The sequence below is a fragment of the Carassius gibelio genome, chromosome B4 (assembly GCF_023724105.1).
Source record: "Carassius gibelio isolate Cgi1373 ecotype wild population from Czech Republic chromosome B4, carGib1.2-hapl.c, whole genome shotgun sequence".
In the NCBI taxonomy this organism is placed as follows: domain Eukaryota; kingdom Metazoa; phylum Chordata; class Actinopteri; order Cypriniformes; family Cyprinidae; genus Carassius; species Carassius gibelio.
In genome coordinates, this window is record NC_068399.1 from 14062505 (window position 1) to 14295718 (window position 233214).

Sequence of the window (233214 nt, forward strand, 5' to 3'; positions counted from 1 at the left end):
TTTATAATTAATTAATCTAATTAATGTGTCCTTTCACTATGCATGCGCTGTCTGAGAGACTGTTTCTGAGCGCCGTCAGAGAGGCGCATGCACACGAAGACAGTGCTCATAAACCATGTAAGGATTGAGATTTTAAGATTTTAAGATTTTTTTTCACCGTTTTATAGGCCTTATATGGTATCTTAAGTAAAAGCAAACAGCTTAGTAAGAAAACACGTTTAACAGTATATTGGATCCAGGCAGCTCTTAAAGTGACAGCAGTCTGATATTCCTGTTGTCTGTCGTTCATGTTAATCAACAACAAAAGAGAGAACATTTCTCACTGCATTTGACTAAATCACTTTGTAACTTTCATAAGAATAATCAATTATTTAATTTATTCAATTTATTATTAATTAATTAATTTAGGGTATTATTAGTTCTTTTGTGATATTGACACTGGTGACAAGAATTTTCTATAGCATACATATTTTTTTCATGAAATTTCTATAGCATTTAAAGCCATGATGTATATTGCTACCCTGATATAAATTTATATCGGTCTATCCTTCTGTCATTCTATCATTCTATCTTTTTGTCAATATGGTTCTTTTGTTTTATCTATCAAAAATAATTGCAAATTAATTATTCATTATTAAAAAAATATGAATTGGTATAGCAGGTGCAACAGATGTTGTTTTGGTTCTGATTAGATTGTGAGGTCTGCAGGTGTTGAGCTGGTGGGTGGATGCCGGTGACTGTTTTCTCCTGTCATCAGCTAGCGGTAAACAACAGGTGGTGCAGTGCAGAAAGAGTAGAGGCTGTATTCCTTCTGCGGAAAGCTATTCTCAGCTTCATTCTCCTATAGATCCACAGATCCACTGCAATTTCACAATGCACGCCCTCAATGAGAACTGACAGCACATACCTCCAATCCATCAGACTGGTCCAGCCATCTCTATTATTCTGTCAGTTTCAAATATAGGCTATATCGGGAGAGAAAAGACCACACCAACTAGCATGGCTCAAGCAGTGCCATGTTCATCTCCGGTCGCCACCCACAACTCACATCTTTAACTGTTATTTGAAAAGACAGATTAGATTGCATCTCTTCTGCTGGTGTCCTGCTGCAGCAGACAATCTGTTAAATATTGCTTTATAACAACAGGACATCTATTTCACATTCTAATATGTGATGATTCAATAGTGTTGCTTGCTAAAGTATTATTTTTTATGCATGAAACATACCTTAATTTTTTTTTTTTGTTTTTTTTTTGTTTTTTTAGGAGAAGTGCTTTTGCTTTTTAAGTAATTAGAAAGTGTTACAAATGATCCAAAATGTCTTGGCAACAAACTGAAATAAATTAAAGGTAAGCTAAAACTGAATAAAAAGAACAAAACAACATTTCTACAACAACTGCAAACTAAAATTATAACTGAAAATCGAATTAGTTTGTGGTGTGAATTTCTTGAAATACTGTAAACTGAGAGGGTTTTGTTTTAAGCTTTGTAAGATCTGTATTCATTTAAAGATATGGAAAAATAGATTTCAGTTGTTTAAACGTAAAAAACTTTTTCCACTATGCTTTAAGACTCAGTGCATATTTTTCCCTTGTGATTGATGTTGTGTGGTTTTCTCTATAATTAGTTTTTCTATCTCAGGTGTAACACTTACTGTACAGAATCTGAACTTTGTGTGTGTGCAGAGGCGGATGTGAGTGAAACGAGAGTGAAGACAGTCTGCATGAAGCAGTCTCCATGGTGGCAGTGTGTGTGTGTGTGTGTGTGTGTGTGGGAGTTTGGACACAGCACTGTAAATGAATGAGTGTCTACAGCATCTAAGCTTTTTAAAATAAATCTTTAATGTCAGACTCAATCGAATCACTGAAAGCACCTTCGGAGGTGGTCAGGGAAAGATTCTGACAGAATCTACAGAAATGCAAATGCTGATATGTTTTCATTTTCCATATACAACTTTATTGTCTAAATAATACATAAGTGGTGCTTTCCATTAGTCTTGTTTAAGAGGTTCAGAGTAGTGTGACATAGCAGATGACTGTTGATGACTTGAACTTTTCAAAATGTACATGACTGGTACAAAGTTTAGGGTTTGTATGGTTTTTTTAATGTTTTGTAAGGAAGTCTTATGCAAACCAAGGCTGCATATTTTTAAAGAAAAATAAAAAATACGAATATTATAGTGAAATTTTTTGTTTTGTATCTTGATATTTTTTTTTATATGTATTACTCTTGTGCAGTCATTACACTAGACTTCAGTGTCAAACTGTCCTTCAGAAATCAGGTGTAAGAACAGATTTTTCAGTGCTGAATATTATTTTTGTGAAACTGTGATTCATTTATTTTTCAGGATTTTTCAATGAATAGAAAGAGCAAAATAATAGTATTCTTTGCAATCTATCAAAAGCATAAATGGCTTTACTGCATCCTTGCTGAACAACAACACAAAACCTTAAAATAAATAAACAAATAAAATACACTCCTCAGACTTTTGAACTGTGGTGTATAAATGAAAATAATAATAGGTAATATTATGAAAATAATAGTGTTTATTTATTTATTTTTTCGCCAGGCAAAAATCATAAACAAATTGCTTCAGAAAAGTAATATTATTTTCTAAAAAACCCTAATAAAAAAGTATTAGCAATACTTTTTTAAACACCACAAAATATAATTGCAGAACGCCCTTTTAATATCACATTAAGTCAATATTTTAACCTTCCTGAGATACTTTGAAAGAAGCAATGAGACTAATGTTTTTATATGCGTGTAAATTTCTTGATACCCTCCAAACATAGAAATTTCATCTGAAGCTCTCATAAACTAATCTCTTTCCATTTCTGTCATGAAATGGATTGTATTTCATGGCAGATAAATACCCCATGTTATTCATTAAAGCCATCCAGCAAGCTGCAAAGCTGAATAATTCGATTTAAGCAGCAAAAACTGAGGAAAAGTGGCAAGCAGTTATATATTTGTATAGCCATAATCCTGTTAATATCCTAAAATAAATTCAGTGTCAGAATATTGCTGTCAGATCTTCTGTGTGGAGGTCTGGTGTGTGGTAAGTGGTGGTCCTGTGTGACAGAGATCTCTGTGTGACTGCTGTGACAGACGGCAACAAAGGCTCTGCGCTCCCCATCGATCTCACAGCGTGTGAGGGACAGCTCTTGTCAGCGAGCTCAAACTTATCAAGAGGGTTTACCTACAAATAAAGCTGAAATGGATGAAGGTGCATTTGCCTTCTCTGAGAGTATATGCCAGTCTTCTTTATACTTTCAAACTAGAACAAGAAATGTTTACAGTAGATGGTAACTTTTTTTAAATAAATCTTTTACAATAAAGACATCTTACTTAACTTTAAAGGGACAGTTCACCCAAAATGAAAAGTCTGTCATTCATTACTCCTTCTCATGGCATTCCACAAATTAAAATAAATTAAGATATTTTTGATGAAATCTGAGAGCTTTCTGATCTGCATAGACAGCGATGCAGCTGACACATTCAACGTCCAGAAAGGCAGTAAAGACATTGCTAAAAAAGTCCATGTGACATCAGTTTTTCAACCCTAATTTTATGAAGCTACTGTACAAGAATACTTATTGTGAGCAAAAAACAAACAAAAATAATGACTTTATTCAGCCGTTTCTTCTCTTGCATGTCAGTCTTCAATGTGTGTTCACAACAGTACCATGACGCATGAATTTAAAAATAACACATTATTTCTATTATGAAACATAAATATTTTTACATTTGGAAAACAACAACAAACAATCAATCATAATAATATTTATATGTATATGCTAAAATATAACAACAATAACAACAGCATGAAAATAACAATAATAACAATTATTGTTGTTGTTTTAGAATCAAATTTGAAACAATAAATCTCATAATAATAATAATTATTATTATTATTATTGGTTTATTATATTATATTATATTATATTATATTATATTATATTATATTATATTATATTATATTATATTATATTATATTATATTATATTATATTATATTCAGATGTAATCTATTGTTTTGTGTGTGTGTGTGTGTGTGTGTGTGTCTTCACTATGTTACCCAACAGCTGTAGCAAAAATTGCTTTTTGTTTGGTTTTTATTGCCTCATATTGAGATTTTGATTTAGACTTCTGAGAAAGCAGGAGCAGTGTGAGACTTCTGACAATATTCAGAGCTCAGTAGAAAACAGTCTTGTCCAGCATGAGACAGTCAGCGTGGTCTATAACATGCTTACTGTATATCCACAGCATGGGGTCCAATTAAAAATGCCCTCTTTAGTTTCCGATTGCCATGCTGTGTGACATAAAGGTTAATATCTCCCATGAACTTATAACTGTGTATCCCTGCTGTTTTACCAGGGAAGAGCTGACTGTAGCATCATTTGAGAGCGTGACGTCTGCCTGTGCGGCCCAGACAGAGAGACAGGGCTTCCCCCTGACACCAGCATCGATTCTCCCGCTGAAAGACTCTCGTTTCTATCCTGTAGTATCGATGAATGATTCATGAGGCTGCATGGCGAGTGGAAATTGGCAGTGTGCTTTGGACAGAGAGATTGTGTGAGGATCACACGGGCAGAGATTAGCCACTGCACCTATTTTCAGAGACGGCTCGTGCCCGTGGACCCATGAGGGGCATCAGTATAAAATCTGCTTAATATGTTGAGCTCATTAGCCTTAATGTTTTTATAATGGCCAGATGCTTGAATCTCGTGTACACCACAGCAAACGGCCCCTGGATAGGATTTGTGCTACTGAATTAGCTCCTGCAGTAGACCAGATTTCTTTTCGTTGTACCACTTTTTTGTTTTGGTGCTGCATTGTAACAGGATCATTGATCAATCATTCGATGTTTGTCTCAAATATTGTTATTTTAGGCAGTCAGATTTTTGGGATCTGTTTTAAGGGAACCACAAGTGAGAAATTTGGGTTATGCACAATGACGCATTAACGCTATAACCCAAAGTGGGTGTCTCTCTTAAAGTCAATTAAAATTGGTTTAACTCAAAATTATAGAAGTTCTGAAACCCCTTTAACTGTGGTAAAATGACTGTATTTGGGCGGCTTATTGCTTTTATAAAACAGTGGAAACAGCTATGTAATAAAACACACTTACAGTATAATTGCACTGATAAGACACCAATGGTTATGTTTATTGATAATAATAATAATCTAAACACAAAAAGTACTTTTCACAACAACAACAAAAAAAAAAACCTTGAGGTACAATGAAATCCGAAAGTGTCAATGTGTGTGTATGAAAATCCCTGTTTGCTTATTTTAATGGTTATTTGTTAATTAACTAATTTATGAATTACCTTTTTTATTAATTAATAATTAAAAAAATTATTATAGAGATGAGATTTCTTTAAATATTAATATGTAAGCCTCTCCTTAAGACAATTTATATTTTGTATATATATATATATGTGTGTGTGTGTGTGTGTATGTATGTATAAAAATTAACCCATTGCATCTCAAATAGTACCACAAACCAAACTTTATATGTACTGGTGAAGAACATTTGCGATACAGTGGGTTATTTTTATTTTAACTTTATTATTTTTTTTTTACATCTTTAATTTTTCATCAAGTGTTTCTCAGTTTGAATATTTTAGTGAGATATTCACATACACATATATTTATTTCCGTATTTTTTCATGTTACTTTGTTTTTATTCAATAAAGTTCCTTTTCTTGTCTTTACTTTGCAAGTTTAGCCAACACTTCCTTTTTTTCAAGCTTCTGTTTTTATGCACACTTCAAGACCATTTCTAGAAGCTCTGTTGCTGGACAATCAAAAAGTACGGTGTATCCTAAACTGTGCTTAACCCTCCAGCTCTGCTTTAATGTGTGAACTTTAGCCTGAGACTGTCCCAGATGGATGTGAATGCTGTCCCCTCTTTCTGTAATAGTATTTTTCATCTAAGAGGGCCCACCATTGGGCTCAAATGTTTAGTAGTGTTGTTTTTCTCTGCTTGGATGAATCTGTTCTAACGGAGGGCATGAGATGAGTTACAGCAAAAGATAGGAACCATGTGTAACGTATAGCCACATAAAAACCAACAAAAAAACTTTTATTGACTTGCGAAACCTAATCCATCATCTCAGTGGCTCAGCACGTACAATCACAAGGGTGTGAGCGTTACTCTAAACAAATAAGTAATCATAACGGTACATTAAGCCACAGGATACACAGATCTATATTACAGCCATAACTTTGTTTAATTCCTTTTTTAGCGCCAGTGTCCTTGGAGGCTTTTCTTGAAAAGATGTGTTGTCATGGCTGCAGTATGTCAATACCAGCGCACCCAGCTGTGCAATGCCATAGAGCTGTATCTATGAGCAGAACGGAGCCCAAAACAAGACTGGTGAGTCATCATTGATGGGAGTGGGGAAGACCTCGCTAGAAATCTAGGCTGAAATCCCCTTCCAGCTCTGAGAGAGAGAGATAGAGAGAGAGATGATGGTCTAGGGAGCTGTATTTTGCAGATACTGCAAATCGCTTGGGACTTTTGTTGAGGAAGGATAATGTGGGGAAATAGCAGCATGGAATACTACGAACATGTATAGTGTAATACCACAACATTTTTTGAAACCTTGGATGGTTGCATTAAGAAAAAACACGCAGAAACATGACAAGCAATTATTACCATGTTTTAATGAAAAATAACATGTTAATATTGTATTTTTGTATGGTATTCTTACAAGTAAGTACCTATAATGTATTATACTTTAAAAATACTATGCAATTTCCATGTTTCCTTTTTTATATAGTGCATGCTAATGTGGTATAAATCATGAAAATATGGTATTACCTTGTCGCTGTGTATTGAGTAGATGCACAATGGTAATACTTTGAGGTGTTTTTGTACAGTAAGTTTCATTACCAGTGTTTCTAGTAGAACATTTTTGTTTTTCATCAAAGATACTTTGGCTTGTTCACATGCAAAGAAGTACCAAAATGTACCATGTTTCTTGATGTGGTGGCATGGTAATATCATAGTATAAATAATGAAAACACGTGTAACATGCACGTTAATACCATGGATACCTTTTGAAGCACATAACTTCAAATATTTCACCCATACAGAAGTACCGAAATTTACAGTGGTCATCTGGACATTTACTACAGTAGTCCTATGGTACTTTTGGAAGTGCTTTGGTTCTGTTTAAATACATGGATTTAAGTACAACAGTCTTTGAGACCTTGTGTGATACCTAAGTTTAAATATTGGATAGGATTAGGGATGTAGAATATGATAATATGCTTTTATATACTAATAAACTGCCAATATGTTAATAAAAGGCATGCTAATAATCAACTAGTTAATAGTGAGAATTGGTCCCTTTACTAAAATGTTACTGATATGAGATACTTTGAATTGTATGATAAAAAATGTGTATAATTCATAGTATTTGAGTATGATTGTGTGCTGAGGTGAATATAAAAGCACAATGGTGTTAACCTCTGATGCAATCACTGAACCATTTGTAATTGATAGCAACAGAGTGCAGCTCTGTTGTGATTCGTTTGTCATTTACTCTTCTGAGCTCAGTGTAATATTTATATAGATTGGATATCACTTTCAGTAACCATCACTATTGTTGTCAGACCAGTCACGCATTTGCAAACAGTTGACACCTCTACATGAACGCGTCCTAATTCGAGCTGATTGCACACATTCACTGAGTCACAGTGTCTGAGGGAGTTTGCTCTCACACTGCCGATCAGGGACTATGCTAATTAGCATTAGTATATATTTTAAACTTCTTCCATCTATGTGCGTTAAGTGCGGAAATCTGGTTCCTCCTCAAAATCGGGTTAGCATACATTAGCCTGATAGCTTGACTTAAACTTCTCTGTAATCAAACAAACAAAAAAAAACTGTCTCATTGATAGCATGTGAATGTTTGTATTGATCTGAATAGATACATTAACAGCCATCTATTCAAATTAAAATGTTTATCGCACCAAATCTTCTTACTGAAATTAGTCTTGCTGTGACCTTGCTTTGATGTTTCCTGTTGGAGCATCTACTACTCTATTGTTTCACCTGTGGGTCTATGCATCCATCCTTCATCTAGCCATGGTTTATTACATCAAAGCATTTTTACCAACTTGGAAGATCATTTATGGCAAATTGTCTTTATGGTTCTTCACACCAAGACATTTTTCCCTCTATTATCCACTTTAAAACCTTCTTAAAGATCCTCATTCCTGCTTCCTGTCCAGAATTATTGCTGGAAAAGCCATCGTGTGCTCTTTGGAATGACCTAATCTATCTCAGCTCCAAGCGGTATACACTCTCACCGGTCCCTATGGACAGTCATACCGTATCTTGTGATGAGATTATCTCCTTCCTCCTCCGACCCTCCCCCTATCAAAAACCCAACATACCTCATTTCCTAGCCAACACTTGGTATTCTCTCCATCTCACTGGAGACTCATGTTCACCCGTTCATGCTACCCTCCTGCTCCGTTGTGGATGATCTTTGTGTCAAATCTCCCAGGACCTTACTGTGCTCTCACCCGAATGATTTCTAAATTATTAATCCCATTCTGCCATTGGAATTCTCTATGGATTGCCAAGCCAACGCCAGAGAAGCTTTGATGTTGAGGTTGAATAGGGCCTGAGCAGTTGGGAATACTTCAGCCAATTCAAGGGGTGGGGAATTATTGTGTTGGCTGGATCTTTAGCTTTTCTAGACTCCTTTTCCGCCATTTTCATTATTGTTTTGTCCATAAATGGGAAGCAAGCATCTCAATTGAAATGTTGCCTGCTTTGGCACACCCACACCGTTTTATATAGATTTCTCATTGACGTCAATTCATACATGACTATTCTCTGTAAATGGATTCCTTGTGACTGTCTTAAGGGGATAATTAAAGCAAAAATAATTAAATTTCTCACTTTAATGTCTTTCCGGACACAACAGTCTTCTGTGGATTAGGGGATATTTTGAAGAATGTCCAGAGAGCTCTTTCCATAACGAGGACTGGGTTTGGCAAGACTGCATTCTGTTTAAAGTCCAACTTTAGTCTAAGTCCAAGACCATATTTTCACACTCTTTGTCTTTTCGTGGACTCGGACCCAAGACCAAGTCTGGTCTCAAGTACACTGCATCTGTTTCGCAGCCTGTGCTGATTCTCGCACATGATCCACTCTTTCATCCATTAGTTTTGACCCTTATTCAACTCGGGTCAATATTCAAGTCTTCTGAAGCAGTATGACAGCCTCATTATTTATGAGGAACGGACTGAAATGTTAAATCTCATGCATTTGCGTTCAGTTCAAATATGCTATATCACTTCAGTACCTGGATAAGCATTACAAATATATAGTGCAGTACAAATAGGCCATATTTGACATCAGTGATGTCAAACCTGATTGGTTTTCATGTCTCAACATTGATGTAAAAGCTGATACAATGCATCTCGTTGTACTATATTTAAACTGCACGTACACAAATGAGATTTGAGAGCTATGGAAGATGGGGAAGATTTTTCATGGAGAACGGATTAAAACAGTTGAAATGTACAGAGAGGCTATGTTTATGTCTATTGTTGAAGATTACAGAAAGTCAGCAATGACACGAGGACGAGTCAATAATGAGAGAATGTTACATTTTGGATGAACTGTTCCTTTAAGAACTGTTTAACATACAAAAGACTGAGGATCAATCTAAGAACATATCTCTCAACAAAATCAATTCCTGTTCAGAGCAAAGTGGCAGAGATTTTTGAAGGATGACTCATTCTTATTGATATTGAGGTCTCAGCCCTTGTGACACTTCCACCATCAAACTCTCATAAGAAGTGAGAAATCAACTGTCACATGTAGGAAGCATTAAGACACCTTTAGAGGAAGCTTGCGGCTTCCATTAAAGTGAAACCGCTCTATATCGTGCTCTATCTCTCTCTCCTATTTCTCCTTGAGCAAAGATTAATTCTGCAGTTCTGCTCAGTCAGGTACATCACTCCAGTCCGGTGCTCTTTTGGCCAGACTTCCTTCTCTGCTGCCAAACTGTGAGTCTCTAAGGATACCTGACTAGAGCCGGCTAGACGGAGGTATTCTGAGCTAATCTGTGTGTGTCTTCAGCAGAAGTAGTGTGTGTGTGAGCACTATATTTATTACTAGGTATAGTTTTATTGTGTGTACACACCTGAAATGCTTATTTTTGGCATTGTTGCTGCTTTTATCGATAGCTATTGAAGAAAAAGGAAATATAGAGATGTGCAGAATATTTATGATTGAGAAATGATGCAAACCAGAATAAAACATGCATTATTATTATAATATGTGTATAAATCAGTTTGTGTAGAGTAATAATTCAACCTGTTTGTCACATATTAGTCCAAGTTGCAGGAATGCTGTTCAGCCTAATTTAACCCCTAGGTTAGACATGAATATGTGCTTTCATAAAGGTACAGTACAAATACCCCTTAAATTAATTCCAGATGGTGAATGGGTCATTGACGTATAAGGGTTTTTGATAGGACAGCTTTAATATACAAAAAAGAATCATATCTACTGTAATTGTTCAAACTTTAAGAATGCTGTGTACACATAAAGTCATATAAAATTTTAAATTAAGTTATTTTAATGATTTTTTTTTTATCTAGATGAATTGGCCGTAGCCTTGAAAAATGTCATGTGGTGCGACTATGATTTATATTAAAATTAATTCATTTCCTTAACATGCTTAACAAGTTCTTAGTAATGAAAGTGTTTAGAAACAAAGACATTTCATAAAGCAGACATCATCAGACAATGTTTGTTTGTATATTATGATGGGAATATAAATACAAATGTTTTGCAGTTTTGCACAGAATTACCAAAGACTTTGGAAAATATGGCAAACAGTGCATAAATAAAAATAAATTTAGGGTCATTTCAAAGATGTTTAGAAAACAGCAGTCATGTCCAGACGGTCACATCACATGATATTGTGGCTCTTACAGAAAAATACAAATAACTTATGTTTTTTGAAAAATTTAAGTGAGTACATACATGAGAGAGAAACTTCATATATATGGTATGTATCTTTTTATGCATTTAAACCAATTTTTTTTATGGAAAAATGCAATCGGACAGAAAATTTAGATGTAACACCACTGACCCAAATATTGCCCCCCAAATAGACAGTTTTTTAACACTTGTTAAAGAATGTGCACTACCTATTAGACTGAGGCTATGAATGAATGAATAAGGCATTTATATAGCACTTTATTGTGTATTGCTGTACACTCAAAGCGCTTTACAATAATGAGAGGGTCTCTCCTCAACCACCACCAGTGTCCAGCATCCACTTGGATAATGTGACGGTAGCCACAGTACAATGGCGCCAGTGCGCTCACCACACACCAGCTACAGGTGGAGAGGAGAGAGAGATAGAGCCAGTTCTGTGGAATTACGAGCCAATTCAGTGGCTATGAAATGAGTTTTTGAATTAACATTTCCCAGAACTCCTCCTCCTCTATGCTGTCTGAAAGTGTGTACAGTATATGGAGGATTACTGGACACGGGGGAACAGAGCAGCTTGAGTAGACTGCAGAGGTACTATATGGTGCCATGTTAAGAGCAGATGAATGGACCTGTTTGTCCTGTGGTCTTGAGCAGCTCAATAATGTCGTCTCGGATTTATCAATGAAATTGATAATTGAGTTGGAGACCAGAGTAGCTTCTTCTCAAAGCACCTCATGCAGTTACACCACAGCAGTTTATCTCTCTCTCTTTAAACAAGCTTTTTTGAAAAGATTTTGGATTTTTAGGTTAGCTACGCCATATATGTTTTTTAGCCCTAACAGTGGACTAACAGCTGCTGTTACTGAAGTTGCAGTGATCATCCATGGTGAATCAATCTGGATCCTGTTGTTTTCAGGAGATGGGATTCACAATTCAGTGATGTTTTTTTGATTGCTTTTGTTGAAAGGGATTGAGCCCAAAAATATAACTCACCAGCAATAACCACCATGACCAACATTCGCTTTGCCCTTTCGAAGTTCTCTGTTTTCTCTGTTCCTCTGTGAGTACAAACCTCTCCTATTTCATAAAATACTGAAGTCATTAAAATCAAATAAGATTAAATAATTTCATAATTACTCTAATTAGACAGTGTGTGTATGTATACATCGTTTTCAGGATTCTTTGAACAGAAAATTCAAAGGAACAATATTTTTTTTGAAATAAAAGCCTTTTGTAACATTAAAAATAAGTCTTGAAATATCAAAATGTGACTACATTCATCCTTGCTTGATTATCAAATCAATTTATTTAACAAATAATGTATGCAAAAGTCATTCAATTACAGTAGTATACGTCCAAAAATAATTAATATTAATATATACAAAGAAGAATGGAGTTACCATGCACAGTACATGTCTAAACTATTATGATATTTTTATGGCACAGGCCTAAAAATTATAATATTACATGGCACATGTCCTAAAAAACCAAACAAAACAATAAAACATAAAAACATGGCAATATGATGGTTTTTTTTAAGTGTTCCAGTAAAATAGAAAAATGTCTTATTTATTCACACTCTATTTTAATATAATTGTCCCTATAACTTATGTCAAACTCATTTCTCACAAAGAAAAAAAAAGAAGCATATTTTCAAGCTTCATTACCCTTGTCAGCTTGACACAAGCTGTTTATGGATGCAGTTGCAGCTTTCCGTGAGTAAATATCTCTGCACTGCAACACCCCTGAGACATGAATGTAAATATATGGGTTTGCTCCAAAAGTTCCCACGATGTGTTTGGCATCATGCAGAGGTCCAGCTATGTGATGTTGCGCACCACCCTAAACCCACCACTCAGGGCGGATCGGCCATTAGCAGCTGCCTGTCAGCGAGCCTCAGCCACCGATGGTTGCTTGGCAACTGAGACCCTACACAGCCAATCAGCACGTCACAGGAGCTTGTTCTGCATAAAGCAGGTCAAGAATCACCCCTTAATTCCACTCACATGTCCTTTCTCTTCATTTCAAGGCCGATGTGAATGCCTCAGGGACACTTTGGGCCAAAGTCATTTTTATTGAAAGATTGTTCAATTTTTAAACAAAACATTTATATATATTCCTTCCTTCTACAGTAAAAGTCATTTTCCCCCTCCTATATTATTATATCTGTTATACTTTTTATCATATCTAATTACTTTAAAAGTAAAAGCATGCCTCTTCTCGAACAACCATGATTTGAGATCATCCATCTTCGCAGCATAAATATTTATGCTATATGCTGATGTCTACTATTTATGATTTGAGATAAAAAAATATACGACTTAGCAACAAGGGATGCACGGTATTATCGGAATGTTATTGGAATCAGCTGATAAAGACTTTTTTTTGAAAAAAAGAAAAAATATATATATAGATATTTATGCTGATATGCCTTTCCAATAAGACAAACAACTCGCTTGTGCTCAGAGTGTGCTAGTGATAAGATTACCATTATTGAAGCAAACTTTTGCTGTAATGATGAATACTTTTAAGTATGTTTTTGCTCAAAACTAACCAAAATGTAAAAATAATTTGTCTAGAATTTCTGCACAGTGGAGATTTGGTGTTGTTTAAAAACAAAAGGAAATATATCGGTATCGGTATCGGTATATATCGGCTATTGGCAAAAATCTTGAATATCTTGCATTCGCTATTAGCAACCCATGTTAGTAAGAGTATGACAGCCATACTAGCAAGTGGACTCTAAGCAATAAGTGGCACATCTTCTCATTTACATTCTTGTCATGCCAGGATGAATAAACTAGGAATGCCTTCAGCATAAGAAGATATGCAGCATTTTATCTCATATAAAGTTAAAGTTGTCTGTAGATATCTGAGACAATATTGTTCAGGTCTTGCATGCAGTCATCTATTTGGTCAGTTTAAAACCCGCATTTGACGCACATGTTTCAATACATGCAAACACCTCATCTCTCTGCAGACTGATATCCCCAAAAAGGCATTTTTCTTGATCTTTAGCATTAGCATTAGCAGATTCTTCTGTCAAGCACCGTCCCCACAGGTTATGCCATAAAAAACACCTCACACAGATTGAAGATATAGTACATCATATCTGGACACTCAAGATGTGGAATGTTTTATTCATGTCACAAGTAGCGAGATAGAGGCTGGTTTGTTTTGAGGCTGGTGACTATCTGTCTTTGAATCGAGATGTTTGGAAGGTCTGATGTATCGCCGTAACAGCGCATTGGGCTTTAGGGACAATTTTGTTTGTAGAGTCCTGTCTCAGACTTGGAGGAGACTTTTAAAGTTTGTTTACTAGATAGCATGGTGGGAGGACAGATTCGAATGTTGTTCGTTTGCGGTGTTCTGGAGAAACTGAAATAATATGGCATCTTTATCTTTTTTAAAGATAACTTAAAGGTTTTTTTGCAGAAAGAAATCAAAAGTATTTTTGACATAATGATGAGACTCCCATGGTCCTATTTGTGGCCTAGAAAAATCTGTTATAAACTTTTGAAAAAAACAAACTGAATACTTTTATAATGCTTTTGTGTGATGTGCAATCAAACCTGGTGGCAGCATAAAATCCAAGACCACTTTCGTATCAACCGTATAAAACATATACCACATACAACCTAACTTTATATTTGATGCATTAGTTCAAAAATAAATCAGGTGTTGTTCTAAGCAGTCTTTTTTCAACTCAAAGGGGTCTCATTTATAAAATCTGAACATGTGACAGTTTCCGAAATGGGAATAAATTATACAACCATATATACACTCAATGGCCACTTTATTTGGTACACCTTGCTACAGTAGTACCTGGTTGGGCCCCCTTTTACCTTAAAAACTTCCTTAATTCTTCGTGCATAGATTCAACAAGGTGTTGGAAACATTCCTCAGAGATTTTTGTCTATATTGACATGATAGCATCACACAGTTGCTGCAGATTTGTCGGCTGCACATCCATGATGCAAATCTCCTGTTCCTCCACATCCCAAAGCTGCTCTATTGGCCTGAGATCTGGTGACTGTGGCGGCCAGCAGGATCGATCCAGGCTTTCATGTTCTTTATGCCTAATTCTGACTCTGAATGTCTCAACAGAAATTGAGACTCATCAGACCAGGCAACGTTTTTCCAATCTTCTATTGCCCAATTTTGGTAAGCCTGTGCGAATTATAGCCTCTGTTTCCTGTTCTTAGCTGAGAGGAGGAGCACCCTGTGTGGCCTTCCACTGCTGTAGCCCGTCTGCTTCAGGGTTCGACGTTTAGTGCGTTCAGAGATGGTATTCTGCATACCTTGGTTGTAACGAGTGGTTTCTGAGTAACTGTTGCCTTTCTATCATCTCTAACCAGTCTGCTCATTCTCCTCTGACCTCTGACATCAACAAGGCATTTTCGTCCACACAGCTGCCGCTCACTGGATATTTTCTCTTTTTCTGACCATTCTCTGTAAACTTTAGAGATCCCAGTAGATCATCAGTTTTTGAAATACCTGACCAGCCCGTCTGGCACCAACAACCATTCCACGTTCAGTCACTTAAATCCCCTTTCTTCCCCATTCTGATGCTCGGTTTGAACTTCAGCAAGTCGTCTGATCTGCAATGATTAGCAATTTGTGTTACCAAGCAAATGAACAGGTGTACCTGATAAAAGTGTCCGTTGAGCGTAAATCGCAGTTCATCTTAAATACAAGTGACATTACTTATCATTGGTAGGCAAGGAAATACATGTGTAGGCGTACATCATTTTAAACATTATCACAATTACTGTTATTTTCAGGAAATCATATATAAATTAATTAATTTCAGTTATGTACTTCAATTATCACCGAGCAATTAAAACACTACTCATTTGATCTGCGCATATAATTATATTAATGCATATTATGATTGCCTATTTGTCTTTATATCTATAAGTTGAATTAATTGAATTACTTGTAAATGACTGCCAGAAGGAACATTTTCATGTCAATTTCTGCCTTTATAAATCCCCATTTGCTCCTTACTTTTGAAATAGGATGAAATCAGTGGAATTTAGGATCAAATCTGATCATACGTGGAGTTTTTAAATGAGGCCCCTGATATTTTCCTTTTTCCATGTGCTCAAATTTACCTTAACTGCAGGGTCTGCACACTCCAAGCACATTTCTGTTTGTTTTATTAGACAGCTCAAGCTGTTTCTTCAAAAGAAGTTAAGTACATGGTTTAAATTACAGAGAGAGAGCTGTGCAAGTTTACAGCTGGTAGAACTGGGATCCCCATCCAGTCTGAAGCCAGTGTCTTTTGTTACGCCAAAATCCAATTAGCTCCCAGCTGAATGGGGCCAATCTGTTTGAATTCCCATACGGTTTGAGTTTGCTCCCATTTTCTGTGAGTTAGGGAATCCCATCAGTGCTTTGGCAACTAAGCCCTGCAAAAAAACTAAGAAAAAACACAGGTGGAGATAAATGAGCAGACTCTCTGTGTTTGATATGTAAATGTTCATGGTGGAAGGAGCTGCTAATTAGAAAAGAGAAGGAAAAGTCCATAGGAGATTCTTTTTTAATCGCTTCATTTCTAAATGCTTATAGTCAAAGAGGATTTTTGTTATAGATCTAATGCTGTTCTGTTGTGTTTCATATCTTGTGTGGGTAAAGATGTGGAAAGGGCATTTTCTGCATGGATACTCTTTAATCAATGCATATGAGAATGAAAGCAGAATTGGCAGTTGTTAATTTTTAACATTTAAACACCCTCGCAGAAATCACATCCAATGGACAAATAGAAACAAAAGATGAAGATGAAGATGACTTGCATTCTTATAATCCCACAAGGTTGTTGCTATTTGGTCGTTGGAGGCTTTTTTAGCTTTTATATTTATTAATTTAACAGAAAATGTTATCCGGTTTGACACATTTGACGCATTGACATTGATTATTTCTGGGTTCTGAATGCTAACATCATCAGACCCTTAAATTTAATGCAGACGACTGTTAGTGGTGAGGATTTTGATTCTTCTCAGTCTAAATCTATTCAAATAAAAGTATTAATTCACTTAGTTGCTCTTTCTGTAGGTACTGTAACATTATTATGCCAGTTAAGTGTCTTTTGTACATTATGACTGAACCATTAACATTTCCACTTCCAATCATTTAAAACTAAAATAAATCTAAAGAACTAAGAAATAAAATAAATAAAACTATAAAGCTACCACTTTATTACCAATTAGCATGCTTAAAAAACTGGTTTAATTTGGTCCCGATTTGTCATTATAAAACACATTAAAATGCAATTTGAAGATACAAAAATAGATATCTTCTATGAAGAGTAGGGGTGCTCCGATCACGATCGGCCGATCGTTAATGCGCATCTCGTCAGTAAAGCCGGTTCTCTAATCAGCGGTTAATTCCATCAGGTGCGTGATTTCACATAGAGCAGCTGTTACTACACAGAACCGTTGTTAATAGAGAAGATGCGCCAAAAAACACTGAAAATTAACGTGATTTGCGCATCTTCTCTATTAACAACGGCTCTGTGTGGTAACAGCTGCTCTATGTGAAATCACGCACCTGATGGAATTAACCGCTGATTAGAGAACCGGCTTTACTGACAAGATGCGCATAACGATCGACCGATCGTGATCGGAGCACCCCTAATGAAGAGCAGATTCATTTAAATCAAAATTATGTATATATATATATATATATATATATATATCAAAGGAATATTATTACTTGGACCTCCAGGTGAAAAATGCAAGTCCTATCACTTATATCAAAAGGATGCATGGTTTGAGATATGTTTCATATCTGTTGCATGAAGGAGTTACATAATGAAGTTTAATATTCAGGGTTAAGGGTTTGTTCAAAATATTAACTCAACAAGCATCTAAAATTACCATTTTACCCCCTGAAGGATATCATGATGTTTCATATGTGATTATCATGCAGACTGCAAGTTTTAATTTATATCAATGTTACAATCCAGAAAATTGGATTATGCTAGCCATAATGAATTATTTCCCCTCCAGGTTTAAAGCATATAGGACAATAAATCAACTGAATGTATCTAACAGCTCATTTGAGCAGCCATATAGAGCGTCCATCAAACTTTCACACAAATGCAAATAATAAAAGACAAGCTCTAGTTTTTATGTCACTGATTATTATTGTTGTCATTTTGAATAGCTAGGTTTATAGCCATGTCCCTTACGATATCCATCACTGTGATGAAGGCCAGTAAACAGCTTCACTACATGGGTTTATGAGGAGTTTACATGTTAGTAGACACCCTGAGAAAGTGTAATAACGTGGCCTCCGCTGGGATGGCACAGATAAAATGGTTTATCAGGAAGTAGGGGCTCGTAATCCCTCTTGAACAGCTCTCTTGTTCATCTGCTCCACTTCACTGCATCAAACATAGACATTCAAAACACAAAGATGTCCTTTCCAGACCTCACGGAAATCATAAGCGCTTATCTATTCTTTCCTCTCACACACTAGTCATATGTCGATTTTTGTTTCGTTAAACTGAGTCACTGGTGTGAAATCAGCAAGGATTTTGTCAAGCTGAGCAGGAATCAGAGAATACAGCACGATACAGCCGCAAATGCGAAATCTTAAAAAGAGCTTGTAAAGCTGGAGTAAATGTCAAGCTTGATAAAACACATTCCCTTTGATCTTTAAAACAAAAACCCTTGCTGCAGAATCCAGACACCCAAAGCAGGCGAAACTAGACCTGATGTGTGACTGCATGGTGATATTTACCATGTTTATTAATATTCACATGTTTTAGCATTAGCTACCCTAAAGGCTGAATGTTTTGAGCAGAACCTAAAGAGATACCATTAATAAAACTGTCACCGTCATTTAATCACCCTCATGTCATTCTGAACCTGTAAGAACTTCTTTAGAGAGCCTCTATTCTCTCCAGGGCTGCAATTATTTTATACAAACACTGTATATTACCATTAACATTTTTTGTTAAAATTATAGCAATTTAAACCAAATGTTCTATTTTAATACATTTTAAACTTGTAATGTATTCCTGGCCAAGCCAGGTGTTTATTGACACTTTTGATGAGTGTAATGCACACACTTGCTTAATTTTATTTTTAAATTTATTAAACAACAACAAGCTTTTTATTAGCTTTTTTTCAGCATTGTTTCCAACATAAGTACAGGCATTATATATATAACATTTACAGTAAGTTTAAGTGAGATTTTATGCTTCCTGCAAGACGGAATTACTGTATGTAAAGATGTTATGTGAACTCTTTCTTTCCAGCGACCCAAGAGAGAGGTACAACACAGTGTTGTTGATGTACAATGGCAGTGCACCTCAGAGACAGCTCAGCTCTAATGTCTCTCTCTCTCTCTCTCTCTCTCTCTCTCTCTCTCTCTCTCTGAGGAGTTCGTTCCTCTCCACTGGAGTTCAGCTCATCACAACCATGATCACTGACTTCCTACAGAGACTGCTTGAAATCAACATGAAATGGCTTTCATAACCCATTTTACTTCCATAATGTGACACGTTTCTAATTGAAAAGCTGTTTGACAGTTGGTTAACATTAACCAAGATCCTATTCAGCTAGATTACATGAATTGATGAATTGTGTGTGCATAATATGACCAGGAATGTGGATTTAAAAACGAGCTGAAGTGTGCAGTTTCTACGGCAAAAATGCAATTTCACAAATGTGACCCTGGACCACAAAACCAATCTTAAGTCGCTGTGGTATATTTTTTATATTTTTTAGCAATATCCATTGTATGGGTAAAAAAAAAAAAACATTGTATGGGTCAAAATTATCCTTTTTTATGCCAAAATTCATTAGGATATTAAGTAAAGATCATGTTCCATTTGGACATTTCCTACCGTAAATATATAAAAACATAATTTTTGAGTATTCATTTGGACAACTTTAAAGGTGATTTCTCAGTATTTAGATTTCATTGCACCCTCAGATTCCAAATTTTTTAATAGTTGTATCTCGGCCAATCCTAATAAACTGTACATCGATGGAAAGCTTATTTATTCAGCTTTCAGATGATGTATAACTATCAATTTCAAAAAATTGACACTTAAGACTTTTGACTATTGGTTGAACTGTTTTGCCAGAAGTTTACAAGCTGGACTGCTGAAATAAACAAAGCAATGTTTTAAAATGCTGAAGAGTGACAGCGTTTACACTCCGCTTAAGATTGTCTTACTCATAGTTGTCTTTGCACGTTAATTTAGGAAAGGAGAAAGTATTCTAAAACATGACTGAAATGGCCAGGTTTATCTTATTGGGACAGAGTGTTCTCAGTGTTATGAATGTGGACAGCAGTGCTTGGCTCCTCATTGGAGCAGCACCATGGACAGCGACAGCCCTGTCAGCCTCAGGTCTCCCCTGCGGGACTGACACTGCACACACATCTGTCCGTAAAGAACATCTGTCCAAAGGAAGGATATTCTAGTTGCATTCAGGTCTGTTTCCTTCTGTAGTTAGTAACTCCTAACTGAACATATGTTGCTCAATTGTTAATACTCTGTGGTGCCTTATGATCTGTGGTGCAATGCTCCCCAGAGCCACACTTTACCAAGAGGCTTTGTGCTAATAAATTTCAGCAAATTTGATTCTCTGCAAAGTAAACAAAAAGTATTGAGACCGCTGGATTCTACAGAGAACTCATAACATGGGCTATTATTTATTTATGTAAAGCTAAATCGATGCCCCCCCCCCCCATTTTTTTTATGCATACAACAAAGTTTTTATGAAATAAACTAGTAGAGTGAGAAAGAGAATAAAGACAGGTTTGTCAGTATATTTGTTACACAATTTTCTACGTTGATTTTGTTTTCCATGCTCACTGCAAGGGCATATGTCATTTTACAGTCTCAGCTAGGGGTGGGTGATATGACCAAAATCTTGTATCACAATATGAGTAATTTTATCACAATATAATAATTTTTTTCTATTAGTAATGTGTTTTTTTTTTCTTATCATCAATATCGATATCAAACTAATACAAAAAAAATCACTGGAGGTAAACAGTCAGTGATGAAATAAGAATAAGAAACTAATTTACAAGCCATATGACAAAAAACTACAATAAATAAGAAAGACATTGTGTAAATTAATATAAATTAATATATATCAGCATAATTATTATCATTATTTATTTATATTCTTCTTATTCTTGTTACAAAAGTTATTTAGTCAAGAGCCATGAGAGATGTTCTCTCACAGTTTTTTGATTAAAATGAATGCCAGACAGGACGAATATTGGACAGCTTCCCCTTTAAGACGATGTAGGGATCCAATGTTCCTCAATTAATTTTCGGCCCTCGGCAAAAACTAGGCGTTTTGAACCGCTACCATTTCAACATGTGCAGTTTTGTCGATTTATGTTCGAAAATATTTGGTGCAAAGATGCACTGAAACATTCACGTTCGCCGTATTTACATAATGGAGTCATGCTAGTGGAGTCGCGTGAGCTCATTAAGACGGTGTTTCCTAAATGTTTGAATTTCCCTAAATGCAAAATAAACTAAACTAAACATTTCCACGCGTAAATATGGAGTTCCTACTATTCGTTGGGAAATTGCACGGCTGCAACTTTAAGACAGAAGCGAACTCCCCCTCTTTTCTCGAACAATGGTCTCTACCAGCCACCGCTGCTCTCGCCGCTGAATCCTCAACGTGCCATTTTATTACTAATGGGCATATCTGAAAATCAAAATGTCATCGATACACGGGACAGTATCGCGTTTCTGAGGATGCCAGCGGTGGATATTCGCGCGGGTTTCGCCGGAGCAGTGCTAATTTTGGCCAGTGAAGCTTCCTCGTTGTGAATCGGATGATTGGAGCAGCTGTGCGCTCGCGCTTAGATTGCAGCTGTCATTGATATTGCACAGTGAACAGTGAGTATAGACAACCCATACACAATACAGTTTTACCACTCTCATTGTGTCCGACGTGAGAAAAGGCAGTATTCTTTGTGCACCATTCTCAAGGTGATTGGGAAATGCCTCTTTTAGTCAAAGGAAACTTCCAACAGATGTGAAAGGTATTGCTGTAGTAACAGAAATCAATGAATGTGTGAGTGAATGAATGCATGACTGAATTATTGAATGAGTGCGTGTTTATTCTTGGGAACTGTTGATAATCTTTCATAGCTCAAACAGGGAAAAGGTGCATAGATCAATGGAAGACACTGACAGAGATAAAGGAAAGAGAGAGGAGGGAGGGAGAGAGAGAGGCAAAGACAGGCATGATGTAATGCGCTTGAGACAATGGTTGAGGATTCTCTCCAATTAGAGTCACAGCAGCAGAATAGGCTGTTTTGAAAGCGATGAGATCACTTTAACATGCCGGCTTGCTAGGTGGAGTAGCCATGTCCCTCATATCCCACTCGCCTGTGGTCCGGCTGTAATGGACCTTATTCACATGTGCCGGAGGAATGAGTGAATGTGAACCTGGTGCTCTAATGTCCAGTACTAATGGTTGGCTGTTCAGTCAAACACAGCATGTTTGAATGATTACAGCATGAAGCTCTGTTTAATTACTTGACACACTTTATAGTGATGTTACTCACAATTCATTTTAACGCTAATATGTAATATTTTATTGTTTTACTGTGATTAGACAATATTGTGCTAAAATTGCATATGATCAAATTATGTTTAATGTTTATTAAAGCAATTTTGTGACTCTGACTGTACATTTTTTAAAGTTTAAAATGTGATCTAGTAAACGTCCAAACATATAGCACTATCCGCTTTTTAAAACCTCACGTGAAGTAATTATTGCTACTTTGTGGACCCTAAACATTTAACGTGGCAGCCATGATAGCTTCCTATTGATGGAGAATCGAGGCGGCCGTATTGGGGTTCATGCATCTAATGGTCCATACTGTAGACAGAGAGGCCAAGATTAGGATGTCCCACTGACCTGTTGGTTGTGCTGGTGTGTTAAGGCTACCTCAGCCATTTCCGCTGTATTTGATCAAATGTACAGCTGGTTTGTTTGACCTTGGTAGGGGGTGTGTGTTGGAAAGGATCTTTTTCACACCACTGAATGTGTGCAGGTTGGTTCTAGTTTATGGAAGTGAAAAATTACAGTTGGGTTCAGCCTGAGACCACTGTTGAAAACCTGGGATATAAAATCATATTTATATCTCAAAATAGTCGGATTGGATAAAATGCATAAATGTAGTATAAATATATATATAAAAAAATTCATTATTATTATTATTATTAATGTAAATATCTAATATAATGTAATATGGAATTTTAAGAGAGAACTGAAAGATCTGGATTTTAAAAATGTAATGCCTTAAAATAAATTCAAACTCCGTAGAGTCTAGTCAGAGACCACTGTTGAGAATCTGGGATTAAAAATAGAATTTGAATCTCCAAATAAACAAAAATGTTTGAATAAAAAATGAAAGAGAGAGAGAAAGAGAAGAAATATACAATGTATTTAGTACAAATGTAAGTCATTAAAATAATAAAAGTTTAAGATTATTATATATCATGTTTTAGATAATGCAAGTCACTAATCAAATGAAAGTAGGCTAATTGTGAGACATTGACGAACTTATAGAGTTCATACAGTTTGAAATTGTCACCAAATGCTTGGACATTTTAAAATTAATGTATATTTTCTCAAAAATGAAGTTACATTCATTTAAAAATATCTAAATGGGAGCTTTTTCATTAGTGATCCCGGACTTTTGGAGCCCACTATGTATCAAATGCAGCATCATCATTTTCATGCTTGGTGCAGTTCCATTATTCTTGACTTGTCTTGTTTCACTACAAAATCCACAGCTGTGATTGAACTCCCTCACCTCAGCCCTCCCTTTCCTCTCAATCTCTACCTCTCTCTCTTTCTCCCTCCCTCCACCCACAGCCATCCATTCATTCAGACAGTGTGTGTGGAATATGATCGCTCTTTTTGTCATCAGTGGGGCTTTTACTCTGGGCATTGCCTTGTGCTCCACTCAATACTCTGATTGAAATGTGGGTTTAAAATACAGAGTACAGCACTCTCAAACCAATTGTGCCAGTGAGCAGTCTTGGGTTCGTGCCCATCTGCTTTAAATTTCACTGCAGGATGTTATGCCAAATATCCTTGAAATATTCTTGACCTTTTGTTAAAATGTGTTAACAGTCAATAATCCACATTCCTTTGTTCATTTATTCAGTCCAGCCCACACACTTGGACCATTGCAGCTCACAAACCCCTACTTTCAACTTGGTACAGTCCATTATTGGATTATTTCGCTCTGTTTGCTCATTAACCAATTGTAAAGGGATTGATCAACAAAATATATGGTATTTAACCTGTATTGCTACCAAAATGTGGCATAATTGCACTAGAACAAGGCCACAGATCCCTTGAGCAATATTAAAACCAAATTATTCCTGACCCTTTTGGATCAGTCCAAAGTAAACCATCATAAAGCAATTATTGCCCAAATGGGATTCATTGTTCTTTATGTTCATTGAATACCGCTGTGTATATTTAGTAGGCTGAAGTTGAACTCTGGATCGTTCCGCAGATAAAGTTTTGAGGTCTTTCCAGCCTCACTGCCGATGTCTGATGTTAGTGTCTGTTTGCTGTTATGAAATATAGATGGAGTATACTTCACTTAAGATGCTGTAATGGTTTTTCTCTTCCCCTCTTCTAATCCTGCTGCGTCATTCTTTCTTTCTTTCTTCCTTTCTCTCTTTTCTTTCTAATTCATGGAGCTTCGTATAGATCACAAAGATTCAGTTGTTTTCATTTGTTTGGCGGTTCAGTTATGTTTCATTCATCATTTTTCATTTGGAGCGTGTACGAACGTGCTAATAATGACATTTTGTGCAGTGTTGACAAAAATTGAGATGCTACATAGAATTCACAAAATTAGCAAAATGTTACAATTTCCGCTCTGCAATTTGCAGTTAAATGTCAAAATATATATATAAAAAACATCTCTAGACTAGTAGAGTGAGAGAGAATAAGGAGAATTTTGTGTGTGTGTGTAGAATTAATAGTTACCTTTTTGAAATTATTATTATTTATGTACAGTGATTTTTCTAATTGTTGTTAAGTAAGGGGTCCTATTTCAAATTCAGAAAGTTTTGTAAACATTGTGTGAATTTAAAAATTTCTTTTTCAAAAGTTTCAAAAACTTTTTTTCTTTTTGGACGCCCTTCTAAGCTACCATTGGTTGTACTCATTTTGTTGTTGAAATATTGAAACTGGATTTTTTTTTTATTTTTATTGCTGTAAAGTCAAATGATATAGAACTGTACACACAAACTGTAATTAATTAACTCAATTACAGCATCTCACAAGAAATAAATCATGTGATTTCACTCCCAATTAGTAGTTTGTTGTCATTGTTGAGCCATCCCTTACACCTTAACCCACACTTATAGCTACCCATCCCACCAAACCTGTCCCAAAACCTCACCCACATCCCTCTGCAATAGCAGCAAAAGAGTTTTGCAATGCTATATGAACAGTTAGTACACTGAACTTATTTTTTGATATAAGTACGTAATAGTTAAGGCCACCTAATATAAAGAACAAAAACACAAAAATAGCTGTTATTATAGCTATGTATGGCTATAAATAGTTTGGTTATTTATAGTTAGTAAATAATGATATTTGTCAGTTTTTTTTTTTAGTAGATGTTCCTTCTTAGTAAACCCTATGAGCTGTGTGCTCACTGATGGGGAGTGATAGTGGTGTCTGTGTGACTGAATGTGCCAGTCTTCTATGAAAATAAATGTATCTCTTTTTCCCTATTGAAGGCAGAGAAGTGTGTGTGTGTGTGTGAGTGTGTGAGTGTTTGCGCAGTGATTGAGAGGGAGTCCCAGACTCTGTCCCACATGAATAATTTATTGATTGGCATATGGCATTGAGACGTTGGTTCTATTTCAGTTCCTTTGTTTTTCCTCCTTGCTCGCTTCTCTATGTTGGATCCGGATGTTTCTCAAAATATCAGCAAAATGCAACCCTTCATGGTTTTGAGTTTGACCCGGCCGTTTAGAGAGATTACAACTATTACAACTATATAGTAGATGCTCATCTTTAATTGGAAATAGGGCCAAGGGTAAGAAGTAGTGGTGTTTTGTTTTGTATTGATCAGCTATCAATATCCCAATAACTACCTCCATGTTAGACTGTGACAGAAATGAGAAGATGCTTCCAGAGACACGAGACCTCATTTACAAATCATTCCAAGTCTTTTCAGCTTCATTTGAACTTGTATGTGACTGAAAGTAGGTGAGTTGTTAACTCAATTAGTTCATCTTTTCTCCATCAGTTTGACCAATTAGGGATTTTCTGAACACTTGGTAGGCGGGGATTATGTAGATGACAGGATGATCAGCCAATCACAGTATATCCAGTGGACAAACCGCGGACATGAAAAACAACCGCAGACTTGGCAACACTGGTTCAGGTGGAGCGGCAGTTACTACACAAGAGCCGTAGTCTACCGACAACTAACACAAAATTGCTTTCAAAATCGACAAAGAATCGCCTGCGATTTTAACATCTATTTTGTGTAGATTGTCAGTGAATTACAGCTCTGTGTAGTAAATGCCAACCGGTGTTGCCAAGTCTGTGGTTGTTTTTCATGTCCGCGGGTCAAAGCGACCCCAATACCAATAACGTGATATTAAGCCCGTAAAATGCTAATTTTACCAAAGCACGCTGCTAAAAAACGTATATTTTAACCCCGGGAAGAATTTTTTTTTATCGGGGAACCTTCTGGAAGCGCGATTGGGCTAGTTTTGGACTCGTTTTGAGAAGCGACTGGGCAGGATTTGTTGTGAAAACCTGGCAACCCTGATCTCAACACGTGCTGGAGATACACTTCTAATTACAGGAGCTTCTTTACTGATGAGATGTGCATGAAAATCGCATTCGATTTTTTGCACAGCCCTACAGTGTTGTTATTGTTAACAATTATTAAAAAAGAAATTTTTAATTAAATATTACAAACATAATAAATTGTGTAAAAGTGTAAATGTTTAAAAAATTTGAAATGTTGCCTTGGCAAATAACTAAAATAAAATAATAAGTAAATTGAAGTAATAATAATAATAATAATAATAATAATAATAATAATAATAATAATAATAAAAACTTATTATATTCTAACACTAATATTATACACTACCAGTCAAAAGTTTCTGAACAGTAAGATTTCAGTTTTTTTTATTCTCTTCTACTCCCCAGTCCTGCATTTATTTGATCTGAAATACAGCAAAAGCAGTTATATTGTGAAATATATTTACTGTTTAAAATTAATGCTTTCTATTTGAATATATTTTAAAATGTATTTTATTCCTGTGATTTCAAAGCTGAATTTTCTGTTTTTGCTGTACTTAAGATCAAATAAATGCATGCTTGGTTAGCAGAAGAGAAATGTTTTAATGTTTAAAAAAAAAAAAGAAAACTACAAAAATATTTGACTAGTATTACTATATTGTATTATATTATACTATATTTATTTTGCTTTATTTTATAATTTTGTATGACTTTTTAATGACTTTATTTGTCTTCCATGCATCCTTTAGAATCAGTAAATGTATTGTGTTGTTTGCTCAAAAGGATTATTGTTCCACTGAATATTTAATTAATTAAATATAGTGACATTTTAATCAATGAGCTTGTTAGAACAGTGGCATTTGTTCCAGTCTTGAGCTATTCTCATTGCATGTTTACGTTTCATAAAAGAACATATTTAGTTTTTGTAGCTAACTTGGGTGAGGTCTTATTGCTTTAATCATCTGTTATCTAAGTGATATATTTCAAGCGTTTTGATGCCCAGCAGACGTTTGAGAAACTCGGACGTGATCTAACTCATGACAGACCTTTACACATTACTTTGTCTTCTCAATTGTCTCTTTATTTATAACAGGAGGGAACAAATCTGACTTTTCCAGGCTGCTTCAGGGCTCTCCATTGTATGGTTGGAGACAGGAGAGATGGCCACAGCCCAGAGCGTATGTGGGTCTAAAGTTATCAGTTAGTGGCTAGCTGGGAGATGGTGGGTCTCTGGCTAACAGCCTGTTCACATGGTGTCTGCAGGCCCACTGCCAGTGACGGATGGACTGTAAGCCTGCTATCTGTAAACAAGAATACAGTCTGATTGTAGGACATATGTCTGCTGTGACAATGACTTTTTGTATGTTTCTTTGTGTAAACTAAAGGGAGGTCAAATTGATTGTTTAGAAACTGTTATTAGTTTTGCAGTTTTCCGTTTGGTGAAGCACATTTCAAATTGATACGTATCAGTATCTCAATAAATGCCTCAAGAACAGTCGCTACGTTAGACTGCAGATGAGAAAGAAATGAGAGCTGCTTCTGCTCATTTACAGATTATTTCAGGTTATTTCAGGTTCATTTGAATCTGAATGTGCCAGAAAGAGGTGATTTCTGAGTGGGTTATTTGTAAACTCTGTAATGAATCCATCCATTTTCCATCAGTTTAACCGCTCATGGATTTTCTGAGCTGTTGTGAACGTGTTATATAACTGACAGGATAATCAGCCAATCACATGACTATTTTTCACACTTCTTTTATTATTATATTATATTATATTATATGCTATTATATTAGTGTTACATGAAATGAAAGCTATTAATAATAATTAGCAAATTGAAATAAAGCTGAAATCGTAAATATTAAACCGAAAACTTAGCTAATTTAAATAAGTTGAATTACTAACATTACTAAAGCTTAAAATATTTTAACTAAAATTAAACCGAAGACTAAAAATATAACAAAATAAAAGCTACCTCAAAAATTTTAATACTGTAATAATATAAAAAATACTAAAATAATACTTTTTTGAAAATAAAATATATTTTTTCACAGTAATTAAAAAAAAATCTGTTTTTCAATAAATTAACTGGTTTTAGCTGTTTTTATGATAAATCATCAGTTTTATGTTAAATCATCTGGTTTTAGATTTTAGCATTTTTTTTTTTTGAACCATTTGTTTTTAGCTGTTTTTTTTTTTGTTTAATCGCCTGGTTTTAGATGGTTATAGCTGTTTTTTGTTTTGTTTTTGATGAACCAGTTGGTTTTTAGTTGGCTTTTGTTAAATTAGCTGTTTTTAGATGTTTGTCTACAGACTTTAAATAGTTAAAAAATATATATTGTTGACTAGTTTAAAAAAAAAAAAAAAAAAAAGTTATTTCTTGAGAAAATTTCTATGCTTTTTTCAGAAGCCACAAATGCCAGGCACATCTTTTAACTCCCTAAATCTTGAGCATGTGCTTCCATTGTTGCCATCCTCCGTAAGGGTGTAATATGTAAACCACCTGAGACCAATGGCACAGATGGTGGTTGTGGTCTGTACCAGGTCAAGGTGCTGCAGGAGACAGTTAAACACCGCTGTAGAGCACCGTGTTACATAAGCAACAGAGGAAATGATGCGTTCTGGTTCAGTAAACGGCACAAGCTTCAAATCTAGAGTGCAGGAAGCTCACTCTCCTATGACATCATTACTTTATTATACATATATACTCTTCAAGACTATTTAGACCGATACATTTTCTGTATAGTTGATAATAACAGGACATGAGACGTCCCGAATGTACCGACACACTTACACATACAAGATTTACTTGCCGAGGCTTTGTCTTTCTGTGTTCATCTGTTTATTCTGTTCTCACTCTGTTGTAAACACACACAAACACATCTCGTCCTCGCCAGGAGATTCCTCCACCCGCTCCGCCTGTGTTGTGTCATCACAGCCCCGGCGTGGAGCTCTGTGGCCCTGCGTGTTTTTAATGCTGGTCTCCCCTGCAGCTAGCAGCCGCCTCAGTCCTGACAGCTTTGAGTCTAACAGGAGCAGACACACATCAGCACTACGTACACACAGTCTTCTCACAGATGCTCGGAGCCGTTCAGTGCTTTTACAGATAGACCCAGAGGGATTGACAGACAATAGCAGTATGTTAATGCACATAAAGTGTTGAGAATATCATACTGTTCAAAAGATGTTTCTTGTTCTTCTTAAGGCTGCATTTATTTGTTTAAAAATACAGTTAAACGGTGGTATTGAATTTATTTTCTTTCTTTTTTTCGCTATTTAAAATAATTGTACAAATTCTGTTATATTTTAAAATGTAATGTGATGGCAAAGTCGAATTTTCAGCAGCCTTTACTCTAGTCTTCAGAGTCAAATGATCCGTCAGAAATATTATTATCAATATTATCAATGCTTGATATTTTTTATGGAAACTGTGACACACTTTTTTTTAAAGATTGAAATTAAATAGAAATAGTTTACCCTTTATAAAATGGTTAAACTTTATAAATGTCTTTACTGTCACTTTTGGTCTTTTAATGTATCCTTTCTGTATATATATATATATATATATATATATATATATATATATATATATATATATATATACATACACACACATAAACATAAACCTTAATTAATTATTCTAAAGCCTAAAAATGATTGTGGCTGTACCATAGTACAATAAATTCAATGGTCTAAATAGTGCAAATTATTGTTATTGTTGTTTTAATTTCTATTATTATTTCAATTCATCATTAAGACCAATAATAATATTATTATTGAAATAATATATTTGAATAATAATTATGATATTATAAGATTATTTTTATTGTTAGTATAATTATTATATTGCACTGCAATACTTTTACTACTACTACTATTGATATGCAATGATGTTATTATTAAATATATTATATTATATTATATTATATTATATTATATTATATTATATTATATTATATTATATTATATTATATAGCATTAAAATAATAGTCGAAATCTAGTCGTAATAGCCAGTCAGTGTGTGGTACTATACAAGTAACAAAAGCTGCACAAATGATGTTTGTAGTTGTTTACCTTTGAAGTAATTTAAAGATTTAATAAAACATTTGCTTATAGTGTAAGATACAGTATCATTAACATTGGTCTCAAAATGGACAATCTTTTCAGAACCTTGTCAAGACAAGTCAAATGGATTTATATAGCACTTTTCACAATACACAATGATCCAGAGCAGCTTTACAGATGTTTCCAGGAGTTTCCTAAGCATTCCTCCTCTCTCAGCAGGTAAAGATGATGTGCGAAGTGATGCCCACGATCAGCGAGGACACGGCGATGAGCCAGCGTGGCTCCCAGAGCAGCGCCTCCGACCCTGACTCGCATTTCGAGCAGCTGATGGTCAACATGCTTGACGAGAGAGACCGTCTGTTGGACACCCTGAGAGAGACACAGGAAAGCCTGGCTCTCGCCCAGCAGCACCTGCAGGACGTCATCTATGACCGGGACTCACTGCAGCGTCAGCTCAGCTCCGCACTGCCTCAGGTACCACATCTACTCCCAAACTCATAGAACCGTACTCCTGACTAACGCCACAAAGCCTGGTCCACACAATCAGCTTGTTCCTCCCTTTTTAACAAGTTTACCTCTTGAATATGGATATCGGAGTACCATAGTGATAAATGTTCATTTCTGTGAAAATATAAGCTTGTCACAGCTGGCCGTGTGTGATTGCAGCAGCTATAGCTGGTGATACTAAAATCTGCGTCCAAGTGTCTCCTTCCGAACAAAGAGGACTAAAAATCACCAAGTGCGGTTTTCAGCTGCGCTACTATTGCCCAGAGACATGGGAAAAGCGATGGCTTACGTAATCACGACTAAACCCAGATTAGCTCCACGCTCAAAGCAAAAGTGTGTCAGTAATTCTAGTCACAAGTCCTTAGCGTTCTCCTTCCAGAAGTCTCTGTGGTCCTGGCGGAGAATAAAAGAGGGTTTTGTTGTGTAGTGGTTCTCACTTTCCCTCAGTGATACTCTTGTTCCTGGTGGAGACACGCTTTCAGTGCTGCTTACGGTACTGAGGTTTGAAACCGGTTTGTTGTTGATTTGAGTGTCATGAACAATACCCTTTTACAAGTTTAGGGTCAATGCGTTAATTAGAAAAATTAATTAGGGTGAAAAAATGTAACTGTGTCCCTAATTAAACAATATCACTTGAGTGTAAATGTGATCCTGATCTTATACAACAGTTCAATAGATAAGAAGTTAATATTGTGTTGTTTTAGACCCAGTGTTGTCTGTTTTGCACAATTCTGCCAATGAAAATATAAAGACAAAGCAGAACTGTTTGTCTCCGAGAAACACACGGCTTCATCATAGACTATATAAACATGGACGTAGTGTCTGTGACGTCACCCGTAGACTCCTGAAGTGTGTTTTTGAAACCTAAAGTGTGCAGACCGGGCCGTCGCCATCTTGGCAGCGCGTCACTGCGCGACTCTCCCGGACAATCGAAAATAGGCAAAAAGGCGGGAGCTAGGGCGCCCCACCTAGGGCGACGGCAGTGTGAGCAGCGGTAATCCCTGTCACTCAAGTGACCACGCCCTTAATTTTGCAGAACTTTGTATTATTATATTTTATAATTTAAACGGATGAGTTATAAAAAAAAATCATCCCCCTCAGAGTTGTCATGAGGGGCAAAATTAGCTATTTAGACCAAAGTCGTTTTTTTGCACCAGGCTGTAAACGTATTTTTATGCTGTAAAATTGGGCATTTTAACATGGGGAGTCTATGGGACTGACTCCCTTTCGTCGATGAATTACAGTTTTAGTCACTTCCTTATTGGCCTCACGAGAGAGAACTCGAGGTTGGTGCTCGGGCTACATTCATTACTTAATACACTTTTTGAACGTATTGAACGTAAAATTGCCATCATTTATTCACCCTCATGATTCAAAATAGTATATGTAATACATTTTATGATGAGTGAAACTAAATATTTCTTGCTGAAGCTACTTTTTGTAATGTCGGTTTGATGCTTTACACGACAATTACTTTAAATTATATTTTGGGATTAATTTCTCAGCCAATTTGATGTGAGATTTATTTGCGATTAATTAGGTTAATTAATCAGCACATCATGGTACTAATCACTTACCAGCCCCAATATATATGTGTGTGTGTGTGTATATATATATTACAGGAAATCACTATATATCACTTATTTTTTAAAATGTAATTTATTCCATTGATGGCAAAGTTGAATTTTGCAGTGTCACATGATCTTTCAGAAATCATTCTAGTATTAGGATGTTTTTTTTTTTTTTTACCAATATTTTTGTGCAAACTGTAAGACATTTGCCTTTAGGATTCTTTGAACAGTAAGAACAGCACTTGTATGTTGTCTTGTATGACATTATAAATCTCATTACTGTTATGTTTGCATCCTTGCTAGATAAAAGTATTAATTTCTTTCAAAAATCTGTTAAGCTCTAAATGCACCATAAAACCTCAGTGAAGTGGTCCATAAATATGTTCTGAAGTCTTAAAGTAGTTTTATGTGAAGAACTCAAATAGCATTGTGAACTTTCTTCAGAACGTCTCCTTTTGTGTTCTACAAAAGAAAGTAAGTTCTGCTGGTCTGGAACAATGTGACGGTAAGTAACTGATGATGGAAGAACATTAAAGATCCATTTAACATTCATAAAATGCTAAACATGTCCAGACTGTAAATTACATTACTGTCCAGAGCTGCATAATCAACCAGAAGAATGGCGTTCTAGGCCAACCAGGGCAATAACACTGTATTGATTTTCATTGTGTCATGACACTACTCATACACACTGTTTACTGATCACATTTTAAATGAGATGTTACTTCTCTCAATCTAGACCTTGCACACATGCAAACGACTCCATTAATTAGCGTGGCAGCGCTTTATTATCCTTTGCCACTTCACTGCATGCTAATGCTTTACGAGGCTCTTTGGTGGAATGATTGTGAAGATGTGTACCAGCAGGACAGCCATGTTATTATGAGCTGTTGTAATTGAGAAACCGTGAACAGTGTCTGCTAATGTTTTTTAAACCGCATCGAAATAGACTTTATTCACAGCGATTGTTTGGTGGTGTTTGTAATGGCCACTTTACACAGTTTATAGTAATTGCATGATGGATGCAGGCTTTTGCTTATTTGATAAGCTTATATCAGTTTATTTATAGCTTTTTAGAGCTTTTTTTTTAATTATCAGGTTTTGGAGGAGTAGTGGTTTTCTTGTACCCTCTTTGAGCTCATTTTGTTTTCACAGAGCTCCTGAAGGGCTATAAATGTGAGCGGGGAACTAAATGATTCAGTTGAAAGATCACTTTTGAAAAATCACGGTTTGGCCAATCACCTTTTCATCTAGATTATGCCACATATCTTATTAGCAAACAGTTTGCAAATTGACCTGAATGCATCAAATTGGACAAATTGGACTTATTACAGGGCTTGCAAAATGTCTAAATCCCGAGTAGCCCTTCGGGCGGGTACTCTTGAGATTTTGGTTGCATGAAAATTAATTTAACTAGCCCAAAAAAACAACAGCCTTTTTTAGAAAGTCGGATAGGAGTTCTTAATATATTTGCAATACACACATATCAACAAATATGAAGGAAGGAATTTTATTTAACCATTTACAGGGTATCTGCATAATTAAAAAAAAATAATAAATGTAAGGCAATTTATGACCCATTTTAAGAGCTGCACAAGTAAAATGAACACTGTATGTGTGATGTTGGACAATGTGGTGTTGGACAATGTCTATGGCGCTCATAAACGCTGCTTTATCAGGAATTATAGGACAGGACAACATTAGTTATTATTAATATTATTATTAATAATACAAATATTTATTGTATATATAATATAATTATGCATGATTATTATATTATTATTTACATAGCAATAAAATAATAGTAAAAAAAAAAAAATCTGTAACCATAAATAAATGTAAGGATTTTGTGATTTGATTGTAGTTTTTGGTTTAATAGGATGTTTCATCTTATTTTTAAAAACTGAAACTTTTTTAAACACCAGTTTGGAAATGTGTGACATGAAAAAACAAAACAAACTGTAGATGGTAATGTAAACAGGTTGTCTGGAGCTGATCCACCGTGAGCAGACGTGTGGAATATTTCTGAAACAACACTTTGACCTCCTTTAGCGCATGACAGCGTCTGAGGTTTGGGCTTGCAGTTTAGACTGTGTTAAATCTGGGCTCTGATGAGCAGGGAGATGAAATAGGCTGAATTATCGCTGCAGGGTGAACTTGGCTGTAGAAGAAGAGGAGGAGAGACAGGAAAGTGGAGAGGAAGTAGATGGAAGGTGGAGTGATGTGGAGAGGAAGTGGCCTGGATTAAGCCACATGATGGGAGCTATTGGCTGCCTGATATGAAGCCGATATCTCTTCCTCTCTCTAGCATACATACCTTAACATTCAGAACTAAGATATGAATGGCAGCCACATTCCCCAAGATGCCCTGGGGGTCAAAGTGTGATTTATATCATGTACAGCAATATCTTATGTCCTTCTTCACAGCAACAACTCTCACACCAAACCAAGAAACAGGACACAACTTTTAATGCAGAGTCAGTTTTATTCAACCAAAGAGTCTTAAAACTAAGCTCAGGTCCTTCATAGTCTGCATTACATTAAAACACCATCATTACAATTGATTGGCCCTTTTAAATAACTGCCCAATCTACTAGCTTTGCTTTAGTGGGTAAATGTTGAAGTGTGTTTACACATTTGGCAATCAAAGTTGAATTACAGCTCACCTTTATTTACCTTTTCCCCCCAGTGTTATTTACTTACACCAAAGTGTCTGTATGTTTAAAAATGCAAAACCCAGTTTTTCAGATTTTGCCATAATGATAACTAAATAATAATCATACTACGACAGTATATAATTATAAATACTTTCTTCTTATTTTTCTTATTTACTGTGTTATTAATAATATTTTATATTAATAATTATCGGAACAATATCGGAATTGACCGATAATGGCTTAAAATGTAAACATTGGCACTGGTCTGATATGTAAAATTATGCTGAATAACTCACGTGTGCTCAGGGTGTGCTAGCGATAAGATCGTCAACATTGTTCATTCTTGAAGCAATTTTTTGCCCGAGTGGTGATTAGATTCACTGTTTTTGATCGCTGAATAACATGTTTGAACTTTGAACTTAACATGTCCAGTGCGCAATAGATTCAACAGTCACTAGCGCTTGCAGCAGCGGCAGCCTCCTCCGGGTCTTAATGCCCATCAAGTAAGGAGTTTTAATTGCTCAGGGGGCGCAGTGGGTTTAATTGCAATAAAATGAAAGTAAAAATACACAAATAACATTAAGATTGTATTTCTGGTTTAAAAAAAACAGTAACTGATATAAAGCAGTAACTGATGTTGTAAAATCACGAGTATGTTTTTATTTAAATGTCAGAAGATATAACTTACACAAATAAAAATCACACAATTAAATAATTTTAAATACAGATTTTTCTTAATGTATAATGGTTTTTTTTCCAATCAGATTATGAGCTCTGAAAGATTTTCAGAATGTTTACAAATCTTTTGATTTAGACCTTCTACATATTTTAAATCTTTAAATAAATAAAATGTTAGGGTTACCACTCTGCGAAAAAAAAGTGATTGACTTATAGTTCATTTATAATTATTTTCAAAGCTTTCAATGTACACTCATTATAAGATAACTTTATTATTGTTTATTTAATTCTAACAGGTACGTTTTTATTAAAAACTAACTAAAATTAAATGTAATTTGTTTAGAATCTCTGCACAGGAGAGACTTGGTGTTGTTTCCAAACCAAAGGAAATATGTCTGTATTGGCATTGGCTATCAGCATAAATTAGTTGAAAAATATGGGCATATTGGATATCGGCAAAAATCCAATATCGTGCATCAGTAATATTTGAACAACAATTAAACAATAACAGATTAAGTTGAGAAATGTGAAAATCAATTATCGATATATAATTAACACATAGCTGCCCAAATTTGTATTATTATTATTATTATTATTATTATTATTATTATACCACCACTTACAGTGAGATAATAAGAAGTAAGATAGATGCTATTCCTTAACACCAGGTGAACCAGTACATAGAAGTCTTAAAGTCACAGCACAATTCTAACAGTCAGACAGACAGGACAGGGTCAGACAAAAAAATAAAAAAAATATTGAAAGGATACACTAGTTCACCCAAAAATGAACATTCTGTCATTAGTTACTCACTCCCATGTCACTACGAACCCATAAGACCTTCGTTCATCTTAGGAACACAAATTAAGATATTTTTTATTAAATCAAAGTGAGCAACATGAGGGTGAGTGATTAATGACAGAATTGTTGGACGAGCTATCCCTTTAAGATCCCTGTAAGAGTTTTTTTTTTTTGCTGCCGGGGTTGAACAGCTGTCTAGTTTCTCCTGTGTTCATGTCCTGTGTTGCTCTTTTAGACTCCTGTCCTCTGTCTGTGTGGTTTAGTTCTGCTTACTCATCAGGCCACAGTGGTGTGCACACATCAATGCCACCTTTGAGTCTGGGTCAGCAACTTTAAGAGAAAGAGAGAGGAAGAAAGCACCAAACTCAGAACACCTATTGGTATCAACAAACAACAAAAAACTATTGTTCATAAAGTATTGTTCGTTCATTAGACTGCACTAGATTACCCTCCAGCTACTCATAATGCTGCACCATCCCTCTGTAACTGTCAGTGGGAGCAGGTTTTCCTTGAAGGTTTTCGCTCTTTGTAAGTCATCATGTTGGCCTGAATGCATTATTTTGATGGCATGTTTTGATAATTGCCTTGTGCCGAATTGTCAGTTCATGTGCTGAATGCATTTTTTAGAGAATTAACATTACAAAGTGTTTTAAATAGTTGACATCATGATGAAATGGATGTAGCTGCAGATCTCTTCTGTTAAAAAAATGTAGAGCAGGGACTTGGTTCTTCACTTTAAAAAAGTAGTTGTTGTTTTTTCCGCATTGATTTCATTGAAGAGCCATATTGGGTCCCTCAAAGAATCTTTTTATGGAACAGTTCTTAAATGAACCATATTTTGTCTCAATGTGCAATATAATAGAAATAATATTAATTTAATTTGTGAACTGTTTAGTGAAAACATTTTATTTTAATTTATTTATATTTGTCTTTATTCTCTGGGTTGTATATCAGTGTAGTATCTTCAGCAGTGTTTATTACAAGCCATGGATGAAATTGGTGATTTGTCCAACTTACAAAAAGGGTAGATCATGAGTCCCAGTTTAGTTGGAGCATCTGTAACCTTATCAGCCCAATTTTTTTATGTTTAAATAACAGGAGTCTTTATGATTATGTGCAAAGCATGGCAAGACTTCATCAAAGCAAAGGAAAATAGTCAGCAAAAACCAAAGGCGAATAATAGGGACTGTCAAAAAAGCAAACACTAAAAAGGAGTCAAAACAACACAGAAGTGTAATGGAAACAAACCTCATATTCACCTTGATGACTCTGTTGCTAAAACGTTAATCACAGCCAATAGTGCTAAACTGCAATGCAGATGGTGTTATGATCATGAAACCTAGACCAACATCAAAATGAGCACCAAAATGGACTTCAACATCTGCCCTGGTCAGCTTCATCACATAAGTTGAATATTATCAAACCATTGTAGGCAGTATTGGAGAGAAGAGTGAGAAGCAGATTCCCTCCTCCATCATATCTGAAGCAACTGGCAGATGTTCTGATCGACACCATTCCACTGGAGATAGTTGTTTCTAAGTCTATTCTAAGAAGGGTGGAAGCCTTATTAAAGGCAGATGGTGGAAAAAAACAGTGCCTAGTTCCCAGGTGTTCACATTAATTTGTCCGAGCCCTGTATTTTTTAAGAACCATTTTCCATTTTTGTAATGGAAAGTTCCTGTGATTCTTCATGAAACCATAGATGCCAATAAAGGCATTTTTTTTTTTTTTTTTTTGGAGTTTTTACATTAGTTGTTAATTGAATTTTAAGATGTGGATGTTGTCCTTATGCCGCTCCCTATCTTTCTCCCACTTTGCTTCCTGTCAATTCTCATCTGTCATGTAATAATAAAGGCAATAATTCCGAAAATAATTTTGTCAGTGTGTTGCTAATTTCATTGTGTTGTGGCTTGTTTTCATTGTGTTCTGCTAATTTTATTGTGTTGTGGGCGTGGCTTGTTTCCATTTGTGTTGGGGCTTGTTTTCATTGTGTTGTGCTAATTTCATTGTGTTTTGGCTTGTTTTCAGATTTAGCGTCTTCACTACACAGAGTTCACTTCCGAAGTTCACTTTCAATCTAGGCCAAAAAAACCGAATGCGATTCATCTGCGATTATTAGGGCAATTTTTGGCTAATTGTCAGTGAACTACGACTTTGTGAAAGCCGCTCAATCTGAAAACAGGTGATGGTGATTTACTACTAATCACAGGACCGGCTTTACTGACGAGATGCGCATGATAATCTAATGCGATTAATTGCACAGCCCTAGTTCTGCTAATTTCATTGTGTTATGTTGCGGCTTGTTTTCATTGTTGTATCTTGTTTCCGTTGTGTCGTGGCTTGTTTTTGTTTTTTTGTGTTAATTTCATTATGTTGTACAAGTAATTTTATTTTCATAATTTGAAACGTTTCTGATTGAAACTGAATATTAAACCTGAAAATACAGGGCAGGACTCAGTTTTATCTATCAATAATTGATTGGATGGTGAAAAGTGGTGTTTTGTAGCAGAACAGTGTTGGTGTTGTGTAATGGTCCAGTTGCATTCACCAGCAACTGAGTCATTAGAGAGACACAACATGTCAATTTACTGAGTCCCCCCATCATAAATCAAACATGTCATCCTCATTTATCATCATTTAATCTCTTACGGTCCAATCAGTGCACAGGATTGAATAGTCATGGAATGTACCATTAGTATACGGGGAGTAAAGTCAGATGATTAAGTGACAAAGCACATGAACAGAATCTTCTTATCGCCATCTCTTTCATTCTCGTTCCCTCCTTGTGTCTGTCTCTTTCTCTCTCCGTCCTCTGGGCTCATGCAGTCAGCTGGTTTCCTCCATCACACCACATGATTCTATGTGATCGTCAGATATTGTTTGTGCCCTACTTCACTCGACCCGTAGGCCACATGAACACTTCGTGCTACAGGAGTGAGAGAGAGAGAGAAAAATAGGATAGAGCATAATATCATACTTGGTATTTGTTTAATGTTGTTTTGTGTTGAGTTCCTACATTTCCATGTAAATTTTGTCATGTTTTAATGCATGAATGAAACCTCAAATTGTGTCATTTAAGGGTTGTTGTCAGGGATTTCTATGTCATCAGACTAAGACTTTCCTGGCAGAGGGAAAAATACCAATTTATATTAATGAGGGATCTAAGCCTCATAAAATGATTTGACAAAATAAGAATGAGAATAAGAATAAAAAAAATGGCACAATATCAACCAACTGTTTTATTTTATTGTAAATATCAAATCTTTGTTTTGGACAGCGTCAATTGTAATTAATTTGTTATTTATATTACAGTTCAAAAGTTTGGATTGCTAAGGTTTTTTAAATGTTTTTGAAAGAAGTCTCTCATACCAGCCAAAAACAATTCATAATTATATTGTTATTATAAAGATAATTGTTCAAATATAATAAAAAACAGTATATAATATCATTCTAATTATTAATAACTACTATTCTACTTTAATATATTTTAAAATATGTATGTCATATAAATAATATATTCTTGATACTTCAGAAGTCATTCTTATATGCTGATTTGGTGCACAAGATTTGGTGCTGCCTAATATTTTTTGTGAAAAATGTGATTCTTTTTTTTCTATTCTTTGATGAATAGAATGTTGAAAAGAAGAGCAGTTATTTGTAATGAAAATCATTTTGTAACTACGTCACTTCTGCTCAGTTAAATGTGCATTTACTTAATAAAACCATTCTTTTTAATAAAAAGTTTAAAATAAACAAATCAATTCTACTGACCAGAAAGTTTTTAACCTTAGTGTGTATGGCAGGTTGCCTCGACCAGACAGTTATGGAAAATATCTTGGCCTGAGAACAGTTAAATCTAATTAATAAAGCAGTCCTAATAATCCTAATTTTCCTGAGAAAAATATCTTATGATTCCTTTTTATTTGTCATCCACACTTGCAACTCCTGCTTTTATGTTTCATGTTTTATGCAGTAAAAGTTCTCTGTCTTTCAATGTGCGCATATTGGCAGCGCTTATTAAAATAGAAACTTGGGCAAGGACCAAAATAGACACCAACATCTCCATTCCCTACTTCATTCTCTTATCAGTTGGCCACTCATATGAATGAGTGCAAGGCATGCTGGGAAGTGGCTGGCCACGTCCCGTAGGCATTCATCAAGTTGTGATTGACAGCCTGGAGAGAAAGAAAGCTCTGCAGATATCGTCCGTTTCGCTTCACATCCCTCTCTGTTCACTGTTCTCCTGCGAGATGGTTTTTATCATGCATTCATACTGTCGACAAAACTCACTGTGTATCATTGGATGTCAAGGTAAAGTTGCTACATAGACTTGGGTATAGATGTTACAGAGAAATTAAACTTGAAGGAATATTATGTCCAAAAAATTAAATTGTCATCTTTTACCCTTACTTAACTTGTTTAATATACTTTATTGTGAGGAACACAAAATGAGATATCTTGAAGAATGTTCAGGCATCTCTTCTCCATAGAATGAAATTGGATGGTGGTCCATATTAATGATAATAATTATTTGCATATTAGAAATACATGAGGGTGAGTAAATAAATAAAATTAATTTTTTAGATGTACTATCCCTTTAAGTATCGTTTAGTAATGAAGTACGACTACTCAAGTGCTTTACATCTCTGTATGTGAGCAAATAGGTCCATTGGACCATTGCATAGGGAAACTTCAGAGACCAGTTCTCATGGTTAACCATCTTTTAAACTGATATAGATTATTGGGTGGACATTGGGTAGGGCATGCCATTCTAATAAGCACTTACTTGAAAGTTGATTTGTGTGCCATATAGACCCCTTTTGCGCGGACGTCACAGGTACGTCACGGCGCTAGCTGGAGGCAAAACAAACGGAAAACTGGAGGCGGCTAATACAAACCAACACAGGGTCGGCTACTCGAGGAGCTTAAAATGTCGTCTTGTTGTGTTGTTGGTTGCCAGAATTGACGGAGAACATTTTATATACATTGTTGTGATTAATTGTGACTGGAATTTAAGAACATGGTAAGAAAGAATAAATACAGAAAGTTTATAATTATTTTCCAGTCTTCAGAATTTTTATTTCTAGAAAATATTTACATCTTAATAATAATTTTAATGTAATGTCACTCTTTATTAATCTAAGGTTTTATACACCCTCAGTTTCTCTTTACTATACAAGCTCGGTTTCTCTATCAGGTAAGTGTAGATGTCAGGCCACTCAATCGGAGGTAATCCTGTCAGATCGTCCATCCAATGAGTGATTGTGTACGGGTCGACCAATCTGGTTCCGTCCGTTAAAGTTAAATTTTTCAAATAATTATCGCGGTCCCGGACAGTGAGTTACCTTAAATATTCAGATAAAGCAGATATAGTCAGATTTTCTCCAGCCATTGTTAAAAAAACAAGCTAAGAAAACTCGCTAGCTACCGTTTGTTCAAGTGTTGAGGGGAATCTTTCTGCCTCCAGCTAAGCCCCGCCCACACAAATACGTCACATTGTTTACCAACTGTAAAAGGGTCTATAAGAACAGATTCTGCAGTTATCATCAACTGATTGGCTCCAAGCCCTCAATGACATCAGCAGTCAGTGTGACACCTTTACAAAGCGTTTAGCAGAGATTTAGATTTAATATACAATGTCTTAATAAAGCCTTTAGGATGTCTAACCAGACACCTTGTCCATTTGAGCAGTGAATGATGTAGAATATGGTGTTATGATTACATTTAACATCCATTTAGATACTTTGATGTGTTGGGAAATCTAAACCACCTTGGCAGTGTAGGAAGCCTTGACGTCAGGTACTGACTCCTTTCACCATTGCAAACCAAATGAAAGTTTTTAAATTGCAGCTGATTCTATTATTTTACTGTTCACGGTCTATTAATAGGCTATTACCCATTTATAACATAGTAATAACATGTTAGGTGACATGGATTGATGGTGAATGCTTCAAGATTGTACAAAGTAACTCATTAACTTGAAACCCCTCTATTTAGGTTAATTAGGGATTTGTTGTTTAAATGAATGGTGATGTAATCTATAGAGGCCATAGCGTTACACATCTGATCAGTCTCAAAGTGCTTCTAACCCAATCATCCATGTCCGGTCTATGAATAGCATAGAATTACTGATTCACAGACGTAGAATGGGAGCTGATGTTTTGTGCATGCAGCTGGCCGTTAATGGATACCTTTTAACTTCTGACTGCCTCACTTCAGTGCCATAAATAGATGATGATGTCACAAACAGTCTGCTTGGAATGCTTAAGTTTTCAGTCAAGCAGCCATCTGCGTTTCAATGCAGTTACCATTGCTGACCATTTGGCACTGAAGAACCTAACATCGGGAGTGTTATGAGAGTCACAAAGCCATAAATCCAGTGGGAACGGATTGAATTTAGTCTATAAACACACACAGATTCATAAGAAACGTTGGATTTATCTGTCTGTTATTCCCATTCAAGCTAGGTTCAAAAGAACAGAGATTTTTAGAATTCCTTCATCCCTGCAGCGTTTTGAAGGCCACGAACTGTCTTTTAAACGTGCACCAATATAAAGCTTCTAACAGTCTCAGCTGCACTTTTTGCCACACATTTAATATCGCTCGAAGAAAATAATTCTTTATATAAGTGCAGGGACCACTTATTAACTACTGTAGTTGCTTATTAGCATGCCTATTTACATATTGGCTGTTTTTTAGTAAAGCACATTTCTGCATGACCATATTCTACATCCCTTATCCTACCCAATACTTAAACTGAACAACTGCATTACTAACTATTAATAAGCAGCAAATTAGGAAATTATTGAGCCAAAAGTTAGTACTTAAAAAGCACATATTCTGTATGACCATATTCTACATCCCTAATAAGATTAGATTAGATTCAACTTTATTGTCAACATGCAGATTATTATAATTTATTTGGAAATTCACTACAGTTCGATCGGTCAGGTTGTTTTAGGATATTTGGATGTGTATAGAATATTTACTGTAGTGTGTTTTTCTTTTCTTTTTTTTTTTTTTACATTGACATACACTTTTTTTTTGTTTTTTTTTTTGAGAGAGATTTTCTTTTTTTCACTTTTGCTGGCACGTTCACATTGGCTGTCATATTAGCGAAACAAATTTTTTTACAAGTCAGTGGGCTTAAAATTTTATTCAAACCCTATCGTTCTTCAAAATATCTCTTCTTGTGTTCCAAAGAAAAAAAAATGCAGATTTGGAACAAAATCACAGTGAGTAAACAACATCAGAATTTTCCTTTTTGGATGAATCTGCCCTCTAACACATTCAGTACCTGTTAAGAAGGGCATGTATTTAATTTAATTATTTTTTTTTGCTGTAAGACTATAATAATATTAAAAATATTAACACAACAAATTGCATGATGAATAACAAAAAAAAACAAACACATGAAATCCAATCTGGCCAGATTGAGACGCCAATGAAATCCCAAATAAATCAAATTCGAAAACCACTTTTTTCTTTTTTCTTTTATTACTGTTATCTTTTTTGCAAATTACAAAAAATAATACCAATTCGAGTCTTTCTGTTCTGAGCAAGGCTTTATCTCTTGGCATTGTGTGGATGATTACATGTAGATAGCCACTCTTAAATTTCAGGTCCGAGAACAAATTCGAATTGATTTCAGTGTGAACACAACTTACTTTGGCTTTGTAGTTATTATTTTAGCACACAACACTTATAAAAGTCTCATTTCATAATCCTGGTTGCCTAAATACTAGATTAAGTATTTCTATGAGTTAATACCAGATTAGTTTATTTATTATTATTTTCTTTCTCTGCTCTGTCAGTATTAGCTCTACGGTTGAAAGCGTAATGGCAGTTCATCAAACTGTTGTTACCCAGCCCGTCGGTTTGAAAAGCAGCACTGAAGCACTGGGATTTTTCCTGAATAATTCATACATGGTCTGTCCCTGATCACACCAAGGGGCTTGACTCCAGATACTTGTGATAAATACTCATATAGTTAGCATTCATGTCTTTGGCTACTGAGCTTGTCTCTCTCTCTTTGTTCTTCCTCTCTCTTTGCTTCTTCCTCCCTGAGCCCCTGTGTTGTGATAATTACAGCCTGGCTCTCTTCATCACCAGGACTTCTGCCCACCCACAGTGGGCACAGCTGTTAGATTCGTACATTCAACGCCAAGCGCCTGCAGCCCACCACAGCTGCCGTCAGGGTAATCAGCGCACAGGTACTCTGCAGACCCCCACCTAATCATTACAGCCTGGAACCTTTAAAAAACGACCTCTACGAGGGACTGATTGTAATTCCCCTGCTGGTGCACAGGTGGCGTACAGGTTAAAAGCTTTAAGTGGGATTGCATTTATTTTCATTGTGGCAGTGGCCCAGACGCTACAGTAGTTATTGATTTATTCAAATGTATTACTTCCGATAAGGACGATGTTTGTTGCTGCTTCTGCCTTCTCTATGAATTTCACAAATTCTTTCTTGAGAAGAGTAAATATTGATTTTTTATTTTTTTTTTAAAGGTGTTTAGGAAACGTCATTGCAACTAAGATGACCGGCCTTATTATGCTCTTTCGTCTTATATATGTGAAGGAGGTAAAATCAGTTTTAAATTTTAACTGTTGAGAAATAAAAATTTAAATAAGTCACATTTACTTTTTAAAATGATGTAACAGATATATAACAGAAAATTCACAATTTCAAAACTTTAATTTGCGTCAAAACTTTTGTGTTTTTGAATCATGAAATACTAGCGGACCGATTTATTTACTTAATTATAATAATAATATTTTAAACGTTTAAATGCTTTCAAGTAATTTTTTTATTTACATTATTATCATTATTTTTCTTTTTGAATTATTGTATTTGATGAGTGATTTTTAAGTTTATTTTATTTATTTATTTTGTAAATGCTACTCCTCCATACTTGCACATCTATTCAGAGATTTGAGGTCATTTTTGAAGAAAGAAATACAATTATTACTCTACATTAAATGATCAAAAGACGGTTAAATAAATGCTGTTTCTCTTTCTATTTATTGAAGAATCCTGATAATCCCTAAAAATATTAAGCAGGATATTGTTTTCAACATTGATAATAGTACAAAATATTTCTTTAGGAGCAAATTGACATATTAGAAAGATTTCTGAAGGATCGTGTGACACTGAAGACTGGAGGAATGATGCTGAAAATTCAGCTTTGCATCACAGGAATTAATTACATTTTAAAATATATTAAAGCCAAAAATAGTTATTTTAAATTGCAATAATATTTTACAATATTGTTGTTTTTAATTGTATTTTTGACCGTGTAAATGCATCCTTGGAGCATATGAGACTTTTAAAAACATTTACAAAATCTTACTTTATTTTGAACAGTAATGTATATGGTATGTAATATCAGTTCCTCCTCGTTATATTATACATTTGTCAAATAAACACACACACATGCACTCATATCCTCATTCACAGTATTTCTCTCATTGTCATCTAATAACAACAGACGACTCTGCTTTGTATCAACAGAAAATTGTCAGTGAATGAGACAGATATGACAAAACCAAGCCCTAGGAAATGCAAAGTCAATGCCTTAACACAGGCGGAGGATATAAATAAACATGCCTGATATTTGGCTGTCAGGCCTCTCTTTCTGTTTCTGGGTGAATGTGCCCATGGCTTTAGACAGATCTCACAGGACATCACAGTCTTCCCCGTCTTTTTCCCGTTCACAGGTCAGCAGCACTGTTGGTTAGCCCTGCTTGCTTGGGCATATATTCATCTGCAAATATGTGTACTTCTCTGCTACACACAGTATTCAAAAAGATTCAAACCTTCTGTGTTCATGAAAGAAAGTTGTTCCACATGCTAAATCATGCAGTTTTAAACTGCAGCCGAGTCATATTCAGTATGGCAATTTGGATGCAGCCAATGATTTTCTTAAAAAGTCCCTGCAGCTGTGTTCACAGATGTATGCTGGAAAGTGCGGCGCAGGAAAGAGACAGGAAGAGAGACAGATTCATCTTTTTTCCCCTTTTTGTCAGCTCGCTTACTTTATTCAAGTGGGGTGGAGATACAGCAGGGGGATTCCTTTTGATGAAATAAATATGCGGCAGCGTCCCACTAAAATGGAAATGAAGTCCTAGAACTTTCCCACACGGTACACAGGGATTCTTGCGGATTGTTTTTGGAGGCCTGCCCTGTCCTTCTCTTTGTGTTTCCTCACAAATACGTCACAGTAATGGAGTCACTCGAGATGAAGACGTGTCCTCTCTTTGCTTGGCTCTTTTATCGATTAACTCTTCACTCATGTATGTTGTAAATCTGGTACACTCAATGACACAGCTAAGGCCAAAGAGTCTGGAGCCAGATTCAGAAATATTCTTGATAGATTTTCTTCTTATTTTCTAACTTAAGAATGAAGTAGAATGTTCACTCACTGTCAGGCCAGTTTCTTGCTCAGTTTCTTGCATCACTTGCTCACCAGTGGATCACTTGCTCCCCTTGCAGTGATGGGTGCCATCAGAATGAGAGTTCAAGTAATAGACATAGACTCCAGTCTATCAATTAACTCTTTCGCCGCCAAAGACGAGTTATTACGGCTTTTCGTTTTTTCACTGTTATACACTCGGGGGCGCTATTACACATCTTCTGAACGAGTGCAAAATGTCCCGAACAAAAACACACGTGAACAGGATGGAGAAACGAGAAATCTCTTATGTAAACAGATGCACATGAAAAAGAATGCGATCATCAGCAGCATATAAATGAAAACTGTATAATGTCACGTGGAAAAATATTAATCCATGAAGTGGTATATTTTTGTGCAGGCTTTGGAGGTATTGGCCCCACCCCCCCACACAGACACTCTGGTTGGTGTGATAGCATCATGTCGAGGAGACAGTGTGTTTTTAATTGTAAAGGCAAGTTTGTTTTATTTTCACTGCCAAAGAATGAGATCAGAAGAACCAATGGCTAAAATTCATTTTCACCACAATACCAGAGCAGTACAACAAATCCCTTTTGTTGTGTTCACAACATGTCACTGATGACTGCTTTTCTAATCTCGGTGAGTATACAGCGGGATTTTCAAAGCGTTTGTCCATAAAAGATGGTTCATTACAAACTATTTAGAACAACAAGCATCTCCGAATCACAAAGCGAAGTATGATTATGAAGTTATGTGTTTGTTTTCTCCCGAGCGTCTTATCAGTATCTGTGCTGTCTGCAGCCTTATAGTCATGTACAAACACGTCATTAAAATGAAGTGTAACTCCGTGAATTCTCAACGAAGAGACATGAGAGAGATATCTATAGAAAGCTTGACATGTCTACTTTAAAACTAAACAAGTGCTGCCGAAAACAGATATTCTGTGATAAAGTAATCCATATGAAAACAACGCGATGTCTGTTTTTCATGTCTCCTTATATCTAATGTGCACCCCCCCCCCTCCCCGCGCTGAACGCGCTACTCAGATTCAAACTGAAGCGCGCGGCTTGAATACACACACACAGAAGAAAAAGCAGCGAGACTGTTCAAGTTTTTTTATTGTACTGTTTGCTTCGCGATGAGAGGAATAAGACATAATTCACCCCAAACAGATGCTAACCCTCTTGGATGCTAACGCATAGTTTACCGTGGAGGTGTGTGCAGAACAGCCAATCAAACCTGACTATGTTAGTTGACCAATCAGAACACAGTATGCTACCGAAAGGTGGGGTTTAAGGAAACTGAATCTTTTGAACAGCTTCGCGCGAACCGTTTGGGGATCTCTGAGAGTTGAGGTAATTTTAAAATGATATTTTGACAAAATGACAATGTTTTTTCGCCTTGGATGTATTTAAACCTAATGTACAGTACTTATAAACAGTGACAGGAAGCTTAAAATTTTCATCTTACTGGATCTTTAAGAGTAGAGGCTCTGATCTTTATTTTGTATTTGTGTATTGCATATTCAAATATTCATAAAGCAAAATATACTGGAGGCCATCTAATTTGAGCAAATCCACCATTAAGACCTTTTTAAGACGTTATTATTTCATAATAGCACTTCCTTCATAGAAAAAGTTGTTTGGTCTGAATGAGGAGAGAAATATGCACAGATTAAGCACAGTTTACAAGTGAAAATGGTGCAAAACAGTTTAGTTCAACAGTTAGTTTGAATTAAACCATCTTAATTGTGGATTTGCTTTTTTAAAAACTAAACTTTTCACTTCACAAGACATGAATAGATGAACTGGAGTGTGGATCATTGTGATGTTTTTATTAGCCATCTTGGAGTTTCAATCTGACGGCACCCATTCACTGCAGAGCATCTACTGGTGAGCAAGTGATGTAAAGTGACAAAATATTTCCAAATCTGTTCAGATGAAGAAATAAACTCATCTACATTTTGGATGGCCTGAGGGAAGTACATTTTCAGCAAATGTGATAATTTCTTTAATTCTTTCATGAAGATTTTCATGAATGTTGCCCCCAACATTCAAGTCATTTTCTTCTTTTTTTTAATTAAAAAATTGCACATAGTAACATTCTTACATTTATCTTATCTTACTCCTCTTACTACTTTTATCTTAAGAAATCTCTTAGAATCATCCGACCCATGATTCTCAGAGTTACTGGAAGTTCCAATTCCAGTTGTCAGAATCAAAATGGGTTCCGTTGAAGATTTTCCTGTGCAAAAGTATCATTCAAATAAATTAGCTTAACTAAAACCTTACAAAGTTGGAGAAGCAGAATGAAAAATCAAGGCATCATCGGCACTCAGAAGGAAGTGGTGGGCATTATGGGATGTATCATTAATGTTAGTAATTTTGTTTTAAGATTTACTGAAAGTCATTCAATGGAGGGAGGAATGAAGTGAAAGATGTGTGTGAATAAGTCAGCTTTGTGGTCATTTAGCAAGGGTGGGTTGTAATGACGGCAGCAGGGATATCTCAAGGGTCACACCCACAACGATGAGCTCAGTGCCGTTTCTAATTCTGGAGGTTAATCATTGTTTGTCTCTTATGTTCTTATTTGAACATTTTAATGTGTGCCCATTCCTTGTGTGTATATATATATATATGTGTGTGTGTGTGTGTGTGTTTTGCATTGTGTGTGTGTTTGGGGAGTTGGGATGGATTAGTAATGTCTGCATGGATGTGACCCACCTTCTGCTTCGTGCAAGTCAAAAAGCATCTGAAGATCTTACAGATTATAGGGAGGGCCCAATGAAGTGAATGCTGTTTTTTTTCTTCTCCCTGTTCTGAGTGAATGGGTTCTAAATAGTCTTTTTACATTTACAAATTCTATTTACACTATTGTTTAAAAATTTGGGGTCAGCCACTGATTTTTAAAAGGTTTTTATTTTTATTTTATAAGAAATCAATACTTTAATTCTGCAAGGATGCATTAAATTGATCAAAAGTGACATTATAGATCTATTTAATTACAAAGATTTATATTTCAAATAAATGTTATTTATATATATATATATATATATATATATATATAAATATATATATAACTATATATATATATATATATATATATAGTTATATATATATATATATATATATATATATATATATATATATATATATATATATATATATATATATATATATATATATATATATTTATTATAAAAGTTATTTTAAATGGCACAATATATCACAATATTACTGTTTGACAAGAATATGTTTTCAAGAAAATAATGCAAATTACAGTGTCATTGTCAATAAATGTTCTAGAAGATGGGCAGTGGTTTGTGTGTGTGTGTGTGATGGTCAGAACAGAGAGCCTAAAGCATTTAAAGAGGAATGACACAGCTGTATGACTGACAACTGCAGCTCCTGCTAACTAGGTCACGGCAGAGAGAGAGAGCGAGAGAGAGAAGGAAGGACTGAGAAAAAGTGAGCCTAGGAAGAGAGAGAAAGAGTTACGGAAGCATAGAGAGAGTCATCAAGCACAAGAGACCAAAAGTATGTCCACGGCTGTCCACGGCTGTCCACGGCTGTCCACGGACCCACTCAGTCTCCGTCAGTGAGCACAAGAGTGTCCATGAAATGGTTTGGCAGACACAGTTTTCTTACAGAAACCAGAAGTTTGGGTGGGACGCAGACTTAAAGGAATGGCTCACTGAAAAATGAACATGCTAATATTGGCAAGCAGCAAGTTTTGGCCAGAATCACTCTTATTTTCCACAAAAGTCTAGTTGCTACTTGATATAAGAGGGAGGAACATTCTTGTTCTGGAGAGTGTTTGATTGGATAAAAGTTTGTAAACCGCTATACCAGATGAGTCATTCATATTTTAGCTCATTTTCCCTGAGAAAGAGAGACTGTAAATGTGTATTTGTTCTTTTTAGGAGTGCAGTAGCATATACTTCGGCCTCAAAGCTAACACTCATGGACTAAAAGCCAAACTATTTTGATTTCATGGGGTCTTGAAGCAACTTTCAAAGCCCCGTTTGTCAGCACGGAGCTGCCTGCTTATTCTGACGTGACTTTTGCTGGAATGACTCAAAAGGGAGTTTCCTCCTCCTCCGTTATGAAATAATCAGCACTGGTGTTTTGGTTTGATCACAGCGTAGCGCTCTGACAGAGCAGATGCTAATGCGCTTTAAATGGAGCTCATTATTGTTGGATAATATTCAGGCCACGTTGGTAAAACATCTTTTCAGAGCAGCAACCCGTGCGATCTAACTGCGCAAATCGAATATATACATGACTCAGGAGTTAATGCGTGTATTTAATGATAGTGTGTGTGTGTGCGTGTGTGTGTATATATATATATATATATATATATATATATATATATATATATATATATATATATATATATATATATATATATATATATATATATTGAAGGAGTGGATGCCGAGTTGCCATATCCTTCATACCAGAGATGGGACCAAGTCCCCATGTCTGCTTCATACTGATATTATATTATATTATTACATGATTTCTTGTTTGACTATTAATCAAGTTATAGCAAGAGTGAAATGTGTAACCTTATGTGTGCTGTATTTCTTTTCCTCAAGATTAATGTCCACATATTATGTGTGTGTATCCAACCGTAATGATAAGACACTCGCCAGTGCTAGAAAGCCTTGAATTTTAGATAAGTTCTCTGTGTATGTGTGTTAGTATCTGTCTGTACAGGGAGAAGCTCAGACAGTCCCAGGACAAATGATCAACTGCCAGTGTCCAGCATATCAGATATACGTCTTTGGAGAGTTTTATCTAGGTTTTGGAACCAATCAGAATTTTGTTGACTCATGTATTGACGCAATTAGTATCCTCTGTCAGGGTATAACTGTGCTTGATTTTGTATTGTACTGGGGGCGGCCTGCGAACTCCTTCGAGAGTGTTGAAGCTGACTTCTGCTGATGAAATTGCAAACTATTTTCTTCAAGTAAAATTATTATTATTAATTGAACTCATCTCTGAGTCCTGGTCTTCATTGCAATATATCTGGTCCTTGGGTTTTAACTGTAAATTCCCCTACAGTTAATGGTGGAGGATCGGCGGGCAATAGTTCTTTGTTGACATCCCTGATCAATCATCAAACCAAGGTAGGAAAGATTTTAGATTTAATATTATTGGTTAGGGACTGTCTGTAAGTGGAGGGGGTCGAGAGAAGGAGGAACGATAGACTCACTCAGACGTGAGGGGGTAGACACCAGCTCCAGGGTGGAGTAAGGTAAATTGGTGTCACAATATACCTGTAAATAAGTAACCTTGTGAGTATAAGGGGTACAAGTACACATCGGTAGGTCTTGATATAAGATATTTAGAGATGTGTACAGTTACAGAGGGAACAGGTGCACACCTATAGGTCTTAGAGAGAGACGTAAAAATTTTCTAGGTGTGCACAGTCCAGGGGGGGACAAAAACGCATTCTTAACAGGCATGTGAACCCGTAAAGGGCAGTGCTGGGTCAAGCACCGAGGGACAAGGGACACATAGAGCCGTAAATAGGCAGTGCTGGGTCAAGCACAGAAAGCCGAAAAGCACGAGAGGCCATAAAGGGCAGTGCATTTACGGCCAGGGAAGCCAAAGTAGGGGTATGGGAAATCCCGAGAAGAATGTAAGACGCTAGACGGGGGTTCTAGTCGTATCTCGCTCTTCCAACTCTCGATCACCCACCATTACAGACAGGGGCGCCCCGAGCTTAGAAATAGGCCAGGTCAGTGGTTAGGGAAAAGAGTATCCAAAATTAGTGTTTAAAAATAAATAGTGTTAATTCATATGTGCACCTATAAAAATATAGGGATATATGCAAAGGGAAAGTATTGATTGATCTGGGATGCCTCAGGAACAACCCCAAAAGAGCTAAAATGTAGTTTTCATGACCCTGATTGGATTGGACCAGTATATGGAAATTCTGGAATATACTTTGCAATTTCATCACGCAGAAGTCAAGTGCTGTTGGTAAGATCGCCGCCTCAATATGTTTTTGGTTTATGATAGAAATATGACTGACAAATTAGGTAACCTGGTAAGCCCTGATAGAAATAATGAAACAGAAGAGAGCAAATGCTGTAAACAGTTTGGCTCTGAAGCTCTGACTTTAAAAAATATATATATATTCTCTGAATTCATTTAAAGAATGATCAGTCTGAGCTTTAATTCTGATTGTAATGTTAAAACAAAAACTTGATTGGCTTTAAACTTAGAAAGAACCTGAGAAACAAACATTTATAAATGTATGTGCCTATTTGTTAAAAATAATCCCAGAAGTAACTGAGTGATGATTTAATCTGATTCTCTGTGCATAGAAGGTTTAAATGACAAAGAATAATATCATAAGACCTGTTCCAGTTCCTATATAATTGTTGAAAGTCCTGACAAGGAATACTGAACAGAATTCTGGGTTAGTGAAAAAAAAACTGTAGGCACACAAATTGGCAGTGGCATTTTGGAAAAACTTAGAAGCTTATGTTTTGTTAAAAAAGATAAAATTACTTTGACTACAATGAAGCCGTTGTTTTATCTCATGCTGGCCCCCACCATGACTCTGGCTTAAGCTTTGAAAGTACCAGAGACATGTTCTGAGTAAAAAAAAAAAAAAATGTAATTCCTATATTTACTAATGTTTGGCCAAAAGAGTAATTTTATTGTTGGATTGCAAAATTGTAGTCACGCAGCATCATAAAAAAAGAAAAAAAGAAGAGAAAAGAAAATTATTTTTTGTTTATGAGATGATAAAGTTGTAAACAAGTAACATAAACGGGGGTTTCAAAGTAACTTTGAAGACAGCATGCTAGCAAGACCCAAAGTAACATACCTGGGTCAGATAACCTCTGACAGATTTAAAACCAATGTTGAAATTCAGAAGCCATGGCCAGAATTAAGTGAATGGATAAATACAAGTTGATGTAAAAGTAATGACAATGACTGCAAAGAACTTTGAGAAACATTTGAGTTGCGAAAATAAAGTAAAAATACAAATATAAAGATGTTTATTTTTAAAATGCATATAATTTCTGACAAGTTTTAAACTGGGCTAGAGTAAAATGATAGTACGATGAAATTATGTTAAAAATGAATGAAAATGCATTGTTACGAGTCCTGAATCCCTCAGAGTTCTCTCTCTCTCATTCAAAGTAAGCTAAAATGCCATTATCTGAGCTTGTGTTTAAGTGATAAGATATTTATAGTACAGCACAGTGTTTCAGTCAAATCATAGGCAGAGATGCTAAAGGACATGATAAAAAGAGTTCAGATTTAATGCATTAAGAGGGCAATTGGTAGTTAAATGTTCAACTGCCCAATGCATGTAAGAAATAAGAGATTATAAAAATAATGAATAACAATTTAGGAGCAATTGTTGAAGAGACATGAGGTCTTTAAAATCATAATACAGACCCTGAGCTATAGATGTAATAACTTTGAATAGTTAAACAGTTGTATTGCTATTTGTTCTATGACCAGTAACTTATCTGTCTTATTTTTAGTCTCCACCATCATACAGGGCCTGATGGCTGCAGCTACAGAAGCAACAGAAAATTACAATGAATGGACGGGTGTGAAAAATAAATTCACTGAGTAATCTCAGCATGATAGTTTGGAGGTATCCAATTGAGTTTAGCAATTAAATATTAGTTTGATTAACCTTTTTCAATGTTTTAACACTAGTAGGTGCTGTCAATGGCTCTCATGGTTCTTGAGTGCACCTTTCCTAAGCTGCAGGAAATACTGGATTCTGGAAGAAGACTGTCGAGGATGTTGCAACGGGAAAGAGTGGTTACCAGTGTGCATGAGGTGATTTCTCAATGACGGGTAAGATCCTCTTCTGGCCAATAGGGGACAACCTAAGGCAGGGGGTCACCGCCACTGGGCACCTGCCCAGAAGGGAGGTGTTATATGTGAGATGGTAGTGGAGTTGAGCGGATGCTTGATAGGCCTAGAGCATCATTAAGAGGGGAACTGTATGAAGTACAGCAATCTGCCTAAAAATGTGAGCTCCTCCAGACCTGATCACCAGCAACCGCATTCCTTGACTGATTGTTGTGACAAGCGTCCACAACTTGATGCAACTATGCCAGTGGATCACACCCTGAGGACAAGGAGCTTATTTATAAAAAGTGAATGGCAATGGGCTTTCAAGAACCATCTGAGACCATGTGATGACAGCCATTATTTTGAGACAAAAATTTCTTATGAGGCTAAAATGATATTGAACTAATATGTCTATATCATAGTCTTTACTCATGCAGGTCATTAGGCATGGCATAAGATGATTACAAGATATGGTGGTGGCTAAAAATGAAGACTGCTTCTGCTTAATCAAGAGATGGTTTAGATAACAAAGGTTAAGGGAATTAAGCATGTAAGGTAAAAATAATTTTAAAGAAATGTTCCTAGCATTATGTATTTTAAACAGTTTAAACTGAGATTTTAGATCTAGAAACTTTGACATTTTTAACTTATTTGAATAATTTAGGGTTATATGTTGTAATGAATTTTATATTATAGTCTAAGTTAAAGTTTGGCAAAAATTGTCAAAATAAATAAATAAATAATATTTTGCACAGTAAGAGAGAGAGAGAGAGAGAGTGCTTGAGTGGAGGCAGGGATAGTGCTCTTCTTCTATTATTGGCCTGCTAAGTCAGAGTAACCAAGACAGAGCAATGATTTGAAGACCAAAACAACCAAGCTGATTTTACTCTAAATAAAAATCATTAATGAACAGGCAAACTTTGAGATTAGATAAGAGACTAGGTTCAAACTAGGTAAAATGCACAGACAATGTTTAAGTTTAAATCCTTCTGATTTAATTGCAAAAGCAAACCTTAAATATGAGCTGTTAAAATATTAATGTGTTAAGTATGTGCATGCACAAGGATGGCTACTATAAATTTTTGGGGGACAATTCTGTTCCTGTTTTGTTTCAATTGAGTTACTAACCTCTGGAAAGAGTGTTTTATCATTACAGATGTGTTGAGTGAAATTACTTTACAGAAGTCGATAATTCTGAGTGAAACTAATGAAAAGACAATGCCGAACATGGGACAAGCTTTAAGAGGATTGGTTATCCAGCTCTGTCTGCTACTGGTAATAATGACTTATTTGGTCTTTTATAATACTGATTTAAATCACTCTCTGGATTAATATGTTAAAGAGTGTTTATATGATTGGATTTGTGAAATTTAAGTTTGCCGTCCAAAATGGGTTTAAAATCCATGCCTAAATTTAAATGAGGGTCTAAATTTTAACAAGTTAACACTTTGTTGTTTGAATGGTGAAGGTAAATATTTTAGACTTGACGGCAGAAAAACAGTGACAGATTGGCCAAGTCACTAACCAAATTATCCAGAGAGCACCCTCACATAAAGAAGCCTGGTGGGAAAACAAAGGAGTGAATCCTGCTTGTGTAATATAGTGCAAAAGCTTTATGTAGTGGTTTATGTAGAACAGAGATAAGTTGAACAAAAACGTGTGGATAGCCCCTTAATGGAGCAAATCCATAACAAGAGGTTTGAATTAATTGAAATAGCACAGCAAAAAAAAAAAAAAATTATAATAATAAATTTTGTTTAAACAACACAATTGTAATAGGCTCTATGGAGCTGCTTATGAACACTTGTCAAGTCAAATTAATATTGTGAACACTGACAGGTCTTTTTGATAATGTATACTGTTTCAATACAGATTTACAGAAACTGAGGATGTCTCTTTAATAAATATTTGGCTGTTTAGAACTAAGTAATAGTATTGTTCATTTAGTAATAATATTGGGAAATCTGTCTGCTCTTTTTCAGTTTATAATAATTTTGAGTAAATTAATATCACTGCCAAATGACAAACATGAACGAGGGTTTTTAAGACATTGATCAAGTAGCTGGCCTGTAAGCATTTATCACTGACAAAACAGTGAGAACTAAATTGACTTTATACTAAGTATTGAGGATTTGCTTCTGAATGTGTCGCTAATATAGTCTGAGTAATATGGTATGATAATTGACAAGATTTGCATTTAAAAAAAAAGGTAATAATAAGGCAATGAGTATGGTTAACAGTAATGTCATGGTATAAAATAAATACATGCATGACAATAAGTGGATAGGTTAGTTGTATCTTAAAAGTTAGACACTTCGATACTTAAAATGTAATTTTAACCAAATGTGTTAACAATGACAAGGTTAATGGTTCATGTATGTTTAAACAGCATGTGAACTATGATGACTGCAAATGGATTTGTGGTGAAAGTAAAGCTTAATAAAAGGGCTATTAAGTAATAAACTAGGAACTGCTCTAGGTTTTCGAGGAAATAATGATTATGATTATTTTTATTTTTAAAGATGGCTCAATATTGATCTTACTTATTTTTGGTTTGTTTATTTTTGTGTTTTTAACACCAAGTTTGGAATGAAAGGGTAAAATGGATATTCAATCTCTATAATTGTACCATTGATCGGGAAAATGATAGATTTTCATAAAATAAGGGTATCTTTACTGGGATTTAGGTTATAAGCAATGTCTGTATTTGGTATCTGTGAGGTGACTGAGGGTCTGACATATGTCAGGAATGCAATAACAGTGGTTATTCATTTAGCCCGGCTTCCAGAGAATAATATATATACGTTTATTGTAATGAGTTTATTTTACTATATGACCAAATTAACTAAAATTCATCATAGTTGTATAAGACATGTTAAAAGAAAACAAATAAGACAAATATCCTTCTTAAGGGTTAAAATTTTTTTTTTGAATTGGTTATAGTGTATGCGTTTTTCTTTAATGATTTGTTAAATCTGGTTAATGAATATGCAAATTTAGTCTTAAGGCTGTTGGATAAATGTTTGGTTTTAGAGGGTAAGTGTGAAGTAGCTGTAGTAGGAAGAGAGGTATTTACAAAGATATGTTGATGAAAGTGAGGACACTTTTCCAGGTAGAGGGACACACAGAATGATTCACTGGAAAAGACATTATGTGAAGAAAGACTAGTGCAAGTGCCGATATTGTGGGATTAAGTAAGTAGATTAATGTATATGGGAAATAAGAATGTATATGGGAAGTATTTTGTACAAAATAATGTGTTTATTACTAGAAATGTCAGCCAGTACCAGAGATTTTAAGTATGCACATGTTTAAGTTGACCAACAGTCTGCATTCTTAGCATGCATCACAACGACACCTGACCTCATTTATTAGACCAGATGTGGGGTATTAGACCCCACATTGATCTAAAACGGGGGACTGAAGGAGTGGATGCCGAGTTGCCATATCCTTCATACCAGAGATGGGACCAAGTCCCCATGTCTGCTTCATACTGATATTATATTATATTATTACATGATTTCTTGTTTGACTATTAATCAAGTTATAGCAAGAGTGAAATGTGTAACCTTATGTGTGCTGTATTTCTTTTCCTCAAGATTAATGTCCACATATTATGTGTGTGTATCCAACCGTAATGATAAGACACTCGCCAGTGCTAGAAAGCCTTGAATTTTAGATAAGTTCTCTGTGTATGTGTGTTAGTATCTGTCTGTACAGGGAGAAGCTCAGACAGTCCCAGGACAAATGATCAACTGCCAGTGTCCAGCATATCAGATATACGTCTTTGGAGAGTTTTATCTAGGTTTTGGAACCAATCAGAATTTTGTTGACTCATGTATTGACGCAATTAGTATCCTCTGTCAGGGTATAACTGTGCTTGATTTTGTATTGTACTGGGGGCGGCCTGCGAACTCCTTCGAGAGTGTTGAAGCTGACTTCTGCTGATGAAATTGCAAACTATTTTCTTCAAGTAAAATTATTATTATTAATTGAACTCATCTCTGAGTCCTGGTCTTCATTGCAATATATCTGGTCCTTGGGTTTTAACTGTAAATTCCCCTACAATATATATATATTACAGTAGATTACAGTAGATTTGTAAGATAAAGTGACTATATGATTGGAAAGGATTATATGATTGAATTTTTCTTTCTGTTTTGAGTTATGGTGTAGTCATACTAACTCACACCCAACATTTTAATATATGACTGCTTAGATTTACATATCAACAGCTGTACAGTGTCCTTCAACTTGGTGGATTGTTACTAATTTACAGTACAGATGCAGAAAGGCCTGTTTTATCCACAAGTGCAGGCACACAATTTTCAAGCGACCGATTGCTCAGACCAGATACTGCCTCGCCACTTTGACCTTGATTTGAAAGTGACTTCTGTGAGCTGTGCTTCATACGTCGCTACACTATGACAATAGACCTTTTTTTGCCCGTGAAATTTGTCGAGAATGCACAGAATTCGAGCACATTGGATTTGACAAGGGTCAGCGAGAAGGTAGAAAAGATCTTTAAAAAACTTTTTTCAGTGCAGGAAACCTTGTCTAATAATATAAGTGGACCTCAAGGGGGAAATAAAATGCTTTAAAAGAATATGGCCCATTTAAGATTTAAGCTTTCTCATCTTTACAGCAGCTTGTGTGTGACTTGAACCATCTCGTTACCTCAGATGAAAGCAGCAGGAAGACAGCGAGAGGAAAGGAATGAGAGATAAGAGGAAGTTCTTGGCATATGTAATGAAAGCAAGCAAAACAGAAGGGAGTGTGTAACGGATGATTGTAGAATTATTTGCTCTTGTGATATTCATATGACTGCTGATTGGATCAGCTGGGTATCTGCCGAGACGTAACCATAGTTCAAACCAAGACTGAATATGTCGTTTAAAGGGATAGTACACCCAAAAATGAAAATTCTGTCATTAATGACTCATGTCGTACGTTTTCGATCAATTAAAAACAACCAACTCAAAGTCATTCTACTGGAAACTGTACTCTAGTGGTTGTGCTGTCTTTGTTTGATTAATTTAAAGCCCATTTAAAGGAATAAGACTACACTGGTATCAGTACATGCCTGAAATAGGTATTTTCCTTCTTGCCATCAAACCAATGGCTTTAACGTCAAATGACACTAGATCTTCACCAACATTCACTTTGAAGGTGAGAGAGAGAAAGAGGGGGAGAGAGTGCACAGATGGCTTGTGGGTAATTGAGGGCGCACATCAGACAGTGAGAGGGTGTCCTTGACCTTCAGTGCTGCCACTGGAGCGCCGGAGTAAACCTGCTGAACAAACACGCATTCACACTTACATTTATCTCTGATTTCTGGCAGATTGCTTGTGCTTCTACTTACAGTACATTAAAAATTGTAGAAAACAGACTGTAACATAAAAATTTGACAAGCTCAAAAGACGAGATCATCTTCAGCGGTGGTCCTGTTTTTTTGTGCTCATATTACCCGTGGCACAGCCTTACATCACCGCTGCTAACAAGCTGAATGACAGATCTAATTCTGAGAAACCATATTGAATTGTGAGTGTTGGAGATGACGTTGCGTCGGCCTATGAGTCAGAGTCCCTCGACATGCATGCACAAATGCACACACACACACACACACACACACACACACACACACACACACACACACACACACACACACACATTCTTAAAGTAGTTCTGCATCTGTACCTGTTCTTCCTGTGTGCATTAACTGATTAGCAGAGTTAAATTGTCGGCTCTCTCTGCGGATTCGGCTTTATTTCTTATCAGAGCACGACAGTGGGAGGATGGATGTTTGGAAGCGCTCAGCAGAGGTCCTGAACCTCGAGTCTGCCCCAGAAGCCTGAATCTAACACAAGACCACACACACACACACACACACACACACACACACACACACACACACACAGGAGCGTCTAATCAGTGGAACAGTACTGCACAAGGCTGACCTGCAAATTACATAAGCTCAGCTTGTCCCCGCTTCTGTAGAAGATTCTGTAGTCATCTACTGTAGTCCTTGTCTTCTTTCTTTCATCCCTTCTCTCTACATTTACATTTCTTCATTTAGCTGATGATTTTATCCAAAGCGACTTACAAATGCGGTGGCAAGTGAAGCGTACATTGTTTGTTTTTGTGTGTTTGCTGTCTTGCATTGTGTACATTCTCACATGTTTGTTTATTTTGTTTGTGTGTTGTTTGTTCTGGCCTCTTATGTATTTTTTTTTCCTGACCTAACATAAATGTGTTCTTTTCAAAGTTTTGGTTCTTACACGGTTGTTATTTCTTATGTTTGTTATTTTCTTTGTGCTTTGTTCTTGTTACACATTCTGTTTATGTTTATTTGTTTATTTGAACATTTGTTGTTCATGGTTCTTTTGTTTGTGAATTTGTGCTTTGTTCTTGTCACACATTTCTTATTTTTGTGTTTGTTTTTTGTTTAAGCTTTCATCTCTTCTGTAAACAGTTGTGGTTTCTTATATTTGTAAATTTGTGCTTTGTTCTTGTTGCACATTTATTTTTATTTTATTATTTTGATTTGTGCGTTAATTTGTTATTTTTAAACATTTTGGTTATCATGTTTGTTCTTTTATTTATGCGTCAGTTTCTTTTTTGTGTGCTTTTTCCTGGTCACATTTATCTGGTTCTAATATTGTTCATCTCTTGTTTGAGGTTTTGTTTGTACTCTTACCAATTCAGAGTCTTACATTTGTTATTTTGTTCAAGACATATTTTGCTCTTTGTACAGATTTTTTGTCATTTGTTTGTGCTTTGTTCTTGTCACAAATTTCTGGTTCTTAAATGTTTTCTTTTGTTGAAGCTTTGTCTGTTTTTTTTAACATTGCTGGTTCTCATGTTTGTAAAATATTCATTTATTATTTTACTGCAGTTTTGGTTATGTTCATTCATTCGTTTATCACGCTTTTTGGTTCTTATGTTCCCCTTTTTGTTTGTCCATTAAACTGTTCTTTACACACATTTTTGGTTCTTATGATTATTCTTTCATTTGTGTGTTTGCCCTTTCACACATTTTTGTTTGGCCCCTTCTTTAAGGAGTGTATGTTTGCTGCATTCCTTCATGCTTTCATTCTTTTGTTCTTTTAAACATTATTTGTATATTTCTGATTACAACACTTTGTTTCTTGATCTCCCTGTTTGTCATCTTTTTAGAACATGTGATAAACATAAATGCTTAAATTTAATTATGTAGGAAAAACAGCCAACAATTGTCCAGCCTGCTCGGAAACTCCCTCAACAGTGTTTTAAAAGCATCTGAGGAGGCACATCAAGTTGATGAAAAGAATGTCTAGGGTGTGGAGAACCGGACGCCATAAAATAAGTTTGGTGGCTTTTAATTCCCATAATTCAATTTGTGTTATTTCATAGCTTGATGACTTTACATAGTTAGATTTTTTTTTTTAATTTAAGATGTGTAAAAGTCTATATGTCTGTGAGTATGTGTTTTTACATTGCTGGGGATTCTTCATAGGCCAGACCCACTGACAGTCGTGTGTAGCTCCCTCTTGTGGCCAAATGTATAACATACTTCCTCTCTTGCTCGATCTTTTTCCACATTTACCTCAGACAGTGATAGATTTGTGCTCTTGGCAAACACTTTCTTACCAGCAGCTTACAAGAAAAGTGCACATAGACGAGCTCCGTCTCAGTGTTTTAAGCTGTGAGGTGTTTGTTGTAGAAGCTTGCATGATTTGCAGCAGTTGAGACTCCAGCAGTCAATTTGCCTAAGAGGAGATTCAGTCCAAATTTTTTTCATGCTCACTGATTCTGTAGTTATTTCGTTTGACTTCTCCACCCAATCAGTCAGTGGCCAAATGGAAAAAAAAAATCACCATATATCTAAAGAAACAAACTTACCATAAGAGCGAAATACATAGAAGTATTTGCCGCTACTCTTGATGGTCTGATTGGAGGGAAAGGAAATGGTAAAAAAAAAAAAAAAAAAGATCTTATCATGAAGTCATGGGACTGTCAGACTTCAGAGGCATTGTGGGAAGTCAAAGATATGCTTGTTCATGCAATGAGTGCATTAGGAAATTCAGTGCCGGGAACTTCCTGAGGGCCTTGTGAAGTTTTAAAGAAGATCCAGTAAAATTCTTATATCTGCTAAACAACAAAAATGTTTAATAAATCTTTTAAAACTTTTAGCCGCTGGAACAGTTCGCACAGGAAAAAAAAATACTGTAATCAGGTACACCGAGTAAAGAATAATATTGTGTATAATATAATTCAATCTCAAGTGATACTACGATGTTGTCTAGTATGCTTTCGTGTTAAGTGCATGGACACTAGTATTCTGAATCTGGATGTCATATAGCAGAGATGAGATGATTGTCTTTTAGTGATAAAGATTTACAGGGACCACACACAGAACATTAGCCCTTGTCGTCCTCTTCAGGTGTAACATATTGCTGACAGGAAATGAAAAGCTTAAGTAAGGTTTTCCAAATGATCCTTCTTTATTTCTGTCTTTGCTCAGTATAATGTGTGTGCACACATGCAAGCATGTACAGTGTTCTGTGCTCAGGTCAGCTAAACTGCCACGAAAGGAAGTACAGTATGTGCAGTGGAAACACTGTTTCAGGCTGCCAGCAACACACACACACACACACACATTTACATCAGCAGTTTAATTTGCTTCTGAGCCCTGAACTCCCATTATATCTCTCCTTCAGTGGGTCATCCAAAGTACAACCGCTAAATGAGTTTACCTCATGGAGTTTTCATGGAGGTTTTTATTTTTATTTTTTATTTTTTCAGCGTACAGAAAATCCATTCCTGTAAAGCAATATTAGCAAGCAAGTTCATTTAGATGTGAAGAGTGCATATAGCTTTGTTTCAAAGAGGTACAGACTACTGTAACAAGGCTAATCAAAAACTATCAGTAAACACAAATGAAATTCACGAGAGAGATACAGAAAACAATATAAATAAAAACCTGTTACATTGCACAAATCATTGAAGGCTTTCAATTAAACATGACCAGCTGTATTCTGGACAGGGACTCTCTTTGGTGGTGTTGCTCTGCCCTCTTGAGCCCGTAAAGAGGGATGCAAGTTAGTTTTTTATTTTATTTTTTTATTTTTATTTTTTATAATATTGCAAATATTTTTCATCATAGTTACATAGAATAGATCTGTAATTTTGGAATATTTGATGAAAGGACAATTAAATATTAATTGTTTGATTCGTTGAATTAAAATTAAATAATTAAATTGAACACAAATGTTCAAAATATGTTTTTAGATAAATACAATTTTAAGATTTTTTTTTAATTTAAATTGTTTTTGGTCAATACAATTGAAATTAGTGGGGTATAAACTGAAACAGTTGAAACATCTAAACTTTAAAATGCATTATTATGTTCTTCTCTGCAGATGAAATGAAGTCAGGTAACCCTAAAGAACAAAACAATAAGTAATTCAAATTACTGATAAAACACCTATATAGATGTGTTTTTTTTTTCATATTAACAAATATTAAATCCCCTATTTGTATCACTTTTCAAAGCATGTATCCTCTTTGCCACAAGTGGCCACCAGAGGGTGCCATGACTTTTGAAATATTTGTGCAGTGCCTCTAGCCTGTTACAGGCCAACATCATTCATGCACATAACAGATTCCATGCATGTGCTTAATATTTATTTGCACTTTTGTCTCAGAACCTTATATACATCTTCTACAAGCCTTTAGCTAAATGCTCTGTAATGAAGTTTATGCCTCTGAAGAGCCAGAATTAATCAATTAATCTGGTAGTGCCTCTTTAGTCCTCTATTTGTTCTGATGTCTCTGTATTACCAGACCATAATATTAATTATGCCATGTTAGCAGGGCAAAATCAAAGCAATAAATCACAGGTCATTACTGTCAGAGACTGCCCTGAACTCAAGAACCCTCTCTATCAGGTTAAAAGAGATGCTTATCGTCAACAGTTCGTTCCCCTCGGTTTCATTCATCTCTATTGAGACTCCAATATTCCCCCCATCCCCTGATGCAGTAGAGTACACTGTTTGAAAGCACAGCCATCTGTGGTGATGTCTGAAACCATAGTGGACCCATGACTTGGTGCACTAAGTGCTTGCTTCATTTACTACTTCAAGTGGACTTTATAAGTAATGAAGGGAATAGTGAATGAGGGTATATGGGGTTATTGTGTATATAACCTCTGTGCCTGAATGTTGTCGGGTCAACGTCAGAAAGGTGAAAAGTCATAGTCGATTGTTTTCATTCGACTAGCTGCTTTTGTCAACATCAATAGAATTAACAGTTCTTTCTGAACACAATGTTATTGTCTCTAATCAGACTCTAATCAGTGGACTACATTTTATTTAATGTGTCCTTCAAGCCGCCCTGTTTGATGACTTCTTTCCTGTCCCTGCTTAAAACAACTGAAACCAGCCTAAGAGGGTTTAGCAGACTAGTTTTGACCTGAGGGGTTTTGCACATATCTTTAGCTGGTCAAGCTAAACAAGCTAAGACCAGCCAACCAGCTGGAGTTAGCTTCTTTTTTTTTTTTTTTTTAGCTGTTTAGTTCAAGTTAAGCACAGTCGGCAACAATCCACGTCAGCAACATGCTAAAACATGCTAGCAACATGATAACAACTTCTAAAAACCATAGAAACATGCTAAAACATGTTAGCATTGTGTGAACGACAACAAACAAGCTACAAAATTTAAAAATGTGCTAATGTTTGAAAATGCTAGCAACGTCTAGAAACAGGCTAAAGTGTGTTAGCCTTACATTAAAGATTTTTCGTTTCATGTGTTAGCAATTTACAAAGCCGATTAGCTTCATGTTATATGTTTACCATGTATAATAAAATGTTACTTTTCTAGCAAGCTATGCTAGCAACTTACTTAAAAATTAAAACAGGCTAGCAGTGTGCTAAAACATGCTACCAGCTTTAAAAACAGCCACCCATCTCTTAAGTGTTTCTATCTTTCAATGTTTTAAACTACTTCAAACTTTGTGGCTAGGCTTCATCAAAATTTGTGAGTATTTTAATGTTTACACAGCTTGTATTGTAAAAATCTCACTGTAAGTAACCCATTTTGCAAGAAAATGAGGGAAAAGTGGGTTTTAATTGTTGTTATAATTGTACTGAACATTTAATATCATAGCAATTTAATCTCAAGCTTTGAGATTAGCGAAGTAGACACTCTTCATATTAAGATACGGCCTCAGAAATGTATAAGCTGTGTAGGCTCCTATTTCTGATGAGCAAGTTGTTTGCGCCTTTGAATCATGGGTTCGACCCTAGCAGCGTCTTAATTGAGTGGCCTTCAGATTTCTATTTTAACCTGCTGTGTGGATACCACCTGCTTACACAGCTCCAAAATGCACATTTATCCTGCTTTTGGCAACAAGTTATACGTTTTTAATTCCATCTGGCAGAAAACAGAAAATGGTGCAGAAGGACCTTTGTTCTCCCAAAAACAGTCTGCGAATGCGAGCGCGGATGCATTTATCATCGTTTTGAGGCCATTAATGTGAAAGTCATGAGATGATCTCTTGGAACCCACCGAAGAGTGTTGACTTTCAACTTGGAAAATAAAGTAAAAGCAATCAAAAGCTGCTGCCATGGAGACACCTACAGACCAGTGTGAGGCAAGACGAGCAGAGATGTGTTTTTACACCACTGAAGATTGATCACACTAATTTACAGCAACTTTGCCCCCTCTGAATTCTGCTTTCTATTGTTTTATAAAGCCATGAGTTAACAATAACCTGTGCTTTAAAAAAAATAATAAAAAGAAAACAAGCAGGCAATTCAGAGGCTTTGCCAGCTTCGTATTAGTGGTGCTATCGCGGAGTTAATTTTGTGTGAAAAGAGTTTGGTCATTTGTCACTTACTGTTTGTGCTTATGCAATGTACTTCTTTTTAAGGCTTCTAAATTTCAGTAGCTCTGTTCTAAAACCAAGTGAGCTTCCTTACTGCACGTATTCCTCATGTGAAACACACAGGTCTGAAAAGTAAGACTTTTTTAAATGAATTTTCGGTACAGGGCTTTCGGTACAGTCCACGTGTGCACCGAATGACCGAATGCAATATTTTATGTGCGGAACATAGGTACATGTTCGTGTTTCCACACGAACATATTAAGTGGCGGAAGTCTCCGCGTTCAGCGCAAATCCTGCCCTGCAGCTGATTCTAAAGTTTTCAAAAGGCATCACGCGAGTGTGAACATCACTACAACTAGGAAAAAAACAACCGTAATTCAAATGCAGCTTCCGTCAGCATTTAAACAGACCTTTGCTCATAATTCCGATCGGGCCAACGCTATAACAAAATCTGAGCAGGTCTAAAAACTGAAACTGCTGATGCTGCACTTTACACCTTTACACCCACCTCAATAACAGCAAAAGAGTTTTGCAAATACAATATAAACACAATAAGTACATTGCACTTCTTTTTTGATGTAAGTACATATTAGTTAAGGCCACTTAATATAAAGTGCGACCAAAATTTCTAAAAGTGTAATTAAATATGCAGCATACCTGTATGTTTCTAGTCTACATTTCTCTCAAATCCATTCATCCATGCATTCTGGGATTACCTTCATCTCAAAGAATTGATGCAATGCAGCCTTACTGTTTGCCAAAACAAGATATCTCAAGGATGCCAAAATATGCAGCCAGGCTTTTGGAACGGCCATTTGATGCCTTAAAATACTGTCTAACTAGGTAGCTCACTAGGTTTTAGACCATCTAATGTGACCCAACGGCCCATGGGCCATTTTAAACCTGTCTAAATGACATCACTGTCTGTGCATCCCACCCTCCATGCCTCCCTCCATTAAAACACCATTACTCTTGCTGATGAGGATCACTAACTCAAAAGGAACATGGAGATCAGGGCCAGGCATTAGCAGAATCGTCTACTCTCAGGCCATTAGAGTCTCTAGGCGCACATAAATAATCCAGCAGTTAAACTGCTCTGGCTGGAGAAATGGCAGCAGAAACGCCCCTCCAATTCCATTGTTGCTGTTGTTCACAGCTTATTGAGATCAAGAACTCCTTGGACAGGAAGAAATCAACTGATTGGTTGATGGGAATATGGTTTCAGGACCAATAAGGATGCAGGTCCTGGAACATATGTTGCTCGAAGGAATAGTTCACCCATAAATTAAAATTGTCATTAATTGCTCACCCTTATGGCATTCCAAACCAGCAACACCTTTGTTCATCTTCAGAACACAAATTAAGGTACTTTTGGTGAAATCCAAGAGCTTTCTAGCCCTGCAGTGCTACTACCGTGTTGAACGTGATGAACAAAGGTTTTACAGGTTTGGAACAACATGAAGTTGAGTGATTAATGCCATAACTTTCACTTATTTTAGGGGGTGAACTGGTGTCTATAGCATTTTTAAATCATAGTTGATAAAAAAAAATTACACTTCTATTATCATGCACTCACCCTCATGCCATTCCGAACCTGTGTGTATTTCTTCTTAATTATTTTGAAGTGCTTTGGGATGCAAAAAGTAGTGCACCCCATTGACTCTTATTGTACAGCCAAATTTTTTTTTTAAATAGGGCAAGGTTTTGACACCGATTTCACAATTTGATTCAGTTTCTCATTCATAAGATCTGGATTAGATTTGATTCCAGTCTCAATTCGATTTAATGCGCTGTGGATTCATTTGGAAATATTTCAGGTACAAGTCAATTTTCAGAAAGAAAAAAAAAAAATCACAGCATTGTCTAAAAGATCTACCTTGAGATTCAGGAGTCAATAACGATTTGTTAAATTGACGTTTCAAATTGGGTAAAAAATATTTTCAACCCAGGCCTTCAAGAAATCTCTGGGACATTTTTCAAAATCTCATTTAAAGAAAAAAGAATATGACAAATTATTTCGGTTCTGCATTTTGTTTGAATGAGTGTATCTCCCCATATGTTTGATTCTGTGAACTTGCCTTGAACTCCGAATACTCAGTTTTGCCCATTAATTCTCTAATATTTTTAAATGATTATAGATCTAAAATTAAGTTTAAGTGAATAAAAGCATGAAGTAGCTTTAATTAAGCGTAGGCAGGCTGTTCAAATGAGTTTATATAAATAGAACAGGCAGGGATTTTATGAGATTCACTGACCGTGTGCAAAACTTTCTCTTCTGTGAGCGTGTTTGAATGTTTTGTATGTTGGTCCACCCACACAGCATTAGTATTATAAGAACAAATATACAACAGAGCACAAGCCCCCCAGAGCTTGTTCTATCTACATCGTGACTTCAGATAGTTACCAGTTTCAAAACTTGAAATAATTACCCAACTTTGCTTAGAATATTATAAAGGCACAATTAAAAGTAATCCAGTTTTCACCCAAAAGCTTTCTCCAGTGTAATGAGATCAAATTCTGCTCTGGAGATGCTCTTTAAAGAGTTAAAGAGCCTTAAAATCAACCACCTGGCATCATTTTCACACCCTCTTGTTTAAAGTTAAAAAATAAGAATGTAAAAACCTTAATGCCTTTTGAAACCTGTATGACTGGTTGTATTGCATGGAGCACAAAATGAATTATTTATAACAAATTGTGCAAGATGCTCTTTCATATTTAGGCCTAAAAAGCCTACAATTTTCATACTTCTGTGATTTTTATTTTTTTATGGTGCTTTTTTGTTGTTTATGGCGCTTTACATCCTCTGGTCCTCATGCACTTTCAAGTCAAGTCACCCCCTATTTATACCGGCTTTATACAATATTGTTTGTGTCTAAGCACGCTTTACAGTGTCAACAGGAAAATAGTTTGTTAATAATGGAAGATGATGATAACAAAGTCATTTTCCAGCTAAAGTCAGTTCATTGATGATCCAGTTCAGCTCTCTTCCAATAGTGTCTGTGCACACTTTCACTGAATGGAAAAGAGCAGCGTGAACATTCTGCTAAACTACTTCTTTTATATTCCATGGAAGAAATAGTCATATGAGGAACGAAATGAAGATGAGAACTAAGGACAGAGGCTAGCCTGTATCCATATATGCAATCATAGGTTTACCTTAAATTTCATTCCGACAAATCCAAGCTACCTGGGCACTTACTCTGATGATGGAGAGGGTTGCTCTGATTATTGGTGGGTTGACTGATTACATCAGCACATTACATGCTCCTTAGTCATTCAGTTGAGTTCGTCTTGTATTATTGTATTAAGAATACATAAGTCTATTAAATGGATACTTGAAGAATCAAACTAAGTGACATTTATTTAAAAAATGCAATTCTGTTTAAACGTAAGTGTAAATTTTTTTGGACATAAACAATAGTTTTATTAAGCTAAGATGCATTCAATTGATTATAATTGACCAACACTGTAAAGGCTTATAAATTGTTACAAAGGATTTCTATATATAAAAAAAAGCTAGTCTTTTAAAATTTCTATTCATTGAGAAATCCTGAAAAAAAAAGGTTTCCATAAAATATTATGCAGCAGAACTCTTTTCAACATCATTAATAATAAGAAATGTTTCTTAAGCATATTAGAATGATTTCTGGAGGATCATGTGACACAGAAGACCGGAATAATGATGAAATTCAGCTTTGCCATCACAGGAATAAACTACATTTTACAATATTTAACAATAGTATTTTAAATTATAATAATATTTCATTATATTACTGTTTTTACACTATTTTTTAATCAAATAAATGCATTCTTAGTGAGTATAAGAGACTTCTTGCAAAAACATTAAAGAATCTTACTCACCCCAACCTAGTGGATTTTTTTTTTTTTTTTGTGAAGTTCTTTCAACAACAGCCTTACACTTATACATTTTCGGCAAGAGTTTACTAAGAATGACTTGCTTGTGCTCTGCGTCCTCAACTAATCACATATAGTGCTTGACAGCTGCACATGTCCAGTCAACATAGAGCATCCTGATGTCTGTTATTCAGAAGTTTAGTTTTCTTTGTGGGGAAAAAGAATGCAAGAAAAGTATGCATCCAAAATGTAAAAGTTTATAACCTTGTTTATCCATAAATAATCTGTATTTACTCACCAATATATTGCAGTTTTGAAAAACAACCAGGTCATTCTTACACCGCGTTGAAGACATAAGGCATCTTCTTTTGTTGACCTCTCTCCAGATTGTGACAGACGGCTCTCTGTGTCTGCATTCTAATGCGTTATGTGTGGTGATGTATTTTGGCAGACTTGAGGGTGACTCATACTTCTGGGTACTTGTGTAACCTCTTGTTACTCTGGAACTTTGCTCTATGCGTGCTGTGAAATCTCTACGTAGAGACAATTTTCCCCAAACACAATGAGCAGAAAAAGAGGATTGAGGTTGATCATCACCAGAGGAAGATTTGGTGTGTTTTTATGTGAGAGAACAACAGAGTTTTTTTTTTTTTTCATTCATGCTATTTTGCATAAATTCAGCAGTGATACCAAAGTAGAACTTCCACAGGTAAAGCAGAATGACTGGTTGAAAGGTGCAGGTTAATTTTAGTGAGAAGGTAAGATTATTTTTTGTTTATTTACTTGTTTATATGTGAACACTATAAACTGAAAACTATATAGACAAAACACTTTAAATTAACATGAACACTGAACATATGCAATTAACGTCTAATTTCAAATTATTAACAAAAATAGAATAGTTTCCCAATTATACAAAAAAAATCTGGTTTCCAGTAGTTTTCATTATTTGGTCAGTTTCTGCAATGTCATACTCTGCATGCTATGTGTCCATTCACTCATTCTTTCTCCATACAGTGAATGTGACTTTGCACTAATATTGACTACACTGGCTGAACAAATGGATCGGATTTCATCAGATCTAAAACAAAAGTGCCGACAGTCAGGTTGATTGAATTTGAAAAACGCATTGGAATAGGACAGAAGTGTTACTCTTCTGAGAGGCCTGCTGTTCAGCTCTGATTAGTGTGATGTATATGCATTAATGTGCAGAAGCCTTCATCAGCATGCAGATGTAAAACATCATCTCATTATCCAGGCAACCTGGGAAAACATGAGAACATTCTAAAACTGGAATTTCCTGTTAAAGTCACGGAAATAGTAAAGATCCTAAGTCTCAATTCATAGAGCAAACGTGTTTTAAATCCTCTGGCTAACTGTTTAAGTCATCAGCATTATACAGCAATAATGATTAAAAGAGTCAATTTTTCCAAGGATCCTTAGCATGAATAAAAGTCCCCCTATTCTAAAGACTGTATACAAATGGAAATCCATCCAGGTAACCTCTACAAAGTGAATTTAAAAATCTTTATAGAATAATGCCATGTGACTGGAAAAGCCATTGAAATTGAATGACCAAGAGGGAATCCTGCTATTATGTCTGAGAAATGGCAGACCATAAAAAACTGTTTTGCTCTTACTCATCAGAATCACTTAACAATGTAAAATAAATACATTATAGACACATGCACCGAGACAATTACAAAAACTACTAGATCTGGTTTGGTGACAGTAATGAATTTAGCTGAGGACACTGACTAGTTTTTGTTTCTCTGTATTTTTATTTTATCAATTTATTAATTTACCAGCTAATAATATTTTGAGTGTGCATGATGACAGTAGTTGTCTGACAAGGGTGTTAAGTAACAATGACTGCAGATTGTTTTATTCTATAACACATAGAAAGCAATATGTTGTCTGAAGTTGCAAGATATGCTGTTTGCATAATCAGAGTCACAGTACAAAATAAACAAGAATTCACTAAACCTTTGATATCAAAATTCATACATAAATCCACATACATTTACAGAGTTTGTTTGGTTTGCAATGGGACGCACTGCTGTGTGCTGTCACGATGTGGAAATGTTAACACTATTCCCCTCTGTAATATCCTGCCTACATTTGATTGCTGTGCTGACACTGCTTCCCTGCCAGCATTTCCTGCTAGATATGAGATCTTTTTATTTGCACAAGTCAAAACCTGCATCACCTGTCGCAGTCCAGCAGCAGTCAGTTTTTATGTTGGGCTCATCTGTAATGTAAAAACATGACACTTTTTGTCCCGTGCCACCTACTTGTTTTCACAGTGTCTCTCTGTATCAATATTAAAATTCTAGCTAATACTACAAAACTTTGTAACACTTTAGTATAGAGACCAATTCTCACTATTAACTAGCATGTCTATTAATAACATATTGGCTGTTTATTAGTACTTATAAAGCACATATTCTGCATGATTTTGCATGATTTATTGAGACAAAAGTCATAGTTATTAGTGAGATCTGGTCCCCAAACTAAAGTGTGACCTTATTAGGACGTCATGGCAGATAATTAACTGCTAATTGGCTGATATTAAAATTATAAACTGTTACTATTATATAATATTGAAATGATCTATTATTTTGTCTAAATAAATAAAAAAATCGTACTAAAAACAAAATCACTAGTCATTTTCAGTGCAATGAATTTAGGCATCATAACACAATGAATTCATTTTCAGATTTTTTTTTAATGACAACGTTTAATAAACGTTGTTATGGTAGATGATGGCAAGGTATATAAATGTAAAAATAGAGGTAATTAAGATACAATAATATTGTTCATATATTAAATAATTTTGTGCAATATCACATTTTTTTCAGTATCTTTCAATATACTGGAATAATAATAATGATAATACATCTTTGATACTATTCTGATTTCTCTTGTTAGACTATGCAGCCTTTATTTTAAGTAGTCTAGACAACTATCGACCTTTAGTCTTATTATGTGTCTCAATAGGCCACTCTGAAGATTTATGTTCCCTAAATATCCTACATAAAAAGGACCGACAATATGCAGAGTATTAACCCTGCTCCAAATGTGTGAATCAATAATCCTGGTGTACTGTTCTAGATGAGTGTGATAAGACAATGTGTAGATGATTTTCTGCCATATCTTCTACAATCAATAAGTGTTAATATTACAAGTGTGGAGAGGGATGTTGTGTCTCTGTAGGCAGTACTGGGGACTCTAATAAGGACAGTTTACCTGCCTGGAACAAGCTCATAAAGAAAGGCTCCATGTTTCCTTTTAATTAGACATCAGCTTTGCTCCATAGCACAGCAGCACACGACCCACACACACACGCTCACACACTATTAAATATAACGCCTCTAATTGTGGTGTAGTGTTTTCAAGCACAGATGCTTGTTGGTCCTTATGGAGACAGATGGATGAGAGGCCACCTAGAAACAGGAAATTGATTTGTTTTGCCCGTTTGATTGTTATGAGAGGTCGTGTTTTACACATCTCATCAGGGCTCAGAGCGGAGTGTGTGTAGGAGATGATCAAACTAATTTGGAGAAGCGGGGGTCCTGTGTTTGTTCAGATTTTATTGTGGTTGAAAACATGAATGAATGAACTAATGCAGCTGAGATCATCAGTACTGCAGAGACGTGTGTACTGTGACTTTATGTAGTATGAATTAGTATATATAATGCCATTGTGGAAATACTATATATATGTACACACACAGGCGCGCGCGCTAATAGTCCACCCCCTCAAAAAATATATAACTGTGTATATACATTGTCACCATTTACTCTCATACCCATAGGCTCATATGTAAACACTGTCAAATATTGGTGTCTTGCATTGAGAGGACCAATAAAGTTTGCTCTTAAATTTTATTCAGGAGTGTTTGAGCCATATTTGATGTGCTCAGTCTGTACATTTACGTTGACCAATGCTCATATGATCATAAAAGCATAAATTAAATCTGTTCATTTTATACAGTAATCGTTTCACTTTACAAAACATTAACTATGTTTTAATGTACTTGATTTTGTGTTTAATCCAAATAAATTTAGATTACTTAAATTTTTTATGGATTAATTAAACTTTCAAATGAATGGGCAAAAAAAAGAGAGAGAGAGAATATTAAGATAATATTAATATATTAAGATAAAACTCTTATGGGTTTGGAAAGACATGATATAAATTCCTTATTTATGTAAAAATTATACTAAAAAATATTTAAGTGAAAATTGCTTGAATCAAGATACTAAAATTCTATAGTTGTAATTGCACATACTCTTTATTAATTTGATTTTTTTTGCTAAATAGAGTCACTTTAATTTATGCAAGTGAATATTTGGGCACACACAAACATGCATAAATGTATATGCATTGGATATGGGATAGGAAGAGAATTTTAAAACTGAAAGAATTACACATATTTAAGTTTTTTTTTCTCATAACCAGATGAAAGAAACATTGTCAGCAGTTACAAATTTACTTGCATGCCTACATCAGATTTTGTATTGATTTATTTAATTATTTAGAAATGCTGCATGGTGTCCAGCATAGTTCATTGGACAAAGCCAAGGAGTCTGGGCTGGTGATGTCATTAGTGACATCATTGGAACAAAACGGAGAGATTTAATTGGCCATTTATTAACCAATCAGCTTTTAGTCCCAGTCTTTCCATACACCTCTTACTACACGTTCTGCATGTCCACATTTTTCGAAGTCTTATATAATGTTTAGACATATTAGCTGTGTTTAGAAGTATTTTTATTCTTTGGCTGGAGTGTAATTGTTTTGTTCTGGCAGTAGTGAAGGAGGCGCATCTGTGCTCGCAGAGGCTGCTGCTGTTTTTATAGCAGGGAGAGTGACAAGGCTTGGCATGTTTTGTGGCCACAATCTGAGCCTCCTGGCCTGGCAACCCCCCCCAGGAGAGAGCCCACGCTCACTCTGTGTGTGTGTGTGTGTGTGTGTCCTCTCAGGTTGCTCAGAAGCCCCATCTGGTGCATCTCTCTGTACCCTGGCAGGACGTTTGGAAGCAGAGATCAGTCCCACCTCCTCTTCCCCTTCAGGGAGAAAAGAATTTAGAGAGATGCTCCAAATCATCCATGGAAGCATTTTCATATCTTCGCCGTATTGTCTCATAAGAGAATTCCTGCCGACCGTTAGTGGAAACAATGTTACGAGTCAGTGTTTCGGATAAAGCACATTTCACAAGGGTTTAAAACCTTAATACTAGAATTATGCCAGAAATCATAAAAATAGCACCATAATTCTTTGTTCGAGTCATCCACTGAAACGGAAACTCATTTAAAGATGATTGCTTGTCTGAAGACAAGGACAAAAATACATTAGTATGGAAAAATGACATCAGATGCCCTTTTGGATGTGAATTTCGGCAACATTTTCTTCTAGTTTCACTTAAACAAGAAAGATCGCAGAGATCGTAGAGTTTGATTAAAGGGGAGAATGCATGTCTAGTAATAACCACATAACAACAGGCTAAAACCATTAAGAAACCCTAGCAAGCTCAAATTGTGGTTGTTTTGTCAACTCCAGCTATTGCATTGTTATCCCGCCAGATTGGTTTATCTACAAAGCAGTCATGCGACACATGATTTAAGGAGTATGCTGATTGTGGTGACACACACATGTCGAAAGGCACCTATGAGAAAAAAAGAAAGTCTCTGATTGAATAAAGTACGGTAAATGGACTCCTGCTAAGCCAGGCTTTGCAGATTTGATTTTCTTCCTCAACAATGGCTACATGTATCTTCAAAAAAGCCAAGCAATGGAGCCAAATTGAATGAGACCATCCCGTGTGCCCATCTCTGTAGAAACATTGAATTAAAAGAGCTCCTTTATTAACTGAAGCAAGCTTATCCTGGTCAATACTGAAGTCATTCTAAATGACTGCATTGACATTCTTTTCTAAAGGAGTAGATTGGCCTAAAGAGGGAAAAAAATATATATTGATCCCAAACACTTGTTTTTAAAAGCAGGTTTGGTACTGGAGACCTTGAAAGTCTGTGCACAATGTGACTGGACTTTATTTTATCTGGAACATTGTTAAATAATTGCACAGCAGTGTCCATACATGTTCTATGCTTATACTTAATGCTGTTTTCATATATTACATATTTTGTAGTGGTAAATATTTTTGTTACACTTAATTTTAATGTGTCCTTGTCCTTTATCTTTCATAAGATGACTCACAATTGACTCTTCATATTTATTTGAAAATTTGTTGGAAGCTTCTTATTTTACATATTCCACTAATATTCTATTCATCTCAAACCAGTGTCAAAAAAACATTTCCTGTGACAAATAATATGGTTTGATGACACTTCCATAAATGAAAAATAAAATATATACAAATATTTGTATTATAATTAAAAAATATATTACATTTATGCAATTAGTTTATATAAAATGTACAAAAATAACCCTGAGAATGGAGCAACTAGCCTTGGTTTCCCTTACAAAATACTCAAAGTACTCAGGACCTGGTGCTATCACTGAATACTTTAAAATAAGAAGTGTTGTTTCTCTAGAGAGCTTTTTGCATATTTGTTTACTGGACCCTAAACATACAGTGGCAGCTCATTAATATGTGACTCGCTTTCTCTGCGCATCAGCAGGGAGAGTCCCCGTATAGCCACGCCCACGTCTGATTCTGATATCTGATTGGCTTACCGGCAGCGATGCTGCATAATGATGTGAGGAGGCAGCAGCTTATGGAACAGATGGGCTGGTCCAGCACTCGGGTACACAGCATCCGTGCTGTGATCATGGAGCCTGCTGCTGTATTTATCACTGACATTTCACACCCCTGATTGATTATGTCAGCATTGCACTGACTTAACATTCAAACAGCGTGCATAAAAGCAGCGCAGTTATAATTTCTGTCCTTCTTTGTGGATGTGAGGAGTCCGGAGTCAGTTTGGGAGACACTGATCGGTGATCAGCTGAACTTGACAAGGATTTAATTCATATTGTGCAGCCGGAGACATACTGCCGATCACTTCTGCATTGCATTGGAGGAAATATGATTTTCTCTGACATGAACACGGGGACTAATTCCCCGAAGGTCCACCCGCCCAACGGGACGAGGTTTTACACATACCAGGCGAGTATTTAAAGTGTTTAAAAGCCAAAAACGAATGCAAACTGCTTGTTGCTAGTTTTGAGTATTATTTGCAGTTTCAAGTCGCTTTTCTTTGACACGTCCGTGATGCAGTACGTTACGTTGTTTTAATCTGAAGGAGCTCGGGCAAATTGCGCACTCAGAGTTTGGTGGTAGTTAAACACAGAATAAGCAGGGTCAACGGTTTTAATTACGTTCAGGATTAAGTTTAGCACTAAATTGTCACGATTTTGATGTAGGTTAGGTCTGGACTGAAGGTTTAAAGGCGTTAACCCACAGCAGGAATGAGCGCGCGCGTGCCTCTGGAGGCGCGAACGCTTTATAAATACATCACGCCAGGACAGGAGCAAACATTGACAGTGTTTGTTGATGAAATGTGAATTTGAGTTCAGTCTGTAGTCCAATAAGTGATTAAACAATCTGCAAGTCAAGCAATCTTAATCCCGTTTCGCTAAAACGATACGTTTTATTATGTTCAAGAATGTCATGGACAGGAGAACCTTTTTACTCTTTACTGACTATTTCTCAGAATAGGTTTAATGCTTAAAGTTGTTTGCTGTATAAACACATAGTTTAATGTCTTGGCTACACAAACACACACAAATAAAAGAAGAATAAAAAAAAACGTTTTATAGGATTAGAATATTATAGACGCGTCAACATTTATGTCTTAACACAATTAATGAATAATCCAAAATCATGGAAAAGGTAACCAAAATATAAAACCGTTGTTTTGTCTGAATATGGTGGTAATTAATAGTTGTGTAATATAACAGTAACCCATGTGATACTCTGGTATAAAGGTCAGTCTCTTTGATTATTATGCAGCAGTGCAGATTGTCTTGATATGCTGAATTGCATGCACTGCTCAGCTGTGACCCAAATCTCATGCATTGGAATGAGGGCAGTGTCTTTAGATATTGATTTCTGGAACGGGAGGCCATGGTATCCAAGCCAGTGATGATATCAGTGAGAGACTATGGCTTTAGAGATGATGATTTCAGCAGAGCGTTGCTCAACAGGTGCCGCAGATGCTTGTTTAACCATCTGTATTGATATTTGTTTGTGGATTACAGAGGTTTATTTTTGGTTCCCCTGTGCGCTAAAAATAGTGCTGCTTGGTTTACCTCCAGTTGTTTTCAGCTTTGCTCATTTTGAGTGAGTGTGTGTTCATTATGCCATGTTTCTGTGCATGTGGTATCAGCTTGTGTGATTATTAGTAGTGAGGTGCTTTCCATGGAAAACGGCCTGAGACATTCCCCCCCCCCGATTTAAAAAGGCATGGTCTTTGTGCTGTCCTGACAGTCGGTTTCCCAGGTACAGCAACAGCATGAAACAAACTGAACAATCGAAGCACCACGTGCACCGTAGAGAGAAAAAAAGTTGGGGCTTTTTGAAAGCTACACAGTTGTTTACTACAGTGGGTCTCAATTGGTTTAGTTTCAGGGACAGAATTTTCCTTTGGATGATTAAACACAGTACTAGAATCTCAACTAGGGGGCCTCAGCAAACTGGGTGCCGCAGGATTATTATATATATATAATATATTAATTATATTATTATTTTATATTAACATTTTATTATTTATGGGGTCTTTGAATATTGCGATGGACAGTGTCTGAGTCAAACATATTGAGAACCACTGCCTTAAAGCAAATGGACAAATCCAAATAAATCTTTGTTGCATTAATGCATAAACCCCAAAATTCACAGTATAAACATGAGGCCAACCCAGGCTCATTAGAAATACTTGACTCATTTCTGCAAAACCTGAAATACTTTTCTCCAGATGCGTTTCGCTGCACATTTCAGGCAACGACACCTCCATAGGTGTTATAAGTGAAATAAGCCAACTGTGTGACGCAAATGGTAAAATGTATTAGTTTACAAATCATGCACTTTTTGTAATGTTTTTTGCAAGTGTTTTTGGTCATAGTATAGTATTGTGTAATAAACCATGCAAAACGAATCCTGATTCATTGAAAATATGCCACTTTAAACACAATAAACATTTTTATTGGGTTACTTCTTTTCTTCTTTTGGGTTACTACTACTTTTAAAAACACCGCAGTTTCTTGATGTTTGCTGTTTCCATGAACCACATGAAACATACTTGTGGTAAGTTCACCTGTATTACTGTACTCTGGTTTGCATTATATTTTTAGATAGTTTTTTCCATGTTGTTATCCACCTAATGTGAATCTTCTCCCAAGCAATAGATGATTTTGAGTTTGATTGAACAGCTTCGACGTCAATAACAAATGACTTGGGAAGTAATTGCATTCCTAACTTCACACAATTAAATGGTTAGTTGAATGTTATTATTTGCATTTTCCTGCTTTTTGTGACCATTTCCAATTCTCACTTGCTTTTTCTTCCTCCGTATTTTACAGCCATATAATTAAATGCTTTCAAACAGTGTTCCTTTCACTCTGTATTGCTGTACAGATAATCTTTCTCACTATTTCTCCAGCATTCCTCCCCAGACCTGGCAAACAGTGCACAGAGTCAATATTAGTGTTGGCCAAGCAAAGCATTCTCCAAAGCTGTGTGTATGTCTGTGGGTTGGTGTGTGTGTTTGTAGGTATGTAGGGTTATTCAAGCACACGACATGTTTTGTTAATGGTGTTTGCTTGGAGCAAGGAGCAAATATAGTATCGGCGATAGACTTTGTATTGGTGCACACCTGTCTGTGGTAATTTGAGTCAAAACCAATAGTGATTTAGCTCACTGATCCTGCACACAATTCATAGCATAAATGGATTACAGATTGTATTGTATAAGTAAGACAGCCCTTACCATAAAAAATAGAAAATATAACAAATGTAAAGCCCTGGCCATCTGGTGCTGTTTCAGAGTGTTGTGAGCGTAATTTCATTAGCTTGACCTCTCCCCTCATAGCCAGGACTGTTTTGCCTAGGCACAGATATAATATAAGCTAGTGAAAGTTGGCTTCCTGGCTTCTCCATTGGGATTAGTGGGAAAGGGAAGGTTATGGAGGTCTTTGGTTTGTTTAATGGGAGCTGATCGCTGTTTTCTAATTACGAAGGTGACGAGCATGGCAGTTAAAAAGAACTAGATGTTATTAACATAATATTTTTTTAAATAAAATCTAAATTTCTTTTCTGAAGCGATTTGCAAGTGAGCAATACAAGAAGTAATTCATCTTAAATGAGTATAATATGTAGGGCCCCATGATTTCCACAAAGCGGAAAATGTGATTTTATATATGAAATATATGGCTACACGAGCAAAATCTCTAGAACTGCTCTGAGAGTCACGTCATGTGCTTTTTACCTTTTCTTTTGTTTAAAACTGTGGCCATATAATACACAAACAGAAACTTAAAGGTCTTCACAGCAACCTGTTGAAATGAAAGTTCGGTTTAACTTGAAGAAACCGTGACAGAAACAGTATTCGACGTAATGATAGTATGCTACAAATAAATAATACAATTATTAATAAAACATTGGTGTACTGAGTAATATTAATTAACTACATGTACTTACTATAGAGTTTGGCTTAGAGTTACTTGCATGTAATTATGCATATATCTATTATTATTATTATTATAATAGTAAGTACATGTAAAATGTAACAAGGACACCTTAAAATAAGTGTTACCCATTATTTTAAAAGAATGTTTACTAGTATTTATCTATTATTTGTAATATTATTTCTGAAACAAATTACAATAAATTGCTTATTAATTAAAACAATTAATTATAGATGCTTTTCATTATTTATAATTATAAACCATTAAAATGGAATCCAGAAAATTTATGGGAAACAGAATCTGATAAAAAACAAAGACTCTTTAATAAGGGCCTTAAAATAAATTTTTAGTTTAAACCTTTAATAAATTGCTGTTTAATATTGTGTAATTTTCATGATTTCAATGAATTAGACATGTTTTCTGATTTAAAAAATAATGATTTAACCATTAAAACAGGAATGGAAAAACTGAATTTGAAGAGAAAAAAGTACCTTTTTCCTCGGTTAAAGATTTCAGTTGCACAGGTGGCATTCGGGTGAGCCATGGACTGATCCAGGCAGAGCCTGGTCACAAATATGTGCTTGAACAAGGCCGTGACCCCAGGTTGACCAAGGGGGACTGTCCATTTAAGGAGTATTGTAATTGTCCTGCTAAAGGCTGAGTAATGAAGAGGAGATGAGAAATGATGTGGATGAGAGAGAGACATGTCAGAACATTATTAGAGAGATTGATGGAGAGATTGTGATGGATATAGAGAGGGGGTCACACTAATGTCTTGACCCTCAGTCCAGCCCAGAATACTATACTAAACCAGTCCGACTAGAAACCTTGCACTGTTGTCAGGGTTTTATTATTCAGGTGACTAAGGATTCTAAGTGTTTAAGGGACATTAGTTTGAGTATATGATGACAGAATTAAGTGTTTTTTTAGAATGGTGTTAAATGTTTTATGAAGCCTATGTATAGGAGAAAGAGTGCTTTTTGTTGCTTGGAAACAAAAGGATGGTGGATTAGCGTGGAAAAGCCCTTTCAATCACTTATTTCCTGAGATGGAGCCTATTATATACATTAAACAAATTAAATGAGTAATATTAGATAACGGCTGCTATTTATTTGAGAAAGTTCACTTGGTTCACTGTCGATGGCAGTCAAGATTTAACGTTTAAAGGAATAGTTTGGCCAAAAATTTTGTCATCATTTACTCCAAACCTGTATGACTTCCTTTACTTCTGTGGAACATATTCTGAGAAATGTTTTATTGTTGTCCTTACGGATAGAGTTAAAAGTCCCAAAAATGGTTTGTTTGCCAAGATTCTTTATAATATCTTCTTTTGAGTTTCACTGAGGAGTGATTCATTTTGAATTTATGTAGACAATAGTACCATAGTAAAGATTTGTAATATCGGGAAGGATACCTGTATGCCTTTTTGGCCATTTGCAGTAGCAGGCAAATAATTATATTAATTAGGAAATGTCCATGTGGAATTGAAGGCTGCCTATGATATATTTTGTGCCGTAAACGTTTGGTGCTGGACAAGGTCAGAATTTGACACAGAGGTAGATCTTTGTTCTGGACCACAGGTGGCACTTTGGTAAATACAACGAGATACTGTCACAAAGCAGAGGCTCGCCTGATTCAGTCCACCCACTGCTGCTGCTGATCTATTTAATTAAACCCTCTATTCAATCAAAGGTCAAGGCAAGGACAAAGTGCTTTTGTTGCTTTTTTAAAGAGGCTAATATGGAGATTTTATTCAAAAGCTTGGGGTTGATCATGTCTGATTCAACAAGTAGAACACGAGGAAGTCCAGAGCATTTTAAAGGATCTGGCTTAGGGAGGATTTAGCTGTTCAATGATTGTGTTTAGTGCAAAATGTTTTTAAAAACAACTTATGTCATGATTAATCTCCCTAAAGGATATCTCAAATATTTAGGGTCCTCCAGACCCCGATCAGTTAAATTTTTGGTAGCACTTTATTTTACAGTCCTGTTCCCCATCTACATACTATGTACTTATTACAGTAATTACAATAACTATGTAATAACTAGGTACTAACCCTGAACCTACCCCTAAACCTAACCTACCCCATGTAGTTACCTTGTATTACCAGAACTTTCTTAGATAAATACACTGTAAGTACACTATAAGTACATGTAAGTACATGTACTGTAAAATAATGTTTTATTAGTAATAATCAGTAGTACCGCTTTAGGAGTCGTAGTAAAACGTAATGTATTTAATATATATTTAAAAATAAATAAATATAAAAATAATTATGATGCACTATTTATGTCATAGTATAATTAAAATCAATGAATGTATTTTACTGATATAAAAATGATAATTTAACTTTATTTAGAGTACTACTTGTGCACGATGCATATTTCTTAATATTAAGGCTAAAATGTGTTTTGTCATTATTGATGAGGACTGTATAGTCTTTTGAATAAAATCTGTGATATTTTAAGTGTCCCTGAAGTTTATTTGCAATAGTTCCACTTTTGCACAATCAGATATAATTCAGTATATCTTTAGTTGGACTTTCAACACTTCTTCCACATAATTAAAGTGCATTAAGTTCACAATTAGTTGTTCCAATTTAGCAGACTTTAAGTATACCAGTTTAGTATACAAAAAATACAGAACAGGGTATTTTTATTAACTACCAGAACATGTAAATGTGTTTTTAGTGTATTTAGCCTGAATTATTTTAATTTCAAATACATTTTAGTATATTTATTTTTCACTAGGGTATACAGCCGTTCTGTCACTCTCTTTTCTTTTCCCTCATGAGCATTTGGTCAAAACCATCACACAGTTTCTCAGCTCTCTCTCACTCTCCTGTCTATCTTTGTGCAGACACGCTCCATACTTAATGCCAAGTGCCAGGAAAAACGGATGATGGGGCCGTGCCTCTTCATTAAAAGTGCAACTTTTTCGTTTTGTTTCGGCCAGCAGTTTTGGGCACTGCGGCGTTTAGCGCGGGGGAGTTGGATTGGGGTATAACTGTAAGTCAGCACAGTGCTGTGTTAGCACTGCGATTTCAAATCACAATCAGCTCGTCGTTGCATATGAAGAGGCCGATAAGCACATGTGTAGCAGTTCTGGGTTCAGATGTGATGCAGTCGTCAGTGCATTTATGGGCTGTGGTAATGGTAATTAGTCAGCTATTTATATTTGTGCAATCGCTTGCATTGTGCCTGTTGGCGGAATGAGGAGGTAGAAAAGCTTTGCTAGTTTAAAAGCTCATTTGACATGCCTCAGGTTTACAGAGGCATGTTCTAAACCCCATTGAGCTGCCTACCTAGACATTTTTTTTAGCTATTGTAGGTGCGCTAATGACGCAAAGGCTGTTCCGTAGGGTTTCCTGCTAAAGTATGCTCCCTTAAGCCAAGTGTACACTACAAGTCTCATGCTTCTTTTTTTTTTTAATTGCTGAGATTGTCTACAACAACCAGTCCCAGATCACAGCATATGAGGCTTGTTTGAAATGTGTTTGACCAGTCGCCAGTTGTGCTCACTTGCCTTTGCAGAAAACACCAGTGCTTAATGAGGATGGGGGCAGTGAGAGAGAGTTTTGGGTCAGTTGGTGCTATTTGCCCTTTTGGGTCAATGGTATATATTTTTTAATTTCCATTTCCTTTGAATGCATGTTTATGCCTCCCAAACTTAGACATTTGGTTTCCTGGGACTTGAAAAACTCATGAGGTGTGACACTTATGGATGACTGTTTATAGAGTCGTGCTTAAGGTTAAATTTTGACTAGGATGCTGCCGATGGACAATAGACAGTAGGGCAGCTCACTAGGTGTTGGACAAGGGCCATAGTCTTTCAGTGCCAGAGTCATATCTACAGGAGCACTGCATCAAGTCAACACTCCACCACCTTAAAGATGCCCCTCTTTCTCTCTTTCTTTCTCATTTACGGCCATATGGGATTACGGTGGCGACTCCCCACAGCAGATGTGCACATGGATTAGACCAGCAGGGCACGACTCATGACTTTGACACGATGGTGGTGTTCTTTGAACCAAGAAGCATTGCTATTATGACTGTAATGCTGCGACAACACCCAGAACAACTCATTTCTGCTTTGCTATTTTGAATTTGTTGTTTCTCCGTTTATCAAAGACCAAGAAATGACAGTATTACAGGGGTTTTTGATAAAATTATCTCCCTTTGGCAGTTTTTTATTTCAGACACTGTTCCAAATTATTGATGTGAATAGACTGAAATCGGAAAAGTTTTTGCCAAGATATATATATCTTTGGCATATATGCTATATTACATTATATATATATATGGTAAGAAGCTGATATGATTCTGTAATAGTACTGAATACATAAATAAACAAACAATAACCATGTTTATGTGTGTCTCATCACTAAACACATTTTTGTTTTCAATCTCATACAGCTCATAACTAAATATTGTCTGTTCCACAGCTAGCCATCATACTTTTTAACTGAATAAATGTAATTGCTTTCACAATGAACAGGTTTATGCAGATTCTTAGCGATTTTAATAAAAGCATTTTTAAAATGATTATTTAAATTATAAGATCAAATAAATGGAAATAGCTAATAAACTATGCTATTATTTGTTTTAGAGCGAAAGTCTTAGTTCTTACCCTTTTCATCACTGACAAATATGCCTCACATTATGTTTCTTAGTTTATTTGTTAAAACTGGATATCATTTTTTTATGCAGTTCATAAGTACATAAATCTTCAATTTAGAACTAAATATTTTTGGGAGTATTAGAGCTTCCTTGGCTGGAACTAGTCTCTCCAAGGTCATATCCTGGGTGATTGTATGTATGCACACACAAACACACTGCATGCAAACAACTGTGCTGATTGCAAAATCGTAGCATTACTGGTCAAGAACAGAACAAAGGCATTTTGTTTACAGTGATCAAGCAAACAGCCTTTTGGGAATTGTACCACTTGACCTACCGTTCACTGCCGTGGCGCCCAGCATAATTGCTCACAAATGTCCTTCATGAAAATCCATGTAAGAGTTTCCCAAATCCAGCAGCAAAGTGTGGCCTATTTTCCTCTGTGTGTATGTATGTGTTTTAATCAGGCCTTGTGCATTAAAATCTCAGTGGGGCAGATGGGAGGGAGTTTGACCCACTTTGATGGATTCCACGCCGATTAAAAGGATGAGTGAGCTTTTGAAAGCACGGCGACCCTCTGTGAACATGTGTGCGCACTAGGGATGTGCAGATCTACATATTGTCATAATCATACTGAGTTGGTGTCCAAACAAGTTGGTCTTCAGAAAGACCTGTATAATTGGGGTCATTTAGGGCCATAACCTCAATGCTATGGGTTGTTCATATAGAGTGCATACTTAAGTTCAAAAATATCACAGAGGAATGGAACAGAATGATCTTGAGATGCATTCTTAAGTGGTTTTAAACTCAACACAATATATAAAAAATGCAGTAGTGTGTGGCTGCTATTCGGTAATTGGAATAAGCTGTGTGCTTTATTACCTTTGATATGAAACAATGCTCAATTATCACGAGGTTCAAATAATAAATGCTGCTTTGGCAGACTTTAACAGATCATTTGACGGATCTTTGTAGCCACCTCAGATCAAGCTGATTCTCTGATTATCTTTCCTCTTTACTAGTAATAAAATCACAAAATTAACATGAAGGTGTATTACAACCAATGTTAAAAGAAGAGTGCAACATCTCTGGACTGGAATGTTTTACTAAATATTTACACTAGATGTAAGGGATTATGTACACCCATGCATTTGCCACATAACTTGGCACTTAAGTAATTAATAAGACACAAAATATTGATTTGAGTTATTAGCATATTAGGGTTAGGGTTATCTGTACCAGATAGACCCATTCATTATTTAAATGAAATATTAATCTGAATCAGTTTGATTTGTGAAACCTGTTGACTCCCAGCCCCCCAAAACATCTCTCTATCTCACTTCCGTTTCATGCTTTATTTAGACTTTTTGTTGCATTTCTATTGCCATTTTATTTCCTCATTTTTTGCCTTTTTCTTGGCCATTTTAGCTCTGTTCCAAACTGAAGTGAGCTTCCTACCTGAACTGCATTTTAAGATATTATAGGCACATTCACAATGCAAAATAAATACCTTGTAGCACACTTTATACTTGTGTCGTTTTGGACAAATTTCGAGGCAGCAGCAATAAATCAATCCCAAAAATACAATGCAATAAGTGAAAAATTGTTGTAAATGGTTTTGAAGGAAACATTGGTTATAGGGATGCACCGAAATTTCGGCCACCGAAAATTTTCGGCCGAAAATGGCCTTTTCGGTATTCGGCCGATAGACTTTTATCACCGAAACAACACGGCCGAAATGTTGTGATGACGCAAACAGAAACCGCGACCTGCACGTGCACCTGCATAGCGCAGACAACGAGCTCCACGCGACATTCACTTAACACCAGTGAGAACATTCTCTCTCTTCGTATTCCTTTATTCGCAGCACTAAAACGTCTCCTAACAAAGAAATTAAGACGGACCACGAAGTAAAAACAAAGAAAAGTACAGTCTTATAGAGTCTGTTAGCACACGTCTCATTGAGATCTTTTCGGATCCTCTGCACTTCATTGCGAATGTGCTTGATCCGCGTTATAAAGACCATTAACGTTACTTGGATGCGGAAATAAGGCAGCGCACACAAGAAATGATCCAGGCCGCGCTGGATGCGGAGAACCCGCGTGGAGATGGAGAAGCGCCAAGCGCAGGAGACAGATCAGAGCGCAGAAAAAAAGACTGGTCTGTGCACCAGATGAGTGGCATGCACCATCGTTGTCTGATATGTTCAGTGAAATTCTGCAAGAAAGTGCCTCAAATAATAATAATACGTTGGCTATTTTGTTCTTAGGCTACTATATATATACACACACACACACACACAAACATACATACATAATATCAGATTGTAGCCATATTTATGCTAGATTTCTGCTTTAATTTGATAAAAATGTTTATTTATGCCCTGGCCCTATTTAAATACACTCTCTCAAATATTTCTCAAATGTCAGGCAGATGACAAGCTCAACTGCTCAACAGCTAGATGGTTATCTGTCTGAAGTCCCCATCCGCAGAAGTGATAAGAGTCTTGCCAACTGGAGAAGTAATGCACTTTCTAGTCCTACATAGAAAATTTCCAAATGCACTTCACCTAAATGCACTTTGTTTTTATGAGAGAACTGTTCATTTTAAAACCTTTCTGCAGGCCAGTAGGCCTGTACATTATTATTAAATATACACATGAGTGGGATACATTTTTAGTTTGAATTTTATTTTATACTGTGCATTGTTGCAATGTGCTTAATAAATATTTGCATCATTTGTAATTATGTATTTTTATGTTTTTTTTTTAAAATAAGTTATGTAATTGTAATTATCTTTGAAACTTTAATATTAATTTATGCAATTGCAATGTCTTAATTTTAGTAAAGTTAGTACACGGTCATAGCAATAAATGCAATGGTACTAATAATTGACATAATTTCTTTCGGTGTTTCGGTTTCGGTTTTCGGCCTTGGTTTTCTCTTTTTCGGTTTTCGGTTTCGGCCAAGAATTTTCATTTCGGTGCATCCCTAATTGGTTATATTTAATTCAGAGCTGAAAAGAATGATATAGATGTGTGTTCATGTGCTTTATGCTTAAAAAACATTAAAACACACACTTAAGTCATTAGCTTAGCAACATGCTAATGTCACACTACTGGGATAGTCGTTTGTAAAAATAGATGTACATGGTAATTATAGGGTCAGGTGATTGACTGAACAAAAATGACTCAAATCATCCAAGATTCTGTTGCTTTGGGCAGCATGTAGATTACATTAATTGACACTTGAAAATTGTCAAATGATGGTTAGTATAACATTAAATGTTGTACAATGTTTTCTAATATTGCATCTAGCCCTCTCTCACCATACAGAATGGCACATGTAGGGTATATGAGAATCAGCACAGCTCTGAAGGGAACCATTAGTAGTTCGGACGCCATGCAGATTTGTGCTTTACAAAATCAATATACAAGCTGACAAATGGCCTTCATTATTTAAAATGCTGTGATAAAATGATATGTGGCCTAATTTTTTTTTTGTAAGGGGTCAAATGAGCTCATTTGGGCGAGAGACTGAAAGAATGAGAACAATCTTTCCTCACTTTATCAGTATTCTTAGTTTTCACTCTTTATTAGCTCCCTATCTTACCAATGATGCAGCTGCAGAGGCGAGACTGTGGCGTCAGCACATTTGTCATTCTGACTGTAGCTCTCGTTCGGCCACAAGCTGTTGGTTAGTTTTAACACCTTTACTGTCGTGCAGAGCAAAATCCTTGCCAGATCAGCCGTAGTGAACATTAGCATTTTAGATCTCCCATCGTCTATGAATGACCTAGATCACGTTTTCTATGGGCCGTTATAAAGGGAAATTTCACCCTAAAATGAAAATGTTGTCATTATTTACTCACCCTCATGTTGTTCCAAACCTGTAAGAGTTTCTTTCTTATGTTGAACATAAAAGAAGATATTTTGAAGAATGCTGGCAATCAAACAGTTGACGGCCCTTATTGATTTTTCATAGTATTTCTTTCCCTACCATCCAAGTCAATGGGGACCTGCAACTGTTTGCTAATTCAAAATATCTTCTTGTGTGTTTAACACTTTATTTTAAGGTGTCCTTGTTACATGTTTTAAAGATAATTTTTTTTTATCTTTAAACAACAAACAAGGAAGAAGGAAAGTGTGCATAAACAAGATGTTTATTTGGTATTTAAGAGGCCAAACTGGCTTTTGGCTATTGAAAACAATAACCGTAACCGTCTGAAATTAACGGCAGAAACTTCACAGTAAGTAGCCTTCATTCAATACAAACACAGATGGTACAGACATCAGCATTTAGCTTTTGTTTCTGAATTGGGTTGAAACTACATAGAACTGCCCTTAAATTAAAAGATTAACTGTAGCCATTTGAAATTAAAGGCAATGACTGCATAGTTCTACAAAAACACCATAGTTCTAGTCCAAACACCACAATCAACACACATTCAATAAGATGTTTCTTAATCAGCATTCAGTATTTGTTTTAGTTTTTAAATTTGGTTTAAAAAAAAAAAAAAAGGTCTTTACCAGTGAGACTAAATAAAAGTATGCTATATAAATACACTATTCCAAAACGCTCGAGCAGCTTCAGCGAGCACAGGAAAGGGACTCTTATTTTGTGCAGTCGGTTGTTCACTTCCTGCTATCTGTGCCTCAGACATGTAGCCGTGCAGCTCCAATGCTGATCGGCTGCCCGTGTCCTGCGCACAGATTTCGAAGTACTTCCACACAAATTACATGATAGCGAATGATTACAATGTAGTCTGTGCACGCGGGTGCACTTTCAGGAAAATTGGCGGAAAAAACCCCAAAAACTGGCCGATTGCCGATCGCATATTTTAAGAAAAAAACGTCCGATTCCGATTTATGGCCGGTCAACCAGTGCATCCCTACTTACTATAATAATAATAATAAATTATGCACAATTACTAGGGGTGTCACGATTTCGATTTTAAATCGAAATCGATCGAAATTAAGTCACAGTCTCGAACTTCGAATTAAAAAATGGAATCGTCGATGCTGCCACGCCCCCATGTTGTATGACGGCAAATCAATGACAAAAATAACCGAGCATTCAACTGATGCTGGCGCGCGCGCTATATGGCTTCCGTGAGAGGAAAACTGAATCGGATGCGAAGAAACGGGAGCCCGCGAGCTCATTTCAAACTCTCGCGCGCGCGTGACATGTACTCTGCGCGCAATAAAAGCCCTCGCGCGCGCATGCTCATTCCCCACATCCTCGCGCTCGATCATCTCACCTCTGCTTGCGCGAAACAATTTTATTTTTGTCAGTCGTGGGGCGGGGCTTGCTGTTTTAGTTGTTATCTCAAATGTCATTGGTTATTCCCCTTTTCCTAAAGTCAGTATTCGACGCCTGTTAGAAAATGAGTAATAATTCACTTGACTTGACCCATGACTTCATCGGTGGACCAGATACATGCGAGTAATCATTTCTTTTGCTTGTTTAATTTATTTTTGTCTTTTAATGTAATTTAATGCATTGTTTATAGAGTAGATCTTTTGTAGATACATGATTAACTGGAATTCTTCTGATTGCTAGTGATTGCAGTCTTGTAATAAGAGATACACATATTTTACAGACTGTAATGATGCACACACACACACACACACACACATACATGTGTGTGTATATATATATATATATATATATATATATATATATATATATATATAAATATATATATATATATATATATATATATATATATATATATATATATATATATATAAATCTAAATGAATGACAGTGAAGTGTTTAACAAGTGTTTTATCTTTAATCTTTTAAATAGATACATCGTAATATTTGAAGGTTAGTTTAGTCATTTTTTATTGTTTTTGTTTGTTTTGTTATGAACTTGAATGTCATCTTTTGTGACTGCACTTACAAAAGAGAAACTGGATGGCAGTTTATTTTAAGTTTTCAATTGACTAAAGATATAAGTTATTGTTACATTATGTTGTTAATAAAAGTTTTAAATTTGACAGTGTAATGTGGTACATTGCAAACAAAGGTCAGATATTATATTACATAAAAGTCTAGTTTGAAAAATGACAATCTGTGCTTTAAAGAGAATAAATGTAAAAATCGAGAATCGAATCGAACCGTGACCTTAGAATCGAAAATGCAATCGAATCGAGGATTTGGAGAATCGTGACACCCCTAACAATTACATGCAAGTAACCTTAAACCAAATTCTAATCCTAAACATATTATGCTGCATGCTGGCGGGGGTTGAGGAGAGATAACCCCCCACATGATTGTAAAGTGCTTTGGGTGTACAACAATACAAAATAAAGTGCTATAAAAATGAATCATTCATTCATATTATACATACATGTAATTAATATTACTAAGTACTTAAATGTATAATTACACTGTAACAAGGACACCTAAAAATAAAGTTGTAGCCTTTTTATGTTATGCTGTTAAAATATTTTTTTTCATCTTACCTCGACTTCATGTTCCTGCAGTTGTGAGTCTGGGTGATCTGGGAATAGTGTGCTACACTTATATACACTGTTAGAAACAAATTTATCTTCCATATATTTGGCTTATAATCATATAATATTGGGTCAGGTTGTGGGGATATATATACCACAGTGATCGATCAGTGGTATGAATGCACTAAAAACTAAAAACTGTTTAACAAGAAACTGCAGGCAGTGAGAGCTGCATGTGGAGGATTTCATACACCATCGCCCTTCTGAGGTGAGAGATGCGCACCATTAATGCAGGAGTAACTAGCAAACTGCATAAAACACTATCAGAGCACTGCAGTGCTCATCTAAAACAGTTATTCATTCCTGTGCTGTGGACTTTCATATTTGTAAATAATGAAGTGCATTAAAACCTTGCCATGTTTAATTAAGTGAGCACTGGCCATTTCTTCAGTTATGGCATGTCCATAAGTTCCAAGCAGAATCGTAAAGCTGCGCTGATATGAGAAACATTTCATTTTTATTTGTTCGTCAAAACAGTGCAATGCAGAGAGGCTGTTAAAATATGAAACGGAAACATTCGCTGTCTGAGGTGATATATTTAGCTTGGACTTCAGCAGTTCTTTTTAATTTAAAAGTAAAGAAGTCCTGGAGCTGAACAGAGCACGAGGGCGGCAGAGCTGACCTTTGACCCCTGTGGATTTAGCTGAGGCCAGATGGAGTGCTCTAAATAGATAGATTTGGATGTTAACTTATGCAGCTGGGTAATATTTGGGTGTGAACTGTTGAATTCAATTATCTTTCCAACTCACCCTTTTCTCTGAATTCGCCATTCCGACCAAGATGAATTTGATTGATATTTCAACACTGACATGTCTTTCCATGAACTCGTTTTACCCAACAACACAGACTTTACATCCGCCCAAAGATTTCCAGAGATTTTATCTGGGAGATTAGGATGCAAATTGAAGGCCGTTGCTTCCCTGTGGCAGCTCCCGGTTAATGGCATTGCCTCAGGATGGCCTGACATTCAGCCAAACGATTCCAGAGAAATCAATAAACCTCTGTGCTGAAGACGTTTTAAATGCCCATGCTGTTACTAACACATTTCATCACTCCTGCTGATATTGCAGCAGACCAGTATGGACGCCTAAAGCCAGACTGACCTCGATCAGACAATCTAAGAATCCGAATCAGCTCAGGCTGAACTGGGTGACATTTATTCCACTTTGTCTGCCCAGGTCTGTGTGAATTTCAGTAATACTTTCTGCTCACCAGCATCTGTTGTCTTTTGAAATCTGTTCCCCCATGTCAAAAGCTGGTTTTCAAGGAGGTCTATACTAGCTGGAGCTATCTGTTAGCATTCCTGTTTGTGTATTGTGAATCATGTGTGCATTGCACTTGTTTGAACCTGAGATGCATAATAATGTTTATAATATATAATATCGGACTATAAGTAGCAACGGAGTATAAGTCGTATCAGTCCAAAAATACGTCATGTTGAGGAAAAAAACATATATAAGTCGCACGGGACTATGTCACATTTATTTAGAACCAAGCACCAAGAGAAAACATTACCGTCTACAGGAGCACTGAGCAGCATAGAGCACCCTCTGGCGGCTGGAGAAGGTAATGTTTTCTCTTGGTTCATTTCTCTTGGTTCATGTCAAATTAATTTTAATAAATAAGTCGCACCTGATTATAAGTTGCAAGACCAGCCAAACTATGAAAAAAAGTGCGACTTATAGTCTGGAAAATACGGTATGTTTTTCCCCCTGCATGCTTGTACCCCATGACTTTGAACAAAAGTTTTTCAAATATTTATTAGATTATTATTATTATATACTAGGGCTGCATGATGTGTCGTTTAAGCATCAATATCGCGATGTACGAATCCACAATAGTCACATCGCAGGCCAGCTGCTCCCCGCCCCTTGACGAATGTGACAGAGAGAGAGAGAGAGAGAGAGCGAGCGAGAGAGAGAGAGAGAAAGAGTAGAGAGAGAGGGAGCACTTCAAACAACACGAGCACTGTCTTGCTCTCTCTCCCTCGTGCATATTAATCAATTGACACGATGGTGTCGATGTTTAAATCATTTAAAATGAGAATGTAAATCTGTTCACCCCATTTTTGTTTGTAAGAAATTTTTTTATTAGATTTAATATCGCAATATATATCACAGAAAAATAAAATATCGCAATGTCATTTTTTCCCAATATCGTGCAGCCCTATTACTATTTTGAAAACTAAGGTTTTCATTTCATGAATTTCATACTTTTAATGAAACTCTATTTTTATTATAACATACGGAACTAAAAAAAAATTATAATAGAATATGTGCATAAAAGTATACAATTATAAATTATTAGAAGCATGAATTGTGTTTTTTATGTATTTATGTATGTATATTGAACTAGCCGGAAAAACGAATAACAAGCTTTACAAATAAGTCCCAACAGGTCAACTGGCTTGACTAATTGCTGCTTTTTAGCAACATGGCTGTTGTGATTCACCTGCCAAGCATTATGGTGTTTTTAGCTATTTATGCACTGAAGGAAAGGCTATGCAGATCTAACAACATAGGGTCTCCTCGTGTTGGCGATTTTCCTGTAGTATTGAGGAGTTCAGCTGGCTGTTATCTGTGGTTTGTAGCTGAAATTGTTAGATAGGTCTAGGTCACTGGTGAAAATACATGAGGAGTGAAGAGGACTAGCATCTGCTAAAAAGCTACATAACAGGGCACAGGGGATGACTAAAATCACCCAATTGCGAATTAAACAAATTTACATTAGATTACATTTTTCAGTGCTTTTTCATCCATGTTTTGCCTTATTTTTCTCTGTTATTTCTTCCAAAAGTTTCAATCAGTAACCTACTGAAATTATTATCCTGGGACGCCCATCAACAATGTTTTGTACCATGAGAAACCTGGAAGTAGTCAGTTACTTTTGCCCTGTTTTCTGTGCACTGCTTTTGAACACCCCAATGGTGTTAATTGGATGATAGGGCGGCTCCAGGGTGACTAACAGAAAGGCTTCTGCCATCAGGGTGAACTGCTCTGTCACATTCAGTAATAGACTGGATTGACAGTGTCCACACATCCTGCACCAGCTCTAGCAATGGAAAAACAGCATCTGGACCCAGTTGAGAGGAAAGATGGATTGTTGGTAAGGACAGAACATCCCCAGAGGACACTGGATGTTGAACACAGGTCTGGTTATTATCTCCTTCCAGCAGGTTTGGGTTGAATAGAGAGAGCTGACCTCAGCGGCCCAAAGAGAAGAGTGTGCATGAAGCTCAAGTGTTTTCTAGCCCTCTGAAACTGCACCCATTGTTAGTGCTTGGAAAAAAGAGGACCCTCCTCCATCCAAGCACTTGGAGCTTTTGTAGCTTTTAAATGACTCATAGACGAGGAGAGGATGACTCAGGTGCGGCTTTGTAATGCAAGGGGCTTTTGTGCTATGAACAAGGGGACGTGAGGAAAAATAGTGCCACTTGCATCGAGAGAAACCACAGCTGTGAGGCCTCCGGTGATGGTTCCTGAAAGCAATCAGATGTCTGTAGTTTATGTTCATGTTTATTAAAAGTAGAGCAGTTCTCCGTGTGGTTTCTGAAATCAGTTGTGACTGCGTTAATGAACACTGACGGAAGACCTGCTGTCTGAATTTTGGGGTTTGTCAGAGAACTCCAGGGGACAAATTAATCCTAGACTTGCTAATTTCTAAGTTCTTGGTTGCTCACTGAGTAATATTCACTGTACTTATCATTGCTAATGTTTTGGCAACAGGCGCTTGTAACTCTTGATTATTTTAAACAGATAATGCACCCAGAAAGCATTTACCCACTTTAATTTTGTTCTAAACATTCATTCTTTCATGTAATGCAAAAGAAGAGGCTTACGCAGAGGTTTAGCAGATACTTCACAATTGATTATGAGACACACAAGAACTATTTACATCAAATTTGGTGCAACTTGTCTTGATGTACAAATGAGACCGGAGAACTATGACTTGGCAAGATTATCAGTAAACAGACTGGGGTATCATAATCTACAGTAGCAGTATTGACAATAACTGTGATATTTAAAAAAATGTAATGTAGTGTTAATATTACGCATTCGATCATGCTGTAAATAATCTGGTTGACACTCCATTATCGTAGGTGGTGGTATTGCACCTTAATGATGGTTGACATCTACATTTAAATGGCACAGTGTGTAGTTACTATTGACAGACGAGAATGGGACACTGTACCAGAATTCAACAAAAGTTTGTTTTTATTATTCCATTAAGAAGTCTGCAGGATAAGAGTTACAGTTACAAACTTTTGATCTGTATTTTGAGTGATTTATTGACCAAAAAAGAAAAAAAAAATTAAGAAACAAAGATGATTTATGATTTGACTTAGCATTTTTATTGATTTATTTTTCAAAATTTCTCTAGATATTACTATAATAGTGATTAATGTGAATTATTTTGTCCACAATAATCTGATATTGTCAACCGTAATTGTATGAATCTACGAGAAAACTTTGTGCGCAAAGAAAACAAAAATAACAACTTTATTTAGCTATTTCTTCTGTTCCGTGTCAGTCTTTGATGCACGTTCACAAGAGTGACATGGAAGAGTAGAAATAGATGAATAAAGTCTTTAGTTTTATTGTCTTTGTGTAGCTACATAAAATTCAGTTTGAACCACTGATGTTCCATGGACTATTTTAATGATGTCTTTACTACCTTTCTGGGCCTTGAACGTGGTAGTTGCTTTGCTGTATGTGCATATTATAGCGGATATTACAGTATATTATTGCATATTATGCATGCTGTCTATTGTATTTCATCAAAAATATCTTAATTTGTGTTCCAACGATGAAGAAAGGTTTTATGCGTTTGGAATAACATGAGGGTCAGTGATGACAGAATTTTCATTTTTGAGTGTACTGTCCCTTTAAAAAAAATCTCATCCCAAACGTATCTCTAGTGTAAGTCTAGGTTAAGTCACAAGTATTTTGCTCATTAAATACCTAAACTTTTTCCAAGAGCAATCAATTTCATGTTGTTCAGAGCCTCAGATTTCCGTTTACAAACAATCATGCCACTGGCGTCTACAATGATACTTATTTCCTTTGTCTCTGAAATTAATATTCAAATATAGACAATCCATCAAATCCTGAAGGCACTGAATATTACAAGAGGGATTTGTCCATAATGCTGTTAATTATTTGCATGTATCATGGTAAAGCAGATCTGCTAACCAACTGCCCACTGTTGCAATCAATACAACCCTTTTATTTAATCCATCGTACATCACATTGAAAAATTTATGACCGTATATTCATGCTTCCCTTTCTTGATGTCTTTTTAGATACCCAGGAGCTTTCATAGCACAAGTCCACACTTGGTACATCACTGAACACTTGCTTCAAAGACTAGTGTATCTAGAGCAGTATAAACCCAATGAATAAGATTTATCCTTGCCAGCCTTGTCACTTCATATGTGTTCTTAAAGCTCTGGGACTAGCTGATTTTTGTTAGTTTTTCAGTGAAGATCATCTTGTACCCTGAGCTTGCACCAAAAAACATAGAGAATATTTATGGGTTAGCTACTGTGGCTTACCAATCCATCTCAGAGAATGACAGCATAATGAAAGCACCCTTCAGTCACCATAGCATTTAGCCTTTTGTTGTCAATAATTCAACAAGCAATACATTGAATATTTCATAATACAGCGAGCTATTTATAGGTGCAGTTGAACATGTTTTGATCAAATAGTTAGTATAGTGTTTTTCAAATGCAACCCTTTTTTCCCCCAAAACAGATAACAAACATGAACCCGTGAACCTCTGGATGGTTAAAAAAATTGGCTATGAATTATTTAACAATGAAAGCTCATAGGGTTTAAAAGATGATTTTCTACTCTGCTTTCTGCTAGTTTATTCTAATGATATTTGTATGACCTCAACTTTGAGCATTAACAAATTTATTTGAAGGGAAACACTTAATATTCTGGAGTCTACCAGTTCAATCTGTAGTTGGTTGCGTTCATCCCCATGCATTTAAAATCTTCAAAATAGTTACAAGAGCACAAAACAGTATCATAAAATATGATCACAAGACTAAGTTTTTTTGAAGTCATACCATGCCTTTGTGAGAAAAGACCGAATTTTAAGTTATTATTCTCTGAAAACTGTCCTCTCCGGTGAGCTGTTAACTTAAGAACCTCAGTGATTGAATCATTGAGTTATTGAACTGGATCAATCGGAAATGTGAATGAACTGTTCAGAATCTATTTTACTAAAGAAAAATATTCAGTAATTAGCTACTTCTCTCGAGAATTGATTAATTGAAATATAACTAGACTACATTCGGGTCGCAGCATTGCTGATGTCATTCTTTTCATGTTGGGCTACAGTAACTGTTCTAGCTTTGTAAATATCCATACCAGCACAAATCAGTTTGTGTGGTTTCCTGCGGAGTACAAACAGTATGATTTTCTCAGTGTGATTTTGATGAGGAAGGCCATACTCTGTTTTATGATTAAGTGGCATAAAATGGCTGAAATGTGCATCTTGTCTGTTACAAGTTGAAATCTTACACCCTTGGACTGATCCAGCACTTGACCCTCATATACAGACATTACCATTATTCTGAGTTGCTGAATTATTCATAAACATGTGTACTGTGTGCAGCAGTGAAAGCAAACACATTGGTAATAAATGCTAGATGTAGGTCCAGAGACTATAGTGAGATAGTTGCAAAGGATGATTATTTTAGTTATTTATTTTTTTATATGGTTAGGCCATGCATATGCATTTCTGCGTAGATACAGTATTAAAGGTGGATGCTTCTCTTTTAGTCATGGTACATTATTACATTCAGCTAGCCAGTGTGAGGCTGTGCATGTGAATGTGAAAACCTGTGAATTGCCTACAGAAACTGACACTCAGGATGCATTATATGCAAAAAAGAGGGAGATGAAAAATGCTTTAGATGACACAAAGTTAGAGACGGTTTGATTGTGGTGCAGAGGAATGAATATAGTAGAATTGTGTCGATTGCACCACAAAAAGATACTATAGTGAACAACGCTGGGATGTAAACGACATTGGATCCTATTGAATTTCAATGTATGGACAAAAAAACAACTTGTCTTTTTGTTATCAGATTGACCAAAATGCATCTTAATAGCCTGTGTAAACAGGGCTTAAATAAAAGCCTTATTGGATTTCAAATGACATCAGCAAATGATGTCAGAATTTTCACTTTTGGTGAACTATTCCTTTAAACTTAGAACATGCCAAGATAAAACACTTATAATTGTAGTGTTGAAAGGCCGTCTGGCTTCTTGTGTCCCTCTTAAATCATTGCCACGAGATAAAACTAGGCTGTTACTCCTTGAAGTTGTGAGTACAGGATCATTAGAGTCCAACCTGACTGCGTTTAAATCTCCTGCATTCACTCGCTTCCCCTGGAGTCATGATGTTCGCCATGACCAAACTGGTGGCACGCTCTAAATTAGAGATGTTCCGATGCCCTTTTTCTCTTCCCGATACCGATTCCGATACCTGGGCTCAGGGTATCGGCCGATACCGAGTACTGATCCGATACCTGGGTGTGTATACAGCTGTATATACTACTAGCCCTGTGTAAATTGCTAGAATTATTTTATGGTGTGCTTCAGACTGATCCCTTAATAAAACATGAAGAAATACATGGTGAACTACTGTATTCATTACAGTATTTTTATTATCTGACATGAATTTGACAGTATTTATTGTCTTAAGCGAAAAAGAACTTCAAATGCAGCCAAAAATCTAACACCGCAAACTAAAAAAGGTATTTTAGTTTTACAATATAACTGTATAAAAAAACTGCAACAAATAAGCCTCATGAATTGACAGTTAACGCGTTCATGTCCTCATATAGTGACACACAGCAGAGACTACAAAACAGCGAGCTCCTGCGCATCTGCGCCCGTCACCCACAGAGATGTAGAATTTGCAAGAGTAATACTTAAATAGTATTTTGCAGTTTAATATTCACAGACACAAATATATATTCGGCTACAGTCTGGAGCCATGCGCTTTGACTAACACGGAAGCGACTGAACGCAGCTGCGGGTACCAAATATACTCGGGAGTCGATAACTACCGGTGCTACAGAGACATACTTCTAACCACTGATCTATAATATAAAAGCGGCTTCACTGTTTGTTGGCAGTTTAGAACGCGATGAGCGATCCGGTCATATATAGATCAGTGCTGCTAACGCGTTTAATTTCTTCTTTGCTGCTCTAAACATGGGTTGCTTGTGGCAACACAGCACAACTTTCTGTGTTTGCAATGCATTCTGAGCAGCAAAGAAGAACCGTACAGCGATTAGGCAAAGCTAGCGGTTAGGCAAAGCTAGCGGTCATAACTAGGTCTTGTTTAAGAAAATGGTATCGGATCGGTATATGGGTTCATGTACTCGCCGATGCCATAATTTGTTGTGGTATCGGAGATATTTCCGATACTAGTTTCAGAATCGGAACAACTCTACTCTAAATATGGGCATCTAATATTTCTCTAGACTATATTAGAGGTTGGTGGAGATTCTTCCTGTCAAATAACAGGGCACATTGTTTTTATTTCCTCTTCAGAAATGCATGTTCGCCTGGGACTTGGCAGCCCAGTATTAAAGTGGTGGTGCGTGACACTGAAGCTGTTGCCAATTGCTAAACCTGTAAAGCGTGACAGTGATTAAAGATGCCAAGCGGTAATATCATTTTCTCTTTGCCGCATTCACAGGCCACACAGGCATCAGGACAACTGCTTTCTTGAACTGTGAACACTGGCTGGAATAAGGCTGTCAATTCGGCCATTTTTTATTTTTTGTTAAAGACATATTTATGATCTTGAAACTCATCTCATCCTTATGACTTTTTCTTCTGTGAAACACAAAATAAGGCCTTTTAAATAATGTACTGGTTGCTCTTTACCATTTTTTAAGGTGTTTTAAATTTTTCTTTTCTTAGTGTTGTGTAAATTTACTTCTTTATAATGACAATACTTATGTTTCGGCAATACTTGAACCCAGCAGAAAGCTGTGGAGTAACAATTTTTTTGCTGTGGTTACATTCTAATGTGAAGTAAAGTAAAAGTAAAGTTACTGTAGTTTTGAGAAACGCTCCAGCATCATTTGTTTACCCCTTGGTTTGATTTTTTGTATCTGATGCAATGAAATTGCTAAATTTTATCCAAGGGTTCAAATACTTTTTGCGCCACTGTATGAAATAATGTACTACTTTGGTTCAGTATTGCAGCCACAAAATGCGTTTTAGACATAAGTGTGTTCCACAGATTCTGTGTTTACCCATATGGCCGGCCAAACTACAGGCAATTCTTTTGTACTGCTAGTACTTCAAATGATTGGCACTATTTGTCACCGCAGAATTGAGATCCTGTCATAATCTCAATTTTGTAGCTTCTGAATGGAAGATAAATAGACCTCTCAGGATTCAAGCGAAGCCATATTTTCAGGGTGAACAAGTGCACTTACAGGGATATGAAACCAATGATTGTGTGAACAATAGGTTTGACTTGAGTTGAATAGTACTTTGAAACCAATAGAGCATCCTCAAGTCAATGACTGCTTCCTTTAATCTTCTTCCTCTGAATGCACTAGACATCTCTTCACTCACTTTTACAATGTCATCCTTAATATAATCTTATTTTTTTTTGTTGACATCAATTTCTTCACAGAAAAATGTTTTTGCATGCTATATCTGCTTTTCCTTTATCTGTTTATGTCATTTTTTTTTCTTTCTTGCATGCTTTCCTCTTCAGAAGGGTTAGAGTTCTGCTTCTGAGCTCCAAGATGACAGCCTCAAGAAAGGTTTTGTGTTGTTGTTTGAAGCATAAAACCTCGGTGGATTCAGGTTAAGACTCATGTACTGGTGCTGGTGAACTTTAAAGTTGTATAGTTGGTTCATAAAAAGACTTTGTAAAAAAAAAAAACATTTGGGGTATAATGAGCTAATTTCATAGCATCTTCTCAGTTGAGCAACTGATTTACTACTTGCATTTGGTTCATCATCACTTTTTTTAATAAGAAGCCAAATTTTGTTATCTTTTTGACCTTTCTGGTTCCTGCTGCTCTGCACATTTCTACATTTTGCATGGATTTAATAACAAATTCAATTATTTTAAATCATGGTCTAAGGTTCACTTCTAGTGTTGTTTTCCTGAAAATCTTCAGTCTGTAATCAAATTTTCTAATTTAGGCTAATATTTAGTTTTTTTTTTTTTTTTTTGCATGACCTCGTTTTGTGGAAAAGCAATACATGTATGCATTGCAATGTTTAAAATGGTAACGAATGGGGCCAGTTTGCCCTTGTGATTAACCTGAGTCCACCAAGGCCTTGGCAAATGTGCTGTGACTTTGCATTAACAGTAGTCCATTCATCCTGCTTGTGTTTACATGTGCACGTGTGTGAGTTTGCATTAATTCCTAACCTCAAGTGTCATTCATTTTCTTAGCACAAACCCATACCTCACTATTCTCAGCGCTGTCTGTCATAATCCTTGCCCTCTGTGACACTGTATAAGGTCATTCAGTCATGTTCGATTTTAGGTTTTATGTGTTCAAGTCTAATGCATTGCTGAAATGTCTGAAACAGTGCATTTGTTGAAGTTTGTGAGGCACTGCTTATGAACCTTGTCAGTGTTCAATCATATTCAGTCTTTAAAAAATGCGTAATGACTACAATAACAGAAAAAAGTACAGTTTATAAAAACGTAATGTTCAGTTCTCTTAAATAATAAATTAAAAAAACTAAGAAAATAATGCAATAATGTGCTTAAAGGGTTACTCCACCCCAAAATGAAATTTTTGTAATTAACTACTTACACCCATGTCGTTCCAAACCCTTAAAAGCCCTGTTCGTCAACGGTCTCCTCTGTGTCACGCTATATAACCGTGCTGCATGTGCTCTTCTGTGTCCTCCAGGCCACAAGGTGCTGTTTCTACATTTATTTAGCTTTGATTTGAAAGAGCACATCCTTGTGGTATGGAGGACACTAGTGATGGGAAGTTCGGATCATTTTACCGACTCAGACTTTTGAGTCTCGTTCAGCAAAATGAACGAATCTTTTTTCGAGTCATTTCGTTCATTTCGTTCATTTTAGCAAAATGTTATTAAAATATTAAGTGCTACCTCCCCAACACATCTAGTACTTATGCAAACGTTGATCACACAACAAACAATACAAAAATAAAATGCTATAAGATACAGAAAAAAATATTCATTCTTTACCTGGGTCTTCAGTCTGTGATTAGCTCATCTCACCTCTTATCTGACAAGAAGTCTTCGGGTTTAAGTCATTCCTTAATAACATGACAGACCCATACGCAAAACCAACGCGGTCTTGAGCCGGAAAGAGAATTGATTAGTTCATCTCATGAGTCTTTCGGGTCGAGTTTGACTCGTTCCTTAATCACGTGACAGACCCATACGCAAAACTAACGCAGTCTTGAGCTGGAAAGAGAATTGATTAGTTCATCTCATGAGTCTTTCAGGTCGAGTTTGACTCGTTCCTTAATCACGTGACAGACCCATGCGCTATTTCTGACATTTCTGTCACTGTGTTTTTGTTACTGTTTGTTGAGGATCTATGGTTTGTTATTATTTTATAAATAAATACAACCCTGTTACAAATAACATATTGATTAATTTGTCTTCTTGACTCTCTATCGGTAAATAAACACTAGGCTATATAATAATATAATAATCCAAGTTTAGAATAAAAAGTATTTATAGACTAGTTTGTTCATTTTTACTCCAATTTTGAGTTTGCTGGTATAATAATTGCTTTTCCTAGGCAGACTTGACATATTGGTGTAATATATGTATAAGAAGATTTCTCAAAAAAGGACATAATGACATACATTAAAAGCAAATAACATTTTGAATTTGAATCATTAATGTTAGTTTAAGACATTAAGGTTATGATAACTTCAGCTTTAACAGTTTTAACCCAGCTCAGAGTGAGGAGTTTCAGATCCTGGTGCGACTGCCAATGCAGGGGCCATGTTTTGGGAAGACTTTGACGAAAGGGTAGCAAGTTTGAGGCCTTCTGCTACCTCTTCTAAGACCTCAGATGCTATGATGGAGATGCGGGCCAACCTTGCAGAGCCACTCTGCCTGGTGGAGGAGATGTTCACCAGTATACAAAAGCCTTTCTGAAGTCACAAAGACAAGACTTTGCATTGTGGCCACATCCGTGCCATCTGAAAAATTTTTTTTCTAAAACTGGGCAGATTATCTCAGATAGAAGAACTCACAGACTCAGCCCATCCAAGGTCAGGGAGTTTGTTTTTTTATTAAAATGCAAACATGAATAAAAAGCAAGTCCTAAAAATATAACCACAGTGTGTTTTTTATTTTAAAGCTTATTTATTTTTATTTATTTAGAAAAAGACTAGCTTGTTGTGCAATATTTTTGTTTTTGTGATTTTAAAGGTAATTTGTTATTGTTATAAGGCTCCGTAGCTTTAGTATCTCTTAATTTTCATTTATTTTTTATTTAAATGGTTTAAAATTATTTTGGGAATAGTTATCCTCTTTGATATAAAGTTTTTATTTTGGCACAAAAGTGTTATTTATTTTAAAACGCATTCATTTAAAATTATTATGTAAAAAAAGCAAAGCTTGTTGTGCAATATTTAGTTTTCTTTTTTTTATATTGTACTTTTAAAGTTCATTTGTTAAGGTTATTAGACCCTGTGGCTTTATCTTTTAATTTTTATTTCATTTTTAATTATTTACATTTTTATTATTTTAATTTATTTTGGAATAGTTGTCCTCTTTGTTACAAAGCTTTTCTGACACAAAAATAAACAATAAACAACAATTCAAAAGTATGTACACAGTGTTTTTTAATGTTTATAAAGTGTCATATGTCACAAAAGTATGGTTTACACAGACAATCTGATTTAATAACTGCACAACTAAACAAAAACAAACAAACAAACAAACAGACAGAAAAAGATCAACATTTTAAGCATAACCAACTCTTTATTTCCACATTAAGTGTTATGGAAAAGTACCACCATGACAGAAATTAAAAGCAACAATTTGAAACCAGAAATGCATCACGTTACCGTAAGAGTAAATAATACTAATAATAAATAAGTACTACGCACCCATTTTGTAAGGAAAGTTGTAAATTAACTAATTACTCTAGCCAATGTTGTCACATCACAGGACAAAAGAACGAAAAACCCGAAGAACCGAAAGATGAACTATTCAATTCTCTGCATTCTTTTACTGTCTATGGTTTAAGCGTATGGGTCTGTCACGTGATTAAGGAATGACTCGACCCAAAGACTCATGAGATGAACTAATCAATTCTCTTTCTGGCTCATATTGCATTGGGATTAGCGTATTGGGCTGTCACGTGATTGAGGAACGAGTCAAAAACCCGATAGACCCGAACTATGAACTAATCAATTCTCTTTCCGGCTCAAGACTGCATTGACTGACAGGTGAATTACTACGACTAGAACAGAACCTATGGAATAATGCGCATGCGCGACTGAACGAATCACTCCCCGAGACGACTCGTTCTTCTCGAGTCACATTAAAGATTGGTTCAAAATGAACGAATCGTTCAAGAACGACACATCACTAGAGGAGACAGAAGAGCATACGCAGCATGGTATGTGAAACAGAGGAGACGTTTGACAAAGGCATTATTGAATAAAATCGTTATTTTTGTTTTCTTCACTTACAAAAAGTGTTCCCGTCACTTCATATAACCCAGATTGCAGGTCTGATGGCAGATGGAGTATTCTGATGACGACTTTTCATTCCTTTTATGGACCTTGACACTGTTATTTACTTGGCAGTCTATTGGACAGTCTCAAGCCTCCAGGTTTTCATTCAAAATATCTTAAATTGTGTTCGGAAGATGAACTGAGCTTTTACGGGTTTAAAATTTTTATTTTAGGGTGGAGTATCCCATTTAATTAAAAAGAACAAATTTTGAACGCTATATTTTCCCACTAGATTTCCATTGTAAGTGCAAGTGGTAAATGTTAAAATTGTTGTCTTTCATATTCAACATATTCATCCATAGGGCTCAAGGTTTTTACGCACAGCATATATTAATTTTCTCCAACTACAAAGTTACTTGTTACATGATATTGTCCAATTCAACATAAGAATAGGACATGTCAGAATTTTGATTCTGTTGAGCAAAGCCAGTTTCACACAAGCTTCAGTTGTCCTCCAGCAAGTGTGAGAGTCAGTCAAAGAGCCGTCACTTTGTTTGTCTATCGCATCTCAAAGCAACACATGACTGACAGGGTCTGTAAATAAAGCATGAAAGTGCACTGCAAAGATGCTCTCGGCCCAGATTCACTGTCATTGACAGTACCCCTGAAGCCCCCTAAAAACAGCTTCATCCTCCTCTAGTCCTCTATATTTCACACAGAATGTCTACGTAAAACATGTAACGGTGACACAGACTGAGTGAATAAGATCAGTAGTGAGCATCAGTCACATGATTGATGGCTCCTCTATTGCTGTTTATGGTGAGTTGATATTCCTAAAAACTGTTAGATTTGATAGGTTTGATTGATTTTCGGAGTTCAAGACATATATTTACTTTTTTTTCTTATAATATATGTTTAAAGTTATATTGCTATTTTATTTTATTTTATTTTTTTTATAGTATTGTGAAATTTGTTGCTTTTGATAGGCCATATACTTACAGATACAATTATATATGATAAAATATTTTAGATATAGATCTTTTATTATTCCATTTTGAATTCTTTATTGAATCTTTTTCTAGTTTTACTTTTGGTTGTAACACGAGCAGGTCTTTGGCAGAATTGACATCAAACCTGACATGCTATTTTTGAATGCTCAGTGAATTATGACATATATCTTGGTCTTTTCCTCACATAAACCGCTCTGAAGAGTTTCTAAATTATGATATCAATATTTATGGTTATTGGATATGCAGTTACACATATATTCTGAAGTGTAGTCACCTCATTTGCCAAGACTTTCTTTAGCATGCTAGTTAAACTTGCATATAATGAATATATCAAATTAGATTTTGAATGGCTTGAGATCTTCCAGGTCATTCAGTCACATCAGTTGCAAAGGAAGTCACGTTTCAGAGTTACCCAGTGTACAGAAGACCTTAGTGCGGCGATTACCCAAGGGGGCTAAGCCAATCAGCGTGCAACTCTCCATTTCCTTCTATTGCTTTTAACACATCGAGTGAGGAGTGATAATTCAAAAACGAGACTCCATTAGATTGGAATAAATGAATACTATTTCCATAATTCACCGAGTGTTGAAGGTTTACTGGTTGAGCTCTTGATTGAGCACTTGAGTTGGCCCACCGTTCTGTGGTTTCTCATAAACCTCTGAACTCGTGCAGAACTCTCTCCCCATAGTTTTATTATGTCTTCCCATAGTTTTATTATGAATCAGATTCTTCAAAGTCATTCATCTCCAGCAAGAATATATTAGTCACGTTTGAAAACATTCCCTTTTGTCATAGAATATTTAGTTCCATACTAATTTGCACCACACTAAAGGGAAGTGTCATGTGTTTTTCATTGTCACTGGCACCGAGGGGGCCCTCATTACATTATGAACCTGTTATATCTTGGATTATCTAGTCATTATAGTATATTCTCTAGGCCTACGTCCTAAATTTATAGAGGCATCAGTTAACTGTCTGGGATCTGTCATACTGTGCTGCATCCATTGTAAGACAGTATCACTGATAATAATGGGTTCTGTTGTATTTTGTCTTGTTCAGTGTAGACACGGTCTGAGTCAGGTGTTTTTCAACTATTTGGTATTGCTCCAGTGCAAAGGAAACCAGCGCACCTGCCACGCTGTTATTTGTTGCTATGTTACGAGTTACATGGCTGGACTGGAGTTAAAATTCTGCCCTGGGTAATTTCAGCCAATCCGGCCCGCCAGTTCCCCAGTGAATGGTTTGCTGTAGTAAATAAAACAATTCTGTGTCTCTCCTGAATGGATCAAGTGATTTGTTCGGTTTATCTCTTATAACTCCCACTGCAACTTTATTTATAAAGCACCTAATTAAACAACTAAGTTGACCAAAGTGCTGTACAGTAAGTTCCATTAAAAGAATATAATAGCAAATAATAAATAACCATAATTTACAGTAAGTACGTACCCACTGTATTTATATAAAATGTATGTTAACTTGCAACAGTTCTGCCAATTATAATTAAAAGACATTTATTCCATTAAAACAGCGACATGTGCTGACAGATAGCATTCTGCGTTGTCAGGGGACAAGTCAGCTGAAGATAATGAGGAAATTGTGTCGCTCCCTTTCCAGGTGCATTCCAAATGGCTACATAATGGCACACACGTGCCCTACTCCAAAGTCTCCACTCCAAGGGCTCTGCACTTCGAAGGGAGTAGGGCATAGGGATGATCACTTCCATTTGGAATATACCCCATGAACCGTTCAGTATGAAAACATGTACTGTAACACCCCTAGTTTACAGTGCTTCATTTCTGCATATAAGACTCTCTCTCGCTCTCTCTGCTCTTATCATCGCCGTTACACTAGAGTTCATGGTAGGTCAAATACAAGTGTGCTGTGCATCCATTCAGATGAACTGGAAGATATCACAGATCACATGACCGAGAGTGAAACGTGTTCTGCAATTGAAAATATATCTGTGCTAAACTCATACTTAGCCTCCAACTCACACACTGGTGATTAAAATCTGTGAAATTATTAGCCATTGGCTAATATTAGACATCATTTAGTCACCCAGAGTGAAGATTTACTATGCAAATTATTTACTCGCAATGTAGAGGGTTTCTCAATATAGTTGTACAGATGCATGATATAACCTCTTTTGGGGCAGAGCTTTGTCTCTTGGTTTGCTATGATCCACAGGCTTGCAAAACCATGCGTCTTCTGTGTTTTTAACATACCAGATTCATAGGCTTACCAAGCTTTTCACCACATTCCCTAAAGGAATTCTGCACTCCCATCTCCATGCACACCGCTGCCAAACTACCTTGACATGTGTTCTCAGTTCCACCCTTGCAACCGTATTCATTTAGTCCCACTGGTTATCTCCTGTCAGTTCTGCTAAATGGAAGTCCTCCTGAATCTCTGAGGATGAACAATGAGGGGCTCTGACTTTCTGAGGTAATATATGGATAGTCTGTAGTACAGGTCTGGTCTAACGCATTCTTAAAGAATAAGGGAACAATGTGTTCCCAATAGGTTTATAAGGATACTTGGGGAAATGGTGTGTAAAAATAGCAATAACATTTTATCTAGCATATGGAGCTTTTTGAGTCATAGATAACTCAGAAATGTGAATTACATAGAATCATAAAGACTGCCAACAATATTTATTTTTTGTGATTGAACAAACATTTCTTATTGAACAATATGGGCTCCCAGAATGCATTGCTCCATAACATTATGTGATTAGTATCATAGAATTATTGTTGCTTCATTAGTTAAACTGGAAATGTTAAATGAATATATATATTACTTTAAATACAAATACCAATGCAAGGAGCTGACATTTTGAAGCATCATAAAAAATTATTGTGATATATGATGGTATAAGAATATTTGAATTTATGGGGGTAATTCATATGTTTGAGCTTTTCCATTTGTAGGAGTGCCTCTGGGGTCGCTCCTGGGCCATATAATTTTTTAGGCATTATGAGTTACCACGGCTGGTATCTCTTTAAAAATGGCAGTTTACACCATGTTTTCATGCAATAATCTTAGTATAAGTGCAGAACTGTCATATATCAATGCATGATTATATCAGCACAGCCCTAGTTTTGAAAAATCAAGGTGTGTTGGCAGATAGCACCATTTAAACCACAATATAGTATTTACAGGCAAAATTCTGATAGAATTTTGTGGTTGCTTTGACTTTTTGTCTCCATCACATTACCAGATACCTGTGGTGGCTTTGTATTCTTTAGAGAAAACAGACATCCTGGCAAGAGCAATATGTGCTTCTTTACTCTGAGACATGGTCAGCATATTGCATTCTTTGTGCTGTCTGATTGTTATTTCTCTAGCATTCTGTGTTGTATTCCTATAGGAGTTTGATAGACTTGAGGAATTGCTTTTAATTCAGTGACAGTGTGATTTCTCAATAGATTTTGACATGAAACAGCTCCACCTGTGTATAGTCCCGCTGGCTGAGTCTAACCTATATCTTTCCCATGAAGAGAGAAGAGAGGAAAGAAGCACTTCAGAATGACACTAATTCATTCCTGTGTGTGTTCTTCCTATTTTACATTAAACAGTCGGTAGCTTGCATATGGATTTATAGTGCAGAGCAATAATACTTAACCAGGGTATAATTTTTATCCCATATTTTTTTTCCAAAATATTCAGATTTTATGTTCTGTGAAACTGGGATACAATTTTAAGATAAATGCAGATGTTCTTTTAAAAATGCACAGAGGGTAGTGCATTCATGCTAGTGTGACATACACTGTAAGAACTATTGTGTTCATAGGAACCAGCGTTGAACCAGTGGGTTATTTCTGGATCCTATTCCCCCTCACACTGTCTTTCTGGCAAAAACAGTCTTTCTTAAAAGGAAAAAGAAAAAAAAAACTGTGTCTTTATTCACTATCATTGTTAGTATTGTTATGACATAGTGGCTTGTGGCATGTTGATGGGAGATGTAGATTTGAATCTAGCCTCATAAATTTTTCTGTTGCATGTCTATCCATAAAATGTAACAAAGGCCCTAGAAAAATGGGTAAATTAGTTAATGTGAAAGGAACAGATAATCTGCTACAGTCAATAAGCCTAAATTACCACTCTTATTAAATGCAATACAATAAAACTGAGATGTTCAAGGTTAAGTTCAGTAACCTCTGTAGTATAGCTTAACATCTTCATGGGTCTTGCTATCCTCCAGTTGATGGGATTTGGCCATAATTAATAGCATGTCAGCCCTGCCTCCCACAGTGGCCTAATGATCCTCTATAATTAGCATCTGTTTTCAGTGTGTCGGAGTTGTCGTGAGAGGGGTGCAGCCCACGGGAAGGTCCCCATGTGTATGCCATTGATTTAGCCTTTCCATTTTTTTGCTTTCTCTGTTCAGTCTCTCCCATACGGTGAGGAGAATGGAAGATAAATGTACAGAATATTTTCTAGTCAGGGTTTTGATCTGAGATCAATGTTCTTGGCAGGAACTTTTTGTTGAGTCGGTTGGAATTTTCTAGCTTTATGACTTTCGCACCAAACCAAAAGCCTTGACTGATTAGTGTTCTTTTGTGATGGAGAATATTGTGTGCTTTTTAAAAGCGAAGTGTGTAATTTTTGTTCAGCTACTATCATCAAACATAACTGCAAATACAAAGACTGTTTTAAAACAATAGGATTCAACCTTCAAATGGTTTGCTTATAATTGTCTCAGAAAGCTGGGATAGGAGAAAGTATTAAAGGAGGATCACTTTCAAGTAGGAGTGCCTCTGGGACCACTTTTGGGCCAAATTACATTTGAGCCATTATGAGATACCATCACTGACATCTTTGTTTTGTTAGAAGTTTTTAAGCATTATTTTGTCTTTTTTATTATTAAATAGGAATTTATTAAGACAAATCCTTAAAGATTAAGGTTAAATAATGCATTAGTGCTTTTCTGGCACGATTTAAATAGAATAACTTACTAATAGTAATGTTTGTTTAGAAGAACTGTCACCTAGAGTAGGTATGATTTGTTATAAGTATGATTTATTTTATTTTTATATAAGAACCCATGCTGCACTCGTTAGATAAATGTTTTAGATTTATTTATTTTCAAGCTTGTTCCTCTTGGGCCACATTGCATTTTAGCTATTATGAGCTAAACTAACATATCTAAAAACGTATACTTATAACACATATACTTATTAGTATTCCCTTTGACTTTGTTGGTGTTTATTGTGCAATGCATGTTCTCCATTTTAAGTATGAGAATCAACAGCCTGTATCAATCAGCTTCGTTAGACTCGCTTTCATTAGTGCTTTCATCTCTGGTAATTAATGCATCTTCCATTCTCCAGAATTCAACACGTGGCTGCACCTACTTTGAAGATGTTTTTTGCTTTATGCTTCAAAAAAAAAAAAAAAGAGACACAATATATGGGTGAATAATAAAAAACATGCTTCCATGGAAACCACCAAATGTGATGCTTGGATCTAAATAACTAGCTTAATTGCATATAATGAGTGTATATGTGACTATAGGGCAGAGGTTGTTGCGTGTGGTTGTGTCACTGTTTCTTGCAGTTAAGGAGCTGTTTTGCATGTCGTTTACTTTCCGTGCTACCTTACTAAAACTGGAAGAAAAAAATTAACCTAATATGTTTTTAACATTGCGCCTAGAGCCATCACTTAAAGAAACAGCAGTAAGTTTAATTTAATTTGACTGGGTGTGATGCGTTTTGAAAGTCAGTCCAGGAAAAGCAGTTCAATTTTAACAACAGTAGAAAACATGTATGTACTGTCAGTGTTGTCATGGGCAGCATGCTTCTCTTGTAATGTTCACTTTTTTCACAATGCAGAATGTAACATCAGATATAATACACGTAGGAAAGATTGTCACGGTTTACTATAGCAACAAAACATATGGAATTTTTAAATCTGGGTTTCCAGGGTGATGCAGTTGCTGTAGATGTAAATGATGGGAGGAATGACTAGAAGAAATCTCTTTGAGATAAAAAGAACACAATTAGAATTGTGGTCCTTATAAATTGTGTCATTTCAATCATTATCTCTTTTTGTTTTTCACAAATTAATTCTGTATAGATGCATATTTATAACCACCGAATTTAAGAAAGAGTTCTACTAATAAAACCCTGCAGTGAGTTAGCCTGAATCAACTGTTTTTCTTTTAATATAGTAATAATCGCTTTTATGCTTTCCAGGCGATAATATTAACTTGTAGCACAGGTAGGGGGGTTGTTCGATGATTTAACTAGTACAGATCCCTCAATAAGATGTGAAATTCAGAAGACTCCCTGATGAGTCATGTACAGCTTGATAAACTGTTTGCAACCATTTACTTATTATTCATTCTTCATTAAAAACTAAAGATGTTGTTGTTTAACAGGCCACCCAACAATTGCTCAATTTCTGATATACTACTCACAGTTTGACCATGTCTGACATTTGTCGGTAAAAGCTCTTTGCTGTAACATCAGTCAACACTTAATGCTTCTGGAGCCTTTACATACAGACAGGGCAGCCATGATCAGATCAGTGCCAGAGATAGAGATTCATCTTCTATATATATGTCATCTCGAGATACAACATGTGACAGTCATTTTGGCCCTCCGACCAGTGACCACCTCTGTCTCACCCTTATTCTGCAAGATTGCGCATGTGAAGCAGCATACTGTACATACTGAAATAACTTAATTGACCCGCTTATAATACAGCAAAAGCTGAGAAAATGACTTTTGTTTGTTTTGTTCACGATGAGTAAAAGAAGTTATACCGATTCAATATGAGTGAAAGAACCTTAACATATTATATCATGCATAATGTAATAGTCACGATGAAATAACAGTTTGTGAAATCAAGGGGAATTTTTTAATTAGTCTCTGGGCAGAAATTCATCTCAGTAATTACTGTTGATCAAGAGAAATAATACAGTGGCTCTGATCAGATTTTAAAACCTTTTTAGCTAGTTTACATTTAAAGTATTTAACCAATTATAAGGCTTTTACTGTAGCATTTTTACAATATTTTTCTGTAACCATTATTACTTTCTAAGTGTATATTTGTAGCAAAATACAAATAAATTATACATTTTGGTTAGTAATATGCATCCCTAAGAGCTTCATTTGGACAACTTTTAAAGGTGATTTTCTCAGTATTTTGATTGTTTTTTTTTTGTACCCTCGGATTCCAGATTTTCCGATATTGTCTGATCCTAACAAAACCTACATCAATGGAAAGCTTATTTATTCAGCTTTCAGATGATGTATAAATCTTAATTTCAAAAAATTATTTTGTGGTCCAGGGTTACATATCTGAGATAAAAACAAAAAACAATGCATTCATTGATAAGTGTTGTCTGTTTTAGCTGTATCTTAATTGTTTAAAGCATATGATTATAATGAAGGTATGCAGTATTAATTTGGCACAGAAATCTCAGGCTTCCAGTGGGCAGCCTGGCATCCTCAGGATACCTGGCTACAGTTACCTCACAAATTCATCAGAACGATGTCATTTCCCCATAATGATTTCAACAGCACTGTTACAAAACCTCTCAGCATCATTATGAAGTCAGTGCTGCCCATACGCTTAGGGCTTCCTAATACAGCATTCATGAGAAAACCTTAGGTAGATTATTTATTGATGAGATCAAACTCATCTGAGCAGAAACATGTAGAATTTCATACTAAGATGTTGACTTAACATTTTTTCATTGTGTGACTTGTCACATCATTTTTAACCTGACACTTCACCTTCACATGAACCTCAGTCTTCATTAAAAAAGCATAGCGGGATTTTGCTCCCCATGCGCTTGGGACCACTAAAAGTTCAGGGTTTTTATTGCCACCGCACATTCGAGGCAAAGGGACCGAGCGCATCCTATGAGAGGAAGTCAAGGCTGGAGGGTGAATGTGTAGTTTTGGGATGTATTACAGTCCCTCTGCCCTTTTGTCTGACAGAATCGTCAATCTGAATTGTGCTGTTCCCTCGATGGAGCATTCATTCTGGATTCCTCGAAGGCAGGAGTTGCTGAATAGAGAACGCTGACCTACTAGACTGATTTAATGAAACCACAGACAATGACTGGAAGAATCATGCTCATTAAATAGCCCAAATTTGGTCTTTAGCACTTTGAATTTTATCGTAGACACAGGATATGTGTTTTTTTTTTTCATCATGCTGTTTAGTCTATGAAGACTTCCGTTGTGTGTCTGTTTGTTTGTTTGCGAGTGTTGCGACTGTTTGTATACCTGAGATGTGGCATGCAGTCTGAGCTTCTCATCTCTGACTCCGCAGAAGAATGTGATTGTTTTTCTGGCCTGCAGAGCGTCTGCAGGAGGTTAATCCGTCTGCTCAAACACAGAGAAATCTCAGGCCTCAAACCACAGCACTTCTCTGACAGCTTTAGTCTCCAGGTATAATCTGTGCATGCATATGAAGCAGTATTGAGAAGCTGCTTTGAAACGAACTAAACCACAGTCAAGCTAACCTTCTGAAAACATAGTAGCACTACAAGCTACTTATACTTACTTTTCTTATGGCAAGAAGTCTGCATTTATGTAATCAAGAATACAGTAAAAACTGGAATTTGATGTATTATTCCAATTTAAAATAAGTTTACAATGTTACAATACATTTTGGTTACAAGGCTTAATTTTCATTCTTCAGTGTCACACGATTCTTCATAAATCATTGTAATATTATGTGTGCTGCATAATATTTGTTTACAAATCCATGACACGTTTTTTTTTTCAGGATTCTTTGATGAATAGAAAGTTCAAAAGGCCAACATATATTTAAAACATAAAACATTCATAATAAGTCTTTAAAGTCACTTTTGGCACATTTTAATTCATCCTTGCTATATAAAAATATAATAAATAAATAAATAAATCAACTAAAAAGTATTGTTGAACCCAAAACTTTGTAGAATAGTAGCTATTTAAAGTGAAGTTTATTCATTAGTAGATCATTATTTACACTTACACAACAACAACAACACAACCGACACAGAAGATCCATATTTTAGTGAATACCAACTGTGACAGAGGTTTGGATGTGCGGCCAGGCCTGCTTAACATGTCCTAGCTAATAAACAAAATAATGAGGGAGAGAGTTGAAATGCTTCAGTGGTGCTGCAGATTTTTGTGTGCATTATATTTAAAGGGGGGGGGGGGGTACAGTGGTGTTTCGTGTATTCAGAGTTGTTCGAAGTGTTAAAGAGATGGATTCTCATGCTAAACATGGCAAAAGTTTTAAAAAACAATTTAGAGGAATGACCGAGAATTTCTGTGCTGAAAATCTTACATCCAGGTTGGTACAAGTTTCGGCTGTTTTTTTTTCGATCGTGGCTCTAATGACGTAGATGAGAACGGAAGTCCTTATATGAGCATTTCTCTCTGAAAAGCACGCCCGCTCACACACATTGACCAGAGGAGAGCGAGACTGCGCACTTCAACGCGCTTCAAAATCATCGGCAGCGCTGCATAGGATTTGTTCGAGAATGCCTCCAAATAAGTGCATTTTTGGATGTTAGGGAACGTTTACCGTCTTCAGCTTCCCCAAGAACCCAGCGTTACATGAAAAGTGGATGCAGTTTGTTTTTCCGCGGCAGCAGCAGAGTGTATCAAGTGCGTTTGTGTGTTCTGGTTATTTGAGTGACGAATGTTTTATAAACAAGGCCCAAGTCGACACTGGATTTGCTCATTGTTTGCTATTAATTCATGGAGCCGTCCCTGTGATAAAAGTTCCCATTCATGTAAGTACAATTGCATCAGATTTCTGTATTTTGTTGGATATCAGCACATAAGTGAATATATATTAATGGAAACGACACAAAACATCAGTATTATAGCTCCGCTCACGGCACGTCTCCAGGAGCTCGACTTTTTCCGGAAAGAATCAGAAAGCTGTATTTTTCTTTTATAAATATGATAAAACAAAATACTTTCTGGATATATGAAGGATGCAGGTACTCTATAGGTACTCAAGATTAACATTAGGTGAAACTGTGTATGTTATGTACCCTTTAAAGAAATAGTTCACCCAAAAATGAACTCCGATGCAGTTATTTTTGTGGGAAACACACTGAAGAATCTGAATGCTTCGGCCAAGGCAAATATTCTTTCTATTGATTTTTCATTCGTATGACTTCAGAAGACTTCGATTATAGTCCTCAAATCTCATGGACTAGTTTATAGGGCTGGAAACATGCCCTAGACAGAAGCAGAGAACAGTGCTTGTGAGAACAGGTTGAAAATGTGAAGTTTCAAAAGAGCAAGTGAGCTGTGCTGCAAACTCCAGGAGGGATCTAAATCTGGAGGAGCAAAGAGGTTCTAACGGGATTCCCAGCAGGAAAACAATACCTCCAAAAGTGCTAGAGACCTTCCTGATGGCACAAAGGGAATAAACCCCCCTGAAAACAGAAGATCAAATTCTGGATTCTGCTGCCAAAAAACTGCTCCCTCAAAGCAAATCGTACCTTTGAAAATTATTATTCTAGTAGAATCAAAAACAGTGTTAAAAATAACTGGTGAATTAGTGGTTTAATCGACTCCCAAATGGAGGCATCCATACCACTGTGATGCTGAATCCTGCAGAGCTCCTATGGGGCTTGAAGCTCGTCTGAGTGTGTGAGTTTGTAATGAAGTGATTTAGCATTTGCCGTATGTGATCATCAATCTCTTCTTCTTCTATGAGCATGTGCTTATTCTTAAAGTTTTCACTACAGATGGGCGTAAAGAAAAGATAATGTGAGGATCATTGAAGTTATAAGCAGTCATCTTACTTTATTTCAATGTTGTTGTTGTTTTTAACAGTTTGGTCACAGTTTATTTTTAAGGTCCAATTCTCACCATTAGCAAACCATTAACTATGACTCCTACCACAATACATTCCTAATTTGTTGCTTATTAATAGTTAGTAAGGTAGTTTTTAAGTTTAGGTGTTGGGTAGGATTAGGGATATAGAATATGCTCATGATGAATATGTGCTTTATAAGTACTAATAAACAGCACATATGTTTTCATCTTTCTATGCCTTCATTTGAAGTTCATTTCACTCCTTGAAGCTTCAAAAAGTTTATAAAGGAATCTCAAATGTGCTTCAGGCAAGTACAGTTGAGCTTCCATTTGCCATATTTGATTGTTATGTATGTATGTTTTGATGAATGGTTTATAGGTGAATAAAAGCCTAAATTTCCGTTGATCATGTAAAGTGTTTAAATTAATTTGCTAAAACTTTTAGCTCACTTAAAGGGATAGTTCACCCAAAAATGAAAATTATGTCATTAATGACTCACCCTCATGTTGTTCCAAACCCGTAAAACCTCAGTTCATCTTCGGGAAACGGTTGAAGATATTTCAGATTTAGTCCGAGAGCTCTCAGTCCCTCCATTGAAGCTGTGTGTACGGTATACTGTCCATGTCCAGAAAGGTAAGAAAAACATCTTCAAAGTAGTCCATGTGACATCAGAGGGTCAGTTAAAATTTTTTGAAACATCAAAAATACATTTTGGTCCAAAAATAGCAAAAATTACGATAAGGAGAGCTGCCTGGAACTACGTTCGCCGTGCGTTTCCCAGAAAATAATTGTACACCTCAGAACGTTCATCAGCCAATCAGATTCAAGCATTCAATGGCCCGTAGTATAAACACATATAAACCACGCAACAAGTTGTAAACAACATTGGAGATTTTTTGCAACAAACAACACTTCACTGGAATTTTGTTTGTACTCTAATGATAAAGTGTTCAAATAAAAATCATGTTATTTTTCAATTAATTTATTAGAGAATTTATTTGCCACTGCAATCGCGACAGCTGTAAGCATGAACTTCGCAGGTGTTATAAAAATAATATCCTGATTAATATAAAGAATCCATAAAGCATGGATTCCTAAACAGTATATCTGATATATTTAAGATGCCCGCAGTGGAGGGCGTCAAACACAGCAATGCTCACTTTCATATGGAACCTGCAAAAGATGTTTTAGTGTGTTTTTAGGTGCAAAACCCTAAACGGATCCTCCCCTGTACTGGAAGACCTTTAAGAAAATGCCAGAGATTCACAGTACCAGACGTTACACTAATGCAAAGTGAGCACTTGCTTCAGGCCTCAACGTTCCCGTCTCTTTCCTGCGTGTGTGTGTTAGTGTCTATTTGTGTGTCAGATCCAGTGTGTGTCTGTCTATCAGTGTACAAATCTGATTTAGCATTGCACAACTTTGCATAATAGTGGGCATAACTCTAGGTGGCAAGATTGAAACCGTCCTGACCTTTAAAACTTTATTGGCTTGGCGCAGAACACAGGCAACTTTTATTTACGGACCGTCTCTTCTCATGTGATGGCAAGCCGTTATCCACAGGGAACTTCCCAGTGTGTTACAATGACTGCGACACTTTATTGCATTAGAGCGCCTTCAATTTATGTTAGACTCTCATGACATGGACCATGCGAGTGCCAATCGCGGTCTATGGGAAAACGAGCTGGGCAAAGCAGATAAGCTTAGAGCGCGACAAGAGGCCTTTAACGCAGACAAGAAATGTGGATCAGAGTGTATGTCAAATCCATGGATTAAAAAACATTGTGAATATCATAACAAGTCTTGACGGCTTGATAAACGCTGGTGTGTGTGAAGCTTGTGAAGATGGGAGATGCAGATGTCAATGCTTTATCTTGATCAGCTGTTATTTTAGCCATGCAAGTTTGGACTTCATAGCAGGGGCTTCATTTGTTAATATTTTATGGTCGTTGCTAGGGCAGCTGTCAATATTAATTGATTTGAACTGCACAATTAATCAAATTTCTAATCGTGATTACAATTATGGATGCCACAATTAAATTAAAAATAAATTAAATAAAATTTATGCATTTAGCAGACGCTTTTATCCAAAGTGAATTCAGGCTATCAATTTTTACCTATCATATAAATATATCATATCAATTACATAATCGTTTAAAGCAGCAATTAGTCGTTCAAAGTCCACTTATGTTATTCTGTGTGCTTAATATGCGTTTTTTTCTATCTACATTTATCTTAAAATTTTCGTTTTTGTATAATATTGTAATACCATTCACATATTTACTCTTTTATAATTCAAAGAAGAAACCAATCCAATGTATAGTTGACACTTGAGGCTTAATACTAAAGAAAATATCTAAAGGTTTTTCAGTGTTTTCTGAGTGTTTATTTTCATATACATTTGAATCAAACAATGGTATTAACATCTATCGAGGTAAACTGTGATAATCGTTAATACTTATCGTAGTTAAACTTTCAAGGGAATAATCGCGAATTATGATTTTTGTCATAATCATGCAGCCCTAATTTTAAACAAATCCCTTATCTTAAATATTAAACTGTTTATTACATCATAAATGCACTTCATACATACAATGACACATCAATGTATGTTGTTCTGTATGAAAATAATATTTTTATATTTTCTTAGGGGGAAAAACTACAGTGAAATGCTTCACTGCTTATTAATAAAAAATAAATAAATAAATGTTTGTCCACCAAATCATGGTTATATGGTGCAACCAATGTACAGGAAAAATGCTGAAAAATAAATAAAGGAGGAAATTATATAATAGACAGAGGATACTTGTATAACTTTTATATCGTTATATTGTTAGTACAGATAAACAAAATATTTGATTATTTGATATTTTTATGACAATTTAAGGTTAGTTAAAGGTGCCATCTGTAATGTTTGGCAAAAGAAATCAAGTCATACTCCACATTCCATAACAGATGGGGGCAGTATGCCTCAATAAAGTGAATTGGTCTACTCTAGAGTAACAAACGAGAAACGGCATAGTCTCTATGCTCCGCCCTTACCTTCACAACAACACTACAGCCATAGCCGAAGCCTAACCGTACGTTCACACCGCCGGCGTCTAGAGCGTCAAAAATCCCTCTTGCCGCTCTGCTCACGACGCTGCAGAAAGATTTGTGAGCGCTCAGACGCTGTAACGTAGATCGAATGCTTATTTTGTATTTAAAGCGGCCGCAAAGCAAACAAGCTTGTTGATCTCGTGCAGACTAACCACAAGGAGTAATAAGTTAACCTCATTAAATATTGTTGTGGACGAAATATTAGGATCCTTTACTTAAAATGAACAATCTCAGACACCTTGGTCCACGTATCACTTTTAATTTATTTTTTATGTCCCTGTACGCAAACAGGGACACATCATAGATTAATACAAACGCTAAACAGCAATAATCAACCTGTCCTTTATTCTGCTTGGGAAATAATGTGCCAACTCTCAAGCATTCAGCGTTTTTGACTCTTTTCACACGCTTTCACGCCACACATCAATTTTTTCACGCACAGAAAAACCACGAAGCAAACAGGACACGGAGACCAAAATACTAGACAGAGCAGGTTAGTTATGATATAATAAAATGGGTAACGTTAAGTTATAGCTAGCTAATTATCAAATGCAGCTACGGTTAGCCATCGCTAACATTAGCACGTTTATCGAACAGCCTTCGATACATTGCTATGTTATAACTTCCCGAAAACAAATACACAAACATATAAAACAAACTTCTAGCGAAATACTAACAGCATCTAACTTACTGTTAGACATGTTGCAAGTTCGGAGTCGAGCCTCATTTCTTTATGGTCCATCAGTTGTCTCCAGCGATTGAAAACAGTGCCGATGTTTACTCTGGGTCGGCTCCTTTTCTTATCGGATTTGATTTGTGATTCTGAGCGCGGTTGTTTCCTTGTAGTGGGTGGTGGTGGTAGGGGTCTCTTGCCAAGGGCTTGAGACATCATTTCTCTTTCTTCCCTGAACTGAAATGAAGTAGTACTGGGATGTACTTTCCACACGATTGACATCAGGTTCAAGTACACGCCCACAAGCCGTGCGAGTTATTCGTGTATTGCAGGTTGGTTATGTTGCCCGCATACCGCCTCCCATGGTCGAAACTGGTATTACGACACCTGTCGGGCCGGGTTTAGTAATGCTAATGCTAATTAAGGTTGATATCTCTGCAGCACTATAACTTGACATTTTTTTAATGACATCATCGCCCTTATTTCTTCTCATTCTTTTGATGCGTGTAGGTCATGTTATGAATATTTTTACCTCAATTTCTGCATATGGCACCTTTAAGACTGTAAAATGTCATGTGGTGTGACTCCCCAAAATGTTTAACCAACAAGGCATTTTTTAAAGCAGATGCAAATAATATACTTTTGTCAGTCGCTTTAGAAAATGCATAGCAAGGGTATTGCACACACCTATAGCACTCTAGCATCACAGTGGTATGAGTTTTGCAGGGTAAGACCTCGCAATGAATGTTGATGATGATACATTAAACATGTTGATTATCCAGTGCCGGGACAGTCTTGTGAATGTCATGCTTAATTTTGTGGAGAGTTCTGAGCAGATGGTAATGCAATGCATGTTTTGTATGAAACGCGTGTTAATCGTTTGGCCTGTTTTACTTACTACTGCTCTGGAATCTGTTACAAATACCTGAGATGAGGGATGAGAATAGAGGTGGGTCATTAATTTGTCAACAATTCTGTGTTTCAAGTTGTTTCTTTGGAAGGTAAAACCATCTTCAGCTTCCTGGTGTGTAAATGTGTAAAATCAATTGGGCAGCATTTTTCAACTTAGCTCAGTGTGAGACCCATCTGCGACCGGTATGAGAAGAAAACACTTTCTCTGTAGTCTCATTTTTCAGTTGAGTCCTTTGTTCTAAAGTAGAGTGTAATAAGAAAGGGTATTGATGTGGCCTGGCATCAAGAACCCAATAAAAAGGGCTGATTTTATAGACGGGCCTCTGTAGAAGCTGACTGAGAGACAGAATAAAGTGAGGGCAAATGTCATCCAAGTGCAAATGGCTATCGTTGCACCCACTGCACCTCTCATCCAAAAGTGAGAATTGCCTCTCAAAAAAACAAAGAAGAAGAAGAAGAAAAAGTAATGTTTAGTTTAATGCTCTTTTCAAAGCGAGTCAGTTGACAGAATAGATTGCTGCTGGTGAATATTAAGGATTATGAATATGACAAATGATGTGGCTTGCTAATTAGTTATCTTTTTTTGTATTTTTATTATAAATTGTTATAGCAATTTCTTTATTTAGCTTTATTTTTTTCAGTTTGAGTAATTTTAGTACTCCAACTTGAACACACTTTATTTAAATTTAAAGTTTTAAGTATTGCAGTTAGGAGAAATATTTAACTAAACAAACATTGTCTTAAAAAAAAGAATTCAGTGAAAATGTATTTTGTTTTTGCCATTTTTTTCTTCAAGTATGTCTTCTAATTTGTATTTTTTTTTTATTAAAAAAAACAACAACAACAAAAAACAATTATAACACTTTTCCTGTTAAAAAGATAAAGTTAGGTCAACACATAGGCAGATAGTATATGCAATTTAAATTAAAGGGTAATTTGTATTGGACAAATTTTAAGATTTTGTGTATAATTAAGTCAACAGTAGAACATTTTAGCTGTTCCCTAGTATAAAAATGGCTTCAAACAGACGCTGACCAGAATCCACAACATGACTGTCCCTTTATTCTGTGGCCACATCATGTGAAAGTCATGGACGCAGTTTCTGTCTGTCCTTGTTGTTGTGTGGCTAGGCATAAAGATTCTGTTCTACTCTGCTTAATATCTGCTCCACATGGTGGAGCAGGAAGAGTGGAGTTAAGCACGTACATCAGCCTGGGCCTGCTTTATCAGCTAAATTACGCCGCCTATCAGGCTTCGCCTTTGATTAGCTCCTCTTTAAATGATCCCTGGAAGGATTTCTCACTAGGTGTGAACTGAGCTCTTCACAAGTCACGATTTCTGCGTCTGCTTGTAGAGGTGATTTATGGGTACTTACACTGCTGTTCGGCCTTTTGTTTTATCTGCTTTATACAGAGACGCTCACCATGGTTATCTGATCTGACAGTTATTGCTTTCCGGTTTTGTCCACTTTCAAAGGCAGGCTGACTTTTATAGCAGATACGTAGCCTCCTATCATGAGCTTTGTTTCAAAACCTAGTGAGCTTCCTTGCTGTCTATTGCTTACATAAGCAGCAGACTTTTAAGGGAGCATTCTAAATGTCATATCCTGTTGTTGATTTGATGTGCCACTCAAATAATGTTCATCACGTGAAACACTGTGAATGTGACTTGCAATTGATTTCAGTAGATTTTGATGTTAGCATATTGTTAAGCTAACTTTGTGTTGTGCTAATAAGCCTAGGCACACACAAATACTGGTTTAAAATGCCAAATAAAAACATTTCACTTTCTTTGTCCTCCGTCTTATGTGAAATTTGGTTTGAGTATGAGTTTGTCAATATGCATATTTATTACATATAACAAAGTTAATATTAGAACGGAGAAACAAGGCCTTCTGAAACAGTGATTCACTGCTAATTTTTTATATTTATTTTTTAAAGTTTCTTATATATATATATTATTTATTTATTTTTTTTGTATGCACACACACACTGTATTAGGGCTGTACGATATTGCAGCTTTTGATTTCAACAATGAAAGCTATAGCCTAAATGTTGAAATTAACAATGTTGTAGAAGTGCAGTTCAGTAATAGTAAATGTTAAATAATGAAGTTAAATAGTTTAATAAATAGAACATTATTGTTAAGTGTTACAGTTTTTTTTAATACATCAATTCATACGTCTCATGAGTTCAGTGTTGGATAGGTCAGTCGTTTAAACCATTCATTAAATTGAATCGGTTCAAAGGAATCATTAGTTCGCGAATCACGGCACGCGTTGTGTAATTATCTTGGCAGTTTAGGATATCGCACAAGAATTGACAACACAGAAAACATTTCATCACTGGATAGGTTTTTTTTTTTTTTGACACCATCGTTTCAATTGATTTTGATTAATATGCGCGAGGGAGAGAGAACAAGACAGCGCTGTTGTTTGAAAACGGTGAAGGTGAGCGCACGGCCGGGGCTCTCTTGCTCTCTCTCTCTCTCTCTCTCTACTCGTTCGTATATGTGCCCTGTTAAACTGACAGGACTTAAAAACACATGCAAATGGTAAACTTTCACTCTTGGATGGTAAAGCTGTGCAATTAATCCGCGAATCACATTTGTTAAGGTCCGGGGAGCAGCTGGCCCGTACGTTTAATGAATAACGGATCAGCTACGTCAGCCTACATCGCACATCCTGCAATGTGACTATCGTGGATTCGTACATCGCGATATCGATGCTTAAACGACACATCGTGCAGCCCTACACTGTATGTATATAAAAATATCAAAGTATAGGGTATGTTTTAAAGGTAAAAAAGGCCTTAGTAAATGATCTATAGAAGAAGCTTGAGCAGATGGGTTCCCCTTAAGATTCTGTAACTTCAGGCTCCATTCGTCTTGTTCATTGCTGGTATTCACAGCTGGTTAATGGGTGATGCATGGGCCGACATTTGCAGAATGTGTGTATGTGTTTGTGTGTGTTCTGCTGCCTGACTGCTCCACTAGATTGGTTTTAAATTGAGAATGTGTGACACTCATTATACAAGGTTGGGGCTGTGTTCTCATTCGCCCTCAGCTCTAGTGCCCTGCAATGCTGAGAATGGCTTTCTTGCATAACAAATGGAGCATGTGTTTATGAATAAGTCAAAGATTTCTTCTTTTTTTTTTTACCATTAAAACAGAACATGCCACATGTTCCAAAGGAGAAATAAAAAGGCCAAAAACAAAAAACTGACCTTTTTTTTTTTTTGCATCGGAAAGGACTAAGATGGGCCTAATTGTCCCTTCTCCCCTCCTCTCACTATCATTGCTCTGTCCTTGTCACGCTTTTGTCTCCTTCTATTAAAGTGAAGTTAACACACTGTGTTGTCACTGTGGGTTGCTTGCTAGAGCATGCTGGGGTTTTTCCTGAAAGGCAGCGCAGAACACAAAACGTTTTATGTTCCACACAACCTGCTGCTTTAATTTTTTGCTTAATTTTTTTTTTCGGATGTTTATTCCTAGATACATCAAATTAGAGCTGCACGATTAATCGTTAAAAGATCGCGATCTCGATTCAGACACCCTCTCGATCTCATTTCTAAAAGACAACGATTCCCCGAGTCTGTTAAACCTTTGACAAAGTCTTACCGGATCATTCAAATCCGTGCGCGCACTGCCGCTGACACAGAGAGAGCTCTTACCATGTTTGGTTAAGAAACATCTTCACAAACAGTCTTTTCAACTACACAGTATTATATCTGTCTTACAGTCATTTATATTATCACAGAAATACTGGGATAAAGTTTATAGTTTAAATATAAACATTGATGTCTATATGGCAGCGATCAAAATATAACAAATCCCCTTTTGAAAGTACTGCGCTTTAAATAACGTTTGTGTCGATTGCATTGTTTCACCAATAGGTGGCGACAAGTGTCTTAATTTATTTGTCAATGAATTAATTTTTCATTCAAGAGAATCGTTCAAAAACGCTGATTCATCCAGAAATGAAACAAGTGTAGTAGGTTTATGAGTGAGTCGTTGAATCAGTGATCTAAACAACTTTATCATCATTCTAATATTAAAAAAACTGGGGTTTTAAATATATTATATATACACTACCAGTCAAAAGTTTGTTTTTTTGAAATGTTTTTTTAAAGTCTCTTCTGCTCACCAAACTATATTTATCTGATCCAAAGTACAGCAAAAACAGTAAAGTTTTGAAATATTTTTACCATTTAAAATAACTGCTTTCACTTGAATGTATTTTAAAATGTAATTTATTTCTGTGATGATCCGCTGTATTTTCAGCCTCATTACTCCAGTCTTCAGTGTCACATGATCTTCAGAAATCAGAATAATATGATGATTTGCCGTTCAAAAAAACAAATATTATTATTATTATTATTATTATTATGTTGAAAACAGATGAGTAGATTTTTTTCAGGTTTCTTTGATAGAAAGTTCAGAAGAACAATAATTGTGTGTAATAGAAATATTTTGTTATAAATGTCTTTGTCATACTTGATCAATTTAAAGAATCCTTGCAAAATAAAATAATTAATTTATATACTTGTGATAATGATAATGTTAATAGTAATAATAATAATAAAGAATCGTAGGAGAATCGTGATCTCTATATGAGATCAAAAAATCGTGATTCTCAATTTATCCAGAATCGTGCAGCCCTACATCAAATTTACTTGATTTTAACATCATATAATAGCAAAACCCACTGACACAATGCTAAGGTTTCAAGGTAATAATAATGACTCTAAAATTTCATGTGGTGTTAGCATCCAGTTATCAACAAATGATCAAACAAGTGTCATGTCTAAAAATCTAATGAAACATTTTGAGGTCTATGGGATATCCTCCTGTAGGTGAAAATCATTAGTGCAGTTGTTTAGAAATATATTAGCACACCTCTCTTCACCAAGCCACGTCATGCCATGTCCACTTCGCAAACAGTGGGGGATTCGTTGTGTGCAGTGGTTAAGGGTTTGTAATATTAATAACGGTGCTTGCTAAGTATTGCATCAGTAGACATTAATACATTTCCTTCAGGGCTGTACTTATTCTTGATTTTGTTTTAACCGTGGATCAACAGCTTCCTCTGTGCTTTCTAGTGACTGTCACGACGAGGACACAATAAGCCACCATGAGAACGCTAAATCCCTGGGCCGTAATTACCCCCTCTGCAGATTTATGGATGGCTCTATATCCAAGTGCCGACCCCTTCTCAGGTCTTCACTCAAAGGTCAGATTAAATCAAGCCCAGCAGCCCCCCCAAGCGCACAGACCCTGGCTTCATACAGACACACGAGCCAAGGGACAGTGCTGGAGTGGGTCTTGGGACATGCTACTGATGGATTTATACAGGTTTAGCCTTAAACAGAGAGAGATGCTTTATACAGGCTGAGCGCTGTCAGGGGACCAAGTGTTACAAATTGCCTTGGATTGAGAGGATTCAAGCATTAGATTTTTCAGGCAATTAAAAGAAATGATTATAGTCTTAATTCAAAGTTGACTTTTACTCTCATAGCATCGTGCTTGTTTAATTAAACAGTGAACTGTTGAATGCAGATCATCCGTTTAGGAAGAATATATATATATATATATATATATATATATATATATATATATATATATATATATATATATATATAGTTTCTACCACCACTGGCATTAATTAATCGTTCATTTGAGCTCATTATTGTCAGAGTGCTTTAATTGGAAATAAAATTGATGCTAATAGCTTTTTTTTTACATGGAAAAAATCTATACATTAATAAGCTATTTCATTCTTACCCTATACCTTATAGGGTGATGTACTGAAAAAGTCAAATAAAATTGCAGTTTTATATTACAAATGTATTAAATGTAAAATGTATTAAATCATTATATATAAAATATATCTTTATTTTTTCAAATAAAAAAATATACATTCATTTTTTTCTGTACTATTTTTTAATATTCAAAATGAAATGCAAGCATAGTTTATTATATTCTCTCTTAAATATACTGTGATTTATTTCTTTACTATTTAAACATAGTATACAGATTTGCTATCAAAATCAGTACTGTCACATTTCTGAGGGAAGGATGTGAAAGTTTGACTGCAAAGCCAAATAAAAAGTCACTGAAGAACACTATTCAGTGATGTTGATATTATGATGTTGTATGATGTTCATGTTAATTGTATAATAATGTCAACAGAGCCATGGACAATATATTAAAAACACCCATCCACCATAACATAAATTTTAACTTTTTCTGGAGATTACATGGTTGTCACAAAGATCCTTGTGTGTATCCCTATATAGATGCTGACCTGTTTCTGTAAACAACTTTCAGAAAAAAAAGGTTTGCTTCTTGAAGTGATAGTGGTAGATTCATATGTGACCTTCTTTAATATTTAAAGGAGGGAAATGAGATCTGCTGAGTGCTGATGGTCATATATGGCTTTCCGTCTCATTCTAACATCACTGGTTAGCTCTGGCTAGATGCTTTACTGACCAAACACGGATGCAATTTAAAGCAGCTTAGTGCCATTGTAGACTGTAAGGTCAATGTGTGTTATCACAGATATGGTAGTCTGTACTGTATTGTACTTTATTTATTTTTTGCTGTAATATCAAAATGAATATTAAGCCTCATCAGTAGTCCAAATGTCGACTACTGATCATTTGGTATTGTAGCAACCCTACATGCATTATTTTATTTATTTATTTATTAAACTACTGCATCATAAATTTGAGAATCCTACTGTTACTGTACAACTAAAGGACTAGTTTCAGAAGCCTTGCGTGCATCATACAGTAGACAAAGACAGGAACTCCGATGCATGTGCCCCATGGGACATTTTGTAAATAAAGCTTTACAGCCTCCATTAAAGATTCATCAAACGCAGAACATCCTCAGTCTAGAATTTAATGGGACTCTGGTTGTATATCATCCATGAAGCTCTTCTGTCTGCTTTAGTAGTTGAGTTTTTGATGTGTTTACGATGAAGCATTGCTCCCAGTTTCTTTTTATTTCATTCGTTATTGTGCTGCACTCTGGGAATGCTCCATCAGGCCATCCTTAAAAATATTCTTGTTTGCCGTAACCCGAGCGACCCTGTCAATTTAGGACCGACTCATTTAATTTTTTACCGACTTGACGGTTGTACATTTGCGTGAAGACCGACCAATCATTTTTTACTCCTCAAACAACTAATTCAAAAGCAATAAAATAATATGAATTATATTTTAGTAAGTATTGTACATATATAAATTGCCTAGTCCTACATACAAACGAAGACTACGTTCTTTCTTTAAAATAAAAACCTGTGACGTCATCTATGTTTACACTATTGGTAACGGATGTCGCACTGTGGCTTGTGCGTTCGCTTCATCTCATATTCTCATTCACTGTCAGAGTCTACGGTTCGTGCTTTGTAATGATGGCTGCAGCTGCATCATAATACATCAAAAACATTCATTAAAACAGCTCGTCACCGCTTAAACTTAGTCTAAATCTTCGAAAATCTATTGCACGAATCGATTGAACCAACCAACACAAGTTTCGAAAATGAAAATAGGAAATTGATTTTAATGTCATTTTTTGAATTTAGTTTTTCTTCTCACCTGAAATTCATGCAATAAACATGTTTTTGGCAAAGATTTCAAATTGTTTGTGGCCTATATAGCCTGCATCAAAATGAGGTTTGTAATGATGCGCCCGAAGGCACAGGTTGAAGACCCAGTCAGTGACGTCACAATATGCTAATTTGTTTAAATTCATACCTACAGTACGTAATAGAGGTCGATCGATATATCGGTTGGCCGATATATCAGGCCGATATTTGTAATTTTTTAATATATCGGCATCGGCCGATATCTGTGTTTAGTAGCACCGATTTAAAGTCAGGCACATCGGCGGGCAGCACCGTGTTATTGGTGCGGTGGATGCTGCTGCCGCATGTGAAGCACCCCAAGCCAAAACTTTTGGAAGATTCAACAACAGTCCTTGGGAGATAAAGGTAGTCAGAGAATTTCACTTTGTAAATGGGGTGGAGTTGTTGTCGGCTCTTACAAACACTGCAGCGTGATTAAGGGCTCCGTTACTCCGCCCCGCTCACAGACAGCAGTGTGCTCGGAGAGACAGCTGTCCTGGAGCTCCCCAGAACGGTGAATGACATTCGTTCAGAAGCATGGTTTGATGCAGACAATAACCAGTTTTCCATCCAACTCATTTGTATTTAGGGATGTCGATATTCGATAATTTCCATGATCGATCGTCGTTTAAATTAATGATCAATTAATAACCTTAATGCTGCAAAATGCGTCTGCAGTGGTATTATTATTATTATGTGCAAAAGCAACTTGGAAAAAAAGCTTTCTCACCCGAATTAAAGGGGTTTTAGTCTGAATAAAATGCTTGTAGCAGGACTGTAAAATGAATAGATGTGATTAAGATAATTTGATAAAATGTAGAGAGCGCGCCATACATTTGAGATAATTTTACTTTGTTGACTGTTTCTCGTCGAGGAGACCGCTGAATGCGTCTCTTTAAATGGTTTCGTGGTGCTCGTTGTTGTATTTTAAAACGCAACTGCAATGTTTTCAAATGACACTATAGTAGTGGTGCAACAGATCATCATTGATCCGTGATCCGTTCGGATCAATATCTTCGAGACCCGCGGACTCATTTATGAAAAAAAAAAAGTTGCGCATGTTCAGTCCATACACAGTAATCATGGCGAGCGGAGGAACGGAGGAGCTTGAACGCCCTGCACACTTTGGCTTCCCTGTCAGATATAATGATGAAGGAAAGAGGTGTAAAACTAACACATCGAGATATGTGATGATAACTGCTCACTTCATTACAGCAGAGATGAGAAGTCCGGCTTTTATGTTAAAAATAAGATATTATGCCATATGTACTCGAAGTTGATTTCATATATAATTAAATTTAATAATTTAATGTTAATTAAAAAAAGACAAAACTTATTTTTATTTGTCTTGGCCTTTTTTTTTTTTTTTGGCTGATCCAAAAAATTAACCGATCCATAAGAGAACGAGCGAGCGCGGGTTTGACTAGATGTATTTAGAGGTTATTGCTCACGTTTCATTCTGCACATATCCAAATGTTTCCATATTCGCAATGTATCTGAATGTTAAACTATAATATTTTTTCTTTTTTTAATGTAAACTAGACAGAAAAGATCATCCTCTTCACATGAGCAAAAACGTGCATAACAGAAGAGTGGACCGGTATACTATACGGTCTATTTAAAATGACCAGTTTAACCTTTTATATGTTTGGTCGACTGTACTTTATTTTAATAATGAACAGACTGCGAAGGTTGAAATTAGAATGCACTTTAGATGTTCTGTGTCATTTATACCAAACACAAATGTTGCTGGTTGCTAGTGTGTTTGCAGCACTACTGTTATTTATTTTTTATATATTACATTTTTTACATTTTTCAGTTTAATGGTTTTTATTTTCTAAAATTTTATTTTTTTAAATGTATATTTAAGTTTACATTTATGTTTCCAACAAACTTGAAAAATTCTGCTTGAAAAAATGCTTTAAAACTTTTATGTAACTTTTATGTAAATTATTGACTATTACCTGTTTTATATGTTTAATACTCGGTCAGTTTATTGATTTGTTTGGTTAACTTTGGATACATTTTTTATTTAAATACCATGCAGTGCACAAAATTAAGATTTGAGAGATGGTTCAAGTCAGTGCTCAATAAATGATAAGTTTAGAAATGTTGTGCATCCACTTATTATAGTGTGTCATTTTAGCATGCAAATGAAGGGGAAAACTTCAAGATATCGGCCCTAAAAATCGGCTGCACATATTGGCCATCAGCTGACCCTGACCTCTAAGCATCGGCATCGGCTAGAGAAAAACTTATATCGGTCGATCTCTAGTACGTAATCACCATCACCAACATTTTTTATTTTTTTTTTACTTTGAAACTTGATAAAAAATATACTGTATTTTACTGTTACTGCAAACCAAAATATTTTTAACGATGGCCTCATGCCACTTTAAATGAGTGTTTCTCAAGAGGTGCATTTGAAGGTTATTATTATACACAGGTCTTTGATTTAAAACCTAAAAAACTCACCCTACTCAGTCATTCATCCATTCTGCACTTAAACAGTCTGTCGCTATCCAGCTAAAAAAAAGAGTGTTTTGAGTCAATCCAAATAGAATGAATGACATGTACTAGGGCTTTCACACCGACTGGTTGGCAGTCTTTGAGACATTTCTTGGTAGGCTTTGTCAAACCCAAACACTTCAAGTCCTAGTGCTGTTTCCTTGGGGAAGACCAGGTTTGGTCTGGTTCCACGATGCAGTTCTTGCATCTGCCTTTCAAATGGGGTGGTCTTTGTCATTCAGACTTCACACTGCTGTCAGGGTGAGATTGCCAGCTTACATGTTTTTGGTGCCTTTTTGGATGATATGAAATCGAGTTAAAGGAATTGCTCATCATCATGTTGGTTCAATCCCACTTTCTTACTTTTTTTTTCTGTGAAACACAAAAGTAGAAAAAATCGAGTTTGAATGTTCAAGCTGCTCTTTTCTATACAACTTCCTGAAACATTTAGTGAACAGGGACTCTCAAGCTCCAATAGACAAAATAGAAAAATATATGTATTCCATGTGACTTATAGAATTTCCAATTCTCAAGCCATATGATGGTTTTCTGTGAGGGAAAAGAGCAATTTAAGTCTCTACTGCCATGATTCTCATATCTCATTCCCAATTCTGCATTTTCAAACTTTGTTACTCAGTCATAAGAAACAACGTGTCATTGATGTCTTTTCACAACATATTTGAATATATGCAAATTACATGTGAGAGTTATGGTTGAGTGGAAGATTTTCATTGAATGGTTTAAACTTTGATCAGTTTCTTACTCAAAGCCGTTGTACAGTTTTCAAACTCCTGGTATAGTGTGCACGAGTCATAAACAGTACTTCTATAGAACTTGACAGATCCTGATTGCTGTATGCTTTTGTTTATTTGCTCAATAAACTATTCTTCAGAAATTCTCTTTTTGTTTTCATGAAAGAAAGTAAGTTATATGGGATTGGGGAAAAATTAAGGGTTGGAAATGAAGATTAATAAATAGTTAAATTTGTAATTTTCTATATTTTCTGTGCCTCCATCAGACAATTGCCTGAAAAACAAAGCCTATATAAAGATTAGCCTGTATTAGTTTGTCATGGTAACACCTCAGGAGGTGAGAAGCTACCATTTATATTTCTGATTTATATTACATCGTTAAACAAGGGATTCATGTTTTATTTAGCATTTTTATGAGTCATACTGTAGGTACGATGTTGTTTTAAGAAAGCTGCAAACAAACATTTTAACATACCTCTTAAAAACTGGTTAAAAATTCACTTTGACACCTTCCTTTGAACATTTTAACAAGTCTATCCGTTTTTTCTCTCGTCGTTGTTTAAAGCGGTGTAGAACATGTTGTAATTATGCCTGTCTCTCCCCTTAGACTAACACCTCTGCACCACCACCTCTCCAATCAACACTTTTTAATTAGCGCTTTGCTAACTCGTCCACAGTGACGTGTGTACAAAACTGAACCGAGTGACTTCTGCTAGACGGCAGTGTTGTCAATATGCCCATTATTAGACTGTGCTAGCAGCGGCCCTCTGGGCCCTGGTGCTGTCTGTGTATGGGATAACTATGGTAAGATATGTAGTTTCTTTTTGTGAGAAAGTCTGGAGCCAAAGACCTCAGGCTGGTTGAATCCCTTACTGGCTGCTTCTCATAACACTCAGTGGAGATTAATTATGACATTTCACTGTCCTCATTAACCAAACAAGTTCACTTTCATGACAAACAAAAGCCACAGTGCAAAAGTTCAACCGTTTTTTTTTTTTTTTTTGGTCTTAACCAGCTGTGACTGCTAAAACCGTCACACAATTAGACAATTTAGAAAACACATGGATTCTGGTTTTAGCATGGTGAAATACTGTCGGTCTAAAATTAAACTATATAAAGTAGCTAAAACTAAACATCAAAGGCCAGATTTACTTAACAGCTTTGAGTGCAAACCTTACTATATAAAAAAAATACTACTGTCAGGATTTACTAAAAATAGTACAGAAAGGTGATGGACAGTTATTTTTGTGTCTGACCTTGTTGTATATGCATTTAAGGGTTTCCTTTTCAGACACAAAATTTATTGGAGATTATTTCAATAAATTATGGATTGTAATTTACTCATGTTTACAGTAGCCAGTTTGCTAGTATTTGTACCATTGTTTACAGTGTTGTAACTAGTTACATGGAATGGAATTATGTAATTTAATTAAAAAATAAATGTAACCGTAATCTGTTACAGTTACTGAGTAATTAAATAACAGTTAAGAACATTTCAACGATTACAAACAATTACACAGATTTAATTGATTCTTTTCCCAAATTGCATCTGCTGCTCCAAAATATGAGACACCAATGTTTCAGCAGTTAAGGACACAGGCTTATTTGTTACCTGTTTTTTTTTTTTACCTACTTGGGATCCTGTATATCTTTTTAAAGATTAACTGTAAGGTTAAACAAACCTGCTTTAAATGTTTTAAAATTATTAACAGTTGATAAGAATCCATTAGAAATGTACAAAAGTAATCAACATTTTAAATAGGGTAACTTGTAATCTGTAACCCTTTACATTTCCAAAGTATCCTTCTCAACACTGATTATTTAACACCCTAAAAAGTATGCCTCAACACATTTTGCACTTGATATGACTGCGATAGTCGCTAATTTGTAACTTGCACATTTTTAGTAATTCTGGCCCCAAGTATGTTTTGTTTCTGCACAGAGGAAATGCGCTGTTGTAATCTCACAGAGGTCAGATAACTTAATTGAGTTCTCAGTCAACAGTATGGATAATTTAACTGTCAACCTTGTCTCAGATGTTTCTCCTGGAATTCCTTTAGAGAAACAATAATAGAAACTAATGAGAATACAGGTAATTAACAAATTGTAGCATGCAGTGCTTAGCTATTTTGGTTTTAGAAGATTTTAACATCAGTTATCAGTACCGTCACAGCAAGTGGTTGTGGTGCATATAGGACAACTTCAGTATCTCATACCATGAGTTAACCTCGCCAGCTACCACAAGACTTCTACTAGGGTCTTTGATGGCCAGCTGGATTGAGTCCTGTTCAATTATCCCTCTATAATCAAAAGAGTAATGCAGCAGAGGACAAGCTTAGATCAATACCCCAGTGAGTTATTGTCCTAGACATCTACCTTTGCATGATCCCAATCCCTCCTGTCTAGTGATAGTGATAGGGGCTTGTCATCATCCACCAAGTTCATGTTTATCAATCGAGGTGTCCGCTGTAGAAATGTAAACCCTTGCCTGTTTAAATAACACCTCTGATCCTTGCCTTCAGTCAACTGCCAGACAGATTTATGAAGAAGTAACAGTCTAAAAGTTTAATTTATATTCTGGCTGCACCCCCATCCATCATGTGCATCGTGATGGCCATTAGATTCAAGAAGTGAGAACTTTTTAGCCCACTCATTCAAAGTTGAGATAAGGAAGGTGGAGGCTACTGTTACTGCAAATATTTTTGTCACTTAATGTCATAGTCTAAAACAGTCCTGGTCAAAAGTGTATAATTTTGACTCAGGTGTGCTCTGGAATGATTCATTATCCTTTTGTATTTTAGCCTGTCCCTGGGATGATTCATTGTGCTTATTATCAAATGGTTACCAAAGTTGTATTTGAGGTCACAGGGTTGCATCGTTGTTTTTCAAAAGCGCTATACAAAAATAAACTTGAATTGAACATGTGCTTATTGGGGCACCTAAATGTACTATGTAAAAACAATTGCCACATCACTTGCGTAATACTCCATATACCAGCCTTAGTCAATTCCTGAAATCCTCTTCAGATTACCACAAGTACATGGAATCTGTACCTTTTAGTCATGTGGGATTTAGCTTTCCCAGAAGTGGAAACGTATACATTATTGTCATTTCTTTTCATCCGTGGCATTTGCGGAAAATTTCTGGGCCACAGAAGTTGGCTGTTCCCAATGTCCGGTCTTCTGCCAGTCGAGTTCACGCAGCATTTTCAACCACCATTTTTATTCAGATCATTTTCTACTGTTACTGTTTCATGAAATGCAGTTTTAAAAGTATTTCTTGCGAGAATGTAGTTGTTTTAAACTCAAATACGCGTTTTATTTAAACATGTATTTTCCCGATTTTCGGAGGTTGTCTATTCGCATCTTTGCATTGACTTAACATTGAAATCACTCGCGCCAGATGAGTTGGATAGTGTTCCGTTTATTGTGCAGTAACTTTAGGCCTAATATACAGTTACAGAGATTTGCACTAATGGCCAGGTTTCCCTTTGTTTCTTTTTAACCAAGTTTAAATTAGTTTGTCTTAATTTTGTATTTGAATTTTATTTTCAATATGTATTTTTTTTATATGTTTTTATTTCTATGCATATCATATGGCAGGCTGCAATCTATTGAGTTCAAATAAATACAACATTTTCTAAAATACTTAGTGTTTTTATTCTTCAATCAGTTAATATGAACATCTTATATATTAAAGATGTTATAGGATGTAATAGCGTTATAGAACATAAAAAAATTATGTCACAATTACTTTACTGAGTAATTAATTACTTTTAACTGATTTGCTAACTCAATTACATTTTGGGAGAAGTAATTTGTAACTGTAACTAATTACTTTTATTTTAATGTTTTTGATGCCTGTGGAGGAATTTACTCAGCAAATGCATTTCCATCTCTCATTATTACCATTAACCATTTTTCAAAAAAGGGTCCAAAACCACCACAAGTGAATGTAAAAAAAATTAACAGGGTAATGGAAACATAGCTTATGTCATGCAGAGTGTAGCTCAAACCTACTCCAATCTCACACTTGCCTAGAAGTTTCCAGTAAACTTTTTGTTTCCGGTGTGTTTGATGAGGATGTATTGTATTGGTGTCTTGCAGGAGTTTGCCGCTCTGACGAAAGAGTTGAACGTCTGCAGGGAACAGCTGCTGGAGAAGGAGGAGGAGATTTCAGAGCTGAAGGCCGAAAGGAACAACACCAGAGTGAGTTCGCACACCGTCTTCCAGACACTTCAAAGAACAGATTGTGCTCCTTAACTGTCAAGCAAGTTGAACTTGCTTACAAAAAGCCAAAAATTTAACAGATGCCCACCCAATGACTCGTGCATCAAATTCATGATGTTTTGTTGGAGTCTCAGGATGTTTGTAGTTGCTTCAAACTGCTTTTAATGAAGTGAAACCAGATTCTGTTGAGACGCTTACTTTAGTCACAACATTCTCACTTTGATAAGCCCTGCACTACCTTTCATGGGGACTTTATTTTCATGTGATGACAGTTGAGCGATAACTTCATCCTTGTAGCGGTGAGATCATAATTCCCTGTATGTCAAGATAACAGGCTGGCATTTTTCAATAAAATTGTCACCAAGCATTTGCATTGAATGCATTGAAGCTGCCAAACGTCTGACAAGACCCAGCATTTTGGCTATCATTTCCATTTCACAAGAAAGTAGTCATTCTCACTTCTTCAGCTTCATTTTCACCTCCATTCTTTTCCTGCACCCCTCAGTGCTTGCCTGAGTCACTGTGCTAATGCAGCCCAGCTCACCAGCCTCCACGCTGCAATTCAATTAATTACTTACGTTACTTAGCCGCACCCAAACGTTTGAAGAGACAATTATGGAATTGAGGATATTGGAGGGTATTAAAACCAGAGAGAAGCATAGATCGAGGAGGATAAGGGGAGTAGTTGGAATGAAAAAGAGGAGAGGTCGAGTGAGATTAGCAACAGACTCTGGGAGCAGTATTTCAAGCAGAATTTCTAATCTTACACAGGGAGCAGCTAATCTGACCGTGAGTGAAGTATTTAACCCAAAGCTGGTCTACAGAGACTGTCGTCAACTCTGCAATGCATCAGTCAATTAAGGAAAAGGTCATATCTTAATCATTTTGAGAACGCGTCCCAGTTTGGATAACAGCAACAATCCCCTAAAATATATATATATATATATATATATATATATATATATATATATATATATATATATATATATATTAGGACCTGATAAAGTAGAAAGTACATTTAAGAACGACAGCGATCGAGTAATAGGTGATAATATAAATCAGACAAAACAATATAACCTACAAATCTTGCAAAGATGTAATACTTCCACAATATGCACTTTTTGCGTGCTGTTTTTAACATACTTTGATTTGAGATGCACTAATTCTCATGTTACATAATATTTACTGTAAATGTTATGTTAATTGGGACATTGGCCATTTACCATAGACTTTGGACTTTTAAAGTAATTTTTGGCTGTTCATTTTAAGTGCCATTTGGACCACTATCTGTTCTTGCAATGAAGTTAAGATGCGTCTTATTGCTGATTATTTCTATGCATTAGTAAAAATGAGGTCATGTTACATCAACTATGAGGGATACAGAACCTGATTTTACCAAGTGCAACATCTTTGTTGACCCTGGAACAGCATTGTGATTAACCAATCAGATTTGAAGAAACAGTTTATAGTTTTTGTGAAGTTTAGACTTACAATCAGTGTTTGGTGCTTGCACATCAGTGCCATTCATCTATCATTTTTTCTTATTTTAGACATTACTCATGGTTAAGGTTAGGTTTAGGTGTAGGGGTATGGTCAAGTCTAAAGTTTTGAATTAAAATGTTGTTCCAGGGTCATAAAGATTTGTTGACTTAGGAACACATCTAACTCAGCAAAATCAGGGCTACACTAATGTAGAATAAAGCTTTTGATTATAGGTGTCTTTATCCTAAGTGTGCGCAACATATCTTTACTAGAAAAAACTTTATTTAAAAAGTGGAAAAAGTACTTATGGTCATACAATATCAAATGTTGTTAAACAGTCAGAAATAAGTACAGTTAAAGGACAAAGACAGACACTTACGAGTGAAGTCATACCATCAGATAATGTAGTAAGTATTACAGCACTTTATTTTACAGTCCTGTTCCTCATGTACATACTATGTACTTATTATAGTTATTACAATTACTATGTAATAACTAGGTACTAACCCTGAACCTACCCCTAAACCTAACCCTACCCCATGTAGTTACCTTGTATTACCAGAACTTTCTTAGATAAATACACTGTAAGTACACTATAAGTACATGTTAGTACACGTACTGTAAAATAAAGTGCAAACGAAATTACACAAAATGAAGCATTAAGATGATATGTACAGGATGGACTTAATGCAGGTAGGCCTTTCAAATAAAATGACATTATATTACTGTAAATCTATCGATTTAAGATCAATTGTGAAATTTGTGTATTAGCTAATGTCTGTGTCTACTGATGGCACCAGTGTGAATCTGATCCACCAAAACAGACAAAATCAGAGGGAGAGAGAGAAACCTAACCTGCATCATCCGGCTATAGGGTTGTTTAGTGCTGAGCTGGCGCTGGGAAAGACAGAGGCTGGCATAGACCCAGGGTTATGAATGAGGGAGCAAGGAACTGAGCAGAAATAGAAAGGTCAGCTTCTCTATAGGTCTCTAGAGCAGCACTGCTACAGTACAGCCCTCAGGCAGGTACATGTGCTGCTAATGCTGCCTAAGATTCAGCTGGAGAAGTCTGAATTTCCAACTACCTACTTGGAGACTCCACTTGAAGTTCAACTCCCTACCTAGAAAACTGTATACTTGCAGAAATGAAGCATGCTAAAACATTGTTTTTGTTATGTATTTTTCCTAGCTTTAGATTAAAAATTGAGGTTTAGTTTTAACTTTAGTTGTATGTACCGTAATTTCTCAAATAAAAACCGGTAGTCAAATAAACGGCGGGCCTCTTATAGTGGCCGGGGGCATGGTTAACACGTACAAATAAAGGCCGGTCTTAAATAAAGGCCGGGGGGGAATTTGTGCAGCAGTGCCAGATAACGAACATACACGCCCACTGCCAGAGCATTTCTCGTTCTCGAGTAAAGAACTGGTTGCATCGATTTTCGGATCACCAGTACACTGAACCGAGAAGCGTTTCTGTCGGACACGTCCGATTCGAGAACCGAGGAGCTGATGATACTGCGTATGTGTGATTCAGCGTGAAGCAGACTGACACAGAGCGCGTCTGAACCGAACTGATTCTGTGCTAGTGTTATGATCTCTGTCCACTGGAACACTATCACTTTTAATTTAAAACGGGTTATTTAAAACAATTACTTATCAAACAGATGGAATTAGAAATAAAGGCCTGCCTCTAATAAAAGCCTGCTTCAAATAAAAGCCTGTTACCTTCTGCAGTTCAGGTAAATAAAGCCCCCAGCTTTTATTTTAGGATTTACGTTTTTTTAGTTTTATCGTTATTTTTAGATTAAGATTTTAGTTTTAGCTTTAAACTTGAATTTTTAGCTATAAATAGATTTTGAGATGACGTATTAGCTTAAGCATAAGCTTAGTTTTAGTTTTGTATTTATTAGGTTTAAAAGTTTTTATTTTTTTTTTACTTTTTGTTTTTTATATTCTTTAGATTTAGCTACATTGCCATGCAATTTTGGGATCAGCAAGATTTTTCATGTTTTTTTTATGTTTTTAATGATTAGGAAAGTTAAGTATCTTTTGCTAATCAAGGCTGCATTTATTTGCTCAAAGATAGATTAAAAAAACTGTAATACTGTAAATTTTTATTACAACGTAAAACAACAGTTTTCTATTTTATTATACTTTAAAATATAATTTATTCCTGTGATGAAAAATCTGAATTTTCAACAGCCATTTGAGTATTTCAGTATTCAGTGTCGCATGATCCTTCAGAAATCATTTATTATCAATATGCTGATTTATTATCTATTTTGGAAATAGTTGTGCTGCTTTTTTTATACTTTTTTTTTAAAGGGATTGTTTGATGAATAAAAGTATAAAAGAACAGCATATTCAAAATAACCGTCTTTACTATCACTTTTAATCAATATAGCACACCCTTGCTGAATACAAATATTAATCTCTTTAAATTCTTTAAACTAATTACTGATCTCAAACTTTTGAATGGCAGTGTAGTTTTTCCTTATCATTTATTATTATTATTATTATTACTATTATTATATTTAATCACATGATATTGGTGGCTGGGAGATACAGTACAGTACAGTCACTTTTAAACAAATAAAATGAATCAGTGAGTCAAAGTTCCTAATTATATGATAATGAAACTTGTTTAGAATAAATTTACTGAGACGGATGTTTAATAATTCTCTCTGTTGATACTCTTGCAAAACAAATGCTAGCACTGAAAAGCATTCCTTGTGCCCACAATTAGGTTGCAGAATGCTAAGAGGCTTCTCATTATGCCTTGTCTTCTGAGCATCAAGCACTTGAGTACTTTCATGGTTGGAAGTCTAAGATATTGAGCAGGAATATCCTGCATCTGGCTTTAGATGCAATTCAGCATAATTCTGAGCAGGATCTCAAAACAACATAAACACATTTTTCTTTTGTTTCACCATACATAGTCATCTATGTCCACTCCACTCATCTAAGCCAAGACGTTCTCTCTCTCACACTGTATCCTTGGGACATTGGGGCCGAATTGATTTTTTATGCCATGTACCAGAGCAGAGAGTAACCACATTAACATAATCTCCTTTGTGCCGGGTCCAGTGTGTTTCAATTTGTTGTGACTGCTTTATTGTTTCAAGTAATGTAATGGGTTTCTTGTGTGTAATGTTGTTATCCATCTGAAAGGGTTCCCTTGTAGAATGAAAAAAGACAAAATTGTGTGTTAAGCACATGACATTCATTTTCATGTGAAGAATGTCCTTGAGGGTTTAGTGACATTACAAAAAAAAAAAAGAAAAAAAAAAAAACTGACCTCATGTTGTACCAGTTTTAGATTAATTACAAAATTTAGATTTCATTTAAGTTTTAGTTTCAGCTTTTAATTGTGGTTTTGGAATAAATATTAGATTTATAATTAGCTGTAGTTTTTTCTGTAGTAATACATTAGTTTTAGATTATTCTCTGGTTTTTAACTTTTGTTTTAGTTTAAGCTTTAGGTTTAGATTAAACTTTATTTTTTCTATTCCATTTTAGCTTTAGTTTTAGAATTGGTTTTATATTTAGTTGTAATTTAAATTTTGCTTTAGATTTAGGTTCACTATTAGATTAATTACTAAATTTAGAATTTTTGATGGCTTTGTCTTTTAGATTTAATTTCAGTTTGAGCTTTTAATTTAAAGTTTTAGATCTCAGCTTTAGTTTTAGAATTAATATTAGTTGTATTTTTAGCTTTAGATTTAGGGTTTTTAGATTTAATTTCAGCTTTTACTACTTAGTTCTCTTCGTCCCAAGTGAGACATAAGGCCACAATTCATCATTTAAACTAATATTAAAATTGATTTTAGAATAAGTTTCAGTTTTACGTTCGGTTTAATTTTAATGTTCCTAATAGTAACGGATGATTTACGATGATAAACGAAATGAAATTAACTCCTCATGTATTCCACAGCTGCTATTGGAGCATTTGGAGTGTTTGGTTTCGAGGCATGAACGTTCTCTACGCATGACTGTGGTGAAACGACAAGCTCAGTCTCCTTCTGGGGTCTCCAGTGAGGTGGAGGTCCTCAAAGCCCTTAAGTCCCTCTTTGAGCACCACAAAGCACTGGATGAGAAGGTAAACCCTGAGATCAACAATTGATGATGTTGTTTTTTTATTGTTGAAATCACAGTGCATTGCATAGATAGAAATCTGCTAGTAGAAATTAATATGCGATGCATCAAATGTACCACAGACCTGTTGATGTTTAACCCATATTATGCATAGTAGCCAAAATAATATTATATAACAGCTTCCTCTCCTGGTTTTTGGACAGTGAATTGGAAGAACATTTATTAAACACAGCGACCCACTGTCCCACCTCTCCCTTCCTTCATCCAGTGGGGTTTTATTTATGGATTAAGCCCTTTTTGGTGGTTCATCTAGCTGTAATCCATTCTGTGGCCTTCTGTAGACACTGTCATTTATAAGGCGTTAGGTAACAGATGGCAGGAAATTGCTCCTGATTTATGGGACCACAATTTTAGTGACCACTGACGTCCTCCACTACTCCAGTGATGAAGGACCAAACCCACTGAAATGATTCCAGTGATCAAACCAGAGGCCACCAGAGAAGGCGATTAAAAGACTTATAATCAGTTCTACAAAGAAAAAGAAAAAACTTAATATTTGTCATACAGTACCACATAAAAAAAAAAAAAAAAAAAAGAATTATAAAAATAAGACCCAGTTCTCGCCATTAACAAACCGGCCTTTGCATCAATAAACCCCAAATTTGCTGCTTATTAATAGTTGGTAAGGTAGTTTTTAAATTTAGGTATGGGGTAGGATTAGGGATGGAGAATATGTGCTTTATAAATATTAATAAACAGCCTAAATTTTATTATTAGGCATGCTAATAAGCATCAAGTAAATAGTAAGAATTGGTGTTACCAATAACTTTGTGAAAATAAAGATATTCCATTGTGGTCCTCGAAACTAAATTGTACGAGAACATGCTTATAGGTTCTAAGAATTTATTGTATTCCATTTTAATTCTATTTCCTTAAATTCTGCAGTTCTGCATCGTTTGCAACCATAATTTAAATGCGATTCTAAATCAGGAAGGGGGAAAAAAAACATTCTCAGATCAGTTCAGAGTAGAGCACAGCTATGATAAACAGTAAGTGATAGAATGTTGTGTTTTATTCAGGTACGAGAGAGATTGCGGGTGTCACTAGAGAGGGTCTCTGCTTTGGAGGAGGAGTTGACCGCAGCCAATCAGGAGGTGAGGCACAAGTGCTCTGATTTACGTAATTTATACAGCAATCTGTACCCAAAAGGAGCTAAATATACACAATGAACATGCTATATGTTTATTTGTTCCTATGGTGTGTTGTTTTTGCTTGGTCTGATTAGTGTGAAATGCAGCAGAGCAAACAGTACATTGTGTATTTTAGTGTTTATTCTAGTACTGGCTGTCCAGATGGTGCAGTTCTAGCTGAAAGAGCTTCAAACTTCTCAACAAGAGCCAAATCACTTTTTTTTTTCTTTAAGAGATATGTAATTTTGAGATTGTGTGTACTACTCTTGACTGCACTGTGAGTAATGTTTCTGCATATGTATAACTGAACCAATTTTATTTCAAGTGTGCGTTAATATCTTAGAAATAGAGGGAGCAAAATGTTGTTTTACACGACACGTTCAGGTGAGTAGCAAAGATGAATCGGGTTTCTGTGAAATAGTTGTCTCCTGTTTGAAACAAACCAGCATTCAGGCACAGCTGGGCTTGTACGCACTCGGCTTTGATGAGGCCAGATGAACGACATCAAAGCAGACATGCTCACTTTCATTGGGCCTCCACTTCTCATTTACCTTCATTTGCAAGTTGACTCAATATTCTGGCTCTTTGTGGAGTCAGAAGGTGCGGTATTGTTTGATCTTCAGGCCTCGAAAAATGGCCTACAATTCCCTTTCTGAGCCTTCAAAAGCGCAAAGCCCCCTTAATTGCTGCCTCATTAAAGGAATGTGTGGCGAGCGGCGATAAACCAAACAAAGGGAAGCGGATGTCTTCCTTATATCCATCCATCTATCCTGCTTCCTCTGAACTCACAGTGGACAGAGTGTCTCGACATGGGTGTGGAATAATCTCCCAGTGCCCTTTAGCCTGGAGAGAACACAATGTATGTGTGACAGGGCTCATCAGTCAGATAACCTGCTTTATAGATGCTCTTTGAAGAATACTAGGTTATTTTATTAGGGAGCATATGCCAGTGGCCACGGTCAGCAACTTCTGCTGCTATATTTGTGTGCGCTGCAGTTTTACATTTATTGGGCTGTGGCACTTTTGTGCTGGTCCAGAAATACAGCATTTCATACATTACATTATAGTTTAAGATATAGTGATGGTCAGTGTAGTAAAAAACTTATTTTAAGTTTTTATTTGAACCATTGGTAATCATTTGAGTACCGTGGTATTTTTAAAACTACTACGGTATAACCCAGAAAATCAACAATATTGTAGTGGCATCAAATACTTTTTGAATGAGATATTATTTTGGAATTGAATGCAAGAATGTTCTTTTAAATGATCATTATTATTATTATTTTTTTTTTTTTTTTATGTACAAACTTGGGCTGTTGATGTTAACATTTTTTTATTCTGTTATAGAATAAAAATGTATTTTTATTATTTATATTTTTATTATTTATTAATATTTGGCATTTTTCAAATATCGGTATCGGCCAATCATTTTCTGTGGTTGGCCAATGTGTTCGAAGCGGTACTTTTATTTTGACAGGGCTGAGAGCAGCAGCGCCTGTTCGTCATTTTCGGTAACAGTTCTGTCTAATACGGATAGAAGTCTGTCTCATAATCAGATAGAACGGTTAAACAAAGGAATGAATGTATACAGAAAGTATTGTAACGATTGCTTTTATATTAGGCCTATTAGTAATAAAAAGGCAAACATTATAATACTTTCTCGTTTGCTGTCAACATTAAGCAAATATGCATTTATATAATTGAAATAAACCTTTGAATGACTAATGAACATTTAATTTATGGAAAATGTACGTAAAATGAGGCTTACCCTGGGTTTATTTGAAAAATATGATAACCAATGCACACAAACTTCCCAGAATACTGTGTGCCCAGTTGGTTACATTGTTTACTTTCTTTTTAATTATATTTTGGGTATATGTATTGGGTAGGATTAGGGATGTAGAATATGCTCATACATATGTGCTTTATAAGTACTAGTAGCAGCCAATAACAGCTAATAGGCATGATAATAAGCAACTAGTTAATAATGAGAATTGGTCCCTGCACATTTTCTATTAACTCTGGTCAGCTCTCCTACACATGCTTATGGATGGGCCAAATTTACATTTGATGTAATTGTCACATTGTGAAGCTGTTGCTTGTCTCTTCTCATGTGACCTTTACAGTGCGATTAAGTTGTGCTTTACAACATTTTAAAAGTGCATACATTTACCACAACTTGTGTATAACTGAAATCCTGTGAGATCAGTTCAGAATGTTAACTCTGTCTCTGACATTTAATACTTCTAGTCTTGTGACAGCAATGTGAAGTCATGTGAAATCCCTACAGAAACACTTGATGGCGTGCCCTTAAATGGGTTATACCCTGTAATAAAATGTTATTTGTTCAAAAAAGGCATCATTTAGTTTTTCATAATCATTTTACACCTTCTCGCTCTCTAATAATCAAACAGACTGTTTTATGCTGCTGCTGTGCCTTTAAGACTTCTTTGTAAAAATCCAGTATAGTTGGTGCTAGCAGCTGTAACAAATTGTTGAGGTCGGTTGTTAAATGATCAGTTAGAGCCGCCTGTTTCCAACAGTCCTGCTGCTCCTCAATAATTCCCCTTAGAACGAGAGCTACAGTACAGCTTGCCCTTGATACTCTACATTTGAAAAACTGATCGAAAAAGTGACCGTGCTTGCTGTTGATGTGCTACATGCATGAAGCAAACACTTCTAATCTGTCTAAGTTTAATTTATGATGCAGTTTTTCTGTATGCTTGCAGTTTCAAGATAATTATGTATGAACATCGTACAAAAAGGACTTTAGAAGAACATACATACACAGTCCAGGAAAAATATGATTTGGTCTTCCCATCAAAACAGTATGGATATCTAATTTGAATATATATTTAAAAAACCTCAAATATAATTACAAAATATTTGAATGACATTGGAAATGCTTCCATGTGATACAAATTAAATATAAGACCTGCTTAGTCTTTATTTGCACATGGCAATAGAGTAGTATCAGTGATATTTGATGTTGCTTATGAATATCACTTTTTTTTAGGTTTTATTGGACCAGTAACATGTAAGTCAGGATGATATCGGTTTCTATTATGTCTTCATTGTTTGGTATATTATTTGGCATAAAGTGTCCTATCAAACAACAACTGATTTCAGTATTGCTGGGTTTTATTTGACATTAAAGGTACAGGTTGTAGGACCTGCCACTAGAGGGCTCACTACCTAAACAATAACAATCGCGTGGTTTGATGACGCTAAGGAGGAGCGTGGAATGATGGGATTTGGTGTCTTCTACCCAACCGCTGACGGCCATCAATCAGACGGAAAGATAAATCATGGATTTAACGCGAGTTCAACGATTAGCGCAAGTAGATTACATATAAAGTCAGTGCTAAGACACGATCAGACTATGGATCAGACGCGTCCTCGTGCGGGACTAGAGACGCGATACCCCCGTTTGGCCTGTATGCCCTACATAATACTAATACTGCTGATCGTTATAATAGCATACGTTTTCTGTAAAGATACGAATCAAAGCAACTCACCTGTTGAGTAAAACACAAGCGAGATCAGCATCTCTTTCTAGTAGTTTGTCGCGAAGCTACTTCCACATTTGTCCACACACTGTTGTCGTGTGGTTTCTACGTCAGTAAAGGCGGTCACAAAGGGTTACTAACGTCATTGACAGGCGACTTCACTGCCGTGTCACTGTTTAGAATAGGAATCTTCTCATGATTTACAAGTAGTTGAAAACATTAGAGATATTGTTAGTAATCAGCTGGACAAAATATATAACACTAGCCTTGTGGTTTTTGGATATTTTACTGCAAATATCTTACAAATTGTACCTTTAAATCTCTTCATATTTTCCTTTTGCAGATTGTGGCCCTAAGAGAGCAGAATGCACACATTCAGAGGAAGGTGGCTTCAGGAGAAGGGGCTGAGGACTTGTTGGAGGGAACTGATACCCAGAAAGTTCATGGCAAGGTGAGGGACCAGGCTCTAAACTGCCTCAGAGTGGTTAATGAGTGGATCTCTCAACAGTCAGATTGTGTTTTATGAATGCTAAGTCAGTAAGTAAGATTTTTGTTACAGTATACTTTAAAGTAGCCGTATTTAATTTTTTTCCTGTGATGGCAACAGAAGTGGTGACTAGAAGTAATTTATTTTGATGTACATTCAGCTTTGTCTAACAGGGAAAGAAAGAAACTACTGAAAATAGTTTTTGAACACAGACCTTCTCTATACAATCTACACACATGACTCATCCTGTCAGACTGTGATTCTAAATCACATTTAATGTGCTGTTAAACCAGTCCTAGCAGTATCTTGCTTCACTCTCCTGATGAAAAGATAACAGGATGACAGGAGAGTCGTCCTCCTCTCGCTGTCACCGCTGAGCGCCATTAGATTGTGCTGGAATGGTGACATGTGGCCTTGTAAAAGATCAAAGTTGGCACTTTGACATTACATCTTAATTGGCCAAATTAATCTCCCATGATGCTCGATAGATTCAGTAGCAGTACTGTCGATATCCAGCGCCTCTGGCACTGATGCATGGGTCCAAGCGACCAACCAGAGGTCACTGGCTTTGCCTGTACATAACAAACATACCCGACCCTCTCAAATAGACAGAAAAAGACAGAAAAAGAAAGAGAGAGACAGTGAGAGGGAGTGAGAAAAGTGATAGTGAGTCATTATCAGACCCTACAGCTGCTCACAAATAAATCGTGGCTATTCTTTGTCTTGTCTTTCTCGTCTGTTTACGATCACTGAACCTTCTTCTGGTAAAGTCGTGTCGATCTCTCATGGCTTCACAGCTTTGACGGAGTAAATTCTGTGTGCTCTGCAAATGATTTTATCACCCTTCTGTCTGGGTGTCTGCACCATAAATTAAACAGGATGTAAAGTCTAATTTTAGTGCAGCATAAGATGTGTCAAGATTTAGTGTGAATATGTGACAAAAAAATATATTTTAGGCATGGCAGAGGAAAGATCTGCTGAGCCTCTGTTTCACACACACTGAGAAAGCAATTAGACTGAACAGACACAAATGTGCATGCTGGGATTTCAACCGTCCAAATAAAGAGCACTGTGCTAAATGACGGTTTCAGTGAATGAGTGGATGAAGTAGCTGAAAACATTAAACCCTGGAACTTGTATAATAGCTTAACTATGGGTAATTGTGCCTTATTTACATTTGTTTAGTATAAATTACTGGATCAGTTTATGGTTTTTCCATTTAATAGGTAATTAATTATAAGATTACTGGACATATTTACTTGCTTTTATAAGTGTACAGTACAAACATTTCTTAACTTTTTGTTATTTTAGTACTTAATCTTAAACTAAACAAAAATGAGAAGCAGAGCCTTGGAAACTAGCTAAAATATTTTTTTTATTTCAGTTAAAGGAGACCTATTATACCCTTTTTTATAATATGTAATAGAAGTGTCCCCAGGACATGTCTGTGACGCTTCAGCTCAAATAATTTATTCATAATTTATTATATCATTTTGAAAATGCCTATTTTGAGTGAAAGCAGTTGTTTTCACGCGCGTCTCTTTAAATGCAAATGAGCTGCTGCTTCCCACCCCCTTTTCCATAATAGGGCTGTGCCTTTACATCTTGTTCCTCAGATAGACCTACTCTGAAAAATAAAAATAAAAATAAAAAAAACTGTGGGTGGAAACTTGCAGATTAAGGGGCGGTAATATTATAATAATATTGCCGTCTAAGCAGCTCATTTTTATAGGGCTTAGCAAAACAAATTCTATTTAGTTTTTTCTTGTTTTTGGTAGATGCACCAGGGACCCGACTATAGCACTTAAACATGGAAAAAGTCAGATTTTCACAAAACATCACCTTTAATGTAATTAAAACAAATTTTATGGGTTTAGTTTTATTTAACAATAATGACCCTTATAATAATGTGCAGTTTTACTGACCTAACAAACAGTTAAATATACTTTCATCTCTAGCATCTCGCAGCATTTCTTCACTCTAAAAGGAAGTGTATTGCATGTGTTTGGGCTGCAGCGGTTGTCTAACGGGTCGATGGAGTCGGGGGACGAAGCCAGTCAGGTGGTGGAGCTGCAGGAGCTGCTGGAGAAGCAGAACTACGAGCTGGCGCAGATGAAGGAGCGCATGTCCTCGCTGTCCTCCCGTGTGTCCGAGGTGGAGCAGGAGCTGGAGACAGCCCGCAAAGACCTCATCAAGAGCGAAGACATGAACAACAAGTTCCAGAGAGATATTAAAGAGGTGCAGTACGGGTGTATGTCAAGCCTCTGTCTCAAAACACACATACTGTAAATTAGGCTGTGTTCGGAACCTCATCAGACAATAGTTTACATCCTTTCATCTCTAATGGAGTTTTATTAAAAGGTGCATTCTTACAAAATTCAGTCTGTTGCAACACTGATCAGGTAGCGAAACAGCTGCCTTCGTTTCCGATATAGCCTTGTCACATTGATAATTAGCGACAGCTGAACAGATTCTAGGATTTGAGATACAGCTATTGATGGAGAGAGGTTGTGGCAGCCCTGAGTGATGAGTGTGTGTGTGCGACTGAATGTGTGTTTGCTTTGTGTTAATATTTGTCCTCAAGCCTGTGTTATTATAGGGCAGGTTTTTTGATTGACAGTTGACTGTTACACCTGCGGGTTCCATATAAGGTGTGCGTCTGAGAGCCACTAACCAACAGTCTGCCAATATCATGTGTGTGTGTACAGGCTATGTGTCAGAAAGAAGACATGGAGGAACGGATCGTGACTCTTGAGAAGCGCTATCTCAGTGCCCAGAGAGAGTCCACGTCACTACATGACATCACAGACAAGCTGGAAAACGAACTGGCCAATAAGGAGGCGTTCCTCAGACAGGTCCGCTTCTGTCTACTTATTTTAAATTAGTTTGATGTGCTGAAGCTGTGTGACTGTGTAGTGCACAGATGTTTTGAAATGGACAACTGACAACAGTCATTCCGTTCATAATTGAAGATTCGGTTCTGCTAAATTTCACGGTCAGCAGGACACCATTTCATATCCTGCCAAATGATCCACCAGGATTTATGAGAAAGCGCGATCAAAGTAGATTTGGGCGGAAAAAAAAAACATGTTCTAAACATATTACAGCAACATATTAAAAGAGCATGACAATTTTGTCAACTATCGTTTAACCAAAACTGCACTGATATGTAAAAGAGCAGTAAGAATATTCTACAAAATATGCATTTATTTATTTTCCAGTTTTAATTATTTAGTAACAAATTAAGTTAGCTTTATTCAGTTAAAGAAACCTGTTTTTTTTATAGCAATTTTAGTGTGCTAGGTAAATGATTTGACACAGGTACTGCCAAGCTTCAGCATATATTTGTCACCCTCTAATGAGAGTTTGATTGTTCCAAGAACAGGCAAAAATAGGCAGTTATGTAATTTTGTTTGTTTGGGCAGACTGAAAACGGCCACGATGATCCACTTGTTGCCGTGGAAGCTGGACTGTCCTATGGTGTCTGCTATACGAGGATAAACTCTCTGATCAGACACTGTGTGTGTGTGTGTGTGTGTGTTTGCTCCCACAGATGGAGGAGAAGAACAGGCAGTTACAGGAGCGGCTGGAGATGGCGGAACAGAAGCTCCAGCAGACCATGAGGAAAGCTGAGACTCTGCCTGAAGTCGAGGCTGAGCTAGCACAGAGGATAGCAGCTCTCACTAAGGTACTGTACTGGATGCCACACACACATACATTAGCTGTGTATTTCATTCAAACCAGTGTTGTTGAACTCCTTAACTAAATGTTCATTTGCTTTGAAATTAACAAGAAGTGAAGTGAAGGAATTTTCTGATATATGAATATCACACAAATGAATCAGCCACACAGTAGTACTTCAGAGAGAGAGAGACATCAAACTGCAATCCATGTTGTGCACAACTATTCAAGGCTGGGGGTCAAGGGCCATTTTTGAGGTGTTTTCTCCTATTTACTACTGCACATTAAGGTGCTCTAAACGCCTCGGTTTAGTTGGAGTAAAGCATTACATTGCACTTAGTGTATAAGTGTATCATGTGTATTGATCAGCATATAAACTTGAACATCTTTAGTCGCAGTGAATTGAAATCTCTTTCAAATTTATGTAGTGTACTGATCTGAATGATCTGAAAGGTCATATGCTCAAATACATCAGTGTACTGTATTGTTTGTCTAATATGTGTTAACAAATTGTACATGACAACTTTTCACCAAGTACAGAATAATTTCATCATTTTGTAAAAATTGTTATTTCCTGTGATTCCTTCCCACAGTACTGTATTTAACATTGATATAAAAAATACAAATTAATATCTCTTTCATTATAAATGTATTATAATAGTGATAATTAACTTAAAATGAATTTGCATTACAATTTTAATTTTTCTTTCATTATAAAATTATAATGTTAGATATATAAATATCTTGTTAAATAGCATTATTTTTTTATTTTATTATATAAAAATGTTTTAATAATTATGTTGGTTATAATTAACTTTATTAAAAATATCTTTATATTGAATTCTTTAAAAATGTTACATTTGTTTTATTTTTTTTGTTGAATTATTTTTTTTTATAAATGGTTATTTGTTCTAATTATCTTAATACAATTATTTGTTATATAGTTAATATATTTAATAACAGTATATTTTATAGAATTACAATTCCTGTGTGCTACTTTTCCCCTTCCTTAAATAAATGGATTAATTCCTACTTTAAACCCAAATGAGAGGTGAGTTGGCAGGTGATTTCTCAAAGTGACCACTGCTCCTAAAAGGGTTCAAGACCAAGTAAAAGACAGAAATGGCTTCTGTTCATTCTTTAAAATGAGCTGTTAACAAACTCTACTGTGGAAGCATGGAGAGATACACTGTTCATTATTAACGCTGTGTGGTCTTTCTCTGTATTGTGTGGTTTGGTAGTCTGATATGGAAGTTAAACTCCAGGACATGAACTGCAGTCTGAGGAAGGTGGGGCTCTCTCTCTCTCTCTCTCTCTTCACTCCGTCTGGCTGTGGGTCTGTTCACTGCTGGTGGATTTCAGCTGCATGTGATGCTCAGCTGGGATTTTCTTCGCTTTAATGAGTTGCTGACGTACTTGGTTCTTTCTGTTCACCCAGGAGAGAACAGACGCTTAAGGAAACACACGCTCCTTCTCTTTACCTGTCTGCTCAACCATGTCTGTGGTGTTTGGTGTGATGGCACTTTATAAACCGAACTCAAAATCTCATAAATCTAGATTATTTTCCAGCCAACATCCCAGTCATGGCCCAAGGGTCTTTTCTCTGCTGGTTTGAGCTAATTTGTGGCTTTACATTTTTCTCGTCTGACAAAATACGCTGTGTGTTTGTTGTTCAGGCGGAGGAGAGACACGGCAGTATCGAGGAGCGGATGAGACATTTAGAGGGACAGCTGGAGGAGAAGAACCAGGAACTGCTCAGGGTCAACATCACTTTATATCATTAAAGAATCGTTACTTCCATACTATTTTCACAGCGTGCTTCTTTTATACAGAATGTAAATTATATGAATGTGGAATATCCAAATAAGCAACTACATATACCAAACGATATAGTATAAAACAGCATGCTTCGGGGGGGGAAACTGTATCCCACAATGCAATGCACTCTAACTTGACCTTCCTTTTCCATTATGATGAATAAACTGAAAGCCAAGTCAATTATGATTATCTCCTCCTAACATACTATACATTTTTACTTCTGAGATGAAAACTGGGCTACTCTCTCAAATTTTTGTATATTTTAGTATGCTGTGTTTAGTATGCTAGTAATTTATAAAACATTTGAGTGAGTTTGTGCTTGAATTTGTACTTTGTTTCCTCAGGCTCGACAGAGAGAGAAGATGAATGAGGAACACAACAAGCGTCTGTCGGACACTGTGGACAGACTCTTGACAGAGTCGAACGAGCGTTTACAGCTTCACCTGAAAGAGAGAATGGCCGCTCTTGAGGACAAGGTGAGGGAAGATCCAACCATCATGGCAAATGTCTTCCAGTAATGTTGATCACTCACACTTTTCCTTTGCTTGTCTTTCAGAATGTGTTAATACAAGACTCCGATAACTACAGGAAGCAGTTGGAAGACTCAATACAGGAAAAGGTTATTAGTTTTTATTTTCTGAAAACTAGCTGGGTGGAACAAATTTTGATGCAATGTTCTGCTGTCCATTCTGAGTAAAATGAAACTTTAATGTGCTTTGCGGTTGTAGTCTCACCTCTCGGAGGAGATCGAGAAACTGAGATCTGAACTGGATCAGTACAGATTGAGGGCTGGATCCCTTACTGAGCCCACGCTGTCACGGTGAGACAGAAAACATGATAAACTCAGAGCTATCCTTTTACAATAACCAATAGCTCGGTTCCAAAACCTAGAAAGCTCAACAGAATACTGAGGCAACAATAGGCATGTGCTCATCGCAGAGGCTGTTCCAAATACAGTAGCTGGCAACAACATTAGCAGCAGCACTGCATGTATTCATTCTGGAGGAGGCGATCCAAGAAAACCTTGCTGTGAGATCACACAGACAGACATATTCATTTTTTCCATAGGGGAATTCATTTTTAACAATAATTTATCACCTTTTGAAAACAGACCTACTGTCAGCTCTGAGGTTATTGTTTGGTGGTTTATGCCAAAGTCCCTTTGAAGGCAAGTCATGTCACCTGGCGGCCATCTTTGAAATGCCTCTCAGGCACGGAAGTGCATTTCCTATCACTTTGAATGGAGAAACATTAAATTCTCCAGAACTGTTCACTAAGCTTACGATTAAATTTAATATTTGAAATCACCAATGAAATCTGACAACAACTAGTGTTATAAAAAGCTTATTTTTCAGGCTAGATCAGCCAGTGCGCATGCACAGTCCTAAGAGCACGTCTCCAGAGTGCTGACTGTTTCTATAGCAACCAGGACTTCTAATGGCAGCTGCAGTGATGCATTGACCTTCCCGATTAGTGATTGGCTCTTTCATTCAGAAGGTGGGGCTTCCTGCGATTGAGCGGCCATATTGCATATCGCATTTTTCCTCATTCAAAACTATTCGAGTGACATGTCTTGGGTATTCCATAGTCTTTTTTTATGCTGTTTTAGAAGCCATCAGCCCACATTATTTAAACGTATTAAATTTCCATGAGGTGTTTGTCAAATTAGTTGACTCGTACATACCTCGATTCTTCTGTATGATTTTATACTACGGTTCCATTAAAACGTTAGTAGTGATGAGTTTTGCAAGTGAAGTTTATAGTTTCCAATGTATTTCATAGTGAAACGAACCAGTTAGAATGTAAATCATGTCTTTTTAGATTTAAGTTTAGATAACGGAGTGTGGTCTTGATTCCAGGTCTCATCTGGATGCATCTGGAGATCTGCGTTTCTCTCTGGGTTCTCTTGCCGAGACACAATCTGACCATTATCGCTCCACCAAGGTGATCCACAGGCCCAGGAGAGGACGCGTGGGGCTACGTAGGGAAGAACAGAAGGTAAGGTCTCATCAGCTGTTGTTTCTTGAGCCTTGTGCTAAACCTTACTCCTTTTGTTTCTCTTTCATCTTCTTCCAGGCTAAGTCTTTGGGAGAGCACGAATGGCGCTCTCAGCAACTCGGTGTTCTGGGCGGCCACCCATTCGAGAGCGACACGGAGATGTCGGATATCGATGACGATGATAGAGAGACCCTTTTCAGTTCTATGGATTTACTGTCTCCTGGAGGACATTCAGATGCTCAGACTCTGGCAATGATGCTGCAAGAACAACTAGATGCCATCAATAAAGAGATTCGGTCAGTTTGCTGATTGTGACCACAGCCTCTTTCTGTAGACTAGGCTTGAATCATGTTGCTTTAATGGTCTACCCAGAGATGGGCTACATTCAGATTGCTTTAATGCCTATAATGTTATTCATCTATAAAGCAATTAAAGGACATTGTTTTTTTTTTTTTTGAAATATCACCTCAAAGGTGAATATAAAATAGCAGTGGCCTTAAGATCGACCCTTGGTGCATACTTTCTTTAGCATAATTAGATATGACAGCTGTTCATTTACACCAACAAAGGTAGGATCTAAATGAGGCTAGCACCTGTCCAAAAACAGCAACACAATTTTCAAGATCATTCAATAGGAAGTTAATGATATATCAAATGCAGGCCTAGCAGAGAAATAAAACTCCATTTGGATAACAAACGTAAGACATTTGTTACTCTGATAAGTGTAGTAATGGGGCCTGAAACTTGACAACGGGGAAATCTGATATGATCTGATATGTGATTTTTCCTCTTGTTGTTCATTTAGCATTAGATTAAGAATAACTCTTACAGCTTTTCTTTTAAACATAATTTAAATGTGTTTAAAAATCCATAGTCATAAAACAAAACTTAGTGATCTTATTAATCAGGTTAAGGCTGGACTACACTGCACAACTTTTGCACAGGTTTTCTACGGATTTACAGTCAAAACGTTGCCAAAAGTTGGAGCCAGTCTGCAGATTTTGTGCAGGTTGACAGATATCACATGTGATTTTTAGCTTCAGAATATGAATCGGTTTGTTTGATATTTTGAACCAATTTTAGAACAATTATTGTTTCATTTGGCATGTGTCTCCTAGCAACGAGACACAAGTTTTTGCACTTAACTTGAAAGATGGTGTTTGGTCCCTAGTTGTGTGGTGTTTAATGCCCAATTTGTTTCTATAACCATTTACAAAGTCAGCAAGTGTGGACATTGTTTAAAAAGTACGAGTACGAGGCATTGATCTTTGTCTTCCTTTGCATCTTAGAAGTATAGATTAGAGTTGTAATCGGGTCTTAAAAGTTAGGCCCGACAGGACCTGAGCCCGACAAGTACATATTGATTGACATTTTTTTAAAAGCCCGAACCTGTTTACAGCCCGACATTATTCAAATGTGCACACGCGCACAGCTCTTTTGACTTTTGTCAATAATGACTCATTTATACATGCTTTAACATAATTTATGCATGACTAACATAGGCTATAGGCCACTTGGAAGTTTGAACAAAGAAATAAAATAAGTCCTGTGTAAAATCGTAACATCTCAGCACTCTAAATAGACCTAGGCATACACTTAGCCTATAAATAAGCCAACACGCCAATAAAAATGAGTCTTTCATAACAAATTAAATTTAGATCAATTCTAAATTAAAATAACTAAATTAAGATAAAGGCTCCGCCGGATTTGCTTCGCCTCTAGCAGCTGTAATTTAATAAAAAAATTAATGCCAACATTAGGCTAGCCTATATACTTTGTCTACATTATGCATTTAAGACTCAATTAATATTTAGTTATAATTTGAAAAACCTTTACTCACAAGGTTAGGCTACAGGTGTTTATGGATGAATATTATTGAATCCACTGTAGATGGCTTCAGCGCGTTCCTGCGCTCACTGATGGTACGTCCAGCAATATAACCCACTGGATCATTATTCTCATTATAAACATGGTCAAAACCTTTCCACCCCTCAGACTCTGCTTTAGTTGCTGGTGCAACCAAAACGTAATCGCCAGAAGCAAGCCTTTACTTCACCTCCTCAGCAACTATTTTCGCATCTTTCTCACGCTAATCAAAACACATCACATGACCGCTCATTTACCGTGCAAACTGGAGTGCCCGACCCAAGCCCGTGTAAAATGATATAAATTATGCCCATAATTCATATAATTTGAATTATGGGTCCCTTCGGGTCCCGTGGGGTTTGAGCAAAGATCTTCAGCTCTAGTGAAGATTTATCATTCAAATGTCCCTTCATAACCTACATATAACCTTCTACTCCCTAGCTAATCCATTCACTTATATTTTGATGATTTAAATGTCACATTTAATAGAATTTCTACATCTACAGAGACTCAGGATCAGGGTTTTATTGAAAACAATAAAAGGCCCTGCAGAAAGACAATGCGGCGTATATGCTGATTTAAATATCAGCCAGAGCTCAAGGTTTCTCGTGTAGGCTGTTCATGCAGTGCATAAGGTGGAGGCTGATTTGACACTTGGGATCTTGAGGCGTGACTCCAGTAGTTATTGAACAAGAAGGTTTCCTGGAAATGGAAACTCTTCACTCCATGTGGAAATTTCTGCTGTTCCTGATTTCCATAATTTATGGGATTGGCATGTGTATACTGTATATATCTCCTTAATATCACAACACTATCGCCTGTCTGGCTGGATGTCGATGTTCTTTTACAAGTGGGTCACCTTAAGGCAAGACTGCATTTGAACCTGCAGCCCTTCCACTTATAGCTAAATGTAGGAACACACAACACAAATTGTAAAATTTGAATGCTAGACATAATATATTTACCTACTTTCTAAAGTTCTAAAATTCGTAAACAACTCCAGACTTCTCGAGACTTTATAAGGGAAAATCGGGTCAAAAAACATGTGGTGCATTCTAGTCTTAAGGTCATTTTAAATTCACACAGAGCCCCTCACTGCAGACAAGGTTGAATTTTTCGATATTTCTCTGTCCTATTATTTTCCACATTTATTTTCGGTCAGGAGCTCCCTTCATGTAAATTTAATCAAGATGTGCAACTTCATATGCAAAGTACAGTATGTGTGCTTAACTTTATTTGATTACCTGTGTACAAATACCGCTCACTATGCTATTAAACTGTGCCTCTAATGTCTGCTGGGTTTGTTGATTACAACAGGAAGAAAGATGGTTCCTCTTGTGTGCAGTTTGTTTCTCTCCCCACAGCTGTGGTCCACTTTTGATAAAGCACCAGCTTTGGTCTTTTTTATGCTGGAAGACTTTGGGGCTGTTGAATGTCTTACAACAAACTGTAAACATGTTAAATACTTAACAAATGGTCTAAGTTTAATTGTTTGGAGCCTGCTTGATGGCTGCTTTACAAGATATTCAATAATCCAAGGCCATGAAAAACATCTACTACAGGAGCCATCATATGTTTCAGCAGTAAACGCCAATTTGCGATTCTTTCAGGATTGTCGGTCGTGTCCTCAAGCGTTCTCTGAACCAACCGCATCAGTCTTCGGGCAGTAAAGCACAAGATTTCATTATTTCTCTGAGCTTATTATTGCATTCTTTGTAATTTTTCTATGTTGAAGGTGGATTGCAGAGACAAAATTAAATAAACAGTTTGTAGGTTGGTTTCCCTGAAGAGTATGAATGCTGTGACTTTGCTCTGTTTATTTGAACAATTGGAGCATTCGGCAGTTTTGTTTAGTTTTTGCATTGATTTATCACAAATTAGTGTATTTTTATTTTTCCTGTTGCTAATAGATACGAGCACACAGAAAGTTCTGGTACTTGAAAAGATACAGTACCATAGCATCAACAGGCTATTTTTAGGATTTCCTTTGATATACTGATATTTACAGTAGATTTACACAAATATATATATAAAAAATGTTAGGGATTAATTGAAATGTCTTTTTTAGAAATGTTTTGTTTCAATTAAACTAAAGCCAATTTTCTACTTTTTAATTTTTATATATAGTAGCTTTAAAGCAAGGTTGTCTAAAACCGTGCCTGAAGCCATAAGCCCATTTCACAAAGATCTTCAAAAACATCTCTGAATCTGCAAACCAGTCTAAACATTGTAACACTGTAATTGTGCATTTAGTAAAAAAGAAAAAATGCGTCAAGACAGCACCCAGAATATCTGATAAACAAAAGTGTGTCTGCTTTTATTTTAGTGTGGTGCTTTTCATTTTGTACCATCCATTGTAGTAAGGGCTAATTAGTTGTTTCAGCTGCATTGTTTTTAGTCCTGGTGCCAAAATTATTCACACATTTTCAGCCAGCAAGCTCAGTACTCCAGTAATGTTGTAAATCAAAATGCTATTAGCTCATTATCACACACTGTCATTTCTGTCTTATAGCGGGTTAAACTCTTTTCCCTTTTTTCTGCAGGCTGATCCAGGAAGAGAAGGAGTCAACAGAACTGAGGGCAGAGGAAATCGAGAACCGCGTGGCCAGCGTGAGCCTGGAGGGGCTGAACCTGGCGCGGATGCACCATCCCGGAGCCTCCATCACTGCCTCGGCCACCGCATCCTCCCTCGCCTCCTCGTCCCCTCCCAGCGGACACTCCACCCCCAAACTCACCCCGCGCAGCCCTGCCCGCGACATGGAGCGCATGGGGGTCATGACACTGGTATACAAGCCCATCCACATCTCTGTCCATATCTTCATATCAACATTTAGAGTGCATCTTCTTTGATATTTGTATATATTAACAGTGCTGCTGACTATTGATGGAGGAAAATAGTAATTGGAAATGAAACATATTTTTTTAATGTAAACAGTATGTAAATAACCCTTTAAGAATATCGGTTTAATTCATGGCATGTAACATTAACATTTTGGGGCTTTACAAAATCCTTTTTCATGCAAAGTGTAGTGCTGGTTAAGCCACAAATGACAATTCTGTGCAGTTTCTGCCTCAAGTTGTGTTGCTCTGAATGCCTCATGACTATCCAGTATCCATTAACCTGTTATCATATTTTGTTTTTTTGTTCTGCAGCCCAGTGATTTGCGGAAACACAGGAGAAAGGTACTTAACATATGATCTCTTCACTAAAGAGCTGGCTGTATTTGGCAGCATAGAGGATACCGGGGTTGGGGGAAATAAAAAATCCCAGTTGATGAATTGGCTACATGTTAAATGAAATGAATAATATATAACAAAATTCAGTGAGGTTTATGCTTAAAAAAAAAGAGACTATTTTACTTGTCCCACTGGCAAGTGCACTTAATTCTCTGAAAATATTCTCTGAAAATATGTCTTGGTATTACCATTTTAGATATATCTATGGGTTTAAAAACAACCATGTTGAGGATTATTTGTTATTAAGACAAATAAGTATTGGTAAATGCTTTTACATATAAAGAACACATTTTTTATACTTTTTTTTATTTTTATAATGTTGTTACTTTTGATGACTTTATTAACATTGATTTTATTAGCAGAGGTTTCTGGAATACCCCATTTGTTATATGAAAAATATCTTTATTGGTAATTCAGAATAAGAAAACACATGTATTATAAAGAAATATCCTGTTTTTCACCCCAAAATTCCCCCTCAAGATATTTAGAAGAACTTTAGGAAACTGTATATGCCAAAAACACATTTGAGACATGTCTCCAAATATCTGCTTTAATGTTTCACAGAAGAAAAAAAATGTGTTACCTTTTTGGATCGACATGAGGGTAATTAAAAGAGAGTATTTTCATTTTTGGGTGAACTGTCCCTTTAATTCAGATTCCCTCTGTCACAGATCGCAGCGGTGGACGAGGACGGTCGAGAGGACAAGGCCACCATCAAATGTGAGACCTCGCCACCTCCCACACCTCGCCATGTCCGCATGACCCACACGCTGCCTGCTTCTTCACATAATGACGCACGGTGAGACAGCAGCCAGACACATCCTGCATGCAAACATAACCCAACTTTCCCGCTGTTAATCTGTTTGTCTGTCTCCAGCCTGACGGCTGCATTAGAGACAGAGGCCAGTGCTCTGAGCAGTGTAGCCAGCAGTCAAGACTCCCTCCATAAACAGCCAAAGAAGAAGGGCATCAAGTCCTCTATCGGACGTCTGTTTGGGAAGAAAGAGAAGGCCAGACTGGGGCAGCTGGGGAAAGAGATCATGGGACCAGGACAAGGTGAAAACAGAAATATGATATACAATATGAGATATACAAGCTATTAAGAGTTAGGTTTTCTATACGTGTATATAAGAAAACGCAGTCCTTTAATTACTATAATTACCAACTTTATCAAATGATTGGTTAATGGATCTTCTCCATCAGTAGGGAATGTATCCGATCCTGAGCTTCTAGGTCAGGATATTACAGTGGGAAAGCTGGGAACACAGGCAGAGAAAGATCGCAGGCTTAAAAAGAAGTAAGTATTTTATAAACCGCTCTCTGACAAATTCAAATGATTCACCCAGCACAACCTTTTATTAAGGTCAGTGACTCCTGGGCCCAAATCTTGAAAAACTAAATATTACTGACATCATAACACAACTGACACAACTTCACAGTATTCATGTTGATTGTTATGTTATGTTTCACACACCTCTCTTTAAAAAATAATATTTGAACATATGGCCCATCTGGATGTATTGTAGTGCCAAAAAACATACTCAACGCAAGTAAGAAAGAGCTTTGTGTAGTCCTGTTGTAAAGACTTAAAGTACGTTTTTGCGTCACTATTAAAATAGCATGCCTCAGTACTCAGTACAGTAAGATAGATGGTTATACAATAGATTAAATGAAGTTATTTTAAGTAGCTAGCTTTAATGTACTCGTGTAAATTGTTTGACCATTAAAGATTAGATTTTGCTAATATTTTTTTCTGAAGAAAGACAGACATGCCATGGATGAATGTTTACTGAGCAATCCATTATTTTGTAGAGGAGGGTCAAAATGGCCATTTTCACCTGAGATTCAGAGCCAAATTACAGGGGATTAAAAATGACTTTGACTTTAGAAAGATGGCAACATCATAATGTTATTTTTACACAGAGATTGGTAGGTCTGTTATTAAAATGTGTTGACTTTAGCCATCTTTGTTTCATTATATGCCGATGAAATTCTAAAATAGGGAAACGGCACTTTTCAATTTTTTTTCTCCAAAGTTTGCACGCCTGTAACTTAAGAAGTTTTAAAGATATCTTAATGCCCTTTTAGATATTGGGTCTTAACAAACTTTCCTTTTGATATCTTAATTTTTAAGGCCCAGTATGGTTCGGTTCCAGAGATACTGGAATTTCAATATGGCTTCAGGAGTAAATTGTTAAAATTTACACATTTTCAGTGGGTCAAAAACCAAATGTGGGTCATTTTGCAAAAATAAGATACTTCTTTTCTTTTCAAGAGGAAGGTCTGAAGTACAAATATGTGTTTACTTCTGTCAAAATAACTGCAATAAAATAATAATAATGGCAGTAAGTGCCATAAATATTTTTTATAAGTTTGTGTGTCTATAAATCAAAAAGTATTAAAGATCTCGCAATATGATTTTAGTTCTTAATAAACTTTTCCATTTTCCGACTGTTGAATATTATCTATTTTGAGTGGTTGAAAACCAAATGTTGGTCACTTTGTACTGATGTTTACTGTATTTAAAGCAGAATGATAGGAATGCATCTTGACAGAATTTACTAGAAGACCAACCAATCTCTTTGTAAAAATAACATTATGATGGTGCCATCTTTCTGAAGTCATTTTTAACCCCCTGTAATTTGGCTCTGAATCTCAGGTGAAAATTTTGACCTCCCTCTATAAAATAATGGATTACTCAGTAAATATTCATCCATGAAATTTCATATTTTGGCTTTCTCCACTATATATGTCTGTCTTTCTTCAGAAAAAATATTAGCAAAATTAAAAAAACAATTGGTTGAGTTGACACGGAATGACCCTATAAACATTTCAATGTGCTAAATATTTTTTTTCCCGCAAAAACAGATCCTTGGATGGAAACCTGGCTAAGATGTGCTGTTAACTTGTGTTCACATTTGCATGTTTGCGTAGAGTATGTTTTGGGCATTATGTTAGATAATCTGAAAAAGAATGCGTTTTCAGTGTCTCAAACTCTATTTGTCTAACTATACAAGACCTACTGTACTACTAAAAATACAATCAATCTATGATTGTTATTTGTATAATGTATGTTAACATGACAATGTGCCTTTCATAGCAGGCTTGTGACTTTGTTGCATACTTGGTTGTGTTTACAGCATGTCATACGATGCTTGCTGAATATCACATTTCTTTGCCTTAACGCTAATGGTTGAATGTGACCGTTTTATGTAATTTGACTCCATTGCGGCACCACACAAAGGCGGCTCTTCACCGTTTTCATTGCAGTATCACACTTTCTGCATGCTGTATGATAAAAATCTAAACTTGTGAAGACAAGCAGATCTGTTCAATTGTGACCAACAAGTCAATATCTAAAGTGCAAAAATACAACGATTCCCAACAGTAATGCACGTCTCTGAGCCGAGGTGTTTTTTCTAAAGTCTACATACAGTATGCTCAATAACAAGCATTTAATTTTGTCTCCCATCGCTTTCTCTATTTTTCTTTTCTCTCTCTCTATCTCTTTTTCTCCTCATCTGACTCTGTATCAGCGGGTAAGTTTAGTTTGTGTTGCCGAGACTTGCTGCATTTTCCACTGTCGACGCTCTGTCCATGTCTGTCGCCATGCTCCTAAAGTGTGTGTCTATCTTCAGGGGGGTCCGACGCATTTCCTTTCTGTCCATCCAGAGACCCCCACCTCTGCCTTTCTTTTTCATTTGACTGTACGTGTGATTCTCCCCCTCTGCAGTTCTATAGAGGATGCATCTCTGCCTGGAGAGAGAATGTGTGCCTTTATAACAACCTGTTCTCGATCTGCCATGCCGAGGCCTTTCTCCTCTCGTGTACGTGTGCGTGCGCGTGTCCGTGCGTGCGTGTGCATCGTGTGCCGTATTCAATAACCAGGTCTCGCCTCTGGTTATGGACTGTCAACTCATTGACTTCTTCCCTGTTCTTTTTTCTTTTCATTTTGTTTTCTCTCATAACTGTTTCTCTCCCTTCCCAGCTGCAGTATGTTCAGAAGAAGTCACTCTTATGCATTACATTAGACCTGAACATATGCAGTCCAACACGTAAAGATGAGGAGAGATGCATCATAACCACCATCACCACGAAGGCCTTATTGCCTTTAGAGCACACAGACATGAATGTTCACAGCGACAGGACAGTTCCCTTATTGACACGGTGGCGGTGCTCAACCCGGTTCGATGCTGTGATTTCCATCAAAGAAAAGGTGGTTCATGAAAATTAGACCCATGGATTAAACTAGTCTGGAAGGCATGAAATAATAGCTAACCCAATTTATTTTCTAAATGCATGTTAACAAAAAACCCCATCCCTTTCCTACAGTTGACTGCAAGTTTTCATTCAGATCCAGCTCCATTCACTGAACAACCAGTGGTCTGAAACAACTCTGTGTCACTTGGATGCATGCATGTGACAAAAAAAGATCCGTCTATACTTCTGACTGTCAGCATGAAGTGTGGTCCATTTTATTAGCTTTTATTAACAGCTTATTCAGGCAAGAGTTGTCCCGACAACTCGAAAAGGAACGAAAATGCTAGTAAAAGTGCCTTTCATAAACGATTCCATTTCCAGGATTTATCTCGAACCAACATTGACCAAATGGATGATGAACAGCTCCGCGGGTTTATCGTTATCACCACCTTCAGTTTGTTCAACTAAGCTACATGAAAAAAAAATGCTAACATATATATCCAAATCTAATGGCTAATTAGAATTTACAGCATACAGGGTACATAGTAACAAAAGTCATTTCCATCTAAATTTCCACCCCCTGCATAGAACCGGTTCTGGCACCATCACCGGCACCACTTTGGTGCAAAAGAGATATCATTGGTCAAGTTTTGAGATTTGATTTGTGCAGACAGGACCATATCATTCACTACAGCATGTGTCAGTACTGTACTCGACTCTTCAAGTGGCCTTACCGTACACCCCAAACTTGTGGTTGGATTACAAAGCTGCTCTCTGAGGGAGGAACACCCAACTGTCTCTGCCTTAAAGTCCACTGCAATTTCCACACACCATAAAATACTCACCTGTGCTTGTTCTATAGCAAGGCGCCCGCAGAATTACATCACAGTTCAACTAACCCTAAAGCCTCTCCTCAGAATTACACTGGCTTCGAATTTGACAGAACCTCGGAGATAAGTGCTCTCTGAGGTTCAGACGTTAGCAGGAGAGATATATTGAAACATTTCTAAAGACACACTCGGTTACAAGCCCTTCAGTCCCTGTAAAGTTGGAAAACGACAAGAGGCAACCTTGAGGAACGCTAGACATATTTCCCAGCGGAGATCTGCGTAGAAAGCGTCCGCGTGAATGTCTGATGAGAGTTTATGATAGCAGCCTTATATATTTATCAAGACAAACACAGACTAGGGTTCAAAAAGAAAAGGTATTTCTGTTTTCCCTCGATAAGTCACAGTATTCCAGTTTTCTCGGCTTTATAGACGAGGATCAGGACACAGCAAGGCAATGTCACGATATGTTTATCTGAAAAACTGTAACTTGCCGTTCGCTGGCCTCTCGTGTGACCGACACCATTAGTTTCTTTCAACGAAAACCTCGTCTTTGATTCTTAACCAGAACAGCAGACTACGTTTAAGAGACAGACCTTAAATTAAATGATAGAGTATTGTGAACTCAGAGCATTATTTGCTTAAGCGTTACGTATGTACAGAGATTACATGAAAAGGTAGCTTCTGTCATGCTACATGCTAATTACAGAATAGTACTGGGTACGAAAGAAACTTTTAAGAAGAAACTTGTGCATTTAGTGTTCCATGTTGTTCTGATAAACAGATAGTGACCTGGCAGAGACAGATAAAGCCTCTTTCTTTCTCTCTCTACATGCCCCTTTCCCTCTCTCTCTCTGTTCAGTTGATTATCTCTAAGCTGCTTGTCTTATGTCCTTATCTGTCTTCCTCTCTGTCTTGCTCTGTCACCTGCTCTTTCTAGACACGAGTTGTTGGAAGAAGCCAGAAGAAAAGGGTTACCTTTTGCTCAGTGGGACGGTCCTACAGTTGTCTCATGGTTGGAGGTGGGCAGTAATCATTTTTTTGCAATGGGAAAAAAAATCTTATACATGCCCACTTTTCACATATATCTTGCAAGACACACAAAACATATCAGCTTGGCTAATGAATACTATGTGAGTAATGATGTCCAATCCATTACCGATTCCAAATGACATGACAAAAGTTTTAGTTGACCTAACTCGTTAATCAAATCATTTTTAAATAATCAAAAACCAACAAAAAAAAATCTAATATTTTGTTTTTTATGAGAACTGTAAACATACAAAGGTGATTATTAAAATCTTCATTTTTAAATCTCAGGGGTACTTCAAGTAAATATATTAGGTGAAAGAGGTTCAGTGGGCAAAACTGTTCAGGAAACCTTGCATTACACACATGTATATATTATGAATTAATAATTAGGGAGAATCACAAAATTATGATTGTGTGTGCTGTGTGAATAATATGTAATCATGTCAGTAGAAATAACAATTAAATTGTAAAATGTCATTAAATTGTCTCATAGTATGTGAGATCCTTTGTTTGTTTATTGTGTGGTTAAACTAGCTCTGGGGCTCTTTAATGGCAGCTAAATAAAGACCTGAGCTGTATCAACATATTGCATACTTAGATCAGTGTCTCCTAGAATGATGCAATTGAACTGTTTTAGTTGTAGTAACATGGCTACAATGTTTTTCGAGAAACGATGTTAACATACAGTAGTTTTCTTTTTTTAATAGAGGTTTATTGACATTGTATGAATGTTTTCTGCTTCTGGTTTTTAAAAATCAACTGTAAAACAGTGAGTGTGAAGTAGAGATTTTGCCAGTATTCAGGTTTGTTTGTTTGTGGTCAGAACGGATCTGTTCACATTCATTAGATGTGCAGCAATGGCGCCATCTAGTGGCGAAGCATGGAAGATACTGTAAATAGATGTTCTAGAGTTGTACTTACATTTTTTGTATACATGTTTAATCATGCTACAATGTGTGTGTTCAAAGCTGTGGCTAGGGATGCCAGCATGGTACGTGGCAGCATGTCGTGCCAATGTAAAAAGTGGCGCTATCATGTCAGCCCTGTCGGACACCGAGATCCAGAGAGAGATTGGCATCAGCAATCCTCTGCACCGCCTCAAACTGCGCCTGGCCATCCAGGAGATGGTCTCGCTCACCAGCCCTTCGGCTCCCCCCACGTCCAGAACTGTGAGTGCACACACACAAAACACACTTGGTAGTCAGCATACATTTATAAATTACGAAAACAAAACCGCCCATTGGTTTCATCATTGGTTCATCGCAAGTCTTGCATTGTTTGGCAAAGACTGGGCTGCATCGGTTAACTATCAACGTCAGTCACTGTAGCCACTAAACCAGTCGTCATCATCAGCTATTTTCTACCCATCCACAGCTTTATTTTGTCCCGTTGTCACAGTAATAGTGTCTTGCATCAATCAGAGAAACTGGAAACTCGACTGCTGATCGTGGAATGACGCATTCACAGCGGTCAAACTGCAGCTTGTGTATTTCATGTGTTTCTTTTATTCTTAAAATTATTTTTATGCACTCCTTCTCAAAGCATCTCCTGATAAACTACTAACTACACAAAATGTGGTGCACACTGAACAATTTTGTCAACACCGGAGACCGAATTTATAATTGTATTGCAAAAAGACTTATTTTGTTCTAAGATAAAAACATTGTAAACATTTGAGCTCACTTTTTAGAAATAAAGACAGCGACAAGAAAAATTGCACAGTGTGCACACAACTCATTTTGCATTTTCAAAGCAGTTGTCGTCTTCAGCAGCAGTTCCTGTTTCGTCAGTCAGAACAACGTTTTAGTTGCGTCCCATTTTATGTACTTGTGCACTGTTTTATAGTGCGTATATACTTATGTACTGTGCTGTTTTATAGTGCGTTCACACTGAAAATACCAAAAAGAGACTGTCTGATTTAAATACCCAGGTGATTCACTTAATTAACTTAAGTGTGCAATGTTGGAAACTTCATGTAGTCAACTGTTTGAGCTCCACTGAGGTGAGGGGCTATCAGACGCTGAAGTTAAATGAGAAAATAACCGTAAAAATGTCATACACTACACGGTTGAGTACAAAGTGCATAAGTACATGGTGTATACGAGAGTCATTTGGGACGCAGCTTTCATCTCCCCTGATGTGCTTCATTCAGTGTGCTTGTGCTCTGTGTATGCGTGTTTGTCTCGGGCCTCTGACTCTGTGGGCGGGGCTTGCTAATGATCTGACTGTGATGCTGTAACACTATTGGCTTACAGTGCTGCTGCTCTTCTTCTTTAACACTGCTTGCCCTTCCTGTGGGATTCATCTCTGGGGCCGCCCACATAGGCATCGGGTAATGTGTGGGTAACCCACGAGGAAATGGAGACCCTTGCCGCCCCCTCCAAAACGGTCAGTCACTTCATTCTTTTTAACTCTAACCAAACTAGGGGTTTTTTTTCTCTTTTTTTCCACATAATCCTTTGTTTACTCTTACTGACCCTTGTTGCTTTCACAGAATAAGGATGGAGCAGGAAAAGTCGACATGAAATTGAAATCACCCCTCTTTTACTTTATTTGGACACAATCCTGATGTTACACAATTCCAGCGGCTTCTGTTTAAAAGCTATTTTCCTTTATCAGTTGGTGGATACAGCAGTAATGGCAAATAACAACAAAAAAATGACAGTTCGAATAAATGTTATTGACTGTCCAAATGCCGCCTCAGTTATGAATAAGGAAGTAAAATGAGTCATGAATGCGGTTTCATGTCGACTGTGAGCTCTGGTCCCTAACTGGGCAGAGGAAGATTTCATTAATTCATGTCTGAATATATTTGAGCTTCAATAATCAATTCATATGTGCTTCTGTTGCATCCAGTGCTATGAGCATTAGATGGGTGAACCAGTGGTGATAGAGGCCCTAATTTCCTATTGGTTCCCAACAGCTCTGAAAAAACGGAAGTAACATTTCAGATCAAATGCAATCAGTCAAAAGAGATGTAAAGTAGCGTCGCTATTCTCCACCGAGCCTCATCACGGCCTCGTACAATCATCACAGTTCACCCTCATCAGTTTCACGATAACTAGGAACGGAAACGCTCAACATCTCACATGTACACCGAAGATGACTGCATGTTGTGTATGTGATGTAGTTTGTGTTTAATGTATTGTTTGCATGGAGATGATTAGAGGAAGTCGAGCACTAGTTCCTTAGATTTTTCCATCCACTGTGTAAGATGTTGCGTTGCATGTTTAAAGGGGTCATATGATGCTTTTTTTTAAAGATCCTTATTTTGTTTATTTGTTATAACAGAGTATGTTGACTTGATTTAATGTTCAAAAAACACATAATTTGTGGTCCTCTATGCCTCGCCTCTCTCAAACTCATCGTTTTCTACAAAGTCCCTCCTTCCGACAAGAGCAGTCTGCTCTGATTGGCCAACTGGCCCAGTGTGGAAATATAACACCCCTTTCAACAATCATGAGCTTCATCTTTCAAAATAAATGTAAAGATATTTAATAATTTCCTTAGTTTTACCATCAGTTAAATCCTGAAAGGAGAACAGAGTCACATGAAAGAAACAGTGATGACGCATGTATGCGTTTGCAGTACACAAGCCACAGACGGTTAAGACAGCTTAACCCTTAACCCACTCTCTCTCGCACACACACACACACACACAACGCACAAGACTCAGCATTTAAACATTCAATAGCAAATACTTAAACTAATAACAAAACATACTTCCAGAAGCTGATTCAGAAGCGTCAGATTGTTGTAGCAAAGTCAAAATGACCTCCTCTCTTAGGTTCACGAAACATTCGTCCATGAAATGCGTTGCTGTTCTGTTGCAAGTAATCTTAAAGATTCCTAAAAAAGCATCTACTTTCGAAAGGCCAAATAAAGTGCTTTTGCTTTCTTCTAGATACATGCAGCATCTCCCTGACATGACTGCTTCAACACTAACTGCAGTTACTGAAACCTAGCCGCCTTTCTTTGCGTGAAAATTTGGGCGGCATTATGCAAATATTTCCACATCTTGGCACAGACATGTGGGGGCGTGTTTGAATGAGCCGTTTTAAAGGGACAGGGCAGAGTCTTAACTTTGATAAAGAATATCTCTTTGGATTTGAGATTTTAGTCTTTGCAACTTTCCAGATCTTCTTTATGCACCAAGAGCTCGTAACACTCCAAAGAGCAAGGAAAATCTGAAAATCACATCATATGACCCCTTTAAAACATTTAAATGGATGCATGTACAATCACGTGATCATGTGCAACGTACGTGGTTTGAAAAGTTAACAGATGTACATAAAGTGCAGCATTTTCAAGACACAACACAGATGCACTCACTTTCTTGTGCTTCTGCAGAAATCGGATTCAGAGGAGGGGAGCTGGTCACAGGTGAGAGTGTAAAATACACACAGAGCTACACTACTCATTTTTAACAGAAAACACATTAACAATGGATTTTTAAAAAGCATAGCTATAATATACGCTTCACCCAAAAATAACAATTCTGTCATAAATAACCCCACTCATTAATTCCAAACCCGAAAGAACTTTGTTCATTTTCAGAACGCAAATTAAGAAATTTTTACCTTAATCCAAGAGCTTTCTGACCCTGCATAGACATCAGTGAAGACTACCACATTTAAGGTCCAGAAAGGAAATGTACTTTTTAAAGTAATGCATTACAATATTCCGTTACTACCTAAAAATCTAACTAATTACGCTACTTGGTTGCGTTTTATGGAAAGTAATGCATTGTGTTACTTTTAAATTACTTTCACGTTACTTTTCAAAAATGAGCAGGGCTTAATTGTTTTGAAAAAAACTTAGTTCTATTTATAGCAAATGTAAAGGTTCTTTCACACCAAAAAGTATAATGCATCAACCTCAGGCTGAAAGAAAAGTAAATTCATGTCTGTACAGTAGAACACAGGAGATGACGATTCAACACATTTCAGCATTAAACAAAAAATAAATAAATATAATTGTTAGTTAATCTAAAGTCATTTTTACCGGATCATCAAAGGTCAGCAGATGCACTGTTATAATTCATTTATTGCGTTACCTTACTAGTCACTTGTAAAGACATTGTTAAAATGGTACATTTGACATCAGTGGTTCAACATTAATTTTATGAAGCTACGAGAATAATATTTTGTTTGCAAAGAAAACAAAATTTTTCTGTAAAGTCATTGCTTTTGTTTTCTTTGTGCACAAAAAAAGTTTCCTCGTAGCTGCATAAATTTAATTTTGAACCACTGATGTCACATGGACTGTTTTAACAATTGTCCTTACTAGGTTTCTAAGCCTCGTCTATGCAGGGTCAGAAAGCTCTCGGATTTCATCAAAATGATCTTAATTTGTGTTCCGAAGAAGATTAAATAAAGGTCTTTAGGGTTTGGAACGAGATGAGTTTGAGTCTTTTTTGGGTGAAATTTCCCTTTTGAGTGAACTGTCACTATGACAGAATTAATTACTAACCTTATCAATGGATGGATGGATTATGCCGCAGTAATAATAAATGAGCACAAAATGAGCATGATATTTGAAGGGTGGTGTGACATTGAAGATTAGAGTAATGGCTCCTGAAAATTCAGCATGGCTCATCCCTGGAAAGAATTTGGTTTAAAAATATATTTAATACATTAACGTAGGAAACAGTTATTTGAAACAGCTGTAATGTTTCACAGTATTACTGTTTTTGCACATATCATTTAGACACTGGCATACGGGGACATGAACCACGAGTGGATCGGGAACGAGTGGCTGCCCAGTCTAGGTCTACCTCAGTACCGCAGCTACTTCATGGAGTGTTTGGTGGATGCACGCATGCTGGACCACCTCACCAAGAAGGACCTCCGAGTGCATTTAAAAATGGTGGACAGCTTCCACAGGTCAGTAGCCATTGGTCTCCATGTATTGCTATAAATGATTTGATTGGATTAATTAAATTAGCACTAACTTGACCTAACTTGCGTTGATTGAAATATGTATTAATGTATTAATTGATGCTTATTCAAATTTGCAACAGAACCAGTCTGCAGTACGGCATCATGTGCCTGAAGAAGCTCAACTATGACAGGAAGGAGCTGGAGAGACGCAGAGAGAGCAGCCAGCACGAGATAAGAGGTAGGCAGAAGCTGCTTGGAAACACTCCTGGGGCTGTGATAATGCAATGTCCGTAAACACACGTTATGACTTTTGCGTGTATTTTTACGCAGACGTGCTGGTGTGGACTAACGAGCGTGTGATTCGCTGGGTTCAGAGCATCGGTCTCCGTGACTATGCCAACATCCTGTTAGAGAGCGGTGTGCACGGGGCGCTCATAGCGCTAGATGATAACTTTGACTACAGCAGCCTGGCCCTGCTGCTGCAGATCCCCAACCAAAACACTCAGGTACCCATCCATCCGTCCATCGACCACACTCTTTATGATGAAGGTCGTTTTACACTGAGCCCGATACAAAAAAGTGAGGCCAGCCACCAACGAATGCTGCTTTCACACCGAGCACGAAACGATTGATTGCCTTCTGCCAATTCACTCTTGCATGCTAGGTGGCGCCAACAAGCAATTCATTTTTCCTCAGATATGCATCTCGTATATGGTCTCCTGCTCAATATATACATCATTAAATTAAGATAAAGTTTGGTTCTGCACCAGAAACACAAACAATCTGTAATTCCTACAAGAATACATCTTAAAATATAAATAGAGGTTGAATTAGCATCAAGCTACATTTGAAAATGTATGTGATTGTGTTTTTTGCTTAAAACCCACTTTAAACTGTAATGGCAGGAGATAGTATCCCATAATTGACAGGTCTTGAGCGAACAGACTCTGACTCTATAAAAAATTATACATAACAATAGATAAGAATATAGATAACAATAACAACAACAATTCTGCATCCTCTTCTCTCTCAGAATACTCTTCTTTGGTGTTTATTTACACTAGTTTTTGAAACTGCCACCACTCTCCCCCGTTTGTGCAACAGCAGCTGCTTTGGGCACATGATCTTCGCTCAGATCTAACAGAGTGGCCCGTTTCATCGTGGAGTGATGGGAAAATATTGACACACAGGATGAAAAAAAAACCCTTGCTTTTTTCGTGTTGCAAATTATCACGTCTGTTGTGAATAGCCCTATAAAAATGTATTGTTCCGATTTAAAAGCACGACTGTTCCAATCATTTGTGTCAAATTTTCACATTCAGTGTGAAAAGCACTTTACAGTTACTTGGAGGTAGCAATGCTGTATTAATTAATTATTTTCTACAGGCTAGACAAATTCTGGAAAGAGAGTACAACAATCTGCTGGCGCTGGGAACGGAGAGACGATTAGATGAGGTGAATCACTAGTTTCTTCCATTTTTGTATAGAACTGAACAGTTGACAGTGATTCCATTCCAAATGTCATGAAGGAAACATTTTTTTAAGTTCTGAGTGATGGTGAACAAATAGTTTCCAGTCAATAGCTCCCATACAAAACTCAAGAACTGACAACTCATTAGAATAGAGATTTGCTTGTTACTAAGCTAACTGTGAAATACTAGTCAGTTGGTTTAAAAAATCTAAATTAGTGAAAGGTCATTTATAAACTTGTTTTTGATGATCGTTAGTTTAATGAAATCCAAAAACTAAAGTTTAAGTAAAACTGTACACTTAGAGTACATTACCTTTACATTGAAACATCCAGTGAAAAAAATTAAACTCATGGAGTGGTGGTTTATAGTATGTAGTGTTATATAATTAATTGCAGCAATAAGACAATGTAATTTACAAAAGCACTTTGGACTAAATCTGTATCTGAACCATCCATAGTGTGATGAGAAAGACTTTCGAGGACCGTCGTGGAGGAGGCAGTTTCCTCGGCGGGACATCCATGGGATCAGCATGATGCCCGGCTCAGCAGAGACCCTGCCCGCTGGCTTTCGCCTCACTGCCACCTCCGCACACTCACGCAGACTGCCACCAGAGGGTGAGACGCACACAGTACCGTTCACAAACACAGTCCAAAGAGTTGTAAAGCAGACACACAAGCTATGTTTGGGATGGGATAGCGGCTTACTGCTAACTAGATATTTATCAGCTGTACTGATTCGAAGTAGATGATCCAATATACTGTAGGAAAAGAGCATGTACTGTGCTCTGAAATGTCTCTTTTGTACACTGAAGGCTGGTTGAACTATCCCATTAATGAATATTTAGGCAAATACAGTATGTAATGAGGGTATTTGATACAGATTTTCTTTTCAAAAGTGAAACGTACAAGTAGCATGGTGTGACACCATTCCAAACATAACTGGTTACACACAGACTTCACCACAAGAGGGTCAGACAGAAATAACAAATATACTGTACACACACACACAGAGACACACTGGGTTTACTGTGTTTCTGTTGTTCTTTCCTTCTGGACTGCTGCTGGGTAGTCCTGTATGAGGCGATGGATGACAGTCCTGACGACATGTATTTGGACTGGTTTCAAGGTTAGACACGACAGAGCCTCCAATCGTGTGGCATTCCCGATCCTGTCCCTACAGTGAAGTGTACTCGTACCCCCTTGAGTGGTCTCAGTGTGTCCCGTCCTTTCTTAACTGTCAGATATAACCAGCAGGAGGATGCAAAGAGAGATTTGGAGCAGCCTTGCGCCAAACAATTACCATATTTTCCGGACTATAAGTCACACTTTTTTTCATAGTTTGGCTGGTCCTGCGACTTATAGTCAGGTGCAACTTATCAAAATTAATTTTGACATGAACCAAGAGAAATGAATCAAGAGAAAACATTACCATCTACAGCCGCGAGAGGGCGCTCTATGCTGCTCAGTGCTCCTGTAGTCTACACTGAAATCATAGAGCGTCCTCTTGCGGCTGTAGACGGTAATGTTTTCTCTTGGTTCTAAATAAGTGCCACTTATAGTCCGGTGCGACTTATTTTTTCCTCGTCATTACGTATTTTTGGACTGATGCAACTTATACTCAGGTGCGACTTATAGTCCAAAAAATACCGTAGTACTCTGGCCTTTTGCAGACATCAAACTCGAGAGATGTGGTGGTTATTGCGTATCAGCAAGCAAAACAGTAGATTATCAAAACAGGGACAGGAATTCACAAGGTAAAATTTAAAGGGGTGGTTGATTGCGATTTCACATTTTTTACTTTAGTTAGTAATGTTGCTGTTTGACCATAAACAATATCTGCAGTTACAACGCTGAAAGTTCAATTCAAATGCAGATTTCGTCTTTTAAAATGATATCAAATGATATGCAACAAGTTACTTCCAGGTTTTGTGACATCACAATTCTGTTTTCAAGCCCTGATATAGCACGGTAACATTGACCTCGCTTCATTCTTCTATGTGGCGAATGACGCACCTTTTACCACATATGCTGCGGCACACCTGTGGTCCAATGCTTTGCGTTTGCTGTAATTGTAGCGACTGTAAGTAGACTCAAAGAAAGAAAGGAAAACAGTGAACAGGTAATACTGATGGGCTGGGGAAGTAGCAGCCGATGAAGATAATGTAGCTCCTGCGTGTCCATGGAGACATGTGGAGTCGCTGGGTCTTGCATGTGAGATGTTAATGTGAAGGCTATTCCTCTAAAGGCGGTTCAGAACTTGTGCACTGCATCAACAGTGCATGTGATGGATTTGTTGTCTTTGTAGGTGTTTTGTGCAGAGATGAGGTCAGAGGCATTTATCCTGTGGAGATATATCTTTCTGGGATTTCTCTGGTATTGTGGTGGTAGATATTACAGGTGAACACCCAGTGTATGCAGGTTTCTAAAAGGTGCATGGCAACTGAACAGGGTTAAGAAGCTGCCTGTTTTCTGGTGGACTATGTGTGTGGTCTTGGTATTTGACCCTATATGTAGTATTGATTGAAAGCAGTGTTATATTTTTGTTTTCTGGAGAATGCCTCTAATTGTGAAGAAGGTTAGTGAACATCAACTTGTGTATTACTTTGGACTCATTGACTTTACGCAGTTAGTCCTGTGTTTTTAACTGTTGGAGGACATGCTTCATATTACTGACACAACACTCAGTAATTCCATATGGGGTGAAGTGTTTGACATCATCACCTGACCAAATGGTAGTGTAATTATTAGGCTATAAAAGCATGGGGCTAAAGTCTCACTGCTATTTTTTGAGTGACTGGATTAGTATGGAATGGATGTTACAGAGCTTTGATTGTGTTGTTATGGTAGTATAGTATTTGTGGTGTAACTTATACTGTACATGACTGCAACAGTGTATGTGCTATGTCCAAGTGTTCCCACCAAATGGTGAACACTGGGAAGGAATGGATGTTTGAAGTAGTTGCGGTTATCTAAATAAAATAACCTTGATTCTCTGATAACAATGTGATGCTTTACCATATTTGTGTTATTGCAGTAGCATGGAGCAGATTTATTGGGAATGATTTAAAGATGAGTGGCAGTGCTTTATATATTAGATGGGGTTGTTTTTGTTTCTTAGGGAGGTGAGAGACCTGTGATTGCTCTGTCAAGTGACAGGGTCTTGGTGGTGCTGAAGTGTGGATGAATGGGGTGTATTAGTTGTTGAGATAGTGCTTAGATTGTGCAATTTAGTGGCTAGAATGATGTGGAGGGGTGGGCATTTCCTAGCTGGCTTGGACATCAAAAATCTGAAACTCTTTAAGTATGTAATATATTTGTTTTGGAGGCAGCATTTTTTAGACAAAATGTGGCATGATTGAAATCCCTGGCAAGGAGGAGACTCTGCTCAGATCCCTGAGGAACTCCAGGACCTGGATCAGACATTAGTGAGCAGTAGTGCAGGTGTAAGGGGTGGTGTTGGCGCAGTGGATAAGAGACATGCCTTTGGCGTGAGAGACCCGGGTTCAAATCCAATGTGAGACATCAATGTGTCCCTGAGCAAGACATTTAACCCCTAATTGCTCTGACATATATATCAATTGTAAGTTGCTTTGGATAAAAGCGTCAGCTAAATTAATAAATGTAAGCTAGGTAGTGGTTGGGTGGATTGTGAAATTGTAATTGGCTTGTTTAGATGGTAATAAGTGGAAAGTGGTGTAACCCAGCCAGCATTTAGCAGTAGTATTAGTAAAGGTGTTGGCATGAAGGGGCTTGCAGGAGTCCATGGTCCTAGTGAGATAAAGTAGTTAGTAATTGTGAAAGAAAAGAGTAAGGAACAAGAGTGTAGCGTGCTGTGTTTGTTGGTTGGTCGCCCAGGTCTTCACACAACGGCTGCCACTCTTACATAGCTCCTTCTCAGCCATCCACAGCTGACACCTCTCTGCAATTAAAGGGTAAGTTCACCCAAAACTGAAAATTCTGTCATTAATGACTACTTAATCATCTTTGGAACTAAAATTTAGATATTATTATGCATTCTGACAGCTCTCTGACCCTCGCATAGACAGCAAGTGTCCTTACATGATCATTGTCCAGAAACTTAGCAAGGAGTAAAAAATAAAAATTATTCAATTCATCTTCTCCACCCTATAGCGCCATTTTGGACATGAACGCTAATCATCTAAAGACCCTTGTTGTCTATGTAAAGGGTCAGAGAGCTGTCAGAATGTTTAAAAAATATCTTCATTTGTGTTCTGAAGATAAACGGAGGTCTTATGTTTTTGGAAAGACATTTAATGACAGAATTTTCATTTTCGGGTGTACTATCCCTTTAACCAATCTCCAGCTACAAGCAAAGTCACATGACACTGAACAGCTTCTCCTTGTTACCAATTCAACCCTTCACACCTGCCTCCACCTTCTCTCTACCGATAACCAATCTGGCTAACCTCATGTGACCGACTGCTTCACTAATACTACTCGTGAAACAGTACGTTCATCATTGTGAGCTCAGTTTGTATCTCATGTACACCGATGAGCAGTGTTTTATTAATGTTTCCCTTTAACACCTTTCCCCAGTGTTGCTAGATCTTCCTTTATTCTGTGTGTGGATATTAACCACTTACACACCTGACCTCACTGACCGACTTACTAACAGTCTCGTTGTTTGCACATCTGAACATGCTGTACTCATTTCTAGTGACCACGTGATACAAAACACTGTATACAAACTCCAATTATGTGGGAGGGATTCACCTTCTTTACAATTGTATAGAATTCCATTCATTGGGATTGAATATTGATCACTTCAAAGGAACCCCTGATCCAATAAATACCTCCTCACACAAATCAAAGCATTTGTCTTAATTCATCCTACATGGCATAAATGGCCTTTTCTACAGCTACTTTGTTCTATCCTGCCCCCCCCCCCCCCCAAACTACTTGCAAGCATGTCCTATCTCTCCCTCACACACACATAGAGCCAACCAGGGAGCAAGGCCATTATAGAGTGACTCAGATCACTTTCAATTTCTTTGTAATAACACTCACCTGTACAAATCACACTACTGCCCACCTTGTATGTCTCCTTGAATTATATACAGTACATAGTTCCATTTTAAACATCTGATAAACACAACACTCAATACACTGCATTACCAAAACTCCACAGCCACTTTAACACACATGGAAGTATGTACAGACACATGACTCACTGCCTCTTTTTGTTTCCATTCAGTTGGGCCATCGGCGATCCAGCGTCTGGACACCTCCACTGTGAGGACCTACTCTTGCTGAGAGAACATCAATACTATAAGCTGTGAGTCTCACACTTGTGCTAAACTAAATTCGTTTTCAGCCCTAGTATGTTCACTGCACCTCTCCTCTGCTGTATCATCTTGAAAACGCAACAATTCTTTCAATAAACAACACTTAAGAGAACTAAAGTCCCTCATTCAATCAAACACCTTTGATCAACAGCATTTACACTATCCACACTAAAATGTTCAGACCAGCCACATCTGCAGGTGTACAGCCATTTTTACATGTAACTACAACTTCATCCACCTATAACACTACTTGTGCTGCTAATCATCTAGACGGCTTCATACATACGTTACAAACATACCAACTACAATACTTATTTGTACAATACAATTATGTTTGCTCCAACAATACATTAATTATAAAAAACAAAACTACCACTTTTAAATTCAAATGACAAGCCTTGCATGTTTCATACACACACACACACAAACCCCAACATCATCTGATCTTCTCTTCTGTTTCACTTCTTTCAGAGTCATACCTTAAAGTTGGCCTGAACAAACAATTCAGACGAGTCACACTGCCAAGAGAACAACAGGAGCCCGTGGAGGACAGGGCGGGGAGGCGGGGGTCCAGGCGTCCACCCCAGGTGCCGACACGCTCTCGCTCTTTCTGTCTTTCACACCACGCGGCTCCTTCGGCTTAAGTACTGTGTATTTCTTCTACAGGGGATGTGTAGGTTCAACTGTAAATCACTATAAATAAAGCTGTTTTATATATATATAAATACATACATATAAATAAATATATATACACACATCTGTATAAAAAGATTACACGTTCAGAGTTTGTGCACATTGTGTCCTTTAACGTCATGGTTTTAAACGATGCTGCTGTTCTAATTTTTTGGCCTATGCCCCAGAGACACTTTGGACATGCTGTTACATTTTATTCATTCAGTCATGCGTTTTGAGCCGTTGCGGTCTGCCGATTGCTACTACATACAAGATCAGAATGTCATCTTGCGTTTAATTGTGAGAAACCACTACTCCTGAAAGACACTACAGAAAAACAATTCTTAAAGCACTGATACTTTCAGGAGCCTTCATGCCTATTTTTTCAACAGTCTGTTCAAAAACATGCTTCGAAACTTTAGGGGGTTTTCAACAATGTTTGTCAATCGATCCGTCACGGTAAGCCGTATTGAAGAACATGAGTAATTGAATATTCTCTCACGCATATTCTTGCATTGCTTATAGTTTGGTTAGAAAGAACGTAAAACACCAATTGTTTCCCATCGTGAGTAGCACAAAATTGTAATGCCGGAGAATGGTGTGTATTCGACACGACGCGGATCGCTCGTCTCAGAGTACAAAACGCGAATCTCTCACCCCGCTCGTTGCAGATAGGCTGGCCTCGTCTCGAGAGCATCCGACCGCCTCTCGTTTGAACAAATCGCTAAAGGACAGGCTTAGCTCGTAGTGAACGTAGACTTACTTGCTGTGACTTACTTTGGTGTGAAAATGTTTCTGTTCGAGACGCGGGGGACGTCTGTTGTACAGCCCTCCACCTCCCGTCTTTCGGTTATATCAGACACTTTGACGGTTTGTACGTCCCTGTTTTGCACACGCAGAAAATCATTTTATTTTGTGTCCATTTTTTATTTATTACTGATTGTATTTTGGTCAAAACTATGTGGTGATCAAACAACTTTTCATTGTCAATAAAAAAGTACAGTCAAATAGGTTTGCTTTAGAACAATCATTGTCACAAATGTTTTTACAATGCTATGCGAGTGCTACAATACATGACATTACATTTACATTTCACCTTCATTGACTGACTGAGTCATAGTTTACTGTGTTGCAAGGTGAATCTCACTAAAACTGTCAACAGCGTGTCCAGGTTATAGAGCACTGATCAGAATGAGGGAAAATAATAGGGGTGCTCCGGCTGATCGTTATGCGCATCTCGTCAGTAAAGCCGGTTTTCTAATCAGCGGTTAATTCCATCAGGTGCGTGATTTCACATAGAGCAGCTGTTACTACACAGAACCGTTGTTAATAGAGAAGATGCATCAAAAAACACTGAAAATGAAGTGGATTTGCGCATCTTCTCAGTTAACAACGGCTCTGAATTAACCGCTGATTAGAGAACCGGCTTTACTGACGAGATGCGCATAACGATCGGCTGATCGTGATTGGAGCACCCCTAGAAAATAACATTTTACTTTAGTTATTATGTGAATGTCAATAAAATCTTCCAAATTTAACCATTTAAACACTGATGCAATTGTTGGCGCTTTGACAGTTGGGGCTACAATATAATATAAAAAACGGCCTTCATTTTCTTTTCTTTACACAACATACTGTGTATATATATATATATATATATATATATATATCACAGATTTTTGACCCTGGGAATTAATTCAATATGAACCCGACATATATTTTTCATTCACCTATTTAACATTATCCAAGATTCTGATTACCTAAACATGCTGACTGATGCTTATATTTAGTCCAAGTTAGACAAGAATATAAATGTGTAAATTACCATGATCCTGTACATAAATTACATTACTAACAAAAAATACTGTGTTATAATCAGGGGTTCCTTCTAATGGGAACCATGTTTCTCCATGGCATATCTTCACAGAATCTCAGATCATGGAGAGAACAGAGAGTGAGTGAGTGTGTGTGTGAGTAAATTATTTACCAGGTTCTTTCAGTTTCTCTAAGCACCTTCTCAATGTCTTTAAGACCCCATGATCTTCTTTGGTGGGACTGACCTATGACTTGAAAATCAGAAACATCCAAATTACCAACTTCTGCTTTACTATGATTCTTGAACTGAAACTGAAGACTTGCAGCTGTCCTTACAGCAAATTCCATATAACACAAATATCTATTAACAGTTATCGCTAGGAAAAAAAACAACAAGTTAGAAAATACCTTATAAGGCGTGTGGTTCACCAGGTTAGTGAGAGAGGGTCGTGGAATTGTTCCTGAGTTGGTTTTGGGAAGAGCTTTGACAGAGACGACCTTTAAAGTTGCCACAGTTTCTATTTTATATATATAATTTATTCCTGTGATGCAAGGTTGAATTGTCAGCATCATTACTCCAGTCTTCAGTGTCACATGATCCTTCAGAAATCTTTCTAAAATGCTGATTTATTATCAGTGTTGGAAACCGTTGCTGCTTATTATTTTTTGGGACCTATGATACTTTTTCAGAATTCTTTGATGAATAAGAGAGTTAAAAAGAACAGTGTTTATTCAAAATATTAATTTTGTGTTGCAACAAACTAGCTAGTTTTTAAGAGTTTAGGGTCAGTATTTTTTTATCAAAACCTTTCATCAAAGTAAAAATGCATTCTTGTCTTAGGACAACTTTGATTAACTTTCCTGTCCACTTCAAATGTGGACTACTGTATATCTATCTATCTATCTATCTATCCATCCATCCATCCAGCCTTTCTCCATTCCTTACCATTTCGGAGCACACACAAAGCCAGTGGAACGTGTCCCTTCAGGGGGTCCTCCAGCCCCACCACAGCAGGGTGCAGCAGGACAGACTGAAGGACAAACACACACACAACATATGATTCCTTTGCTAAAGCAATAACAAAGATGCTTGAGATTATCATTTGTCATGATTGAGATGCTCCCCCTCCTCACACCTCTTCCAGGGCAGCCTGTGACCCGCCACGGTGATGACGTCATCGTACCGAGACATGATGTACAAGAAGCCCTCCTCATCCACAAAACCTGCATCCATATAGTCATAGGAATCCTAGGAGGGAGTGAAATAAAAACAATTTAGGAATACATATTTATGAGTTTAAAGACACTGATGAGGTGCTGGTATAAAAGCAGCCGATATGTAATGTTTCTTTGAACCACTAGATGGTGCTGCACCATTTAAAAACAAATTATAACTTGCTATGCAGACTTAACATGAGACAAATTTTCTCATATACAGGTATACATACAATAGACATTTTATAAGCAGTCAATCACATGTGTGTTGGGGTATTAAGCTCATAAGGCTACATTTATTTCAAAGTTATAGTAAAGCAGTAATATTGTGAAATATTAATGCACTGTTTTAAAATTCCATTTATTCCTGTGATGCACAGCTTAATTTCCAGCATCATTACTCCAGACTTCAGTGTGACATGATCCTTCCAAAATCATACGGATACAGTATATGTTGTGTTGCTATATATATATATACCAACACTTGATGATGGTTTGCCATCCTTTTTTAAACCTCAGATCTTCAGTTCCCGCTCGCTGTAACTAACTGCACAGAAAATAGCACTACATGATTCAAAAAAATATATTCAGTAATAAACATCCTTTCAACTTTTCTGTTGTCATTACAATCAGCATGTGGTTTGAATGCAGCAGCTGAGATGTAATTATCAAAAGCACATGCTGAGCACCTTCCTGTGAAGGGATTATGACTGTCCTGCCTGATTATTATCAAAAGGAACAGATATAGTAATCAAACTGCACTAACATCCTAGGCACGCCAAAAGACTGTCTAACGCATAACTGGAAGACGCCTGTCAGAATCACAAATCAGACTACTGTGTGACTTTCATTTGTCTGGGATTATATTATTACAAGCAAATTTTCAGCATTTTGAGTTAAAGTTTCGAATAATGAATGTTTTTGAAAGAGGTTATTGGGTTTACCAAGGCTGTATTTATAATTTTTAAATATAAATAAATACTATTAGTATTATAATGTTGAGCATTGTGCCGTTTAATATTGTGGAAATTGTGATACTTTTTATGATTCTTGAATTAACCAAGTTAAATAATCCTTATTTATATGCAATTCAATTCAATACAATCAATTAAATGTCCTTGCTATAGAATTTGTACAAATTATTTTGAACCTATTACAAACAAAATCATTTCTGATTTATTTACATTCAAGTGTAAGAAATTGCTTGAAAGCCATAGCTTAAGTTCCTTTAGGCAATCTAACAACGGATGAAGTGAAAACTTTTTGCGCTGTAGGCGAAGATAACACCATATTTTTCTAAAATAGAAGCCAGGGGGAGCAAATTCACTGAAAACAACACAGGCCCAAGCATCGAACCTTGCGGAACACCACAACCAAAAGGAATATCAGTGGAAACGCAATACGAACAACCGGCGCAGCGTTATAGAATGTCTATGAACAGATTGACGAGTTCCCTTTTAGGGGAAAACAAACCGCCATACAGTATTAGATAGAAGAAGTGGACTAACCTTACAACATGCAAAAGAGTTGTTGTGTTGTTGGGTGCACCAATAAGGTTTGTAAATCCCCACATTTTTAATTCATGGCTACCTGCCATCATCATCAATAGCTTGCTGTTATGAAAATATCATGAATTATGCATGATGCTAATCCAAAACTAAGCCAGGCTAGTTGTATGGCTAGACAGAAAAGAGCACTCAGTACTCTAAATATAAAGAAATAATATATACAGTGGATATGGAAAGTATTCAGACCCCCTTAAATTTTTCACTCTGTTATATTGCAGCCATTTGCTAATATATATATATTATAATAATTTATGTAAGTTCATTTTTTTCCCTCATAAATGTACACACACAGCAGCCCATATTGAGAGAAAAAAACAGAATTTTTGACATTTTTGCAGATTTATTAAAAAAGAAAAGCTGAAATTATCACATGGTCCTAAGTATTCAGACCCTTTGCTGTGACACTCAGATATTTAACTCAGGTGCTGTCCATTTCTACTGATCATCCTTGAGATGGTTCTACAGCTTCATTTGAGTCCAGCTGTGTTTGATTATACTGATTGGACTTGATTAGGAAAGCCACACACTTGTCTATATAAGACCTTACAGCTCACAGTTCATATCTGAGCAAATGAGAATCATGAGGTCAAAGGAACTGGCCGAAGAGCTCAGAGACAAAATTGTGACAAGGCACAGATCTGGCCAAGGTTACAAAAAAAAGGGCTGAGCAGGGACAGGACAACGAGGCAAAGATGAATGCGGCCAAGTACTTGGATATCCTGGATGAAAACCTTCTCCAGGACCTCAGACTTGGCTGAAGGTTCACCTTCCAACATGACAATGACCCTAAACACACAGCTAAAATAACGAAGGAGTGGCTTCACAACAACTCCGTGACTGTTCTTGAATGGCCCAGCCAGACCCCTAACTTAAACCCAATTGAGCATCTCTGGAGAGACCTGAAAATGTCTGTCCACCAACGTTTACCATCCAACCTGACAGAACTGGAGAGGATCTGCAAGGAGGAATGGCAGAGGATCCCCACATCCAGGTGTGTAAAACTTGTTTCATCTTTCCCAAAAAGACTGTATTATAGCTGTATAAGATTAAAAGGGTGCTTCTACTAAATACTGAGCAAAGGGTCTGAATACTTAGGACCATGTGATATTTCAGTTCTTCTTTTTTAATAAATGTGCAAGAAGTCAACAATTTTGTGTTTTTCTGTCAATATGGGGTTCTGTGTGTACATTAATGAGGAAAAAAAATAATTTAAATGATTTTAGCAAATGGCGGCAATATAAGAAGAGTGAAAAAACCCCGGGTGGGGTTGTTACACCAATTTGACACTAGGAGAATAAAGGGACTTGTTTTTAAATTTACCAAATTAAGATTGTGGATGTATCTTTCACGCTCTGTGGCAGGCAGGGTGGACATATAATTACTTGACATGTTTAGTTTTAGGGATTCTTAAGTTATTCATGCCTGCCGGTTGTGTACAGACATTGCTTTGTGCCGCTATTTTGTATGGAAGTATATGGGAAATCTAGTTTATCTTCCCCTAAAAAGGGGCGGTAACAAAATTGACAGTTACGTTCCTGGGTGTGCTGGTTTGAACCGTAAAACACCACTTTTACAAATACAAGCAAAACCACAGTAAAAACTTTAACACTAAGTCCTACACAAGACTCCAGACTTGAGATGGGCCCAAACTTTTTAAGAGATATAGGAATGAGGTTTGATTTTATAAGATACGGTGTTACAGCAGCCTGTTTAAGGCAGACTAGAACAGTACCAGTTTATAAGCATTTATTACTGATTACAGACTTGGGCCAACTGCATATATAATTTGTTAAAGGAAAAACAGAACTATATCTTGTGGACATGATGTAAGCTTAAAATTGAGTGGCTCAAACACCGACCATGTGGAGGAGTATAAAGGAGTATCAAACAGAGTATAACTAGTCTAAGACATCTGCGATCTAATAGCCATGACCTTGTTTGTGAACCAAGGAGAACAGAGGGCTTAGGGAAAAGTTTGACAGCAGGATTTAAAGCAAGTCAATAGTGGAAAAAAGGACAGGATTTATATTGTTAGTGATCAGATCAGAGAAGTATTTTATGGAGCCAAAAGAGTATCAATAAAGATAAATGCACACACTACATTCACATATGCACACATAGGATTCATACATGCAGACACATAATCCATAAATACACACACAGGATACACAAATGTGCACAAAATTCACAAATGCACACACAAAATTTAAAAAGCACAGAAGATTCACAAATGTATACAAAATTCAGAAATGCACACAAAATTCAGAAATACACACAAATTTCCGAAATGCAAACAACATTTACAAATGCACTCAAGATTCACAAATGCATAGGACAAGATTCAGAAATGTATTTCTGATGCACACACACATATATCTTGATTTACAAACTGCTTGCGGTCTGTGAACTTCACTGCATTTGTGTGTGAATTTTGAGACTCCCTTGACTTGGCTCGACACACAAATGCCTTTATTTAAAGCGGGAATGATCTGCAACCAATCAGATATCTCCCTTGTTTTAGCCAATCACAAGAATGCACCCCACGTGGGGGATTGTTTACTTATAAGCCAATCAGCGAACGACTCACTTTCCTCAGCGAACAACTCCCTTTCCTCAGCGAACGATTCACTTTCCTCACGCAGCGAATGACTCACTTTCCTCAGCGAACGACTCACTTACCTCACGCAGCCGGTGACCCACTTTGCGCAGCAGGAGACTCACTTTCCGCAGCCGGAGATTCACTTTCCTCTCGCAGCAAACGACTCACTTTTCTCATCGAACGATTCACTTTCCTCACGAGTCACGCAGCGAGCGACTCACTTTCCTCAGCGAACGATTCACTTTCCTCACGCAGCGAAGTTGAGCGAACGATTCACTCTCCTCAGCGAACGACTCACTTTCCTCACACAGCGAAGTTGAGCGAACGATTCACTTTCCTCAGCGAACGTCTCACTTTCCTCATGCAGCCAGCGACTCACTTTGCGCAGCCGGAGAGTCACTTTCCTCTCGCAGCGGACCACTGACTCTCTCTTCATGTAGGGACCGAATATTATAATTAAAGTGACTTCTATATTGCATCCAAAATAATATTTAGATATATTTAAATATTCAAAAAGGTGTAACTTTTTTTTTTTTTTTACTTTCATTAAAATATTTCTAATTTATGAATCCATGGTTAACCTTTTTCTGCAGTCACCAGGCTATATGTATTGAGGCATTTTTTTATTTATATTTTGTAAAAAATAATAAAAAATAAACCTGAATTGTAATCTAAACATCTGTATCTTCATACAATTTCAGAAATAAGAAGGCTATAATATGCCCAGGCATATCGGCTCTGTGAACGCATTCATGTGATTGGCTTATAAGTAAACAATCCCCCACGTGTGGTGCATTCTTGTGATTGGCTAAAAGAAGGGAGATATCTGATTGGTTGCTGATCATTCCCTGTTTAAAAAAAAGGCATTTGTGTGTCGAGCCAAGTCAAGGGAGTCTCAAAATTCACACACAAATGCAGTGAAGTTCACAGACCGCAAGCAGTTTGTAAATCAAGATATATGTGTGTGTGCATCAGAAATACATTTCTGAATCTTGTCCTATGCATTTGTGAATCATGAGTGCATTTGTAAATGTTGTTTGCATTTCTGAATTGTGTGTGCATTTCTGAATTTTGTATGCATTTGTGAATCTTCTGTGCTTTTTAAATTTTGTGTGTGTATTTCTGAATTTTGTGCACATTTGTGTATCCTGTGTGTGTATTTATGAATCGTGTGTGCATGTATGAATCCTATGTGTGCATATGTGAATGTAGTGTGTGCATTTATCTTTATTGAGACTCTTTTGGCTCCATAGTATTTGCACTTCTCAAAATTCTCTTACCAAGGCTGGGCTGTTCCCATAGTAATCGATCGAATGTTAGAAATAGAACATTATAAATCTTACCCATTTCCACTAAAAGATTATAATATAGCAGCACAAATCAGGCCAGTGGTAAACTGGTGTGACCCACATTATCATGTTCCATGGACGGAAATGGAAAGTTTTAATTTCAAAGCCATATTAACAGAGAGCAAGTTAAGAAGACAATATATAGAAAAGTTCAAAACTTACTTTAAATGTCTGAGCAACAGTCAAATGAATTTAATTTTGGAAATGGTTTGAAATGGTTTGCTTATGACCCTCAAATAGGATGGATAACCGATTTAAACTGTGGGCAAACAAGGGAACTGCATCTTTTTGTACCATCATCGAGAAAGGTGAAGTTTTACATTTTTAGCTACTAAAGAAATGTTTTTCTTCTTCTAGAAAATCAGGATTTTTACATTGACCTCCAGGTTCGAAATTATGATGATCAAAAAAAGAAAAGGAAAACTCGAAGATAATTTGAATCCATTGATAGAACTACTAAGGCGGCACACACACAAGTTATTAGATATAAGATAGTTTCTCAGATATAAGAGCTTGAAAAATATGAAAACACACTACAACTACAACTTATATCAAATGGTCATATGGAAATGTCTAGTTCTATTTGAACTGGTTCATTACACTGAAACGAACACTGTTGGAAAAATATTAGCTATTTTAAAACACCAGTACAAATAGCCAAATACAGTAATATCTAAAAATATTGGCGAAACTGTGGATGTAATGAAGCAAACCATTATCATATATTTTGGGAATGCCTACAAATTCAAAAACACTGGAAAGAAATACAGGAGGCTCTTAAATATATATATTTTTAGAAGAGACATACCTCTAGAAAGCCTGTGTACTATATCTACATGTTTGCGAATATGTACTCCGTTTAAAATCTATATAGATAATGAAAGCCATTTGAGGATATTATAGGCTGTCCTCTTATTTTGATCTCCACTGTATATCTTGTAGCTAAACTCTTACAGGAAACTTAGTGAAGTACAGCTCTTTAAACAGCGTCTGATTCTGCCAGAGACTGAGAGCCGCCCCAGGAGGCAGAGGAAGCCTGATGAGGGAAGAAAAAGAGATGCTTTTAGAGGAAAATAAATAAATAAATCAAGATGTGACCTTGCTCTTCTTTGAACCATCAAAGAACAGGGTTTTTTTTCAACCTTTCAGGGTCAGCGAATGCTTTAAAGTATGAATATAAATGACAATATTCAGAGGAACGAAAAAATGAAATAAGGAATAAAATCTACATTTAAGATTAAATAAAAGCATATTGGAACACAAATCAAAATACTTGAAAAATACGTGCGAGATAACCGCTATTCCAGAATCCCGCCTGGACCTCCTGAGTGTGTTTGTGTCTAAACCAGCGTCTCGTTTTAGAAGTCACAATTTCCTTTTAATCCGAGCGTGTATCCGGCAGGCTTTCTTGATTAAAATCAAATCTATCGGAGAACTGATATGACAACAAAACAAGCATCTGCGAGATTAGTTCCCTCAGCGGCGGGCGAGGACAGACGCCTCGTCGGCTTAGACGGGTTTTGTACCTGAAGAAAGACTGAAAGAAGACAGAAAATGCTCTTTTCTAAGCAGAAGGTGTGAGACGAGACCCCATTAGTCATTCCGCGCACTCGGGCTTAATGTCCTCGTACAAAGACTGAGATTTTAAAGTCGGATGTGTGATGAACAGATTCTCTCTGCTTTGCCTTTGTGTCAGTAAATCTTTTATTGTGTCGAGAAGATGACGAGCAGATTGAAGTGGAAAGCAGAACAAAGGAGAGTTATTTGTGAAGATCAAACTAAAAAGCTACGCTAGCATCTTTAGGACACAACACAGGCCTGGACAGGTGTCTGAACAGACGCACCTAAAAAATATGGGCCTCTACGTGACAGGAGTAAAAAAAAAGAAAGAACAGGGCTGTCCAAACAATCTTCATCATAAAGATGATGATGATGATGATTCTGTTTTCCATAAAGTTCAGTGAGTTCAGAGCTACTTCTATAACAGCAGTCCAAAATTCTGAACCCATTTTACAAATGTTTCTCATGATCTTAAATCCATTTAATACTTAAATGCTAAAAATTAGTTCAAATATAAATTGTACTGCACTTATTACGGATGAATTCATAATAAGTACGTGAAGGAAAATCATCCCAAGATGCATCTCTTGAAGTTGACACTGACATCTGCATCCGCACTATATTTTGTTGTTTATGTGAACGCAGTTTTTACAATTACTTTGAAATGTGCAAAACCAATGCAAAGGGATGGGACTTGATTTGTCCATCTGAAACTGACTGGATTGTAAAACATGCTCTCTATATGACAGATGATTGAAAGCAAGGGCTTGGCAATGTCATTTTTAAAGGGGTGTAACTATATATATTTCGATGCAATCATGAATTGTGCATTGGGAAAATAATTATAATAATAATAGTTCATTTTCAATTTTCTTTCACAAATGGTTTTGAGCAGTAACATTTATGATCCAGTATTAATCCATTGCCGTTTCATTCTTTTTACACTGGAATTATTGATCAAAATGTCCTAACTTCATCTTCTGGTGATTTACCCTTATCCATTCCTAGTAAATCTCTGCCCCCTTCCTACAGTCTCTGTCAATAAATCAAATATGAAAGGATTAAAATAAGTCACTTTACCACAATATTTCCCAGAGTCCTTGGTTTCACCTGTTGCACTTCATCATCAGTCACTGTCACTGTGAGACAAAGATGAAAAAAAGTTTAAGCACTTCAGTCACTTATTGAACCATCCAGTTAAAAACTGTCAATCAAAAAGAGCTCTAACACAAAATCCTTCAGCGTAAGCATTGATAATAAACTAATAAAGAGCTGCAAATGTGCCACGTGAAGCATGCCAATGTAGAGGAATCTCACCGTTGTATCGGGGCACGGCTTTACCGGCGGTACCAGCAGGGGGAGTGCGTGAGCAGCCGTCACCAACACACGACGCAGTGATGATGGAAGAGCCACTCTACAAAAGAGAGACACCATTGTGATGAGAGCTGCATAAAGCAGGTCATTCAGGATGAGGCATTGATGGCAAAAACATAAGCTTATTAACATATCACTGCTTATATTTGCATATCAATGAGTATTTATTATTTTAACTACTTTGAAGTGATCTTTTTACTCATTTCACATGCAAATAAGTTTACCAATCAGAAAAGAGGTCATTAATTTACAGATATTTTAAAGATGCAGTAACCAGATTAAGTCAGAAAGAGGGCAGAAATAGACCGTCTGTTGCAAGAAACCTTGACTAACATTAGAAGCAGATTTCATGGAAGACCAAGTGTAAACAACTGAGCATAGCAAACTCATTTTTTTTACTTTTTTTTTTTCTTCTGTGGTCACTTTTCTCTTTCAGGTCAAGTATTACCAACAGTTTGAAAAGATCTCCTCGCTCCATGAAATGGAAATTCTATTCGGAATAACCAAACTTCTAAATGTGTGTCAATTACCTACGAACAATTCAGTTACTGTTAGCTAAAACTAAAGTTATACTACTAGTATTACAAGTTTTGGTGTTTCAAATAAAGAGAAAAAAAAAAAAAAAATATGACATGAAAAATTAACATTAATATCCAACTAATAATCCAATCCAACTAGTAATATCCATTTGGAAAAGTTAAAGTATTAAAGTGACTAAAGGTAGGGATGTAACAATTTGATTTCATTATTTGATTCACAATTTATCTTCTGTATTTTTTTTTACAAAATGATATTTAAGACAAATCATAAATTGAATGTGTCCTTTTATTACTGCTTGGACAAAATGCAGCACGTTTCTTTGTGAAAATGAAATATAACACTATACTAATATAGCACTTGCGTATCATTGCTCTTTTGTTGGTTTTGATTGCTTCCATTGTCTTCATTTGTAAGTCGCTTTCGATAAAAGCATCTGCTAAAATTTAAATATAATGTAAATAACAAAACTAAATAGAAATCTTAAAACAAGCCCCAAATAAGATAACACAAATAAAATATTTTTTTTCACATAAACAAAGTAAGGATTTCTGTGCTCTTTGCATTTAACATTAGAGGCCGCTGCATTTTAATCGGGATCCAAACAAAGATGCTGTATACATGCAACATGTGCAGTTTTTAATATAAATAAAATTGTATAATTTCAAAATTGAAGCAAAAACAGAAAGGTCTGACTCCAATTTTGTAAAACTATACATAAAAAATATCTGAACGTGGCGCAGATTCACTGTCTGGCAGCATGTGGTGCGTAAAGCATTTCATTGGTTTCACTGTAAACAAAACAGCACTGCACTTATGAACTTTAATATGCATCATACGGAGGCAAGATGAAAAGGAAAAATAGCATCTAAACTTTTCTAAAGACAGTAAGTTCCTCTCAGACATACATTCATATATAAACTCCTACCGTTAAATGAATCACGATTTGTTTAGCATCTCAACTGATTTGAATCATCACAAATTAGAATCGGTTTTCAAATGGCTTGCGGTTAATCATTACATCCCTAACTAAAGCTGAAATAAATTAAATAGAAATATTAAACTATAAAAATTTCAATTAAAATGTACATTTAATAGAAACTAGTTAACAGAAACTCAAAAAAAATATATAAATATATTAATAAAATGTGAATTGGACAATTAATCCATTCACATGATTCATTCTTGTTAGACTGGAATGTTGAATTAATGATCAAAATGTCACTTTTTTTTAGACTGAACTTCATTTGGTCTGCCTCCATCCATGGATTTTAACCAAGTCCCCGCCTTACGTTTATTTCTTCTTTTAGATAATCAGTTTTCCTTGGATGTAGATCTCAAAACAGAATCTGTTTCACCATGACCTTAAAGTTAGTTCAACCTATTTATAGGTAGGTTTAATGACAGACATTTCAAGGAAAACTCTACCAATCCCCCTGTGTACTAAGATCTGTTACTGCTGCAACAATGCATATTAAGTATGTACCGTACAACGCTGCACTGAGCAAGCACTCACGCCTGTGTTTGTGTGCTTGCATAAATTACATGACTGGCTTATAAATAAACATAATCAACAAAAGTTAAAAATACTTCACAATCAGTAGACGACAGCAAGACGCAGCGCAAAGCGTACACAAATAGAACACAGACTTGTTCGTCATCCGTCTCTGAGCCAGATGCTACAGGAGAGTGTGAACAGCAGGAAGAGAGAGTGAGCCAGCGACTGATGAAGAGTGGGCAAGAGTAACTGGTAAAAACAGAGAGAGAGAGAAGGAGAGCGAGACAGAAAACTGTTGGCATCGCAGCGTGTGGCACCACGAGTCTGTCTGCCACTGCTGCCATATGGGAGAAATGCAGGAAACTCAAACGCTGTTCACAGGTGATGCGCAGCATGCAGACTCTGAATATTAACGGGTTAGCATTTATAGGTCATTTATCTACACCATGTCTTTTCAAACTCGTATCACTTTCTTGAAATTCTGAAGAATGTGCAGGTTGCTCTTCTCCATTATACTATAATGCACAAGGGCTGGAGCTTTTAAGTCTAAACTTGCAAAAATTGCCTTAAAAGTTAAATATGCCTACTTGTCTTCTCTGCTATAAGCTCAGTCGTGGCCTAATGTTCAGAGAGTCGGACTTGTAACCCAGTTTGGCAGTGAAGCAACACAACAGCTGCTTGTACGTCACATGACAATCAATACATGACGCATGTACGTAGCTGTCTGGATACTACACACATTCATAATATATTATATATTCATACTTTACAGTCAGATAAATGGAAAGTACTGTACTAATCGTCCTCTATATCTTTAGTGCACAATTGAGGGTGTTTCAGAGTGGTGGGGCCTACAGCCATGGTGGACATTATCACAAGCACTTACTCAATCCCATAATGCACTTTGAGGGGCATGCAGAGTTACTTCTCAAGCTTCTCCAGTAGAAGACTGTATAAATGTGACGGTAAATGCTTGTTCACAACCACACTGCCAGCTTTTTTAGTTTCTTATGGCAGAAAGCACACAAAAGAGGCAGCCCTTCTAGTGAACTCGTCCAAATGCATTTACTAGTTTTCTTGTGGATTATATTAGTACATGAATACGTTTTTGGAGCGACTGCAGACACAGCCCATTATAAAAGTGGTTGATAAGCCATTTAACAGCCTTCGGTTACAAACATACCAACATTTAAGTCACAATTTTTTAATATTTATTTCTTGTTTCACTGAACAAAGTTGTACAGGTTTGGAACATAAAAAGGGTGAGTAAACACTGATAATTGAATCATTTTAATTGCAAGGGTCAGATATAGGATGGAAAACTAGAACTACACTGGGTGCAAAACATTAATACAAAAATAAATGAAGAGGAATGAGCAGGTGTGCTTAACCCACTAATTAATGGAGAAGGTTTTGACACAAATGGCTAAGTTCATGTCCTGCCATAACCTACATTTTTAAGTTACTGCCAGCTACTTGACATCACAAACTTGATTTAGTGGACTGAAGTTTACCAGAGTCATAAACTGACAGAGTGTGGCAGGATTCATGTGTGCACGGCGGCGACGCTCAGGGCCACATTACGGTCGTTCGTACAGCCAGCAGTCATTGCCACATACTCCCAACTGGAAACATACCAGTTGCCCAGCAACAGCGGTGACATCAGCAGCCCTCATCACCAAGCCCCCCACCTCTTCACGGCAGGAGTTGAGTCTTAAAATAGAACACAGATTATTATCAGGTCTCAAAAGCGGCAGCCTTTCTTTCATTTTCGTTGCGGATGAACGTTGAGAATAATTAAATGGCACATTTCCATACATACATGCTAGAGATTGCAGACACATAATGTCTGATTTAAGCAACATGCTACCAAATACAGTGCTACTGGGTTAAAGGTATTTTTCATTTACTATTATTGTAAATTTATTTATGCATTTATTCATTTAGCAGATGCTTTTATCCAAAGCGACAAATTTTCCTAACATGTGTTCCCTGGGATACGAACCCCCAACCTTGCGCTTGCTAATGCAATGCTCTACCCACTTGAGCTACAGGAACACGTATAGTAATTATTCATATTTTGAATTAGCATCTATTTTAAGTTTGTCATTTTGTTATGTGCTTTTTTTCATTTCAGATTTATTTGACAGGGACAATGCACATCAATAATTCATAAATGTACAATGTGCCAGAATTAGCCAGAAGGCTATTTTACATCTGCATGAGCATGCCATTATTGATTTATTTATTCTATTATCTTTTTTTTTTTTGTCAGGTTCAGTTTAGCTCTTTCAGTATCTCAACTTAAACTTACTTTAGTTTATTTCAAAGGCAACATTTATAGTTTTATTTTTTTTTTTTCACTTTTTTTTTTTTTTTTAAAGTTTAGGTTTTTAAAGTTTATTATCATCTAATATTTTTACTTTATAAAAAATAAAATAAAAAATAAGTTACCAAAAATGATTTTAATTAGATTAACAATAACAAGACTAACTTTGGTTACTATGTTAATAAAACATAATAATACAATAATAAAATTGAGAATATAAAATTTTATTTCAGTACTGTTTTATTAAGCAAATTAAATCAATGTTATTTTAACTGAACAATATATCAATAGCATTCTAGTTATTGTCAATATTTTAGTATTATTATTATTATTAGTAGTAGTAGTAGTAGTAGTAGTAGTAGTAGTAGTAGTAGTAGTAGTCATTATTGGATATTTAACAGCTAATTCCTCTTATTTTACATTTCAATTAAATTGACACTCACTGATCAGTTGTAAGATGCAGCACCAATACTGACCATTCAGAATACATGTTATAATAACCTTTATCCTCATCCCCGTGCTGAAGCATCCAAACGCGTGTGAGAGAGAGAGAGAGAGAGAGAGAGCTATTCTGTCACAGCAGCTTGACTTCTGATATTGCGATGCACGTATGAGCCTGGGGAGGTTTGAGCGGGTAATGACATAGATAATGAAGGTTCAAATCACTTCCACTTTATTTCAGAAAAGCTATCGCATCAGCGCAACCAAACTGCTGTTACACTACACCTCATCAGCTCTTCTAATCAAATCTCGCTCTGTGCCGCTGAACAACTCAAACACATTGTGGCATTTGTGTGTTTGCACGCCGAGGTGGAGATGTGGCTGTTATTACAAGTCATCTAATAATTCGACTGGTCTTGATGGTGACCGTAATCATGAATTGGATGGAGACAGAGTGAAATTATAAACGGAGAGCAGGACACACACACACACACACACCACTGTGAGGACAGAATCATTTATCACATGAAGCACTTTGGCCTCTCTGGCCCTGTGATTACTCACATACGGATCCATCGCTTTTTCCATTCACGCATCAATACAGATCTGACACCGGTTTTAAATTTGTGCCGACAAATGACACTGAGACTTTACCAGTACCAACTAGAAAGACTGATATGAGAGCGAGGGGAAAGGTGATTCAGTTCATTTTGTACAAATATTCTGCGGAACCTGTTTATTTCTCAGAGATATTTATGAGCTGAATATGTTTGCAGCTAGTATAGAATGAAGGAGTAACCCAATTCACTATACATGTGATGGTTTATGCATCATGCTTGCAATAGGAGTTATGAATATCAAAAGAAGTGGCCTGTATTTCAGACAATCCATTTCAGGCTTGCCAGAGAAATAAGGGCGACTTTATGGCCAGGAACTCAGCATTGCAGCACGCATAAATATAGATATATAAATATATACCAACAGAAAGTTGCCCCTTTTTCTATTTACCAACTATTTTAGTGGAGCTTAAAGAAACTAAAGAGTATCAATCGGGTAAATAATAATGTTTTTTAATAACATTTGGTTTTACTGTATTGATTGAAAAAAAAAGAAAATCTATAAAAGAGATATGAAGTACAGAGATTAAAGTACTCATGTGTTACTATAATCATTTAATTTTTTTATTCTACAAACATGTTTTACTCTAAAACTGAAAATTTAACACAGTCAAGTTTGGGATACGCAAGACTTTTTTGTTTTGTTTTTGGAAAGAAATCTCTAAGTCGTCAGCTGACTTATATTTATACTGTGCTAACAAATGTTATTATACAAATTATACTGTGCTAACCAATGGCATAAATATCAGCTGATATCAACAGGATCACCTTTCATCTTAGGTTTGTTCAGACATTTTTTGGCATAATGGAATGAAATCTGTTTATTTGTACTCTGAACAACAAATAGTCTTCTATGCTGTTAATGCAGATCCAAACCACATTCTTAAAGGTACAATTTGTAAGATATTTGCAGAAAAATATCCAAAAACCACAAGGCTAGTGTTATATATTTTGCCCAGCTGATTACTAACAATATCTCTAATGTTTTCAACTACTTGTAAATCATGATAATATTCCTATTCTAAACAGTGACACGGCAGTGCAGTCCCCTGTCAATGACGTTAGTTACCCATTTTTACCGCCTTTACTGACGTAGAAACCACACGACAACAGTGTATGGACAAATGTGGAAGTAGCTTCGCAACAAACTACTAGAAAGAGACGCTGATCTTGCTTGGGTTTTACTCAAGCGTCAACCTCCCGCTCTCTCTCGTGAGGCCAATATGGAAGTGACTAAAACTGTAATTCATCGACTGGCCGCTTGAGGCTGGCTGCAAAAGGGAGTCAATCCCATAGACTCCCCATGTTAAAATGCCCAACTTTACAGCAGAAAAAAAACATGTTTACAGCCTAGTTCAAAAAATTATTTTGGTCTACATAGCAAATTTTGCCCTTCATGACAACTGTGAGGGGGGTTAATTTTTTTATAATTCATCCGTTTAAATCATATTAAGACTTAAAGTTCTGCATAATTAAGGGCGTGGCCACTTGAGTGACAGGTGGATTGCCGCTGCTGTCACAGCCGTCACACTAGGTGACCGTGGCTTCAGTAAGTAGCTCCCGACTTTTTGCCCATTTTTGATTGTCTGGGAGAGTCGCGCAGTGATACGCTGCCAAGATGGCGACGGCCCGGTCTGCACACTTTAGGCTTCAAAAACACACTTCAGGAGTCTACGGGTGACGTCCCGGACACTACGTCCATCTTTTTATACAGTCTATGTTTTTACTCGACAGGTGAGTTGTTTTGATTCGTATCTTTACAGAAAACATATGCTATTATAACAATCAACAAGATTAGTATAATGGGGCATATATGCCTAACGCGGGGCATCACGTCTCTAGTCCCGCACGAGGACATGTCTGATCCATCGTCTGATCGTGTCTTAGCATTGACTTTGTATGTAATCTACTCGCGCAAATCGTTGAACTCGCGTTAAATCCATGATTTATCTTTCCGTCTGATTAATGGCCATCAGTGGTTGGGATAAAGACAACAAATCCCATCATTACACGCTCCTCCTCAGCATCATCAAACCACGCGATTGCTATTGTTTAGGTAGTGAGCCCTCTAGTGGCAGGTCCTACAACCTGTACTTTTAAGTGATTTGAATCAGTTCAATGGACTTGATGTCTAGAGTGCTCTCTTCTCACAATGACAGCTAGCAGTCCTTCTGAAAGAACATTTCCTTGCTTGTGTTGATGTCATTACTATGGCAACTGGTTTAGACAAACAAATGAAATGTCAATGGGAACAATTAGCCCTAAAGACTGAATCTGAAAATTGACATCTGAATCAGTGTGAACAATGCCGAAAAAGACAAGACAAGCAGTCAAAAGAAATTAACCACAGCATAACATTAAAACTCACTAGTTTGCCACCAGTGATCCAGCACTGGGACTCCAAAACTCCTCTTGGCCCATTTGAGGGTTTCTATATCACAGCGTTTCCCAGCTACAAACATGTTCCTCAGCCTGCCGAAAGGAAAATACCAGCTCTTAGATAGTCTGTAAACTTCAGAGCATCTTCATGTGTCCCTTAAGACTTTGCAGCAAAGAAATGTGAAAAGCAAGGATGCAGGTGTGCATTAAATATTTATTGAACTCATTCTTGTAGTAAAGAAACAAGAAGCACTGACAAGTGGTGATTGGATGAAGCACAGCGGGTGTAAAGGTGAGGATTCACTGTTCCCTTCACTGTTCCCGTCATCAGACTGCCTGCAATCCTCAAACAAGAAATGGATTGCAATGTAGCTGGTGACCACATCACATAAATCCTTTCATCTGCTCAAGGCTACAGTAAACTACACCTGGAAAACCATAGAGATGCTCACAAGAAAGCAAAAGACAGTTAAAACATCTTTTCATCAGTGAGGCATGTTTGAAATGCTAATAGTAGGAATCGTGAGTGTTTCGATTGATTTGGTCGCTTGAGAAGCACAAGCTAAGCTGGAAAGTTGATTTATTTTCAGACTGTCTTTGCATTTGCATTAAAGGGATAGTTCACACAAAAATGGCACAGTATATACTTTATGGTAATATATATATATATATATATATATATATATATATATATATATATATATATATATATATTTTATACTACTGTATACTGGGGACTTCTAAACCCCACAGAGTGAAAATTTATTGAAAGTCTTTAGATTATTCTTCTGTTCCTGCACTTTATTTACACATTTTGATAAACCAGTTAAAAAAAAAAAAAAATTAACATTGAGATTATTTTAATAACGTATTTACTGCATTTGGAAGCAAAAGTACCAAAAAATCTGATGACAGCTGCTATTTTAAGTGAAAAGCTTCATGGCTAATGTTTAGTCAAATAATTTATACGGTTTTATCAACTGGCAGTTCACCAAGATGTACTGGATCTGAATGAAACTGATTTGGCTCTAAATTTTACCTGCCACAGAGAATTGACTTTAACATGAATATAACAGTTAGCAAAAAAATAAAATAACATTCTTTTTTGAGCCAGTGTTTATGGGCAAGTAACAGTATTACACCGGCGTTCCTTTCACTCTTCCACTGCAGGGTCAAACAATGCAGAAACTATTCAGTTACCAGGAGTCATGTGTGTGATCTGCATTACAATAAACTAGAGGTCGTTCACTAGCACACTAGCACACACCTTCCTTCTTCCAACATCTCACGCCTGTCGTGTTCAGAGACACAATCAGTGGCTGTTTCTCTGCTTTTAAATGCCTGACAAAGGTTACTTAACTTAAAAATTGCCAATTCATTAAGTATTGACTTTCTTGTAAGCCATATGCAGGATTTTACCTCCCTATTCAGAAACGTTATGCTTCCGATGCACCTGCCAGCAAATTCAGATGTGCAAGGGGCATTTAAGCAATTTTCATCCAGTCATGTAGCAGAAACTTGCTATTGCAGTTATATGAAAGCAGCCTTAATTTGATATTTAATGACACAAAAATGTCAAAGATTAGTCAAATTGCAGTTCCTCTAAGGAAAAAAGTTCATGACAACATGAAAAACAAGAGGGATTTGAAGACAGGATCATTCACTATTTGGTGTGAAAGTGTGCACTTGGGTGAAAAGGTTGTGCTACAGCTTTCATCCGTTTGCATCAGTGTTTGTGTTTACAACTCAACAGGTGTATACAGGAATCCAGGTGTGCATTTCTAATGCAGCGACCTTCTTGCAGGTGTACTTTAACATCGGCCTTATGATCTTGGCGAGAGAGCAGATCCTGATCTTAACAGCATCACTGCTGAATCTCTGAGCTGGAAAATTCTATTGAGTGGAGTCGTGCCCTCTGGCACACATTTAAACCTATGTTGAGAGAGGCAGGTTTCAGCACTGGCATGCGAGACACTACTGGACTGAGAGCCTGTGCTTTTGTGTGAAAGTCACGCATTGCATGGCTCCTTTGGGTCGAGCTAAATTGCCCTTTCTTCCATCTCATATTTGCGAACATCTTTCGGGCTTATCTATCATTTAGGTTACAAAAAATAAAATAAAAGTGAGTTATATATTCATTAAGGGTCATTTTATGCTGATATAACCAGAGCAAAAAAAATCCAGTTTAAAAGGATATAATGGCTGTTTATTTTTCTAGTGAAAAAAAATGTCATAATTGCTACTATGATTTGCATAAGCCAAGTGGGAAAAAAATATTCATGAGGTCTGAAAACAAGTAAACAAACAGCATCTAGTAAATGACAAACCCTATTATGCTTTTATTGGACAGCATTAATGTTACAGTTTTTTCTGATCTAGCTGGGTTGTTTTATTTTCAACGGCATATATTTATGGCTACATCACTAGGGCTGGGCTATACTTTTAAGCACCATCCGAATTGCGTCATACTATTGTGTATTGAAAATTGTTTGGTAGGGATGCACCGTTAATCTAATGCGATTATCATGCTCATTTTGTCAGTACACGGTTTCTGTAATCAGCAGTAAATCATCATCACGTGGAGCAGCATTTACTACACAGAGTCATAGTTCATTGACAAATTACGTTAAAAAAAAACAAAAAAAAAACCTATATATCCCTTGTGCACTGTTCGATTTCTGTGTACACCCTTTATGGAGCGGGTCAAATTGACCCTAATTGGATTCAATACAATTCCTCAAAAATCACACTATGAAAAACAACAAAGATTCAGGTACAAACTGTAAACTTTTATTATCAACATTTGTCAAATATTCCCCAAAAAATATATCTGAAGGTATGATTCAATGAAAATGTTTTTTTTAACCATTTTTAAAGATGTTTTGTTTTGACAATTTGAAAATAAACAGTATGCTGACTTGGTTTGCACATATATATTTTTTTCCTTTTTTTTTCTTCGAACATCATAACTGAACAATTAAATGTAGCTGTATAATGAAAATATTTATTTTTCTTAAGTTGGCTGTTTTATAAACTCATTTCATAGAGTCAAGAAGCTACTTTTGACATGATGAGCACACAGCAAATGTGTGCTTTTGGCTTATGAATTTCTTGCACTTCACACACATGGTGCTGGTTTTGCTGTCACCCTTGAATGGGCACACCTCACATCTCTTCCATTTTTTTTTTTATTCCTATCATCTGTGTTCACTCTTTTATTTTCTGTGGGTCTGACTCCAGATGCATGTTTTTGCCCTCCATGTTCAGAATCTCTTTGGGTAGCTCAGGTTTGTCATTTGTGATTTGCCATTAATTTTGAACACAATGATTTAGCTTTTTGAAGTGTGTTTGGTTAGGGTTAGAGCACTTTTAGATACACTTACACTTTAGAACTGGAGCTGATGCCTGACATACATGAAATAAATGTTTTTATTTTGTGTCTGTACATTTTCTTTTGAATGGCTGTCTATGAGGGTCAAACTGACCCACGAACATCACAAATGTAATATTAATCTTTCTTGTATATGTAAAAAAAGCCCAGCATGTTGAAACTTTGCATGCATGTCCATGATGATAAATGAGAAAAAGTCACAAAATAACAATAAAAGAAAAAAGGTTTAATATTATTTCAGTTAGCTTGAAAAAATAAATGATAGGTATTTTTTACCATCTGTGGCTTACAAAATATTTTTCTGTATTGAAATAAGTGTGGAAATCCTCTTTTATTGCTTCATAAAGTAGTAAAAAAATTAAATAACAAGATATAACCAAGAAACGTTATTATTTTGCGTCAGTACAGTTTCCTTAGAGTGTTAAAATATGCGGGTCAAATTGACCCGCGAACATCACAAACGTAATAGTAATTTTGTTTGTATATGTCAAAAAACACCAGCATGTTGAAACTTTGCACACATGTTCATGATGATAAATGAGAAAAAGTCACAAAATATCAAGAAAAAAAACATAGGTTAACCAGTATTTCCAACAACTAGAAAATCTAAACGGGTCAAATTGACCCACAACATAACACAAGGGTTAAACCGATTTTATTGCGCAATTATGAAATCAAAGAAATCGTAAGCAATAATGACAGCTGTTTATGTACCTTCTCAGTGAACTATGGCTCTATGTAGTAAATGTAAATTTAGCAAATAGCGATTTAATTATTTTGTTCTATTGTTCGGTACCAATTTTAGATACCCAAGGGGTTAATCTCGTCAACGTCAGTGAGCCAATAAGCATTGGAGTTGATGCTTTGATGTGCCTAAATCATGTCTGGTGATTGGCTCTTGTAAGGAATCAAGGAAAAACACTTGTTCATGTTGGTTACGCCCAGATATATATATATATATATATATATATATATATATATATATATATATATATATATATATATATATATCTCACACACACACACACACACACACACACACACACACACGTCTATGGTCTACACTGGATGCGGTGCGGCACGACACGACAAATCCCTGACAGAAAACTGCTGCTGCATTCTATTTATGACGTACTGACAGAAATTTCAAATGATTTTCAACAGTTGCTTTGTCGCGTCCAGTGTCCTAGACAGACTTTAGCTGTTGCGGCGCTGACATTGTGTTACTGCTCACCTATCGAGAAGAAGCAAAGCAACCTCGGCCTCTGATCGCAGGCCTTCCGCTCTTTAAGTTCTCTCCAGCGCTGGAAAGCTGATCCGATATTTACACGGTTCCTTACTTCTTGCCTTAAGCCTTCTTTTGTTCCGCAGACGTTTTCCTCTTTTGTTTTTTATTCGTCATCTCTATCTTTCTGTCGTCGCTCGGCTAATGTCCATCCTGTGCACTGAACTCACTCTCCTTCACATCATGAGTAGACAAGCCCCCTGGCTGACTGGCTACAAGTTTATTTTTGCTACTCGGCCCGAATCCTTTTTATAAAATATCTTCAAGTATACTTTATGTAGCAACTAGCAAGTATACAAAAATCTGTGTTCTAGTAGTATATTTGTAAGTGTACTGTTTCAATACTCTTTGGGACTAAATTAGCCCACTTTCTAGAATATAAAAGTATACTTTTAAGTGTACTGTAACCGTAGCAAACTTTGAGTACACAACTAGCAGTGTTGAGTACTCGAGACTCGGACTCGGTCTTGGACTCGGTCTCGAGACCGTATTTTAATGGTCTCGGTCTTGTCATGGACTCGTGTGCATTTTGACTCTGTATTGACTCGGACTCGAACATATTAGGAATCGGACTTATGCCCGAGTCCACTCGAGTCCCAATCAAAATATTTCATGATTATTACTGTATGTTAATGTTTATTTAAATTGATGTATGATTGACACATCCAATGACTGGTGATTTTCTTTTGACGTGAGATGTTAGGCCAGCAACACAATGCGTGGCGTGTCTGTTTTTAATTCGGCTCCCATGTTAACAGGTTAGATCTTGCAGACTGTCTGCGTGAGACGCGCGGAAAACCCGTGAATGCTAGAAATAGAACCGACGCCTATTTTTCACGCGACACGCGTGCATGTTGGAAGTGTTTCCAGGCAAAATATACTAGGAAAATATGTTTATATGTCATTTTGTACACAAATACATATTAATTCATGACATTTGGATATTTGAAAGTCTATAGGTTGACATAAATTCAGATATAAATGTAATTAAAAAAATAAATTAATAATGATCGATTGTCAAACATTGCACCTGTCAAACATACTCTATTTTGCCGTCAATACTGTTGACGGTGTCCTATCAGTAGATATGTGTAAAAAAAAAAAAAAAAAAAAAAAAATTGATATTGTTGTCATGAAGACAGGAGCCTGGTTTTTTGGCGGCCTCCCTCTATATGTCACCTACAGCAGCAGCAGTGCGCCAAGCGCCGCATGCAGGCACGCTTCTGGTGTGTAAAGACACAGAAAACGCGAAGCAGCCACCACGTTTCTAGCACGCAGCAGAGACGTCACGCAGCCAGTGTGTCACCGGCCTTAAGTTACCCTCCTGCCATCCGCCTGTAGTGATCCCGCTTTCCAGGAAGCCACATTGCTACATTATTTCTCTCAACTGTGTTATTTTTACAAAGTAGGACAAAATGGTCACAGAAAAAAACAAATATTGTTTAATTAAATTATATAATGAATACAGACACAGACTGACTGTCTCAACACTAAACATCTCCCCCTCAAAAACAATGTCTGACAGAATGCATTGAACTATGGCATTTGATCCAGCTTTCTTCCCCTGGCACATACACACTTTTGCATGAAATTTTCCTGGACAGTCAGTCGGCTCTTGTGTGTATGCCCTCCGTAACAAAAAAAAAACTTTGACTAGTGTGTATTTTACCCTGCATTAAAACGCACCATCCAGTGAAATTAGCATTAGATTATCCACTGCTGTTACAGAAAGTGATAAAATGGTAACTGTTGTCAGTCCCCGCTTCCTCTGCGCCAGTAGAGAGTGTTTTTAGTTGGGGTGGATTGATCATGAGACCACATCGTGCTTGGTTGGGTAGCAGGATGGTCTCCTCACTTATTTTTTTGAAAAGTAATTATGCCCATCTGTAATCTTCACAACATCTAAAGTGCACATAATCCAAGACATTGTAAAGATATTAGCAGTCATTAGTTAAGCTTCAAGGTTAAAAGTTATGTAAAAGCTGTTACAGTTGAACATTTACAGGTATAGTGGTACAGTAATGTTACTTGTACTAGAAGTGTTATATGGATGTGTATAGTGGTACAACGGTGTTATGTGAAAATGAGCACTTAATATTGACAAGTAACACTTCATAATACTAATAAAATTACCTTTACACCACATACTATGTGGCCCTTTTAACCTTTATTGTTTCCACCAAACATTTGACATACTCTTGAAGATTTCTTTAGGTCTTGTCTCAGACCCAATCTCTCTGGTCTCGGTCTTGACTCGGACTCGACCCTTTCTGAACTCGGTCTTGACTCGGACTCGACCCTCTCTGGACTCGATCTGGACTCGGACTCGAATGAACTGGTCTCGACTACAACACTGACAACTAGTTTACCTCGATGTTTGTAGTTTGTACAGCAATTTTACTAAAAGTGAACTTATACAGATAGTTTACTAATCTCAGTAAACCACTAGTTTAGTAGTTTTATACTGCAAGTATACTCATGTCCCTATTTAGGTTTTAATTTGTATATATCTTGTTGTATAAATATCTGAACATACAAAACATCCAAATAAAGAACAGGGTATCTGCTTGTAAAAAAAAAAAACATTTTATTCTAGCTTCAAAAAAAAGAGACTATGAATTGGATTCAGAATGATAATCGAAATGGGATGGAGTCGATCAACATCCCAAAGCTTGATTGTAATTATTACCTCTTCATCGGTCGTCATTTTATTCCATAACGTTAGTTTTGATGCTGTTTCATGTCAGACGATCGTGTTAGATTACATGTCTAAGTATCTGTTGTTTCTTTTTTCTTCTTCACTTGTGTTGTTTTGGAAATTCTGTGCAGAAGATGTGTACTAGTATAAGTCAAGTATACTTAAATGTCATTTTAAGTATATATCTGAGGACTACATAAATGAAAACTAAAATAATACTTTCCTATTTTTAGTTTAAAAGAAGTATACTAAAAGCACACTTGAATAAACGTATTTTTCGTAAGTGACTTTTAAACCACCATTGTGTGTTTGTAGTAACTTCTAACGTGTGTTTTATCCATATAATGTTGCTGAAATTTGCTATTTGTAGACTTTAATATCTAGCTAATAGCTACACCTGCTAAGCATTTCTCATTTAAACACCCTGTATTATGAAAATCGGTAGAACCTCATGAAAATCACATATATATCATATACGGTCATAATCGTTTGTTTACTAGCTTCATGTTTCATCTGTATAAATGTTTTTGTCTTGCAGAACTGAAGGCAGAAGTGTAATGCAAAATGGTCATTTGAGACAGGGCAGGTTAGGCACGTCTAATGAAACTGACATGTGAGCAGTGATTGAGCATCAAAACAGCGATTGTAGGAGAGAAAAAGGCAGACAGCACTAATGCTCATCAGTAAATTAATGGAAAATGAATAGAAATGACGATTCTGTCTATGCTGTACATTTTAAAATGGAAAACACAGAGTAAACGTAGCACAAAAAATGTGGAAATTGAAAACTATTTGAACTTTATTACAACTATTGTGTTGGTTATATTTTGTTCCTTTGTGTTTTTTGTGAAACTTTATCTTGTTAAAACGGATTTTATAAAATCGGTATTGAGAAAATCTTTCAGGAACCGGTGTCGAAGTCAATATATCTCTATCGATATCCAATTTTTTTTATAAAACCCAGCCATATATATTACGATTCAAAAGTTTGGGGTCAGGAAGATTTATTTTCTTCATTTTTTTTTTTTTTATTCTTAATGTTATATCTTATGATTGCATTTCTTTATTACTTTCAGTGTAGAAAACCATTTGACAGGATTCTTTGATGAACAGATGGCGTTTTCAAACAGAAATCATTAATCGATTTAAATTGTTTAACCTGCCATAATGTAATGCAGTCTTTGCAAAGAATTGGTTTCTGATGAATGGAGTGGATAAAAAAAATACTGAACTCGGATCACATGTAAAAGTGCAGCACATTACATATGAGGTGTTAAAAAAAACAGCAAGTAACAGTTAGTTAAAGGATCAAAATGATGCTGTACAGTAAAGCTAAAATCCTTTTGCAAAATGAAACTTGACTAACATTGTAAGTGCATCTCAGGGAAAGTGAAAGAATGAGCTTCTATTTCTTCTGGAAATCAGTGGTTATTTTCTCTGGGGTGTGAGCTTTTATTCCATCTATTAACTGGACGTTTATGTACATGATTAACGCCCATGTGACTGAGCCTTTAAAGGGTCACTGAACAGTTATCACTAGGCAGAGTATCATTTAAATGCAGGGAACAAAAGGAACTGCTGCTCTATAACGCAGATGTGCTTTAGCTTAAATCAAAGCCATAACCAATGTATAGAACCACTTTTTTTATTGAAACACATCTGTCACTATCACCATGGTAACTGCACTTATTTTTTCTCCCAATGCACTGTCACACAAACAGCAACAGTGTTTGTACAAGCAAAATCCCCAGCAGAATCAACATTGTAATGGCATTTCTATTAAACTAGGGCTGCATGAAGACATTTAACAATAATTACATTCACAAAAACATCCATAGACTGCATTTGCTATATTTTGCTATAGAAAGTAATGATTTGGGGGCAAAACAAAGTGTAAACAGACATAATATAAAATGGAAAACTGTGTATTTAGAGCTATTATTTTTTGTGTCTACACAATGTTGCTCCCTAACCTCCAGCTAAGCAGGCAAATGACTCCACTAAAAAGAAAAAAAAAAAGTAGCTCTTCAAGCTCTGCAATATTTAAAAAAGCCAAAAAAGAAAAAGACAAGTTTATGAAAGCTAAAATATATGTTATGAATAACTGACACTGTACACCCAGCTTTCCATATTAATAACTGTTACTTCCTGACATCATTTAACCATCATCACTGACCATCCATCGGGGATCTCATCCAATCAGCTAATAAAGATGGACTTTTGTGCAAGAAAAAACACAGACTAAAAGCCTGGTGTGCAATAAATATTTCACCACTTAAAACAAAAAATATTGTACAGTTTGTTTATTTTTTTTATTTTTTACACTTTTTGATAAAAACATTTAACTGCATCAAGATGGATATTTTATATATAGAGTGGTCCCATAGTATATGGACACATCAGCCACAATTACAGCAAACTACATTTTGCATGATGAAACAGCAAAACACATAGCTAGTTGTTTAATAGCATGTCTATTATTAACATATTGGCTGTTTATTAGTGCTTATAAAGTGATTATAATGCATGACATCCATAATCCTACCCAATACCCTAAACTTAACAACTACCTTATAAACTATTAATAAGCAGCAAATAAGGAGTTAATTGAGGCAAAAGTCTTAGTTAATAGTGAGAATTGGACCCTAAAATAAAGTGTGACCGCGATCATTTAAAAAAAAAAATCAAATTACATGATGTGGTGACTAATTAACCTCACATCAAATTTGGAGAAATTACTCTGAAAAGATCATTTAAAGTCATCATTGTGGAAAGCATCAAATAGAGATTAGTAGATTCAGCAAGAAATATTTTGTCAGAAACGCCATTTTTGGTTGGGTGAACTACATTTTAAAATAAATTCAAATAGAAAACGAGAATTATAAATTTGAACAAGATTTCCTAATATTACTTTTTGCAATGTATCAAATAAATGCATTTATATAAAAATAAAAATAAACTATATGCTTTGCTGCAGATGTTACATTGTTGTTAGCTATTATGTGAACAGGTACAGATTTGTGGTTACCTGCTGAGCGGCTACTGTTTCCCATGTTCTGCCTGAGGGCGAATGGCTCTGATAGCAGTGGGAGCAGTAAACATGGAGGATGTCCCATGCTCAGACATCACACGGATAATGGCCCCAGGGTCCAGAGTCCCCACAGGTTTGCCCTGCGGAAACAACAACTGCATCTTATAGCATCTGAATGCATAAATGAAGGTCCATTATCTTAAAAAAACATGGAAAATATGTTTATATAAGTCTTAAATGAATTTATGCCAAAAAAATTATAATCTAACAAAATGATTAATATAAAGTATTTTTGGGGGAGTCCTAGAAAAAGTTGCAGCATTGTACTTCCTACAGAAGTTGCTAAAGTTCGATATTTTGTGCAGCCCTTTGTTGCAATTTTTCCAACATTTTGGAAGTGTACACAAGTCTTCCGGTGTCAGACTGGATCAGCATGGGCATTTGCAGTGGTTGGAGAGTGAATATTAAATCAAGGATGTGTTTGATATGGAGAGTGGCTTGGAAAGGTGCCTGGGTGGCAGATGGGACAAACGTATGGCAAAGAAACCGAATAATACTGTTGCAGAGAGATTGCACACTCAAGTAGCATTTCACAACACTGAGCTGTTCAAATATTCATGTGTCTGCCATGCTTCTCAGAGAGAACGCTCTCAAAACTAAACAATGACTTCATATTAGCGGGGACAAATCAAACGGATCACGCACGAATCTCTCATTTAGTTTCTAGAACAGCATTTGTTTGTATTTCAGTGAGGGAAAAGAAAAATGGCCAATCAATGTCAAAGTTTTAAGAAATGCTTGGATATGTCTTAGAACAAAGAAAATGAATAATTACTGTGACATTTGGGTGTTGTTATAGAAACAAAAAGATCAGGTCTACGGCAGATTGATTCCAAATAAAGAAAGTGAGAGGGAAAAAAACTATGACTTGCAAGGAATAATTATTTAATTGTACAAGAAAACAGGTTTGTTCTTGATTTGCAATGTACAAAACAAGAATCTGCATCCGTCACACGCCGGTGTCAATCAGTAATTGGCAGGCATTTAATGTTTGTTTTGTTTTTCCCACTGAATCATTTCTTTTTATGTAACATAAATGATCCACCAATACACAGGGGAAAATTGGAATTAAAAAAAGATTACTAGAGTACATTTTACAAGTAAATACTGCTCAGACTTTCGACTTTGTCATGTTTAACTCAATTCATGTTCTATGTTATTTGTTGTTTATTTGCAATTATTTGTGAAATTTACTAGACATTTCTGAGTGAAAACGGTTTCAAAGTAAGCCATACACTCATTTACTCAGTTTAGGGTTAATGCTAGAGAGATAATTGGTAATTGTTAGTGTGATCTGGGTAGTTACTGGCCCAAGTTAAAACAGTCCACAGTCTCAATATTAAGCTGCTGTTATATTGTTTTGCCCATTTTATAAAGTAGTCCACCAAAAGAAAACAATATGATGACCGGCTGCTTTGAAAGTTAAAGCCCATTTATCCTGTCATCTATCCTAAAAACAATTCTCATCCTTTACTCACCCTCATTTTGTTTTAAATTGGTATGATTTTGTCCAAAAAAAACACTGGATCCCATTAACTTTCATTTTATGGAAAACAATTTTTCTGAATATCTTTACAGAACTAGGGTGACATGAACGTGAATTAATGAGGAAAAATATTTTCAGTTTTGTGATCTTTCTTGAACCCCAAAAATTAACAATGATAGGTGAAGCATGCTATGCAGAAATTATTAAATTGGAGTCTGGAAATTTGATAAGAAAAAGGGTAACACTTCAGAATAGGGACAAATCCTCACTATTTCCGTATTAGCATATACATTATAAACATATTGGCTGTTTACTAGTACTTATAAAGCACATAATCTGCTTTCTTAATTCTACCCAATACCTTAACAACTATCTACTTTTAATAATCAGCAAAATAGCAGTTTGAGGCAAATTGTTTTGTTAATGGTGAGAATTGTGATCATTATATTTGGGTTTACTGGCATCAAAAAGTTAAACCCCTAACCCTTTACTAAGCAAACACCACTGCTTAATAAATCAGGTCGTGTTTGGCATGTAGACAGAATAAAATTGAATAAAACCAATAGGCTCAAACATATCATGGACGAGCATAATTACAAAGACATTAATTAAAACCGACTGAAGGCTTTCTGCTATGGATATTGACATTGTATGAGAGATCTGTTGAAATCAAACTTCCATTACAGCAGACTAATAAATTCTGTGAGCATCTTCTATTCTCTCCTGTGGAGCGGGACAACACATCTAATCAGCAGAGGCGACGCCAATTCTGAATTCACCTTGACAAGAAACCAAACACACTCGGATCGCCTCCCATCGAGTGAAAATGATTTTAGTATTCACGCTGTGATCTCAGTGAGGAGAACTAGTTTAAAACTATGAGAGCTGCTCTGTTACAATACAAAAGCTTATGAAGGGCAACAGCAAATCGAATGCACAACAAACTTAAACTGAGCCAGTGATTCAGGACGCTTGCTGTAGAGATTCATTCAACCTTGCATTCAATTCCTGAGAGAAAAGACTGCTAGAGCCGAAATAAAATTCACAGTATGGACTTAGGAGACCTCAGTTCAGCATGAGCGTCAGGATCTGGTAAACCACAACAGCAGATAATTGTGTGTTAGCTGGTGTGGTCTACAGGTCAAATGCTGTAACACACTCACACTTGCATATTTTTGTCCCGTATCTCATGGAGCACAGTGGTGTTTCCATGTAGAAGTGGACCGTAGCAGATATATGAGTGGCCAACCACCCAGCCTAGGTCAGACGCATCCCACCAGACCTGACAGCGAGAGCTTGCGTAGGTTAAACGTTGTGAGACGGTGTGAAATGTTTTTTCAAGGGGTTATGTCATACATTTATCAAAAAAAATTTTCTGTTGTTCCAACCCTGACGTGGTCATTATTCAGTGAACAAAAAATGTTCATGTGTATATTTTAAATGTCCACCAAACATTTGTACCAGGAACTTTTTTCCTCCCAGACCCGTTGCTTTCTGCGTTTCCACCGCGGTGTAAAGTACCGGGAAGATTAGGCAAATAGACTGAAGTCTGAAAGTACGCTGATTTTGGATGTACATCCTCGGTAGTTCAGATTTTGTGCATTCAACTCGGGAGTGTGATGTCTGCGATGAAGCGAATGTAGTAAATCTGCAAACAGCAGCGTACTTGATAACTTCAGTCAGCTCGCTTTGGCTACTGCAATTTTCCTCTCTGTATATTTACAATAAAACTAAATAGGATATGAAATACCACTGCCTCCTTTGGTTTTCATTTAAACATAATAACAGCTGCAGAAATGTACTTAGTTCAGGGATATTTGTATATACAGCCATTACAATGATACGAAATATTATATAAATTTGTCTTTTTTATTTTCATTTTAACATATAGATAAACTGAATACAGACCAAAAGATAACCTGTTAGATTTACCCCGCAGCTGAATTATATTTTATGTTTAACCACTAAAGAGACATCAGAGCCAGCGGCACATCTCAGAAGGTCTAGCCGAGGTGAGGCTGCTCTCTGTACCGAGACTTGCTATTGCCAATACATCCACAACATGCTGCTGTGAGCATGCAAGAAATACTGTTGCACATATAACCCCCATAGCATACATGAATCACTCCGTAGCAGATGGAGCTGGGGAGGTGGAGGGTTTCTGAAGCGTGCTGCAACTGTATGGGGTTGGAATTGTTGCATTATTCTAAATAAATAGATTAGGATTCACAAATAAATGTAAAGAGTTTCACAAAAAAAAATAAAACTCCCAAATAAATAAAATGAGATTTGCAAATAAAAATATATATATTTACAAATGTGTTTAATGTCACAAACACAACTCTACCTGGCATTTATTTGTGAACCGCTGTCTGTGCATTTGTAAATCACTGCACGCATTTGTGGATTGGTTCCTGTGCATTTGTGGATTTGAAACACTTCTAGCGTCGACGTGCAGATAAATCCACAAATAAGTGGACTCCACCCACCGTCTACTTAACCCAGTCAGATAACGCCCATGTTGCACTGACCAATCGCAGCATGCTCTCTCTCTCCAACCAATCACGTTTTGCCTAACAATCAGGGCGGGGACAGACACATGAACGCGAGTCACTCGCTACAGTCTCTTCAACATGGCCGATCAAGAGGAGTAAAGACAGGTGAGTGATGCTAATTGAACACTGTAATTAACTGAAGTTTTACCAGGTTCTTGATATGTTATCATTTGTCAGAAGGTAGTTTGACAATTTACACCATGATTTAATAAGTTATTATTTGCTCTCAAGCACCATTTCGAAGACTGTCCCATTTTTCGGCCACATACAACAAGGGTGTCTTAATTCTTAAATGGACCATTATTCATTGTGAGGTGTAAATTTCTTTACTTTTGAATCTAACGTTAATGATTCAAACGAGGCAACTTCTATGACGTATTGTGGCCTACAAAATGCGACCTCCTTGAGGAAGCACCCCTCGAAACATTCAGCGGATTTATTTTACATTTAGAATTACTGAATTAGTTTATTAGATTAAATAAACTATTACTTAATATTGAGTGCAAGATGAAGAATATGTGAAGCTGCGGGTAGATTCGATGTGCGCCTGTAGTAAGGTTGTCAACTACCCTAATTGTACAGACATACGTTTGGGGTAAGATCTTCCACTGCATATTACATGAGACTCGGTTTTATTCCCCCTTGTCACCCCCCGCAGTGGCATCGTCTCAGATACGAGTATGCGTGAACTGATGGTCATATGCTGTTGTTACGTTACCTGTAATGCATGACATGTTAATTGAAATTAACTGTCGAAAAGAACCAGTTTTCGAAAAAAGAACCTGACTTCCCATCACTAGTGAAAAGTTGGCTTTCCTCATTATTATGTTCCCTTGTATATAACTGGAATGGTTACTCCATGCAACTTTAAACTACAGTCTGTTCAGTTAAATATTTGGCTGTGTTTTGTGTTTACTTACTGTTTGTTCAGGGCCTTTCTGCACAAGGTGAAAGTGCAGCTCGGCATTAAGTAGACGGTGGGTGGAGTCCACTTATTTGTGGATTTATCTGCACGTCGACGCTAGAAGTGTTTCAAATCCACAAATGCACAGGAACCAATCCACAAATACGTGCAGTGATTTACAAATGCACAGACAGCGGTTCACAAATAAATTCCAGGTAGAGTTGTGTTTGTGACATTAAACACATTTGTAAATATATATATTTTTATTTGCAAATCTCATTTTATTTTTATTTTTTTGTGAAACTCTTTACATTTATTTGTGAATTTGATGTATTTTTGTGAATCTCGTTACATTTATTTGTGAATCATAATCTATTTATTTGGAATAATGCAACAATTCTGACCCCATACAACTGCTACAGCAAACACTAGCCATGTATTTGAATGTTGAGCAGCAAGCTCACTGGCTGCTAATAAAAAAATAAACAATCAGCTGAGACTCGTGATAATGATGGCATTATGTCATATTGAATTTTACCTATCGGACTGCGCCATCTACAGTTACATGCCAAAATTCTGGATGTGTCTTTGTCTAATACAACTATCAATTTCTTTCTACCAAAAAAACTTCTAAATTAGACTGTAATTATTATAAGTAAACAGAAAAAAAGTCTACTTTAATATTATTGCAACAGTATTTATAGCCTTCATTTTAGTTAATACTTTTATTATTCAAGTAAATAATTATTCTTCCCAATATTTGGTTACAAAGCTTTAGGGCTGGGTATTGTTAAAAATCTTTCGATACCGGTTCCTACCGATACTTTTTTCGATACCATTTGCTTTAAAATCAATTTCAACGTCAACACAAATGCATTAAACACAAAACTTTTATTTTTCACCTTAATTAAAACAAATTCTGGTAACACTTCATACTCACTTCACACAGGATAACATTATTAATACAACTGGTTGTGCTTTTTGGATAGGGGTGCACCATTCAGGGGCTGACTGGGACCAAAAAGTTGCCCTGGACTTTCTGGCCCACAGCAGCCCACCACATCATAATGCAAACACCCCTGTTTTGATGTAATTTTTAATTTAATATTTAAGTAAACCGTTTGGTGTATTTTATGTGCTTTACAGATTAACAAAATCGTTAGCCCCACGTCCCGCCGGTGCTTTTGTGTTTTCAAGTACGATGGGCTATCGTGAATAGTGATGTAAAATTCCTAACTTGATTCGTGTTGTTCACTCGCTTGAAGGGGTAAAACGGATCGTAGCTGATCATTTGCACTTGTTTATATATATTGCTGATTCAAGCTTTTTAAACAATTTGCGCGCGTTAGGAGCTTGCGCTCACTCATTCAAAACACATGCTGCAAGCAGCATTTCAGACAATGCGCGTGGAGAATGAATTCATCTTTCGCGTATCGTAACTTCTGAATGAACACACACAATTATCTCAAAATAATTTTCTCTGCAAGTATTGTCGTAAACACAGTCGGTTAAGTTTTAAGTGGAACGTATACAGTGGCCAGCTGCTTTTAGAAATTTGCTGTACCAGATAAATCTGTCTCTCTCCCTCTGTTTTTTAGAAGACATGAAAGGGGGCGTGTTTCAAGATACGCAATGGAGTAGACCAAACTAAACAGGAAGGGAGGGCAAAACACTCAACCAAACAAAATCCTCCAGTCACGTAATGTGGTGGCTGACAGCCAATCACTGCGAATTTAGGTCCTTACATGCACGTATGCTACAAGCTCACACAGACACAGCCGCTTGGCAAAAAACAAAAAACAAAAACGGCTTCTTGGTTTTTGGAACCGAAATTTGGCACCGAAATATAAATAATTTTTCCGATACTTATAGTATAGGATACCATAAAGGCATCGAAGTTCGGTACCCAGCCCTACAAAGCTTTTAAGACAAGCATGTATTTTATTGTTTTCATTCAAGTTAAGCATGAAAAAGGTGTGTGTAAGTATGTGAGATGAACAAAACAATTAATTTATTGCTATTATTCATTTTACAACTCATTTTGTTCCAACTTTCTGTAAATCATTAGCAAATAAGGTTGAGGGTTGATACTGAGGGACACATTTTAAGTTGTAAGAATTAGATCCTGTGTGTACCAAAAACATAAATCTGAGGTGTGTGTGAGCGAGGACGGCCTATTAGCTAGAGGTTTATGTACAGGGCAGCATTGCCTTGGGCCAGATAATTCATAATGGCTAGAGTCTGGGTCAGTGGAGAGCCGTGTTTTGTTCAATCTGCCTTCAGGCTTTGTAACTTCCTCCTATGCTCCTTGTACTCTCTTCTCTTGCCTTGCCTCTTTTTCAGTCAGTGTACACATAAAAGTTAGTTGTTAAGGGTTGAACAGCACCTGAGGCATGCTAATGAAAATTTCAAGGTGCTGTTCACCTCTTGGACAATATTAATTGGACAAAATAAAATGTTATTTATGGTTGGATCCATAATAGAACAAGCAAGTGGAATGGCAAACAGTCTTTAAAAAGGGCGGGACTTAGCGGCCTGGACATTTGCTTGTACCTTGTCGCTGTTACAAGTTAAAGATTAAGGGGTGGTTGATATCCACCTTATTGTTCCCGTAAAAGCGGGTCACTTGTAAATTGAATGTGTCTGGCTTCCGGTGTCATCTGCCTCCAGCTAGATGTACAAAACAGCTAATTTTGCAGCTTGATGTTTAAAAATGGTATGTCTTACCATGTTATTTTAATGTATTATCTCAACTGTGAACACACTGGTTTGTAGTGCAAACAATTTTGCCATTTACCGCACTGAAATTTTTCTCATTATTCATAATTCTTCTTGCACACTGACAGAAAACGGCTTAGTTCGGTGTTGAAAAATAAGGTTGATATCATATGATGATCAAATAACCACAATATACATGCAATTATCCTGCTAGTGATATATATAAAAAAAACTGATTATTGTAATGATTTAAAAGCTTTGTTCTTTTTCTGTTTTATACTTGACACTGGATATTTAAAATGCAACCACCCACAGCTTGAAAATGCCCAGTCAAGCCAGCTGCGACGAAAATACTGCTTATTAAAATAATTACGGTAATTTTCAGGAAGAGCAAATAGAGGCACTTTCAGTGTTTCTTTCAATGAATTTGATCAGCAAGTATTCACATAATGACAAAACATGACAAAGAATTTGATCAGCAAGTATTCACATTATGACAAAAAATGATACCTTAAATAAGGAGTTCACTGTTTTTGCACATTAACACTGTCTTACTGTAACAGTATCTTATAGTCAGCAGCATTTTAATGAATAGTGCAGATGTTATTTAAAAATTGTCACCACTTAAATTTATCCCCAGAAAAATGTATGCTATTTTCCACTTGTGTTTTTGTAAAGATATAAGTAAATATTATTTTTTTTTATTACAAATTTAATCTGAAAACAAACCAACTACAAAGCCAAAACATATGGAAGTTTTTTTTTTTTTCATGTTTTTAGCAAAAAGCCTGCAAAGCATCAGGCAACATCACAGCCACAGGCTAAAATCTTCATACTAAAATGAGCACCTTTCTTCTTATCTTGAATACACAGGAGAGTTTACAAAGGTAAGCTCCTGACAGTATAGATCTCAGATACAATTTCACCCATTCCCTCAAGCGCTGTGTTCTGTCATAAACAAGAATTTACCTTTGGAGTACCAGTAGTGCTGGAGGTGTACAGGACGTACACAGGATGATGAGCGGGAACGGACACACAGTCGTGAGAGCGGGCAGTGGCCATTTCCTCCTCCCAGTCCAAGCTCAGATCAGGATGCATAGACACCTTTTCCCGTGGAATAAACACCAGTGCTTAGGAACAGGATGATTAGAGATTGATTTCCTAAAAAAAGAAAAATTCAGTTATCATTTATTCACCCAAATGTATGACTTTCTTTTGTTTTGTGGAACATTGAAGATATTTTAAAGAATATTGGTAACCAAAAAGTTTTTGTTCCCAATGGCTTCCATTATGCAATCAATGCGATCTAAAACTATATATATATATATATATATATATATATATATATATATATATATATATATATATATATATATATATATATATATATATATATATATATATATATATATATTAGATTTTGTTTTGTTTTATTTCAGTAAGTACTTTCATTACTTCATTTAGACGACTTTTCGGTGTAGACATGTTTCTGAAATTGTGTGTCTAGTATCTAATGTTTTATCTAATATTTATAGTTTCTTTTAATACTTTTATTTTAGCTTTATTTCAGTTAATAAAAATTAGGGCTGTGCGATTAATCGAAATCATAATAAAATCACAATTTGAGCGTGCGCAATTTCTAAATCGCTTTATTGCATGATTTTCCGTGGCCCGACCTCCCGCAGTATGCTATCCGATCCAATCAGAATGCAGCGCGCCTAAGTGTAGCGCTAAAACAGAACAGACTGGGCATATACCTAACTCCAGCGTCACACACACTTTCTGTAATGCGTTTTTTTTTTTCTAGCCCATGTTAACGGATCAGAACGTTCACACTGCACGTGGTAAAACACGCTCTCGCTGCTGCTTCTGCACCGCATACACATACTGTATACACACTGCAGACAGAGACAGAGTATGTGTGAGCCTTGGTTAATAAATATATTTCAACACCTGAGGCACCACTACAATGAGCTCTATGACCAATGCATGGCAAAAAGAAAGAAAAAAATCCCTGGACACAGGTTTTATTTTATTTATTTTTTTGCCATATGTCTAGACATTTTGTTTGACATCTTTACTTAGTGATTATTTTGACTTATGTCTGTTCTAGAGACAAGGTTACAACTTTTTGATAAAGCTTGTTTTAGTTTTTTTTTTAAATATGTTTAAAATTTATACTGAATGCATTTATGACTGTAAAGCATGTCTGTGTGCATCATAATCGTGATTAAAATCGAAATCGCAAAATGAAAAAAATTGTGATAGGTTTTTTTTTTTGTCCATATCGCACAACCCTAGTAAAAATCCAACTTTTTTTTTTTGTCCAGGCAGAAGTAAAAATTATTTGGTTTAAATTTTGGGGTAGGTAAAAAATGTCTAAGGTGCTTAAAAGCAATAGTTGACCTAAAAAATACATTTTGCCATAATTTTTGCATGCAGATATTGTTTCAAAGCTGTATTACTTCCTCTTTTTTTCTCCCTTTCTTTAAGGCAACCCCATTTTTTTTTTATCATATGGACCACTTGGGGGTTTGCTCCAACAAATCTCAAAAAGCATGGGTTTCGCTGGATTAGTGTTATGTGTTTTTTGATGCCAATCAAGTAGTTCAGAATATCCTAAAATCTTCTGTAAATTAGATCCATGTAGAAATCTTCTAAGAACTAATACAATGTGTACTCTGAGTGTGTTCTTCTGGTGCTGGCAAATTCTCCCCTCGCATATGATTTTAACTCAAATATTTCCAAGATGTGTTCGTCTTCACCAACCATGTGGGATTTATCCTGTATCCCAAACTGCTGGAAAAGCAAAAAGCTATTTGCTAACAGTTTCCATGACAACACAGGATGAAGCTTAAGTAATTCCCAGCGTTGTGAAATCACCATACTGATTTAAGAGACATTTAAACAAGAAAAACACTCATCAAAATGCTGAAAGCTGTGAACACTTGATATCCTAATAATTTTTTGAGTGGTATGTTATTGCAGGTATAAAAATGGCTAACTTCCTCCGACAATGATTGATATTGGTTAAGTGCCAGCCTCCTTGAAAATAAAGACGTCAAGATTGAATTTTAAGGTTCTCTCTTTTAGAAAGGAGACCACATTTGCATTTTTATTCTCTCACTGCATTATCTTCTCTTTTACCAGTTAACAGGCTGCAGAAAGTGTGCCAGTTTGATAATGAGAATGGTGTCCAGGTGCCATGGGGTTTCTGGGAGCTCACCATGCTGGGACGGTTGTAGATGAGGACTTTGTGTGGTTTGTGACTGCTGAGCTCCAGAGCTTTCTCTATCAGGGGAATGTACTCCACTCTTCTGCCCGGCTCGATGCCAAATGATGCTGTCACCAGCAACTTGGGCTGTGCGGGAAATAATGATTTAAGAGGGGAAGTGGATTTTGCAAACTCAGCGGATAAATGCTTTTATAAAAAAAAAGGGTTTTGTTATTAAATTTTCATTAAAAAGAACAATGACTTGCCTTAGCATGGTCAATGCGGACGGAGAACTCTTTGGAGGTGAATCCTCCAATATGAGGCAGTGGGTGGCACCAATACGTGCACATGTCAGCACAGTGAACATGGCCTGAGGGAGCATGGGTATATAGATCACAACCAGGACACCCGCCAACCTAGACACCTACAAAAAGATGTGGATGCTGAATTTTATGGAAAAACTTGAGTCATATTAATCAAAACAACAGAAAACACTGAATGCAAACTGGTCCAGCATTTTGGAGGAGGTTCTTGTTTTCAAAAGTGAAGCTGTGGTCACATTTAACATCGTTTGGAAAATTTCATAGATAAAATCCAGTTAATAGGAAATAAACACAATTCCCAATCTCGCAAATTCCTACTGAAGTGACTGAATTTTGTCCACAAAAATTTCCCCATGCAGATTTTGCAATGGGTTCAAGTTGATCATGGATGTGCATTCTGACCAACAGAAACCGTACCTTTACACATGGTTACACTATTGACAATACATTTTTTTGGTCAGCCAAATGTTGCTAATGTGACCACTTTTTCAGCATAACAACACATGTTCAGCTTTAATCCAACAAACGTGGAGCGAAAACAAATGAATAGTTGAACTAAAAGTAATACCCATATTATCATACATGGACATGTTTTAAAAAATTTAATTTAGTATCATGTACTAATCATTATTAATTTAACCCTTGTGCATCAATTAAAAAAAAGTTGCACATAGGTTCATAGAAGACAAAAATGTCCATGTCAAAAAATGTGTATCTTAGAACTACAGACTTAATTTTGGTCTCATTTTAAAGAGATTATTGTTGATTATTTAACAATATATTTTATAAAACATTTTGAGCTCAAAAATTGACAGAGAATCAAATACATAAATGTCAGCAAGTCATGTTCCAAATTTGAGGTTGATCTAAAAAAAAAAAATGTACCAAACTTTTCCCATTAGACTGGAGCTACACAGTGCTGGGATTTGTGATTCGCTTTATACTTGACTCTAATATAGACTATAAGATACCTGTAAGCATAAGCAGAAAACAGGAATAAATTATTAACATTGAAAAAAAGGCACCATCTAGTAAAAAAAAATTATAAATATATATATATATATATATATATATATATATATATATATATATATATATATATATATATATATATACACACACACTTTTTTTTTTGATACCTTGCCAACAGAATGAAAGCACATTAACAAGTATTGCATCATTTTATAGGCCTAGTTAAATGGCCTTGGGATTAAAATTGCAGTTGTGATGGGTTTCAAAGAGGTCCTTGGGGTCCTAAGAGGAATTTGTTTTTAAGGAAGTGATGGTGAAATAAATATTTTAAAAAAATTCCAATAAAAATACACACCTGAGCCAAAATGTATGCAGTGTTGGCATTAACAGAGGCATAATGATCAAAAAACTAAACTGAATACAACAAAAATGTCCATAAGATCGCACAGGGTTTAAATAAAGTGTAACAGTGCCCGTCCAATTTTTCAGCAACATGGGTTCCAGAAGTATTTTTTCCATTTTGCCAAATATGTATATTTACAGTCATATTTACGCTTAGGGAAATTGTATACGCTCCAGTATGTCATTCAAATGTTTCATGGGAGAAGGTGAGTGCTAAAGAGTTCTTTTGGTTTGATTTGCTTTGCAGAATCATAGTTAATGTCGTTTTCAACCAATTACCCTATGGAGAAAATTAATGGGTTTTTACTTTAGGAACATAACCCAACTGACTGTAGCCTATTCATAGAAATTTACATTTTGACCCTCCAATACACAGAAATGCATTTGAAATGCAAAATATACATCAATACATGTGTCAGATGACAGAGCCACACAAAATCCTCACAATAAACTGCATACATTCTCATTTATTCAATGTCTACAGCTCACTAAGAAATAACACCTGAGTTTACCACCATGCACAACTGCTAAACAAATAAATACAAGCCTGCATTAAATTTGTTAGTTTACTGCTTTAATGTTTCTAAGATTAGGAAACAAAATAAAACGTTAGAAAAGTGGGCTCACAGACAGACGTCATTCCGTTGCATCGCGTTCCATTAACGTCTTGTTTTTAAAAGTGAGTGCATAATGTTAATAAGGAAGATTATAGTTACTTTTTCGCTAACCATTAAAGTATTGTCATCGTTTACTCTCGCTCGTTAATTAAACAAACACCCCGACTCTTGACTCTCTCCCGCTCCTCAGTGAAACTCAAAAGTAGTTATGCAGAATTCCTGGGATTACAGTCATGACAGCCTCAGTCACTATTCACTTTCATTGGATTTTTTTCTTCCATACAATGAAAGCAAATGGTGACTGAGGCTGTCATTGCCCCTCACACCATTTTTTGTTGAACTATCCCTTTAAAAACAGTCCTAAACCAAAGCCCCTACTTTCTCTTCAGTTATGTTACTGTTGACTGCAAAAACCAATATGTAAACGTTCCCTAATATATAAGCTGTAGCCTACTTACCATTTTGGAACTTCTCAGGTTTGTCATGTGCCAGGCACTTTTTGATGAAAATGCACGATTGAAATGTTTCCTGTATATGCTAAAAGCTATGTTTGGCGTATAAAACTGTAGTTTACACCCATTCCAGATATTTGTCTTTACTTATTGCAGGTAACACGGTCCAAACAATCCTGTGCATTGTAACTTCCTACTTTCTCTCAGTCTAGACAACGTGACATTACCAAATGCAGATGTGTTGTAAAGACGCATGTTTGTTGTGTTTTCTATTGTGGTGTCGTTTGAGCTCCAGTGTTTGCTGACGAACAACGCTGACACAATAAGTGAGCTGCACATTTCTCAGTTTAAAAATGGCCACGCAATAATTCAATACTTCAGATCACAGCCAGAGGCCACTCCAAGATTCTGCAAGCCATGCAATGTGATCGTTACATAACACTGGGCCTTTCTGAGGACGGTGCCCTGCATGATTTATGAAATACAATGTTGAGCAACGCTATAGTCTGCATATACATGCTTTTGGGAAAATAGCCTATACCAGGAGTTTTCAAAGCCTCAAAAACAAGGGCAGCAATATATTTCCTTATAAATTCTGGCCAATTTAAACAAATCTTATGCATGATATTAAACATGTAAAACATGACATATGAAATTAAAAAAGTTTGCATACTGTATTTGTTGAGTATTATGTTTGATACAGCACTTTTATGGCTCATACAGCATTAGTATTAAAGTATATAGAATAATTATAAAAAAGAATTCATATGCAGTTTTATTACGAGGTCAAAACTTAGGAAATTTGGTACAGTTTCTGATATCTATATGGGCAAAAAGTTAGATGCAATTTTGATAGCTTGTAATGTAAATATAACATATTAAATATATAAATAAAATATTAATAACAATATAAAAGATTTCGCAGCAAAAAAGACAGGTGTACCATGACCTGAACAAGGGAAAATTATTTCGAATGATACTAAAAGCCCTTTTACTTACTAAACCATCTAAACTAGCTTACGCTTATCATAATATTGATTTGGGATTATTTTTTTTTTTTTTTTCAAATGGATTAAGTGCACTGCATTGTGGGACACATTCCAAGTAAAGTCTGTAAAATACGGCCCAATGTAGTGTTAATCTGAAGGATTTTTTTTTTCTTTATTGATTTTTAGAGGTGTTTGAAAGACTGTATAAATTCATTACTGTTGTGTTTTAGGGTTAAAGGAAATGTCCATAAACCTAACAGAAAATGATCAGTAGCTTTTCCATTTTCTATGGATTTTTCTCTCAAGAATTCTATATTATGTACACATTTAGTTAAAAATAATAGGTCATTTGGGTATTCCATTCAGAACAGCTTGAAAGTTTTCAAAACATATTTTGCATTTCACTGAAGAAAATTCATAGAGGTTAAGAAAGACACAAGGATGAGGGAATGATAACAGAAACTTTTGCCTGCCCTGAACTATTCCTTTCAAATGCTATTAAACGATTTCAGAGGCAATGTCTTCTCTATGGCTCTCGCAAGACCACCATCCAAATCTGTCAATAATGCCTGTGTCCATTCCCCTCTCTGAGTGCTGACTGTCTGCAGTCCCATTTTAACTGTGCAACCTGGACACTGTGATTGAGTCATTCATCAGTCTTACTGCCAGTTAAGGGATGATGTGATTTACAAACCGCTTGTGCAATGTTTTCTATTAGAGTGGCTGAGGCGATTAATGCTAAGTGGTCCTAGTCCTGTGTGGCAGATTGTCTACGAAGTGAATTGCTGAGAATTTAATAGAGCTGAATAAGATAAATATATCTCGTGGAATGATGCATATTACTAGATTGGTGACACTTTACCCTTTTTGGGTCTAAAACAATGATGTAACTAACTGTTACTGCAAAACAGCAGGATAAAAGGCCGATAAAGAAATAACTACACTGTGGATTCTGCTGAAAAATTTATATACATTTCAGTTTATATTTTTATATGGTTTCCCTAAAGGCCACTTGCAGAGAAAATGCAGAGCTGTGGGTGCTACACACGGCCAGAAACAGCACAAGACTTCATGATTTTTTTAAGGTAAGTTTACACAACGATTACATGTGAAAGTGTTTTAGTGTGTTTCTGAGAAGTTTTCTAGAACATTTCTTCTGGTTCTTCGGGAATAACAGCGTCTGTCCAGCTTTCTCCTCTTTATCTTTGTGAACTGGCAGAAGAAGTTTCTAAACAACTAGTTAGGAGTGTCTAACCCAGAAGTTCAGTAAATAATGGTTTTACTTCAGTAAATGTTCTTATTTGACATGGGGACGTTTTCTGTTCTTGATGTTCCAGTGCCTTTTATCTCAAAAGATCAAGGTAAATACCATTGCTTATAACCCTTTAACAAAATCATCTTGTGCTGAATGATCAAATTACTCATAAATGTCTGTTCTGTCTGGTATCTGGCATTCATCTCAATGAGCTGATCTCCACTTGCATGTATTTGTTTTAGGTTTTGCATTCCCAATAGTCTCACTGCATGTCTTCATCTCTGATCTGCATTCAGCAAGCACATCACACAAACTGCACATCTTCAATTAATTTCCTCCCAGTGTTGCAGGATTCTAGGCAAGAATCGAGCCTTAGGACTTAATGCCCGTCAACTTGCTCCCAGCGCCAATTTGTCAGTAGAAGGACTTTCTAAAACAAGATCTATTCATATTGCCATAACTTTTTCTCTCTCTGGGAGTAATAGGACAGCCAATGTTTGACAGAAAATACTTATTTTTACATTGTCTGACCTGTTATGTTGTCTGCTGCCCTGTGAACACATGGAAGTGTGTCAATGATCTTACTCCAATGTAAAGGCACTCAAGGTGCATTATGTTAGAGATTTGATGAGTGGCAATTTAATTAGTGCAGCAGAAGCTGATGGACAGCTCTTGCATGGGTTTTGGTCTGAGTCTGACGTGGTGAGAGAGCAAGATGGGCATGAAATTCTTATGAGATGGTCGAGGATTGATAGTGAAAAACAGACAATGATTATACAAAGAAAAAAAATAGTGTAGGTTTTACTTTTTCACAGACTGTGGAAACTTAACACGGGACATCAAGCAACTTTGGCTATGAGCTTCTTCACCCTTCCTCCAGACTCTAGGACCTTGGTTTCCAAATAAAACACAAAACTTGCTCTCATCTGAAAAGAGGACTTTGGACCACTGTGCAACAGTCCAATTCTTCTCCTTTTTCTTTTCTTTTCTTTCCTGATGTTGTCTGTGGTTCAGCAAATTCCTTGACACATCTGTGTGTTGACTTGATGCCGTGACGCCAGCCTCAGTCCATTCCTTGTGAAGTTATAAGGCTGCGGTTCTCTCGGTTGGTTGTGCATCTTATTCTTACACACTTTTCCCTTCCACTCAACTTTCTGTTAACATGCTTGGATACAGCACTCTGTGAACAGCCAGCTTCTTTGGCAATGAATGTTTTTGGCTTACCCTACTTGTGAAGGGTGTCAGTGATTGTCTTTTGGACAACTGTCAGATCAGCAGTCTTCCCCATGATTGTGTAGCCTAGTGAATCAAACTGAGAGACTATTTTTTTCAAGGCTCAGGAAACCTTTGCAGGTATTTTGAATTGATTAGCTGACTGGCATGTCACAATATCCTAATTTGTTAAGATGAATTGTTGGGTTTTTGTTAAATGTGAGCCAAAATCATAATTAAAAGAACCAAAGACTTAGGACTACTTCAGTCTGTGTGCACTCAATTTAATACACAAGTTTCACAATTGGAGTTGAATTACTGAAATAAATGAACTTTTCCATTAAATTCTAATTTATTGAAATGCTTTTTAATGTTTACAGATTGTCATTTCTATTTTAAGAGCTTCACTGTAACCTAACATTTGAATTTTCATAAGGGTAAAGTTGGAAAATGCTACAATTTATCTTTGGTGGTAATCAAATTTCATATACATAATTATGAATACATGATTAGTTATGTCTGTGCTGCTGTGGGTTAAGCCCAGGTTAAACAGCTGTTTTTATTTTGCTACCTTAAAGGTCCCCTTCTTCGTGATTCCATGTTTTAAACTTTAGTTAGTGTGTAATGTTGTTGTTAGAGTATTAATAATATCTGTAAAATGCTAAAGTTCAAAGTTCAATGCCAAGCGAGTTATTTGATTTAACAGAATTCGCCTACAAAAAACAACCCGTTTGGACTACAGCCCTCTAGTTCCTGCAGTAATGATGTCACTAAAACAGTTTTTTTTGACTAACCTCCGCCCACATGAATTCACAAACAGGGGGCGTGGCCTTGTTTTGCTCCGACGGAGAAGAAGGAAGAGCTGTTTGTTTTTGTCGCCATGTCGTTGAAACGCTGTTATTTTCATCTCTGAGTCCAATCACCTTTGTTTGGGCTTCCCAGGAACGCTGTACTTTGAAATTAATGGTTACAATTTATGTTTAACTCGGTTCCCGAAAATTATAATGCACATGTAAAACTATGTGGAGCTCATTTTACTGAGGACAGCTTGCTGAGGACAACTTTCTCAATCTCAATCAGTTTAATGCTGGATTTGCACAAAGATTATTCTTGAAAGATGGAGCAGTTCCCTCTTTGTCTGGAGAAGGCGTTGTTTATGGACCACAACTGGTAAGTGTATTTTATTATTTAAGTTGGTGCGTTTAACAGTTTCTGTAACTTATTACACAAAGGGCAAAGCTGTTTAGCGTTCTAGCCCAATCACGTTACCAGGAGGGCAGCCTGCTCTCAGCTGCTGTCGAATCACAGCACAGGAACCGCTGGCCCAATCAGAACTCGTTAAGTATTTCTGAAGGAGAGGCTTCATAGAACAAGGAAGTCATCAGCCCGTTTTTGTGACAGTAAAAACAGCAGTATACAGATAGGTGAATTGTGTGAAAAATACTGTTTTTTACACGCGAAACATGAACACATGTTATATTGCACATTGTAAACACAATCAAAGCTACAAAAAAGCGCGTAAAACGGGACCTTTAAGGTGTGATCACATTTATTAAACTTCATGAGAAAAAAAAGTCTAGTGTCTATTGTCATTAGTGTAGTGATGTATGAAGCACAGTTCACACAGAAGTCACTTTCAATAAAACTCAACTGCATAGATTCATATTTAAATGACTGGATTTTACCTGTAAAATGTTGCCGTGCAAAACTAAAAGTGCTTGCACCTTCAGTGACAGAACAAGCAAAAATAAAGCTAGGTTTTTACATTTTATGATAAATGTTTGTTCAAATCCCAAAATATGAGGAACACTAATCGTGAGATTTGCTTTAACAAACACCACTAAAAAGAGCACACAAGCAGGCCATGTTTGACATATCCGAATATCACAATGACATGCTGTTTGGTGTGTTTTCCAAGAGGTGTCAAAGCAACATGTACGCTTCCATTCATCATGAATCCGCCAAAAACATCTGCCTCTGCCACATTAAACCGGTGAAAATAACAAAAGCGAGCCGTCTCCCAAGCACGCATATGTTAGCTAACAGCAGCCGTCTTGTATCTGCCCTCTTCTCGATACGCTGTCCTTGCACCGAACACGACTCTGTTTGAAAGGCGTCCTACAGGGATGTAGTGTCATGTTCCAAAACTTCCTGACAGCCAAATGACTAGGTGCTGTTTTCTTGAGGAAAGTGCAGCTACAGATACATCGAATGAACCATAGTATTTCTCCACTGAATAATTAGACCGCTCTTTCTTTGAGTCTTCCGTTTAAAACAAGGTGAAATAAAGAACGGAGAAAAGAGGTGGTATCTTTGCTAAAGGCCACAGATTAAACCGAGTCCTCACTTGTTGCTTTACACCCACATGATACAATTGTGCGCCATTCAGGATTTAATTGAAAAGGCCTTTTAAATCCTTTAATTTGTATAGGATTTGAATTGAGGTAGTAAACACGATGCAGAACTTTAAGTCATATTTAGTGTAGGCAGTAAAATTATGAAATTCATACAAATTAACACATTTTAATAATCTTCTTATTTTACAAATTATTACATAAAATATTTCAATATAAAATTGTAAATTTCATATAAAAACTAATATAGTCAAAAGTTTTTGAACAGTAATTAAAAAAAAATGTTTTTTAAGAATGGCCTTCTGCTCACCAAGCCTGCATTTATTTGATCTTAAGTACATCAGAAATAGTAAAATTTTGATTTGTTTAAACTATTTAAATAAATGTTTTCTGTTTGAATATATTTTAAAATCAAAAGCTATGTTGTTTCAAATGTTTCAAAGCTACATTTTTTGCATCATTACTCCAGTTACATGATCCTTCAGAAATCATTCTAATATTCTGATTTGCTGCTCAAAAAACATTTATACAATTTATACAATTCTTTTCAGGTTTTTTTTAATGAACAGAAGGTTAAGAAGAACAGCATTTATAGTAACATTATAAATGTCTTTATCATCAATTTAAAGCACCCTTGCTAAACACAAGTATTTATTTTTATATTTTTAAAATAATTTTAAAATTATACTGACTCCAAGCTTTTGAATAGCGTATAATGTTACAAAACCTTTTCATTTCAGATAAATGCTGATCTTTGGATCTTTCTATTCATCAAAGAATCCTGAAAAACATTTACTTACCGGTTTTAAATATGATAATAATAATAATAATAATAATATTTTTTTTCTTGAACAGTAAATCTGCATATTACAATGATTCCTGAAGTATCATGTGACACCGAAGACTGGAGGAATGATGCTGAAAATGTAGCTTTGACAGGATTAAATTAAATTTCAAAAAAATTCTAACAGAAATCAGTTATTTTAAATGGTACAAATATTTCACAATATTACAGCATTTGCCATATTTTGGATCAAATAAATGCAGGCTCGGTAAGCAGAAGAGACTTCTTTAAAAAAAAAAAAACATAAAATCTTACTGTTCAAAAATGTCTGACTAGTAGTGTATACACATTATCTATATATATCTGTGTGTGTGTGTGTGTGTGTGTGCATGTGTATTATACAAATATATAAACTAAAAATATCCGGGCGGGAATGAGTAAATTCTTCATCCTATCGTTCCAGTTGATAAACATTTTGTTGGATGTATCTATTTTGAATGTAATTCTAACAGTTAATCTTTTAATTCTGAAATTTGCTCAACCCTGACCTACATGGAGGCCTAAAATAACCCATTTCAGAGAAATATGAATCAGAGTTGTTATGCTCGTGCGAGCTACTACAGCATACACATTCACATAACTTAAAACTGGTCTAATCTCTCTACTTCTCTCCTCCGGTGTGTTCTCAAACACCCCTGTCAGTTTGCTCTCAAATCTGCGCATCCATTCAGAAATCATTTCATTCTCGTGGGGAAAGCTTCCCATTGCACTCTGTTCATCGGAATGTTTTCCAGAGGCAGTGTCCCATATGGCCATGAGAGCATAATCTCCCTTTGGCCTCTTTCTCTCTGGCTTGAAGCCCTCCATCCATCCCATTAGTTACTACCACTGCACATCTGTCCGCAGCTGGAGGACCGACAGAGCAATCCATCAGTGTTGTTATTTCTGAAAGCAGCTTGAAAACTGCAACTTTGAAGCACCTGAATTTTCTTAAAGGAATAGTTCACATAAATTTTACAAATTAGTGGTGGTGCCACACTGTCTAGTGCAGTCAGTTCACTCTGAAGGTCATAGGTTGTGCTGGGGATTTGCCTCTGTATAATTTAAGTCTTTTGATGCAGGGGTTCAGAGCTCTTCAGTATATTCATGGAGATTAATGTAAACCCTCATCAGGATGATCCTAATCACTACTGCTGCTATATGAGCTGGAAAGATCTAATACAACATACTTGTTGTTCCATTCAAAGCATATGAGCCTAATTTAATATTTGAGGTTGGTAGCAGTAAAAATGTGTGAGATTTGGTAAAACTAACAAATGTAAGTAAAACAACACTGTAAGTCTTGCATATCCTGCACCCTCTTTGAGTCAAACTGAAATTAAAGGTTAGGGTTAGGTAATTCAAACTGCTCTGTCACATTCCTTTTTACATTATGAATTAGATTTACTAATAAGTGTAACAAATAGAATGCATACATTTGATTTATTGATATGCACAATGTTCAACAATGTTGCATTTTTTGCATGTTTGATGCATTTCAAACAAGCAAATTATGCATTGTTATTATGTATTGTTCAACAACCATTTAAAATATATTTTATATTTCCAGTTTAACCAATGATCCACATTCAGCAAGCATTATAACTTTACAAATAAGGTCTTATTTATCCAAGTTAAACCGCATCAGAAATTTAACAAGCCTACATTTTAGGTCAATTTTTTTTACATTTTAAACATCCGAATTACATTCAAACCAAAACTTATTCGGACACTAGATATAATTCAATATCTTTCAACTAGTGAATGCAGAACACTATAGTCCAAGGTCAACACAGCCGTATACCAGGAAGTTTTAGAGCACTTCATGCTTCCTGCTGCTGACAAACTTTATGGAGATGCAGATTTCATTTTCCAACAGGTCTTGGCACCTGCACAAAGTGCCAAAGCTACCAGTACCTGGTTTAAGGACTATTGTTCTTAATTGGCCAGCAAACTCGCCTGACCTTAATCCCATAGAAAATCTATGTGGTATTGTGAAGAGGAAGATGCGATATGCCAGACCCAAGAATGCAGAAGAGCTGAAGGCCACTTTCAGAGCAACCTGGGCTCTCATAACACCTGAGCAGTGCCACAGACTGATCGACTCCATGCCACGCCACATTACTGCAGTAATTCAGGCAAAAGGAGCCCCAACTAAGTATTGAGTGCTGTACATGCTCATACTTCTCATGTTCATACTTTTCCAGTTGGCCAAGATTTCTAAAAATCCTTCTTTTGTATTGGTTTTAAGTAATATTCAAATTTTCTGAGATGCTGAATTTGGGATTTTCATTA

The 233214-nt window shown here is 36.4% G+C and overlaps 1 protein-coding gene, 1 long non-coding RNA gene and 1 pseudogene across 6 annotated transcripts; 2 read left to right on the plus strand and 1 right to left on the minus strand.

The window, feature by feature from the left end:
- Positions 1 to 21505: 21505 nt before the first annotated feature.
- Positions 21506 to 181905, plus strand: LOC127956550 (liprin-alpha-2). 5 transcript variants are annotated; one of them, XM_052554588.1, is made up of 33 exons: positions 21506 to 21877; positions 31073 to 31330; positions 138022 to 138123; positions 143561 to 143725; positions 144801 to 144875; positions 148764 to 148871; positions 150924 to 151145; positions 151616 to 151762; positions 152461 to 152595; positions 153830 to 153877; positions 154265 to 154348; positions 154751 to 154882; positions 154963 to 155025; positions 155135 to 155226; positions 156266 to 156404; positions 156483 to 156700; positions 160814 to 161054; positions 161424 to 161453; positions 162179 to 162306; positions 162385 to 162563; positions 162711 to 162804; positions 167475 to 167556; positions 168535 to 168735; positions 169892 to 169954; positions 171917 to 171949; positions 173276 to 173451; positions 173589 to 173686; positions 173779 to 173954; positions 174835 to 174903; positions 175378 to 175534; positions 175989 to 176045; positions 180135 to 180215; positions 180697 to 181905. In XM_052554588.1, exons 2-32 carry the CDS (start codon positions 31082 to 31084, stop codon positions 180191 to 180193), a joined length of 3822 nt encoding a protein of 1273 aa, XP_052410548.1. In that variant the 5' UTR covers positions 21506 to 21877; positions 31073 to 31081; the 3' UTR covers positions 180194 to 180215; positions 180697 to 181905. The 5 variants fall into 5 exon arrangements, with proteins under 5 accessions (XP_052410548.1, XP_052410549.1, XP_052410550.1 ...); XM_052554589.1 differs by lacking the exon at positions 153830 to 153877 and having other exon boundaries at positions 21516 to 21877; XM_052554590.1 differs by lacking the exon at positions 153830 to 153877 and having other exon boundaries at positions 21517 to 21877; positions 162714 to 162804.
- On the plus strand, positions 51894 to 59330 carry LOC127956551 (uncharacterized). The gene is made up of 2 exons (XR_008153593.1): positions 51894 to 52459; positions 52555 to 59330. It is a non-coding gene; the product is annotated as an uncharacterized LOC127956551 (long non-coding RNA).
- Positions 180739 to 224319, minus strand: LOC127956555 (acyl-CoA synthetase short-chain family member 3, mitochondrial-like; annotated as a pseudogene).
- Positions 224320 to 233214: the final 8895 nt, after the last annotated feature.

Excerpts from the sequence above, each read along its gene's own strand:
- LOC127956550 (XM_052554588.1), top strand. The coding sequence starts at position 31,082 with ATGATGTGCGAAGTGATGCCCACGATCAGCGAGGACACGGCGATGAGC. Across the intron at positions 151,763-152,460 it reads AGGAGGCGTTCCTCAGACAG|ATGGAGGAGAAGAACAGGCA; the intron begins GTCCGCTTCTGT and ends TTGCTCCCACAG. Across the intron at positions 162,307-162,384 it reads TCTTCACATAATGACGCACG|CCTGACGGCTGCATTAGAGA; the intron begins GTGAGACAGCAG and ends GTCTGTCTCCAG.